Consider the following 210,890-nt stretch of genomic DNA (forward strand, 5'->3'; position numbering starts at 1 on the left):
GGTCCCCTGTAGGACGGGGAGAAACAGACAGTGCAATTCAGAGCAAGGACAATTCTCCCCATTACACCCTTTTGTAGGAGAAAAATGACCCACACAGAGCACAGCGAGAATGCCCAGTGGGAAGTAATCCTCACTGCAGTGCACTAGCCTGTGCTCCCCCAGCCACAGGACACATCTAGCTTTGGGGTGTCCCTCAGAGGCTCCAGTGTGTCAAGATCTGTAGAGAATGAACTGCAGCAGGGCAAAATCTGAACCACCTCTAAGTACTAAAGTAGCACAGGCCAGGGACCCTGCAGAAAGATTTGTCTACGGAACAGGGAGGCAGCAAACCCACTATCATTTCGGGTTTGGAGCTCTTAAGGCAAGTTTTACACATGCTTTCAAGTGCATTCCCCTTGCTGTACCAGCAAACATGGATTTCAAGTCCTTACCTAGTCACAGGACTCCCGGAGCTGGAACTTTAAGAAAAACAAAGTAATTTGTGACTGGTGCCACAGCTGTTGTGGCTGGATGTGTCTTTCCTCCTGCCAGCATGTCCAGGGCAGCCCAAATTTGAAACCTGATTTGGTAGGTGGCCTCAGATGATCCAGTTTGCTTCTAAGGGGCTGTTAGCAAGAAGAAATAAATCGAAAATCTTTTTAGCTGTGGGTACATAACTGGCCTGTGCCGCTCTGATTTGTGTGCCACTACAAACAGCAAACTACATTCTAGGAATTACGCTTAGCATTTTCAGCAGATAATGAAAGGCATTTTGATAATTGCGTCAAGCATAAGTGAAACATCTCTATAGTTACTCAGTAACTAAGATACTTTGTCAACAGAGAAGCGACAGGGTTCTTATTGCCTCTTTAGTTACTCAGAAAAATTGAACTGTTTACAACAGAGGCATTCAATATATTGTATTTGCTAATGCTGCATTTCAGTGGTACGGCCATAGAAATCAAGACGTGTGTCATGTTTGAATCATGGAGGAGCCCTTTCAGAAAAAAATAATGCTTGCAAGGAATATTTTATATACGTAAACTGTATTTTATTGGGTGGAGAATTAAATTGACATAATGAATCAGAGGATGCCAATATTGTAAAATTACTGATCTTCAGCTCCCAATTCATTTCTAAAGACATGCACTGCTGTGCAGGAATCTACACCCTCAAGGGCATTTGAAGGCCTCTGAGTTTATTTGAGTCAGGGTAAAAAAAGAAATTTCTGGTAAATAGGGCAGAAGAAAGAATCAAGGTTATTCACAGATCCCAGCTCTGTCTGTGGGTCAGTGAAGTTGCCTTTTCCTCAGCATCAAGAAAATAAAAGCTGAGCTGTGAGAAAACAACAGTTTAGGAGGATCCTTTTAAACATGGATGCTGGCATACCGCTGGAAGGTTGGGTCTTTTTAACGTTTTGCTGCTGTCTTTTGATTTATTATACATAATGTTCTCTCTCCGAGTGAGAGATTGGTGGTGACAAGCAGTACGGGGAAAGTATGCACGAAAGAGGTGAACCTTTAAAGTAGGAAGTAAACCACAGTATTAGATACTTTGCAGTTGGATTTAATTAGGATAATTAATTGTTGCTCTTTTGCAAGCAGAATGAAAGGTGCAAAGCCACAGGGCAAAGACGAGTGGCTTGATGGGGCTCAAGGGAGGGGAAGGAAGCCAACAGCTCCACCATGGAGCAGCAAGGAGAGCTCCCCTCGTCGCAGAGGGTGGCATAAATCATCACTGCCTTGGCACAGCTCGCCATAACCACACGCACCACAGGCCAGCCTGGTCCACAGCTTCCTGAGCTCAAACACCTTCCTGCAGCCCAGGAGCTCCCGAGCTGAGGGGACTGCTCTGGCTGCTGCTCTCTCCAGTAGCTCACCCCTTCAGAGGGACAAAGGAGGTTCCTTCATCAAAAATCCCTTTAATTGGCAGCAAGCGTGAAGTATTATGCAAATAGATTTCACTGAAAACAGGAAAAAGAGGAAACCATAGGAAAAGAAATGACAAGATCCCCTGCTGCTCTGAAGCAACTCCTTTGCTCTTTCTAAAGTAGGCTGCATAAATATTGATCTAGCCGGGATATGCCCTACATTCATTTGCACAGGCATTATAAATGTGCTTAAGAATGAGAAATCAATCTTGTTTTTCTGCATGGTAAACATGTACAGCCAAGAATGCACACAGATAATGCAAATCACGGCTCTCAGGCTTGCCACTTAAACTTCAAGTTGGAAAAGGTGTTCTTGGGGGATTTCTGAGAAAAAAGATCTTACCTATTTGTTTATTTTCAGATATTTTCATTAATCCCTATACAAGACATGTAAAACACACTCTCCCTCCAGTTCTATTTATAATCTATCATCTAACTAATTTTCTGTATTTTGCCTGCTGAATTTGTTTAGGCTACTTTTTCAAAACCTTCTCCAAGCAAGGCAAGTTATAACCTTAGGCATCCCTATAACTTTATTGCCTCCTCTGTCATTAGCATTCCGTCCGGTTGAGCACTGCAACACCACAACTGGGAAGATCATATCATTATGTTGCAAAAGCAGTAGAGTTTCTGCACTAGAGAGCCACAGGGTAGCTTTGGAATCACCGAATGATTAATAATTAATACATAAGTGCTGGATAATCCGTTGAGACAGTCATAGTGTAGGAAATTTATTAGTATTTTCTCTGGAGAACATTGCTACTAAAATAATAAAATTTTAACAAGAACCCTCTCATTATAACCCTACTGAATTACCAAAACAGTGCAAAGCTGCCTGATCTTGCCATACATTGTAGTAAGTTTTTTACTAAGCAAAGTGTATGTGTGCTCATAAAGTAGAAGATATGGCAGACGATAGGTGGCAGATATAAGGACTTGCATGCTCAGCTGGAGTTTAGAAGAAAATGATTCAGCTCTTTTTTAAGTATCTGATGTATATTGTTTGAGGTGCCATTTGGCCAGTTCCTCTGCCAGTTTTATTGGCAGTTATTTTCAACTTCATTTCTACATTCTAAATTACATACCCTCTTTGGAAAGCATTTAAAATGTTTATGTTGTTGCAAAGAGAAAATAATTTTAAATTAAAAATGCAGAGTCCCTTTTCATAAACATGACTCCAGCACAAGGTGATGCCGTAAATAAACAGAGCAGGCTTTAGATTGTGAAAACAGTATGTTTAAAGACTTGGCAAAGGCAGGAAGAAAAAATGAGTGAAGTGATCTCTATTTCTTATAATTACTTGCCATGCTGACAGAGCTCATCACTGTTGGCCTCAAAATGAAATAATTGTCACGCTGCATTTCAAAATTGTGATTCAGGAACCGCGGGATATGTCTTTCTATTTCACAACATCGTTTTATATGGAGATACATGTACTGTGAGGATGCCGAACCCAGAATATTCCCATGTTACAGAAGCGTGGTTTATGTGAACACTGACTGAAATGTGCCATACTTGGTAACTTATCAATTTACTCTTGGTGACTAATGATCCTGTGTTAAAACGCTAGATATTCTTATAATGGGCAGGTACTCCATATTGTAAAACACTTTTTGTTCAGCCGTACATTCAATGTGATTTGCAGCTATGCTGCAGAAGCAATACAAAAAGATAAATTTGCCTACTGAAGGTAGCTGCCAGGCTCAACTACATGCAGGAGCAGAGGCACCAGCTCGCAGAAAGCAGTGTCTTCCAACAAAATGGTTTCAGCCAAAGAAGTGGAGCTTAGAGAATAATGCAATGTTACAGCTGAAGTACAGAGATAATTGATCCTATAACATCTGCTCAAATGTAGTGACACCAAAAATAACACTTCTGTCTGTGTTGTTATTCCTTGTTAAAGCAGACTGTAAACATGTGACATGACCCCAGCACATCAGGGAATTTGGGAACAGAAGAAGCTTGCTATGGCAATTACTCTTCGCCTGCCAAAGAAGGAACTTTCCCAGCAAAATTTTAATAAAGACATTGTTTGAGTTGCTCCCCAACAAGCTCTCTGAGAAGGAAAAAAGGATCATGTACTTAATTAACCCCTTTAATAAGGGATATTCTTGTGTCAGTTTTACAGATGGAACAAAGGACTAGGGGTTTTGCTTGATTTTTGCCTTATAGTAACAAATTGTATTGAATCCTTCCAGGGAGGAAAACAGGGCTGGGGGTGGGGGGTGGGGGTGAGGAGGATAGGAAAAAAAAAATCTTTGGTATGTCATAAGTAATAACTTTCCTAAGAAATTGCTCAAGATTTTCCTTTTGTTGCAAATTACTATTGAGTTTGATCAACCAGAACCCTTCGTTTGCTTACTCTACCCTGTTCTGATTTCCCCTGGTTTGAAGCAGTGGGGAGCCAGTCCCAGCTCCTGTCCAGCAAACAGGCTCATACATACATGCTGCTAGTTTCCCTTCTACAGTATAAACACAAGGGAATATTTAACTAAGTTGAAAAGGGACACATTTAAAACTGATAAAAAGGAAATAATCTCTTTGCACAAGATGCAAATCCCTTCCTTCCAAGTATCAGGACAACCAAAATCTTAGCAGGATTTGAAAGAGGACTGGTAATGTGTGCATAAAAATAAACAAGAGCTTTGGAAGAGATTTATGTTCTTGTGCCAGAAGCCATCATCCACTGCAGTTTCGGGAAACAATTTCTGAGGCCGGTTATCCCACACTATCTACCATCATGTTCCTTGGATCTTTCCTTTAAGTGTGTGGTAACAACTACTTTGCAGAAGGATGCTGTCTAGAAGGACCAATAGTATATTGCACTTCTGTTCCTGAAAAAGTGTAGGTAGAAAATTTTACAAATTATTTACAAATCATTTCTATATCTCAACCCTCACAAAAATAAAAGAGCTGTTGATTAGTATTTGACTGATAGTCTGTTGTTACACTGGTTCGACAGTGACCACATTGACAATCAATTTCTTGCTGCATGACTCAGACTGCTAATTTCAGCCTGTTAAGTCTTGCCTCACTTAGGTTTCATGCGTGTCAAGGCTCTGGGTGATGCGATCTCACTTTGATGTTCTCCATGACCTCCAGAGGAGATCCAGAGGTCATCCACCATAATGCACCTTACTTATCAATGCTTCCCCTTTGCAATGAGATGTTTTCAGTGTAAATCTCATACAGAGGCTTCATGAAATCTTTGGATTCCTCTCATCCATACATCCCTCACTGGTCATGGAATAGCCTGCCTTTTTACCTGTCAGATACCTATCTGGCTCAGTGCGACCACTTCCCTTGAAAGCTGGTCCACGCCACCGAAGACAGGAGGATAGTCAGCAGAGCCTTTCCAGCGCTTTCCGCATGCTCCTGCACAGCTCCCCTGAGAGGTCCCGAGGCTACCCACTGGTTTTGGAGAGCAACACGGTCTGTCTGACTTGGATAAGCATTGACTCTCAGAGTAAGTGATGAAGATCAGACATGCCTGAAGGTAAATGGTCCCTCAAGGTAGCAGAGCTCTGGCCAAAGTATGTGAAAACAAAGCGTCACAGACTAAGAATGAGGAGATTTTTTTCAAGCAATGCCACCACCTAAGGGAAAGGTTTTCCACCAGTAACCTAAGAATCCACTGCAGATTCCTTGTACACTATGGTATCTGATATGGAGAAAATACAAAAGAACAGTCAAGTAGGCTACTAAACAAAATATTTGGCTATCGCACAGAACTGAACACAGCCCACCCATGCTAAGTTATGATGGATGTGAAGCCCCCAGCGGCCCATCTGCAAATGCTCCAGAGAAGAAGGCCAGCTCTTATTTGCTATAGACCAACCACATGGAGAAAACATCATCACTGCTGGGTTTTTTTAAGGGATGATTGGCCATGGTCACAGATGCCCTGCAAGTTCCTTCTATTTGCCTCTTCAGCTCTGCAAGAAAAAGCTTCATTGTGTGTTCCAGGTGACACCTTTGTCAGAAAATGTGTTCTTGAAAGCCTCAGGTCCCGGCAGTATTGAATTCCAAACCTGCTTCTGGTGTAGGGCTGATCTGTTTGGTGAGGCAAAAAAATGTTTCAGGTAAGTGAAAACTGAAGTTTGAGATACCATTATGAAAACCGCTCATCGGTATCTGTTGGCAGAAGCAATGTTCCTAAAAATCCAACTGACTTTCAAAGCATGGCATTTCCCAGTTGCACAGGGGCTGCTGATGTGTTTTTACATGTTCATTGCCTCTCTTCTCAAGAGGCCAATGAATATTTTAAGCGCGAGGCGTGTCTCACTCTGTGGAATAGGTAGGTCATGGGCCCTGAATATCCTGGAGAGCGTGCGACCCGTGACAGTGCCTGGACATTTACATGCTTTGGAAAACTAAGACCTTGTTCTGCTCTAGAAATAAGAATTCACATCAGTTTGGAGAACCTCGTTTGTCCTTGCTTTGGTCGGAGTAGGTGGAGTCTCACAGCCCGATGAACTCTGTTCTTGGCACATAGAGAACAGCTGTCCCCTCCTTCCTGCAGCTTCCCTCCCACCCGAGTCCCAGGTCAGCTTCTGCACAAACTGACAGAGAGCACAGAGCAGGCTCTTACAGCAACCTGGGTTTCTGCATGGGGAGCCCTGTCATCTATCGGTGAAATGATGGACTCATTTTCCTGGAAGTTTTGTTTAGCCTCACCCATGAATGCTAGGCTCATTCCCATCATTCCAGCATATTACTAAGAGCTCTCCTAATCTCATGCAACAGCATGGCACAGCCCTGTGACTATGCAGTCATAGCTGAAATGCCTGAGTGAGCGAGCAATGGAGGGGTGGAGATGTTAAGCGAAGGCACCTTTGGTAGGTGCACTCATGTGCTGCTGACATGGCACGGGGGAGAGATTCTGTACACAGATGTGCAGCCGCCTGCATGGAAGTCAATGGACATTTTGTCACTATAGTAGCTAAAGCAAAACACCTCTGCTCCCCTAGATTTAACTCCTCCTGGTCCTATTCATCAAGCAGAGCTCAGATATGTGTTCTTTGCTGTTGATAGCAATCTGTACTTGGATAAATCATCAGTAACACATTTTTAGAGTTTCGTTTCCACTATACTATTCTCACTTCAGTGCTCATGTCATTCACAAATAAATAACACGTATTTATGTGATGGATTCTTACTGTATTAAAGCAATACCTGAGATTCTTAAGGTGTAATTCATTTTAATACAGAGCATTTCCATTACCCATCTGACAGAGCAGCTCCACTCATACTGGCACAATGTAGTGGGTAACGCACTGTACAGAAGCACCAAATACAAGTGAGCAGGGGCATGCTAAATCAACTTTGTTGCCAAACCTACTGTATAGCAGAAACATAGCCTCAGTCTCGCATAAAAGGCCTTTTAACAACAGACAGTATCCTCTAAGATATTTACAAGTGAATTAATGGGAGATGACTAACCTCATGAAAAGCTGATACCAAAAATATCTGAGTCTCACGGGTCACTTCAAATAAGCCAGTCATGCTGTTTGGGGCTATATATTATGTAAAACCACTGCATTCAAGTCACTGTGTTGGCTGCAGCTTAACGAATCCACATTAATCCATCCCTATCACTAGCGACAAATACTGCACCTTGAGGAGTTGTGGGGCTCAAACAGAAAGGGCTTAATATGCCACATGAACATGAAAGATAAAAGAAATAATTACAAGGAAGGATTTATAAAGTTCTGGAAGAGAATCTTTTAGCGCATTAATATCTAGCAGGCGATGAAACTCCTTTTCTTTTTTAAGAAAAACAAACAAAGCACGTAGCTCAAAATGGAATAGCTGAAGACACAGTAAGAGGATTAGTGTATAGAGGTTGCTGAGTTCACTGGCAATTACAAGGCCTGGCTTCACAACCAGTATCTACACAAATTAAAACCAAAATCTGTAAAATACTGCTTTAATCTGAATACAGTATTTAATATGACACTAGAATGTATAATGCAGACCTGTAAACAATCCAGGAAACAAAGCTGGTGGGTTTTTTTCTCAAATTCGTGTCCCTGCACGTTGCTTTCATCCTTACGGTTAACAGTCACCTGCTCATTACCTTGAACAGCAATGGAGAAGCTGCTATTTACTTCTGTAAATTGCCTTCCTCGTACGTGATGGGAACAAGAAGTCCTGGATAAGAAATTCCAAAATTTGCTAAGGAAGCTGTGCATCCCAGCTCCTCCACTGCAATGCTAACATAACAAAACCTGTGTGTTTCACAACTGAAAATATTTGTGTAATCAAAGGAACTCCACATTGTGCGGCTGCTGCTGGCTTAGGAAAACCTCACCTTGCTGAAAGCAGTACAGGTGGGCTCTACCAGAAGCTGAAATCCAAGTAGCCACATATCGCTAGCAAGTAATGCTGTGTGCCAGTCAAACAACGTAATGACAGGATTCTGCAGCCAGCTTCAGCCCCTCTTCCTAGAAGAAAGTGGGACAAGACTTCCATTAACCGATAAGAGAGCTTCACAATCTGGTGCTCTGCTTTTGGGACACACGGACCTGAGTTCTACCCATTATTTTGAGAGGGGCTTAATGTGCAGCCATGAAGGTACTCACCTCTTTTCTTATCTCTCTGTAATATGGAACTAATTACACTTACATTTGTAAAATGCTTTGAGGTGCACTGATGAGGAACCTATAGTGGTGTTGATATTACTTGTATGAAAGTGGTTTTAGAATCAGAAATATAGGTAACCCTTGTTGAAAATTATTTAGGGGGCTGTATAGGTACAAATAACCTTCTGGATAATGCAAGTCCAGCGTTCCTGAAACACAGGGGCAACTGTAAGATAATTCACAGTCTAAGTCTATTTCAGGCATCACTTAATGGAAACTTTTCAGTTCAAGGAGAGTTATTAATCATAAACTCAATCTAAAGACACATCTAAACCTAAGAGTTTCCTTGAATAAGCACCAACTTAAACACTTTACTATGCTGACAGACTCACACAACAAGATGAGCACAACTAGGATGGAACACTTACACACTGCTGCGCTTCAGTTCACAGCTGGAGCAGCAATCAACATAAATCCTTGATTTCTTGTTATCTGCATATCAAATTTGCTCCTACAATTGCAATAATTGCACATATGGATGAGGAATACAGGTGCACACCTAGCATTTAAAAAAAATGAAATTTATCCCTACTGGTAAAATTATAATTTTGAGGATGTCTTCCATATGATAACTTTCAACTTCTCTTTATGAAAAAAAAAAAGGATATTATTACATTGTTTAATCTGAAGCGGTCCTTTTGCTCATCTATCTCCTGGTCTTCGAGTTACTCGTACAGTGGCAAAGGTCTGGGGTTTGCTTCAGCATTTTGACATTGAAATAAGTCTCTTGCTTCCTTGTCTGTAGGGAAATTGTTACTAGAAAAACAGGCTACCAAAAAAGAGAGGTGAGCAAAGTCTCTAACATTTTGTAGGATTGAAGGAGATTACATTCCTGCTTTTTAAGCTCCCTCCTCACCTTCACATGTTAACTGGAATCACTGGACTGATTCATACCTTCTTAAAACACAGATAAACATTTAACAGCACCATTGATGATGACTTATGGCAGAGAAAGTATAAAAATAATCTTTCCCACAGTAGTATTTCTCATTGCTCATCAACTTTTGATCCAGAACTGACTTGTCAGTCAAGTTTTCTGTAGTCAAGGATTGGGGATTAAGCAAGTCCTGTTTAATGAGGGCATACTATTTTGAAATTCTATCTTTGAAAACAAAGCCCAAATTGGGTAATTGTTGTATACTTGATATAATTAAAGAGTTCTCTTTGAGGATAGTCCAAGGTAAAACTGAGTCTACAAAGGCTCTGTGCTGTTTGTACTATCCCACCGCAGCAGATATCTCAGAAAAATTAGACAGTACCAGTAAAGCATCACTGAATTGCCTGGCAAAACATTAATTGTAGCTAAATCAAGGGATTACACAAAGTGATATAGTGTTAAAAAACAGAACAGACAGAACCGTCAGTAATATAAATTGAACCTGCACCTGATCCTCTCCTGTTTTCACAATGAAAGAGTAGGTAAAACCAGAGACTTTGGCTGATGTCCATTATCTGTCCCTTCCCTGGTAGAAACATCTAATAACAGCATAGTGTATCCCCGAGGGATTTACACAAACTTGTGAGAACTCGGGGAGGCAGATTTCCAAAGCAGCTGAACAGGAGTTAACACACTCCAAGGACCACTGCAGTTGCTCAGTCAGCTCCCCAGTTGCGTGCGGCAGTCCGATGCCTCCTGGCGTAGCTGTAGTAGCTGCCAGCAGTGAAGACTGCAACAGCTCCAGCCTCTGTGAGGATTTCACCTTAGTGTTGGTCTGCCCTGTTGCTCAGGGAACCCTCTGGCTTTGATAACTCTGGATGTAACATCACCCACATCATCTCGTGGTTTCAAGACCACCTGGCATTTTCCTGCCACTGTCTGTGGGAGAGTGTAATTTGTTCATTCAGTACAAAGAGTTTGGACATGGAGTAATTTATAGTAATCTGTGATAAATTACTTTTATTCCCTTACTTTTTGTTGACAGCTCCTATAATCAGAAAACTCTTTTTCAAGATTGTCAGATTCTGGTTGGAAAGCTGCAGAATGCAAATAAACCTATTTCATTTTACCTGTCTTCCAAACAGCCATCATCAATCAAACTTTAGAAAAGGGAAATACATATTTAATCCTTCCACTTCCTCCTGACAAACATCAATTTGATAAGCTCCGTTCCCATGTCTCACAACAGCAGTTAATCCCTATCAATTCACAACTCCAAGAGAGTTTAAGAGTATCTATCAGTTACTGGGAAACAGCGAACAGCCTATTTTCTCATAAGCCTGAGAGTTCAGTTTAAATATGCATATATTTACAGATTTCAAGCACACTTGCGTAAAGAAAAAACAACCAGGCTTGGTACCACCAACATTTGGAGATATTGGGTCACTATAGAAACTGCTGCCTTCATACTCGAGGAATTAGGAAGAGCAACAGCGTGGTCCCTTTTTTCCCCAATGGTGCAATTCAGGGCTCACAGGATACTGGGAGCCTCAATGCAGCCTACTGCTCCTGAACAGATTTCACAGAACAGTGATAAATCCACCAATTTTTCCACCCTCAGGACTTCAGTATGCCTACTTTGTTTTCTAATTGCAAAAAGCTCTTCATTAGCAAGGCGGCTGGCAGTGGTGAGTTAGCCTGGCAAGAGGGAGAGCAAGGTCAGCTCAGTCCCTGGCTGCTTCTCGAAGTTGTGTCGCAGAGGGTGGCTGCTCTGTGCAGGCTGAGAAAGTTGTGGCGTAAATCCAGAACTGGAGCTATATCAGTCTACCCCACTGAGGATCTGACCCAAGGCTATTTAACTGACCTTAACTCTGTGTTCCTACACTATACGGACTATCTTACCAGAGAAGACAAAAGGAGCTTGTTTAGTCTAGCAAAGACAGAGAGAATAAGAAGTCTACCAGGGGACACAATTGCTGCCTAGAAGTACCTTGGTGGTAAACACTCTGGAGTTAAAAAAGAAAAGCTGTTTAAGTTAGAGGGCAATGCTGGCATGTGAGAAAATGGGCATAGACTACCTCTGTGTAAACTGAGATTGAAAATTGGAAGGAAATTCCCAACAGTGAGGGCAGGGTGGCCCTGGGACAGTCTTCCAGTTAGTGCAGTGGATAAATCAGTTAAACTCATTTCAAAATGATGTTCAACTTGTTTATCTACCATGTTAGGGGTGCTGCTACGTAGGATGTGGGATCTCGCGTCACATGGGAGAAAACTGTGTGTCCTAAGGGGATCCTTCTTCAGTTCCATGTTCCTAAGTAACACTGGAGAACCTCTGTCTTCTGGACTTTTTTCTGTGTATGTGTGTGCATGAACATCTAGGTATCTGAACAACCTGGGAAAAGTAGAGCTCCTCTCTCCCCGCTCCTTCTGAAGAACAGAAGGGTTGGAAACCATTTTCCAGAATCTCTCTTTTATGTCAAGTATTCCTGTTAACTATAATGTTCCCTAGATCTTGCCGTCTCCTCCTTCTGAGTGTGTCTCCACGTGTGTGTGTTTTCATGTTGCATATTTCTCTCACACATTTAATTCAGGAGACCTGGAGTAACCTTCATGAAGTAGGTGGTGTGAGGGTGGTGCGGAGCAGTAGAAATAAACCAGAATGTACAAAGCAGCCAGAACCAGACCTCAAAATACTCAGTGCTGCATTTCTTCTGTGTGCTGCTTCTGTCAAAGGAGTTTTTGGGCACCAGTTTAAGCCTTTAATGGACAAGCAAGGCCGTCATCATCTGTCAGTCTGTGCTTTAGGTATGGTCCTAGTTCTCTTGTCCAGCAGGAATTCCAAAGACACTCTTACTGGTGATTGCAGGTCCAGATACAGGCCAGCAAACTGCACGGTCAGACTGTAATTAATTTAGATTGTTCTGTTTAGAAAGTGAGTGGTTTCCACAAAAAAAGTAAAATATCAGCTTTGTTGCTATAAAGCCTTTTAAAAGGTGGTCACGTAGTTCTATCACAAGTTCTTTGGGGGATACCTCTGTTTTCTGTGTCTGCTTGTGTGGGGTATGAAGATGGCAATGTGGAAGTATGGAGGAATGTTTTATTAGGAGAGGTAAACTGTAGTTTCATTATGGTTCTGTTTTTTTTTTATGGTTCAGATATTATATGTACATACTAAAAAAACACACCAACTGAAAATACTGTTTCACTAAAAGTTTATCTCAGAGTTCATAGTGGTGATTTATCTCCCCTAACATTGACGTAACTGATTAATTGCCCAAAACTCCCACTTTATTGCAGTCTATAGCATTTTTGATGAATATCTGGCAAGATGTTTCACTGTGATTTTACTAAATATATTAAAAAGGGACGATCTCAGACAGTTTCAGCCCTATCCAACCTACATTACTCAGCTAAAACATTCCCAGGAACATGAAAGATTTCTCCAAATAAATACCATAGTATGGTGTTCTTACATAATGAAAACTCATATTTTCACACTGCTAATTGAATTTATCTGATTGTAATTTTTCTTTTCAAATTCATTTATAATCACATTTTTTTGAGGGAAAATATTGTTTAATGGCTGCTTCTATGCAATTTTCAATATATTTTCGGTAATTTTAGTCCCTGAAATAACAGTGACTGGCTAAAGGGACTGAAACCTCTGTGTCTACTCACAAAGCAACTTTTCCTTGGTATGTGTGTCTGCACATATATATTCTCGTTTTTCACACACATTTCCATGTCTCTCTGCACTTTGGATCTGAAGAGACCATCTCTCTCCTCAAATGAGATCGCCTAGACTCAGTGTTTCGGTTCTGTGCTGAGACAAGCCAGTGTGGACAACAGGTCAGATGGGAAAGAGGGGAATGCATACGGTCACTGAACCTGTACAATCATTCCGTGCACGCTGCCAGGTGGCTGTGAGCCAGCAATTACCACTCAGTGCCAACATTCCGCACGAGGCACAGCACAAAGGTGACTGTACACAGGTCCCATTATCAGCGCTGCACGGTTTCCCTTGATCAGCCATTTCTGTAAAGCCTCTTGTAAGACTTAAGGAATCATGGAATCATAGAGTGGTTTGGGTTGGAAGGGACCTAGAACATCATCATGTTCCAACACCATGGGCAGGGAAACCTTCCACCAGACCAGGCTGCTCAAACCCGCAGCCAGCTTGGCCTTGAACATCTCCAGGAATGGGGCTTCCATAATATCCCTGGGCAACCTGTGCCAGCGTGTAACCACCAGGCGTAGCACAATGTCCTGGAATCACGTGAAAAAAGATTTGTCTTGCTGCCATGAGGAGCTGTGCATTCTGCGCCTCCTCGGGGTCAGCGAGGGGAAGCACCCTGACTTCCAGCACATTCCGTTGGAATGCTCAGCAGGGAATAGAGGGAGAGGGGGAAGAAGAAGAGGCAGAGAGAGCAGGGAGAGAGGGAGGAAGGGAAGGCGGGAGGAAGGGAGGGAGGGAAAAGGGAGAAGAAAGGAGAGCGGGCAGACAGCCGGTCCCCGACACGCAGCATCTCCTCGCTGCCTCCTGGGCATAAGGGGGTGGGTGGCGCCGGCCGGCACCCGTAGTTAGAGGCGGAGTTGCCTCAGGACTACATTCCCCAGCAGCCCGCGCGTCCCCCCCAGGCAGGGGCGGTGGCGCTGTGTTTATCGGCGAGCCCCAGCCCCGCCCCGCCGTGCGAGCGGTGACGTCACCATCGGCGCACCTCCCCCCCGGCTCCCCTCGTCAGCAGCAGCGGCGGCGGCGGGGAAACGGGGGGGGCAGCTGCTTAATATTCATGAGGCTGGCGCGGGCGGGCGCGCGGGCGGCTCAGTCGCTCCTCGCTAATGGCGCCGGCGGCAGCCGGGGCGCGGGGCTGAGCCGGGCGAGCGGGTACCGCCGGAATGCGTCCTGCCTGAGCCCTCCCGGCGCCGCTGCTGCTCCGCTTAAACCCCGTTCTACTCCTTCCTCCTCCTCGTCCCGGCAGGGCGGCGGCACCCGCGGGCCATGGATCCCGCGCAGCAGCGAGCGAGAGAAGCAGCGGCGGGCGGCGGTTCCCCGGGCGGGAACGACGAGCGGAGGCGGCCCGGCGGCGGCTTCGCTCCCCCCGCGGCTCCCGGCGCCGCCAACTCGCTGCTGCTGCGCCGCGGGAGGCTGAAGAGGAACCTGTCGGGCGGCGGCGGGTCGCTGGGCACCCGCAGCCTGGATCGGAAAGCGCTGCTGGCTAAGCCGCCGCGGCAGCCGCAGCCGCTGCCGCCGCCGGAGCGGGACTGGGTGCGGCGGGACCTGCGGCGGGGCTGCGTGCACGTCTACGAGCGCCCGGCGGGCTGCGCGCCGCGGCCCGTGCTCTGCACGCTGGACACGGCGGCGGCGGAGCTGGCCGCCCGCCTGCGGCAGCTCGGGCACCGCGGCGGCACCGGCGTTGTGCGGGTGCCGGGCAAGGCGCCGCCGCCCGCCGCCCAGCCTGCGGCCGAGGAGCCGCCCAGGAGGCGCCGGGGCAGCGGCGGGGCGGCGGAGAGACCCGCGGGGGACCCGGCGAGCCCCTCGGCACCGCCCGCCGAGCTGTACCTGGCGGGGCCGCCCCTGTCCTGCCCGTCGCTGCTGGGCGAGCTGGGGCCGGGCGGCTCCGACACCGAGAGCTTCAGCCCCAGCGCCGACAGCGTCTCTTCCGACCGCCTGGACCCCTACAGCGGCTCCGGCTCGTCCTCCTCCTCCGAGGAGCTGGAGGTGGAGCCGGTGCCGCCGGTGGAAGCGGGGCGGGAGGCTGCGGGGCCGCCCGCGCTCTACGTGCAGCTGCACGGCGAGACCAGCCGGCGGCTGCAGCCGCACGAGAAGCCGCTGCAGATCCAGAACGACTACCTCTCCCAGCTGGGATTCCGGGACCTGTGGCGGGTGCAGGAGGAGGGCATGGACGCCGAGACTGGCTGCCTCATACGCTTCTACGCCGGTGAGCGGGCCGGGGGGCGGGAACGGGACCGCGCACCTCGAATCCCTTCCCAGAGCCCCGGGACCGGGGTGGGGGGCGGGCAGGGACCTGCCCCGGGGCTGTGTCCCCGCCGGGGGTAGAGAAGGGGATAGGACGGGCGGGAAGGAGGTGCCCCCCTGCATGGGGGAGGCATAGAAAGGGAAGGAGGTGTCCCTCACATGGGGAAGGGGAGGAGAGGGATGAGTAAGGAAAGGAAAGAGGTGTCCCCCCTGCATGGGGGAGGAAAGGGGTGGAAAGGGAAGGGATGAGAAAGGAAGGGGTGGAAAGGGAAGGGATGAGAAGGGAGGGAGGTGTCGTCTCCCCCTGCACGGGGAAGGAAGGGGATGAGAAGGGAAGTAGGTGTCCCCCCCCGGCACGGGGAAAATAAGGGAAGAGATGGGAAGGGAAGAAGGTGTGTTTTTCCCCCCCAGGGGGAAGGGAAGGAAGGGGATGAGAAGGGAAGGAGGTGTCCCCCCCCGCACGGGGAAAATAAGGGAAGAGATGGGAAAGGAAGAAGGTGTGTTTTCCACCCCCAGGGGGAAGGGAAGGAAAGGGATGATAAGGAAGGAGGTGTCCCCCCACCCCAGCAAGTGGAAGGGAAGGAAGGGTGGAAAGGGGTGAGAAGGGAAGGAGGTGTGTTTTACCCCCCCCAGGGGGAAGGGAAGGAAAGGGATGAGAAGGGAAGGAGGTGTCCCCCCCACCCCAGCAAGTGGAAGGGAAGGAGGGGTGGAAAGAGATGAGAAGAGAAGGGAAGGAGGTGTGTTTCCCTCCCCCCAGGGGGAAGGGAAGGAAAGGACTGAGAAGGGTAGGAGGTGTCCCCCCACCCCAGCAAGTGGAAGGGAAGGAGGGGTGGAAAGGGATGAGAAGGGAAGGAGGTGTGTGTCCTCCCCGCACGGGAAAATAAGGGAAGGGATGGAAAGGGAAGAAGGTGTGTTTTCCTCCCCAGGGGGAAGGGAAGGAAAGAGATGAGAATGGAAGGAGGTGTGTGTGTGTGTCCCCCTTTCGGAGAAAGGAAGGGAAGAGATGAGATGGAAGGAGGTGTCCCCCTGCACGGGGAGGGGAAGGGATGAAAAGGGAAGGGAGGGGGTGTCCCCAGCACGGGGAAGGAATGAGATGGAAGGAGGTGAGGTGTTCCCCGGCACGGGGAAGGGAAGGAGGTGTCCCTGCACGGGGAGGTCCCGGCCGCGGTCAGGGCAGCCCCGAGCCGGTGAAGCCGGGTTGCGAGGAGCCCCAGGCTGCCCCAGAGCTGCCTCTGCCCGGGCAGCCTCCCCTCCCTCCAAGGCAGGGTAGGGAGGTCGCCGTTCTTGTTGCTTTCCGTTTCCCGTGGTTAAATCGGCCGTAATCTGCCGCTTTCCCTAGTGACGAGAAATGCATTGGTGCCGCTGGATCGGGGTGGAAGGCCGAAGGTTGCTCCAGGTGTTTGAGGGATGCTGTCGGCTCCCACACCGCTCTGGGTGAGCCGTGTGCTCCCTCCTGGCTGGGGCTGCCAGATAACGGGGCCCCATGTCCCAGAGAAAAGAGCTGCATGCAGTCCTTCTGCTCCTGAAACAGGTTGTGGCTGTGCAGGGTGCCCAGATTCCCAAGCTGAGAACGCTGCCTTCCCGCAAACAAAATCCTGGACTTAGCTTTCCATGTTGTCAGCGCTTCCAATCGATTTCGCCCCCCCCCCCCCCCCCCCCCCCGTTTCTTAGAGTAGTAGGGCATCACTCATAGGTGGTGAGAAAGGAAAATACTCAAATACGGGGCATAAACAGGGTAGGCAAAACCTTGAGAGTGATACAGAACATAGTGTTGGAAAACAGGGTAGTCAAAACCTTTATAATGACTAGGCAGAAGGTTTTTAATTTTTTTTTTGTTGTCACAACTTACAGTACAGAATTTAGGGAGTCTTGAGTGGAAAAGTTAGCTCCCACATTGTAATTACACAACCTTCTGCAGTTCTGGAGAGATTTAAAAATGCCTTTTGTGTCAGTTGAATTGGTTTGCATAAAATATTCAGGGTAATCTTGGAACTCCCTAGGTTTTAACCATCCTGTCTATTTCTCCAAGGAGGAGAAATTGTTTAATGTCAAGTGAGTGTTAAAATACCCAGTAAGTTTTCTTGTGAAATCGGTAAATGTGGTATCCAAAGATAAGGTCATGCTAGCAAAGTAGCAAATGCCATCCATCCTCTTGCTGGGTTGGCTGAGCAGAGTGGTCCTTCACTGAACTGTGAAAATTTAGTGCTTTAACTCTGAAAAACACAGGGATTCTTTTCCCGAGTGAATTCTGCAGAATGTCAAATAGAGGCGGTAATGGCAGGGTGGGAAGGAGAGCGGCACACTAGATAAGTGCCCTGCTTTGTTCAGGAGAGAATGTGGGAGTGGTGGCTAGCGGTCTGTTCAGCTTTTCTTCAAATTTCTTGGTCAGTTGTTTAATGACCCCGGGATAAGGAGTGCAGAAGTAATATTCATTCCAGGAATTGACAGAACTAGGTTAGATATCTTTGGGTCAGAGAGGAGCTATGGTATTTTTTTCAGGTGATTATAGCGATCTGTGTGTTTCTTCGCTGCGCTGTTGAGGGTGGAAGTCAGCAGGTGATGCTGGAAGGGATGTTGCTTCCTTTATTTCCCGTCCCACCATTAAATGGGGATTCACAGACTCATTTTGAAATGGGCTGGTCGTGTGCCTCCTTTCCCGGTAGGATGTGTTCAAAAGAAAACACAATCAGAAAATGTAATCAAGTTTTACACTCAGTGCTGTTTGCATGTAGTTTTTTATGCATTAAATGATTAATTTGATATGTTAAATGCAGATGTTTCAACTCTGTTTTATTTCATTGTCTCAACTCGATTGCTAACATAGTTCATGCATTTTGGACTTCCTTGTGCAAAACTGCTAAATAGAAATGTATTTCTGACAGGATATATAGGATTAAATAAATGCAAATTTCTTACACAAGTTCATATGCTAAGAAGTATGCCTCTGTACTTCAAAAGTGCAGTGGTTTTTTGAAATCCTTATCTCTTTGAGGGGATCTGTGATCAACATCTAAAGCACCTGTGATCAGGTGCTTGTAGCAGAATGTACCAGACCAGCTGAAAACTGCTAGGAAAATATTACTGGCATATCATCATGCTGATTTAATGTAACTGTCTTGGCAGGTTGTCTCTGCTTCCTTATTTTTTATCCTTCCCCCAAGATAAAGGGAGGGAAGGGGAGAGAGACTTAAAAAGAATGCACATCAAGTTAAACTGGAAAGGGGAGTGGGTTTTTGCCCTGAAGTTCCATCATTTTGCTTAGGCGAAGTACCTTTTCTCTAAATGATCCTCTAAGATCGTACGGTAAGGAATACTTTAAAACAGTGATTTCCTGTTTGCCTGGGACTTATTGGTTTAAGCAGCCTGGCTTGTCCCAGTGGATAGAGAACCACTAGCATCTCTATCCCTGTAATTTCCTGCAAGCTATCTCGGTAGGATTTGGTGATCCTAGTGTTGTATTGATGTAAAATGGCATAAACCTAGGTTGGATTTATTACTTTGCTTCTATAAAGAATTTTTTTCACCTAGTACCTTTGGAGTAGGGAGAGAAGAAGAGGACAGGGTTGTGATTTTGGGGCTTTCTGGTGAGAGACAGTTTTAAGACTGGAAGATTACTATACTGACACTTAACGTGACAAATTCCAAATAAGATAAAATGATATAACCACTGATTTTAGTGCTTACTGTAAGCTGTTAATGTTTCTGCTTGTAGAACCTGGAAAACACCTGTTCTTAAAAAAAAAAAAAAAGTGAAGAGAACTGCAGAGGATCAGGATTTTTCCCTATGACAAAAAAAAGCTTTCTTAATAAGTGGTGTCCACAGATGCTCTGAAAATGAAATGTGTTCTTTAAATGCAGAATTCCAAATCTAAAAGCCCCTCAAAGTGAAACACCACCCCAAGAAAGTGAAAGTGCTTCCTGTACATTGCTTTGGTTTGTTTCCAAATGTGGTTAGTGCATCTTTGTTTCAGTATCTCCTCTCTTAGAGTGTGAATGTGGTTGATTTCTCTGGTCTCTTGACTCTGAGCATTAAACAGGTGACACCTACTCCCTGTAGCATCTGTTTGAGCAGAATTGGGCATTAGTGACTGATTATGCATTTCAACTTTTCTCTCTCTTGAAATCTATCTTAACAAAAGATACTCTTCTCAAATTTGAAATACTTAACAAAAGGATACAGTTAAATAGCTTTCTGATGAGATATTACATGACCGAGCGATGGAACTGTGTAAGAATTCGTAGTGCAATTGCAATCATGATATTGTCGCTGGGAGAGTGATTAGGTCAGCCTTACTAAGCTACTCCTAGAACCATAAGAATGGCTGTGATCCATCAGTCTTCTCACAAACAAGTTATAGTATTCCTTATTACTCTGGAAAAATATTTTTTGAAAAACACAAGGTGTCCCAGTGGCCTTGGTTTCTCTATAATTTGCATGTAGAAGGAAAACTAGACTAATACCCCAATCTTGTCATTTGAAAACTGCAAAACTGCTTGTTTGTTTTGAGAGTTTAGCTCAAAATTAAGCATGGAATCGCATGCAGTGCTGTCTTCTGGAGCATCTGCATGACAAGGAGTGTGAGTAACATGATCTTGGTCTTGAAGACTGGTTCAGTACAATGGATGTTCAAGGCTTTTTTGTTTTACTGATGAAAGGTGATGTTATTTGTGATTCTGGCACTTGGCCACCATTAAATTCTCTGCTCTTTGATGTGCCATAGGGCTTCTGCACCTGCTCGTGTCATCAAATATATTACTTTTTCAGTAGATGATTGCCTATAGGTGGAATACTAAGACATGCTACGTGTAATTAGGAGACTTCTTTGCAACTGGCTGTCAGATTTTGTTTGGAAGAGACACTTTTTGCTTATGTGACCTTTTAGAAAGTCGTAGGGAGAAACAAATTGATCTTTGTCTTAAAGTTCCTTACAAGAAACGTTGGTTTGGCCAGCATGAAGGTAGGGGTGGGAAGATCCGGTGTTAGGATCAGTGGTAGTGATCTAAGCAGTTTGGTTAAAAAAACCTCACTTAGGAGTTGGGGTCACAGTAAGACTTCCAGCTATATAGATGGAAACATGGTTTTAGATGCTTACTCTTAGATGAATACACGACAGGCTTGGCAGTGCTGAGCTTTGTGGAATGTGACAGGTATTGAATCACTAGCTGCTTGTTGTGCTACTTGGTGAATAACTCAGTTCAGCTATTTAATACATTGAGGAGCTCGATTTAAGATGATTAAGTGCCATTTAAGGGGGGAACAATGTGCTGAAAACAAACGTGTTTCTTAACTCAGGGTGGGAGAACAGCTGTGCTGTAAAGAGCTTCTGCCTTTGGACGCTGTCTTAGTTCTGAAATCTGGTATCCTAATATGAAATAAATTAATTCACAGTAATGCTAAGAGATGACTTTTTACAGATGTAATTGGAAAGGGGAGATCTCTCAACCTGTCTGAAATCAAAAGGAAAAAACACCTCTGCCTAAGGCTGCCATGATCTTGATTTTTGTCTTCTTCCTAGTATAACTTGGATATATGTTTTTTTTCCCCTCATAATCATTTTATGTGTTGGCATCTCCTGCAAAGAGCAGTAATACCTAAACTTGCCACTTTGGGAAACTATCTCATTTTGATGACAGATTGTGTTTAAATCCAAGCTTGGTTCCTTGGTGGGATCAAAGTAGTAAAATTTCTAATGACTGCAGTGCCATTGGATTGCTCCACCTGTCTGCGTGGATAGCTGTGTGCTTATCTCTTTGCAGTTGGAATGAGGTCTTTCTAAGGTAGGCAACTTTGAGAGGCGAGGCTCAGGGGCTCTGAGGGCACAGCAGCCTCTCCTCTTGTGCAGGAGGAGCCATGGAGATAATGCTGGAATGCTGGTGAAACTGCAGCTGAGCTTTGGTATGTGACAGCTGTTAAGTACAATGGTTTTTGCAACTTTCAAATTATGTTGTACTCCTGGCTGGCATCCATAATTTAAGTACGTGTGAAGTACCAACATGGGAGATTTCAGTGTGATGTACATAAGAGTTACTATATATACTAAGTATGTTGTACTGTATAACTGGTACATTCAAGAGCTGAATTTCCTCATCACTGCAGCATAGAATGCAGCATTCTCTCTCCTCCCCACCTTGTTATCTATTTTGATACTATCTCTCTTTCCATATTTCACCAGCTAATTCCTTACATGTTTTTATATTTTTTAAACTGCATAAACATCCCCTTGATGATGGAACTGCTGATACACCTAAAAGCCCTTGTGCAATTAAAATATCCATCTGTTCTGTTAGGATGCTGACAGACTGCTCTGCATCTATACCACTACATGCTTCTTTGGAAGATACTAGTTGATTAATAGTACAAAACAGAAACATTTGTTCGAAACAGCATTAGCAACTGGTATGGGCTTCTTAACTACTGAAGAGTATTTTGTGGTTTGATAAAATAATATAAAGAGAGATTTCTTTGTTGATTCCCTAGAAGAAAAGAAAGTGTAAAACACCATGTCTGAGAGTCAGTTTGAACGGTATATGCATACAGGATTCATAGAATAGAAGCTTACATAGAGAAATCCTAAAGAGTGCTACTTGTTATGCTTAGCTCTTTAATTTGGAGGGAACCTGTACCTTACATTGTGGCAGCTGTATTTTGCTCTGCATTTAAGGGATGGTAATTTTGAATTGTTTAAGCTATCAGTATCTTGATATAGGGGAAGATAAAAAAGGAAACCAAAGACTGACTTTCTGTTTGCCTTGGACAGTAGAACCAAAGATGCTTTGACTTAGTCTTCAGTGTTGCATTATTTCACTGCTCGGGCACAGTGGCATTTTAGATCAGATAAATCTGCACATATACTTGTTTTCAACTTCCCTTGACTCAATTATATTGCTCTATTTTAGAACTTTTGCTTGGATTAGCACTCTGGGAAGCTGTAGGTCTGAAATAGCCCTACAGGTTATTTCTGAGGTTTAACAAGGCCAAATGCCTGGTCCTGCACTTGGGGCACAACAACCCTATGCAGTGCTACAGATTAGGAGAAGTCTGGCTAGAAAGATGCCTGGAGGAGAAGAACCTGGGGGTGTTGGTTGACAGCCAACTGAACATGAGCCAGCAGTGTGCCCAGGTGGCCAAGAAGGCCAATGGCATCTTGGCTTGTATCAGAAATGGTGTGACCAGCAGGTCCAGGGAGGTTATTCTCCCTCTGTATTCAGTTCTGGGCCCCTCATCACAAGAAGGATGTTGAGGCTCTGGAGAGTGTCCAGAGAAGAGCAATGAAGGTGGTGAGGGGGCTGGAGAACAAGTCCTATGAGGAGCAGCTGAGAGAGCTGGGGTTGTTTAGCCTGGAGAAGAGGAGGCTGAGGGGGGAGACCTTATTACTCTGTACAACTACCTAAAGGAGGTTGTGGAGAGGAGGGAGCTGGCCTCTTCTCCCAAGTGACAGGGGACAGGACAAAGGGGAATGGCCTCAAGCTCCACCAGGGGAGGTTCAGGCTGGACATCAGGAAAAAAATTTTCATGGAAAGGGTCATTGAGCACTGGAACAGGCTGCCCAGGGAGGTGGTTGAGTCACCTTCCCTGGAGGTATTTAAAGGACAGGTGGATGAGGTGCTGAGGGGCATGGTTTAGGGAGTGTTAGGAATGGTTGGACTCGATTGACCCAGTGGGTCCCTTCCAACCTAGTGATTCTATGGTTCTAAAATTCTGCCCTTTAAATAGAATTTTTTTTTTTTTGGACAGTAGAGTTATCTGCAGCATCACCTTCTTTGAGAGAATAATTTTTATATTTTTAACTATAAAATAGCTTGTATTTGCTGTAGAAATGTTTTTGTGGGGTTTTTTTTTTTCCAATTAGGCTGTTATTTGTCCAGTATGTTATCTTAACATACATGCCATTTTCCAAAAATAGCTAGTTTCAAATTCTAATTGAGCATTTTTCCACTTACTGCTGTTAAGTACTGAAGCCATCTTAGATACTGGAGAATTTAAGACTTAAGGCTTTTTGTTTATGATATATTTTAATTGATTCTTAATTTACTTATTATCATGTATGCTATATGATAAAATGTTGCATGCAAAGAATAGACATCACTTGCCTGTTGGAATGCAGCAGCTGCCCTAACAGTATGGAGGGGTGTATGTGGGTTGTAAATGAAAATATTCTATCCCACTGAAATTCTGTTCAGGATATCATGTAGGCATAATTAATATATAGTAAAATAAATTTTCTATGATGTCCATGCTGGAACATGCACTTTGGTGCTTGCTATTTTTTTTTAAAAAAAGGCATTTTTAGTAATTGCCTTTTAGAGACCTATCTGTAAGGTACCATAGCTGTGGTCACCCCTCTGTACCTCTGCTACTGTTATTTGAAATCATTGAGTTAACCAAGTTCATAATCCAAATACTTCATGCCACTTGTCACAATCAGGATTCGTCTTGCATACCTCGTTAGCAAACTGACTGGTCCTGATTCTTTGGGTGTGATGGCTGTAACTTTCTGCTCCTGTGGTTGTCGTTAAAATATATGCAAGAATGGGAATATTGCAGAACCTCTTAGGGGGTTTTGTGTCCTTCGCGTTATTTAGGGGGCAAAATTTGTTCTTCAAAGATGATTTTGTTTAAAAATTACAACTGTTAAATCAGAAGAAAGAATCTCCTGGAGTGAAAAGTCATAGCATACTATTTTTTAAATCTTTCTGTCGATAACGGAAGTAAAATTTCTTCCAGCTGGCTTTTACTTATTTGGAGGGATGCTGAAAATACTCATTGCCCAACTAACTGTGTGTTCCTCGATTTGACAGCTAAGAATAACTATTTACATACTGATGTAAAATACTGAGTTTCAGGGGATTTATCTCTCCAGTTTTATCCAGCTTAGTTCTTGATGTGGAGGGCAAATGAAATTGTATAAGCAGAGAAGATTTTTGAAGTTTTTACTTGACATTTTTTGTGAGCCAGAGGTAAATTTGGCCCTTTGCAGGATATTAATTGTATCTGGTCTTGTCCAATGGCAACAGGAATCTTCAAACTAACTTCACTAGGGTCTGAATTGTACTCATAATTTTCAAAACCCCTTAATAGCTGCATGAACCGGTTCCTCTCAAATTCGAGCACTCCAAGTGCCATGCCAACTTATTTAAATAAAGACAAAACAATGGGCTTTGGTCCAAGGGGTAACAAGGAGCTGGAATGCCTTTGAAGTCCAGGACCCCAGGCTGTAGGTGCAATTTACATAAACCTCATTATGTAATCTGAATGCAGTTTCTCTTCCTGTTTGTTCGATTTATGAATCTTTGTGTCCAAAGAGAAAGAGGTAGTAAGATGTGTAATTAAGATAAGTAGCAGGCCGCTCCTTTTCTGAATGCATGCTCTGGTGAGGAGAGAATCTTAGATGCAGCATTAAGTGTAGAACAAAACCTGTGATTCAGGCATCTTCAGCTGATGAGAATAATACCAACTCCGTTCCTTTGAAAAAGGTACATGCTTCTTTAAACAATAACTATGCCTAGTTCAGCTTATTATTTGCTTAAAATAAAAGGTACAGAAAAGCTTGTGGTTCTTACTAGCAATGATTTTGCTTTTATATAAGCCATAGATGGTCTTTATCAAAAGCTCTCATCAAGCTACCTTGAAAACTAGTGTGTTTTTAAGTGGACAGTGAGTTTTCTGATTGGAATGGTGAACAATGACATTTTGTTTCTCTCCAACTCTTGCTTTTTTTCCTTCTTTCTGGTCCTACCTAATAGGACCAGATAATAAATAGTAGCATTGGATTTGTGACAGAGTCCTGCAAGCAGGAAAGCTGGCTATATTTACAATCTGCTTGCCCAAGAGATGGTTGATCAGCCCTACTAGTGACTTCATATCACTAGTTATTTTATGGTTTGAGTCAAATTAGAAGTGATGGAGTAAGGTATTTTTCCATCTACTGTGTGTTACTTAGTGGGACAGACAGACCTCTAGGGGAAAACCATTTCCATTAGCAGGCATTTTATTTATGAAACTTAATTATATCTGAGACAACCAATATTCTATGTCTCTATTGTCTTTCTGCTTATATTTGCTTTAATGCTTTAAAGCTTGCCTGTTGGAATAAAAAGGTTAATGACAAAACCTGTTTTGAATGAAGTGGAGCATCTGGAAAAAGGCTACCAATGTACTGAGGTTAACAGGCTAGGAGCTCTTGGTTTCTCCTGGTATCACGTGGCTACAAAACATGAAGGCAAGATAGTTTGCAGATTGCAAACGGCATGTTTCTCAAAGTGGAGTTAATCACATGTGTGGGAGATGCAATTTAACGTTTCAGAAATACCAACAGGAGCTTGTTGAAAGCTGTAATTATACAAAAGGATGCTTTTCCCCATTTCAGTCCTAGAGTTGAGGATTTTTAATGTACTGTCTTGGCAAAAGCATGGAATGCGTAGTGTCCTTGTGTACATTAAAATTTCAATGGTTAGTAGATCTGAGTTTATATCCTTTCAGAGCAAGTAGTTAACTTGTTTTGTCTTGGGTGTCCTAGCTAATAATAAAAAAAAAAGGACTAGCTGAAAACGAGAATGTGAACTCTTCGAAGTGTCCAAGTTCTGTGAAGTGGCTGTGGATGTATCTTATCTTTTTTCTGGTGGCATAAAGATAATGTCCCTTGTCTGTATCAACCGAAATAGATTCTGTAGTCTTTATATTCTCTTTGAATAAGCCAAAGATTAATGTGATACATTTCAGACTATTAAATACAGAAAGTGTTTCCATTTCATAACTTCAGAACAATAGTATAATCTGTATATTAATTCCCTTTATGATTAGACTATAGCACTGAGAACTGCTTGGTTTGTCTCTTTAATCTTCTTAATAAAATGACAACTTTAATTCCTGCTAATACGAGAAGAGTACAGTAAATTACATGATTTTATTTTGCTTTAAACGTTCCGTCTTGGAAGCATCTCTTATAAAAAGAATGTTTTGGAATGTTTCTTTTCTGAATTCATGTGATAAAAGATCCTAGTTTATTTTGTAACTTCCAGCTTTTTCCATTATAATTGAAACCTAGAACAAAAATATGTTGATTGGTGTTACTGGATAATGTAGTACAAAGATTAAGAGGCTTTGTAGCCTGCAGTGGACTAAGTCATATTCCCTCTGTCAGTGTCAGAGTAAGTGTTGCTCTGGAGAAAATGGTCTACTGTAGCCTGGGGTATGCATTCTATTTAATTTGCAGCAGCAGGTGGGATGTGATCCTTTGTGTAGTGCTCTAGGGGAGTGTGAGCAGTTTCAGCACCTCTTGCTGCTTCAGTTTTGAATTAATAGGAGGTCTGTTTTGAGCTCCTGGCAAATAACTGATATTACTTATGCTGTGGAAATGGGGGAATGCAGTTTTATCACCTTAGTTGTGAACAGCACTGTCTGAGACTGTCAGCAAATCAAAAAGCATAGATCAACTGTAGGTCCTTTTAGCCTAGAATACACAGCCTTTTTTTTTTTCTCCCTTTCTTTTTTTTTTTTTCCGTCTGCTCTTTTTTTCTGTCCTAAGGAAGTTTTGGGCATACTTGGCTGCATTTGCCAACTCACCCATTTTGTACATTTTTACTTACCCTTTTGAAGATTTTAGGGGTTTTCTCCACAGTGCTCATTTATCAATGCAGCTCTTTGTGTTCTTCCTGCCCTGTATTTGTAAGGCTATGTATAAAATAGCACCATCACATTATTTGTGGACAAAAACATTCATTCTAGCGTGGCTAACACAGGGCTGCAAGAAAAAAAAAAGAAAAATTCTCTCCAGAAAACCACAGCACATAGGCACAGCAATTTGTTGTATCTGTGTATGTCAACAATGTTGAATTGGGCAATGATGTAGTTAAAAGAGATAAAAAGAGCAGAGCCTTAAAAGGGTTTAAGGTGTATTGTACCTTTAAGTTACAGAAACAAACATATGAAAACTTTCTTTTTTTTTTTGTTTAGATAAAAAATCCTGTGTCGTGTATGTTCTTCACCTAGCAGCACATCTCTCACAAATGTAGGATTTTAAGAGGCAAAGGTTGTGGCCTGCATAATGTTCTCAAAGTGCTTGTCTATAATAAGAGTTTGTAAACTGGTTATGAAAGAAAGCAAAAAGGCTAATCTTGAATTGTAAGCATTATGGCTGACAGTAGAAGAGTTATGCTCGGTAGCCTTTGAATGTAAACTTGGATGTACTGAATCTTTCACATTAGGCTGACTTGTAAACCAGTGGTATTACATGCAGCACATCCATAAGGCTTATGCTTTTAGGAATGTGTACAGCAAACATGAAGGAGATTCAGATTTTGGCACTGTTCTCTTCCTTGCTATCGCCAGCTGTGCTAGGCATCATCCACTGGGCAGGTTCGAAAGCAAAAAAGACAGTTAGCAATCATTGTCCTTTCTGAATTGTGAAGGAATATGGTATAGGGCAAGTCTAGTTTCCTTTTGTAGCCCTGAAAAAGGAAGAATTCCCTCTAAGCAGGTTCTGGGAACTCGGTGTGCAGACCTCTGTCCAGGAGAGGACTGCATATGCATACTTGTCCCTGTGAAATGCAAGAACAGCTGTAATTTGGATAGGGGTGCATTGTTATCGTGCCTGTATGCTGCCTTCATTCTGTGAGGTTCTTGACCCCATTGCACTTAAATTGGTGAATTGCCTTTCCAGATGTATATTGTTACTTCAAGTTTGTTCAGATGCCGTATGTATTGGCAAGCCTTAATCAGAGATGTTATTTGACAGTCTCTTTGGTAGCTCCTTTGACTATTGTGCCACCACTCTGTGGGGGTTTGGTGACACTGGCTTTTTTCACATTCAGGTTTCACTTTTGCTTGGCTCTTCATTGCTCAAATTCACTAATTTTTCCAAACATGTAGGACAAGTACTAAGTTGAAAATCCTTTGAACCTTTCTCCAAAGAGATGCCTGTACTGCTTTGCAGCAAAATGTGTAGTTGTTTGAAGGTGGTGAGAGAATACTATCTAAACTTAATGCTTAATACGGATTCTGCCCGTACGAGACCAGATGCTGTGACATAAAATTGATACCCACTAACCTTTTCCATAGAAGAAATTCCTGAACATAGTGATGTCTTCATCCATAGTATTAAGGACATAGCTTAGTACCCCTGTTTCCCCGATGAAAAATTAGCAAACCTTGTCTTCTCATTTAAACATAAACATCCTGGTTTGTCTTTTTGGATTCTTTTGAGCATTTGCTTCTCTGTGATGGAGTTACTGTTGTCCTTCTGGCAGCTGGTGCTTAGGGGGATGTACCCCCATGGGACTGTCTACAGGCAGACGTGCCCGACTGCTTTGCTTTGAGTGCAAATATTTGTTGCTGCCCTTCTTGTTAGTGAAAACCATGGTGGTGGCTGGTTATGAGTTTCATTGAGCCATGTCAGCATAGCCACTTGCCTGAGCATTTCACTGTAATTTGAGTTGATGGAGGGCTGTCACCTTTCTGGCAAGGTGCAAGACTGAGGTGCTGGTACTGGGAGAGCTGTCATGTGTAATAGGCTGAGTTCCCCAGTAGTAAGCAGGACTGAGTGAACTGCAAAAATGAGCATGCTGTGCTGTGTTTTACTTCAATCTTTTGTAGTAGGTGTTATTCTCACCTTGTCCATTTTTTTGCATGAATGTGAGGTTGTTGAAAGATCTGATTAACAGCAGAATTCTCAATAAGGGGAAGCTGCTTTGATTTTGTTTCCTAATGACCTGTAAGGGAAATCAAGGTACTGATGAAAGAAGAGCTGGACATGAGCCAACAATGTGCAGTCACAGCCGAGAAACCCAACCATATCCTGGACTGCATCACAAGTGTGACCAGCAGGTTGAGGGTGGTGGTTCTGCCCCTCTGCTCTGTTCTTGTGAGACCTCATCTGGAGTATTGTGTCCAGCTCTGGAGTCCTTGGCACAGGAAGGATGTGCATGTGTTAGAGCAAGTTCAGAGGAGGGACTCGAAGATGATCTGAGGGCTGGAGCACCTCCCGTATGAGGACAGACTGAGAGAGCTGGGATGGTTCAGCCTAGAGAAGGGAAGGCTCTGGGGAAACCTTATCGCAGCCTTCCAGTACTTAAAGAGGGGTTACAGGAAAGCTGGGAACAGACATTTTAGCGAGGCCTGTTGTGACAGGACAAGGAGTAATGGTTTTAAACTAAGGGAAGGTAGATTTAGACTGGGTATAAGGAAGAAATTTTTTACAAGGAGAGTGGTGTAACACTGGTACAAGTTGCCCAGAGTGGTGGTGGAGACCTCATCTCTGTGAACATTCGAGGTCAGATTGGGTGGGGTTCTAAGCAACCCGATCAAGTGGAAGGTGTCCCTGCTCCTGCAGGGGGTTGGACTAGGTGACCTGTATAGGTCCTTTCCAACCCAAAGCATTCTATGGTTCTATGAAATTGCTTTGTGCGTTTGTTCCTTGCTAGTTATAAAGGTAGGTTAGCATGATTGGAAGGAAGTAGAGGTTTTGTCGTCTTGCTGTTTGTTAGCAGTAGGTACTCTTATTAATCTGTGCGCTTTAATTTTCATTGAAGGTAGTTGAAGTAAAACGAGGATTTGAATGCTGATGTGTGTGCATCTGGTCAGGGGTTGAAGGTACAGCAGTAAATACAGTTGTAGCATACTTGCAAGTGTCACTAGTTTCCCAGTGAATGCAGAGCAAAGGTAGAAATCCTGAGACGATAAAGAAGCCCAGTTTGACTGCGGACTGGCTGGTGAAGACTGTTGCCTGCTACAGGTTGAGCAGCATTGTGCCCCGTTACCAGCCCCGCTGGGTGCTGGCAGGAGAGGGGTGGTGACATCAGCCCCAGGAGAGGGGCACAGTAGGGCAGTCACTGGGGCTGCTTGTTCTGCACAGGCACTCGGGAAAGGGCTTCTTTCCTATGCTGTCTAATAGATTCAGGCTTTTATTTTATAATATAATTAAATAACCAAGCTTTTGTGAGGCTCCTGAATTCCTTTAATTTAGCGGCAGCACAGAACTGAATTCAGAGCATTCATTGGCCTGTACTATCTCCCTGACTGCCTGCCAGGTCTATTCATGCTGTTCTGAACGCAGGAAGTTCTCACATTCATTCAGGGATGGGGGAATGAGGGGGTGGGAGGTGTTGTGGGGTTGGCCTTTTTTTTTTTTTCTTTTTCTTTTTTTTTTTTTTTTAAAGCTAGGGAAATGGTTATAAGCAAAATTCTTCAGTGGATCTCTGGGATCAATTTACCAACTGTTAATCTGTGAGTAAATAATGGGAACAGTTTATACACATGACAGCTCTTGAGAAAGAGCAAAGAATCGTGAGAAGTTCACAATCCACAGCCCCAGGACAGCTGCATGCTTCGGTATGCTAGGATTTGTCTGAACACGGGCAGACCAGTACTTTTTTGTTGGCGCATCTAATCTTATGTATTCTGTGATAAGCAGTGAGTTTGATGAGGAAAACTTTTAAGCAGCACCGTGTGCCAGTGTATACTTAACTTGCTCGAGTTAAATAATTCTTTCTCTAACTCAAGTTTTGTTGCTCTAGCCAATATGTACGTTATCTTTTATAGACTGTTACCATCTTGAGGAGGGAGTAAGGGAGTGTATATGCTGCCTGGTGAAGGATTAGCTGGTAACAGACTTTTCTTTGGTTCATGGGAAGGGTAGAGATAGAGAGGACAAGCGGGTGAAACAAAACTGAGAAAGCAATGAGTAAATCAAAGCGAGTAGGCAGGAAACACACAATGTTTTGCACACTTAAGCATTCACTTCACTTCCCAGGAACTGTCCCATGTCTCTAATCTGTGGTATCTAATCTTTATAACTAGATACCATGGTGATAGGCATAATTGACCTGTGTAAAGTACATAGGAGAAAGGAAAATGACTTCTCAGTGTGAGTTTTCCAGTGGTGCAGCTGATGCATTGTGGAAAGTAGGTGGCTAGCTAAGGCGAGTAAGGCAGGTATTCCTCAAGTTGCATTCTCACCCAAACAAACAGAATTGGGCCAGTACAGACTCTCCTGCAGATATGATCTTTGTAAACTTCTGTGTCTGGATCTTCTGTTGCAAAATGGAAAGAGAAGTGCTTGACGGAACAGTGGGCATGCATCACTTGGTAAATGTGAATTAGCAGAAAAGTCTATAGCTGAAAGCCTTTTTATGTAGACAGGGTGAGTTATATCTAATATGTTCCATCTGGAAACTGAATTGGAGGCGGGGAACCCAAAGTTCATATCTGTAGCTCATAGGATGTACTGAAATATGCATTTTTATGCTGGAATATAAAACTTGCAAGCTGATGTACCTTAAAAATAATGGTTTAAACTTAGGTTATCTTAAGGCTAAGTGATTACCTTTTATAAGATTCCACTTTTACTAGGATTCTGGCGTGCATAGGGCTTCGTGATTCCCCTGCTATGAGATTTAATTTGCGATTGTGATGTTGTCCTACAACTTCCAGTTCTCTTGAAAACTGAAATAGGTTTTTGGGTTACATTCCTTTCCTTTATAATTCCTATAAGGAAAAGCATTGCTCTTACACTCTGACAAGGGAGTATTTGGGCTCTTTTTGCCCTTTTTCCTTTCCATCTTCTAGCTTGTAAGTTTTAGAGATCAGTCTGAATTCCTGTTCATGAGATTAAGTGTTGTGAATAAAGAAGTTTTCTTAAGGTGCCATAGTTTCTGGAATCCTGGCCTGCTTAGAACATTTACGTATGGATTATGGCACATGTTACTACACGTGCAACTGTGTGAAAGTAATGCCAAATGTGTGCATTGTTCTAGCAGTAACAAGGAAACAAGGAGTGTAAAATTACTGCCATTGGATAACCCCTTCATATTGCTCTTTTTCCCCCCCCTTTACTTTAGAACCATGAGGTTTGATTTCTGTTTTGCATTACAAGTGATGGTGTTGAATATCTATGGCAGCTTTTTCCTTTTGAAACAGTTTACCATTTTAAGCTGTAAGAGTACTGCAACAGCTTTGCTTTCTACAGATTTGTATTAAAAACCTACTGCTTTCCTATATGTATAAACTTATATAATGTATCTGTTTTTTAATATCTTCAGAGTTTAGAAGGTCATTGCTTAAAATTATTTTGGGAACCTAATTTCATAATAAGACTAAAAAGCATATGGAAGAACACATTTGCTTCAAGGTTGGTTTTCTGGTGTTTTTTAACAGCTTGTGAAAGTCTTTAGCAAAACGAAGATAAATAGCATCAGCTATTCCACACGTTCTTGAGTAGTGGAGGAGGGGAGTATGTCAGTTGAGGGAAGGTTTACAAGTTATAACTCCTGTTGCCAGGCAGCCCAAGAAATGAGTTGGCATCACTCGGAAGTGAGAGCAAATTATGGGTTGATGTTGGAGCAGGGTTGATGCTGGAGAAATAGAGAAGATGAAGAGAAACTTGACTGTTTTTAAATTAGCTTGTTTCTGCTTTCAGAATACAAAATAATAAAGAGAAGGTAACTATCTTTGGAAGTCTGACTGTCTTCTGAGTAAGATGAGAGCTGGACTACACTGGAAGGGCAATTTCATTCCCTTTTTTGTTGTTATAGCATGTTATGATGAGTTAATGATGGCTGTTACAAAACGGGGTGTTTGAATACATGTGATAATACTGTTGCCCCTCCTAGCTGTTAGATTTGTGAGTAGATGAATGCTCGAGTCACCTTTTCTCCTGTAATGCCAAGTCTTTTTGTTTGGCTTCTGGCTTATATAAGTAATTTGAGCATTTGCCACAAGATGCTTCACCCAAGATACTACCACCTCTAAGCAACAGTTTCCATAGGATTGTGTTGTTCCCTCTGCCTTTCTAACTGACATTACGGACTCCCTCCCACAGGTAAACTAGTAAAGACTTAGTGTGTGGGTGAGCTTTACTTATAAAAATGTTTTGTTTTATAATGAAAGCCACTTCATACACATCTTCTTTCCCCACCACCAGTGGTGTAGAATTTGCTCTGTTGAAACATATGCCTGTGTAAGATTAAACTTGTCAGTGTGAGTGTGTTTAGCAGAATGTTGTAAGATAGTAATTAATGCTATGGCCATCATGTGAATGGAAAATATTTCTGCAAACATGTCTATATATCTAGATACTTAAGAGGATGAAATTAGGCTCTGGAATTTCCCTCTGGTCCTGTTTTAATTTAGGCAACTCTTAAACACACTTTTATTATGGTGATAATGCTTATCTGCCATTGTTTTAATGTCAGTGTTGCACTGTCCTTTGCAAGAGCGTAATCTGCAAGCCAGTAGCAGTTGGTGCAGATCAGGACAGTCAGATGGAGGTTATGCTGTTAAGTTCTGTCATCTGGCAAGTTTCCATAATTTCTTCAGTTTCCTTGCGAGTTTAAAAACTGTTGTGGTGGTTGTATAGCACCTTTCTTGAAAATGTTTTAGTATTTTTACTTCAAACCTTGAAAGTTGGAAAGAGCAGTATTACAAGCATGTATTCATTCACTGGTCTTCAGTGATTGTGTTTTATAATGGCTATAAAAGACACTGATTTAGGTGGGTCTCTTAACTTCTCTTAGGGTTCCTGTTGTCTGTACAGGATAAGACTTAGCTGTATGTTACTGAAACAACAATGCTGTGTTCTTGTTTTGGTCTACAGAGTATGACATAAACCCCCCCTGAGACTGTGCCTATAACTCTTCTTATTTAATAAATTAAGTAAGTCAACTCTGATCACCTTCAAAATAGCTCCCTTCTGAGCTGACACACTGCTGCATGCATCTGCCAGCGTTCAAAGCAATTCCACGGATCATTCTCTGAAAGGCTGTTGAGGATCTCTGTTGTATTTACTTTCACATCTTATGCTGACAAAAAATGGCTTCCTTTGAGCAATGACTTGATCTTTGGGAAGAGGGAGCCAGGTCTAGTGAACACGGTGAGTACTCAAGCACGGTGATGTTATTATCTAAAAAACTGCTTCACACACTAAGCACTGTGGGCTGATGTACATGGAGGTTTTCCAACAGAGGATAAGAAAACATCTGTATTTAACATGTGTCCACTCATACTGAGTGAAATGATTGAGCTGAGCCTTGTCTTACTGTGACAGGTTAGAACATGTTCTATAACTATCTCCTTGTCTCTTTCCTCACACTCTTTGTTCCTGAACTATAGGGTTAGTCTTGGGGTTTTTTTATGTCTGACCTTGTACGTGTTTCTGTGGAGTAGGAAAACTGTGTAGGCAACTCTAGTGGATGCACCATGTGATCTGCTTTTATTTCTATTTTTAAAAAATATTTTTACCTCTTGCTGAAGTATTTTGAGATGTGAAATTATTTAGGAGAGCTTTGGGCTAGGTGGTGAAATTTGTGGTCCCTGGTCTTTTCCCCACCATCTTTCTGAAAATTGTGAGCAACATGGGCTTAGCATATACATTTCTTATATAAGTCTCATCTTGAAGCAGTGGGACCAGGGGGGAATGGCAAATTGCCTTTTTTTTTTTCTCTCTTTGCTTTAATTTTGTTATTTAATCTCTAGCACTAGACATTCCTCAAGATAAAAAAGAGGTCATGCTATCTTCTTCAGCAATTGAACAGTACAAAAAAATGAGATGACAAGGTAGTGTTTTTCAATGGCTGCCTATGAAAGAAGAAACACAATGGCATGACAGAGCAGTGGCAGCCACAAGCAAGGTAGATTTCAAATGGCTTTGGTCAAGCACGAGTGCAATGTGAGAACAGTCTCTCTAGGCTATACACACTGTTCAAGTTTGATTCCTGCAAATCCTTTGTCCAAAGAGTGCTTGAGTGCAAAATTCATTCTGTGCTGAAGCTTTTCACGCCATGTATCTATGACACGTCTTTCTGCATCTAGTACAAGGATTCCTGCAAGTCACAAGAATACTAAGAGAAAACTTAACGTACATGTTGTACATAAAAAAGAGGAAAACCTGTAGTAGGTCCTCAGCTGACTTGCTCTTTGCAAGGAGTATTTGCATAGGGGGGGAGGGGTGGGGGCATGCTTTGGTCACGTTCTGTGCAGTTGCTTGTTGCATTACTGCTCCTGCTGCCCCCAACCTCTCCCCAGGCTTCTCCAGGCTGGGGTTTTCTGCAGCCCATGAAGAAACCTCTGGACTTGTGTCCTTCCTGTCTGGAGTTCTATCTTGGAAGTTGGGGCAGCAAACACTTGCTAGGTGGAGATTTTTATTCTCTTTCTCACCCCTCCTTAACTCAATATGACACTGACCTAACAGGGAGTCATGAAAGGAGCAGCTTTTTAGTTTCTGCAGTGTGTGGGTGGGCAGTGCTGCAAGCAACAGCGTTCACCTGTCTTCCGAGGAAACCTTCCAACAACTGGGCTGGGCGCTATGCTGTGCAGCTGCATGGTTGTTTAAAGCAGTCAGGAATTCTGTTTTCACTGACCTCTGTCCAGAGATGCCTTTAGGTTGCGAGTATTAATGCAGATGTTTGATGTGGCCCTGATGGTGGAAATTATAATAGTTTGCATGAGCAAGTTGCTACGCTAAATCATCTCAAACTTCAGTGACTGCACATCTCTTGTTTTAATAAAAACTCCCGTTAGCTTCTAATCCAGTGTGTGATGAGTTGCAGGAAATCATTGGAATGCATTTATTATAGTTTGCTGAGGAATCAAGTTGTTGCTTGAAAGACAGCTTTTCCTTGCCCTTCACTTCTGCCTGGAAAAAAAAGTTTGGATTTGGGAACTTAAAGATTCTAAATATAAAATTTCAAAGAAAAAGATGGAAAAGGCAGGAAGGTTTTGAAAGGCAGAAATTGCTTCAGGTCCCTAATAAAACAGAAAGAAAACGTCCTTTTTTAGCGTCTTTAAACTTTATTATTGCCTGCCTTTCATAACAGAGTAGGGTAAACACTACTGATCAAGTATGTTGTTCTAATTTTTGTACACTTTAAACCGTAATCAGACTTCAGAGCATTGCTTTCAAGCTCAGGCAATTATCTAGATTACTGAGATTAAATATTTGTGATTGTTGGAGTTTTACCTCAGCCTTTTTTTGGCTGTATGTACTTTCTACTGCAGAAGAAAAAAACATAATCATAGGCAACGGCATTGCCTGTGTAGTAGTTTTCAGGGCAGACAAGGGGGTATGCAGAGAGCAGATACAGAGCTCCCTGTGGAAGGGGGAGGCAGTGCAGACTCCTCTGCCACCTCTGTTGCCTGTTAAAAATCACTCATTTTTAATTAAATAAAAGATCAGATAATACTTATTTTTAATAATGCAGCTAGAGTTACAGCAAAGGAAGGGTTCTTGATGTTTTTACTTCCCAATTGTTTCTGAAGAGATCTTGTGTGCTGTGCTGAACCGCTGCTCTTAGAGGCTCTGGGGAGCCTGTCAGGGTTTGCAGAGTGCCTGGGAAATCTGACCTGTGAGTGCCAAAGGGCTGTGCTGTGCAGAAGGAGAATGGAATCTGTTTCCTTTCAAGGGTTTTCTGAACTACAGAGAGTGCTCTGTTACATTTTCTTCTAGAGAACTTCTTGAAGCTATTGCTTTCCAAAGACCTGGGTTTAGGTGGGGCTTTTTGCTCAGCTCTTCTGGATGTGAGTTAAAAGGAGAACGCGCTGTCTTGTGCTTGGTGGACTGCTGTGCATGGTTAAGTAAAATGTATGTGGTCTGTGACTTGAAGAATCTTGTTATTGTTTATTTCTTTTGGCCAATAGAAATACACAGGAGTGAGATAAGCCTTCTGAAAGAGGGATCTTGCTTTGTCTGCGAGGTGGGTGTATGTGGCTGGCTTGATTTTTACTGTGGTGGTGCATGTACTAATTCTGTATTACCATAGTCTTTTTTTTAACTCCTCACTGTGGACTAGTATGCAGTATTTTTTTTCCCCCCAAGATTGACCAATCTTTATAATGGATGATACCAGATTTTTTTATCAAGGAATCTTTTTTTTCCTGTTTCTTTTTGTTTTTGTTTTCCTTTATTTCCTTTTTTTAGTTGCGGTAACAAGACCTTGCTTTGGAGTTGCCTAGAAGTGGTGCCTGTTGTTGAGCTTGGTGCAGTTGATCTTACATGTTTGTAATGCTGATGCTGCTCACTATGGCAGGGTGGTTGAAACTAGATGATCTTTCAGGTCCCTTCCAACTCAAACCATTCTGTCATTCTGTGATATGATTCTATGACGTGCGCTTGTGGATATCTTTTTGCATAGCTGAACAGGGCCTAGTGATGTCTAACTGCCCTCTTGTGCACGTGCATTTTGTTGTTAAAAAGTTTCTGTACAAATCTTGTGTAAAATCTGATGGTACTGATGTGGCATAATTTTTAAAACTTCTTAAAATTCTCGTTTTTGAAGTATGTTAAGTGAGGAGTTTCCCTTTATTCCTAGCAGTTGTTGGATTCTTGTGCAACTATGGAGAAGAGCAGAATGAATTGTTTTGTTAATGCCTGGAGCCTAAGTCTTTCAAACTTGCAAGTTAAGGCATCCAGCTTAACCTTCAATTTTTGCGTTTAGAAGTGCAGCACTGATGCAGACTAGAGAATTGCTTTAATGTGAGTTATGCAGTAGTGGTAGTATCATGTTGGCATATCTACTGGCATCCTCTAGATCCAGAGGTCAGTGAAAAAGACTCAAAGGTAGGAAAAACTCGTGTGACATTAGGAGGTTGAGTACCAATATTGGTACTTGTTGTTTTTGTTTAGTTCCTCCAGTGTGCAGAAGGCCAAAATGTTTCTAAGGAGTCCTTTTGCTTTGTAGTGTGCATTTGTTTTTTCCTGTGAGACCTCTTGAGAAAGTTTCTTTTGGCCTGGCTTGCTGAAGAAGAAACTAGAGCATGAGACAGAAAGTTCTTCTGCATGAAGAGAAGTCATCTTTGTTAGATCTTTCAGAGTTCCATATTTCAGCTAGGCATCTGGGTGGTATTTGTGGCACAGATTTTTTTTGGATGGATTAAAAGGCCCTTGTTTTGGTCAGTATCACCTTGCTGAGATTTATCTAAAATTAATCAGCTTGTGTAAATTGGCCAGTTACTGAGTGGTGTTGCTGTATAAAACGGTTGTGTAACCCCTTTTGCAGCAGTTTTGTTGACATGCAAAGGAAATACTCAAGAGTGAGTTGACTTCCAGAGTAGGAAGAGTTGGCTGTCAAATACAGTTTTAAAACACAGATTAAAACACGTTGTTGTACTAATCAGATGTGCTTGCTCAAATTTAGATGTACCCTGAAAGATTCAAGATGTTTTTTTCTTCTTTCTCTGTCTGCATTGTAGTTGGAAATTTGTTGGGGTACTTGTACAAGCACTGTTCGATATACTTTTATGCTGTGTGTTCTCTCAAAAGCGTGGTTAGAACAGCCTACTTGGTTAACAGGGCAACAGGGTAGCTGGGGGAGCTATTTTTGAAGGAGAATTGTATGTAATCAGACACTGTTTTGAAAGAAGCTGGGTTGATTTGTTTAAAGCATTGCTCTAGAACTTTATTGCCCTCCCTGAAAGTCGCCTTCAAATTGTAGCCAAAATGAATTGGTGACTGTTACCTCTTAGTTCTAGTGCTAAAAAGGAAAAATGTTTAAGGATAAAGGGATGAAGATCTGTTGGGGGGAAGGATGTGTGTGTTATGTTGTCCTTTTATTCTCATTCATCTCCATTATGAGCTCTATTGCAAAGACTAGAAGGAAACAATCTCCTAAGGCAGTATTGGTTAAGGTGTTTATGTACAATAGGGGAAAAGAAACGTATTGTACTGATCCCCTCAAATTACTGCATCTACTACTAGTTCAGGGTCCTTCTCCTTGAATGTGAGTGACTATCATAGAAAAGGAATGCTTGAGGTAATCAAGAAAGGAATTTACAAAGGTGGTGGGGGAGTTACTTAAGATGCTAGCAAAATAGAGATTGGGGAGGATTTGATCTAAACCTAGGTGCTTAGGCTTGAACACAATGCAAAAATTAGTGCTTTCCTCCCATCAACGCAATGTTGTTTCAGCCATCTCTGAACTGTGAACTGAACTGACTTGTAAGCAAAATGAATGTGATTTGATTTGGAAAGTGAAGATTTGTTAGGAGTCTCTGTCTCAAAAGTTTCACAGCTGCTTCGTGTAATGAGTTTTTTTTTCAGAATTAGCCTGCCTTAGAGACAAATGAGCTGTGCAGGAGAAAAGCAGATGTTAGTTGAGCATATTATGCTCTCTAGTAGATGTTAACTCCCTTTCTCAGCACTACTTAGCATTTAAGATCTTTGCCTTTTTAAAACATGGGTTTCAGTGAGAAATGAATTTGATGCTACTCTGCTGTCAGCGGGATGAGTTTTACCCCATTAAATGCAGCTTGATTATCATGTAGGAATTAGCAAACTGTTTCTTCAGTAGAAGACTTTCTTCAGTGGAGTACGTTCTTTGCCAAGCGCATTAGTCTGGTACCTCCACATGTGAAGCAAAGGCACTGGGATACAGGCTACCTCAGCTGTATCTTTGTGCTGCTGCTAAATCGCCTGCTCTGGTCAGCTATAAGCCCACATTTTTTCTTGGTTGTTCTTTTGTGAGTTTAGTGCTAAAAACTGTATTGTCCTTGATGTCCCTTGCAACCTCAATTCCAGTTTGGCTTTGGCTTTCCTAAGACCGTCCCTACAAGCCCTGGACAGTGTTGATAAATTGCTACTTTGGAGGTTAATTCAGGACTTCCTTCCTTAATCATGCCTCTCACCCCACGTTTTTTTTTAATGTCTGCTTGTTTTCCTAAGTGTGGGGATGGACTGTGCTTATGCTTGGTGGGTGCTGCTGTTAAAGCCCTGCCAGCTTTCCTGAGCTGTTCTGCCCTTCAGAGTTGCTTGCCACGGGTTCTACCTACTGGCTTCTTGAATAAGTCAGTCTGCTTTTGGGAAGTCCAGAATCTGTACTCTGCTGCTCTCCTTCCTTGCTCCCTTCAGGATCTTCAACTCCAGTGTTTCATGGTCACCACTACCACAGTTGCTGTTGATCACTATAAGCCCAGTCAGCTCCTTTTTGGTGAACAGCAGATCAAGCGGGTAAATGATAGCAGTGTGTTGATTGAACCGTCCCTGTAGCGACTGAACCTGGGTAGTCAGATATCATTTGTGGCTGTTTCTAATATTCTGGTTTGAAGAAACAGCACTGAAAGCATTTCAGTGTTAGATTTGCTTGCAGAATATTTCTCTTTAAGTCCTTGCTGATATTGTAGATTGACTTCTGTAAGTCTACGCGTTAATAATACTTCATGGTTTCTGGCTTTATTTTATACCACGATTTGTCTGGTGTCTTTTACCTTTTTTATCTAGGTGTCTGCTATCTGTAGAAGGTAATAGTTTGGTGACGTAGACAAATAATATGTTGTCTATAGATACACAGCCTTATGTGTCTTCTGAAAACAGGTGAAGGTTCTACTGTCTCAGGCCAGTGCAGAAGGGAATGGACTTAATTCAGGGAATGGAGCAGTGCCAGACCAGAATCTTCAGATAATGCATGGCATCAAACTGGTTTAGCAAAGCTGGAAGTACTTTCTTGACTCAATTTCTTCTGTCCTCTTTCTGTGTTGCGTTTTGTGGTGAGTCAGACACTTGACAGCATCAGGATTTGTGTATCATCACGCAGAACGTTCTTTGCCTTTTTCCTTTCAAGCTAGTCAAGGACCAAATGCTTCCTTCTTATGGAAGCTTGTTTATTTTTAGCCTGGATGCTTCAGACGCTTGTTGGAGGAAAATACTCTGGCAGAGGCTCTTTAAGTGCAGAAAATGGTGTGCTGCAAGAAGGCAGGGCTGTGGAGAACGAAAAAAAGTCTTTAGGTCCTTGTTCTCATGAGCCAGGCCTGCTTTGTTTCATGGGCTAACTATGCCTTTCTGCTTGTTTTCAAGCAGAGGTTACTTGATGCTTTATCGCTATTAGTTGAACTTGTGTGTTTCTTTCATGAGGAATAAGCAGGCTCTCTTTTTGCTCTTCATTTTTTTGCTGATCCTAAAGTCTTAATGCCATAGGATTCCGTACTTCTGTAGTGCTGTGAACAGAGTGCCTGAGCTTTGTGTAGCTTAGCTGGGGAAGCTGGGCTGCCTATGGGACTTGGGATCTTCGAGCAAGGGTTGGATCTTGCCTTAAAATCTCAGTTGCAGGAAAAATGTCTAGGACTGTTTCAATCCTCTTGTCTGCCCTGAGTCGTCATGATAGGAAGGTGAGGAGGGTGCCTGGATACTCTTCTGGAAAGGTAAAATAATCTACAAGGCTTCTAAGGATCTCTGGATAGTTGCAAGTATAGCTGCAGCTGGCAGATATCTTGCAGTAAACTTCTCTCTAGAGAGGCTCTTGTTTTTTTTGTTTGTTTTTTTTTTTTTGTTCAAAGATGGAGTAAGGTGAAATGCATTTTACTGTCTTGTTTCTGCTGGATGCTGAAAATGATGTCCTTGGTTACAAGCGTGACAAAACAGCTTCCACACTTAAGGCAGTCACTTCAGGTGTGGGCTCAGGAATTCTTCCAACTGGATTGTAAATTTCTGTTATTTTCATTAAAGATTATTCTAAGGCAGAGGAAATTGATTGGTGAATGAGTGATTACTTTGGTCAGCCAATGAGTTTGCTATGTAGAGGCTGCCTGAAAAAGCTCAGGAGTTGGAAGAAAGTAAATTGTTCTAATCAAAGGTTATATAAAGTGGTCCTGTATGCTAAAAGCAAATAGGCATGATACTTGGCTTTTTGAAAACAAACTTATTTCTCAGCTGGCTCCTTGCAAATGAGCTGTGTGTGTATGTGGAAGTTGGCCGAATGTAGTGCAGCAAGAATTGGAGAAAGATTTGAACAGACTGTTTTGAGGCTCTTCCAAGAATAGAAAGCAAGAGGAATACCATTTGTATATGTGGAGCTGAGGGAAAAAGGGATGCTGAATTAAGCAGATCTAGCTATGAGACGTCCTTAGAGTTCTGAGAAGTACTGGCCAATGGTGAGGCTTCTGCCTTGGTTTTATCATGTAAGTGCTGTGTAATAATTAAAAGAAAACTCTTAACTTAGATTGTGAAAGCTGCATGTTAGAGACAAAAATCTCTTTTCAGGTTACTAATGTTTGTATTGCAAATTAAGTTTCTTGTGAATTAAAAGTTAAGATTCATTAGCATTTCTGTAGGGAAATGTGTTTCCTTGACCAAGTTAGTACGTATGTGTTTGTGCAAAATGTCTTTCAAGCTGTTTTAATCAAAACTTTCTATGTTAGTGGATTCATTTATTTGTATTTTTAGACCATAGTGTTCTGCCTTTAAAGAGATTAACTATTTCAGAATTTAAGAACAAGTACCCCAGAGAGATTTGAAATAACTTGGTGGGAACAATTGGCAAAACTGCAAAAGCATTTTGCTGCTTTTTGCAGCAATAATTTGAACTGCAGGGCTCACTCTCCAGCTCATGACTGTTCTAGGTCCTCACACATTCTGCAGCTGTTTTATTGGAGTAAGGGAGTTGGAGAGGTATGCAGTGAGTCATTTGTATACTGAAGTTCACCATGGCTTTATCCGCAGCAGCAGAGATCTAGTTCTCCGTTTTACTACTTAACCCTATCTCCCGTGTATATTTTATAATAGCAGAAGCTTCAACTGGAAAATCTAGGCAAGTAACTTGGCATTCTCACAGAAGGCACTGCGTCCGACATGACTGCTCTAGATGACCTTGGTCAGATACTTTTTAATATGTAAGATTAGTAGGGAATTGTCACTTATTGTGATGACTTTCAGTTCTGTGAGTAGTATCCTTGTCAGAAATGGAGCTTAAATCAGTATGGACAGAGACTGTAGTTTCTATTTCCTTCCCAGTAGTAAGCCTTTGTTTTTGCTTACAAATGTTCTGTATATTCTTTAGAACAGCTTACACAGCTCTTAATAAGGACTTATTTAATCTTTAGAAGGACCTGTCTAGGGTTTATCTTACCTTGGACAGCATGACTAACTGCACTCTCCTTGGTGAGCTGTGGTAATTGTATCTGGATAAACCTGTTGTGTTTCTATCAGTTTCCAAAACTGGGTATTCACTGCAGTAGAAATGCTCCTGTCTTTGTTTTGATAGTTTTGATAGTAATGAGTTTAATCTAAGTAGAGGGTGAAATTCAGCCTTTATTTACAAAAAAACCTAACACTTGAAAATGCATAGCTTGAAGGGCTTGTGTGCCTCCCTTCTCTAGCGAAGGAGTTGGCCTAAAAACATGCCTACCTTGCAGGTCTTGCAGTGCGGATGACTTGACTTTACATCTGTAGGGACTGTTAGAAAACACTCAGAGGCCGATGCTCTCTGGTTCCTTGTGGCTAAACTTAAGAAATTGATTTGAATTGTGATTTTTTTACTAAGTACAGAAATCTGTCTTTAATCTGGCTTTTTAATTTGTTTTCCAAGTAAGAATAACCTGTGCATCCCCTTTGAAGAAGTACAAAAGAGCAGAAAGCCACCTAAAGTCCTGCTGCAGTGGTTTGATTCAATTTGTAGGTATGTCCCAAATTAGTGAGACAATAGTGCAGCAAACAAAACAGTAAGCTCTAAAATATATAAATCCATTGAATTTACACCATGAATATTTGTCTTTTATGCATGTGATGAAAATATTTCTTTTAAATGAGATTCTCATGTCTGAGGTTATGATTGTTTGCTGCTTCAATTTCATTAATGCCTTAGCAAAGGCTTAGATGTCAGTTTCGTCTGATGCTGCCTTTAACTAGATTACTCCATCAGAAACTTACTGTAAACTTAAAGTAGGGCCAGCTGCCTGACCCTAATGTCATTAAAATTGAGTGCACTTCATTGGTTTGTGGTCTTGAGAATTTCCAGGAAAGAGGAGATTGTTCTTCTTTTTTAAATAAAGAACAGTACTTTGATACAAACAGTGTTGTGAAGGTGTCATTGCACAAATTTTAAACTCTTGAGAGAATACTTAAGCTTGTCTGTTTAGCGGTGAACATAATTGATTCACCTTCTCATTGCACAGAACATAACTCAATTATGGTAGGAACAAACAGTGTCTCCAGAGATACAAGCTTGAGTGGATACGTGAGATCCTGGCCTCTGTCCAGCAAATGATGCCGTGACTTCTCTTGTTTGTGGTGCTTAAAATCTTATACTGGAGTCCTTCTGAGGGAATTAATGCAAACAGAGGGGAGCAAGGAATGAAATGGTTCTGTCAGTTTTTAGCTGCCTTGATAAGACATTGCTGTCAGCTTAAAGCATAGCATGGAAACTTGTTTTTATCTCTGTGCTCTCAGATCCTTACTTATCTCTGTTGGGTATGCAAGCAGTCAAGGGTGGGGTTTTTGTGTGTTCGATTTTGGGTTTTGTTTTTATGCATCAACTCTTTTTGAGACATTTCTACTACTGTCGGGTCTTGACTGCAAACCAGGCTGTATTTTTATTTTTCCAGTCTAAATAACATATATTTAACATAATAACATAAATATGTTAAACATATTGAACATAAATAACATATTTAACAAAATCGAGTGTGAGAACTTTAGTGCTTTCTCCTCTATAAACCGTTTCAGCTGCAGGAGAGTGGGGCTGGGGTCTTTGTGGGTTTTGTTTGGGATTTTGTTGTTGTTGCTGTTAGTCCCTACTAGGAACCAACTTGTGGTATTTTTGACCTCAGGATACAATATTGAGGCTTGTTTCAGAATGACCTGTGAATCTTTTAGGCAGAGCATTTACTGATCTTTTCTACAATACTTCTTTTTCTGTTGTGGCTTTTAGTCCATTTTACCTGCTGAAACCAGCAGGGTGGCACAAGGGTGACCTAAAACAAGCTCGGATTGCAAAAGACCTTTTGTTTTTATTTATTAAGAAACAAAGAAGATATCATGGGAACATGGAATAACTTAGGTGAGAAGGGACCTCCTGGGCCTCCGGTGGTCCTAGTTCCCATTCAGAGTGGGTTGTGTCTGGTTAAGTCAGGTTGTTCAAGGTTTTGCCCAGTGAAGTTTGGAATTATTACCATGGAAATGGGACAACCTGCGGCTTAACCTCGTGATACTGATCTCAAGCAGTGAGCCTGGTGGTACTGTCCTCTTATTCAATCTATATGTCACCAAACTAACTGAGGATGCCATAGGTGACCAAGCAAATTAGTCTTTGCCAAAACTGCAGTAAAAATCATCCACTGCTCTCCCTTTACAGACACTCCTCATGTCCCAGAACACAGTCAGGTTGATTGGGTGCAGCCTAACCTCATGCCAGCCATTCCTTGTCACGTCCTTGTCCTTCACATGCCCAGAAGTGGCTTCCAGGAGGATTGGCTCTGTAGTGACTTGGGTTGTGCTGACTGACCTCAGATCTTCTTGCAGACAGGCAAGATATTTACTATCCAAAGAGGACAATGAGGCTGGTGACCTCCAGAGCTTTTGCCCTAACCAGCGGTCTGTGATTGTACTCCAGCAGGGGTGCCCATGAACCTGAAAACTGACTGCATGTTGCAGGTTTATGCTGCTGACACCTAGAACATCTGAAGAACTGGCCTTTCTAGCCTCCAGATCTGCACATTACGTTGTGTGTGGTGCCTTACTTAGACCTTTTTTTTAGGCATATTTTTTTTCTGAGAACTGACCCCAGGGTAGCAGAACTCTTGTCTTGGACATTACAATCTTAGCAGTGTTTGGTTCACTGGGGAGATAAAAATTGCAGAGATTTAGTATGGAGTCACAGTTCTCTCATAAAACTTCTGGAGCTGAATTATTGCTAAGCGCAGTAGTAGTTTGTTTAGAACCTGCAATAAAACATATAGATAGTGGACTTGATTAAAGATCTTTTATATTTTTATAGAGCTGCAAATGCTAGCTTGTCCCAGATACAATACAATATGAAAATGTACCTGTTTTGCAGAAGGTTTAGTGAGAGCTGTAGACTGCAGGTGGTTTGGCTCTTAGTGTATTTCTTTATAGGAAGAAACAAAGTACAGACAATTGTCTCCTGAAGCTATGAGTGTCTCTGGCAGAAAAGTTGTGAGAGAGGAGAGTTACGAGATCTTGGGATTTTTGCAGGAAGGGAACTCACTGGGGAAATCTGACTTCTATTTAAAAATAAAATATATTTTTAGTGTGCAGATAAAATGGAATAATTGTCTTACTGGTGCAGGTATTACAGTAGTTTATTGAAAAGTATAAGCACTTGAAAGGAAATGCAGCTTCCTTTTTTCTTTTCCCTATGCCTGAGCAGAAACTTCTGAGTTGGAGAAATTAGCCTTGACTACAGGTACTCTGATTTTGATTATTCAGGTTTGTAAGCTTCTTAGACTTGTGTTTATATTTCTGATGGCTTAGAAAAATTTTGTTCTCCTTTGTGAATGTAATTCTGGCTTCAGGGGTCAAAATTTCAAGTTGAGCGTGGGTAACTTGAAACAGCGCTTGTTTAGTCTATATTTCTGCTCTTATGGTTGAGTTTGTATTAATTACATGTTCAGTCCAGTGCACCCTTTTGGAAAAGTATATGTTGCTGTTCTGTAAGAGTCCGAACAAGGATTTGAATTCAGCTGACTGCATTCATTCAGCCAGTGGGCGATCTTTTAAAAATAAAAATTAAACACTTAAATATATTTACTATAGTAAATTAGGTAGAACAGTTAGTCTCCTCATTTGGAGCAGAATATGTTAAGAATAATGCTTATGGATTTTATGCATTTTTCTGTAAATAGAGGAAAGGGCGAAATATTCATTAATATTTATTTAAGTTCTTACTAACTCTCGTGTTGGAAGGGTCTACTCAGGGATGGAATGAGTAGGTATTTCTAACATCCTGTTGTTCTGTTGCCCTCTGAAGATGGGACAGGGATCTTTGTCACATTGGATAGATATTGGGTTTTCATGTTTCCCATGCTATATTTTGGTGGTGTTATAAGAATCATAGATAGTTTGGGTTGGAAGGGACCTTAAAGCCCGTGCAGTTCCAACCCCCCTGCCATGGGCAGGGACACCTCCCTCTAGATCAGGCTGCCCAAAGTCCCATCCAACCTGGGCTTCAACATCTCCAGGGATGGAGCATCCACAGCTTCCCTGAGCAACCAGTTCCACTGCCTTACCACTCTCATAGTGAAGAAATTCTTCCTTGTGCCTAGTCTAAATCTGCCCCTCTCCGGTTTATACCTATTGCTCCTAGTCCTATCATGACAAGCCTTTGAAAACAGTCCCTCCCCAGCTTTCTTGTAGCCCCTTTCAGGTACTGGAAGGTTGCTGTAAGGTCTCCTTGGAGCCTTCTCTTCTCCAGGCTGAACAGCCCCAACTGTCTCAGCGTGTCCTTGTATGGGAGGTGCTCCAGCCCTCTGATCATCTTTGTAACCCTCCTCTGGACCCGTTCCAACAGTTCCATATCCTTCTTACATTGAGGATTCCAGAACTGGACACAATACTCCAGATGAGGTCTCACAAGAGAGGACTAGAGGGGCAGAATCACCTCCCTCGACCTGCTGGCCACGCTTCTTTTGATGCAGCCCAGGATACGGTTGGCCTTCTCTGCTGCGAGCACACATTGCTGGCTCATGTTGAGCTTCTCATTGACCAGCACCCCCAAGTCATTCTCTGCAGGGCTGCTCTCAATCACATCATCCCCCCTTGTGTACTGAAATCAGGGATTGCCCCGACACGGGTGCTGTAGTGCTCTCCTTTGCAGAAACTTAGGCATGCAAGCAATGAGGGATCTGGCGGCTCACACCAGTCTAAGTATGGCTTTTCTATCTTGCTCCTCCCATAAAGTAGCTTTTAAAAAGCTACATGCTGTTTTAGAGTTGAGCCTGATGCTTTTTAAAATCCTGCCTGGCAATGACGAATAACAGTTTTCTCAATATGAACTCCAGTGTAGGTGAATCTAGTGGTATTTTTAAAACAAAATGGATGTTGGGGCAACATTTATGTGAGTGTGTGAAAGTCTGTGATTTAAGAAAGTCTGGATTGGCACTGCTGTGGATTTTCACAGGATGAATGGGGAGAAAAGGAATCTGTACTTGTGAGGTACCTGAGCAGAAAAAATGTTCTTGTGCAAATACAACTTCATTCTGTTGATTATGGACTTCTGAGTTCATAACAATAATGTATTTCTAATGATAAACGTGTAGGCACTCTTTACCAGGCCTGTGCCTCTTCTGTCAGGTGCAACTTTCTGTACTAACAGTAGATTACGAACATTTAAACTTTTTTCTCAAGCTTACTCTTTGAACAGCTGTGCCTCGTGCTTCTTAGGTAAGGCCTGGATAAATATGTGCTAGATTCCTAGGTGGTTCAGTGGTGAATTATGGGCCAAGCCTTAGTCTTGGTGCTTGGTTTTTTTGCCTGTAATTTCTTATGGATGGTACTCCTTGAGTTCTGACTTGAGCATTTCTGCGGTGTCTGTTCTGCATGTGATAGGCTTAGATAAATGCTAGATTGTAACATGGATGGTAACAAACAGCTATTGTACTCTGCTCTCCAGCATGAATGTCTGCTGTGTTCTGTAATTACTGGGGTAAAGGAGGACACTTGAGTTCTTAAAGTAAGCCATTTTCTGCTGCTTTCCTCAGTAACAGTCATGCAGGCTGCAGAGAGAGCTTGTGTATCACTTCATGCAGAAGAGTATGATGCAGGTTTATTCCCATCTACTCTTCTCAGTTTGTCTAGCAGAGATTTTAATGTAATTGGACTTCATGCAGGTTTATGTTTTGATGTGTGGATGTAAGGGGAAAGTGGCATGTAACATGCCCGTATTCTTATGTAGTTTTATGTATTTTATGTATTAAGCTGTATTTTAACTCCTGCTGTGGCCTGGGACTGACTGACTACATATTCCTGTCTGAACAATTTTATCCCTGTGCCTTCCTTATTGGTATGTTGTTTCATCTGGAAGAATTCTGCATTGGGACAATTGAGCATCAAGACCTTTGGCTCCTGATACTCGATAGATATTGCTAGTCCCTATTTCCTTAGTAACTCTGTGTAAAAAGCATGATGGATATATCTTCCCAGAAGCAGTCAAGGTGTTCAGTATATGCATGTGTTAGCTTAAATCTTGAGCATTCATTTGGATACTGCTTTGAGCTCAAAGATCGTGAGTGTGGTATGGGGGGAGGAGAAGAACGGTTCTTTATAGCATCCACAACAGCTATGTAATATCTAGGAATTTGGATTTCTTTATGCCAGTGCTATGTTTTTTTTACTTAGCTGTTACTCTGTGTGAGAACTAATGGACATCCAGATGGCATGACGGATGCCTTACACAGACCAGAAATGAATATTTCATCACACCTTCCAAAAGATAATGTGTAGTCTACTAAGCAGCAAGCAGCTCAGCTTCCTGGGAATATCGCGGCTTCCAAATGTTTGTCTCCTTGAGGGAGAAAGAACCTGGGCTTCAGACTCTGTAGCTGACAGCCTGGAGTAATCTAGTTTTCCCTTGCTGGTCTGGGGCAGTGAAGATATGCTGTGGATCTGATTCTAAAATGAGACATAGTTGCTGTGAATATCTAACCTCACTTCTTAGGTTTTGGATGTTCATTATTTGCAGGCTTTAGCAATCTAGCAGCAAATTTGAAGCTAAAAGGAGTTTATTGTGGTGGGCTTTGTTGTTTGTTTTTAAATTTGCTTAGTTGTTTGGATTTTTTTTTTCATCCTGAAATGTTCCTGGAAATAAACAACATCTTCCCTATCGGACTGCTTTGTGATAGGGTGAAAAACCTGAGAGTACACTCCCTGGCTGTGGTCTGTAATCACAGAAGCACTGAAATGCTGATGAGTTATCCTGAGAAGTTACTGGCCATGGGATTAGTCCTGTTCCTTAAGAAATAGATGCAGTTTTAGCAAAGAAGGGTTGAAAGAATTTCTGGTCGCCACCGGTAGGGGATTTGAAGCCTTGCAAAATTAGACTGTTTTGATAAATGGTCATAGACCCTCAAGTGAGTCCTCTGGTCCTTCAGAATGTTTTCTTCTGCCTTCCTTTTCAAACGGGGGAAATGCAAGGTTTGATTGGAACAGCCGTTTTTTCTACATAGGTCCCTACTTTTTCCGGACATCCAAGCTCAGGGCACCATTGTTACTGTCATTCATATGAGGTACTGACAGGAACAGGCACTGTAGGGTGTTCTCCCTGACACTGAGCGCTGCAAAAGAGCCCTGATGGAGACTGGAGGGGTCAGTGCTGGATAAAGTCTATTCCCTTCCCATCGGCTGGCACTGCTGAGTTGTTTGAAGCCCTTTCTGAGGGGAGTTGGGGGGTGTCATGTTAGGGCAGTTCCTTTCTGATCTCTTCTGTAGAGATGGTGCTGCTCAGCTCTTTGTGATCAGTGTTAGAGGCAGCTGAGATGTCCGTAGTATTACTGGTTTGTATGAGCTTCAATTGTCTCTAAAAATGTTCCTGCTTTTATTTTAGGTAGTTAAAGGCCAGCTCTCTTTTTAGGGCATATGATTCTTAAGTACTGTTTTCTGGTTTGATTTATTTCATGTTATAAGTTGAAAAAAGAAATGGAGAAGGATTTTTAATAAAACACAGACCATGATGTTTAGATTTACATCCTCTGTAGCGAGTAGCTAAAGCAGCAAAGAGAAAAAACGAGTCTTTGAAGCAATTAAAGGACTTTCCATTTTATGTTATGTACAGTACAAAACTGGTGGTGATTCTACATTTGTTTGTCAAACTGGGCTTATATTTTCCATACAGATCATCTGCTTTATTCTGCAATATTTTTAGAAAACCTCCAGAAAAACATCTAAACTACTTTCAGGAAAGATTAAGGCAATTATTTTTTTTTCCTGTGTTGGAACAAGAGGTAGGGCTGTATGAGTGTATGATGAGGGGAGGAGCATTAACATCTTTAGCAGTTCTTTATTCTGGGTAAATAAAAATTTGCCAGACAGTATGTGCTTTACTCTTTCACTGAAAATTTTCAAACTTCTATATTGCTTTTCAAGCACTGAAAATCTAATCCTACACATACTTGGAGGAAATGTAGTTTGGAAACTGTGTTCTTGGAACACAGCAGCTGTCTGAAACATTGAGCTTCTTCTCCCTCCGTGATGCTAAGAGAACATCTTCAGTTACCTACAGGATACAAAAAGTGCTGCTTTTGCATAGGATGCAAGTGAAAACAAGGATACCCTCTTCCTTTATTAAAAAACCCAAACAAACAGCACCAACTTTTAAAGGCAGTACGGAGAGTTACAAGTTTGACTTGCTTGCAAAAGGGAATGAGAAACCATCTTGGTATTTCTAAGGCTTTTAGGCACACATATTTCTGTGGCTGATGTTCCATTGCCAGACTGTTTGGCAGGTTGTATGTCTTCATTTCCCAGATGTGTATGCCCTATTCCTGCATTTTCATCTTAACTTGAATATTAAGCAAAGGCTTTGAGGTTTAATGAATTTCATCGGATGAAGTTTCTTCAGTGCTGTGTTTTGCCCGTATTGGAATCTCATTAACTTTAATGCATATTTTAGGTTTAGGAAATGACATATGCTTCATTCAGGCTTCAGATGGTTTGTCAGTGAAACTCTTTCTCATGCCATGGCTGTTGTGCTCTGTAGAGTAGTGGATGGTTCATCCTAAAACAAGGAGTCATCCCAGCATGTTTTCTGGCCAAATACTTAGTGCAGTCTTACAAAACGAGTGATCTTGATATGTGTTTATTGTGGGAGAGGCTCCTCTGATATTTATTATTGAAGAGTGGAGTTTAAGTCTAGTTTTCTTTACCACAAAAAAAAAAAGTAAGTCAGTTGCAGGCTTCCAATGAATGAATTTTTAAAAAGGCTTTTTCCGAAGTTTAGACTGCTTCAGTTAGCCCATTCCTGAGTTTGTATCAGTGCTGGAGTTTGAAATTGAGGCCCTTCATTTATATCTAAAGAATCTCCTGCAGAGATATTTAAATTGTAAAAGCATCTTGAAGAGGAGGAATTGTCTTGCCATCTCAAATTTTTCAAACAATTTAGCAGTTCAGGCACAGAGCAGTTGATTCCAAACCTCTTTAAGAAAGGTGGGCCTGATGAAGATATAAGTGTGGTTTTCTTCTGTGTTGTTTATAGCATACTACTCAGCAGAGCTTCCAGAAGTAATTTTCCTTGTTTGCAAACCTGGAAAAATTCTAGTGTCTTAACCACAGAGTGAGTGAATAAAACTTCAGAACATAACTGCTCTCCTCATGACATGCAAAATGAACGGATTATATGGTTTTGGTTTTGTTAAATAATTGTGTAGTTTCTAATCGGATGTAGCTGCTAGAATTAAAAAAATGGAATAGGGTTGCTTTGAGAAATTGAGTTATGAAATCATGGAAAAATGAAGGAATGCAGGGAAAAATCACTCCTTTCAGTTTTCTCTGTAGCTCTTCAGTGAGAAAAGAATGGTATTTAGTGTCCCAGGGAATTCTTACTAGTGCGTGCCCTTGCTAGATTAGCAGTATACAGAATAATAAGGAGTTCTAGTAATTGCTACGTTTCCTACTTAGGCTTGCAAAGACTGATGATAGGTTTTTAAATTTAATTGCAAGCCCACGTCTGAATGTTCTTAAAGAACTCATTAGTACCACGAGCTGCTGGGATAGTGGTTTCTCTCATACAAGATGAAGTTTTGCCAACAATGACGTCTTGACTGCTATACAGAGAGTCTTCAAGATTGTGTTTTATGAGGCGGGTGGGAGAAACTTGGATAGTTCTCATCAAAATGTTTAACAGAGTGGAGAAAATTTGAAAGCACTCCTCCTAGTTTGCTCCCTGTTAGATGTAAGATCAATTTTCATTCTATATCAAATACTTGCTTCAACTTTTGTCGTGAGACAATACGAAGACCAGAATTCACTGAACTTGCCAACGTGACTAAGCCATTATTGGGCTAATTGTTAAGTTGCTTCTTGTTTTGTTTTCTGTTACTTACTGGGAAGACTGTTGATACAGTGAAGGAAAAAAAAAAAAACACCCTATAGTTAGCTGACCAGGATTGGAAAGTTGGAAGAATAACTTCTTTTCAAGCCTGAAAATGTTGAGACACAAATGCTTATAGCTGTAAAGTGAAAGAGGAATGCCAGATGCATTTCATGTATAGGTAGAAGGGATGATGAAAATATGCTGGAGCTTGCTTGCTTGTTCTGAGCAAACTCTACTTTTGTCTAAAAAAAAAACCAAACCCAAACTGTTAAATTCTCATTTCTAAAACTTTGAACTACTTTAGTAAGGTGAAGGAACATTGTGGAGGTGGAAAATTGTGCTGTTTGCTCAACTTCTTCGAGTTGTACAAGCAGTTTTTCAGACACAGTGGTTAGACAGCATCCTTTGGTTCAAGCCATAGAGTTCATAAGCTGCGTGCAACTAAGCTTAACTTTCCTTTTTTTTCTTTTTTCTTTTGAATTTTTTTTTTTTGTCTAAAGTTTTCTACATGCTTCTTCATTCTGTATTCAGCCTAGCCATCGTTTGCTGGAACCGATTGTTACACCTTACTGAAGGATTGCTGAAAGCAGGTGACAAGAAGTGAAAGAGACCTTTTCTTGCTTTGAATTATTCAGCGGTGGGTCTCTAGTTGACATTTCTATTGCTGACTTTTAATAGAGGCTTCTCTCCTCTGGTAATCCATCTGGATTGCTTGATTGAGTGACAGATATTTTTACATGTAAGGAAGGAAATGGGTTAGCAGGAAACCTTCTGCAGTCTTCTGTAAAAGGCTTCAGTCTGAATGTCACCTACACACTCTTAAAGTAATAGCACGAAGGTTTTCATAATTATGAAAGTGACCAGTAGCATGTGGCACGTGCTTTTGGAATGATCCCCAGACTTTCAAGGGACAGTATGAAGTAACTACTAGTGGTATTTACTGATCTGGGGAGTCTCCTCTCTATTGGCCCACACCCCTCTTTGAGCAGTTTTCATCTGGAATCCTGGAGTAGCCAAGCTTTAATTACTTCTACACAAATCCCACTTAGTGAAGAGCATGCTGATCAGCATTACACCATGGGCTTTATGTGCAGGGCTGGGCTGACTTTTGGCAAATAGAAGAGCTGTGTTTGCACTTGAGCTGTGAGTGAGGGCACACGTATCATCATGGGCAAAGCTGAGAGAAACAAACACAATGCTTTCAGCCCAATGTGAAATTGTGACTGGTATGCCTGCTGTGTCTCATAGGGAAGCTTTTAATGAAGGAAAACCTTAATAGCCTGTATATAAAGGCAAATCGATATTGGAGCAATTCAGCTGACTCTTGTGTATCTTACTTGCTTATAAACGTGTATGGTTTGACTTCATCTGTTGCACATATCAAACATCTATGTTTGACTTGAGACTCCTGTTACTTCTCTAAGCGTTCTCTAAGACGATCAATGTTCTCTAGTGCACAGGGTGCTGTACTGATAGCAGCTGGGGAAAACAAAGGTTGACAGTCGTATCTGGAAGACTAAGGTAACTTCTTGTGTTTCTCTCATATCAGTTCGGCTCTAGAAAGCAGAAAAACTGCAGTGTAGGGCATGGAAGAAAACAGACAGGAGAGATGAAAGGAGAAATATGCCTAAGCATACAAATGGCTGAGAGTTGCCACCTATTTTTTGGTTTGTTTTGGTGTGTTTCTTCTTTTCCTCTGTCTGCACTGAACATATGTAATTCCCATAGCACAGGAGCCACAAAGACTATTTCAAGGCAGTATTTATTAATACTGTTTTGATTTGGCTTGTTATCTAATTTGCAGTATTCTGCTTGGTGAGGAAAACAGATAAAGCCTTTCTCCTCTTATTCTGGAGACAGTGAAAGCAAGTGTTACTTATTTTCGACTCTCGTTTCAAAAGGGAAGTAGTCCAGTGTGCGCTGCTTTAAATATTATGTATGATATCCCCTTTAAGCACTTCTGTTGCTGCCAGCAGAACAGTCTGATCAGGAGATCCTGCCGTAAAGACTGCAGTTTGAAATGGACCAGCCAAAGTCTGCAGCTGGAGGGACTCTTGCTATTTCTGTCAGCAGAGACATTGTTGCGATGTGCCAGGGTAGCTTATGAAGTCTGATGAGCCACATCAAAGCTGTAAATCAGTCAGTGAAAGATATAGTGCTGCATCAATACTGCAAGCCTTGTCAGCCTAGTCATATGCAAAGCAGTTGCCATGTTAATGTATGTTGGAGTGTCATCTCGGAAGAGTTGAAAGTTTTTTTTCAATAATAGCATGCTCTACATTTTTAAAAAGGAAACTTAATTTGAAATGTGTAGTGTTGTCTAGAGCTAGGCTTTGTTGCTTTGCTTTTTAGTCTCTTGTTTCTCCACTGCAAATGAGTTGTACAGATTCAAGAACTGCATAAACAGACTTGCATGTAAATTGTCACCAGAAAGAAACCATTATTGTCACTGAGTCCTGAAATGCCCAAGTTTCATCCAGTTATTACATAAATTATACTAAAAATAATACTGTTACAGTCAGCACTTGGAAAGCTGAAGTGGAAGCTAATAATTTTTGTGATGTGAGTGCATTGAGATTGTCCACCTTTTGCTGGCAGTATAGATGTCTCTGCACAAATGAGGCTTGTAACATCAAGGGGACAGTTTGTTGGGTTGATGCTTTGTTTGTGATAGAATTTAGAGATGCAATGACAGCTAAAGCTGGGACCGCAGGCAAGAGGATGGCTTTGTAGTTAGCTTCATAGAAACAAACTGGTTTATATTCTTATTTTCTAGCAAGGCACTTACAGAGTTTTTGGTAGGTATTTGTTTCTTGCTTTCTATATCTTTCTTTTTAATTAGATGCACTTTAGCAAGTAAAGATATCAGTTCTTAAGATAGTGGGAATAGTAAAACTTTGCTGTCTGAGGGCAAGAGCTGAGGAATGAGAGATGAGATCCTGCTCCTGCCACTGACTCATTGTGGCCTGAGGCAAGGCTGTCTCTCATCTTAACCATCTGCACAATGATGAAGATGGTACTTGTCTCGTGGTAGTAATTGGTAGCATGTGAGACACTTAATGTGGTATTGGAGAAATGAAGTGTTCAGTGCATCTGAGGAGTGAATAAGGCGGAGGCTACGAACTAGAAGATGATAAAATGATTTAGCCTTACTTCCTGAGCAAGGTCCCCCTTTTCTGAGGTTAATCCTTTACACAAGTAAGCCCCCTCTTTCAGAGGTGTGAAAGAATGCTCTTTCACATTTGCAGTGCAGCCTTACTTTTGTGATCTCTGCTTTGTGTACTTGTGTTTTAGCTGATAATTTTAAGAACTTTGAAGTCCTGACTAATGCAGCCTCAATACGTTTACTGCTCAATATAGCATGTGGATTTTAACTTGAAATTTCAGGGCCCTATTTGCAAGTCCAGCAGCTACTGTTGATACTTAGCAAAACTTTCAAGCAAGCTTGAGCTGGTGAGCTCTCACTGAGCGTTTAGCGCAGTAAGATGGTTGAATAATGGGAGATGGTGCCTATAATGCTTGTGAAGGAAGAAACTGTATGCCACATGTGAGGCATGGTGAGAAGAGCCTTACTACTTCTTCATGTATTGAGTCCTCTTGACATCTGGGTAGTAGGGAACCTTTTCCTTGCAGTTGATCTTAGCATTCACAGAGTTGCTCTAGAACTTTTTAGGAGCTGCTGCTTTTGCCATTCTCATTACAGTGCTCTGACCAGAAATTAAAATTAATGTTTTCAGAGAAACAAGTAACTGATGACAGGTAGTAGTCCACAGCAGCTTCATAGTATATTCCTCATATGAATCCTACTTCTAGATCCTAGAAAAGGGATTTAGTCATGCCAAGATCTCCTCCTTAGCAAATACAGAAAGTTGTAGTTGTTTGGAAAAAAGTCTTGTTTTCTGAGAACACACGAAGGACGGTGTTTGTAATGTAATGTAGTGGAAAGTGAAATGGGTTGTGAGCTTCCCTTCCACTCTGGATTTCTCAGAGTGCATTTGGAGTGTGACTGAGGTCAGAGGGGTGTAAAAACAGTAGAATCATAGAATAGACTTATAGAATTGTTTAGGTTGGAAAAGACCTTTAAGACCATAAGAGTCCAATCCTTAACCTAGCACTGCCAAGCCACTGCTAAACCGTGTCTCTAAGCACTGCATAGAATTGTAGAATTGTTCAGTTAGAAAAGACCTTTAAGAGGTCTAACTAGATTCGCTTTGTCTTACAGTTAGTCTGCTAATTGCATTATACGTGAAGATCCCAAGTTTGTCATGTGCTTCACAGCATCATGGAGGCATTCAGGGAAGAGGTGGCCTCAGAAATAAGCTGTTTGGGACAGGCTAGTATTTTGTGTGTGCACATGTGCCTTGGGTCTTTTTGGTTTTGTGGGTGTAAGTTTGCTACCTTTATTTAGATATCACCTAGCTTAGTGGGTTCCTGTGCTATGATAAGCATTCCTAGGTGTTACAAAGTGCAGTGAGTACATAAAAACAGTTGAAACAGATGGCTTAGATGAGAATTGCTCAGAACAGAGGAGACACCAGCAATGTGGCGAGAGCACAGTGTATAAGAGTAGTGAAATATTTTCAATTGTATTTTGCTAGTATGTGGCTTTTTTCTTCTTTTGCTTCTCTCAAGAGATCAGAAGAGTTCTGAACTGGGCTGCAACGACTCATTTAAAGTCACTTAATTCTCTGGAATTCTGCGTATAGAAGATAAGCCCTTCTAAACCATATTGGCCTTCTTTCACAATCACAGCAAGAATGGTCTGTCCATATAAAGAAAATCAATGGTGTTCAGTCCCTGTGGCAAAGAGTGGTGTTTCTTAGCTTTCTGAAAGGTGTAAGACTTATCGTGAGCTGTTTGGGTTTCTTTTAGGTTCCTGGCCTTCTTGCATGCTCTTAACTTGCAGCGTTCTTGCTATAAGGAGGGGAGACTGAACCTAGGCTCCATGGTGGTAAGGGAAGGCAATATAGTAACTATGAATTAATTGTTACCTGGAATGTCTGTAATGGCTGACGACAGCTACAGCGCTACCTGTACATTGTCTGGGTTACCTGGCTCTGCTGCTCCGTTTTTCTCTGCTCTTTAAGGCTGGTTTGGGTTTTTTTTTTTTTCTGATTTGGATTCTCAAAAAATAAAAGGGAATCTGTGTGGTATCCTGCTCCTCTGCATCGACCTTCACTTGAAAAAATAAAAGAGTGCTTTGCTGGTATGTGGAAGGGACTGGGTTTGTTCTTGCAGTGGTCCGGTCTGGTATGAAAGCAGAGGGGATACTGCTGTCTCTTGCTTGTTGGAGCAAGAAACAGAAGGGGCACGGTATGCTGCCTAGATAAGAAGGTTGATAAGGAGAGTAAGTCTTTTAAATTATAACAACATAGCTGTGTGTGTTATCTTGTCCATGAAGATTTTCATCTGTATATTTTTTTAAAAAAATGAAAGAGTGAAACATTAAAAATTGATACCAGCTTCTTATGTAGGTGGAATATTAAGTTCAAATCTGAGTGTAGGGGAAAATCATTTTGAATTCCAAAATCAGAATCAGCCATGCAGCTTGGACAGATACCATATTTCAGAATAATGTCCTGGAGTGGTTGGTTTCAGCTGCTTTAAGTGATAACTACCTACTGTTTTCATTAGAGTTTCAAATAGTGTAGATTCTTGAAAAGGAAACATTTACTAGCAAAGCACATCTGGATCCTCAGTGATCTCAGAGGTCTTTTCCAAGCTGGTGATTCTCTGATTCTAAAGTTGTTAGAAGAATTGGCTGTTTTGGTGTTATGACATTAGGTGCCTGCGAGAATGTACTTCTCTATACAGTGTATCTTTTTTTCATCTGTGTTAGAAATCATTGTAAAAATTTCAGCTGTTGCTTTGGTTGATAATGACTGCTAGGTTAAGATGATGTTTTTGAGACCTCAGCCTTTGAGATATGTAGAGCACCTGGACTTGAACACCATGCTTGCTTTAACCTCCCTGCTGATAAGCAAGGTTCTCTGCAGTGAGACTGCAGGAACTAATCATCAGCTGCATGATGGAAGGAAATTTCTATGAACTGGTCTAGGTTCTTGTTTAAGCTGTACTACTCCTTTACATGAAGTTTTGTTTTCTAAAAGAAAAAGTCTTTTCGAAGTTGCTAGTACCCAATCAAAATTGTAGCATGTGTGAGTGTGTGGAAAATGTACTTCTGTCTTCCTTAGGATTCTTGTGGGGATTTTGAGGAATTTCACGATTAAGAAAGCACATATTTTGCTTTGTCTTATAGTCTAAACATGTATAATTTCAACTTTCATCACTGATGTTATGTAATTTCCCAGACTGGAAGATAGTTCCTGAATTTTTCCTTTGGCATAGAGTAGACTTGAAGATTGAGTTGCCCCTTTTGCCTTTTGATAGACTAAATAGATGAAAATATTCATGAATTTAATTTAGAAGTGGATCTTCAATTTTTATTTTTGCATTTTTTTTCTTGAATCAGATCTCATTCTGGTCTTTAAGCTGTGGATTTCAGACCTGGTCATCTTCACTAGCAGTTGTACCAGTAATACAACACTTCTAATCCTATTTGCTATTGTCTATTTATATTCTCAAGGATAAAGTCAGTGCTGTTGACCTAGCAGCATGGAGCTTTTCTGATTGAGGTGGGAAAACAGACCAGACTCGGGTGCCTAAAACTGTTGTACAGGGATGTCAAGTCTGACCTGTTGTCAAGACCACCATGTTCCTCTGTTGGCTACTGCAGTTATATTCTGCATGTTTGTGTGTTAGTCCGCACCTAATCCAGTTGACCCTGTATTAATAACCATTCCTTTTAGTTACTTGCTACTCGCTTCAACTTCTCTTATTCTAGTCACCGAAACCATCACGGCTGGCCCTCACTAGGCTTGCTAACCTTGAGTTTTCTGCATCTCTATGGCCTGCTGACCAGTTGATTAGGTACTGTGTTACTGCATGGAGTGAAGAAGCTTCCTATCAGAAACCTGCTGGAAGTCTTACTTCAGCATAATTACCTTTCCCAACTATACTTGCAACAGATCAGTGTTCCTAGGGGGAGGGGCTTATATTGATTTTTCATTTAAAACATGTTGATTTGGTATGAATGGTCTTATTTTGCCATCTCATCAAACAGTATGTTTGGGAGACTGTTTCAGCCTAGAAGGTTCACTTAAGTAAAAGCATGACTTTCTTCCACTGCCACAGAGCTTTTCCTGTTTGTTGTACGTTGTTTTTTTTTCTTTCAGCTTCTTCTAATTCCGATAGCATTGAAATAAGCAATAGACTGTAATATTGGGAGTGAGGTGGGAGAACCTTCAGAGCAAGGGTGTTAATTTTTTTAGAGGAGGAAAACGGTGTGGATTTTTTCGTTTGTGTGGGGGGTTTTTTTTTGCATGGTGGTGGGATTTTTGAGGTTTTTTTTTTTTTTTTTTTGGATGGGGAAGTGTTTTGGGTTTTTTTTTCCTTTTTCTTCCTTGTTTTCCCATCTTTATTTTTAAGCTGGCTTTTGCAGTAACTGGAGTCGGGAATGCTACTTTTGCTGAACTGTTAATAGCAATAAAATTGGTACATAGGCAAGCTGACATTTAATAACATATGCTACAGAAGTGCTTGTGAGTAATTGGGATTGGGTTCCTGCAATGTTGGGCATCGTACAAAATATTAATTCCTGCCCTTGAGATGTGTGTATAGGCAAGACAAAACCAAGGTAGTTCAAGCCAGCATGAACAAGCAATGTGGTAAATGTAGTGGGGCAAGAGTGTTTGTTAGGCAGCTGCTTTGCTTTCTGGTCTTCATTAAGTGCAGATTAACTAAATGTAAAGAGGTTAAGGCAAGTTGCAGAGGAGCAGCAGAGAAGGGCGGGAGTAGCATTGCAATCTGTTATGTAGGAGCTCGATTTGATGGAGTGGGGGAAGAAATCGTGTCTGGCATTGAGAACCAAGCTGTAGCCTCTCAGTCTGCCAGAGGGAGGGCTGGATGGAGGAAGATGGAAGCGGACGGTGAAGCTAACTCTTGAGGCCATAACTTTCTCCACAGTCTGAAATGACTGCACTAGGAGATGCTCTCCTTTCTGTCCTTTGGACTGAGATCTGTTTCCCCAGCTTTGTTTACTCTTGAGTATGAGCTTGTGGCAATAAAAATATTTGCAATAATTAGAAAAATTAATCCTTTTATGAGAGGTGGAGGCAGTGATTATAGCACTTACAAGTTGTCCTTGTGCACCTCCTGGTGCGATGAAAAGCAATTGTTTGTTGTGTGTGGTTTCTCCCTCAACCCTTTCTCCATTCCCTGGTTCTTTGTTATTTGGAAAACAAATACCTTCTCCCTCTGCCTGTTTTACAAAGGACTGCCTAGTGGCAAGGATGTTTCTGAAGAGCTTGCTTAGACTGAGAGAGGCTGATCAATATGATGTGTGAAAGGAAGAGAAACAGTTTTCCCTTCTTTGCCACCTATCATCTCCCACCTTACCAGCAGTGAACCTGGAAGTACCAATGCCAGTGCTCTGCAGGGCATGGAGATATCCCTGGAGCCTCCCTTCTTTTAAGGCGCCTACCTCTGCATCACAGTTGTCCCTTTTGTGGTGGCTGTGAATCATTATTGCCTTCCTAATGATGCAACACCGGTGTCCTGTGATTTACTGTAATAAGATGAGTCACTAACATCTTAGCTAATTGCTGTTGAAATGTCTTAAGGTAATTTTCTAATTTAACTTATTTATTCTAAAAGTGATGCTGATATTTGTCATCTGTAGCTTGCAATGTATCTATTTTGACAGAAATCACTTGCTATAGTTGCAAATGCCACAAACTTCAGAGGAGTTAAGCCTTCCTGCTCTGTGTCAGGCTCTTAACAGCCAGAGTCTGGCGTTTTTTTTTAACTAAGAATGTAACTGTTGAGAGTAGCCAGAATAATTGGTGTCATTTGCTTTTCTGTAGGTCAAGCATGATGTTTCTCTCTCTTTATATGACTGTGGCATGCACATGCTTCTGATGGGAGGTGAAGTTGGAGCCTTTATTTCTCAGGGGCAAGATGATGATTGTAAATTGAGCATGTCTCAAACTATGGAATTTAAGGTCTGTCTCCAGTAATAGTATCCATCAATAGCTTGGAGATGGCAGATTTCTTGCTACATATCCTTGTGACCCTTATTTTTTCCCCAGAATAGAAAGTCATCAATGTTTATGCTACTGATTGTGGTTTAAAGCAGTGTTTGAAATTGGCTTTTGCAGGGCACCTGCAATGTGACTGCCATTCCTGTTTATATTTGGTGCTTGAGAAACAAACCAAGACAACATGGAGACCTTTTCCTAAGTTCAGTCAAGCCTCTTCCTCTTGGTTTTTGATTAATTTTTCTGTGTCCTAGGCTTTACTGTCATTCCAAATCTAGTGGGAAGCGAGGTAAGTTCTGGGACACATTTCACTGTTATTAGAGGGCAAAGACAATTAATTCGTCTCTGAAGAGGAACCTTCTTCCTAGCCGGCAGAATGATTTTAGTGTAGATGCAGTGAGCTTATTAAGTATTTCCATCTCTGAAATGACTGAGAAGTACCTACCCCATGTTTTGTTGCTTCTGGGAGAAATACCTTCTCTTCCACTGTGTAGTGGATTGAGCACGCTGCTGTGTGTAACCTTACAGTCTTGCAAGTGTCTGTATATTGTATTGTGTTTTGGTTGTATTGTCTCTCTTTGATCAGTGATGGAAGACAAAAGGCTGTTTCAAACACTCTCTGGTGGTCCAAAATATGACACTAATGCTATAGGTAGCACCTTAGTGCTGAGAAGAAGCAAGGGTCTTGTCTATCAAAGCTGTTGATCTCGGAGCCTTGGTAGTTTTGCAGTTTTCTTTTACTCCTCATGCTCATCCCTTATGATGGGAGGGCAGTGAACAAATCTGTGGGTGGATGAGAGGATTTTTTTGAAGGATATTGTCTTTGGGGAAATTGGTTTCACCTCCATCTTGGAGAACTGAAGTGTTCTGTGGCTCTACTAAAGCAGGATTGCTGCAGGGGAAAAAAGGGCATTGTAATCAATGCTGTAGGTCTTTTAGTGCGTAAAGGTTACCAGAGTCTCTGATGGGGAAAACACTGTTAAGCATGTTACCATATTTTTTCCTTTAATTCACTCTGTTTTCTGTAGGTAAGTCTGTGCTCATTGGAAGAGGTTACAAGACTATAACTGGCCCAAGACTAGCTGCAAGTAAAGCAATCTGTGTTGTGTTGCGCCGTTGGTACTAGGATAAATATTAAAAAACAACCAACCAAGAATGGGATAGACCACTGTCTATCTAGCTGTGTCTGTTCCATCTGACTTTTCAAATTAATTCTAGTGCTCAAAGAAGAAGTTTGAGAGTGAGCAGCCTGGGGGCTCAAGCTAGAAATTGCAAGTTGAGAAGTGATATTTTTAGAGTTTTGTGAGTGTTGGGGTAAGGCAGCGAACATGCTTGAAGCATGCTAGTATGAACGAAAGCCTGGCTTTTCTGTAGATAGTGGGTTTAGAGTTTCTTAAATTTTTAATAAACATTTTTGACACCTTGTTATGGGTTGGGGGGACAATTATAAAATTTTATCCTATAATCCCAGCAGTCTGACAAAGGAGTTAAGTGAAAGAGCAAGCCTTCATTTGGATTTTCAAGGACACGTTGTCGGATATCATGGTTTTGTGGCCTGTATGGAAGAGAAGGGAGCACTTGTTTCATCAAATGTTTCAAGGTTTAAAAGAAGGAGACAAAAAAAGGGCAGTAAACACAATGAACTGCAGATATGCTTGAATTCATTTATTTTTGTGCAATATTCAACTCCAAAAACTTGTATGTTTTAAAAGGCTCTGTAAATTGATTGACTCTGAATAGGAAACACCGAGTGTGGCGGGGTGTACAAAGGGAGGGGAATCCTCAAGATGTTATCTGTATTTAATTTCCATGAAAACTCTGATCACCCAGCCACTCAGATAAGAATAAGGAAACCATTTGGGGGTTACAGGAAAAATAATGAATTTATTATTTTTGCTATTGTTTTTCTGTTCTTGGTCAGCTTTTGTCTTTTCTTTGTGGGAGGACCACGCAATATCATACACACCTAGCATAACATGTCTCCAGATTGTGAAAACTGGACTCAAACACATATTGCAAACTTGCCACTGTTCTTTCAATGTTAGTTTGCTAAACAGAATTGCAGACTGTAAAGGTTGCTCCTAGATTACTTTAATAAATAAATTTAAAAACCTAAAAATCACAACTAAGCCAAACCAACAAAACCCCCAATGCTGAACCTACAGTGCAAAGTGTCTTTTTTTTGGGGGGCGGGGATACTACACCATGAAATCTGACTGCTGCTTTTTCTCTGGCATCACTTTCTGTGCTGAGACCAATAAGCTCTAAACTCTTTGCAAAGCACTTAAAGCAAAAGCCAACTTAGAGGGAATTTAGAAGAGAAACAAATGAACCAGGGAGCACAGAGGTGCTGCCACTGACCCTGCAGGTGGAATGGAATGTGTCTGTTTACAGGAGCTTACAAATAACTCAACAGGATGTGTATTGCCTGGGTAGGAATATTTGCACAACTCTCCCTTAATATCAGTCTTGCGTGGACAATAGAAACTTTATCTGTTAATCTGTGTGTTTATTAATCCAATATACACTGAAGTTCAAATATCTGAAACTTAACCGGAAAGAGCCAACTGGTGTCAGACTGCTGTGAGCTATCTGATGGAGATGCTAAGCTGTTACAGTCAACTTCCTTGACCTTGCTTGTCAGTGACTTTTCTAGCTGTTGCTGTTTTTCCTCCTAGTCAATTAATATAATAGCATACTTTTCTGGCGTGGCGTTTCTCAGGGCACTAAACCTGTGGGCAGAGAGCCCGTAAAGCATTCAAAATGTAAGACATGAGCCTCATGTAGTGTAACTTTCTGCATTGCTTTTCACTTCATCAGACTGGCCTCTCAGCTTGGCAACCTTTCTGCTTCAAAGAATGGTTTGACACATATTGAGATCAGCAAGCTATGGTGTAGTGTATTCGCTGGGAGGGTTGTTTGTTTGAAAAGAGTAATATGGAGGCTTTTATTCCTAAGGAATAGAGACCTGCATTGGAATTGTGGTCTGGAATGTGCTAGCTTTAATGCTACTGCATTCAGTGATGCCTTGTTCCATAGGCAAACATCTTGTTGAAGAAATTTTCTCAAATAAATACAACCTATAATAAAATGAAAACTTATGGTTGATTTCTTCCATTTTGAAACACTATCTCATGTAGGTTTTGTGATCCTCTTTTATACATAGCTAATTTTAACATAAAATGTCTTTCGTCGAAGTGCTTGTGAGTTTGCCTTGCTGTAGCTTGGAGACCACCATGTGCTTTGTTCATGCCCTAAGCCATGTTTTGGCTTGTGAAAGATTCAGATTTAGCCTGGGTGGTTTGGATACATTATACGCAACTGATTGTTATTCTTTACTTTTTTTGCATTTGTTCCCAGATCTTAAAGATTACTTCAGCTATAGAAGGTTGGGATTTGGATATTGAGATGCAAATGTGACTAATTGAGATGACCATGTGACTAATCACATGTAGCTCCAGAACTTCTTGCTGGACTGTTTTGCTGCTGCATTCCTGTTTCACGGAAACTTTTCCTCTGTCTTCTCCTAGTGTTGTGACTTAAACCAACACATTTACCATCACTTCAGGGGACTGATTGCAATGTTGTAATTTTGTGTGGTGGGAGGGTTGGAATGAAACTTTGTAGTGATTACGATTTGGGGATTTAGGTTGAAAGTATTCAGTTCATAAGATTGCCAACTGACCTGTTGTTATGTATCTGAATTTTTGCATGTTGGGGAAGTCACTTGCAAACAGCAGGCGTGGAAATTACAAGGTGGGAAGGAGATGGGTGAGGTATTGGATTGTAAAAGGATTCAACCAGCGATAAATAGTAGCTTAGAAAAACTCAAAAGAGAAAGCTATTTTGTAGCCAGATAATTTCATGGTCTGACTAACTGCCTGTTCCCACAAACAAGTGCAGTGTTGTAGCTGTGGGTGGTACAGAAAAGGAACACTGGAAATGAACTTCAGAAACAGGGGTAGAAGAGAGTATCTCAAGATGATCCTGCTGCCGAACTGAACAGATGGTGTCATGGAACTGTGGTCTGAGGAGGAACTCTAAAGGGAGTGCTAACCCTCTTGAATTCATAGTGTAGGAGACAGTATGTGAGGTGGTTGTGTAGTGAGCGAATTGACAGAATGTTTGGTTGTTTGGGGTTTTTTTTTTTTGGTTTTTTTTTGGTTTTTTTTTTTGGGGTTTTTTTGTTTTTTTTTGTTTTATTTTTTGTTAGTGCTCGTTCAGTTTCAGTATTGGTAAAGTTAACCATTGCCTTCAAATTTTCAGTCATTAGTAAGCGCTGTGTTTCTGGGCATTTCATGGAGAGATCAGACACAAGTAAGGAAAAGCAACCACTCAGCAATCCTTTGGGGGGAGGGGGGGGGGGGGGAAGAAACGTTTCAGAGGTGAATTTGGAAGATAGTAACCCTGTGATGAAACAATTTAAAGTGCTTGCTTGGGTGTAAAGACAAGTGGCTGCAGCTATTTCCAAAACTCACATTAACATTGTCAATGCTGCTCTACTGAGATGTAGCTTACGTGCTTCACTGTTGAAATACTATGATAAAATTAATATAATGCTTCATTATTGTTGACAAAACAGCCCCATAGCAGCAGCAGAGCAACCTAGACTGCCTAATGCATGCAACAGCATGAACATATGCTGATTCTTCCTAGAATATGAAAAGTATGTTGTACTGAGTAACTAGCATACTTTCTGTTCTGCCTGCTCTAGCTCAAATGCTTATCCCTACTAGGAGTTCTAAGAGTGACTTCCCTGTCTATTGCATTAATGTGAAACTACTTAAAGTATTAATTGCCTACTTCAGAAATTGTCTTCCAAAGTGTTAAGAGCTTGTCATTTCTAAAATAATTTCTTCCCATACGTAGGAAGATGATTTAGATTGACTGTACTGTAAAAATTTATTAGGTTGCTACATTGATAGTTCATAATCAGACACAGATTTTTAACTCTCCCCATACCCCAGTGAAAGTGACTTCTTTCTGTTCAAGGGAGGCGGTGTTGTGGTTCATTGCTGCAAGATGTTGTATGGTGTGTTGCAGAAATGCTGTTGTAATCCTAAGCATGCGTAATCTATTGCAGTTTTATTTAGAAGAAATGGGGGCTCAGAAAGTTTACAGCCCTTGGGAATTAAATAGGCAAATTTCAATCTGCAGAGAGCAAAAAGGAGGCAATTTGATACCTACAACTGCTAAACTTTTTTAGGACTCTAAAACAAAAAGATACAAAGGAGGACAACTGCTAACACTGCAGAATTTTTATTTTTTGGTAGTTGTAAATTAGCCCACTTTACTGTTCCACTTTATATTTTACTACTGTCTCCTGTAGCCATTTACTCGTGGTTTTTCTGTAAGCTTGCAATTTATATGACAAGGCAGAAATAAACTTTTTCCTCGCAGTTCTCTTTCCATTGTTTCTTAATCACTGACGAAATAGAAGGAAGAATTTTTTTTCTCTTCTTATGTAATTTGGCTAACCCTTGCTAAATCTACCTAGACTTTGATACTTATTTACAAAGCATATCGACTTTCCCACCTTGTACCTGAAGAGTTTTTTTACTGGCACTATTGTTTCTGATCTTTGCGTCTTTGTAACGCCACTGATGCTGTATGTGTTAGTGGTACTTGTGTAGAGTTACTTCTGTCTGCATTCCTTAGTGGGAGATGTGGAAGAAAAATGAAGAAAAGACACTGTAATCATTCACGTGGCAGGTCTTTGGTAGGAAGGCTGAGACAGGAGGAGAGCAGGACTTGTGTTTTAAACCCCACTTTAAATTTAGATAAATAGTGAATTGCAGCTGAGCTGCAGTTGTGAGATTTTGTTTTCACCCCAAGTTGTTCCCGCTGTCCTGTACCCTTTATGTGATGTGAGTATGACACTTAATGTCCTTGCATGCAGTAGTGCTTTTGTTTCTTTAATAACGAAGCCTGAGAAATCTCGGAGGAAAAAAAATCTTCAAGCTGTCCTCTAATCATGGGGCTTCACTGTGGGATTTAGACTGTAAAAAGGAAACGGGCTATGGGAATTGGGTGGAATTTCATGTCATTTGAAAACAGCATCTAATATATTTTCAGTCCATGAAAGCTATATTATCTTTGTCATCAAACCCAGTATTGAAATTAAGCTGAAGTTGTTGAGGAAGGATGCCAAACAGAAGTTAAATGGACATCAGCAACCCAAACCCAACAAAATATTAGTTGTATTTACTTCAGAGTAGCTTATTTCCCGATGCAGAGCATTCAGTTGGGACATAATCAAAGACGATATGTATTCAAAACCATATAATCTCCAGCTGCAATAGGTGTTACTTCAAGTGATATTTTTGAGGAGCAATATTGTCACGTCTGCTCATCTGAGAGCTCTGCTTCCTCTGTTGCTGAGTGGGTCGGCTACTTCTGTGTAGGCAACGTTTGCTCATGCCACTTCTAAGGTGGCTCTGAAAATATTGAACACCAACAGTGTTCAGCTTTGGGCTTTTTTTCTCCCTTTTTAAGGTGTGAAGCTGATCACTGCTTTGAAGTTGCCAGCATAGTTTTAGGAATTTTGTTTTAAGTTACGGCTGTGACTCATTACTCTTTTTCTGGCTTAAGAATGTACAGGGATTTAGGGACAAAATGATGGTTAGTGAATTCTCCAGGAAGCCATAGACAAAGTATATTTGAAAATACTTGAAACACTTAAAAATCTACGGGTGCTGCCTTTTTTTTTGGTGCTTACTGAATCAGTTTAATTTTATGTCAAAACTAAAATAGCTTTATTTATGTAGTCCGTAATAAAATAGTGTGCCCCAAACTTTGGGATTGTACTCTTATGTAATCCCTAAACTGAGGGATGAGTTGGGCTATCTCTGCTTTTCATCTAAACTGTGAGCCCTGCATACAGGCTGTTTTTGCTACAGAAATATGATTTATTTCTAATTTTTTATATAGCTCTTTGAAGTTCTGTTGCAGGCATACTTCATGCTAAATGTTGAGATGGCTTACTTCAGGAAAAGAAACATTATCTCAGCTGGATTTTTAGTGCAGAGGTTTGTTCGCATCAAGGCCTTTCAGAAGATGGGCTTACTCTGTCTCCATGTGACAGATTTTGCTTTTCTGTTTCTCAAAACCACAAGATGTGCTGTGGAATCTTCATCCATGTTATCTGAAGTAAAGAGATCTTTTCATCCGAGCACGGAGCTGTTTTGTTAATGCTTCTGTCTTTCACTGGCATTTCTAGAGCAAGTAGAACAGTAAGCATGAAGTAAGGTTTAGGAAACTGTTCCTTGCATTTCCTGGTTGAGAAATGAACATGGGCAAACTGACTGTAGCCTTTTCTAGTTTTGTGTAGTTCTGTCTTTTTGTGTAGGCCTTCCAAGAGGATTTAGCAATGGGTCTCAAACTTTATCTTGAAGCAGGTGACTTCTCATTTTCTCACCTGCTTGTAGGAGTTTAATTCCTACTTCTGTATGCTTGAAGAATGAAGTAACACATAAGTATGCTGCATAGAGAAGAGTCTGCAAATAGGTCTTCATCTGTATGTTTTTTGATAGCTGAAATTATGTGGATGTCATTATCTGTTGTCTAGGTGCCACTTCTCTCATCGTGGTGTGCAATTCCCATCATGCATGGTGAAGAATTGCTGGCTCCTTCACTCTTAAAGAGCTTTGTGCCCTCCTGGTGATCTCTGTAGGACAGTGGCAACATAATCTTAGACAGCTCAACTTATGCTGTACAGGAGATGGAGTAAGAAGAGGAGAAAAAAATAAGCTCATGCAAGCCATATACATAGAAACTTGACAAACACTTAGAAATCTGAAGTAATAGCCATAGATTAGATCTACCTTGAGCATCTTAAAGCCCTGACAGCTGTATGATACTTCACACTGAGGTGACTGACCTTGGAAATTCATGTTAGTGCTAGGCAAATGAAAATAAGGAAACAGAAGGAGACCATAGTAAGAAAGGGTCGATGGCACTGTGATTAGTTTGGGTGTAATATAACTTTTTTTTGGTCTTGTTATCATATGACCCATTTTGTATTCCAGGTGCTAGGGCTCTGTCCTGTGGCATGTGGAAAGTAGTTTCACGTGGCAGCAAGGGTAGAAAAAGGTTGCTGTTTTCTGTGGAAAACTTTCCACTTTAAATAGGTAAATTGAAAATGATTCTCAACAGAAGAGCTGTGAGAATGTACTCACTAGCTCAGGAAAGCTGCTTGCTTTCTTCAAATCCAAACAAAAGAGCAGACAGTGTATATTTGAAAGCCTTTTTGTCATGATTCAGATCACTTGTCCTAGTTTCCAAAGGCTGACTCAATAATGTCGGCTCAAGACTTACAATGGGATATGTCAGTATTTATTCTACCTCTCCTCTACTTCATAACATCCTAGTTCCATTTATTTTCATCCCTGCTCTCCCCCCATTGTCTAAATAGCTTGATTTCTGTCAGGTTGAATAAATATCTAAATTCTGTCCACTGGCGAATGGCTCGGTTTCATCAGCAGATATAAATGACCCACAATTTCTAGAAAATGGAGCATCTCACTGTTGCTGCCTTTGTCTATGGCTACCTCTCTGCATAAACCATGAACACGGAGATAAGCAATGAGAAGTACAGTTCCTGATCTCCGTGGGCTCTACCTTTTGTTCTCTTAAGTGAGCAGGCAGTTGTGTGAGTCTAGCACCCGTGGGCTATACTTTGGCCACCCATGTGTTCATATATCATGGAGATAGAAGAAATTGTTTTTAACTGCTGTTTGCTGCAGACATGCTGAAGTAGCATGTTGCATTTTGTAAATATGAGTTGGAGCTAATGAAGCAGATCAGAGAGAAGCAGCCTTTTACATAATGCCATCACATCAGCACTAATATGACTAATCTATTTGGACAAGTAACGATGAACTTCTGAATGGCTTATTGCAGGATGCTTGAGTAACTCTGTTAGAAACAACAACCTTTGTTCTGACATGATAATCTTTTTATAAGAACGAGTGGCTAGGTTCTCTTCAGAAGTTGTACTATTTTTGTTCCAGAGCAGTGGGATGACAAGTCTTGAGGCAGTGCATTATTTAAAAAGGAAAAAAAAAAAAGAAAAAAGAAAAAAAATCGATTTAAATTTCTTGTAATTGCAGCCTGCAAAATATTATTTGTATCATCTGTGGATACAGAAGAGGGGAGAATGGGAACTGCTAATGGCCTCCTATAGAAAGTTTTCAGCTTTCACATCAAATAACGTTTAGATGTTTCATAATTTACCCATAAACTAAGGAATTAAATAAAGAAAAACCTTTAAGTTTTCAGTGTACTTGGGTTTTCACAGACTATGTAGATAGAATTGTGTTAGCTCTAGGAAGAGCAGTCTGTTGGATGAGAGTTCTTGTATTTGGTAGATTCACAGGTACCTTTTACCTTTCTCAGCTTGTACTTCTGGTACTGTTCATTTAGCACAGCACATAACATGGAAGACTGAATCTATAATGATGGTTAGACTGAGTGCCCTCTTTTTCTCCACAGACTGGTGTAATGCCGTTGGCTTGTCCGCTTTAAAAAAATCTTACTTCTGATGTGCTGTCCTGCAGTACTGGCCAGCTCTGAAGGAGAGGAGACAGTAAATCAACTGGCTTACTTACTATATCAAGTATGGAAGTTGGCAATAGCTATATAATTTTAATCAGTTGAAGCTGCCTTTTGTCAGTAAGAATGGTATTGGTACTTTGTTCCTTCCGTTGAAGCTAGGTAGTTTTTGTAAACAAGACAGTAAAGGCAGACATCCTGGTTAGGTGGGAAGCATGCAGCAGCATCGAAGCCTGTGGTATTCCCTGTTTTCCACCGTGGTATGGCCTTGTTTTTTGTCAGGGGTGAATGTGCAGGAAGAAGCTGTCTGTGCTGTGCTAGATAAGTCTTGTCCTTGATAGCATCTTTTATTGTTCAGTAATATAATTCGGAGAAATGCATCTTAAATGTGTTTTGTTCCTCTTCTGTTTTTATTAAATAATAAATTTAGTAATCCCTTGGAGCATTGCTGTCCTTAAGCCCAAAGAGGAATTCGGAAGGGTACACCAAATAACAGCCGTAAGCAAATAGAAAGATGCTTGTTGAATAAGAGTTGTGTGGATAAAGCTGAATGACTTGATAGGAGTCCTGTAATTTGAAAGGACAGGTTTCCTGAATGTGCTTATTTTCATCATTGCGATCTTTTGGCCAGATCTGTTTCTAAAACTGCTGCTGTCATATTTTTACCTTTCAGCAGACTTCCTTTACAGAAGAGTTGTGACCCCGTCTGCATCTCTGGGGCATTTATATTTAGTCATGGGGAAACTTATCTGTTGCAACTATTTCCAAGAAATGTCGGAGCAGTCCTGAGCTACTGTACTGGGATTATCATTGTGACACTACCCAGTTAGGACTATGAAGTTTGCAAATGGACTTTGAAGAAAGTCTGACATGGTGAATTGAATTCTATTTACTTTGCTCTCAAACTCATTTTTTTCTCTAATAAGAGTTGAATGAACACAGCTGCTTTGCTTGCAGCCTGCATAGAAAACTTTAAAAGTAATTCTGTGTGTGTGCTTTTTTCCTTCCTTTTTTAATTTTTTTCTTTTCCCCTGAAATGATAAACAAAGCATAAAATTTAGAAGGCAAGAAAAGCAAGGAATAGAATTTTGCATTTCAATGCAGTATCCTGAGGCCTAGCATAGTGCTGTCAGATCGTTCCCATGTTCCACAAGTCAACTTTACTGAGGGAACAGGAGAATTTCCTTTCCATGCATTGAATCCTGTGTGGTGAAAACTTAATACCACATGTGCGTTCAAAATGTCTTTTTGCATTACCTTGAAGTGTCTTGGAAAAGAGCACCTTCATGTTCATAACTGAGTAGCTGCTTCTAGAAGAAAATTGCCTGTACAATTTTTCAGAGGTTGCCTGCAATCACTTTCTTAAAATACTAAACCTATGTAGATTTGGTCTGTTTCAAATTGAACTGATAAGACCAGTTTCTCTTTCAGCTTAGACTTTGAAGAAGCAGCTTTCTCACTTAAGAAGCAAAGAAGTTAATCCAAAACAAGTTTTGTATTTCCTTTAGTGATCAGGTTCTGTGGCAGACTCAAGTTCACTTTCCAAGGATAGTCAGAGGATTTTGAAACTGCATGAAGTTTGTGGACTCTACTTCACCATTCAGTAAGACAAAACCTCAGTGACAGCTGTTATTTCATCCCCTCCTTGGAGCTGAAATTTCCAAGTCAAAAATTCAGACAAAGTACATTTTTTTTTGAGAAGTGTCGGTTTTGACTCATAGCGAGTTCTGGTTGGCTTGCTGTGTGTATTTCAGAGTATTAGAATATACTATACAGCTTTCCTCAGACTGTCTTACAAATCTGAACACTCTTTTTCCCAAAGCTTGTGATGACAAGCCTCAATATGATTGTTTTCAAATTTAGAAATGTAATGCCTCTGTGACTGACGATGTGGCATTCGTGGTTGAGCATTGGTCTAATAATGTGCTTTGTATGTTTGTTACCTTAGATTTAAGGTGCCTTTAGGAAAACAAACCCATACGGTGTAAGTAACTTGATCCTGGTGTACACGACAAGCCTTTCCTAACAAGATTCAGTTATTTATCTCTTCCCTTGTGGAATACATGAACTGCTGGAGTCAGCTTGTGGAGACAGTGACTGTTTCTGCCCTGGAAAGATACAAAACCTGAGGCAAAAGAAAGTGAAAGTATTTCAAAGAGCTGAGGGGAAAGTATAACTAACAGTGACTATAGAAAAAAAGGTTCTGTTCTTCCAGAGAACAGAGGCCAAGGAAACTGGTGAAATGCTAAGTTGTATAAAATATTGAGTGCAGCTACTTTGCTTGCTTACTAGCCTCTCTGTTTATCAACAGTCAAGTCAACTGTACTGTTCTATAGGAAAAAGACAATATGTTAAAAGTGAATCAAAACGTTTTTAAACTAACCTCGTGGGTTCCTCACCTTATATTAACAACTCTTAATGACAAATAGTTCAATTAGAGCAGCAAGAGAAAGTCTGTCTAAACAGCTTTTTATACTATGAGATAGTATGCAAAATGCAAATTGGATGAGGTAAACCACACAGTTCCTTTCCCTTAATTACATTCCAGATCACCGGCTTATTTTGCTTCAAAACCCAGCAGGAGGCCACTACAAAAATTTGGATTTATGAGAAAGACTTGGAGCAAGGCAAAGCAGGGCAACAAAGGGAAACTGTTTTCACTTTCCTGCCTGGGAGAGGCAGTTCGCCCTCTCACCTCTGCTTCCCATTAAACTTTTGCAGGTGTTGCCCTAGCATATGACTGTTCATAAAACCATCCCCTCATCATCAAAACCAAAATACTGATGCCTGTGTCCCTTGAAGCTGAAAGCAGTTGTTGATGACCATGGTTGCTTTTTCCCTGTGACGTGGAGCAGTTGGTTCCCCAAGTTGTTGGAGGGATGCTTCTGCTGGTGGTATCAATATGGGTTCTTAGCTGGAAAACACCTGCCTTTACGGTTTCACCCCTCCCGCTGTATGCATGCACGAGTGCAAGTGCAGATGTAAATACACAGATCCATGTGACAGTCACAGCAGCAGCTCCCAATTTGGTTATAAGAGAGTACAGGTTCAGTTATTGGGGCAGTGATAGCTGGCTGAACAGCTGCCCCCATTTTCCTTGGAGAACTGGCATTGGGGACAGAGGGGAAGGGATTCAGCAAATTCGGGCTTTTGCCTGATGCCCTGAGATGTGTTTACTAACATGAGTTCAGGTTTGTGAGTTTCCTGTGTGGGCGGAGTACTGGACACCTTCTGGGAACTTGCCCAAGTCACCTGTATCCTGTAGAGTGCCATGAGTTTCATCAGCTGTTGAACAACAGGCTTAATTTAAATTGTTGCTGATTAAAACAATTTTCAGAGAATCATGGAATGGTTTGGGTTGGAAGGGGTCCTTAAAGATCATCCAGTTCCAACACTTCTGCTATGGGCAGGGACACTTTCTACCTGATCAGGTTGCTCAAAGCCTCATCCAGCCTGGTCTTGAGCACCTGCAGGGATGGGGCATCCTCAACTGCTCTGGACAGCCTGTTCCATCACCTCACCACCTCCACAGTAAACTATTTCCTCCTAATATGTCTGATTCCTGTTCTTCCAGCATCCTCTCCTAAGACCACCACCTCTTTGCATATGCCTTCACACTTAGTATGCTAGGCAGTATATGGTTTTCTTCTTTTCCTGCTTGTTTTTTCATTAAGATTTAAGGGATTTAATGTTTTCAAGTATGTATACTTCCTTTTAGGTTTGTGCGTGTCCAGAATAATAATGAAATATACAAGAAAATAAATCCAATTGCTGTCTTTTACTATTTTTGGTAAAAAAGTTTGCATTGAATAGTTCTGTGGTGTTCCAGCTTAAGTTTCCTTGTCTTTTATATACCAAGATGTCATCCGTCTAGTTATGCAGAAATCTTCTACTACTTAATTTGCCTAGAAAGTAAAGTATCTATTAAATTGGTTAACTTGGCAGTACAATATGTGAAACTTCCATTTAAAAAAAAAATCTATATGAATGCTGTTGAGCTTAAGTAGAATAAAATTAAATCGGTTGAAGTATGGGCAATGTTTGGGACTTTTGTGCTCAGCACACTCTCCATTGTGCAAAGTAAAAAGTTCAGTTGTGATTTAAATCTAAGATGTTTTACTCCTAATAATACATTTCACTGAACAAACTTTTTGTCCTGCAATTTTATAATGAACTAAAGTGCTGACAATTCACAGAGGATTAAAAAAACAGCTTGCAAGTTGAATATATCCTTGGGCCTCTTCCTTCCCTTTCTTACTAGGGTGGAGAGGAAGATATTTGGAACATAAGCAGATAGTATAAAAAAAAAAATTCAAGAGACTTGGTTTGACCTCAAAGGAGAGTGAGCAGGCAGAGGAATCAAACAGAGAGTATTTTGGAAGGATTCTTTTTAAAAACTTATCCAAATGCTTTTCAAACTTATTCTGCAAATGTTTGTGAATGAGAGAGCATCACGAACTTTTCCTGTGTTTTTTTCTGATAATGAAGCTTTATGCATGTTTTAGAGAGGTCAGCTCTAGCAGTCATCTCTGAAGGATGCCTTTGTGTTGTGGACATATTGCAGTGTCAAGTCATGCAGTAGGTCTCTGGAAAAAGGAGGCAAAGCAGGGGATTCTGACTCACCTTCTCTTGTTCCTCCTGTCTGTTCAGGTTAGTAAAGCAGTTGCTGAGAATGGCATAGGTGAGGGTTTCTTCCATTAGGGTGAGTGGTCATAAAGTCCCTGCCATTTGCATTCCTCTGCATGGACTTGCAAAATGGCTTTCACAGAAACAAATGTGATGTGATCTGTTCCATTGTAAGGACACAGGCACTGAAGACAATTCATCAGAGTGGGTGCATCAAAATAAGAGAGCCTGATTAAATAAGATCATGCATGTTTTAGGTTTTCTCCCCGATTACAGGGTGGAGTTTTCAATACAAGTTTTAATAATATTAAGATGTGCCAAACTTTATATGCATTGGAGGGCCGTAGTTTTGTTTTTGTTGGTATTTTTATTTGGTTTTAGATAGTAGATTTTAGATCGGACATGGAAGGAGAGTGGAACAGTTAGAGGTTCTGGTTTTTTTTCCAAATAAACAGTTTAAATACGGTGTCTCTGTAGCCACATTATTTTTCTGATGGTAGAAAAAGCATTCATTTCCATGGCAGGAAAATTAACTGCTATTATGGTCTGACCATGATCAGCATGCTTAAACAGACTTTCTTGTGCTGCGTATTATACTGACCAGTGTCCAAATGAGCTACTCTTGCCTCCTGGTATTGAGAGGTCTTGCATTCAAATACCAATGAAGAAAGTGTTCAGCTTTCAGGATGGGCTTCTCAGATACATGTAGGCACTTCAGCATCTTCTAGGTATTTTCACTAGGAGGAGAAAACTTTGACGGTACTTATTTATGGATCCATTTCTAGACTTATCATGAACCAGAGTTAGTGGTGGTCTGATGAATTTTGGAATTCCTGGGGTTGTTTTTAGCCCACTCACTTCCCTGTCAAAGCTGAATTTATAAACTTGTTTTGATTTCTCAGATAACTTCCTGACTTAAAAGAGGCTTTAGGAGCTCTAAATCAGAATACGTACTTGTAAAACTGGACCTTCGTACAGGCTTTTCCTCCTCTTGTTGTGGGTGTGAAAATGTTCAATGTTTTTCTCATAGGGATGTGTAGCATGAAAGAAGAAATGTTAGAGTGTAGCCAGCCTTATGAGCTAGCACTTGTGATTCTCCTTTCGTAGACCCTTGGTGTGCTTTGGACAGAAAACTGATGGGTTTAGGGATGACTCAGATGTGCGATAGTTGATTTAATTTTAAAAGGGAATGGAAAAAGCCACTGTCTTCTTTTATTTTTTTTTCCTCTCCTTTGTAATGAAATCGTATGACGTGCACTTCTAGACAATTCCCATATGCTATCCAGTTACCTCTAGTCTCTGTGGTAGAAAAGAGGAGAAACTGTGTCAAACCTGATATCTGTGGGCATGTGATAAATCTTCTCTGCACCTGTTCCAAAGGGTAGAAAGGCATTGGGAAAATGTTCCCTTTCATGTTTCTTCATGATATGTATCTCTCACTCCCCACTATTTCCTTCTTCTAACTTTATAAAATCAGCTTTCCTTCTCTTGTCTTTGTTTTTTCTCAGGAATGCCTTCTGAAATAGAGTTCTGATACAAGTTGCCTTTTACTGCTGTGTGTTTTCATGCATTGACATACAACTTTAATGTATGTCAACATAATCCAACCTTTGTCATGTAAATTGTGAAAAAAGCAAACGCTTCAATGAAGGAAGTTGATTTAGAGCGAATCAAAGAGTGTGTGTTCTTTAGACACAAAACAAGGGTGCCAGTTATAAGCAGGCAGAAATCAGAGTAGTGAAACTTTCCAAGAGTGTAGCTGCTGATCCTGTCGCTTCTTTTCCATCATCCAGGCTTCTCTGTGATTCTTTGAAGCTGCCTTTGCTGATAAGAGAGATGAGAAAAAGAAGGGCTGTTAGAGGTTTACAAGGAACAGCCTCTAACTATGGAGTGGCAGGAGAGAGGCAACCAAAGCGAGTCCTCATGGCTTGTGTCAGGCTCTCACTTTCAGCTGAAGATCTACTCTTTGCCACTTACTGAACTCAAAGCTGCAAACCAAAATGGCTCGTGCTTTAACTAGCTGTTTGAAGAAAAAGATTTGTATAAACATACTGCATAAAATCGCGCGCATGCACAAATATTGGCTGCTGTTATGTGGGGAAAGCAGCCAAGGTGTAGACACCAAATGTATGACCTGAGCTAACCTAGCAAGTTATGAGTAGACGGGCTGATATGATGGAGTAAGATTGGCTTATACACACGTTGCCCAGCCAGAATTCCTTCTAGTCATAGCATGGAAATCTCACATTAATGAAGGTGAATTTGAAAGGTTTGGTGTTTAAGACTGACTGGTAATTCTGTCAGACTAATGGGCTCATGCTGTTTCTTCTGGGTTTTGTATTTTTCTGTCTTTGTGCAACTGACCAGTTTTTACCTGCTAGTTCCTTTTTGTATTGTTATTTGTTAGGTACTGGAAGCTTTTGATTGTAGGTGTGGCAATTCCAAATCTGGCATTCTGGCCTTTTTTGCAGTGCCATAAAAAATAAATGCAAATTTTTAAATATTGCTCCATAGTACCATTATTTGGGATTTTTTTTTAAAACTAGACCGAATTGACATGTGCTAGTAATAGCCTTGCGGTACTGTACCGAATTATTTTCACATAAGCTGCTTATCAGCTGGGTCCTATGATAAAACTTGAGTTTAGATTTTGGTCTATATGGTAATGCCGGTACAGTGGTCTGTTGTGGGAAGTGTTATACTTAAAATGTTTTACCTTCACAAGGGTTTAGATTACTACATGCTTTTAGATATGTTGTAGAATACCAGACTTCTTTCTTCTGTTGAAAGACCGTTGAGAAAATGATTGTAGTTGGAACTTGAATACATTTAATGTGCAAAGCAGTTCTGTCGTCTTGCTGTTGGTGGAATTTTAGTCTAGAATGTATTGAAAGATGGCATTTGTGTTATACCTGAAGTTCACATGGAAGAATCCTCAAACCTATTGTGCATGTTTGTTCCTCTGTGGTTTTTTAAAAACATTTGACTATCCACATCTTCCCTCCTCAGGGCGAGGCAGGTAAGTGCAGGGGTGTCGGGGGCTTTGCTCAACTTTAGCTATTAAGGAGCATGGGTTTCTATCTTTCTGTCAGAGTACTAAGATGTACAGATGAACTTCTGCCAGGGGCTGTCATTGTTTCTTCTCAGAAGAGTATGCGTTCAAGTAGTTATTTGTGCTTCATCTAACACTGATAAAACCTGAAAGCCACTGTTAACTTCAGTGGAATCATCAGTGCAGTTTTGCTCTTGAGTTCCATCAAGGCTCCAGCTTTGCCTAAAACAGTTGGTTACCTCAGAGCTTTTGCCAATACAGCAATTGCTTTAGACAGGGTAAGTATCCTTTGGGATACCAGGGATTTTATTGTGCTTGTGGCTTTATTGTGCATTGGGTATAACAAGTAGAATTCAATTTTGCATGACTTCACAAAAATATATGTACACTTCCAGCATTCTGTTCAGCTGTGCTTTATGGGGGCTGAGTTGAGGAGGAAGGGAAAAGATCATTTGAGCAGTTATGGGGTCTTATCCTACTGAAGCTCTACTTGCTCTTACACAAGTCATGGTGCTACTGGCAAGTTTGTAAGGCTTAGCTTTTTGGCCCCGTATATTCAGTTTCGTCTTTTTAATATTAGTGCATGCAGTTGCAAAACTGTTCAGAAAGTGGAGTTGCTTGTGGCCATCTTAGTAAGGGATAATTTAAAATGTGTTGCTGAAGTATTGTTTTCAAGAAATACATGTAAGGGATTTGATCAGACGCTAGCACAGATCCTCTCAGTATAAGACTAATTGTGGTCTAAATTCACTTTGAGCAAAAGGATTTGGTGGTTGATCTCATTGAAGAACTTTAATAACTTCTTTAGATGAATGCTAAGTTCAAGATGTGAAAGTTGTTTTAGATAGTACTTCCTTGAAGACTCTAGATCAATACTGCAGCTTTTTACAGCTTTGTTGAAGCACAAGAGGAAGATGACATGACATTTTTTCTTGATGGTTCCTTCTCAGGGTATTTCGTTTATTTTTCCTTTCGTAGATGGCATATGGTGCTTTCCCAAAGGAATTGGTATTGAGTTTTGCTGCTGAAGACCAGGTGCCCCTCCCCTTTATGACCTTTCTTCAAACTGAAGTATTTGGACATGACAGAATTTGACCTGCACTCCATGGTGTTTCTAATGCAAGCAGAAGCCAGAACATCAGGGGTGCCTTGAGAGCCTCATTGTTTTGCTGAAATAAACAAACCTACCTGCCTGTAACTTACTTGAATTGCCTGCAAATGAGTGAGGCAGGTGGGGATACACAGGGCTGAGAGCTTGAATGTTACAAACCCGTGTTTCAGCTGCAGGAGTCCTCTGTAGGGATAGATGGGATGAAGAGCTTAAGAACAGGTGGGATTTCAGTTTGGTTGGGAGGGGTGTGTTTTGGAGGTTTTGCTTATACGGGTTGTCAAAACACACTGGAGCAGGTAGCTCTAGAATTCATTTGTTACAGACAGAACAATTGGATTCTAGGGCTCTAGGTTTGCTGCCTCTATACGAACTTCCACTGTGCTTGCTTGCTTTTAATGGCAAGTAGCATCCCAGTCACAGCTGTGTATCCTACTTTACCCTGGTGCCTTTATTAAGTCAACCTAGTGTAGAAGTTGTGCTGGTTAACAATGACTCTTAAATGAATTCTGATTGAACGTCTGTTAGGGTTTTCTTTAGAAGCTTTTGGCTTACGCACGTTAATATTTAGCTTTGGACAGCAAAGCTATTGCAGCCATTTTCCACTCATAAATATGTCACACTTAATAGAATTACTTTTAAGAAAAAGCTTTTTTTTTTTTTTTAGTTTTGCCTATGGTATCTTTTTAAGTATTGATATCATGGTTTTGTGGCTTCTGTGTGGAGGTGGGGAGTCTTGTGAGAACAAGATCTGGGGAGTGATCAAGTGAACAAATATTGAACTCTGTCTCAGTGGGGAAAAAAGAGAAGGGAGAGATGTTCTCTGCATTATAAAATTCATACAAACCATTCCTCCAGTGAGGACTTAATACAAGTGGGAGGCAGGATTATTGCTATAAAACCAGTAACTATGTGTTATTGTATCACACCATATAGCGAGTAATGCTCATCTTTAAGGATGATCTTCCTGTAAAGCAGAGATGTATTTCACAAAGACTGAAGGCTCGTCTGACTTCTACTCTGCCAGTTTTGTCTCATAGTGAATGTTTCTGTAAAGAAAAAGATGAGTAAAATCCAACAGTTGTCATCTAGTTTTTGTTTCTCAGGTGAAAAGGTAACAGCCTTCAAATAGTAGAGCTTGAACTGCTGATTCCTAATTTAACCACTTCAGAGCTTCCCCCAGCCCCTATTTTAGTATAGAGCACAGCAAAATGAGGAGTATGAGTAAAGCCTATGCTAATAGTTATGTGCCCAGAACAGAATAATAGTGACTGAATCCCTCTTCCACAGAGCAGTACATAATCAATCAGAAGCCTTTTGTTAAATCTTACAGGGATTTTTAAGAGTCTAAGTAGATTTGAGTGCAAAAGTTCAACTGCTGGTTTGCCAGGTGAAACTTTGCTCTATTTTTTTGCTCTGTTACCTTCACAAAATCATCCTCAGCTGATTGCCAGTAGAGACCACAAAGTGCATCCTTGGTCTTGGTTAAATATAAAACCTGCTAATTCTGTGCCCTAGTTCTTAAATTATGACAGTGTGGACCTTCATAAGGAAAAATACTTCTAATAAGCATGTAACTGTGTGTAGGCTTTCTTCAGAAGTTTAAAATAAAAATGAGCAGTACAGTAGTTTCTGAATTTTTACTTGTGCTTTTCTGCTTCCTTTGCTGCCCTCCTTTTTTCTTTTTTTAATCCAACTTGCTGCTTTATTTTTACACATGTCGTTGCGTTGGGCCTTGCCTGAAGTCATCATCACTGTCCTTAGTTTGACAAGAATGCAAGGGGGAGAAGCCTTAAATGACTGAGAAGCTTCAAAAACATAGCAAGCAGGAGCTTTGTCTGTATTTAATGAGAGGATTTTGGGCAAAAGTAGAAATGTGCAGAGGGATCTGGCAATAAGGGTTCAGTAACAGCTCTTGTGGCACAGTTTCCCAAAGGGTGGGCAAAGACACTCAAGGGCTTTCAATGTTTTTTGCTAATTGAGGCCTCTTTGTACTTATATTTAGGCACAGCCAGTGCTGAGCCTCAGTCTGCAGGTTTGCAGGCGAGGAGGGTATGAAGTGTCCCCGATTTCAGTTCTGAGGGATGGTGGGGGGAAGGTGCCACCCACCCTGCTGATTTTACCCAGTCAGCTAGGAAATAGCACACCTTTCTTAGAGGGTTCAGACCAAAGTCTTCAAACTAACTGGTGGTTTGGGGTTGTTTTTTTTATCACCAATGCATACAGGACTTGATGTTCACAGAGTGCTAGCATGTGAAATATTCTGAAATGGCTTGCTGAAAGCCATGGGTGGGTTTAATTACGAATCCCCTCCAGCAGCAGCTACTCTGGCCCCTTACATGCCATTCTTCTACTCTCCAAGCTGAACCGCTCACCGTGAGCTGTCCCTAAGGCCTCTCAGTCAAAAAAAGATGGAAGAAAATTAAAGCAGCCTGTTTTGTCTGAAGGGCTCTGGGACAGCTTATCAGGAGCGGCTGATGCAGCAAGGTTGATGCAATGTTGGCCTTGGGCCAGGGGCTCAACAGCAGGCAGATGAGGATGATGACCTCTGTCGTGCTGGCCTAGCTGCAGCAGGAAAAGGACAGCCCTAAATTAGGTACTCGGAGCCGTTCAGTCACTTCTGAAAAGCCTCAAACTTAGATGTTATTCCTGCAGAATAACTGAGCTGCTTTTACTGCCAGTGGTACCCAAGATGGCTTGGTGAGGGCAGTCTCTTCAGCTGCCCTGGCTGGCTGTGCCATGCAGGTCTCAGGGAATTTTTAGTTTTCATTCCATCAGACCAATATTAGTAATAAAAATAAGACTCGCTGCACAGAAGTGAATGCATTTCTTATGTCAACACTTTTCCCTGGTCTTATTTTGGTAATGACTTAAATTGTTCTTTAGTGGCAGACTTTATTGGCTGTACTTTTCAAACAGGGAGGAACAATAAGTACTTGCAACCTAATCAGCCGTATAGCTGCAGAGAGGTTTTTTTTTTTCCTCAAGTACTTTTATGTCCCATAATGAGCTGGTATTTTATATCTTCTGATGGTAATGTATTCCATATGCCTTCCATCACTGGGATAAAGAGCTTTTCTCCGGAATTCAAAGCAAGTGGCTATGGGTATTTATTTAATAAGGTTTTAAGTCTTTGCACTGGGTGGGATGTCAGTGTGTTGTATACCCAGAGCTTCCATGAACTGCTTATGGTGAGGACTTAGTTTTTAACATCATGAAAAGATCTCTAGTGTCCCATCTGTGCTCTCTGTGAAGCAGAATTGGGTTCATGGCTCCAACAGCAGTCCTGATGTTTCAGTCAAATTCTCTGCTTTTCTCTGTCCTTGTTCTAAATACCACAGCTTTCCCTCCAGGACTTGGGACAAGCTAAAACCGAGAGGAATTCAACCATGAATGTCAAGATAGCCAAATGACTGGTCTGCTTATAATTCCTTGAGGCATCTCCTCTAATGCCTCATGCGGAACAGAAGTCCCCTTGTGGGGGTGCTTTGCAGTTGCTGTAGTCTTGGAGTCCTGACAGGAATGAAAAATAATCTTTTAATGGTTTCTTGCTAAAATACTCAAGCTGCTCTGGTTGGACTTAGTATTTGAAAAACATTTTCTGGCATGTGATTCTTCAAGATATTCTGGCATATTTGCCTTCACTCTGGTGGAGGCAGCAGTAAGTTTTTGGCAGGATGCAAATTTGTGTTTCAAGTCACAAAGGATCATCATTACCATTTTATCTCCACAACTGTTAGGTTCAGTTCAATATCACAGACCCCTGTGAAAACTCATTTGCTCTCTTTGGGTACAGTTAAAACTGAAGAAAAATCTGAATATGAATCCTGTGCTGTCTTCTGGATCTCAAACAGGAGGTTTACGATTGATTGAGGAAGGTAACTGCAGAACTGCTGATGCTTGTACTAAAAACTGTACATTTGCTGGCACTGGGTTACCTCAAAGCCAACTGATTTTTGGTGGTGATGGTACGATTACCATAATTTGTGGTCTTTACCAGAACGCCTTTAGGCTAAGGATCAAAGCCCAAATTACCCCATCCCTCCTGTAAACTTGGAAGAAAAGATCATTTGCCTTCTCATTTGATTATTTTCCAGGCCATAGAAAAGGGAGGTATGTTTCTCGGCCCTTTCCTGGCCCTCTGCTCCTGACCATGTTGGGAATGAACCAACTCTTGCAGGAACCGCACTGTGGGGCAGCGTGAGTCTCTGCCACCCGGTGCTTTCCCCCCTGAAGTGAGGAGTAGCCAGCATTAGGATTGCTTAACTCTGATTCCAAGTCTCATCCTGCTTCTGTTGTGGCAGTTTGCTGTCATTTAAACTTTTCCTGCTTTTATGCTCTCCTGGCAGCAAATATCTGAGCTCTTTAAAGCTGTGATCTGTCCAAGCTTACCTTTCAGTAGGCAAGGCTGGTTCTTGTCAAATGGCTTTTGCTCCAGTTACTTGCAAACGTTCTGTGGATTTAGGGATCTGATTCCATGTTTAGTTGGGATGTCCTTGAATAACCTGTGCTTAAAATCAAGATAAGCTAGTGGCTTTTGACTTTTACTTCTTTTTCTTGCATGATAGTAGTGATACTCTTTAGTCTCGGTGATTACAGCCGTTTAGCAGGGAGGAAACTGAATGATAAGTGAGCAGATTGCATCTCAGGCAACAACATGTGATCCAATATTAAACATGGGGTTTGCAAGTTATAGAATCATAGACTCATAGAAGAGCCCAGGTTGGAAAGGACCTCAAAAGATCATCTGATCCAACCAGATGGTTGGCTGTGTAGTGAGGTAGACAAGAATAGGAAGACAGAAACCATTTGCTTTTATGAAATAGGCTCAGTATTTTATTTCTGTCTGTTCCCATCAGGAACCTTCTAGCTTTCACGTAGCAAGGGGTAGTACTTGCTGGGGAAAGGCACCTTAAATCCTAAGAGTATGAAGGGGCCGTTTATTTCTTTTATAATCATAGGAATAACTGAAGATTCTTACTCTGGTAGTTTTCCCATTGAATCTGAAATTTGAGAGAAAGCTCAGTTCATACCTAGCATGAATGCTTTTAGTGATAGCTCTTTTCTGGCCCTCCTAGTAAGCATTTACTGATGGTACTAATTGTTACTGTGACTTGTGACTTAGAACCTCTGTGTATTTAGATAAGATTTGAAGAATCTCCTTTTACAGACTTCTAAGTAGTTTTACAGGTCCAGCTGTGCCTCGCTTCATGCAGCTAGTCCAAGGGAGTGAGTTGTTTAGTCCGGTCCTAGGAAGCAGGTTCCTTGAGCTCCTGATTTTTATCCCGTCCTGAAACTTTTCTCAAGACTAATATTTCAGCACTCTTTGTGACGTGTAAGCGACCAGTGCAGTAGTTGTTTTACCACTGGACCAGGCAGGGTAATGTTGCTTCTCTATTGCTCCTGAATGCTGTTGTGTTTCCTGCCAAGCCTCTTGGCCGTAGCACTGTAGCAGCTCGTCCTATTTGTTATCCACATAATCCTGAAGAACTACTGGGATACGGTGTTTTCCAGGACACAAGTCTGCTCGTATTAAGTGTGAATGATGTCCTCTGTTCCTGGATGGGTAAAGTTGCTTTGAGCTATATTAGAATACATGTTGCTAAATGGCCTTGGCTTCCCAAGGGATTGAGGCTGTGCTTTGCAGTCCTAAATGGTTCAATCAGCAGTGGGTTGTGCTTTTACAGTGAAGTTAGAGAGGGTACAGCCAGAAACAGGCCCTGGAAGATGACCATAAAATGACATTTTTGAGGTGAAGCTGCCCACACATGCAACAACTATTCCTTGCACAACTGTGCTATTAATGTTTTCCAGGCACTTTTTATTCCATTACAAAGATTTTATAGTTTCTCTGTGTGGTTAATTCTTTAATCAGTGCTTTGCAGCATGTATCCATTGTTCTGCACAAGCTAGATAAATTGTCAGTTACTTTAGCAACCACATTTTTCATATTCCAAATGTAGAGTTTGATTCAGCTTTTGTGTTTAATTAAGGCTGAGTTGCTCTGTTTTACTCATTTGTATTCCCTATCAGTCTTTCCATAGCTTTGTGTAAATGGATATCCCCTGTTCCCGTCTATTCTGTTGGGAAAAGTGTTTATCCACAGCTTCTCTTGGATTTGAATTTGCTTGGCCGGGAAATTACTGCTTTCTTGGGGCACCTATTTTTGTATTAGATGCTGATACCCTGTGGGCATTAAAGTTTTTTCAGTCTTTTAGCTTCAAGCAACGGCGATGTTCCTGCAGATCCAAACTGGCAGATATCAGTAGCCTAAATGTAGTGTTTATTAGAGCAGAGCAAGGCTTTAGGGTAACTGTGCCAAGTCTTGGCTCATTAAACCGGCAGGAAGATTCACGAAGGCTGCTTTTAAAGATAAGGACAAGAATTGGCGCAGGGGTAGGCAAGGGTAAGGGAATGGCAGTGGGTAGGCCATGTGGTAGGTGTCTTCTGTCTTAACATACATAATTTGAAGGCAAGAACAGACTCATTTAGATAAATGAGCTGTTGTATAAGCAGGGGTACTAGCACGGTGGAGCAATAATGTGCAGCAGTTGTTGCTGCAGTTTAATTGGCACTGGTCTGAAATATCAGGGTCAGAAGATGGGATCAACTCTCTCCTTTTCTGGAGTCCTAAGTAGTTACTAATTCCTTAATTTTGGAGAATTTTGGTGAAGACTAGTGTAAGAAAATGAGTGATTTATCTTTTATCATGATGGGGAAGTAATGTGGTATTAACGTAGCCTACAGTTGGTTTGTCCATGGGGGAGCTCTCCTTCAAAGTTTCACAAACACTGATATTCTTCTAGAAATTTCAACTGATTTAACTTGAACATGACTGCCTCTTGTCTCTGCTTGCAGAAGACTTAGTATGCGTGGATGACTGTGATCTGGGCTGGGGTGTTTAAGGTTTGATAGGGTAACTTGGTGTGAATAGATACTTCGGATTAGAATGAGCAAATTGTGCTTCTTCCCATTTATCGCCTTAAAAAATGGGGTCCTGTAAGAGCAGACAAGAGAGTTGGTTTTGTGTTGCCGTTGTTAATGATGTTTTCTGTAGAGTAGAATCTTATTAATAGATTAGATTAGTAGAGCCTGAGCTATTTAAAATGATTTAGAAGATTTGGTCTAATTGGTTGTCTTGCTAATAATCTAAATTATTATAAATAGAAAATTAATTGCAATATAGATGAAAAAGCCTTCACTCTTTCCAAAGGCTTTACTGGGACTGAAGCAGGGTTTTTGAAGGGTTTTGTCTAGGTTGCATCTTGTTTACATTGTGGTTGAGTGTACTACCTATGGTGTGGGGTTTGGATGGAACACAGCGGGCTGGAGAGAGTAGGAATTGTATTCTTTGGGGGAAGTGTTGAAGCTATTCAAAGCATGACCTTAAGGATGCCTGGAGAGACATGAAAGTGCAAAGGTGTGGGTCATCAAACAGTACATCGCCCCTTTTTGTGGTTACAAGAACAGTGAATGATAACCCAACAGTAACCAGGAGTTTCACCTAACCGTGAGTTGTGGTGAATGGAGTTAAATCCAGTTGCTGGTCACGAGCAGTGCTCACCAGGGCTCAGCGTTGGGGTCATTCTTTATCAGTGATCTGGATGAGAAGATCAAGTGCACTCTTGGTTAGTTTGCAGATGACGTCAAGTTGGGCAGGAGTCTTGATCTGCTTGAGGGTAGGAAAGTTCTGCAGAGGGACCTGGACAGGCTGGACCAATAGACCGAGGCCAGTTATATGAGATTCAACAGGGCTGAGTGCTGTGTCCTGCACTTGGGTCACAAAACCCCCATACAATGCTACAGACCTGGGAAGAGTGGCTGGAAAGCTGCCCACCAGAAAAGGACCTGGGGTTGTTAGTTGACAGACGGCTGAACATGAGCCAGCACTGTGCCCAAGTGGTCAAGGTGGCCCACAGCGTCCTGGCTTGTATCAGAAATGGTGTGGCCAGCAGGAGTAGGAAAGTGATTCTGCCCCTCTACTCAGCACTGGTGAGGCAGCACCTCAAATACTGTGTTCAGTTTTGGGTCCCTCACTACAAGAAGGACATTGAGGGGCTGGAGCATGTCCAGAGAAGGGCAACAAAGCTGGTGAAGGGTTTGGAGCACAAGTCTCATGAGGGGCAGCTGAGGGAGCTGGGATTGTCTAACCTGGAGAAGAGGAGGCTGAGGGGAGACCTTATTGTTCTCTACAGCTACCTGAAAGAAGGTTATAGCAAGGTGCGTGTTGGTCTCTTTTAAGTGACAAATGATATGACAAGAGGAAATGGCTTCAAGTTGTGTCAGAGATTTAGATTGGATATTGGAAAAAAGTTACTGAAAGAGTGCTGAAGTGTTGGAACAGGCTGCCCAGGGAACTGGTGGAGTCACCATCCCTGTAGGTGTTCAAAAAACATGTAGACATGTCACTTTGGAACATGGTTTAATAGGCATGGTGGTGTTGGGCTGACCGTTGGACATGGTGGTCTTTAAGGTCTTCTCCAATCTTAATGATTCTATGAACATTTGATTTCCAGGTCCCGTGGAGAAGACCGGTACCATTAATTGGTACTTACGTAACTGTTGCAGATCTTTAATGTACCACGGTGTAATGTGGTCTGCTCTCCATGATGCCAACCTGTAATGCGCTTCTACCTATGAAAGAAGCCTGTACTGAAGCTGATACTAAATTTCTTGCTTGTGTGGTTTTGAAGCTGTGTTTCATTTGTTACGCTGTGGTCTGTGGCTTGAAAACTTGCTGATAAAGTCTCAGGATTATTTGAGTGAAAGAGGCAAAGATTTTCCGTGATTAAGTGGATGCTTTTGTTTCTATTTCAGGAAAGCCCCACAGCATTGGCAGCTCTGAACGGATTCAGCTCTCAGGAATGTACAATGTTCGAAAAGGGAAAATACATTTGCCAGTCAACAGATGGACAAGACGCCAAGCTATCCTTTGCGGAACATGCCTGATTGTCTCATCAGTAAAAGAAAGCCAGACTGGAAAGATGCATGTCCTCCCTTTAATTGGTGGAAAAGTAAGATATTTCATTTTATGTATTTGATTGCTTAACCCTTATCTCTTTAGGCAGAGAAGATTGCATTCAATTATGATGATTGCTAGTCTCCGAAAAGCTTTTTTCTGTGAATGGTGTTATCAAAGAATATAAATGACTTTTGATTATGGACAGATTAATATCCAACAATTTACAACATTTGGATTAAAATGCTACAGAAGAGCAAGGGAAACACTTTCAGCTTCCTGTTTGTGTGAGCAGTGTTAAATGTTTTACATGGGCAATAGTAGATAGCCAAAAGATACATGCAGCTCTATTATGAATGATCTGTACTATGCCTCTTCATCCAGTTTTTATCCATGCTGGGTTACTCTTAAGATATGAAAATTAACCTTGGGCTTATTTCGACACTGTTTTTTTTCTGACTGTTCAGGATTATATGAGTAGCAGTCTAATTTAAGATAACAGCAACAAACATTTTTACTTGCAAAAAGCTGGAACTGAACTTCTTTCTGATTGCTTGCATCTGAAGCACAGGAGGTCCAATCTGAACACAAGGATAAATTCATTTCACTATGAGGATGACATTTCACTGGTACAGGTTGCCCAGAGAGAGTGGAGTCTTCATCCTTGGGGATATTCAAAAGCCATTTGGATGTAGTCCTGGTGAGCTGAGTGCTGGTGGCTCTTCTTGAATGGGGAGTTGGACCAGATGACCTCTGGAGGTCCTTTCGCACCTTGACTGTTCTGTGACTCTGTGAAACTTTAGTGAAAGCAGTAAGATTGCAACATTACTATCTCAGTCTAAATAGTGCTTTAGAACTCTGGTTTTGGCTTGATTAGCCAAGATAATGGGAAGAAAATCATTAGCTTGAAGATGACTTACACCTGAAATAATGCACTTTTACCTTGAATACTGATAAGTTTGATTCTTAAGAGTCATTGGGAGAGAAACAAGTTTCAGATCTTCCCCAGAGCTACTGAAGTGGAGATACTTTCCTCTTTCAGCAGCAGTGGATGAACTCTGACAGTGAATTGTATTCTTGGCGGTAGCACACTGAGGAAGACAGTATTCCCCATCAGCCTTCTCTTTGAGACAAAAAAGATTTAATTTATTTTGTTTTCATTCCAAATGGGAAGATTGTGTACTTTTTTAAAAATTGCTTAACATGGAATTTGAGTTGATTTTGGACATAAATGCCTCATGTAATGTACATTGTGCAGACTGTGTTAGGCAGTAAGTTAACAAAAAATTTTAAAAGAAAAAGAGAATCAAGCAGAGAGAAATGTACTGAGGGCTTCTGCTGACAAAGCTTGGGAGGAGGATGCTTGGCACAGAACTAAGTGTTTTTAAAATTATTGCTCGAAAAATATTCTTCCTCAGCCCCATAAATACCCTGCACTTCCTGGTTTGCAAAGGCTTTCCAGAATGCGGTGCTGAGACATTGAGACCATAAGTTGTGTGGGACTTCTCGTGTATGGTAGCAGAATGATGTATTCTGGGTGTTTTTTAGCAAGTTGAGAAATGCCAAAGAATTTAATTGGGCTGTAAGAGAAGCATTTTGTTAAACTATTTCTTAATAATCAAGAGTATGAATTGTACATATTTAGGTTGTGCAAAGGCAGCCTTAAATGTGTTTCACTAGGAGCCTTTTATGGTGCTCGGTCTCTCTTAAAACGTTGACGTTCTTGGTGTTTTTCTCACTTGATTCCTTCATTCTTCTGTTTTCATTCCTTGTTTGTGTAGATTTCATGAATATTTGACAGCCAAGGTCCTGCTCGAGTGCTTGAGAGGGCTACGCCAACTCTGCTTGAAGAGCTGCTCTTTGGCATGCTTTAACTTTGTCCTGGGGAGTTGTGTTTGATTCTTGTTCACTAACAGTTTTGTGTCTCTACTGTAGGTGGAAGAAGTGAAAAAGCACCAGCACTGTTTAGCATTTAGCTCCTCTGGACCTCAAAGCCAGACCTACTACATTTGTTTTGATAACTTCACTGAATATTTGCGATGGCTTCGACAAGCATCGAAGGTGAGAACAGTGCTAATTCCTGCCTGAATGGGATGTTTGTAGTGTTTGCTCCAGTTCTGTCTTCTCCGTGTAGGAGAGATAAGTCTCTCTACCGAGTTCATTGTCCTTAACTGCTGATGTTAACCAATTTGAGAGCTCTTGGTAACAGGCAGTAGGGATTTTTTGTGCATTTATACTAGGACTTCTTTCTAACCTGGTTGTGTAAGTGAAGTGCTGTGCTGGACTTCCTCCCTTTTCTCATGTTGATCCAGCTGGATGGATGAGTGTGGTTATAAGAACAAAAACGATGACATATATATCTGTCAAAATTTCAGCTTAAAAAGCTTTGTTTCAATGTTAATAAGATCTAGAATATTGTTGGAGTTTTCTGATTTGTTGTTTACACTAAAGATTAAATTGCTAGAATTAAGGAATTTTTTTCTTGCTTGGAGAAGTTGCTGAATCTCTCTTCAGTTTTATAAATTTTTGATTTTTTTTAAAATAAGAAACAATGTTATGTCAGTAAAAAAAAAATTACCAAGTAAAGCCTTTGTATATCAAATTTTGTACTGTGCTTAGAGCACAATTTATTATGGGAATTTAGGTCCTTCATTATTTCATTTTACTCTTCAGTTCCTCTTTGTGCTGCTGAAAGATTGTGTTTGCAATTATCTGTTTTAATAATCTCTTAATCCTTGCCACTTTTTTTGATAAATCCTCTCTAAAGTAATTTATCTTGAACCACTGATATTTATTTTCAACATCAAAGTCCTTTCGCTGTGCTGCCAGCAATCTCTCTTTGGTTTTCTGTTTGAGCCTAAACTGTCCATTAGTTTTATCCTTGATAGGGCTGTCTGTTCATGCTCTTTATTATGTAAAGCCACTTGGTTTTGTGTAGTACTACTTAGAGATATTTATGGCACGCTAGATCTGTTCTGTGTTTTCAAATTGCAATAATGTATTATCCAGCCTAGTGCCAGTGGTACGGTGTGGGCTGTGGTTTTTAAGAGGTTTGATTATTATATCAAACTTTCTTTGAGCGGTAACTACTGCACCTCCCAATGCATGCATTATTTAAAATATCCTTTGTTTCATTCCTAGTAAGTTTTAAAATTCTCTTTAAAGACACTGTTCTGGCATCACTGCTCAGGTCTGTTAAGCCTCAAGGTGGAAATCTCCAAGGCATGTTTTATGAGACGGTCAGGCATGGTCTGTCAGGTTTCTGAGTCCTTGCAGCTTTGTGGCTCTCCCTGGGAGAGTAGTGCTCTTTCATCTCCAGAGGGATTGACATCAGAGAAATGAAAGGCAAATCTAATGAGTGAGAAAAACACTGGAAAACAATGAACTTCAGAAGTAGAGATAAATGGCCAGAAAGGCCCTCTGAGTTACTGGCAGCATAAGCTTGTTCTGTGCCATGCTGTGCTTCTCTTTCTCTCTGGTTCACCCAAATGACTAACAGTATTGGGATGGTAGCCAGCATGAGAACATAGCCCCATGCGCTCATGATACCCTTCCATTTTTCTTATGTAAGAGTAGAAAGAAAATACATAGTTTAAAACGTCTTTTCAGACTGTCAGAACTGAAGAAACTCCTTATGCTGTTCTTTTTGTGGGTAAAACATGCTTCAAGGGAAAAATGAATCTTCGTTTTCCCCAACTCTCCACTCCCCAGCCCCAAAACCAGAAAGTTGCCATTCTGGGTTAATGGGTTTTGAAATAGTACTTTGCCACTTCAAGTTGATTTTTCAGATGTTTGGGTTTTCTATCCTCAGACTGAAAAATAAGACAAGCATGATTGTATGCAAGGCAGTTGTGTGGGAAGTGCTGTGCAGTAACACTTCTTCTGAAGAACAGAAACAGAGGAACTAGGAATGTTGCAAAAGTATCTCAGATTTCCTCCAGCTAATGCTGTTTGTGCCAAAGAGCTTAGTTGTAAGGTGCATCATCCCTGATTTACATGTACAAATAAATAAGAAAGTTTCATCTTCAGCTCTGTAGTTCAGGCAAGCTAGTGTTCTCACACAGTAAAACAAAAACATTTATATAAGGTGCCCTGCCTCAGGTGTTTGGAACCTACTCAGATTCAAAGAAGTTGAAATATTATTGCTAACCAAGAAAATAAAGCACTGTGTGACTAAACGCAAGCAAATTTAGGAAGAGAAGTGTTATGGCCCTCTTAACTTTGAGGTTCTGGTTGTTTGTTATGGGCTAAGTCACATGATGCTTAGAGAGTCATCTTTAATCATAGTGGTTTCACTTTTGTGAATTATTATGGATAATAATTTAACACTGTATTTTTTAAGTATTGATGTTATTAATGGTATTTGTTTTGAACCTGACATTCATGCTAACTTATGTTCAGCGGTAGTTTTTCTGCAGTCTTTCATGCGTGCTCCTGAAAACTGAGGCTCCCGATACTTACAAGTGTAATTAAATGTTTAATTATAGATGTAGGAGGAGATCCTTGTTAATATACTTCACTAAAATTGCTGAATTCATTTTTTTAAGTGTGAAAAAAAAATCTGTTTTCTGTATACTTCAAAAGAGTTAAAGATGATGTTATTTTAACTTTGCAATAACAAGCTTAATCTCGAAAGGAGACTTCATGAAGAATGCTTGCTCTGCAGTCTTTATCCACACAGAATACTGGCAATGGTGTTCCAGAATGAGGCAAATCCTAACGCATTACTCCTGCAATAAATACATGTGTGCTAGATAAGATTTGAATTTGTCTGCAGAGATTGGGGCTCAACTTAATTAAAAACGAGCATCGCTTCTGTATAATCTGATTCGTTCTCACACTGAAATGTATCTTAGCCAAGACAGCTCTCATGCTCTGCCCTGATAAATTTTTGGAAGGGGGTTGTTAATAGGTGTTCGGATTGAATTTTCTTGTACGTGTGTGTCCTGAGGTGAACAGAACTCCTGTTTTCAGGACGGACTGGAATTATTGCACAAATACTGACCTAAATATCAAACTTGGTGGCATACTTACTCCAAATAGGTCACTTTTAGATATGCTGATTTAGCCTCAAACAGAATATTTTTAAAAGCTGGAAATGTGCCTTGTTCGTTAATATTGATAGTTCTATACCACAGTGCATTTCTTTCCTTTTACTTCCCAAGTACTGGAGTCCTAATTAAGGAAGCTCAAAAGGAAAACAACAACAAATTTGGTCCTTTGTGATCTAATATGTTCGTTCTCTTGCCAAATGTTGAAAAATAGGCTTATGCAACTGGGAGGAGGAGCGGCAGGGGAAGAAAAAGGACATCTTCGTGGCTTTAAAGAATTTTGTCTGCATGAAGTTGATATAATGCTTCTGGAACCCACACAATTACTTGCAGAGTGATTCTAATATGCCACCGTTTACAACTTGAATGTCAAATGCCAAAGGATGGGCAAAGAATGTGCAGTTAACAGTAACAGTGAAGACACGATGAAGGCTTTCCTTATTTGCTACTTCCAAATCTATAAAGCTACACCCTAAAGTAGCAGAAGAGAGAGAGGTGGTATTGGTAAGGTGTTTCTGAGTGATGGAAGTTGCTGTTAAGAGGCTCCAATTTTTAGGGGTGCGGTGATGAGCTCCTGCTGTGTGGCACTTATAACAGCTGAATTTAGCTTAGTGTTTTTCAGCATTGAATTTGCTGTGTAACTGTTGACTACCACACAACTCATGATATGTGTGGTTTGGCTGAAGTAAAAAGGGTTATCAGTCCTCCGTGTTCCAAGTCATACAATTGAAATGGGGTGTTAATGTCTACCTCAGAAATTAAGTGTTGCAGAGCTTAAGCAGGGATGAATTACAGAATATTATCTTTTTTGAAATAGCTTGCATCACTGTGCATGCTGAGACAGATTATCTGACCCCACAGAACTTCTCCCCTCTCCGCTTTAGAAGAGCAGGAAGTGTGTCGACAGCTTCAAGCGACAATTGTTTCCTGCTTTAGTGCTCGGTTCAACCAGGCAGGTAGAGGAAGAGAGGTGATGAGAGACGAGTGCTATAAATAATGCATGACTGCCTCATGTAGGCTGTCTGTGCGTGGCTGCACTATACATGTAGGTAGGTGGAGGTGTACAGGCACGCAGCCGTGTGTGCATGCACAAAATGGGCCACTTCCCAGGCTGAGTTGCACTACAGCTGTGGCTGTAGTGACTGTGTGTTTAGTGGCAAATAAGCTGTTGTGTGGGGATGAGGTGCCAGGGTGGATCTGCAACTATCTCAAAAAGAACCCTCCTGTTTAAAAGACTAGAAATATCAAAAAAATAGACCCTTGATTTAAAAGCCCTCAACCTTAAGAGTTTTCTCCTGCCTACCTTTGTATTTTCCCTTCCGTGTTTCAGTCACCTTTTTCTTCAGTGGAAATGCATGTGTCGTTCCAGACAACCCTAGCCTCCTGTGAAAAAGAGGAGACTAAATAATGATGTCAGTGTACTTTACATTTAAGAAGTGCTAAAAATAGCAAGAATAATTAATTGAAGGGAGAAGGGCATGCTGCCATATTGCTGTTATTCTTTTCGTGTCAGTGCAGAATGCTCTCTTCCTACATTTGCACCGTGAAACTAGCAGAAAATTACAACAGATTTGAATTGAGTTTAGATTATAAATGTAAGTAATGCAGGAGCCTCTGCAGCAAGAGTTTCAATCTTGCCTCAACTTGTGTAGAGACCGACTTGAAGTAGCAGTGCAAAAATAACTTTTTAGCTTTGTTTTCTCTAAAGTTACCCAGTTCTGACTGAGTGCCTCAGTCTTCTAGCTCTTTTTTCAGTACAAGTTCAACAATTCTGTTTGGAGACTATGTTGTGAAAGGTGAGTTTGAGCTGTGTGAAGAGGATGAAGTTGATCTATGACTTCAGAAACGCTATTTTTATTTCTGCTGAGCAAAAAAGGTCTGAGTTCTGGTTGCACACAAGCTTGGTGTTACAAACCACATTTATATAAATAAGTTCTGTGGAATTTAAAAATGAATTCCTGAACTCGATTTCAGTTCTGCAAATGTATTTCCAAACTAGGAGACTGAAATGTTCAGTGTGTGCTAGCAAGTGTTTTACAGGAATGGTGCTGAGGAAATGCAGTGAGCAACAATTGGGTGTAATTGCTAGAGATGCTTAGCTGCTTTTCAGCTTCATCCACCTTGAAGCTAGTGAAAGAGAATCATCTACTTTTCCTTCAGCACAGAAGATTTTGCTTGTTAATTAAATAAGCCATATTCATTTGTATGTATAGCTTCATCTTCATTTCAGACACTGTCAGATGCCAACATCTGATTTTTCTTCTATCAGGCGCGGTCAGCCAGGAGAAAGGCTAAGGTATAGATTCCAACTTCAGTGTAGAACTGAGACTTTGCAGAGCTCTTTAGTATGACATACAGCCTTCAGCCAGTAAAGAACTTGAAGCCACTAGTCTCATGGTTAAATTAGTCCTACATTGTATTTACCCTGGCTTGCCCACTGGCCAAATGATCTTTTTTTTTGTGTTTCTAGATACTATAATGTGCTGTAATGTCTTTGTAGAGTTCAACGTTGCAGGGATTGTTATTGTCAAACCTCAGTGGTCTCTACAGGTGTTAACAACAAGCTTTTTCTATTGCTTACTGGTCAGGTCAGAACCAGCTCAGAATCCCTTTTTCCAAAGCCTTGACCACAGAGCAATGCCAAGGGCAAGTATATAGAAAAATCACGTACGGGTATAAAGTAGTCTGGATTGTGACTTGTTAAAGTGCTGCAGATTTATACCTTAGAGTCACTGGATGCAGTATCTCCTCTCCAAGTGTCTGTTTAGCCTCCTAAACAATCGGTATTCCTCTTCTGGAGGAAAACTAGGTAACTTTATCTTAGTTTCCATGAGATCTGAGTTTCCAGATGAGTATATTTGGTTTTACCATTGGTGATTCTACAGAGAATTGTTGTGTGCAACAAACACACTATTTGTGTTGCATTTAGGAGTTTCTGACATTGCTTTACAGCTTTGTATTCTTAGTCCATGTGTTTGAATGTACCATTGTGATTCGGGGCTGTCGTGTTTGTGTTGGGGACAGGTTGGAGGTCAGGAACATGGTGGTTGCTGAGAGGGTGAACCATGCAGCAGTCGGTTTGTTTCTTATGCTAGTAGCACTTGGAGGCTTCAAAATGAGTCACTATACTAGTACAACCTAAAAATGAGTTTAGCATAGTGCCAACATCAGTGGCATCTTTTGAAAATAGTATTTAACTCTATCCAGGGCTCTGCAAAAGCTTGTTTTCTCTGAGGATAACAACTGTCCAGGTTTCTTCACATTTGTGAGACTAAGAAGCACCATTAGCTTGTTTGCAACTGTTGATTCAATGTCTAGTGAAAATGAGGAACTCTGAATGATTTCTTCATTTTTCAGTAGGGCTTTTCTTGAGCTGATCCTTACTTACAGGAAACATAATGATTCTAAGTTTAGTACAAGGAAACCATTTTTTCCTTTAGTACTAGAAAATGACAATATTGAGATAATGCTTTATCTAAAAATAGATCCCTAAAAATAAACCCACAGCTTCCTTTTAGCAGTGATTACAAGCATTTGAACGTAAACAAACCTCTGGCTTCCGTGCGGAACTTGACTTCCTTTTTTGTGTGCATGTGAAATCTGCAATACTTGGGACCTTTGCTCTGCAGTCAGATCTGGTCATTCTTGCTGTGGGTGGCTTCTTGTCTTCTCAAGTTGGAAAGCATATGATTGGGCAAAGCGAACTTGAAGCCAGTTTTGTTTCTCTTTTGATGGTAGCCGTTCAAGGTGTTCCTCCTCCTCTTTCCCCACAAAACCTATTCTTTTGTGCCTTTTGTTGTTAGAGGTTAGTTGATGTTTTGGAAATGAACTTCCCAGTGTGTTTCATTGTAGCTTCTCTCTGGGTGGTTCAGGAGGAAACCTTGGTGTTTTGGCTCAGTGGTTAGTCTTCCATCTCAAAGCAGTTCATCCAATTCTGATGTGGTGTAATAGGTAACTTCAAGCTTTTCTCTTAATTTCTGTTCTAGCTAAATTATTGTTTCACTATTTTAATTTTTTCTTTTTCCTTGCCGAAATTCAAAGAGTCTGTGATCCTTGTTTTGGACTTGCTGCCTTCAGTTAATAATAGAGTAGAGCCAGGAGTGAGAATGGAAAACTACATGTCGCCCACACATCTGGAATAGCTTTCAAGTAATGTCTTTTGAAGCCTCTAAATCAGGTTCTGATATTATTGAAGCAGTTCTTGCATAAATGCATGCAAGGGAAGCATCACTGTGGCTCACAGCTAGAAGCTCACTGAGGTGTTGCAGATATTGCCTTTTAAGGTGTGTTCAATCCAGGAGGATCCCAGTGTTTTCAGTAATCTATGGGGATAGAGGGGTGCGAATGAGTGGGGGAATGTACCTTTTCTCTTAATGAAGCACAAGGGAACTAATTGTCTCTGAACAGATCCTATGAGACTGGAGAGGCTTTTGTACTATAGCACAGTACTTCAGAATGTATAAGGTGATAACTGAGTCAGTCTTCAGACTGAATGGCTGTGACACTTAGAGCCTTTCCAAGCAAAGTCTAGCAGGGAGGAAAAAAGGAGAGGTATTATTAGCAAAAACTACTTTTAGGGATGTTTGGTATCCTTAGGCTTTTTCTGTAGTCAGTGGGAGGAGGAGGGAGGTCTCCAGGGATAAGAGGGAAGTAGTGCTGGAGACCAGTTTTAGGCCTTGGGCCAGGAAAGCTATATTCATGATTGTTTGTATTATAAAATCTTTGGGTCAGCAGGCCTTTCTGAGTCACTATGAAATAGTGGCATGAAGAGAGTTCATTTCACTTTAGAGTTAATCCATATGATGGAGTTGTGTTAGAACCTAGGTCAGAAACTGAATAAGAAACCTCTTATTTAAAACAAACAAAATCCCACAACCCACTAGTGGGACTGGGGAGATTCAGACAAGTGAACAGCTATTGGAAGTTTCACTGGCAAGAGTCTTGTAAATGCTGAACAGAGTTTTTGCTGGAGGACTGCTCATTATGAAGCCTGCTTGCTGGCAGTACAGCAGTTTGTTAAAAATTAAGTCTAAGACTAAGTTCTAAGAAGAAAATGGGGTATTCTTCAATTTTTGTGAGACTGTCACTGGTTTTGCAATATTTACCAATTGTTTTCAGTCAAGCTGTTTCGAGGATGTTAGTATTCCTTGCTCCACCAAATGGAGATTCACACGTCTGAATTATAAGTAGCTTATTGCTACAGCTAATTACTGTCCCTTAACTCCAGGTTGCATCTTAAGCCTTGTCCTTGCAGGGCTCTTAACAGTGTGAACATTCCAGCGTGACTTACCACCAAGGTAACAGTGTTGATATCACTCTCCGTGTAATACTGATACCAGTACCTGATCTCTGAAGGAAGAGCATTTTTCCTCCTGGAGGAACAAAAATAGATGTATTCTGGTTGTGTTCTGGTAATGACTTCAGATAGTGCCACATGTTTCCAAGTGACAGGTGACAAATGTCACTTTTTTGACCAAATCTCACTTCCAAGATGTTGACACGACACCTGGGATGCTGACGTCCATATCTATGAAATTTTCTCTGGATTCCCATTGTGAAGGGTAAAGACGTGCAGCTTTTGCTCCGTTGTGTCCATGTTTTGCCCTCCCCACAGGTGTTTGTGGCTACTGTTTTCAGTTAAGTAGTTACAGCTTTGCACAAGAGCCAAAAGTAGAAGTGAGCTATTCTGCATACTGTCTAAGTCTTTGTTGAGAGCTAAGGAGAGGAGAGCAGGGGCAAGTTAACTAATCTTCGTGCCCCTGAGTCTTACTGGCCTGAGATGTTTGTACCAGAGGCTTTTGACTGCGTCGCCTGTGGAGGAGAGATGGGGCAAGAAGCATGTGCCCTGTGAATGCTGCCACACTCGCGTGTGCTCCTGCCCTTTGTCTCAGTAGGCAATTACGGCTTTTGCCTGTGGCATTGCCTGTTGGGTTTGTAAGTCCAACGGACCTATTCTCCAGCCTCTGCTGAATTTTATCTTTTCTTTGCAGGGCCCTTAGCTTGAGTTAGAAAGCTAATTTAAAGTCTGGAAGAAAACAAAAAAGAGAGGCCAGAAAAGCCATTATATTTTCACCTTTTGGACTGCACCCATTTTAAAATTTGTCATTTAAAAATGAAACTATGTGGCTTTGAAGAAAAAGAAAACCTTTATATAATATATTTCCTCTCCCACCCCCTTCATTAAGGTTTTTGGCATTCGCTTGTTTACCAGTCTGAACAGTTCCTTGTCTCTTGGCTGTGACTGAGAACACTGATGTGTTTCCTGGCTGTGGAGTTCAGCTCAGCAGAGGGAGGCCTCTCAGCCGAGTGGGGCTTTGATGTTTGAATAGAAAGGAGGATTAGGATTTAAAGCAAGGTTAGTTCTGAGGCAAGGAGAACCTGTTTGCTCTGAGCAGTTAGTTTAGCTATTTCAAGCATATGTATCATGATTTAGTTAAGCCTTATGCAGGCATTGGTGGGATGTGATGATTATCAAACTGTTTAAATACAAATCCTAAAGGAGAAAAATTACACTGCCTTTGCATTAGCATGTCTACAGCAGGTGTAATTTAACATCATCTACTCAGTTCAAACAGACTGGGAATTTGGCTGCCTGTGCAGTGTGGGCTGTTTAGTTATTTTAATTGTCTTCTGTTGAAGTCCTAAATAGTAATTTCTTATCTGAATAGAGCTATAGGGAATGCAGTAAGGGTAAACAGGAAAAAGACGTAATTACGTTAGTTTAAATTCACACCACAGGTCACACTAAAAGATGTCCTTGTGTAAACAAGGCTCGTGTTTGTCCATACAGCTGGGTTCAGCTGTGTTCATTGCTGACATCCATTGTCAGCAACAGATCATTTTTGTAGTATAGCCAAGATTTTAAAACAAAGACATAATCAGTCTTGTTGCATAGCTCAGTGACAGAGGTGGCATTATACTGATGGACAAAGCAAAGTGGTTTTTTAGCCCTGTGTAGCAAGAATAGGCAAGAATATTGGTTGATGCAAGTATTTTTTTCTCTGTTTTTATTGCTAGCTGCTAAAGATTTACAGTGAACCCATATAACACTTTTACCTGTCTTGCAATACTGTTGTCTTTTTTAAAAGAATAATAATAATTTTTTTAAAAAATCAAAGCAGTTCAGTCTTTTTTTCTTTAAGGTACTGCTGGCTTTTGTGAATTATTGTGTACACTTGCAAGTACTATATTGGCAAAAGTAACCTGTGTCTATAAAGGAGGTTTCATATTTGAGAGACTCCTAGTTCTTTGCTATGTGTGTGGTTCTCAGGTGGGGAACAGCAGAAGGTGTGCTGCCAGAGGGAAGGAGAGATCTCTCTGGCAGTGTAATATCTGGTGGTATTCACAGAATAAAGCTGTGTTTTACTGCTGCAAGGGAGAATTAAAAGCTTAATGACAACTTTTTGCTATTTGCACTGGATAGATACAGGGCTCTTTGTAGTACATGTGCTATTGTTGTATCCTACTTCTTTGAAAGTGCGCTTTAGTATGCCGTACTTGCATGGAGACCAAGAAATAAATCTTAAACCCCCTGTAGGCCAGGGCTGCATAACTGAGGTTACAACAGGAACTCGAGAAAAAAAGTGTTCCATTGGATGTTGTGGTTTGATGTGCAAAGTTGCATTTGGACTTGCCATGTTACAGCTGCTCCGGTATTGCAGTTGAAGACGTTGCAGTAAAATTATTGACTTCAAAATGTTTGCCAATTGTGTGCAGGGAATGGAGAAGGTAGTGTGTTTCGTCTTGTTTCTTTGTATTTTTCATGACCCAGAATCCTAACTGAAAAGTGGTACTTCAGAAGCACAGATCTTGCCATGCACTTCAGCTGCAGTGCTGTCAGTGTTGTATGCCTTGCTTCCCTGGCAAAAACAAGTGTTGACTCTACAGCTTATACTGTAGCTGCAGTAACTGAGAAGTGTCACATACTGTCTTCAGAGAAGGTCATTATTCCAGCTGCAAAAGTGCAAGGTTTTTGCATGAAAACAGATGTTAAGGATGTGTATGCAGTTTAGGGTGTGATGAGAAGATGTTCCAGAGGGGTTGATCTTCTGCCTGGGGAGTTGTGACCTGTGCTGCTTGTGGTTTTGTTTTTATATACGTATGTAAGCATGTAAGACAGTTATACTTTTTAGTTTTCTAGAAGAAAACAACACACTAGTGATAATGAGTGCTTTGATGCAGATTCCACGTGTAGAAAGCCTTTCCCACTAGTGTTGCTACCACACTGACTCTTCACTGTTTTTGTGGGAGCATGGGTCTCTTGAATCCAGCCCAGATAACTTGTTGAGGTATTTATCTTCAGAGGAATGTCCGGGTTTGTTGTTTGTTTGGGGTTTTTTTTCTTCTTGTGGAAACCCTGCTTTGTGCAGTTAGCTTCCCTTCCTCTGGATGCTTTAGTCTTTGTCTGTGAGGGATGTGCTAGTCAGTGTTTTCTTACCCTTTATCAGTGTATCTCTGCAGTGATTCCCCACAGTGAATGAAGGAAACTCAATGCTTTCTTAAAGATTGTATCACTTTATAAAAAAAATATTTTGTTCTTAATGAACAAGAGCAAACACACATATGCACAGTCTTACTGCACTCAAGTCAATTGAAGATGACTGTGAGATTGAAATATCCCTTTATTGTTCAGTTTGGGGACAACTTAATTTCAGAATTTCAGTGTTCAACTTCGAAACAACTGATGAAAGTTTCTGGTGAACCAAAGAAAGTATTGTTAAGATGTTGTTCTCCCTTGCCACTCTTCTTCATTTTTCATCTTGTTCCTTTATTCTCTAGGAATTTGTTGCAGAAGAGTATTGAGCAACAAAAGGAGAAAAGTCTTTATCCCTGCCTGTGAGAATAACTGTGTTTGTTTATATGAGTATTCCTTGTAACAACTGAGAAGTTAATTCTTACGGTTCTATTTTGCTAACAAAAAGGCTTTAATAAAATTACAGTTGATTCCAGAACTAATACCTTTTAAAATATGGTTTTGGTTTCTACAGCTATCACTGTGGTAGAGGCATCATTCAGTATATGTGAATTGCATGAAAATCTTATCTAAATTCTTCGTATAACAAAGTGATTCCTTTAAAAGCAAAATGCAAACAAGCAAACAAAAAAATAAGCAGAACATACAACTTGTAAAACCAAAATTATTTTTAACATGATTTTTTTCACAGGGCTCGATGATTTTGTGAAAGGATTTGCATCCTTTTTTGAGATGAGAGTAGAATTGGCTTTTTTTTTTGGCTGCTTTTGTCATGGTTCACATTCAGATTTACCAGTTTTGGTACTTTAGATATTTTGGGAGAAATGTGCCTTACTAAGCATTGGTGGGTTTCTTACTACAGTTCATATCACATTTCAAATAAGTAGCAGTAGCAACGAGGTATGTAAAAATTGTACCTGAAATTACATGTTCTTCTTTTTAGTTTAATGCGTATCAGCATTTTTTTCATCTATTGTACTTCCAGTGTGATGAGAACTGTACCATACCAGACAGGTTCTGGTGCCATAAACAGACTGAATACCTGGCTTTCAGAAATGACTGCTCAGAATAGCCTGTGAATAATTTTTGTCTAGTACTACAAGGAGAAGAAAAATAGTAGCTACAGTAATAAAAGGTCTGAATTAATTGAGTAACAAAAATTCAAGCATTTTAATGGATGTGGGAGGACTGGATTATTAACGGTCGCATTAGAGAAAAACACAGCACCGTCTGTTCCTCTTGAAGCTTATGGATGTGTGTTTATAATAGACACCACTGATCCAGACGCCTGTGTAGCTTGCATTGGAGAGGAAAAAAAGGAAGACACAAACCTGCCTGGCCTTTCTTTCACTGGCAAGCTGCTTAGGTTATGCCAGCAAAACCTGTTGTCTTTAGGTTCAGGGTACTTTATGGTAAGGGTGGAAGGTGAGGTAGTGTCTCCCTCATCAGAGTTCAGAAGCTCTTACAGACTGTCACTGAGGTTTGATTATGAGTTGTTGCTTTTTTTTTTTTTTTCTTCTTTTTGACCTTTAGATGCGGTGTTAGTACTTCCAGAATCCTGGCATGTGAGGCCAGTAAAAGTGCCAATGACAAAATGAAATGGTTGCTTCTCTTGCAGTGAGCAGCTAACAGAACGTGTAACCCTTTAAGTACTGTTTGTGGAGTCCCAGAAGTCTAAAATGGTGGTTAAGTTGTTTGCTTCTCCTTCTTTGATCTAAGTCATACTTGCTCCAAAAATGCCTCTCATCATCCTAGCATCTGACCCCTCCTCCTTGCCCACTGTTCTCGCTGCCTTGTACTACTGCGTGGTGGTGCTTTGTCATGTAACTAGCTCCATAACTCTGCTTTATGAAAGGATATTTTTAATAGTATTGGACTGAAAATATGTGGATTCTGTGTTGCAGTGTTGAGGGTGGGTGGAGTGGTGGTGCTTAAGACAGCCTAGTAAATAAGTAAAGCAGCAGGATGTAGCTCACCCAGCTGTATCTCAGAGATTTCTTAAGGGGCAGAGTTGCTGTTACTTGAATTTGTTGCCTGTAGATTTCTGTGGTACGGTGCTACCTGTATGTAGTGCTAGGTGGTATGATTTCTTTAGCTTCTCTAACCTGTGTTTTGCTTTCCCCTTTCTAGAAAGCAGTGTTAAACCTCCAGATCTCAGTTTTGGTTTTGTCTTAATTTATCGCACTTGAACAGTTTTCTAACTCAATAAGAGATGAGTGCTCAGTGCTTTCCTGCTGCTGCCATGGTAATGGCAAGATATAAATGGGATTACTCTTTCTTCTGCCATTTAATAACTGCTTTTGACCCTTGAAACCGAGACGGGGTGGTGACAGCCTCTTGCCTCCACTCATTTGGGTATACTAACAGGCCACAAAGCAATAGAGAAGACTTCTGTACTATATTATTGCTGATGTTGCTTCCTAACTAAAGGATTACACTGAAGTTTATATCAAATCTCTTATCTTTTTTTCTGGTCATGGAGTATCACATAACTTCATTGATAAAAATGAATCCATTTCACTTATTAGTTTGACAAACTTTTGCCAACCTGTGTACCTGAGGCAAAGCAAGACATCATGGCATAACTTGCAGCAATGATGTAAACTGTGTTATATCAACTATATATGCTAACACTGACTTCTGCTGTGCTTAAAACCAATTTTGCCTATGCTAATAGGGGTGAAGTAAGTGTTCTTATGACAATATTAACATCTTGATGTACCTCTTGACTTCCAGGTTGCATCACAACGCATAAGCTCAGTGGATCTTTCATGCTGCAGCCTGGAGCATCTGCCTGCCAACCTGTTTTATAGCCAAGACCTCACTCATCTCAATTTAAAGCAGAACTTCCTGAGGCTAAACCCTAGCCCATCCACAAATAGAGCGCTTAGTGAATTACAAAGGTAAAGTGATATTGTTCTTCTGGTTTTCCTGTACCCTTGGAGCCAAGTGATCCCTGGTCTGCAGGAACTTTCCTGAACTTAAGCTCATTTAAAAAATTACTACATCCTTTTGTGGCCAGGCTGTCAGGCTTCACAAGTTGGTTAAATCTGTGTGTTGGAAACAGACTAGCTTTCATAAAACACTTAATGTTTTTCTTGTAAATACAAGATTATTTTCAGTCTAAAATGCAATTTACAGAATGTGTTGTTTTCCACCTACCCACTGAGGCCAGACTGTAGTTCTTGGATCTTTGACTCCCGTGGGTGAACATGAGTTGGTGAGCTGCCCATTGAAGGGGTGCATCGAGGCAGGGATAGTACTGCATGTGACTTTACTTAAAGGTCTTTTTGTTAACCCTCCAAACAAAGAAAGCCTTGATTTAATACATTCAGCCTGATTCCTGCCCTCTTTCTATTCTGCTCAGCCATAATTCTTCTTTCCTAGTAAGTGTGACCTTCCAGTTGTTCTTTGCACTGCAGCTCATCCAAGAATGTAACAAATGGGTAGACAGCAGCACGATCAGTGATGTGAATGATTTAATGTATGTGTTCCAGATCTGTGGAATCAGCAGGCTTTCCGTATTCAGAAAGATGAGTGTTTCTGTACTGAATATAAAACAGTGATTTTAATTTCAGTGGTACCTGAATTGCAGAGTGCCTCAGATTTATATTTGTGGATGGTCCTGTTCAAACAAAAGGTGTTAGACCACATTTCCAGATCCCTTCATCTTTGAAAAACAAGTGAAAAATACAAGATGGATTGTGTGGGATGTTGTATTTTTATAGAATTCCAATCCGTTCTGAAAAAAACTCCAAAAATTTGGCATAGTGGAAGTTGAATGAACCCAGTAGGTCTGCTTCACAAACAAAATAGGCAGTGATTCCAAGAGCTTATGAACACAGTCTGGTGAGGAATACTGGATTAAATATTCTGTGTATGTCAGTACAGATATCCAGATAGCAAGTGGAATTTTAGCATAAGTTAGGTGATGAACATGGACAGATAATGAGTGATTTTGATTTAATAATTCTTTTTGTATTTTTTCTTTTAAATATCAGGAAGTCTACAGGAGATACTTGATTCTATTTTGTCCATCTACCTACAGCTAATTCTGTCAGCGATTAGAATGCATTTATAATAATAAATAATGTGATGGGGAGTTCTCGTTTAATGTTCTATTGGTGCTGCAGTTGTAGGAACAGCTGGCTGAAGAACCTCGCTGAAAGTTAAAAAAGTGTTAGAATTTTCCTTGCTGATGTAGATCTGAACATGCAAAACTGACAGAGTTCAGATGACCAAATATAACTCTCCCTGTTTTCTGAGACTCCGCATCAGGAAAGTCTGGAGAAGTGGCATATACCTGAAGTGGTGCAAAACTGATCGAGGATCTCATTGTTTTGAGAGCTGGTTCTGTTCTGTTAGTGAAGAATAGTCTGCTCTGCCTCCACTGCTTTGATCTTGCCAAAAAGGCATGAGAAGTTCTGAGACCTTTTGGAGAAAACATAAAAATGAGTGAAGGTTACACAGCACTGTTTCAGTGAATCGGAGCCAGTGTCTCATGAACTCCTGCCCCGTGACCCTGACCTTCTCTCTACCACTGCTGATGTCCTTCAGCCTTTCCTTCATCCAATACAGGTGGCATCACCCAGGCAGTGATTAGGTGGAAGCTGCTGCCACTGTTTCCATTGCTGTGCCAGTGGAAAGAGCTGTGAGCGGTGGTAGTTCCTGCTGAGGGTTAGGAAGAGCAGTGCCCCATTGTTTATCTTTTGCCTCCCAACAGCATCAAAAGCATGAGCCTCTGGTCCTGGTGTGCTCTCCCAAAGCCATGCTTCTTCCTGTCCTAAGAAATAGTGCTGCCTTCTCCTCCTTAGGGTGGGAAAACTTGAGTTCTATTTGTGCTGCCAAAAAGCTTTGAGCCAGTTTGACTGCTACTGTAAGTCTGCTTTTCTGTAGTGAGTAAATACTCAAGTATCTAGCAAGGAGGGAACATTATCTTTTTGAGATTATTAGTGAACTTCAGTATGAAGGCATGTGCAAAGGAAGGGAAGCTCAGTCATTCCTGGGAAGGCAAGTTTTTTTTGTCTGACTTTTTCTATTTAATATAATTTCATAGAACCACTTTCAGATCTTTTGGGGGTTACACGAGGTAAAACTTGACTGGAATAACCAAAAGTCTTTTTTTGTTCTCCTATGTTCTTTCCAACCACTGCAAAGCAAGTACAAAATCTCTGCTGTTCTGATTTGGTAATGTTGGCTTTTATACCAAATTCTTAATTGCTAAAGTACAGCCGCACACAGGGCACAGCACCAGTAAATCAAGCCCAGAAGTATGTAAGGCTCCAAAATAACCATGTGCTTGTTTATTGTGAACAAAACGCATTGGCATTTATATACCTACCCTTCCTTGTACAATTTTTGATTAAAATCTGGTTAGCAAGGCAGCCTAGGAAAATATGTCTTGCTGTAAGCAGCTCTTAGTACTAGTTGGTCCTTTTCAAGAAATGCTCATAGATGCTGGATTTCGAAACAAGAGTTATGTTACAAACAGAAGAAAATACGAACTTTTCAGCTACCCACTGAGTAGACCTACAAGCAGATGGGTCATAGTAATGAGATGCTGCACTGACTTGGGAGGTACAGTCAGGAATGGACTGGGAAGAAACCAAGAATTTCTCCTTTTGCTTATGCAGTTACTTCTTTCAGTTGTTAAAATAATGTAATTTATTGCACTTCTGAATAGGATGCTTAGTCCTGTTCAGTGCATGGCATAAGTGAAAAATCTATCTTGGGAACTAAATTGCTGGTAGCATGTAGAAGTTTACAGAGGTGTAGATGTGCTTTTTTCCCCTAGTAGCTACACTTTCATTGGCTTTACTGCTTACTGAAACTTTAAGTTCTGTTGCTGTAGATAGTCTGCAGCTGTGAACTTCTGCAACTGAAACATCTGAATGTTGAAAGCTGTATACAGCTACCTGTATTTTTTTCCTGATTAGTGGAGAATCCATACTTCATACTACGTATAAAATCAGGGAATCTGAAATTCATCTGTTAAAAAAAAAGAAAAAACACCAGTTCATGTTGGAACTTGTTCTCCCTCAGAGTAGCTTTTTTAAAATGATAGGAAAGAGTGTTTTTCTTTTGAGGGGAGAGGAGATTCCCCAGCTTTTGCAGTATTAGAAGTGACTTATATCCCCGTTAAGTCAGAATTTGACTTAAAGCTCTTGGTGTTTTACCTCCTGTACACTGCAAGTGGAACGACTGAAGACATTCTGTTGTTTTAAGTTGTCGCAATTTTTATTGCTTAGGCTCTTTTATTGTTGGTTGTTGGATTCTTTTTTTTAAGCATAACGTTGAGATTTATTTATATATATACACGCACACACACACACACATGATGTGTTCCCAAACCTCATTTTCCCCTTGTCTGTGATGCAACTTCACAGCTCTTGTTCTGAAATGTGAAAAAAGAGTTAATGCTTACTAGTTTTATGAAGTACTCTTGCGCCAAGTTTGAAGCAAATAAATAAACCGTGGTCTTTATTTACTGTTGCTCTGCTTCACTGGGCTAAGCACGCTTTACATTTATACATAATTGTAATTGTTTCAGTCAGTGCAGTTGGAAAAAAAACTGTTGGCATCAAGAATATTGTTTGCTTGTTAAGATTGAAAAGGAAGTTGTCAGTATGTGGATTTTTTTATATAAGCCTGTGGTAGATTAAAAAAAAAAAAAAGAAAAAGAAAGAGAGGAGGCTGTAATAAGCCACAAAGTTTGTTTTACCGATAAACAAAATGATGCTTGCCAATTTTATCTGAAGTACAAGTTATTGTTATGATTGTTGTTAATTATTAACAGTGATTAAATGGATTTTTATCTTAAGATCTATTGGCATTTTTCTCTCCCAGAGCCTTTTTAGAAATCAACTGTCTTCTCAGGCATCTCAGCTGAAACTCCTCTGAGCTAGTGGCAGTAACCTGAAGTTGTATCTATAGGGTATGAGGCAGCTAGAGAACTCTGAGATATTGATGGAAGTGTTTCTGAAATCCCTTACTGCCAACTCTAGGATAGCTGTTTTTTACCTGAAAACCCAGAGTTTGAGGGAGTCCTCAAGCTAAACTGTCCTTACAAACCCATTGAGTAGATAATTTGAAATGCCATTGTTACTCAGAGAATGCTTAGGTTCTCAGACAGCAAGATAGAGGAACAGTATTAGTGACTAAGCTGGTGTGAACCCAGCAGACAAACTTGCCAGAAGTCGGCATGCGATGTAGTTTGATCCTAGCTTGTCCTCAGAGATTGAGGAGCAGAGAAGAAAGTCTCCAACTTATTATGTGATTATTGCATTTGGTGTATGAAAAAGAGATTGGCAAAAAAGAGTTGGATGGAGGTGTGACGTGCCAAATATACATCTCCCCCTTGCCAGGCCCCACAGGGCACACTGCCAGTAAATGCACTGGAAGAGATTTGAGTTTTCTCCCTTTTTTTTTTTTTTTCTCTCCGACCCCACTGTGGATGCTTCTCTGGAAAAGCATTTGCTTTTAAGTGTACACATTTATTGAAGTTACTTACACAAATCCAGCTAACATGAGGAGTGACCTACTGCAAGGAATGGAGTGGCATTGCATGCTCCATGGTGTGGGTCTTCCCCACTTTCTTTCACACTGTTATGGCCTTAGAGCCAGGTAGCCTTACTTCTATTCTTGTTTCTCCTCATCTACTTGAAGCCAAAGACTAAAGTGTAGCCATCTAAAGCAGTAGGGCAAGAAGGAGAAGTTAGGGTGATATGGACAACCAGAAGTCTACTACTCACAAACTCCATCCAACATTTGCTTTGTTCTGGTGCTGCAGTTCTTTTCTTGGCTCTGTAGCCTCGGAATACTTTTTTTGCTATTTGTAATACTTTAGAAGACACTTGGAATATGTTGTTTATGTAACTTCACTGCTTTTGTTGTATTCAGCTTGTAAATACATTTAAGAAAGAATTTGGTTCTGTTAGTGCATCTTTCCAAATCTTCATGACTGGTAGTGTTATACGTAGCTCCTGTGTACCTTTCCAAACTCAAGAAAGTACCCTCGTGTACGAGTGACTAAGCAGGGAAGATTGTAAAATTGGTTCAATGTTTGAGAAAAAGTTGGGGTTTTTTTTATTGTTTAAATTGGAATGGTGAACTCCTTAATAGTCGTAGGAGTAAAACAGATTGCACTAAGAAAAATATGCTATAAAATAGCATTTTTAAAGATACAGTAGTCTAAAAGTACAAATTGCAGATGTTAATTGGATTCAGTGTAGTGGAACTATTAGGCTAAGTACAGCTGTATCTCTTCCAAGTAATGCTTCAAAAAGTAGTGATCATATTTATGGAATCCAGTTATTGTGTATCAGCCTACTCTGATTTATGTTTCTGTCGCATTCTGATATGGCTTCCCAAGTAAAGGTTTTCTTTTCATGTTTCAGTTTGGAAGGCCAAAAGCTAATGTTTTCATATTTCAAATATAAATTTCCAATATAGAGAAGGAGAAAATATTTTCACTTTTTCCTAGGAATTTCATTCTTCATTTGAGAGATAGTTTTCCCTGCCAGTGAAGTAGTGTTCACTAAGTATGTGTAGAAATTGAGAACAGCAAAGTACAGTAGTGTAGGTTCAGATTATTTCCACTAACAAAACATTAATTTGTTTTTTCTTGTCTTTATGGTCTTCTCACCAGCTATGTAATAGAATAAAGGGTTTATTATTGTCTTAAGGTTGGAGATAGTCTGAATTTGACTTAACATCTGTCATTATTTATGTGTTTTGAAAAATAACTGCTGAGATTGAAGGTTATTTTCCTCTTCTCTCTTTTTTTTTAATACTATCTACCAATTAATTTTGGCATATTGACACAAATCTGTATGCCAGAATTGTTGTGCCTTTTATAGATTTAAATGCGAGTAGAGGGGAGAGATATCAGGATGACTGTTCCTGGTGTGTTGGCGTGAAGAGTAATGAAGATAGCTACCAGTCTGCTTGCTTCTCTCTGTCCCTCTCTCTCTGTCCCTCTCTCTCTGTCCCTCTCTCTCTGTCCCTCTCTCTCTGTCCCTCTCTCTCTGTCCCTCTCTCTCTGTCCCTCTCTCTCTGTCCCTCTCTCTCTGTCCCTCTCTCTCTGTCCCTCTCTCTCTGTCCCTCTCTCTCTGTCCCTCTCTCTCTGTCCCTCTCTCTCTGTCCCTCTCTCTCTGTCCCTCTCTCTCTGTCCCTCTCTCTCTGTCCCTCTCTCTCTGTCCCTCTCTCTCCGTCCCCTCTAATGGAATTTAAGAAAGGGGGAAGGAAATAAAAATTAAGTCTCTTCTGACTCAAACAGAATCAATCTTTGTTCTCAAACTAAGTGACCTTCTTTCCTGAGATAACTTTACTCCGTCTGTTTTTGTCTGGTGTGACATAAGCTACTTAACTTCTGGATGAACGTGAGTCTTGTCTAGAGAAACAAAGGGGAAAACACCAGCAGAGTTCCTCCTTCCTTCTCTCTCTGTTATCCTTTGGAAACTCTTCAGTTCCCCAGCTGGGGAGGGCTGTTATTGACCTGGGTTAGGCACAGCCTTCACCTGCAGTATCCAAGTGACTCTTCTAGCTGTTGCAGAAAGAGTCTAGCTCTACTTGGCTGTCTTGACAAATTTAGCAGGGCAAGAGGGCTGGAATAGCTCATTTTAATTGTCTAAATAATTGAAGGCTTTTTTAATGACACCACTCTGGGAAGGGAAATGTTATGACTCTGTTTCTGGCACTAGGCTGGCTGCTCTCTGAGGTAATAAGGCTACGGATGGGCAACTTTGACACAACTGCAAAAAGGCAGTAAATTGGAACATTTATTTCCGGGGAGGAAATCAGTTGGTCAGGTTTATATGGAAATTCTCTTCACAATTAAGTTAGTGGCCAAAGACGCAGGCATTCATAAAGGTGGCAAGTTTTAGTTCAGTGCCAACACCTGCCACTGTGCATCAGTCTGCTCAGAAATGGTGCTAGAGCTGAGGTACGGTTGTGCTGCTGCTTGAAATGATGTTCAGCTGCAACCACAGCATAGTCATGAGACAGCCCAAATACCAGAGGCAGTGTTGGAAAAATGATTGTTTTCCTTAAGCTGAGTCCCTTATTAAGCCATGTTTTCTGAATTTAGGTGTAGTAAAATACTGCTTTTTAATTGCTTTTGGTAAGAGTAGGGCAAGACTGGTTTTGTCAGACGAGTCTGTTATGCCTGTATTTCAGTGATTGTGTATGGCCAATTCAGATACAGTATTCCCCCACTTACAAACGTAATGGAACACAAATGCTGTACTGTGTAATGGAAATTCCTCTGCTGTGCACATTGGGTAGATCTCAATTTGAAATTAGCATGTCGGTTCATTGCTTTGCCATGTTATAAGCTTCTCTTGTTAGTCCCTCTCCTCCTTTTGCTTATGTCAAACTAAACCCACTCCTGAAGTGGCAGCTTCAGGATTACACAAGGGGGCACTTTTTGGCTCAATTATGGCAATTAGTGTTCAGTCATATTGCATGTTTAAACTCAAGGTTTGACATGTCAACATTCTGCTCTAGCTTGAGGTAGAATTATTTTTGGTCAGAAAAGTGAATGTTTGTGTACTGGTCATTAGAATAGAAAACTTAGTAAGCTAACTGAACTTAGTGCGTTGAGAGATGCTGTTCTTCAAGTAGATTTCTTTTTTTAACAGATAAAGTGTAGAACCAGAGAAGGAGGGAAAAGAGGAAGGAAAGCATATGTATGGACTCGATAGGAGGTTATTGCACTGTCATGCCTCAATCAAGCAATGTTGTGCCTTTTCTTCTTTCCAACAATCCCATGGGTATGAGAAAATGTCAAGGATGTTCAGATGTAGTTCATTTAAAGCCCAGCTCTGTGCAAACTCAGCAGCAACAGAAAACTTGAGTCTGTAAATTACTTTTATCTTTTTTTATATTGATGCTGTAGGTGCTACTGACTGTAAATCTGTATAGATGCAAGAAGCACTATGAACAATGCAGGCCTTGAAATGTGTGTGTTGGGTTTGTGTGGCAGGATTGGAAGGTGGGGTCTATACAGGGACAGCTGCTGTGAGAAACTGCTAGAAGCTGAGTTTGGCCAGCTCTGGAGCTTGGTCACCTCTGGCCAAGGCTGAGCCCACCAGCAATGGTGGTAACACCTCTGTGATAACATTTAATAAAGGGGAAGTAATATTAAGGGGGCAGCAGTGGAAGGAGGGAGGGGCTGGGCCAGGGTGCTGGGGCTCGTTGAACCACTCAGGCCAGTCTGGTGTGATGCGGTGGGGAGAAAAAGAGAAGTGAGATGTGGGAGAAACTGTTTTGTAGACAACAGATGTGAGAGAAACAACTATGCAGACATCAGATGTGAGAAAAATAGCACTGCAGAGAACACCAAGGTCAGTGAAGAGGGAGGGGAAGGAGTACAGATTCTCCTACAGTCCATGGAGAAGATTGATTGAGCAGGTGGTCCACCTGCAGCCCATGTCCTGGTGGATGTCCATCTGCAGGCTGTGGAGGGTGCCACACTGGAACAGGTGGAGGTCCCTGAAGAAGGTTGGGACCCCATGGAAAACCCCATTGAAGCAGGTTGTGAAGAACTGCAGCCGATGGGAAGGACCTGTGTTGGAGAAAATAATGGAGGAATGTCTCCTGTGGGAGGGACCCTGTGCTAGAGCCAGGGAGAAGTGTCAGGAGTCCTCCCCCTAAGGAAGAAGGAGCGGCAAGGACAATGCGGGATGAACTGGTGCTGACCCCCATTCTTAGTCTCCCTGTGCTACTGAGAGGGAGGAGGTAGAGAAAATTAGTAGAGTTAAGCCTGTGAAGAAGGGAGGAGTGGGGGAAAAGGTGTTCTTTTAGGGATTTGGTTTTGTTTCTCAGTATCTTGTTCTGATATGATTGGTAATAAATGAGATTGATTATTTTTTTTCCCCTTGAGATTATTCTGGTTTGCCCATGACGGTAACTGCTGAATAATCTCTCCCTGTCCTTATCTTGACCCATGAATTTTGCCTCTATTTCTTTCGATTATCCTCCCAGCGAGGACTCAGAACAGGGAGGGGTGAGCAAGTGGCTTTGAGGTTCTTAGTTGCCTGCTGAGACTCAACACCATAACAATATGCAGCGTGGCACTGCACCAACCCATTTGCCATGTGGATAGTGGGGAAGTGAGTGGACAAAGATTAGAGGTAGACTTAAATCTTAACTTTGAGCAAATGTGTGCTAGTTTGGCTTAACAACGTTTTGTACTTGATAGTGCTTCATGAGGAAAAATGCAACTTGAGCATTTTGTAAATGAACGTGTTTACAAAGGAGGAAAATATATCTTTCCTGCCAGTTGTCTTAAATTAATCTTTTAACACTAACCAAGCTTATCGTGTCTGTCTTTCATTTTTTCTTTAAACGTGATTTAACACTGAACTCTTTGTGGATTATTTGACATACACTTACATGTGCATTTTCGGCTTCTGTATGAGTATGTCTAATGCTGGATGTGCTACTCGTCTTCCCTTGCACATTCTATGGATCTGTTAACTAGCTCAGTTTGTGTCCTTAGTAATTAGGAGACCCGTAACAGACGCGTATTAAAGCATACATTAGAAATGTAAGCCCAAATACGTTTTGTGAGGCGGAGAAGAGTGTTGAATTCCCCACTTACCCTCCTGTTTGACGTGGGACAATTATACACAAGACTGTATGCAGAAAACCTTGAACCTGGACACTGCATTTGAATTAGTTAATGTGTTTCTTAGCTTCCTTCACCTCCACACCCTCTGCCCCAGTCCTCTTTTCACTGTGTATTAGCTTAATCTTCTGTAATTTTATCTCAAGGTTGTGTTTGGGGTCTTCTGGTAGATTGTAGTTTTCACTTGTTTAGTGTGCAAAAGCCCTGAGACTATCTGTACCACTCTGGAGTCTTAAAAGGACAAAGGGTGTATGTAGCCTTAGTGTTGATTATAAAATAAGTTAATTCTTTTTTCATGGTTGACTTGAAAATTGGAACGGTTGCATTTTGACGTTTCTCCCTCAGCTTAGTTATTTTGACTTATCTTCCTGTCTTCGTTACTATTTTTGCTCTTGCCTAAAAACTGAGGGGAAAAAAAAAAGTAATTTCTGAAGGCCTCAGAGTCTGTTACTTAGAGCACGCTTGTTTGTATTTGCAGTTGACTTTGAGAAGTGAAACAGCTGTCCCACCACAGAATCACCCCAAATTTCAATGCAGTCTATCTAAATCTATGGTTATCTTCAAGATAAATGCAGGGCTGTGGGTTTCAGTTCCAGCTTCAAGATTTTTAAGCCTTTCTCTCAAAAAAGAGGAATAGCAAGGTATAGTGCTTAAAATGTGCTTTTTTTTTCTGGCTAGCAGCCCTTGTTAACATCAGCTAGCTTACCCTAGCCTCCTTTTTATTTTACAGTTCTCCCTCTAGAGATACATTAGTCAGCACAGTAGCATATTTTCCCTGCAGCAGTAATTTGGTTGCAAGATTTCATTTCGTCTCCATCTAACTCTGTTCCAAACTTCTGCCTCCAGCATGGCGCAGAGTGTTCAAAATCTGTGATGGCTCTGGCCATGATTTTTTGCTTTTTTTTTTTTTCTGCCATATTAGCACTAAAATACCAATAGAGGACACAGCATTCCCTCATTTGCTGCAAGCCTTTGTAAGTGTTAAGTGTGTTTGTGAACTTAAATGTATTTAAAGCCTGAGTTTTGGGGTAAAATCCACACTTCATTTACAACCCCCATTGAAATATGATACGAAGGCACGACTTATATTTTCATGTTGAGTTCCAGTTAGTTGAGGTTAGTTTGATTTAGGCAAGACTAAAGGTACATACCAGCATCCTCAGTGGGTGAGGATTGCTAAGAGTTGTTTAGCATTTAAAACTTTTTAACCTGTTTAATGCTCGATGTGTTTTCTATCTGTGTTTTCTGGTTGGGGGAGGACAAAGTGCTTTGAGGTAAGAATGCGCTTGCCCAGTGCAGAGGCTATAGATGCACTGGCACATGCTATTGGAGATCACTTTAATGTGGAATAGCAGCATTCGCAGGTGCAGTTTTGCTTCCATTGCCATATTATATAAAAGCCTCCTCGCATAAATAAAGGACTTGAGCCTTAACGAATGGAAAATGAAGTCCAAATAAAATGTCCTGGCGTAAACCATGCCAGAAAAGAAACTTCCTCCCATCTATCGGAATCTGACACAGATCTTTTCATTCATCCTTTTACTTGCCTTTAGGCATACCTCCCAGTGGTTGTTAGGCAACCATAATAATGTTGCTGAACATGCAGGCTGGCTAATTGGATTGCCCCTTTCTTGGATTTTTTTTTTTTTTGTACAAAGAGTCTTGGTCGCCTTTAAGAAGGCAAGCATATGCAACTTGCTTTGCTGGCTGATGTGATAAAAGCCCCTTGGTTTTAAGAGTTCTGCGACACATCAAGGGCAGAATTTTGCAAACTGTGTGAGCTTTGACGTCATGCTTAATCGAGAGCATAAGAATTTGCCTTTGCCACTACAGAAGTCTTGCTAAATTCTGCTCTAATTCAGCTCGTTCCCCAGTTGTATTCAAACCAGACTATTCTAATGAGAATTTTTGTTTGAAAGGCAGTATCACTACTCACGTGAATGGAGCTGAGCTGCATCGCAAAAATTTAGTGTTCACATAGGCTGAGAATTTTCTGCACATTGTAGTCAGTGTCATTAGGGAACTCTTAGTAGCAAGAAATAAGTTCAGAAAAATTGCTTTGCTCTAGTACAGGATGAGGTGCCACAGAAGGAACGACTTAGAATTAGAATGAATTAGAAGGGGGTTTGTTCTTTTTACATTCATGGGAAAATATTATTTAGCGTGTTGTTCAGGAGTGTGTGTTTCTCTATGCCAGCTTAAAGTAAGTGAACTCTTGTAAGTGGTATTGAACCTGAGTGTCTAGTAGTTTCCCTGGTTGTTCTGAGTGCATAAACTAAAAATGCCTGTGATGTACATTTACATAACCAAACTTACCTTGTTTTGATTATTGCAAGGGAAGTTGGCATTGTTTATGCTCCTTTTATTTGTCTCCTTTATTATTTTTCTTTAATTTTATTTTTTCTTGCTGCAGATTCACCAAGTTGAAGAGCCTTAACCTTTCCAATAATAATTTAGGAGACTTCCCACTGGCAGTCTGCAGTATCCCAACCCTGACTGAACTCAACGTGTCCTGTAATGCCCTCAGAAGTGTTCCAGCAGTTGTAGGCGAGATGCACAAGCAAGTACTTTCTTAAAATTTAATGTACACAGACTGATAATATAGACAACAAGCAGTTTCATGACTCTGTACATAATCTCGAGAAACAGTTTGAACCTACAGGGTTTTGTCAGAGCCGACGAGCTTGTAGATCTGTATGGAAGCATTTGTGAACTGCGTGTGGAGGGGAAAAACCCTTTGTGTCTTGAAGCTCTTCTGGCCCCCAGTATTTGACACAAGGGCCACCTTCATGATGAAAATCTTTAAACCCCTTTGGTTACATGCTTCATCTGTCAATTACACAAGTCACAGTTCTGGAGATGTTTGAAGGTATTACAAAACTGTCCAGCACAGCCTGCATTTCATAGTTGCAAGGCTTTTAATTTGGTTGGTATAGCAGATGTTAGTGTAATTCCGTAACACTTTTCTTTCTTCTGCCCTTTTGTATATTTATTTCACTGTAACTGCAGCAGATGTTGTGTGTTTATAGGAAAGAAATGTGCTTTAACAGGTCACTCACTTTCTTCACTCTCTCTTCCCCTCCCTGGCTTTTAATAGCTTACAGACATTTTTGCTGGATGGCAACTTTCTCCAGTCCCTTCCTGATGAGCTGGAGCATATGCATCAGCTCAGCTATGTCAGTCTGTCCTTCAATGAGTTCACCGACATTCCAGGGGTGCTGGAGAAGCTCTCGGGCATGGATAAGCTCTGTATGTCAGGAAACTGCATGGAGACCCTGAACCTACAGGTGTTAAAAAGGATGCCTCACATCAAGCATGTGGATCTAAGGTAGGTATTTGAAAAAGGGTGAAAAAAAGTGGGTCTAAATTACTGATATTGAAGCAGTTTCTCTTTGGTCATCAGAGTAGCCCCCAAGTATGAATCCATTGTGTTAGTCCACTCAACTGTATTTCTGGCAGTATTATGAAACTCACGGCACTTGCTGTGCTTTAGCACTCTTCTTTGAGGAAGAAGTAGCATTTAGGAGGATCAATAGCTAGGAAAATGAGTGAAGGAAGTTAGTGTTTATAAAAAAAAAAACCAAACAAAAGGAGTCACACTGGTGACTCCTGCAGTTCTAGTTGGAGCAGTGTTAATGTAATATAAATTATAGTGCTTGACTCGAAAAGCTTCCATCTGAAATCTTACAGATATGTAAGATGGAGAAAAGGGTAGTGAAGGTGAGAGGACAAAAATAGATATTCTAGTATTTCTTGGTATGTTCAAAAGCCTAGTCTACCATGAGTAGCATGATTTTATTGATGTCGTCATCGATCTAAAGAGATCTTTATTGCAAAATGGCTGTGGTGTGAGGTGGTTCTTTATTCTTTCGGTGTTTGCAGAAGCCAACTTCTGCAATCAGCTGCACAAGGCTTAATTCAGACCCCAGACCATGAGGTCCAAATAACAATTTTAGAAACATTTTGTTAAATTAAACTCTCCAAGCTAAAACTTGGCATACCACGTTGCTGTGTGTCCAACAGACTTTGCAATCAAGGAAGGGCCAGCACAAGTTAGGAGAACAGCTAGAATAGATGGATGAATTCTGAAGTGTGTATGGTGGGGTTAAAATATGTCTCTGTGTGTGTTTGTATGTATGTTAAAAGCAAATAAATAAACCAGCATTGGTGTAGGGGTGCTGTGGCTGAGCTGAGTTCTAATGGTGCAGTTCCAGCCCTCTCATTGTCTGCTGCATCCTTCCTGCTTTGTAATGCTGCCTGGAATGGTAAATGTCAAATGGGTTTGTAAACTGTACTTGGCTGCACAGTGGAGTGCTTTGCTTCAGTGAAATCAGAAGGAAGCACTGCTGGTAAACTGAAAACAGCAAAAGTAAGCTGTGGTATGGGAGGGGGGCATATTACACCTTTTCTTTTAATTGGACAATGTAGCTACTCTGAAAACACAGCTGTTACACAGAGGGCAACTCTTTGAAAGCAAAAGTAACAAGAAAACTGCATGTATATGCCATTGTCCTCACTAAAGGAGGCTTAATGGGCCATTATTATACAGATTTTAGTGTTCTGGTCAGAGGTGAGAATTTGAAACTGAATTCTTTGGGGTGCTGTAACATCTCAAGTGTTGCTGGGTTATAAGTAATGTTATATCAGTTGTAATGTCGGGAAGTTGCTGGGTGTTGGCAGTACACTGCAGTGAAGATGTGATAAAACCCATTCTCTGTTATCTGACAGACCCACTCATCTTGAGTTTTTGCTTTTTCTTTCAACACCCATTTTCAGGCCTCTGAATTTGGCCTCTGTGGTACATGGCAAAGTAAGAGGCAAATATGGGAATTCATAGATCTCAGTTTGGCCTTTCAGTAAGACAACCTGCAGATATTGGAGCCTCTTACTCGTATCTGCAAAGCTTTTACAGCAGATGCTCAGATAGGCCAGCAGGAACTGTAGATGTTTTGTTCTTTTCCAGACTTATCAGGCACAAATAACAGCCAGATCATGTTTTATTTTTATAGACACAATAACAGTAATACTTACATTCTTGCAGAGCTTTTTATCAGTAGTTTAGAAAGAAACTTGGTGTCATCCTTCGTCATGATGGATAGACCAACAGAGGTGATCCATCCTGGTTTTAAAATACTGTAACAAAGGGGAAAATACTTAAAATCAACCTTGATCAGAACCTGGAGGCGTGCTGGTTTAATCCAGCTCAACTGATTGTAGAGTGGGCATTGGTTTGTCAGTGGGGGTCTGCCATATAAATACACTTAATCTCCTTTTTTGTCTACAAGATTGAATTCAATTAGGAGATTGGAGGCCAGTGAAATAGATTTTCTGCATCATGTGACCCAACTGGATCTCAGAGACAACAAGCTCGGGGAGCTGGATGCAACCATTTTTAACAATGTCGAAGTGTTACACTGTGAACGGAATCAACTGGTAACCCTCAAAATCAGCGGATATTTTCTCAAAGTGCTGTACGCTTCCTCAAATGGTAAGTGCACTTTCAGGGTTTTCATACCCAGTTCTCCATGGGATGCTTGTGGAGTGCAGTGCATGTAATCCACAAGGTTCTTGACGTGACCCATGAATGAAAAGGTTTCACGTATGCCATGTCATGCTACTGCCAATTCAAAGCTTAGAAGTGACTGTGAAATAACACTGGGCTACTGATTTTGAGGTTTCAAAGCTGTTAAAAACTTAAGATATGGGCTGAAGTTCATCTCTCGCAGCTGGAAGGGCTCTTGAAGTTGGCAGTTCTTTGGGTTGTATTAATGTGTTGCTTTACCAAGGCAAACAGGGAATTTATTGCTTTTCCCCAGAGTTGAGAAAGTTTAAACAAGTTGCTGTTTATGAGACAAACTAGAACAATATATAATTTGCTACTGCCTCTAGGTGCTTACTTTGGCCAGAAAGCTACAAAATCTATAATAAGTAATTTCATTTGTGTTCAATAATAAAAATAATGCTGCATTTTCCAATTGACTAACTCCTGTGTTCCATGAATAGGATTTATTTGATCTGTCTCTGGAAGCTGCTGTTACTTAAAATACTCAGTTTTCAGCACCATTTTTATTGTTTGGAATAGTTTAGTATGGAGTAAGCAAAATGCAAGCTCAAAAAGCTGTGAATTTGCTGAACAGCCTGCACTGCCTTTAAAAGGCTGTCACCTTAATGATATCCCAGCCTGTGCCTTCATTAAATATTCATGCCAGGATCTTTGTAGCTGCGAAAAGTTAACAATCTGAGCATGTGCTGTGCAATGTGAGCTGAGAACAGAAGTCAACCCGTATCTCACAATCAGCTGCCTGTTTGGTCTTGCTGTTCCTCCTGGCTATCCTCTTTGTACTCTTCAGATACCTTGTTTTAGTCTCGTCTTCCAAAGGAACAGTGATGTTTGTTACATTTTCACTTTAGTGGAATTTCTGTAGAGTTAAATAAATGTCTGCTGGTTTTGTTTCAACCTGTATTGCTAAGCATTAGCTACCTGAAAACCTTAGAATATGAAATATTATTGAAGCAATCGAAATACAACATTATTATCAGTAGTTGAGACACTGTGAAGGGTCTGTAAGGCTTCCTGAACCAGGAATTCCACAGGGATGCAAAGGCTTATGTAATGTGTTGAAAAATACTCTGGATCTTGCCATGACCTGGAGGGTACTGGGGTTTTCTGTAGCTTGCTGTTCCAGAGTGGGGTGTTTCCCTTCTGTGCCTGTACCACTAGTGACCAGTGGAAAAAAGTGGAGCAGGTTCATGACTGACTGTTCTGTGTAGAGTATGGTGAAGGTGAAGTCACAGCTGTGGGACAAAAGTAAAAAAAATGAGAAATGGCCATGAAACTTAAAATCCTCCAGTTTTTCCTTCCTGATCAGTTATGCAGTGTCTGTCATAGCAAGTACAATGTAATAACAGCAAATGTACTCAGACATACTCAAGTAACAAATCTTGGTTCACACAGGTCCAGATCCTTGGAAGTTTATTAAGTTACTGACTTGTTCTGAAATCTCTTGGTGTTAGCTGCTTAAAGTAACTCTTACGTAACAGCCATTTAGGTGCAAATCTACATGACCACTTTCGTTTTTATTTATTTTTCCCACTAGAACTTGTTCACCTTGATGTGTATCCAGTTCCCAATTGCCTGACCTATATGGATATTTCTAGGTAAGAGTATTTTTTTTTTTTTCTTGGGCCTCTAAAATATACATCTGTGTGGTTTGTGGAGAAATGATGTTAACTGATGTTTAACTGGGAGGGAGTGGCAGCAAGATTGGACTTAAGATTTGAGAACTGATTCTCAGAGTTAAAGGACAGGCTTTTCTCTACTGGCTAGTTCTTCCCTGTTTCCTTTTTATAGATTTACTTTTTAATTTTTTCTTAGTGCTAAAAGCAAAATGTGCCTTTGTAGTTAAGGAAAGTTTCACTGATTTAAAGATTTCATATCTTATGGAGATACACACAGTGATTCAGTTGTGCACCAGTATGAGACATGTACAGAAATTTCCTTTCTGGATATGTCTGTGTCACAAGCCCGGCGTAGGTGACAGTTTGATAGTTTACTCATCAGTTCAGCAGCTCCTGCAGCTCATCATTGTTCTTCACAGCCCTAGCTGCTGCAGGGGTGCCTGCAGTTGCCATTTGAATGCATCCATAAATCTCACCTTAACAAGAGAAGTACCATAAGGAAAGAAATGACAAATGGGTTGTTTTAGCTTGCTTTAGAACTTAAGGACTGAATCAGGAAAACACTTTATACATATTCTTAATGCCTATCTTATTTAAGGAATTACTCATCCGCGGATTGAAGTGGTGATCTCATTCATTAAAAAGCCTGCTTAAAGCACTCTGAAGCTGTTGAGGGTGATCGTAACAATTAGTCAATTAACCTAGACAAGTGGTGATCAACCTCAAAATTTCAACTATGAGTTGCTCGCACTGTGCACCTAAATGTAACATGCAGATGTGACTAAGTGTAATTTCTTGAAAAGCATCCTTTTATAGAGCTGTGTTCTCCGTTTAGACGTACACAAAATTGGTGCAGAGTGTGTGATTTTGATCACAAAACTCTTTTTGTGACTCATTTCAGTGATGGCATTGTAACTAAATTGATAGGGTGTCTTCAGCTTCTTGGCTTGCTTGGAATTTGGGAAATCTGAGATTGAAAAGGAAGCTATTTGAGTATAAGAGGGGTTGGGGTTGCTATCGCATACTTTGGTAAAAGTCAATTGCGTGAGTAATCTATAGGACATGAATGAGCGTGAACATTCGTTTATGTTCATGCTGTGTAAGGATCCTATTCTGAACTTCAAGTCTGCGAGTGCCTGAATATTGTGTGATGCCCAGTTTTGCATTTGTGTGTGCTAACTGAAGTAGTGGCTATGTGGATACTTAAACGCACAATTTCTTCTGTGTATTTTGTGCTGTTAATTTTTGTTTTTAAGGCCTGGGTGCCCCACTATGCGTAGCTGTGTGCTTTCAGTGCAGTATTTGGAAACATGTAACTCTAACAACTTGGTTTTTAGAAGAATTAGGTTTTGTGCAGGCAAATGCAAGAAAAGCAAAATGCTTGACTTTAAAGATACCCAAAAGAAAAAATTTTGCTCTGTTCAGCAAGATAGCTGGAGTGGTAGCGTGGATTTCAGGACTGAATTTCTAGGGCATCGAAGAGGTGTGTTTCAACTGTGTAGTGTGAATGTCTTCTGAGGGAAGATTTCACAACTTTTCTTCTACATGGAGCGACTTCTTCATCCTCAGTAGTCTGATGGTCTTAATACTTCTTCCCTGATAGTTTGGAAGCAGCTTTTTCCATTTTATTGGTGCCTGCACATCTAGGGAGGTTAAGGATGCTGTTAGCTTTCCTGTCCCCTCACTCAAGACTTTACTGTGCTGGTAGTGCCCTTAGACAAGGAGGGGTGATAAAATCTCATAGGAAACATACTATGTAGCAGATATATTTCCTGCAGGTATCTGTATCTCTCTTGAGGCGGTATTCTTCATTGCCTTTACGTCTCAATTATCATTTAATTATGCCTCTTTATGTTGTTTATTAATAGAAATCACCTGGAAAACCTGCCTGAGTGGGTATGTGACAGCAGGAAACTGGAAGTGTTGGATGTTGGCCACAATCGGATACGTGAGTTGCCTGCCCGGTGAGTCTTGCAAACCAGTTGCACGAAGTGGAACAGAATAAGCAATTCAGAAATAATTGCTGATTCGAGGTTAAGCTTGTTCAAGTGATTATCAAGCCCGTTTTATCTTTTTGTTTGATTTTATTTTTGCCTTGTGGGGTGTCGTCAAGCCTTGAGCTTCCATGCAGCTTTTCTTTTGCTTTTATGGAGAGAAAACAGTGCCTTTGAACTCCACTTGGAAGGTTTGAAGCTGTTCATGTGGATGTTCAGGCAGGAAAGCCCTTTATTTTTAATACTGAAGATTAAATATTTACAGCCATAATTTTGCATGACAGTTTAGAGATCCAGAACTTGTAACTTAGTTTCAGTGGTGGCAAGAGACTCTAGTTCACAGCCCTGTTTGAGTGAAAGTAATTGAGAGGAGAATGTAGAATCTCATCAGGCAAACAAACTCCTGCAAATAGAAATCGCCTTTGCTACAAAGTTGATGTCTATTTCAAGAGTCTAAATTTAATAAATATAAATGGCGGGAAAGCAAGTGAATAGGAAGAACTGTAAAAAGGAGATGAGTTTAAATAATGAATGGCTTTTATTAGTTTTTTTTTTCTAGAGATACCTATTCCAGGTGTGTATGCTGGTCAGGTGCTAGTATTGAGAATTTTTAAGTCCCTGACTTCACTGAAAGAGACCTGTCATTCTTTGCTGCTCTGTACACTTCAAAAAAAGATGTTAAAGAGGCAGAACCTACTAGGCACAAAGGACCAAGTTGTGTGCAGAGCCATTGAATGTTGTAGACAGCTAGTATATGATAGGCTATTAGGTATTTTCCTTACAGAGTTGTACAGCCTAGAAGTGCATCAGAAATCAAAAAAGGATAGTTTTGTATGGGTCAGATGAATGTGCCATATGGTGTAAACTGGCAATTTTAATGTAAAAAATGGGAAGAGAATAGATTTCAGAAGTGTGGGCAGAAAATGATGGGAGGAGATTTACTGAGAAAACTAACGGGCTAATGTGCAGACTATTAATACCTCTATTTTTTTCCACATGAAATGAAACCATGCCTACTCAGAAGGTGGGGGGAGCAAAAGTTCATTTGCCTTTCATTTGCACTTCATAACAGCAAAGACTATCAAGGCATACCGGATATCTTCAGGAGATTAATGATTAGCTGGAATTAGGTACAGTCAACATCCCACTTGTCTCTCCTGCCATCTTATCATTAACCCCAGGAAACAGTTTATCTTTAAAGGCTCCTCTTTGTTGTGTGTGTCTAGATAACTTGGCTCCTAATAAGTCAACTCAGTTTTGAGACCAAGTTCAAAACACAGGCTTTGAACATCTGTTAAACTTTAGGGAAATTTGAGTCTGGATTAAAATGCAAATGTCTTGGGCATATAGATCTACTGTTAGGTATCAGGTAAATACTAGTGCCCAGAAAGTGTGTTCACGTGCACTGCGTGGTTTTTTCTTCTGCATAGACTAGCACTCTGAAAACCTGTGAAGCTGAGGAAGCAGGACCATCTAGGAGGGTGCTTGCAACTTAACCATAGATGTTTGAGCCTTGACCAACAGGCAGTTTCCAGGAAGGCTGAGGGTTGCACCTAATCTAAACAAACTATAGTTGGTGCTATGTGCGTTTGCTTCAAAACAGAGAAATAATCCTTGAAGACAAAGAGTTGAGGCAATTGAGATAGAGGACTGTGTACTAATGTTTGTCTCAATTAAAGAAAATGGGGACAATGTACACTGGGCTGTAATGCAGCCATTTCTGCTTTAAAAGTACAGAAAAATAACAAAAATGGTACTTAGTTTTAACTATGCAGGACAAATTCATTGTTGTAAAACTGATATTGCCAAAGATTGTTCAAAGAAAATGGAAATGCTTCAGTTAAGGGCTGCTGCCACCGGTGAATATGTGTACTTTAGTTCCTTTTTGTCTGTCTTTTTAAATGATCTATTTGTATTCAACATTGTGTTCTCTTGAACAGTTACTTATTAAAGGAATTGGTTGAATGCTTTCACCAAACCTATTCTGTCAGACGATGCTGAGTGTTAGGCTTGTCCTTAGAATCTTTTGATCTTGTCAAAACTTTCAGTGAGAGTCAGGCAGGTAAGAAAGCTGCCCGTAGCTAAGATCAGTCCCAGTGGTTTCCCACCCAGCTTGAGAAGTAGGTGGCTCAGGCTAATCAGGAGCTCGCTTAGTTAAATACTGGTGATTCAACCTCTCTTCAGGGAGCCCAGTTCCTTTGGTGCTTGTGTAACTTGGAAAATAAACAAACAAAAAAAAACCACACACACACAAAAAAGAAGGGGGAAAGAAACCCCTCAAAGAGTTAGTTCTTCAGATTTATTTATAAAATGTATTTTCAAGGAAAAGTTCATTGCTGAGTTTTTTGCTACTGTTTGAACTCTTTTTAGTTTAATATGGCACTGCCTCCACCCATCCAAAAATAACCCTGACAATTTATTTTTTTGGAGGTGGTATCACCCAATTCTGCTTTTTCCTGTAATATTATACCGTCGATTATACTGGCCAGTCTTGATTAGGAAAGGAAACAGAATTGAAAGACAAATCCATAAATAAGATATTTTCAAGTAGTAGTGAAGTGAAACAAAAACAGTTAAATGAGAGAAACATAGTGGATATATGCTTATCACTGTATGCTAAGTCTTTTCACCCTGTGCTGAGCCTTCTGGAATGATACAGCTGGCTGTTTGACTTGTATCCGTGGTCATATCACAGGCAATCCAGCCAACTGAGATAACTGTTAACACTGGCGCACAGATACAGGGTATGACGATATCTGTCAAGGGGAAAATACTCAGCGTACTTCAGTGATGATTTTGGCACAATAATCCAATGACCTGGTGTATTGTAGGGGAGGGCGGACGTGGCGAGGCTCTTTGTGTATTTGGGTCATTGTAACAGAGGGAAGATTTTTACTTTAATGCTGAGTAATTTGGGAGTCTTTGAAACAGGTCAGCATGATGCACAGGCTCGCCAGATTAAACAGTATGGTGATGGGAATGTAAGACAGGTGGCAGATGAAGAATAATCTTCTTTTTCTTAATTTGCTGAAAGTGGTTCCCATTGAAAATTGAGAGTTGCTCCATTTTTGAGATCTTTAGGTGTGCAGTTTGAACTCCTTATTACATTGTTTCTACTGCAAATTTTAGTTTTATTATTTGATCAAAACAGCTGTTTATTTCTTGTCTCTTTGCATTGTGTTCTTACCCTTTGCTTCTCCTCCAGCCTCCCAAAAAGTGGAGCAGGGGGATAGAACTCCAGGTCATCTATCGCTTGTAGAAGCTCAAGAATGTAAAGCCGATTAGATAAATTTCATTTGCTGTAGAACTGGAAAGGAGGCTTTCTGTTAGTCTGGTATTAACAGAAAAGGAAAACAGGGGGTGGGGAATTGCATTAGATTATGAGTCAGCACTTGATGAATAGAGCACTATGCAGCTTGTGGGGTGACTGGTGGTTTCACCCACACTTCTGAAGTTCTTCCATTAGCCAGGGGGATCCCGCAAGTGCAGTTTTCTGCAGGCATTGTCAGCTATTACCTCCTTCACTGTCATGCTTTTATATTTGTGTTTTATACAGTGCAATAAGATAACCCTTTCTCACTGTCTTACTCTTGAATCATCCTTAAACCTCCTTCCCTGTCTCTGAACAACGTTTTTAAGAAGTTGGTGGAGAGTGGGAAGACATTCTGGGATCTGTGCGTAATTAATACCATGTCTCTAATCAGTTGGCTGAATCACTTTCCTGTAATGAACTGTGATACTGCACTTAAATTCTCAAAGCAACTCTTCAGTTTAGATTTTTCTCATTTTTGATGTTTATTATTCCTCCAAGGTTGTTTTACAATAGTAACCTGCGTAAGCTGCTGGCAGGACATAATATGTTAGGAAGGCTACCAGATCGGCTTGAGCGAACACAAGTGGAGGTCCTGGACGTGCAACACAACCAGCTCCTTGAACTGCCATCTAACCTGCTTTTGAAAGCAGACAGGTAAATATAAAGAAATTTCATCTCAATTTGCACGTGAGGAAGTTTGCTTTATGTTTTACTTCCTAGATGAAAGGATAATCTGAGATTCCCCTAATTTGAAAGTTGCCAAGCCTTGTATGGTAAGAACAGATGTCTGTCCAACTCACCAAAACACATTCTTTTTATTCTGGTTTTGTTGCCTTATATGGTTGCTTCTTTTTTCCCCACCAAGCTCCTGCTGAACACCTACTACTTGAAATCTAGCTGTAAAGTGAAGCACATGCTATTTTCTATTTCCTACACTCAGATGGGTTAGTGGCAGTTTCTTTATATATATATTTCTTAGGCTTGTTTGATGAAGTGTGAAAGCTTTTTTCCCCCCCCTTCAGTTAGAGGCTAGAACTTATTTATACCTGTCAAACAAAACAAAATCTGTGCATAAGGCTGTCAGAATAACTCAGTTATTCCTCTGTCCTTGCTTCGTGAATTTTTTATGCCTTTCAGATGTTTGTCACTAATGTAGCCGGTGTCACTACTTGATCTGCTTTCTAGATTCTTATTTTTATGTTGCTGTTTCTTTAGTCTCAGAGTCTTCATAATCTTTTTTTCCCTGTGTGTGAACATACACTGTAAAGCCACTGTGGTTGAAATGTGAGAGGTTGGTAGCATAGTCTGGGGATGGTGATGGGCTCGACCCTCTCGGTGTCAGTGTTCCTTGCACCTTTGTACTTCCACAAGTAATCATGGGATTTCTGTGTGTTCAACCCATACTTAATTTAACAGGTAATGCAACTGTGTGCTGCGGGGTTTTATTTCTGATCCTATGACAAAAGGAATGCATAGCTCCTGGGTTTCTTGAGCAGAGGAGAAGCATGAGAAGTGGTGATCTCACTGTCAGAGCTCCTCACCCAGTTAGGGGTATTGCAAAACCCAGACTTGTATGCTGTTGTCTGTTCTGTCATGAACCTCTGGTTAAACTTCTGAGCACTGACAGGACTGGGAGTTGGAGAATTAGGTTCGTGGTTGAAGTGGTTTCTAAATAAGCTCTTAACATAACTGACTTTTGAACATTCATTGTGTTGTACTTCAATTTTTTGTTTTAACAATATTATTGTGTACCTGTCCACATTCAAGCCTGTGTAAAGTACTAACTTTGGATTAAATTGATTATCAGCCAGGTTATTTTGATGTTAATTTACTGTTTCAGTCTGCACCTTACGTAAAAGTGCAGTCAAGGCATTGAAGCTTAGCAACGTTGCTACTGTAATAATTGCAATTATCTGGCACATTTCTGTTTAAAAGTGGTGAAATTCATAGGCTGTTCATGTGGCAAGGATGTTTCATATCAGCAGCTATAATTGTGTTGTGGATGACTTCCAACTATTGTACATAAGAGATTTTATGAACTTCAGAAATGCAACCTTGTAAAAAGCTTTTTTTTTTGTACAGGAAGTTGTAAAATTTGCTCGATCAAAAAATCCTGTTTACAAGTCTCAAGTTGAAATTCCTTTCTGTTAACTTGGGAAGGACATAAATCTTTTATTAACTTTCAGAAAGCCACCGGCATCTTTGAAAGCAAAGAGAGAAATAATTTTGTAAAATTCATATTAGAAACAGGTTATAGGATTAGGATGTAGATTCATGCAATTTTGGCGGTAAGAGGGAACCTGAATAATTTTTTTTTTTTGAACTGCAGCTCATCTTTTTAAACTAAGCTACAAAACTGTAGACAGTTTTTCATTATTTTTTTTTATGATGCCAAAATGAACAAGTACAGGCTAAAACCAGAATTGTGGGGAGATTTCCAGAAGCTGCTAAATGTGTGCTGAAAAGATGTAGAATTGAAAAATATATTGAATAACAGCATTAAATGGCTGATGGAGGATTTTTTCTCCTCTGAAGCTTTTTTCTGCAGCTTTCAAGCAGTACAGGGAACGTGTTCTCAGAGTCTTCTGCAGGTATTAACAGACAGGACTTGGGACTCCGCTGAAGCATTCTGTTTCTGAAGGACTGCATGCAGTGTTAAGGGGCTTGCACTGGAGCAGTTCATGAAGAACTGCCGCCTGTAGGAAGACTTTGAAGTTCCTCGAGAACTGTCTTCTGTGGGAAGGGACCCCATGCTGCAGCACAGGAAGATTGTGAGGAGTCTTCCACCGGGAGGAAAAAGCAGCAGAGACAATATGTAATGAACTGACCCTAATTCCCTGTCCCTCTGCTCTGATGAGGGAAAAGAAGTAGAGAAAATTGGGAGTGAAGTTGAATCCAGGAAGAAGGAAAGGGTGGGAGAAAGATGTTTTATGTTTTAAGACTTCAGTTTATTTCTCATTATCCTACTCTAATTCAATTGGTAATAAGTTAAACTAAATTCTACAAGTCAAGTCTGGTATGCCCATGGCCCCTCCCTATCCTTATTTCAGCCCATGAATTTGTTATGTTTTCTTTCCTCTGTCTAGCTGAGGAGGGGGAGTTGCAGAGCAGCTTCAGTGGACAGCTGGTGTCCAGCCAGAGTCAACCCACTGCACTACAAGAAACATCTTTAAATTTTTTATTTTATTTTCAAATGTTAGCATCTGTCAGCAGATAAGCATCAACAGAAATTAGTCTGAGCTAGGGAAAGGGGTTCAAGGGTTTGTTTTGTTTTGAAAAAGGTAAGATGCTTCACTTCTCCAAGCATTCCCTGGGAAGCACAATCTGTACCAACAGCTGTGCCAAGAGAACTGGGTTTCCCGAGCAGTCTGCCATGGTCTCTGCACAGCGTGTAGTGTTGGACAAATTACTTTACCTTACAAAACCTTTATGTCTCCATAAAATTACTTACCTTTGCAGCCTTGAAGCGATTAGGGTATTGGGATTTTTGTGGAAAGATACTCAGGTCTGTGCAACTGACAGATGATACCTTGTCTGGATGTGAAGCCTCATGCTGTGAATTATAAATGCTTTCTCCTTCCCTATCCTGAATATTTGACAAAGTGGGTGTGAAATGCCTTGGGTGAACTTCAGCACAAGTACTGGTGGGCTTTGACATCTAGAACATATCAGGAAGGGAGGGAAATTGGTGCATTGGTACATGAAGAGAGAATATAAATTTGTGCTGGAAAAATGGGAAAAATACTGAGAAAAACTCTGTTCACTTCATAGAAGAATCAACAAGCACTGTTTTTCTACATTAGTCCTTCAAAAACCAATGAAAAGGTGTCATTCTCTGCTGAAGGGTATACTTTAGGGGCATTTTGTTGGTCTGCTACTTAATTAATTTTCTATTTTAAACTATTACTTGAGGAGGAATTGAGGACTACCTATGAAATGTTTCTTTGACCATGACAGAACTTGATTCTGTTTATTGCACTGAAAATATGCACATCTTGATCATGTTAGCAAGGATTTCTCTTCTAGGGTGGGGATTTTCTTGGCAAGATGAACACCACAGAGGCAGCCAGATAATCTCTTCATTTCTTATTACCAGATGCTGCAAAAACAGAGAATCTATGCAAGTGCTACGACTGATGGGAAAACTCCCAAGCCGAGTCCTGAACTTTTTTCCATGCACCTGCATTCCTGCAGCCTTTCATTTCTGTCATCCGTCACATCTGTTGCGATGCTTTTCCCACTCTGTCCAATTCTTGTACAGACTTTTTACTGCCTTCATTGACCAGCTTGCAGAAAACTACCTTTCAGTGGCATGAAAACTGTTGTACAAAATGCATTTTGCGTTATAAGAGAAAGCTTTATAGAGCTCTAGCTGGGTATGGTAGAAAAGCAGTGGCAGTGGTCAGGGATGTTAAAAATGGAGACGCAGTGGTGAAGAGCAAGGATCTGCCTCTTGCCTAAGCTTCCTTTCCAATTAGCTATTGAAATAGCTATTGAACTATTAAAACAGCTATTGAACTATTTAAATGGAAGTGGGCCTGTGTGAACCTCATGAGGTTCAACAAGGCTAAGTGCAAGGTCCTGCACCTGGGTGGGGTAATCTGTGGTTTCAGTACAGGCTGGGGGATGATGTGATTGAGAGCAGCCCTACAGAGAAGGACTTGGAAGTGTTGATTGATGAGAAGCTCAACGTGAGCTGGCAATGTGCACTCGCAGCCCAGAAGGCTAACCATATCCTGGGCTGCATCAAAAGAAGTGTGGCCAGCAGGGCGAGGGAGATGATTCTGCTCCTCTATTCCTCTCTTGTGAGACCTCACCTGGAGTATTGTGTCCAATTTTGGAATTTCCAACATGAGAGGGATGTGGAACTGTTGGAATGGGTCCAGAGGAAGGCCGCGAAGATGATTGAAGATGATCCAAGGGCTGGAGCACCTCCACTATGAGGACAGACTGAAAGAGTTGGGGCTGTTCAGCCTGGAGAAGAGAAGGCTTCGAGGAGACCTTATGGCAACCTTCCAAGACCTGAAAGGGGCTACAGGAAAGCAGGGGAGGGAAGTTTTACAAGGGCATGGAGCGATGGAGACAAGGGAGGGAGTGGGGTGTGGCTTAAAATTGGAAGGGTGAAGATTGAGATTAGACATTAGGAAGAAATTCTTCACAATGAGGGTGGTGAGGCACTGGCACAGGTTGCCCAGGGAAGCTGTGGGTGCCCCATTCCTGGAGGTGTTCAAGGCCAGGTTGGATGGGACCTTGGGCAGCCTGATCTGGTGGGAGGTGTCCCCGCTTAAGGCAGGGGGGTTGGAACTGGGTGATCTTTAAAGTCCTTTCCAACCCAAACTATTCTATGGTTCTGTGATTTTGTGTATAGCTGTGATGTGCACAGCCTAAACCTTGGGCTTTGTTTTGTCATGTCTGGCAGTGGCCAGCTGTGGTGGCTAAGCCAATGTCAGCTATTCAGAACACATCTAGACTCTCATCTGACTGGATCTTGTTTTCAGCTTTGTTCAGCTGTTCTTATCTGTTTTGATTTTCTGTTTGTTTGTTTTGATTTGATTTAATTTGTTTTGGTTTGTGGTTTTTGGTTGGAGTTCTGGAAGGTGACCCAGATTTGTTTGATATTTGCCATTTCCACCCACTGTTGCTGCTTCTTTTTGATGCAATTATTCAGTCCTGTTGTGGATGCAGGAGAAGTGAGGGAGGAAACAAAGTCAAATGAATGCAAGGAGTTATCTGAGTGTGTGATGCACATACTTCTGTTGCAGAAATGCCTAGTTGCATTTATTTCTTTGAGCTGAGACAACAGCAGCAGTTAGGTGGGTTTTTTTTTTTGGCAGTCCATCAACAGGAAGGGGATTCACTGGAATGCTTTTGCCCTTTTTTTGCATGGGCTGGCTAAAGCGGCTTGATTCCCCTCCCTCCCAAGACACACTGAGCTTACAGGATTCTTCCTGACACAGCTGCTACCACAATCATAAATTATTTTGGGATTAGTTGATCAGAAATTGAGGGCATGTCTCTGCAGCAGAAGGGACTGAAGAAGAAATTTGAATTACTTTGTGCTGATGGAGATCTTGGGGCACAGGCCAAACTGGAGATCTTGATTTCTCTGCATATTCTCTTTTTGCAGCTGCAGTGTTCTTTCCAACTCTTATCAGTTCTTTCAGACTAAGTACAGTGGGTTTGATTTGCTGCTGCTTGGCCATTGGATGCAGTTGTTGGTGTTGCTTCTTTCTATGTTGAACGTTCCTAAGCTTTTCAGAGGCCTTAGATTTTTTTCAGTGGTGCCTGCGCCTTTACAGTCAAGCCAAGTTTGCCAAGCTATCTCAGAAAACGGTGAGGAATTGGGAGATGTGGTATTCTCATGATGGTCTATATTCAGCTTCTGTGTGTGCTCGAGGTAGGCATTGGTGTTAAAAAATGTCAAACCTTCTGCAGTTTTCAGTAGAAGCTTTTCTTCCTCTGCCTTTGGAAGCAGAATCCTCTGAGTTTAAATGAGGAATGCATATGAACACATATTAGGTCTGCATTATTGAATGCAATCCATGTCCTTGATTGTAGTCTGTTCTTTGGGACAATCTTTTTTTCTGTTTTGTCTCTTGGAGAAGTTAAATACAGCAACTTTAATACCTTATAAAAATGAAGGTGACTTACTCCCCAGCCGGAGATCAATGTTTATATTATTACCCCAGATCAAAATTTGCACCTTGTCAGAGCTGAAGGATTCTGACATCTCCCTGCCAGCTCCTTCAGTTCTTTCTTAATCTCCAACACTCTTTTGGGACTTGTTAATTCATGCTCTCCTTGCTATGTTATACTCTGGCATGTGCGCAGGCTGCTGAATTCAGGGTTTTGTAGTGATGCTGTACTTTTTTTCATGAGCTTGTGGTATAACGTGTGGGTGGAATTGGAAAGGGAAAAAATTAATTTTGGACCAAGCTTTAATACTTGACATTCTGCTTCCATCTGATAAGCAGTATGAGTGAGGTATCTTCAAGGAACATGAATCAGTTTAAGTCCATGCACAAGAGAGATGGGAACAGTTGTGCCCAAATAAATTTCTGCTGCTTTAGAGGGCATTTTAAAGATGTGCCTTCTATGGTAGCAGCTGGCACATTGCATGAGGATGAAGAAATGGGGTAGTAGAAATAACCTGGAGGAGAGCTTCTGTGTTAAGTCAGCGTGAGGGAAAACCTGATGGGCGAGTATGATTTTTTTTTTTTTTTTTAATGTAAGATTATAGCACAGAATTGACAAAGCTTTGACAGTAGCAATCTGCTGGTTCGTTCTGTTCTCTGCCCGAAGTATGGTGTCCTTTTTGTTTTGTTTTGTTTCTAAATCCAGAGAACATCTTCAAAGAATTATTATTTGAGAATAACAATGTTTTTACTATTTTAATGTAACAGCTGTTACATGTAAATAAGCAGCATGCTCTTTTCTAAGAAGTTAATTTTATTCTAATGATGTCAGCTATAATCAGAGATTGGTATGTGACTGTCCTGGACCTGACTGAGCGCTACACAGCCATAAGTTGTTACGTATGGGGTAGGCAAAATATCCTTCTACCACAAGTTTCCCATTCTAGACTGTTGGCACAAATTTGCTAGCCACCCAAACCTTGTTCACATCAAGACACTAACCTATAGGTCATGTTGTTGTATTGCTTTCTGGAAAATTTGGCAAAAGGGTAGAGGGACAAACAGCAACAGCTCTCCTTTGTCCTTTCCCCGTTGGAAAAGATATGCATAAAAACTTTTTTCTTCCCAAGAATATGCAGATTCTGGCCACTTTTAATATCAGTAGGGAAAGAGCTTGAAATTTCATGTTGTATTCCACCTGTTATTGAAAACAGAAGATCTTTTGTTTGATGCATTTTTCTTTTGAATTTAAAATTGCTTCAGTATAGTAGACTATTTATTTCAATTTTATCTAAGCAACATACCTTTTCTTACGCAAAGCTTTCAGCTGTGTTTAGGGCTATCTGTACTTGAATGAACTTATGTTCTTCTGAACTTCATAGCCACAGGGTGCTCTGTAGGTTGTCTGTTAGGCTCTTCTTGGTTATTAAAAGAAGGTACTTGTGAAACACTCCCGGTTATTCTGCTGCAGCTTACAAGAACATCAGTAATATACAGAATCCTCTTGAAGATAGTGGAACATGCCTTTCTTGGGGAATGTTTTGCTGCTGCTTCCTCATCTCTGTCGTATTCCTGTGAAAGTTCAGTTTTCCCAGTGGCTTTCAACTTTTTTATTACTGAAGACTTTCCAGGCTGAGCTGAAGAAGACCATTTTGTACTATGAGTGGTACTCAAGATAGTACAACATCAATGTTATTCAAAGTGGCTTTTTTGTGGAGAGAGAAGACTATTATGCATGTTAGATTGAAGCTGTCAAATTAATAGTTGTCTGTAGTTTAGCAATAGGTGTGCTTGTTGGTGTTTAAGTACAGGAGCCGTTGATGTGGTATGCTTCTGCTTAATAGGCCAACTTTGAATGAGCTTAATATAATTTTTGGTTTATAGCTGAAGCGTGAATCATAGAATGGTTTGGGTTGGAAGGTACCTCAAACATCATCCAGTTCAACCCCTTGCCATGGGCAGGGACACCTTCCACTTGCTCAAAGCCTCATCCAACCTGGCCTTTGAAGACCTCTGGGGATGGGGATTCAGGACAACCTGTTCAGTCCCTCACCACCCTCACAGGAAAAAATTTCTTGTTATTATCTATTCTAAATCTCCCTTCTTTCAGCTTAAAACTGTTCCCTCTTGTCCTGTAACTTCATGCCCTTGTAAAAAAGTCTCTCTCCATCTTTCTTGTAGGCCCCCTTTAGGTACTGGAAGGCTGCTATACGATCTCCCTGGAGCCTTCTCTTCTCCAGGCTGAACAAGCCCAACTCTCTCAGCCTGCCTTCATAGAAGAGGTGCTCCAGCCCTTGCATCATTTTTGTGGCTCTCCTCTGGAGTTGATCCAACACTTCCATATTCTTTTTATACCGGGGCCCCCAGAGGTGAACACAGTACTCCAGGTGGGATCTCCTGACAGAGGAGTAGAGGAGGAGAATCACCTCCCTCACCCTGCTGGCCATACTTCTTTTGATGCAGCCCAGGATACTTTCTGGGCTGCAAGCACACATTGCTGGCTCATGTTGAGCTTCTCATCCCATCCACCAGCACTCCAAGTCCTTCTCTGCAGGGCTGCTCTCAGTCCATTCTCTGCCCAACCTTGTTTGTGCTTGGGATTTGCCCTAGCCTACATACAGGACTCTGGCTTGGCCTTGTTGAACTTCATGATGTTCACATGGGCCTACTCTGAAGCCTGTCAAGGTCCCTCTGGATGGCATCACTTCCCTCCAGCATGTTGACCGCACTACACAGCTTGGTGTCATTGGCAAACTTGCTGAGGGTGCCCTCAATCAATCTGACTGTTCGTGTCTCTCACAAAAATATTAAACCACACCAGTCCCCATGGGAACCCCACTCATCACTGATCTCTACCTGGACATTGTGCCACAGACCACAACTATTTCATTGTGACCATCAAGCCAATTCTTTATGCACCGAGTGAACCCTCCATCAAATCCGTGTTTCTCCAATTTAAGAGACAAGAAAATAGTGCAGTACAGTGTCAAACGCTTTGCTCAAGTTCAGGTAGATGATGTCAGTTACTCCATCAGGCATAATTTGCCCTTAGTGAAGCCATGTTGGCTGTCACCAATCACGTCCTTATTTTCCATGTGATTCAGCAGAGTTTCCAGAAGGATCTGCTCCATGATCTTGCTGGGCACAGAGGTGAGACTGACTGGCCTGTAGTACCCCAGGTCATCTTTTTTGACTTTTTTAAAATGGGAGTTATAGTGGGAATTTCACCAGACTGGCACAACTTCTCAGATATGATGGATAGTGGCTTAACAACTTCATCAGTCAGTTCTGTCAGGACCCATGGACTTGTGTATCTTCGGGTTCCTTAGATGTTCTTGAACCTGATATTCTCCTACAGTGGGTGGTTCTTTGATCTCCCAGTTACTGCCTTTGCCTTCTGTGACTTTGGTGGTGTGGCTTGAGCCCTTGCCAGTGAAGACTGAGGCAAGAAAGTTGTTGAGTACCTCAGCCTTCTCCATATCCTGGGTAACCAGGTCTCCCTTTCCTTCTGGAGAGGGTCCACGTTCTCCTTAGTCTTATTTTTATCACCAATGTACCTATAGAAACTTTTTTTGTTGCCTCTGACACCCTTGGCCAGATTTAGTTCTGTCAGGGCTTTAGCTTTCCTAACCTGATCCCTGGCTGCTCAAACAATTTCCCTGTATTTCTCCCAGGCTGCCTGTCCTTGCTTCTGACCTGTGTAAGGTTCTTCTTTTTTTTTTTGAGTTTAAGTTTGTCCAGGGGTTCCTTGTTCATCTATGGAAGCCTCCTGGCATTTTTTTCTGACTTCCTCTTTATTGGGAAGCCCCAGTAGACCAGGTTTCTCGAAACAAGTCCTGCGGTCTGAGTAACCAAACGCCTGCCTGGGGTGCCAGTCCTGCAGCCATTTCTTGATTTGCCACACTCAGCTAGCCCTTTCAGACCCTATCCTTTTGACTGGGGGGATTGATGAAAAAACTCCAGAGTCCCTTACCACTGCTCCCAGAGCTCTGTAATCCCTCTTGATACCCCTTAGACCTCCCCTGGCTGTATCACTGGTGCTCACGTGAAACAACGGCAGTGGGTGGTAGTCAGTGGAATTTATGAGGCTTCATGGTCTCTCAGTCACACCTCTGATATGAGCCCCAGGTAGGCAGCACAGCTCTCGGTGTGAGTCAGGTCAGCAAATCGGTGCCTCTGTACCTCTCAGAAGAGTCTCCCACTACTGTCATCCATTGCCATTTCTTAGTAGCACTGGTTGTTATCCAGGGAGCAGATGGAGCTGCCTTACTCAGCTCCGGTATCAATCCTGATGTGATGAGTCTTTCCTTTTCAGTCTGCAGAGCAATGAACCAGCATCCTTTTAGAATAAATAAATAATTTTAAAATCCTGTCTAGTTGCTTATTCCCTCCTCTGTATTAATCCTCCCTCTCTCCCTTTCTTCCTCCTCTGAAATTTTACCACCCTTGTGAATAATGAATGACCCTGAGGATTGAGCTGTGTTTCCCCAAAGTGGATTTCTCTTGTCTGTGTAAAACAGCTAACCTAGTTTCAGTTCTGTGCAGTGCTGAGATTTTTTGCTTCTAATGGAAATAGTGAGTGTTCTAATCCTTTGGCATTCCATGTGACTTCTCTCTAGCATGTCTGACCTTTATTTGCTGCCGAGCAAGTTTCAACCAGCTGCAACTCTTGCAAATCCGTTTCATTCATTAATAGACCTTAAAGGTTGGTGTGGATTCTTCCGTGTGTGGGAGAAGCTATCGATACTTTACTATGTTCTCTTAAGATCAAAACAGGAGCACACCTACCTTTTGTGTGACGATGACTGGCTTTATAGACTTCAGCCAGCTTATTCCTGAGTTTCCTTTCTTGAATGCAACTTTGCCTATTGCAGGTGCCTGTTCCCATTAGTTGGTGGGAGCAGTACAGCCTGGTTTGCATGTGGTCACTGCACACTGGCAGGCCCACGCTTCTTCTGTATTGCAAGTTCTTCAAGGCATCCTTTTCTGAAAGGGGAGGAAGGAAGAGAGCGGCCTTATTTCTGTTGAAAAGGCATAGTCATGCCAGAGCTGGTTGCTAAAGGATAAATAGCCTTATTTTTCCCCTTCTTTGGGATTGCTTGTGTGAATTCTAGCTCTCAAGATGCCTACAGTGTGTGTTCCTCCAGTGCTGCTGATCACTAAACTGCCCAAAAGAAACATGAATCCTCTGCCTGCAGAACTTGACTAGCAGAAGTGAGCAGTGCCTATACCTCAAAAGGGCTTGGAAAAAGTCTTTTGAGGGAGAAGGAATAACTTCATTTCTGTTCTTCAGTCCTTGCTGCTTGTGGTAGGACTGCAGAAAATGTCTATCAACAGGGGCTTCTGCCGCTTTAGGTAGTAGGGGAATGCGTACATGCATACATACATTGCAAAGATCAGCAAGCGTGTAACTTTTAAAATTTAATTTACTGTTAGCACTGTCTCCCTTTAAAATCTAAAAAGTAAATTACTGATTGGTCTCAGGGGTCTTTATTGTGGTTGGTGCATCTTTAGTTATCCAAATATTCAAAGAGTGCTTTGAATATTTTGTAGCTTCTTTCAGGCCTGCAGGTTCAAACAAAATACTGTCTGTACCCTAGTCAGTATTTCAAATGCTGAAAAATGGGCTTTTATTTTTTTTTTACCAATTACTTCTTTCGGTCACTTGAGGGGCAGCTATACTCTTATAGTACATTGATGATGAATTTAGAATTCATTTTTGTGTGGAATGAATATGGAAATTATGTGGTTTGTTACTGCTCTTACCTGGAGGTACATCTGTAGTAATATTGGAGGTACTAAGGTCTTGATAAAGGGCATAGAGGCATTTTGGCATACTCATTTGGCAGATGTTTTGTTCAAATAAGTACATTCATTTAAAAACATGCTTAGAAGTTTTGTTCATATAATGCTAGACTTTTGGTCTTTCTGTCCATTGCTGTAACTATCTTTGTAACTGTCTTAATGCTTAAAAATAGAGATTTTTTTTTTTATATACTTCTAGACAAAACCTGCAGGATGTTTCACTGAACTTCATGCAACTTCTCTTTCTAGCCTGAGATTTCTTAATGCCTCTGCCAACAAACTGGAAATGCTTCCTCCAGCCACTCTTTCTGAAGAAACCCAGAGCATTTTACAGGAGTTGTATTTGACCAATAACAATCTCACAGATAAGTGCGTACCCTTGTTAACAGGCCATCCACACCTGAAAATCTTGCATATGGCTTACAATCGCCTACAGAGCTTCCCTGCAAGGTAAGTAACTGGTTTCACTGCCTCTGGCCCACGGATGGGTGGGCATCATGAAACATTTTCACAGCAAGAACTAAATAGCACAGAAATGTGGTGGCACAGGCTGTGATTTGAATGCAGTGATACCACAGAGAGTGAATTCACCTGCTATGCTGTCTTGCATGTTGCTACCCTCTCTTACATTACGCAGACAAGTGAGTGCTGCGTGTTGGTGTGTTTGGATTGCACCTGGACTAATTCGGCACAACCGCAGTATGCTTTCAAAGCCAAGCAGGGGGTCTTCTGTTTTTATTGGCTTGGTCGCTTTGCTTACACTTGATGGGCTTCTTCTCACAAGAGATTTGTGATCATGACAGTCTGAAAATGTCCTCTGGAAGTAGACGAAACTCCACTGGGGAAAATCCTCTCCCTCCAGAAGGTGATTCTGCCTTGGCAGCAATTTCTGTACTTTCAATTCACTCTATTTTAATCAGAAATCTTTCAAGTGTAAGATGCACTGTAAAGCTGATGGGGTACAACCTTGGAAAAGAGACACCAATAAATAAAGGGAGAGACATGTCTGTCCTTTGTCCTTGTGCGATGTTCTGAGCAGCTGGGCTTCGAGAGGGCAAGGGGGAGGAAAGGGGAGGAGTTAGGGGAGTGGGCTGCTAGAATGTACAAGGAAATTTGTGATGAAATGAGAAACTAGGGTTGATAGAAAGGGAAAGAAAGGACAAAGAAGAGTGAAAGTGACCTGGTGAGCAAGGAGAATGTAAGCAAAACAAGTCATTTGAAAAATAACAATAACAAAACATTGACAGAAGTAGCACACATTTTGTTCTACAACTGTGTTAGCGTCTGATGTGAGGAGAGGTGACAGGCACTGCTGTGAACAAAGATCAAAGCCTGTCATTTTATTTTCTTAAAATAATGAAAACCACTGTTCTTATCATGACTTCAAAATACATTATGTGTGTCTATTAAAAGACAAATTCTCAAACTCTTGTTTTCATAGCAAAATGGCCAAGCTGGAAGAGCTGGAGGAAATTGATATTAGTGGGAACAAACTGAAAGCCATTCCAACAACCATCATGAACTGCAGACGTATGCATACTGTAATTGCTCACTCCAACTGCATTGAAGTCTTCCCAGAAGTCATGCAGCTTCCTGAAATAAAGGTAAGGAATGAATGTGCTCTGGAAGAAGCAATGCAACTTTACCATTCTAGTCTCCCCTCGTATCTCTCATTGCTACAGGATACTATATTCTCCGTAATAACAGAGATCTGACAGCTGCTTTCTCCTGTGAGGTCATATGCAAAATATTTGCTTAGTCCTGCCTCAGAGTGGAATGGAAGAGCAGCCTCAAAATCTGATTTTACACTCACCTTCTCTAGAGTCTGTCTTCTCTGCCAAATAAGTGTTAATTGTCTTCCTGTGACAGTCTGTTATGATATGACTTAAACATTTGGCAAGGGCTATGTGTAATTAACTCTTGCTGCCTTGGCAATTGATTGATTGTGTAGGAATAGACTTTGTTTAGAGTGTGTGTAAAACTGCTGAAGCTGCAAAATAGGATAGGCCTTGGGGACAAAGATAAATTCCAGGAGCGCAGGATTTGAGTATTTAGGCAAGCTACTTTAATTTTCCTAATTGCAGTCATATTTTGCACAACCAGAGGAATGCTTAATCCGTCTCTTGTATGTGTTTTCAGAAGTAATGCTGTACTTTTCTTGACACTTCTTTTTGTGGGATGCATTCTTTGCTTGACCACACTGAAGAGCACTACAGCTTATCTTTTGTGAGTTGAGTTCCTGCTTCTCGCCTGGCTATAGCGCATAATATTTAGTGCTGCATGCTGTTTCTGCTGGCTAGAGCTGGGAGACTGTTGACTCACAGGGTGCAAATCTTAGTGGTACAGCAGAAAATCTGATGTTTTCCAAGGCTGAGAACTGATTGCCTACTCACGGACTCGAAACAACTTAAGTGTCCTTCTGGTGCTCTGTAAAGTCAGAAGGCTAAGTTCCCAGACTGCCGTGTGTGCCTCAATGTCTGGGGTCAGGCAAAGCAGCAGGAGCAATAATTCTGTTGGACAGTGAGTGCATGTAAAGATGAGCTTTGTGGTTTCAGCCAGGAAATCTCAAACAAACTTGTGGTTTTTTGAATACTCCTCCCTCTTTGGAACAATGGCCAGAGGAAGCGGAGGGCCATTTAGAATCAATCACAAGCAACGCCTTTTTTCTTAGAGGAAGAATTGGGGTGGGGGAGCGAGGCTGTGTGCAGTAAACATTTCTTTAAAAATATAAGGGTGGTGTTAACAAAACGAAATAATAAATAGGACAATGTAAACATGCTGATAGGGAACAAGCATCTTTTCTCTTTTGTTCATGCGTTTTGTGGAAAGCTGAATGTTTTATAAAAGTGTCGGTATTTAAAGTGCTGCTCTGCTGCAACACTTAGAAAAATCTCTTGGAAGACCCGGCACTTTCTTCCTGCCGGTTCTCTGCGGTTATTTAGTTCTCTTTAGCAGAAGAATGCGGCATGGACGTCACTAACTCTTTTGGGACTGCAGGGATATTGTGTATGACTTCACCTAAGGGGGCACAGTGTTCTAAGGCTCCACCTTTGTGGAAAGAAAATCCCTGGTCACTACTGAAGCCTGTTTTTGACTTGCATGAGATGAGTTCATTTAGTTGCCAGATGGAAAGGTGCCTCGTTGGACATAGTGGTTCTTCTGGCCTCTTGGAGATTTCTTTCGGTCAGGGTTGGTGTTTGTCAGTTTGGAGGTCAAGCTCGTGCTGCCTGCTTGTATCCATTACTTATCTTAACCAGAACTCCTTAGGAACATGAGACCATTCAAAACATGCCAAAGTAAGTTCAGAATGTGTTGTTTAAGTATGGATTTGGTTATTTGGTGAAATGATCTTGCCTGTGGCAAAGCACAAAGTTGAATAGTCTCATGTCACCTCTGTGATTGTGTCATACTTGGTGGTTAAATTATTTGAGGTGGCATTTAAAAATGCTGTAAACTTCTTGGGAAATACTGTTACTGTTACCTAATGGCTGTGCTGCTTTTGTATTTAATTAGCCTGAGAGGCTGACATGTTATGGTTTTGGAATCAGTGATACTGGAACAGTTAGCAGCAGTTACTATGCTGTCTGAAATAATTTGAGAAGGAAAGCAGTATAAATGATGATGCTTTTACACTTGCAATAACTCCGGGATTTCCAAACACAAGGTCGGTTTACTGATACAATTGCCTCTAAGCCTATTTACCCACTACAGGTGTTGTGTTGTCCTCTGTGTTAAAGAGCCCATTGGATGTCTCTGAAATATATTATACAATACGTTTTTTTAGTGTTTTTATTGTATTTTATGACAGTTATTTATACTGTCAGACTTAGGTTTATCTGTGCACACTGAAATGTCTTCTGCAAATGGCCAAGCAGCCAAAAGTACACACGTGTGTCAGTGCCCCATCAGACTTTTCCTTACAGCATTGTTTGACTTCAGTTTCCTTGCCTTGCAAAATAAAAAGGGTACGTTTTTAATTCTTACCCAGCATCCTGGTATGCGTTCTCAAACAGTTGAGTAGACCTTACTGCTTGAGCACAGCTCAGTGACCCAGGATTGCTTTTCCTACCTGGGACCTGGCTTTACTTTATCAAGCAGTTTTTGTTGACTAATGAGCGGCTTCTCTTTCATGATTGTCTTGCTGGACTGCTGCGGTGAAGATGATATGAAGGTTTCTTGGTCAAACTTGTCTTTCACAGGAGCATTACCTTGATATCCAAAATCAGTGGAGATCTAGTAGCAGTGGCATCTTAAAGATGTAACTCTTCGGTAGCTTTTCTAATTAAATAGGTTAGTGTTGGTATGACCATCTATAATCACGACTGGAGGTAGGCCAAGTCCCTTCCAGCCTTGAAATAAACAGTTACAAAGACATAAATGTACTGTAAGCAAATGCTGAATATTTAAAGCCTGTCTTCCAGATGGCCCATCAGGTGAAAAATCCTCTGTGCAATTGTAGGGGTTGTTCTTCTGGTGCCATATGGGTGGGTCTAACCCAGCTTGCATTAAAATCATGCACAAGGAAATTGGGATCAGTTAGAAAATACACTTCCCTGCCTGCCTGGGGAGTAGAATAAGGACTAAATTTAACATAGGTATGCAGAAAGTCCCTCTTCAAACAGTACAAATAGAATCTAAGAAATGCTAACCTGATAAATAAGCTGCCTTCACTGATGCCTAGGGACCAAGGAATCTGTTGTAGAGTGCTGCTTCCTTTGGCGTATTGGGTGTTTAATAACAACAGTGAAATTACTGATTTTTGTACTTGTTATTCCAGCATGCTCTTCCATCAAATTTGTAATGGCATTGAGGTGCTGAACACAGCAAGATCTGCTGGCAGCTTCTTTAATCTGCAAAGTAATTACTGGCTGTCTGGAAGCATCAAGGTGTTGTGCAGAGCAAAAAAGCTCACTGGAATAACTGTTCTGTTAGGCTGTCTACTGTTTTGTTTGCGTGACAGATTTAAACCCTTATTTCCTTATCAGGCTTAGATAACGTCAGCAGTTTGTTCTTCATAGATAATAGGGCATCCATACCAGACAACCTCAAGATTCAAGATTTGAGTTGGAAATTCATTATTTCCATCACGTGTATTTAATGAAACGTTAGGAGATTTTTCTTTTCCAGATTTTACTAGGTTATCTTATGCCTTCTTCCAGCTCACAGTCCAATTTCTTTGAATATACCTACAAAAATGAAAGTGTCTCACTTGTATGAATGGGAATTACATAACGGTCAAAACGTGCAGCTACATAAAGCCTCCCTCTGCCCCTTTCAGCTTTCTGTTTTATTAAAGTTTTTGAAGATTGAAAGGTGAAAATGGTCTTTTTGAAAGATGTGGACAGTTCTTCTGTACCAGTGTGCTCTGTCCTCTAAACATTTTTATCTTTTTTTTTTTGCAAATTTTGGTGCATGCTACACTGGTCATCCTGTAATAGGGTTTGAAAAGTTGGTTTTGTTCAGAAATGCTATATTTTTCCCTGCGTATTGACTTTTATCTGGATATGCAGCTTTAAACAATGCTTGGGGAATTTTTCATTCTGGTGCACTTGTTCTAGCTAATTTGTGCTTAGCTGGTGGAGAGCCAGTGAGTTTCTCTGCTGTTCTTTGTTGTACTTTTTCTGAAATATTTAAGCTTTAATTTTTCGCACTCATTTTATTGACCTCGTGCTTAAACATTAATCCGTCTAAGATGACAAATTAAAACCATGTTTAAAACTGCTCCAATATTTTTTCCCTTTCCCCTTCTATGCCTCCTCCCCTCCAAATGCATTCATAACCCTGCTTATATTAATATCCCTCAGTTAATACTGAATTCCTGAGAGTCTGCTTATGCTTGTGCTGGTTTAAACTGACTTCGCAGGAGGGACTGCTGAGCCAGTGGCTTAGAAGCCCCAACTGTATTTATTTCAGTTTCTTTTATCTATGAAAAGACTGGTTTCATCAGTAACTTTTTTTTTATCTGAAGTACTTGAAAATACACTGACTGTCTTTGTCTCTGTGAAAAGCAGACAAAACTTAGTGCTTTTGTAATAAAGTGACTCCTGCCCAAAGATGGAAACGGAGGGAATATATTTGTAGGTGACCCAGACCTCTGGCAAGATGGCTAAATGCCATATGAATTTCGCTAGTAAGAACCCCTTACTTACATGAATGGTCTTGCTCATGAAACATGCACTAATACATTTAATCAAAATTTGTATGATCTTGATGACAGCTGAATTCTCTTGCTTGTTTGGCTTCTTTTCTTTTGCAGTGTGTGGACCTAAGCTGCAATGAACTGAGTGAAGTCACATTGCCTGAAAACCTGCCTCCAAAACTACAAGAGCTGGACCTGACTGGAAATCCCAGATTAGCCCTGGATCACAAAACCCTAGAGCTGCTGAAGTAAGTTACCTTACATAGTGGGGAAGGGGCAGAATGACCCCTGTCACTGGTATGTGACAAAACCACAACACAAAGAAGTATAAATCTCTAAAGAATCATGGCTCTTTGTTGTCAGTGGATCAGAAAGTATCAGATTATGTGGATAGGTCAGAAATTGATGCTTCATTAAGGAGGACGACTTTACCCACTTCGGTGCCACTGCTTTTAACTGTGGCTTCTGAAGGGGTCTGCTAGTCTGTTATAATCACTGTTGGGCCAGTTTGATGTCCATTTTATTTCTGACATTAGAGTCAACCAAAATATTTATTTTATTCCTGACATTAGATTCAACCAAAATATTTATTTTATTCCATCATTGAGATGCCAGTAACTGCTACTGTATTTCTTTGCTTACATTCATCTGCTTGAGTCTGTCTTTGCCAAAGACATGTATATATTTGCTAGTTAAACCTGTCCTGAAGACTTCAATCTCCCACTCTGCTTGCAGCAAAGCTAGTTCCCTTGCTTTGGGACTGTCTGTTGCCCTCCTGTCGACCTGTTTGTTTCTTGCCCTGGGACTTAGGTGTCATTCATAACTGAAATTTGCCTTGTGCCTCTTTCTGTAGTGTGGTGGCAAACTGTTGCACAGAACCAGATGGCCTGTGGACAGTGGTGCTGCCCTGAGCTTTTCTAACGTCCTGAAGAGAACTGCATCAGCTCCAAGTTTCCTTCTGAGTCTCTTTGATCCTTAAATATTGAATGATTCCAAGAAGAGTTGATGTACTTCTTAAGGGTTGAGCAGTTGCTTCGTGTTGTTTGCTCTTAAATGGTTAAGAGTAGTAAATCTCATCTGTTGTGAAAGGAAAGGAAACCTACAGTGTGAATTTGCTTTTTGCTTGATTAACCATATTTAAATGGAAATTTGAATAACGATAGGTTTCCACAGATGAAAACAAGAATCCATGTTCTACAGCAGACAGTGGAAAAAAAGGAACTTTCCTTATTTTTAAGAACTCTTTTATTGTATGCGGGAAACCTTTCTGAAGAAGCAATGTGTTGTGTTGCTCTAGTTCATAGGAAAGAAGAATATATGTAACAAAGCTAATTGAATGGAGTTGAAACTTAAATCGAAAGATCAGCTTTTCTTGTATATAATCCAGCAGTCAAGATGCACAAGCCAGTCTCTTGCCACTTTAATATTCAGGCATCATGCCCTAGTGCAGTATTGTACAAATTTAAGTGCTAGGTAGTAGAAGAGTGATGTGACCCAGTTACATGCCGTATTTTCACTGGCATAGGCACTGTCTTCAATTCACAGAAAGCTTTTTTCCTCTTGTGTGTGCATTTTGTTTGGTTATTTGAGTTGTTTCTTTTTTTTTTTTTTGATAAATTATTCTTCAGACCTCAGATCTATTCTCTTCCCTAATATTCATTCGCCACAGTCAGGTGTTTCAGGCCTCCTGAGCGGCTACTTAGTGCCTGTAGTGATGTACCACACTGACTTTTATGGTATACTGCTCTAATGGACTGTGAGGGAGGAGGTGTTCCTTTCCCTTTTTTTTTTTTTTTTTTGTGGCAGGCACAAAAAATACTTGTGCACTTGGTACTTTTTTTTTATATTCCTTCTGCATGTGAAAGGCAGCTCTCCATCTGTGCTCTGGCAGGATTCAAGCAGGTAGTAGGTTAATTATTCTCAGTGCTGGCAAGAAGAGGAGTCCTGTCCTGCATGCTTGCTTTTTTAATACATATGGGGATCTTAAAGGAGGCTGGCATGCTTAGGAGGATGTTGCCAAGCGATGGATGTAAGAATTTTCAGTAGCAATTAAAATGAAAGAAAAAAGGTGCTGCTACTCTGACTTTTAGAAAAGAGCATCTAATTCAATTGTAACAGTCACTTCAAATTAGGGGAAAAATAAACCGTGCTGTCCAGAAGCCTTAGCCCGTAGTCCCTGCATAGGAAGTGTTGCTGGATATCATTCCTTTCTGGGCCCATGGTCTGTTTGGTCTGCTGAGGCAGCTGAGAGCAATGTGTTGAGGTAGCTATTTTAACCACTGCTGGGAAGCTTCGAAACAACTTCTGGGTCCTTGACCTGCCTAGGAACCCAGGGGTCAGTAGACTGAGTTGAAAAAAGGAACGGACAGAAAAACCTTTTTGATCCAAGTTCCTCTGCCCTGGAGGGTAAGTGCCTTGTATGTGAAGTCTGCAAAGAAGGGGTGTTTGCACATGTGTGTAGTTTTTATTTTGCAGGTGCAGGTAGAATTAAAATCTCTGCTACTTCAGAAGAGATCCAGGCTTCCAGTTTGATTTGAGGTCAGATAATCTTTTCTAATGCTTGTGGCAAGATGTTTGCATCCTATTTGTCACACAGAGGGCTGCAAAACCAAGGCCTTAAAGCACCACTAGTTCTAACGTTATTTATGTAATTGGTTTGCTTTTAATCTGCCCTTACTGATGTACATTCTGACTATTAGTTTAAAAAGAAATCAAACTGGATGTGACAGTACTTCAGGTTATTTGAGGAAGGCTGTGCAATGCTGAAAAGACTGTTCTGTGTTTTCGGGTCAGGTAGGGGTTTGAATAGAGAACAATGAATGTTCAGAGTGAACAGTTAGACCTTTCTGTTTGTGTCCTTTTATTTGTTTCATGAAGGGTTTGGGTGCCTTTGAAGTGTCTGCAGCATGTGGGGAGCTCGCTTTCCCTGTCTTTGGAAGAGAGCAGTAGGGAGCAGGGGGAGGTCGTCTCTCCCCAGCAAAGCAAGGTTGTGAAGAGAAGGGTATAAAAAACCAGAGGGCTGGGCCCTTTTCAAGTCTTTACTACACAGTGTGAGATATTTGAAATTCAGGCTAAAGGCTATGTTGGTAGTATATTGGAGGGTAGAGGATCAAGGACCTAAGTAAGAATTGGACTGCATGGTTGGGAAGGCAGAGAGAGGGGTTGTGCCGACTGTAAGGCTGGCTCTCGCAGGTTGGCGCAGGACCAGGATGGAGCAAGTTTCTGTCCTGTGAGTATTTTCATGGAAAGCTGTTACTACGTGTTGCTGTTTCTAAAGAATTTTTTCTTTTTATCTTTTTTTTTCCTTCTTATTTTTCATTTAGGGGAAGGTGTGGGTCATACAGGAGGTTTCATCTGAGTACAATGAAAAGAGCACAGAGGCTTGTTGTTAAAATGGATTGGAAAGGTGTATGAGTTGAAGTATCACTCCCCTGTACTGGCTTTCATCAAGCTAGTGACAAATTTGCCTTGTATTCCTACTGGGCCAGGTTTGAAACAAATAGCTCAGGGGTGAGGGCAGGGAAAGAAAAAGCCTCTAAGCAAAACAGTGCAGCTGATGCCCTCACAGAGGCTTGGTTATTTACTGCTTTTTTGTTATTTATATACAAACACATAAAAGTAACTGCTTCAGATGTCCTGCTTAATTTTCTTCTGTTAAATGTTTTACTAAGAAAGAGGAATGGAGGGGAAAAAAAAAAAGGTGTTCACATTTTAAGCTGGATCATGTCAGTACTTCAAATTACTGCATCTTTCCCCTTTCCCTTCTCTTTGCAGTAATATCCGTTGCTTCAAGATCGACCAGCCATCGGCCGGAGATGCTTCAGGAGCACCAGCAGTGTGGAGTCACGGTTACACAGAAGCGTCAGGCGTTAAGAACAAGTATGACCTGGTGTGGTTTTTATTCTGCGAGCATCATAGCAGCAGGGCACCTCTATGCCGATACAAAGAAATCATTTTTTTCAGTGGAAGTTTTTAGGACATTTGGGCATTTTATATTTGTATACTGGGCCCCTGCCTGGCTCTCAACTTTAGTCTTTGTTAGGGACGTTGCTAAGCTACAAGTGTAACCAATACATTTTGTCTATGCAGGACTCTGGTACTTGCAAAAGATCTGAGTGTTTTAAAGCATTTTCCTCTTTGCAAAGGTTCTTTATCTTCAACCAAAGGATGTTTACCAAGCGAATCAGAGATACTAAAGGAAGAGACAGAATGGCCAAAACTCTGAATATTCATAGTGTGCAGAGCTCCTGTGACTAAGGCAGCACTTGACAAATAATGTACCAAGAGCCTGCTAGTCTCTGTGTTGCTGGCAATGTGATGAATCTTTCTTTGTTCCTTAAATACCTTTTTAGAAATCTTCTGCTACCTAGGATTCCGTAGCAAATGCCAGCAAGCCTTTACTTACTCGTAACTGTTTTAACACACAGCTTGGTCATTGGCATGTTAAATCACAAGGATGGCTTTTGGAGGAGCAAATGCAGTTTAAACTGAGGTTGTTTCAGAGATACTTTCCCCCGTTTCCTCAAGTTAAGGGGCTTCTTCACATCCTGAAAAGAAGGAGGAATCCTTAGACCTTGGCTTGAACTTCTGGTATAGTTCTTCCCACATTTAACACTGTTGGATGGGCTTCACTGCTCCAAAAGCAGTCCTGAAACGCTTGTGACCACAGGTAGTCAAAAAAAGCTGTCAGGCCAGGCTGTATCTCTCTGTTCAGAATGACAACGTGAGAAACTAGTAGTGGGTAATAACCTTGATGTTCTCCTGCTTTGTTTTTTCACTAGGCTATGTGTGGCAGCACTTTCAGCCAATAACTTCTGCGACAACCGGGAAGCACTTTATGGTGTGTTTGATGGTGACCGCAACGTGGAAGTACCGTATCTGCTGCAGTGCACCATGAGCGACATCTTAGCAGAAGAGCTGCAGAAAACAAAAAATGAGGAGGAATACATGATCAACACCTTTATTGTTATGCAGAGGTAAGTCTTGGATCTGAAAACTTTTTTACCTTGCGTATGCTCAGAGGGCATTTTTTTGTTCCCAGGTCAGATACCGGCTCTTCTCTTGTTCCAAAATAATGCAAGAGGGGAAGAAAGCTTTGGCATCTGGCTATCGTTGGTTTCTTTATTGCTTGTTCTGTCAATATTGCCCTTCGTTCCTTTCAGGTGTGGGGAGAAAAATCCCCAGCACTTCCCCACCCAAACAAACAAACAAAAAAAGCCATCTGCAAAGTTACTAAATGCTCCTGACTTAAGTGGTGGGTGGGGTTCTACTCTTTTCTGGTATCTTCATTATGTCTTCTGATTCGCAATTGTCTGTAACCAAGTCAGTGGTATGAATTTCTTGATCAAACTTCCTTACTACTGCTGGCTGCAAAGCCTGGGCTCATCTTTTCTCTTTCTCTGTACCAATTCAGGTTATTTAAGGCTACACAAATATTTAAAACTTGTAGTCTGACTTCTTAGAAATGTCTGTATCCTGTCATCCCTTTGGCCTTAGAATATTATTTGAGCTGTTTCCATCCATCCAAAGAGATTGTGATAGCTTTGAGTGTAATAGTAGTTCTCTGAAGTGGTTTCAAAACTCTGTGTGCATGCTGTTCTTGACAGAAGAAGAAATTGTGCCTGGGGAGGCACCAAGCAAAGGAGGAGTACGAAGGGAAGATTGAACAAAGAAGAATGAAGAGTTCAGGGAAACAAAGGAGAAAGCAAATAAGCAGCTTAGAGACTAAGGAAATGGATCAAGTTAAAAGTAGCATTGCTTATTGTTCAGTTGCCACACCTTTGGAAAGGAAAAATGCTGAAGTTCTATTGGGAAAGATACAGAAACAGTAGGGTGGTGCTGAACCTTACAAATAGACAAGAAAAGGCTTCCTTCCCACAATTGCTTATGACAGTGCTGAGAAAGTGGTTGCCATATATCTAAAATATTAAAAAAATAACAACAAGCTTGAGTAGCAAAAGTGCTTAAGTGGTTTTGTTTAATGCAATTTCCCAGGAATGTGGCATTCCTACAGAAAGCTGCTTTTTCTGTTTGGTTTGGGTTTTTTTTTTTTTGCCTTAAGTTAAAATAAGCTGACCACAATTTGAGAACCAGAAATAGCGTTTGTTCCAGTAGCATTGACCCATTAATTGAGGATTATTGCAGATGATGTGCAACACTCCTGAAATGTATTTTTAAAAAATAAAATAAAAAGGACATTGAAGCTTGCTTACAAATTTAGTTGTGCGTTCTCTCCCCATGATTTTGAATCAAAAGTTCTTGCCAGCTATACCTACATTTTAGTAACCTTTATAATTGGCTTTTTAATTACCCTAATTCCCAGTTACTACAAGAGAAGTCCATAATAGACAAGGTACTGGGAAGAATGGATGGTTTTACACAGTCTAGTACTGAAATGAATTTGCATTCTAATGACAGGAGTCTGAAAGGCTCGGGTTACCCATAGATTAGGTTTTTTTCACTATGACTACTGCTAAAACAGCAGGCTGAAATATTTCTAAGAACCTATTTAGCAGGTTAATAACTGATGGGGTAAATGAGAAGTGTGTCTTCTTACAGTGGAGTTAACAGCCACTGTGAGTTGTTTGATCATTATTTGGTATTTTAAGAGCATTATTCTGAAGACATTGCCAAACAGCGAACCCTTTGTCTTCTGGTTTTGCTCAAAAATAGATATTTTACAGTTACAATTATTATTTTTATAATAATATCTGTAGCTTCAGAAGCCAAAGAACCAGATGGATAATATGAAGCTCCTTTTCAAGCTTTACCTATACTCATTTAATAGCCCTCTGTACTTTTCTAACCCTCTCTTTTTCCCTCAGTCTGAGCTTTAAAACAAACATCTTTAAGATGTAGAGGAAGAGACAACTGTGCAGTGCTTAAAAGTGCAGAGATTTTTGTTGTATCTGCATGTGTAGATAACACACTGCCTGAGAGCTGCACGCAACCTCTCTGCAGTGCTGCCGTAGTGTCACAGTCTTCAGTGGAGACATTTGTTTCTGCCTCAGCGATCCAGTAGAGTCAATGCCCTGGGTGTTTGTGGTTGAAGAACGGCGGCTGTTTCTCCTTAGTACCCATAACACTTGTTTTCCAATTAAAGAACAATCATCGTTTTGTTTAAATTCCAGGAAACTTGGAACAGCTGGACAAAAACTTGGAGGCTCTGCTGTCCTTTGCCATATAAAACATGATCCCATGGACCCTGGTGGATGCTTCACGCTAACCTCAGCAAATGTGGGGAAGTGCCAAACTGTTCTCTGCCGGAATGGGAAACCTCTGCCTTTGTCCAGATGTTATGTGATGAGTTGTGAAGAAGAGCTAAAGAGAATTAAGCAGCATAAGGCCATTATCACTGAGGTTAGAGAACAATTATGGACTGTTGTAACTTGCAGATTGCTTGGAGAGCATTTGCACAGCAATGCAGGAATTTACGTGTTGATATTAGTACCCTCTAAGAGGTAGGGTTAATAGTATGGATTCCAGAGTTGCATTTTTCCTTTCAAGATCATTCATCATGCAGGAAAGTTGTTTTTCTCTTCCATTGCCGTGTGGGATTTTTGTTCACTTTAGAAAATGAGCAACTTGGGAGCATGTTATGTTGAAAAAGCAAAGCAGACACCCTCTTCCTGATGGGGAGAGGAATTGCTGTGTTGGAGCTGTCACAAAGAGCCTCTCCAATCGAAAAGGATCATAGGGCAGAGCATTTGGAGCAATGCCATCCTTCCCTTAGGAGACTCCTTGCTCCTGGCACGCTGACTTTGCTGTCTGAGCTCCTACATTTCCAGAGCTGCCCTTTGACAAGCAACTCTTGAAGAAAGCACTTGCCCAAAAGGAAAACCCATCCTGTGCTCAGCTGAACCATGAGAGTGGAGCAGACTATTTGTTCCCTTCTTAGAAGCTTGATGCCACTGCTGTCACTTTTACTTTGCCTTGTGTGACATATGCATGGGAACAGATAAATACTGGAGGAAAGGGTAGAAAACTCAGTGCTGTGTGCCTGTGAGCAGGGTGTGCGTGTGTGGCAGGAGGGTGGTGGAATTAAGTCATGTGCCTATTGATCTTGCCAGGGACGGGTGACAACCAGGATCTCAAATGTGACAAGTTGGAAGGGAGTCACTCCAATATAGCGTGCATCACTAAGGCACGCTTGTTGCGGTGTTCTGTGGAGGAAGGGAGAGAGATTCCTGCACTGTTTCTTAAGATGACTCACTGATTTCATGCACATTGATGGCTTATCGCTGCTGTCAGCCTTCTAATGGGGAAGTTAGTGAGGTTTTTTTTGCTGAGTGGTTTTAAAGGGGAAGGGTTTTTTCAGTCTTGGTTCACTTTGCTGTGTTTATCTGCTTTATAATAACCACTGCAGCCATCAACTGGATCAATGAGTGTAAATGCTCACCTTTGTTTTCTTCTCAAACATGGAGTTAGCAGGGTACCACTATCCCCAGTAGGCTGACAAATACCTAGGCTTGCTGTTTCAGATGCTTGCTCTGCTTGTTCCGGCAGCTTGGATTCTAACCAGGACAGGATCCCAGGATTTGGACATGCATGGGATTTACTTCTCAAATACATCCGTTTTTACTGATGTTTTCCCTTCAGCTATTATTCCTCCTCGCCGTGGAAATGTCGTATCTAAGTGGAAATGTACTAAGTAATTGGGGCATATAAAATATTTCACTGCAACTCAGCTGACTGAGAAATGCAGACTTACTCTGTGCTGCATTTGACTTCTATGCTTCATTTAAAGCAAAGTTTTTCAGTTTTGTTTGGTTTGGTTTGTTTTTGTTGTTTTTTTTTAAATGAGCTTTTGTTTCCAAAGTGATGAGCCAAGATGAAAGCTACAATTGTTACAGCTGCAAAAAAAGAGTCATAACTGACTGACCTGCCCCAATACCAAATGGAGCTGTGTGTGGCTTTGCCCTGGACAAAGCCAGATATCGTGGGTGGAGGAGGGATAAGTCTGACTCACTGGTAAAACATTAGTCCAGTTGGCTTTTGCAGCTGCAGAAGCAGAATAGACAGCTCTTTGTTGCAGACTTCTGCTTTGCTGGTCTGTGCATAGGTGATGCTGATGACAAATCAGTGGGGTGTGCAGGAGGCATAGTGCAGGATTGCAGTCCAGCCATTGCTGTGCTCTAGTCCCAGCACTGTCACCTCCTTGCAAGTCACTTTGCTTTTCCATTCTCTTGTCTATAAATGGTAGCGTTGGGTACTCCAAAATCCACCATCAGTAAGATGCAAGGAGGTGCCGGTGCTATGTATCCTCGTCTGCTTTGTTTCCACCTTCCTTTTCTTTCTGATTTCAGGATGGCAAAGTGAACGGTGTGACAGATTCAACAAGAATCTTGGGGTACACCTTCCTTCACCCAAGCGTTGTGCCGCGTCCTCATGTCCAGTCTATCACCTTAACTCCACAAGATGAGTTCTTCATTCTGGGGAGCAAGGGGCTGTGGGACAGCCTCTCAATGGATGAAGCAGTGGAGGCAGTCAGAAACGTGCCTGACGCGCTGGCAGCTGCCAAGAAGCTTTGCACTTTGGCCCAGAGTTATGGCTGCAATGACAGTATCAGCGCTGTTGTGGTTCAGCTCAACGTGACAGAGGACAGCTTCTGCTGCTGTGAACTTAATGGGGTCCCACCCCCCAGCCCAGGCATCTTCCCCCAGTCTGTCAATGTGGTCATCAAAGACAGGCCAACAGATGCGCTTGGGATGCCGTCTTCAAGCAGTGGCATGGCTTCGGAGATCAGCAGTGAGATCTCCACCTCTGAAATGAGCAGTGAGGTGGGGTCCACAGCCTCTGATGAGCCTCCCCAGGTAGCCATGAATGAGAACAGTCCGGCCTACCCAGGGGAGCAGCGTTGCATGTTGCACCCTGTCTGCCTGTCCAATTCTTTCCAGCGGCAGCTCTCCAGTGCCACCTTCTCCAGCGCCTTCTCCGACAATGGCCTTGACAGCGACGATGAGGAGCCCATTGAGGGAGTTTTCACCAATGGCAGCCGTGTGGAAGTGGAGGTGGACATCCACTGCAGCCGAGCAAAGGAGAAGCAGCTTCTTCAAGTGCCGGTGGAAGCCAATGATGAAGGCATTGTCATCAGTGCCAATGAAGATGAGCCCGGCCTTCCCAGGAAAGCTGAATATTCTGCCACAGGCACAATAGGGCGCCGGAGGGGCAACGGTTCTGTGGCCCCGCAAGAGAGGAGCCATAACTTAATTGAAGTTGCAACAGATGCACCGCTCAGAAAAACAGGGGGCTACTTTGCTGCTCCAGCACAGCCTGATCCTGACGACCAGTTCATCATCCCACCAGAGCTTGAAGAAGAAGTCAAGGAGATTATGAAGCAGCACCAGGAACAACAGCAGCAGCAGCAGCAACAGCGACAGTACCCGATGGACCACCTGGCAGACTATTACGATACACCGCTATGACCCACTCTATTTACTGCTCAGAAATGAACTAACAAACAAGGAGACTTGAGTGTGGGACCCAGTGGGCTCACATTTACAGCAGGGGTTTTCCTTATCCTTTTCCTTTATATACTTCCTTTTCCTTATCTTGCCACTACAGATAACTGCAGCTTTTCAGTTTGTTAGGTTTAATATTCATTGACTTTTCTTCTAGAGACGCTTGACCAGTAAAGTTTAAAATAGTTAACCTTCCCTTGACATATCAAGTGTAAAAACAAAAAAAGTAATAAAAAAATAATAAAAAGGTTTAATATATTGCTGAGAAACAGATGATGATGTAATATTTTTTAAAATGGCTTGTTTGTTTTGTTTGAAAAGCAGGGCAGTAGCCAGTGCTAAATGATTTAAGTAATATTGTAATACTGTATTTCTTTGAGAGAAAAGGCTTTTTTTGGTCTTGAAAATGATAGACATTTGTAGAATATGGAGACTAACTCCTAGGAGTTGCTTTACTCTTTCAGGTGACTTAAGTCACTGAGATTCACTAATTTTCTCTGAGAGAACAGTTGATTGGGAAATTCCTGTAAATAGCTCAGTGTTGTATAGTGATGCTTACATGTTTTGTAGCCTTGGCATTAAGGACACAACCTGAAAATTGACCTTTTTTTTGTAAGCAACTCTTTGGGCCACAGTCATTGAGTGTAACGGACTGAGCGGCCACGTACAAGTTAGCTAGAGCCAAGATGGTGTAGACCATTTAAAGAAACCCCACTTTTTCCCCTGGTCTCTTTCTTTCCTTACTTTTACAGACATGTTTTGTGTTCCTTACTGCTGCCACAACCAGCATGATTGTATAGAGCTCATTTGCTGTAGAACATTTACATACCAAGAGTTATATTAAAGCCGAATGCACAAATGAACATGTCATAATTTTTGTTATAATAAATATGAAATTTACACCTGATGTCTGCTTTTATGTCTGAATAGCTGAGCAGCAGCTTTGGAACAGTAGCTGGCTGTGGTTCAGCGGTGCGCTGCTCAGCTTAAACCACAAAGTGTTGACACTTTTTCGGCTCGATCACATTTTTACAGTCGCTGCAAAAGCTCACGTGTACTTTTAGAATTTAAAGGCCACTTAAAATGGCCTTTAAAAGATACGAAACAACTCTGCGAGGAATTGATCTGTTTCTTTTTTTCATTCTCAGTACTAATTCAGCACTATTGATTTGCCCTTTGCCACAGTATTGACAATGCTGGAAGACTGAAGAGGAGCGGTGCTCTGGCTCTGTCCTGCTGGGACCAAATAACTGGAGATAGAAATAGTGAAGGGATAATGCAGGCTAAGAAAAGAAAGAAAAAAACATAGGATATGGAGAGAAGAGGGGGGAACATAAAGACTGTGTGGAAAAGTGAACTGAAAGCTACTTATGTAGACTCAGAGTTACTGGAATGTGTTGAATGAATGTGAGGCAGTTTGGTAGCAGAAGGGGATTTTTTTTTTGTGATTCCTGTGGGAAGGGATCAACACTCATTTTCAATATTGCTTCCGACCAACTGCTCTGTTTTATATGTCACTCTTTAAAAGGCTGAATTAGTACACAATCACAACAGCGTCTTGCTCCTGCTTGACGTTTGGTTTGTATTTTGGGGGAGGACTGTGGTCACAGGCTGTTGTCCTTTTTCTGTTTTAGAGTGAAATAGCCAAGTTAGGACAAGATTGAAATTTTTTGATTTTTTTTTTTTCCTTTAATAATAATAACAGCAGAGGAGCAAACATGAAAATACCTGGTCTGGTAAATGTTTATAGCACTGCCTACTGTAGATCTAGAAGATTGTACTTTATTGTAATTTGAGCTTCAAAATATCTCTTTCTTAAAGAAAACCCATTAAACAATGTATTTAAAGAAAAAAAAGTTTATGGTTTATTGGCTGGTAACTCTTATGTATCCTTTAGTAAACAGTTTGTATGTTTCAAATTTTGTTGAATGATTCATTTTCCTTGGTATCCTTGGAAAGTGTTACCTTCTTCTCTTTAGGTGTTGCTTGAGACTGAAGGTGATAACTAGCAATGAGGCCATAATGGCCTGGGCAAGGGATTAGAAGTTAGGTTTCCTGAGCAACTGGGAAGTATTCGATCCCTTAAAAAAAAAAAAGGCAGTTCTCTTCTGCATAGAACCCACTGCAGGTGGAGGAGTAATCTTGCTGCTGCTGCTGTGGTCTCTATTCATGATAAGGTGCCTTTGTGCTGAACGTGTACCCTGGAGAGAAAAGCAGTGTTCAGAGGAGGGGGGGAAGAGGAACCATTTAACGTGAGCTAAAATTTGTGCTGAGTGATTCTGTGAGAATTCATGCTCCATGCTATGCGCTTTTCTTGTGTTAATCAGAATGCACGTGGACTTCATAAAAACTTTCCCCAGTCTTCATCTGAAGGCTTCAAGAACTTGCCAGCCCCTGTGGCATTAGCACCTTACAGTCAATAATGCATTTTCTCTCCTTATGCCCTTGCCTTGAAGCACAGATTGTCAAAACTGACAGCCCACCAAAGCCTGCCACTTTCAGCATGGTACCTTTGGTAAAGTTCGTGATGGCGTTCTGGAGTCACAGCTTTTGTAGGAGCAGAGTGATGGGATTTGGGCTGAGGAGCTGTACCTTTTGATTTTTGATCTGCCTGAAGCAAACATTTTCATTAGTAGCCTGTCTAAACAACTCTGTGCGAAGGATTCATAAGGACTTCTTCATCCTTGTGCTGGACCTTCCATAATGTGCTGAACTAGGTGGGTAGGTTGGATGTCTGGGAGCATCTTCGGAAAGTCTAGCATTTATATTTAAACAAGGACAAAGGGTATTTTGTTTTGGTTTTAACCTTGGGTTGGATGACAAGATATAGTTTTTGCAGCTCTTGACTTTCCTGGACATCTCTGTCTCCTTTCACAAAAGGGGGTTACTATATTCTTATCTTGTGGGGGCTAAAGCTGAAGTCCTTTATTTCATTTAGGTGCATTACTATCATATGTGATTTTTATGGTTAAGTGCATGGTATGTTTCACACGATTTTGGCCAGGAGCTACCCAACTCAAATACAGAAGTGGATTTGTTTACAAAGCTGTAGCAGGGGCAAAGGCTGGGGGCTAAATAGAAAGTGAAGGCTGTCAACAGAGGAAAATACAGAGCCATATTTGATTTACAAGCAAACCTTTTGTGTCCTTTGAAACTGGCCGATGATAGCTATATCTGAGACAAGTATTAATGCACGGGCAGGAGGAGGTAGATGGCTGGTGGCAGAAAAATGAGCATATTTACATTATTTCCTGGAAAATAACTTTAAATAGGAAGCTGTGGTGGTATTAAGATGTAACTCAGTTGCTTATGTGCTCAGTTGTATATGTGAGCCCTTTTTTTCCCCCCACATAAACCCCTTTTTCTTGTTTTCTGCTATAGTGCTCTAGCACAATGTGTTTTGTTGGGCATGAACACCCCACTGGTGTTCCTGCTTGTGCATTCAGTGCATGGCACCATCTTCTTTCTGGTAACCAGTGCTGTGGTGGCATTGCCTTCCTCTGGCTTACTGCTCTTGGAGTGCACCGTGGTCACGTTGGTTGTGGTTGTCTCCCTTGCTACGAGAGAATGTGCTGCTCCTGTCATGCTCTGTGTTCCCCTTTAAGTAGTCTCTTCATAACGATCTCAGCCTGATCGTGCTTACAACTCATACACTTAATTTTCTAGTAAATCGTGTGTGTTTATTTTCTTCAGTGACTTCAGTGCTGTGGAAGCACATCCAGGTGGGAGTGGGTGTTAATGAAGCGTCACACACACTTTTGGAGGTAATTCCCAAGAATTCCACTGGCAATCTGCTGTTATTAAGTGATGTTTAAGTAGCTGGCCTTTCTTCTGTGTTAGGAGGAACAGTCCCTGAATCACTTCAGCCAGACCCACCAAGGCATCTGTGATAACTGGAGTTTGTATGGAAGACTGAGTCCACCATTTCTCCTCCTGTTTTGTTTGTAAATAATTGTGTTTTCTTCTACCAGTGTAGCTAAAACCTCACTCACAGGAATGATTGACTTCTCAGACTTCATCATGTGGATGAAGATGCCTATTTAGTCATACAGTGTGAATCCTGAATAGGTGAAAGTAACAGGGAAGAGTGTGGCTGCATCTCACCATCACCTTTACAATGGAAGGTAATACTGATTTAGCCTAGACGAAGTAAAATCTGGGTTCTGAAATTAACAAAATTACGTGAGAGAACAGTGGCTTCTACTTAACTCTGTAACGGGCCAGAGTTTGCTTTGCCAGGTGACAGTTCAGTAGAACTACATATGAAGTGTCCCTGAGTGATCCTGCACCTCTGCCAGCATCTCTCTGCTAGACCTGGATGATGGCCTTCAAGGTCAGCCTTGCGGGTCAGGGCTTGCAAATGTTCGCTTGAGTGGATTGGCTGGGATAATCTAGTGGATGGTTTACTGATCTTGGGTGCAAGAGGGCTTGGACTGATTTAAGCAGAGCAGTAGCATTCAAAGAAGTAAACAGGAAAAATAACTTCAGCCTGGTCAACCTGATTTCCCTGGACATTTATCTGCTATTGATGAAGAGATGATTAGGACTAGAGGCAATGGATATAAACTGGAGAAGGGCAGGACATAAGGAGGAATTTCTTCACTACGAGGGTGGTGAGGCACTGGCACAGGCTGCCCAGGGAAGCTGTGGATGCCCCATCCCTGGAGGCGTTCAAGGTCAGGCTGGATGGGGCCTTGGGCAGCCTGATCTAGTGGGGTGTCCCTGCCCGTGGCAGGGGAGTTGGAAGTAGGTGATCTTTAAGGTCCCTTCCAACCCAAACTATTCTGTGATTCTGTGAGCTTTCCTAAGAGGAGAAAGGCACTCAAGTCATAAACTGAGCAGTTCTCAGCAATACTGTAGGTCCAAGTCACTCACAGCTTTGGCTGCAGGGGGAGCTGCGTGGCCAGAAGTTGCTAAAAAAATATTATTTTGGGCTCAGGTGAAACCAGGATATCTCAGTGTCTGTTAAATGCCTCTATGTTTACTTTTTTCCTGTTAACCTGCTCTACTGTCCTGCTTTGTAAATTCAATTGCTTCAGGGCCAACTGACTGCACTGTTGTTGGATTAATTGATTTGTTTCTTACTGATTTGTTTCTTATTGATTCGTTACCTGTGTGCTTGCGCTGCTTGCTCTGAGGATTTCACAGAGCACTGCACGAACCAACATGTTCCTCCTAATGGCCTCTTTTTTGGTGAGGGATGTGCTGTGTCCTATGCTGGTGGTGTAAGTATTCCAATGTCGAACCTAACAAGACTGCTGCTTTTATGGGAAGATGAAAGTTAAAATTAAGCTACTGCCTGAGAACAAGTAAAACCCTTCACAGCCTTTCAATCAAAAGGTTGGGGTGGAAAAACCTTAACTATTTAATGGATTAACAGCAGCCCCGGGTCAGAATCAGTATACAATTCATCTAGGACATCAGTGGGCAAAAATGTTCTTTGTTTGCTCAAAGTCACTGGTTTATATGATTGGTTCCTACTTTTCCTTAGACTCTTTTATTTATACTTCTATTCCTGTTGAGTTCAACAGTTCATCCGTTAGATCACCCTTTCTCAGGCTGACAAGTTGGGATTCACCTGCGCTTGACTTGGATACCTCGTCTTACGTTTTATCTCTTGCAATGAGCTAAGTTTGCCCTCTAGGTTATGACTGAGGCAGGATCTGAACGGGGCAGACACTATCTCATCTTTTTCCGTATTTTCTTAATATTGTAAGCTGAAGGGAGACATTTAATCTGCAAGAGCTTGCCAGGAGCATGACGGCACTGCGGCAGTGGGGAAGCTGTTGTATAATAACTGCAATGTGACAGAGACCTGGGACAGGTGGGGCTGGTCTGCCTCCCAGCAGGGACACCCAGGAGCAGATGAACCCCTGTGGCTTTCTGCTACAGGAGTACCAGAGAGCCTGGTTTCCAGCCAGAGAGTGTGGTTTCCTGCACCTCAGGCTGGGAGAAGATGAACTTGGCAGTACCAAGGTCTTGGGAGGTGATGCCTGCTAGTGGATGAGGCTTAGCTGGCTCTTACTGCCCCATCCCCCATTAGGAACTCCATTCCAATGTTGTGGTACCCCTGGGACCTATTTCATGTTTTCATTGGAGATGAAATGTCACTTGTCAAAACTTAAGCAAACAACTATAACAGGAATGTTTTACCGGTGGTTCTGTGGAAGAGACCTTTGTGTAGGGTGTGTAGGTGACTTCGGGGTCCCAGTGGCCAGTGATGGGGCTGCAGAGGCCTTGGGGAGCTCCTGGTGTTGTTTGAGCTGCAGCCCTGCAATGGGAACCTGGGCACAATGCTCTGAGCACAGCAGGTTCTTCTCTTCCCCTGTCAGATTAAGCACAGCTGCACCAAGAGAACTACATGTATTTTAACAGTAAAGTTGTCAGTGTTGACTCACAGAACAGATGGAATTGTTTTGCTAATTTAACATGTGCTGCTGTGTGCTTTAAATAAAATTAGGATGCCAAACTATGAAGGAAGGCTGGTATAGCTGAAGTATGGGAGTTGGTGACTTGTGAATAACATGCTTTTTCATTGTAATCCATCGCAAGGAGAAGAGACACCAGCAGTTCGTAAAAAAAAATATATATATATATATCTTGCAGTAGGTGCACTTGTCAGTGCTTATTCTGTCCCTGAAAAACAGAATATAGAAATAGAATTATGGAGTATATAGCGAGGTATTGTTACTTAGAATATATAGTGAAGTGCTCTGCTCAAATGTACTAAAAATTGGGTGGCAAGGGAGAGCAAAAATTTCTGTGGTTTTTTGAAGATGAAAACTAAAGGATGTGTGTTCCCCAGTAGCCAAAGCTGCTGTCCTGATAGTGGCAAATCTCCCCGAAAGTAAGGTTTTGTGAGCCCCATTGTCATGTCACCTGGGGAGGGGTCATTTCATGAGGGGTAAAGAGTTCTCTCATTCCTATCAGGCAAAATTTGACCAGAAGGAAATTCAGAGTCAACTCAGGTACCAGCAAAGTCTTTCCTCGGCATTCTTGGAGTGACTTGAAATGACAAATTAGATGAGAACATGGGAAAATACGTCCCCAGTCCATCCTGGCTCCTCTTCAGAAATGGGGATGCTTGGGGTGGGGATCCATAGCAAGTGACCTGCCCTTCTCCTCGTGATCTGGAGCTTGCACTTGTTCAAACCAGAAGCAATCTCCTTGTGAAGAAGATAACAAACAGCTTTCAGTCCTCTTAATTTTTTTTCTAATCACGAACTGAGTATTATATTGGGGTAGGAAAAGGCCTGATGCCGCTGTCTTGGCTAATTGGAAACTGCAAGGGCTCCCCCTCGTGTCTCCGCAGGACAGGACCAGAATTTCTGCATCTTCATCCACAGAGGTGTCAGCGAAATGAATGCATCTCTCAACCTTGGGTACACCATTGTGTGAAACCATGCGGAGGCAACATGGTCTGGAGGAACCTTCCTTCAGACGAGCAAGGCATTAGCAGGTAGCTGCTTTGTACATATCAAGGACACTCACACCCCACAAAGCCTCCTGAGTCTTTACCTCGGGTCTAAACAAGGATGCCAGGGCAGAGGGAACCAGGGAAGCTAGACCTGCTACTGCTCAGCAGAGCATTTGCAATGCTGCCAGGTAAAAAGATAGGCTTGGCGAGCTCTCAAGTAGTCCTAGCGAATGGGCAATGAGATCTTGATCAGAGCATGCCTTATTTATTTGAACCAATAAATTGCCTGGTCTTCACCATAAAAGCCGATCCACAACAGCATCAAAATCTGAATCTCCTTTAAGTTGCTCAGGGGCATAAGGCCATCTTGTTGGTGAGGGTTTTTTTTTGTTTGTTTGTTTTACTGCTTGTGCCCCTCTTGTGGTAACTAGGAATGCTGGATAACCTCATTCTAGAATGCTAGATAAACTCATTCATTTTCTTTCACCAGCTCTTTCAGTGTCCCACGGTTTCCATCATTCTGTGCTGAGAATCCTACCCTAAAATAGTCTATATTTGGAAGTCACTGTGGTGGGTCCCTCATGCTTGCAGACATGGTCCCTTGCGGTGTGGGCGAGAAGCGGTGTGGGTGTGCAAATGACAATACAAGGCTATGCTTACCTCTATAAATTTAAGCATGGTGGGAAGCCTATGAGTAATGCATACGCAATGCACACAGCGTCTTCACAGCTGATGAAATTCCAATTTTCACTAAACAGCTGGGTAAATTCAAGCCTCCTTTTTACCTCCTGCACTTTAATTATCCATGTTTATATTGGAAGTCAGCACATGATAGTAAAAAGTCAAGGTTTTCTTATATCTATAAATGCCCAAACACATCCATTATGCAGTTTCTCTTGTAGTATTGAAAGTAATGTATCTACACCATTACTGAGCATTGAAGGCCTGTTTAAAACATATAGTCCTTACCTATTTGTATCTGTCTCACTGTGCCGTTCTGAAAAATTACCTGTAAAACATACATGTGCATTTCACTCACTTGAGCTCTTCAGCACAGCCTGAGAGTTTTGGCAAGTCCAGTAGCAGATGTGGGTCTGTGTGCAAATGGCACCGCTGGAAATCAATAGACCATTTGTAGTAATGAAGGACATCCTGTGATTTGCCTGTTTTGCATTGTCGCATGCCAAAACTAATTCTATCAAATGCCCTGACAACCTGCAGACCTTGCAAGGAGTCTCATGTTTTATTTATGATGGGTTATGGTGAGCATCTGTGACTTTTTTTTATGCTGCACTGGCATTAAGCTGATGCAGTACACTGAGCACCGCCTTTGCTTGAGATGGATGTTGTGAAAGAGATGAGTGATGACAAATGTCACAGCTGTCATAAACAACGTGGCCATAGTCTCCTTCAATACCTGAGTCTTGAAAAAGAAAAGGAGACACACAAGTTCTGTAGATACAACTGAGAGATCAGAGTTACTGGACTCTGTCTGCTTTACTTAACTTACAGTGAATCTAAGTTGTAGTGGAAAATTACTGGAAGAGTAACATCAATGAAGATAAATCTGCAGCGAGAGTAAAATACCTGGATTACAAAATGACTATTTCTATTCAGACTAGGTTTTGGTACTTTAATCCCTGTAGGTATTCTCATGACTTTAAAGCATTTTCTCATGTAAACTGAGATCCCAGCTTTTCTTAATGCTAAGCCTTGAATTCAGTTTCTGTTGTTGCATAACCAGTTTGTGTCCCTAGCTGCTTCTCCACATCAGATACACTCAAATTCTTCTGAAGAACTACTGGGGAAAGCTCAAATTGTGATGAAATTTAATATATTCTAGGAAATTTTTCTTAAAACTCATTAAGAAAACAGGAATACTCAGTGTTTGTACTTACCTGAAAATTTCCTTCCTGCAGATGGCTACCAAGGTTCCTCCTCCTTACAGCTGGTCAGCAGCAGGAGGGCAATGCCCTAACATGTGGATCTTCCAGCAGCACCAGATTTACAGTTCCAGATAACTGAATTATTTGGTAAATGTAGGCTTATGTTAAGAGTATTTGGAGGAATAAATATCCTCTCTCCCCTTTGGCCTCACCCCCCGTAATTTTGCTTTTTACATTGAAAGAAGATGCCTGTGTCTCCAGATGCTGATTTGCTCTGTTCTGAACAAGATTTCTCCCAGACTGAGCTACTTTTATGAACTGTTATTTGAATACAGGAGATATTCAGGAAAATTGGTGCTCAAAGGTACAAAATCCAGCATGATGAAATCTTCAAGGCAGTTTACTTAGCAGTGGGATACAGAATTGGGAAGTGTGGGGTGTATTTTTTTTCTTATTTTCTTTTTTCTCTTTTCCCTTCTCTCTCTCTATTCTCTTTTATTCTTTTCTTATTATCTTTTTTTTTTTCACCTAGTCATCCTAAATCTCTTATGTCCTTTGTTTCCCTCTCAGAATTAGGGCACAAGGAGACATTTTGTCAGATTATTTTTCTCCAAGGCTCTCCAGTGGGGAGGGAGTCCCTTTGTGTATGAGTTAATGGCTGGTGAGCTCAGCTGGAGGATTGCTCTCAAGACAGACTAAAGCTGTTTGCTCCTGTGTTGAAAGAGACAGCTGCAAATTGGCAGCTCGGGGCCAAAGGGTCTGGCTGAAAGTCTCACAGGTAACTGAGATAAATGAGCTGCTCGACTTATCCCAGCACCTTGTACCAGTGACTCATCTTCTGTGGTGGGGCCTTTCTCTTATCAGGCAGCTCCAGTTCACCCTGCGACATGCATCCATTCCTTCGCATCTCCAGGGAACGGGATAGTGGCCATTTCATTCCTCTTTTTGAAGGTTCAGAATAAGCGTGGCATGACAGAAGGCTTCCTACTGCACCGTGGTGGGAGCCCCAAGGTTTTTAGGTTGAAAGAGTCTACCCACAAGACTACTTCTTAGGAAAGCACAGATTTGACCTTTGCTATGACTGTTACCTTCACAGCAGCTGGATAAGCCGATGGTGGTCACAGTGGGCAAGCTAGGTATACCCTGAGGATCCCTCACATCAAAGAGGGAGTGAGATTGATGACAGTTCTGTTCTAGGTAAAACCAGGCTGTGAGGGGCTGCTCCAAAGCAGCAAAGAGAAGCAAGTGAGTTTATCTTGTGTTGACCCTGACAGTTGCACACAGGAGGTGCATGCGTACACACGGTGTGCAGCAGGGAGAGGCTAAAAGAAACAACAGGGCTGACAGGAGCTATTTGCCATGCCTTTGCTTACTGGTCCAAATGCAGATTACCATCCCATACTAACTGGCAGTCGTTGCGCAGAGGTAATGGTGGGGCACAGCCATCTGCAGCAGAAGGTGGGAAGGCTAATCAGCCCTGGAGGGTAGGACCACCTGCAGAGGCAGCTGGGGATAACAGCCTGTCGCAGCCTTAGTTGTATGCGTGTGCCAGAAAATCTCTGCTCTTGTATTACACCTTCCCAGCTTTCATGGTAAATATTTTTCAAGTCAGCTACAGGATACTAAGCATGGTCTTGTTACAGTTGGGAAGCAAGATTGTTTGGATTGTTTTGATGGTACGTGGCTCACCCTTCACCCTGAGCATAAGGAAAGCTGCTTCTTCCCTGCCCTAGTCCTCTGAGGAGTATTTCTGGGATTTTCCCCTCTCCTCTTCTATACTTCTCTCTGTGAAACCAAGTCAAGGAAGCAGCACTGATGATTATTCCCTCTTTGTGATTATTTTCTAGTGATCTTTCTTCATGGCGGCAGGAAAGGAAACAAATTGGAAGCGTAAAGCTTTGAAGAAGCAGGCAATCACTGGGCTTTGGCTTTCTTTGTGGTCCCTCTGCTTCAGAACCTCAGCAAATTTGTGGATGACACCAAGTCAAGGGGTGCAATTGGTATGTTTGAGGGAAGGGATGCTGTCCAGAGGGGCCTGTCAGGATCTCAAGGCTTGAGGAGTGGGCCCATGTGAACCTCACAAAGTTCTAACAATGCCAAGTGCAATGTCCTGCACTTGGGTTGGGGCAGTCACCAGTACCAATACAAACTGGGTGATGAACGGATTGAGAGAAGTACTGTGGAGAAGGACTTGGTGGTGCTGGTGGATAAGAAAACAATTCCCTGGGGAAACTCGGTACATGGACCTGTTGCAATGAGCCAAGAGGAGGACCACAAAAATGATCAGGGCACGGGAACGCCTATCCTATGAGGAAAGGCTGAGAGTGTGTTGTTCAACCTAGAAAATAGAAGACTAGGGGGACACCTTATTGTGGCTTTTCAATATAAAAAAAGGACTGGTAAGAAATATGAAAAGAGACTTTTTTTACCAGAGACTTTAGTAACAGGGCAAAGAGTAACAGTTTTAAACTAAAAGAGGGTAGATTTATCTTAGATAAAAAGAATAAATCTGAGGTTGCAGAGGTTAGAAACAGGAGGGGACAGTGAATGCAAGGAGGCAGCTGGGTGAGGAGCTGAGAAAACTTGGTGAGGACCAACCCAGTGCTTGGAGCTGGAGTGGGTCCCAGGAGTCTCCAGCTGAGCATTTGTAACTAGCAGCTAGGTTTTTTTATTTTCCTCATAAAAATGCATAAAATTACTTCTTTTAACAGGAAAGGGACACAAAATGGATTGACTGTTAGGAATTCAAGTGTCCAAAGGAAGAATGCTACAGCAGAAGTCCAAAGGGAAACACTGTATGCCTTTTGCTGAGGACTGAATTACTTTGCAATTGATGAGGCCTTTACCACACACACAAGTTAAAAAGAGATAGAACTGATGCTCACAGAGGACTGTTGCTATTGTACAATCATGGCAGGCAAGCATTCAAAAATGAATGGGGCAGACTACGAAGCTCAGAGATTAAAATTCATATTGCACGTGTATTTAAGGACTGAGTTAAGATTTACACATTCTTATCTACAAGCTTTTCTAGTCTTTTGAATGTGTCACTTCAAGGCGCTGCTTTTTGTTGTTTGTATAAGCTAAAAAGCATGTCATCACGTAACTAAGCCTGCATTCAAACTGTGCAAGATAAGGTAGCGCAGGAACAAGTGTGTGGGCACAAATGCCTAAAAAGCGGTTAGCTGTGGCTTTAGCTGCCTGCCAGACATCCCCACAACTGACTTTCCAGTCATTACAGCATAGCAGTGGAGGACTGGGATTGTGCAAAGGGCTAGAAATTGAAGTCTTATTTTCATGACTCTACTGAGAGTCACAACAAGTTTGGAAAAACTCTTCACTCCTGCCTCTTCATAAGCATAATGCTATGAAGCTTGTTGATGTTGGAACTGTTAATGAGATGTTTAAGGCATTATATAAATAACAGATACTTATTGCAAAGGCTCATGTAATCACTTCTAATCAGAACCATAATGGTTTCCTATTTGGCTCATATTACCTCAAACATAATCCTTTGCAATCTGTGTGTATGTGTATACATGAAGTGTACATAAACAAGCTCTGCTATGGTTCAAAAGAGCCTCATCTGGACAATGACTTGGAGCCAGACAAAATTGAAAAGAGCGAGCACAGCCAGAACCAAAATTGCCTCCTCTCTTCTCTCAAGCTGACAAATCTTATGTACTTCAAGAGCAGCCTTTTTTTTAATCTCTCCCTCATCTATGAAGACCAGTGATCTATTTCATCTGCCTCAAACAAAGGCCTCTTGAAAGATGTCTTCTTGAATTTATTTTCTTAGCCCTGGGGGCATACAATTACTGCTGCTCACTCATGCTTTGTGTGTTTTGATATTGGAAGGCCGTGTGTACTTTCTGTCATTGTTACAGGATTCCCATGGAAAACTCCAGGGTACTCAGCATGTTCCCAACTCAGGCACTGGCTGTGGAGTTAGGCACCTTATTTAGGTGATTACAGAATCAGGCAGTATCTTTGCGAAGTTGACTAATAGCTGACCAATGTGCTGTCTCTCAGGTTCTCATCCATGTTCAATAAGATGAGGAAAACAGAGTAGGGAATGGAAGGCAGAACCAGACACAGCCTTTGAAATTGCAGCCAGTTCCTCCTGGCAGCATTCCCCAGAGAGCACATGACTGGCATGTGTCAAACCCTGTGACTCAAAAGGTAAAACACTTCACTACCCCAGGCGAAACACATCACAAGAGTAGCTTTGGCTGTGATTCAGAAAAGCAATCTAATGTCCTTTGCTTTGTGACCAGTGTGGCATAAGGCAATAGGATGCATCGATAGGCACAAGATCTGTTGAAGGCTGTCCATCCTAGCCCTGTATTCTATTCCCTATATCATGGGAAAGGAAGTGAAGTGCTTGTTAGCACAAGTTTGGCAGCGCTGCGGTTGCAACATGTTAACTGCCCATTGCTGTTTGACTGTGCTCTGTGCAGGATGAAAACATTACAATCAGCAAACACATTTGAAATGCACAAGTCCAGCTTGAGAGTCTGATGCAAAACCCCTTGTTAAAACATCCACTCAACATCAATTTTATTACATCATGTCATAGCAGTACTGTTAGATTTCGTGATTCAAAATGCACTTCAGCACCTCACATGACAATACACTGTAGACTGGTCACCCGCTCAGCATGCTACACACCATGTCCATCCGTTGCTGAAGCTCCAGCTCTCTGGCACAGTCCCAGAACTGACTTCACACTAATGTGGCAAGAGCCTGGACATTGGGGGAGCTTTCAGAGGTCCTGTGGATGGCATGGTGGTTTCTGATGCTCCTGTCTCTAATATTGCTTTTGGGGCTGCGCTGAGCCTTGGCTGTGTGACTCTGGAAGGCACGGACAGTTCGGATAGCAAGGATACAGACCACAAAGCTAGCAAAGTACAAACAGGCAGCTGCAACACCAAAAAGGCCAACGGCCGCGTCGCCACCCTGGACCACACAATTCATGGAGGTGTAACCACGGCGCGCATACAGCCTCTCACGTCTCTTGCAAACTTCTGTGGAATTCACTTGGCTGACAAAATGCAGGTAGAGGCCGACAGCTGTGATATACGCCACACCAGCCAGCAGGTTGAAGGCACATTCAGCTGCCAGCAGCCCCATTCTGAGCTGCTGGATGGGTTTTGCCCCCACAACAAGGAAGACGAGGGTAAGTGCTGCTGCTGTTAAGCTGAAGGCTACTCCTCCATACACGCAAGGGGCTCTCATCTGGGTGAACTGCATGTCTAGCTCCCTCACCTCCCGGAGCTCCGTGCCCTCAAAAGGGCTATAGGCTGAATTCAGGTTAAAGGATCCTGTGCCTAAGCCACCAAGGGACGTGAAACCTGCAACGGAGGCTTGGGCAGCACCCACACAAATCAGCACCAGGAGGTTAACCGTGATTTCCACGAACTTCAAAATGCCTGTAAGGAGCAGAAAGATGAGAATAAGTGTCAGAATCACGTCTTGTGCAAGCTGGGGGTGACAGAATTACACCAAAGCCACAGACAGAGAGCACTATTGCTGAGATGATTCTTTTGGCTACAGCGACAGAAGAGTGCTGCTTTTAAAAAAAAAAAAAAGAAGTACGAGCTCTCATGGGTACATTTCAGAGGCTGGGCAAATTTCTTTTTTAATTTGTCAGCATGCTTGATACATGGATCTTCATGCGGGGAAAGAAATCCATTAAAATCTTACTGTACTTGTGTTATTGCCAAGGCAAGCACACAATGATTGTATTTTGGCCTGTAACTACTTGGCATAAACACACTGAGCAAGAAATATCCAGTATGAACAAAATGCCGAGTTAAAGCTGACAAAAACTAGAGGCTTCTAATGGCTTAAAAAATTGTGCAAGTTATGTCCTTTTAAAAATGTGTTTATTGCTTTAACTTACACCTTTTTATTTGGTCTGTTTTGTTAATTTAAACTTATTATCTAACCAACTGCAACTTCCATTTCATCCCCTTCCGAGATAAAAATCTCTCCATAAATCTAGAGAAGCAGTTCCTAATTGCACACAAAAGGAAAAGGAGGAGAGGAAAGAGGCAAAAAAACTCCTTACATGCAGAAGTAAGTTAAGTGAATTTGATACCAGGTAATGTGTTCTGTTCCACTCCCCCATCTTCAGAAGAAAGCCTTATGACTTCTGAGCTGACACTTCTTTTTCTTATGCTACGCTACTGATAAAGGTAACCTGGATTTTTTAAGGGAAAAACCTTCAAACAATGTGGCTAACTTACTACTTTTAGTGGTAGTTGTCTGTCAGGACGGTGCAGCATGTTAGATAAATCTCATTATTCTGTGACAGCTCGCTAGGGGTCAGACTGAGATTAGTAAACATGACAGATGTTGAAGCATAGCATAGCTGGAGTTGCTATTTGGGAAATGAAAATCCCTAGCGTACCATGTGTGTTTCTCCTCAAGTTCTGAAGTTAATTACAGAATTCTGAATCTTATTATTCCATTGTAGTCTGAGAGCCAAGAACATAAGATGCTCGACAAAGCGGTCCTATATTTGTCTTTAAAGTATTGCAGGATCTGTGGCTTGCATACTAACTTTCCTTTTATGCTGCTAGTGCTGATCAGCATAGCATTTTTCCTCTTCAGCAATGGCTCGGTTGCTGTCAAGGCTGTATGGGCTTGAAAAGAAAGGGCTGAAGCAGCACACAAGAGAATTAGACCAATTTGTCTCTTGTACTGCCAGATGCTTCTAACTGAAGAAAGCCAGTGACAATCCACCATGACAGATTATCGGATATTTCCATTCTTCCCCTTTTTATTCCTCATGCAACGGGCTGAGGTAACGAGCACCTTCCTGCTGCCACTTGCTCTTCACAGGAAGATGCTTGCGATGGCTTCACAGGTGCTTTTGGCCACTTGAGGAGTTGCTGCTTCCCCCTGTACCCAGACAGGTCCCCTCACTTCTGCTAATGCAGCACGAGGTAGGTACTGAGCCCATTCACATCGTGGCCAGAAGGACAAAAGGGAGTGGTGATAATGACGGTAGTACCTGGGAACAGAATATCTGAGGCTCACCATGTTTCAGTTTCTGTGTGTAAATATATATGTACACACATGCATGCATATACAGATTTCATAGCCTGAAAAGAATTGGGTAAGAGCAGACAGAGAAGACAAAGTACTCTTGCTGAGGAGGTTGTCCAGAGAAGTTGTGGATGTCCCCTCCCAGGAGGTGTTCAGGACCTGGCTGGATGAAGCTTTGAGCAACCTGATCTAGTGGAAGGTGTCCCTGTCCATGGCAGGGAGCTAGAATTGGATGGGCTTTAAGGTCCTTCCTGACCCAAACATTCTGTGATTCAACGAGGAGCTAAGCATGCAGTTCTATGCATGTGTTCTTCAGAGGTGATGCTGATTTCTGCATGATAATATGCCTTCTCCTTGACCCTTCTGCACAACCATTTCTGTGAAGCAGAGCAATAACCATGCTTGTTACCACATCTGTTCAGGAGGCTTCAAATATTTAAAAGGAAATATTTGTGAGGCTAAATGTAAAGAGAAATTTAAATCTTGATCCAAGAGAAAGGATTTGGAACTCCTTGTACCAAATTCAAACAATGCAACCAAAAGACTCACTATTTTGAAGGGGTACAGATTTTTTGCTATGACGGTTCAAAATATTTTGAAAGAGTAATAGCTGTACAGGACATTGCTTGAAACTGGATCAGAAACTTTTTGTCTACTCAGTTAAGCTCTACAATATGCCTTTCAAATACAGGGAGTCAACTTAGGTTCTCAGGGCCCTTGGACATGTTGGACGCAGAAAGCCACTTCCTTTTTTAAGGGCTGTCTACTGATTTTGTAGATGCTCCATCAGGAAGCGGTTCTTATAAATCTACAGGGAGGAAAGACCATTTGATTAAGGGAAACATAAATTTTAAATATGTTTGGCAACTTGGAAGATGGGAATTCATGACCAGTCAGCCTTCTCCTGCAGCTGTCTTCAGAATTTCCTTTTTACTTATGACTGGTGAGGCACTTTGACAACAGAAAATTGCCTTTTCTAAAGCTCAGTGAGGTGAAGTACAGGAAAAGTTGATGCTTAGTGGGTCAAAGTAGTCAGCACCTGCTGCTAACTTCTCCACATTTATAACTAACCCAATCCTCAATGATGCTGCTCTAAAACTTCTTCTGTATTCACACAAATTCTGCATGCGACCCCTTAACTTCACTAAGCTCACTGATGGTACCACAGTACTCTTTGTTGATGGGATGACAGTGTAGGTCTAGTGTATTTTTAACTGCAGCAGCAGATGCTTTAGTGGCACACTTGAAAAATTCCTTGGACAGAGCATTCGGGTTAGACAGATTTTCTATGTACCTGTACAGTTTTCACACACACCTGCTGTAGAATTGTTTAGAGTAACTAAACAAGGGAAAGAGACTCGTTAGCTCCACCAGTTACTTGCAACATAGAGATTAACTTAAAAAAAAATAAATTGCAATAACAAAGCCTCCTGTAGTTAAGAAAATCCTGAACTGATGAGCAGTATGTAGTAAGAAGCTGTGAATTACAGGTCTACAATGACAGCCAGCAGGGTTTGCGAAAGTAGCAGACAATTAGTGGAAATCCTTTAAGCCTTGTACAATCATCAAGGCTTTGATGGAAATATTAAGCCCTGCAGTATGTTCAGATTTTGACCCAGGATGCCCAAAAGCCTCATTAAACCTTAATCTGTGGTCAGTTACAAGCTGATACCCAATCTACTGTACTATTAACAACAGTATAAACAGGATAGACACACTTGAGAAATAAGGAATAAAAGGACAGTTACATTTTGGATCTTAGCTGTGTCAAGGTATGCTAGCACACATGTATCAGCAGTGTTCTCTGTCAAGCACTGTACTGCAGGCAGAAAGGGCTGAACTCAAAGCCATGCTTTTAAGTCTGTGCTGTCATTCCTGCTTTCACAGGTCGGTTAGCTACGTCATCTTAGAGTTACAGTTCCAGAAACTAGGCTGCTAAAAGGTCTTCCTAAGGGGAAGTTACTTATCTTTACAACCATTCTTTAACCCCATGCAATAATGTATGCACTGCAAGACCTGAGTGTAAAATGACAGGAGGTCTGAAAAATCTCTTAACTCCACTGGTTTGGTTATTTTTTTTCATTTCTCAAGTTCGAATTCTTGGGATCTATCTAAAATGCTACTGACTTGTATTAAAATCTTCACAGTGCAGAGCTGGCTTTGGGAACTGGCCTTCTCTGTACTGTCCAAGTAATGAGACTCAAGTTTGGGCTCCCTGATATCCATTTCCTTTCTCATGCTTCTTTCCTGCACTGCTTTTCAGCACTGAAAGCAAGAATGGCTGCATCTAAAAGTCAGTGGGTGTCGCCAAAGCTTTCCAGAGAATTGTGTTGTTCATTCCATGAAATCTAAATCTGCAATGGATGCAAACTCAAAGTATTGTACTTGTTAACTTTGTTTGAATCCAATCTGGTTTTGCTGTGAGCAGCCTTCCACTTTATACTATTAACCTACTATGCACTTTTTCTTCCCTTTCTATACCATGTGCATGCTGGCTACTGTCATGGTATTAAACCCATAATCAATGACTTTGTCTTCTGTCAAATGGTGGGCTTAAACATGCAATGAAGCAGGTGCAGATCCACAGGCAGCTGACCTTACATTTATGGCAATTACCCTTAGCTGGGCAGTCACCACTTTCCTCCCTTTCCCAGTAATAACTCTGGCCTAGTATAAGGCTCTTCCAAGAGCTGTTCTAATATATTTTAAAGAACAGGAAACAATTCAACTCTTTTCTTGTGCGCTGCTGTTTTTTCCTGAAACTTTAGCAACTTAAAGTGACTCAGTGTATCTGATGATCAATGGTGCTGGTGCGAGTTCAGTAGGGGAAATAACACAGCTAGGACTGGAGAGAGACCAGAAACTCTCCTTTTCAGGTGAGGTGAGCTGTTAAATCTATATGCTCTGCCTCATAAAACTACACTTTGGCTGACTGTGGTACCCAGTAACTCAACTGTGTGCTCAAGTCCCGTGTACTGGAAGCTGGGAGGAAGCTTGTTCATCTAGGCAGTGTAGCAGGATGGCCCCAATGTTCAGGTGTCAGGATCACAGTGTGTGTGTGCATGTATGTATATGAAGTAAAATGATGAATTCATGTTTGCCTCTATGTTTCTGAAGCTGACAAGATTCAGTCTGCAGGACAGTCAGTTCTGGCTGTTTCTGCTGGACTCCCCTGGCCCCATGAGGGCCTGACTAATAGAGGAGGCTTTCAAAGTGTCTCCTTCCACTGTCTTGGCACAGTAGTCACTTTTTCCCTCTCTTGACTGCACATGGACTCTCTCACCCAACTCTCTATATCATTCTTTTCTCTTGAGTTAACTTCCCTGCGTACTTCTAAGATGTTTTATGTTTGACCTTCTCCAGCCCGGCTGGCTTTCTCCCTCTACTTCCATTGCAGGCTATGTACCGGCAGGAGCAGCGGTACTCAGCTGGCGGCCCCAGGGGTGCTGGGCTGCCCCTCTTGGACACTGTGACCCAACCCACATTCGTAGCCACACAGGTCAGTAGTATCTGGGTTACATCCCATCAGAGGTCACTCCAGGAGAAGGGGAGAGGGAACAAGAAGTTATAACACATTGACTAAAAATCATTCTCCCAGCCTTTCTCACTGAAAGTTGTCTTTTGGGTTTTTTCCCAGTTTGGGTAGCTTTCCACTTCTCAGAGGTAATTTTTTTTTTGTTTCCCCCCCAAAGGAACTGACAAGTATTTTGACCATATATGGTGACTTACAAAAGCAGCAGTCAGTCCTGAAAAGGATTTCAAATGCTGAACGTCTCTTGCCAGTGCAGGTTTAGTATTCTTCAGTGAGTAAAGGCACAGCTCAACGTACAGTTCTGGTCACCTCTCTGCTAAACTGAGTCAGTGCCGGGAGGAACAGAAAAGGGGGGAAAAAACATCAAAGGAAAGAAGAGGTTTCTTCTGATTTTGGAAGGGGATAAAAACTTGACAGAAGTGGGGAGGAACCAAAACAGTGGAGGAGAAATGAACAAGGGAAATGAAATGGAGACGACAATTCCAACAGATTAAAAATACTAAATCTGGATGCAAAGTACAAAAACATCTTGCTAATGGTATTATTGCCCTTTAACATACCCATACAAAGCAAGATCCTACTGAAACCACAGACAAGAATTCAACCAACTTCGCTGATGCAGGATCAGGGTAATACACAGCTTTGTCATAAACAAACATATCATCCCCCCCCAAGCCTCCACAGCACCATTGTTCTTGTAGGTCTCTGTTCTTCAGCCAGTGGTGGGATTGAGCTTTCACTAAGTTGTGCTAAAATCTCCCTAATAGAGCAATGTTCAAAGGCGGAAAAAAAATCACAGCCCAACCCTAAAACACAGGAGTTAGGCAATGTAACACCAACAGAATCTTGGCTTTTCAAAGGACCCAAGGGAACAAAATGCTCAGAGCCAACTCAATTTAAATGGTGTGTAAGTGCCCAACACATTTATGCTCAGTTGAGAGATCAATCTTACTGGAAATCAATGGAAAAACAGTTAAAATCTGGGAAAATGCAATGATTATGTGCTCTAGAAAGAAGCATTATTATTATTATCTTTTAATAAGTTGTCCCTCTTTAGTCAAGATAATCACTCCATTAGGAAATCTCACAGGATGACCAGCCTTGTTTTTAATAACTCAAAAAGCTTTATAGTCACAATTGGAGTGCTCAGATCCAAACGTATTGTCTTTTTTTTTTTCTGTGTATCATCTTCCCTTACAAAAACAACTGTCCCACCTGCTTTATTCCTTCTGCTTAATACCCTCCCATCCTCTAAACAGTGCTGTTCAATTTTCACAGGAAAGGGTGGACTTAATTTGTAGAACTACTGCATCAGCCTCTGTTCCCATACGGTTTCCCACCACAGTACAACACTAAGATTTACTTGCCATCAAGACAGTTTCACTACAGCCCAGCCCCTGCCTGGGTTTACTTGTTCCCAGTAGTTCATTAAAGCATGACTTCTAGCATGTTTTCTGATTTCTCTCCTGTTAACCAAGTGTGAGTCATCCCCCACGATTTTGGAGAGGGTGGGAAGCAAAAGGTCTTGCACTGAACAGTTGCACTTGGCAATCCTGATTTAATACAATGGCTGTATGAGGCTGTACATGTGTTTGTAACATTGGTGGGTCTCTGCACGGTCATCTCATTCTGCATTTCAGGAAACAGCCTTTTTTCTCCTAATGTACTCATAGTTCTTTCACATAGTAAACAAATACCTTGGTACTGAAACAAACTTGCAGGAGTTTTTTTTTTTTTTTTTTTAAAGGAGTTCATAAAACAATTAAATACTTTGTTCCTGATGCCAACTTTCCATAGCCACTCCCTCTGCTAGAACAGAAACCAAGCTGCCTTTATTAAGTACAAAGACTGGGGTGTTATTGCTCTTTAATTTATCATTGTCTGGCTGAAGGTAGGTCAGGTTGGAAGCACCTGTGAACATGAGCTTCTTAGTCACATTACCAACTGAGGGTTGTCACACCTGGTGAGCAACATTCTTGACTGGGTGGATTTGTCTCCTTTAAGGAAGCCAATATCACCCGCTCAAGAAATACAGCTACCTTAAATACAGAGTCAGTCTGTTGCATCAATTAGCTTTTGGAGCCACGTTTTAAAAAGGAGAGTTCTTTTCTTGATTCCCAGAATTTGGGTCAGATGTGGGGAAGACAAACCCAGCAGCTGTACTAAAACCATAGTACGACTCCTGTTCTATACTCATAAAGTGTAGACTTAACTAAGATTTCCCAGTAGGGAAGCATGGACTAAAGTGTTAACACATACCTAACAGCTAACATCAGCTTTGCCAGTACCTCCCCCTACCAAATTAAGCGAGTCTCAGTTATAGTTCTCCCCTCTCTAAAACCAATGCTGTACACATTAGAACAATGCCAAAAGGTGCATTAAAAAAATGCTATAAAGACATGGGCAGAGTCAAGTCCCATACATTGGCAGGGCAACAATTTGCTAAAGGTAACATTTGGCATCTGTAACTAGTGCAGCTCCCCTGCATGTTTTTATAGAGGGAACTGCTCCTGCCTGTTTGTATTTCACAGCAAACAGGACCTAACTCCAAGTGAAATACTTTAACTTCAGAACAGGAAGGTTACCTGAAGCTCTGCCGTTGTATCTTGTTACTGTGCAATTTTAATTAGGTATTTTGAATAACTGGGATTATTTTAATCTGTACTGATCTGTCCAATTCCCACTACTAATATCCCCTGTCTTCACAATTACAAGATTAAAAAAACTTGAAGGCAAATTCGGTCTGCTAGTCACACTATATTTAAAATATACTTTGTAACAGATATGAAGGAGAAACCATGGAGAAACCATCTAATTACACCAGACCATAAGGGAGGACCTCAGTGCTCCCTTCTTACAGCAGAAATTAACTGCCACAGAAATAGCAGATGACAGCTTTGAGGACTATTTAAAGAAGCTAAGCATGGCAGACTGTAGGGGCAAAATGTTAAGATAGTGACTACAAAATACATCAGTGTCTAATCCTACTGGATGGCTCCACAGAAATCTAAGTACCCTGCTGACCACTGCTGAGAAGGTCTAACCTGTTCTGCTGAACATACTTGTCAAATGCTTGTTCTCACCCACAAAGTCACCTGCGTTATGCGCACTTAATGACCCTCAGTGTTTATGAGTACACACAACCGAAGCTACAGAAGGTCTTTTACTTCAGTTGAATGCCTGTTGCAGATCACTATTCTCTGCCAACATCCCTGCAGCACTGGAAGGGATACAAGTGCTCTGCAAAGTATTGTTCCCCTCCTACTCCCACGTCTTCCTCCAAGAAGAAGGGTGTCAAGACATAACAAAACAATATAAAAGCAGTAGTATAATGGCTATGAACAACAGTGTAACTCAAACCAAGTGTCTACTACTGTGAACCCTGTGTTTAGGGTGACTTTTCATCTCAGCATTTTTTCCAGTCTATGAGCATTTGCCAGAAAGCATAGCTACAGGAAAAAGATTGGACTGTGTTTTGTAAAAACAAAAGCTTATGGATGTTTATGTTTGAATTAATGTTGGCTTGTTAATGCATGAATATATCCTGGAGAAAGTCATTGTTACTCCCTAATTCTATTTCCTCCTCCGAATAAATTAATTTGATATTTACTCCTGGCTATGCCTGAAATTGGAAGACTTTTCTTATTGTTACAAACCATAATGCTGTCTTTTTCTGACAGGAAATTGGTCTGAAGGTTTTAACAATCATGGATGTTAGAATGTAGGCTAAAGGCATAATTGTTTGGAAGCCCCTACAATATGCTTAAGAAATCTGACACTATTCGTTGGCGCCTCGTTAAGCTGTATTCATGGCAGCAAAGAACAGGGATTCAATTATACTTGTTCCCCCACAAACCATTCTCTAACCTTTTCAGTGCTGTCTCCCTTAAATGCCAAGTAGGTTGAAGAACTAAAAAAGTTACTTAGCTAAGAAATTATAACCAACACAGTACAATTCTACACAAGGCAAAAGTGCAGGCATTTCCTGAGTCACATACTGACAGAAGATGGGAGTAACTTAGTTTACCTTTGCTGTTTAAGAAAAACTAAAGGAAGCATTATCCTGGAATTGCATTGCTCCACCTCTTTCACACCAATACACACATGAAAAAGAAAATGAAAAGATTTCCAGGTCAAGTGACAAAGTATCTATAAGCAATACAAGATCAGCAGTCCACTCTTGAGTTTAACTCAGATTTTGCTCTAAGGTGAAGGAAGCAGCATGGCAGCCAGCCTTGAATACTTCTCTCATACCTCTGCTAGCGAAAAACACTAAAGTTATATTTTCCAAGTACCTGAGGGGGTACTTCTAAAAGGAAATATGATTACTAATTTAGTAAAATTAGGAATTTTAGTAAAATTTAGGAAAAGCAAATATGATTACTAATTTAGTTTTTCTACACAGAGGATAGAACTACAGAAATTTTACCTGCAGTATGAAAAGCAAGTTGAATGCTTTCTGAAAGAATTTCAGCTCCAAGTATCCCCACACCAAAACCTCTTGTTGTTTTCATTGTGTGCAGCTTTAAATGGCATGCACTATCATCCGTAAGTTGTAAGAAACGGTTATTGCAAGCAGTATTTCCTTTGTAGATTAAAGGTTTGTCTTAATCAGGAACAGTATATTTCCAATAGAGCGTGTAGACAGCTTGATACCAGTCCATAAACTGTTCCTTAAGTTTCCATCACTACTACAGAAATGGAAGGTGGCAGATTTCTGTGTTTCTGTTGCCTTTTGCATCTGTAATCTGCAGATCCACCAGCGTGCTGTCCCTATGAAAAAAACCCTCAAAACTATATAAAGTAGACCTAAAGATAGGTAGCAGGGAAGAAGCAAGAGTTTTTTAGGAGGAAGTAATCCATAAGAATCAGCAGATATGAAGAAAAGCAGTCCAAGTGGTTATGCTCTTAAATGCAAGTTTAATGGGAGCACCGGTGAGATAAAAGGGAAGATCCTCTCACAGGTTAGCAGTGGTTAAAATAAAATAAAGACTAAGAGGAAACAACTAGTTTTCAAACAAATAGATTTAAGGAGAATTTTGTGCCGCCTGTCACTGGTTATGTCTGTGTTACCAGTGCCACATGAGTCAATCTGCAGAGTGAAACAGTTGGAGATTAAGTCCTAGGAACTACATGACAGGCATTTTCTGGGAAAAGAGAAGTACTTTATTCTAGTTCTAGCTTGGTTCAAAGAATAGAACACCTGCTAGTAGTTATAGGTCAGCTTCTCATTTAGTTTTACCTGAAAGAAATATAGTTCTTGCATCCTGAGACTGCTCTGCAACATGACCCATAGAGCTGTAAGTGGAGGCTCCAAAGAGATTCAGCTGAGAAGTACACACCAAAAAACTAAAGCAGATGCACAGTCTAGCGATTCAAAAAAAAAAAAAAAAAAAAAAAAGAATAGTGAGATTGTGAAGTATGTTTAGTAATAATTACACAAAATTATTCCATGATTGCCATCTGTAAAACTGGGAGGCTGCTGAGAGTTCAAGCTCTTGAATGAAAAACTAATGAATTCAGTGTTTAGTAAGCAAATTCACATTTCATGCATGTACTCAAACACCCTCTCATCTGCAGAACACACAGAGAGTGTCTAAACAAATGATTTCAGCTCCAGGTACAGCCTGAACTGGGCTGACAGGCTAACCAGAAGTGGAAAGAATTCACTCTTGATAAGGACAAACCCGAATATTCTTCACTCTATGAAGAAATGGTATGAACACAGTGACAGGGAGAAAGAGAAGGCTTCACTCTAAAACCACAAATATCGGAGAAGGCGAACATATAAGATTTTCATTAGGTATTTTGAATACCACCAGAAACAGACACCTTCTTTAAGATGATGTAAGGAACAAAGCAGTACTTCTTTAAGTCGCACAAAGAAACTGTAGAACTCCTTGTTGTAAGATAATATGGAGGCCATACACATGCAAAAGGAGATTCAGAAAAGGATTAAACAAATTTGATAGGTCTGTAAAGAGGTATTAAGCATAATGGAAGTGAATAAAGCTTTTCAGTTCAGAAAATTCCACCAATCCGAAGAGTATTCCAGAGGGCAGCTCACTCTCTACTAGTCCAAATCCTGAAGGTCCTCCTAAATTTGCACTCTTGTACACTGCTCAAGAGGACAAGTAATTTAGTGCCTCACATGATCCAGTACTGCTATCCACGTGATCCTACCTGAATGCCTTTCAATAGATATTGCTCTTATAACAGTTTAACAGACTTTTTTCCTCCTATTTTCAAGATGAAAAAAAATAAAAAAGGAACAGAATGTTTCAAAGTTTCTTAGACAGTATCAAATGTTCCTGCGGGCAAAGGCAGTCAATACCAGTTGTTTCTTTAATTATATTTAGCTTCGTTTTATTGTCTTAATGTGGTAAAAGAGGGGACAACAATTAGGGAAGAAAGGTGGAAATAACAAAGACAGTGTCCTTTTTACTGCTGCTGCTTGTAGCTAAGATGTTCAAATCATTGCTGCAAAAATAACTGCCTATTTCTGGAAACTCAACTTCAGCTTTTTTGATATTGCTGGTGAAAATCATGGATGAAGAGGGCAGTATCTGAGTGAAGTAAATATTTTTTTCAGAGTTGTGGTTGTGTTAGAATTCCTCACTAGTTCATCAAACTGGTCAATGTGCACAAAGAGCATGAGTATATTTGCTGGACAAAAATTAAAAAAAATAAAAAAATAAAAAAAAATATATGGGGAAAGTAGAGTGATGCATAATCAGAAACTAAGGCTCATTTTTCAGATGATGCTTTGGAAAAGACTGGCACATGACTTGATTTCCCAGCCTTGTTTGATACTAGTTTATTTTAGAATTATGGTGACTAGGAAGGAGGAATTTCACCAGAGTGATGATAAATCATTGGCAAAAGAAAGAGATGGTTAAGAAGTATTTACAGGAACTTTTCATGCTTTAAGAAGTTGTAGCTCACATATTCTGACTTCTCAGTAAACAATTCACACAGCTTTTAGTTTATAACATTTACTATGATTGCAGGGAATACAGAATTCTAAAGAACAGTGCTAGAAAATTCTGCTAAATCTTGGTGCTTTCAAAAACTAAAACAGGGGCTTATCAACCTCCAATATCTTCATGTTTTGAAGTAGAACTGCTAATAAAAGGGTTTATTTTCTACACGACCTTTCCTTCCTCCACTGCAAGCTCAGACATTACATTTTTGGAAAATACTGAGCAATACCTGGGGGAGGGGTGGGAATGAAATCATCATCAACCAATGCATCCAAAACTAGGACATTTGGAGAATGTTGATGATTTTTAATGCACTGACATAATGAGAAGCAAATGCAAGTCAGAAAAACCCAGCAACTCACATTAAGCTATCCATGAGTTTAAACAGCCAGTGAAACCTAAAACTAACTTGCCACTCCATTTTTTTAAAGCTGTGATTAAATAAGCCATGGAGATTTCTAGAGCTTCTCAGACAAGTTAAAAAATATAGAATTGCTGAAGAAGAAAATGCTAATACAATTTTATCAGGGATAAAATACCAGTTTGGGTCTGTATCATTAAGTATGCATCTAACTTGTGTAGTTAAACCTCCTAAAGGTGAAAAATAAACTGCATACAAACATACAGAACCTAATTATAACAGAAGATAGTTCAGCTCATTCAGTTCACGTATTCACAAGCAGAGAAATATCAAGAGCAAACTGTGTGTTTTTTAAATTTCCTTCATGAAGTAAAGAAATAATCTAACATTATGTATTTTAATTTACTTTCAACAACTGAACTCTTCATCTCTCTACTGGAAGATACTGAAAGGCTGTTTATGCACTTTGGCCAAAGACTTTGCACCTGGCTGCAAGATCCAACTCAGACTGCAGTGGGCCTTTCTTACAAACAAGGTGGGAAAGCTCATCCTGGAAGAGGGAAAGCTTTAAAGAAGTAATGGATATTTTGGAACCATATTTTCCAGTTTACAGGAATGAGTTCACTAAGTGTTAAGGCTGATTTCCTCCCACATTAATGCTCATTTCTCTGCTTGTTGTAGTCACCTTCTAGCTATGAAAAAAACAAGTTATTCCTCAAGAGCTGTTTTATAGGATTCTTGTCCATCAAGTAGTTTTGTCTCCCATAATGTTGCTTTATAAAAATGTATCAGTAAACTAAATCCAGAGATGATGAAAAGTCTGAGAAGAATGTTTCAGTAATAAACTAGCATCAAAGCTTCAACAGGAATCTTTAAATTGCCTACAGATGCAAACATCCATTTTATTCCTAAATCCCAAAGGTTAACTTCTTGCTGCACAACCTGATTAATTACATACATGACCCATTCTGATGCTCTGCATGCATACTCTGAAGACGCATTTTTGAGTACCTAAATATCTCTATAAATCTTGCCTTTAGTTGTCTAAAAAGTGCTAGTAACCTGCAGTTACACCGTTCATTAACTTTAAGCATTTGTTTGGTTTTTTAATGTTCCTCTAGCTTTACTTTGTCGTGCTTCTAAAAACAGAAACCAAAACCGAGATGAGTTTTTGTAAGGAGAGAGGTGGGTGGCAGGAAGTAATAATCTCACATACCTCTTGTTGTGCATACCTTTGAACACTTCATTGAGAAGGTTTCCTTGGGAGGATAATGTTCTGGTGGTGGGCCAAAGTATTCCTGCGCTGTTCCTGAGGTTTTAGAGTAAGAGTCTGTGCAAACAGTGGAAGTCCTTGATTGATGGCCACCTCGGACATCTTCTGTTGATCTACAATGGAGTAAATGACTAATGTATATGAATTAGATCATGCTCTCTCCTGAATATCAGAACATGAGAAACTGGCGGATGCTCCTGTCAGTGGAACCAGCTAGCCTGCTTCATAGTTATCTAACCTTTTTCACTTGTGTGTTTTGAAAGCAAATATCCCAAATACTTGCACAAATCTGTGTTCCCAAGTTTATTTGCACTAGATCATTGTTATTTTGGAAAACTGTTTTCTCACCGAGTAGGCTGGCTGAATTATTTAGGTTAATTGCAAAAGGTAACAAGGAGGAGGGTGTGGGGAGAGCTCCTGTTCCCATAAAAACAAGTAACTTTTTCATGAAAACCAAACATGTTTAGCTAGTCCATAACAATGCAGGGAATAAAATGAGAAAAATTTTCACATTGTAAATGTATAGAGTAGCACAACTACTTCATGGGTGTTTTGTCAAGTTTGCATTTCTAATTACTACGTCTCACAAAGATGCCTCTTAAAAGAAAGAAAGCTATTAAAAAAAATAGATACAAATTTTAAAATGTGTGTGTGGGGAACTGCCTGTTTAAATACTTCTCTTTTTAAAATGTTTTTCATAATATTTGAAGAGGAATCTAAAATCAACTCCAAATAAATCAATTTATTGTGTCTCCAGTTAGACTCTCCATTTGTATGCTTCACAATGCAATTGTCCACCTCGTTGCAATGACATACAGCTCCACATCTGAAGCTCAGTGAATTTTAAGATTGGTGGGGTTTATATTATTCTCTAGAAGAAGTGCAATTTCCCCTTTTTAAACTAAGCTAATGCTCAAATTAAAAGAAATATCAGCTGTAAATTGTTTTGCAAGTGTCTGATCTAATCTAAACTTTCTCCTTCATCTGAAGGAGAACTGGAACTTGCCTTTTTCAAGGTACAGCTGGACAATTTAGTTATTAAAGGGTATTTACGTCTCATTCGGCACCATTATTTTTTTAAAGTCTTCTTCCTATTTACTTTTTATCTTGAATTTCTTATCCACAGATCAGCATTTTCAGCTGTAGTTTCCTAGTATCCCTGCACTTCAACAAGCTTTATCTTCATCCAATTCCAAATCCAACTTACAAATATTATCTCATTCATCCCCATTAAATCATGCTCTTTGTAGTTTTTACATTTTAATTAAGACATTCAATAACAAGACCAATGCTAACATCTCCACGTGTAGTTGCCAACAGCTCTATTTGGACGAAACATTTCTGATTTTTCTGACCTTTGTCCTGTGTCTTGTGCAACCACCAAAGCATCCTGCACAGCTGTGTCACATAAATTAAATAAGCTGTGTGATTTATAAGACTTCCAGTTAACTTGAAAACAATCCCTTTGGTACTTCTGATGCAGCTGCTTCTCTCTATTTTATCCTGCTACTTGCCAGAAAACAAAACAAAAAAACCCCCAAACACCCCCCCCCCCATGTTCAGCAACAGCGTACAATTAAGAAAAAAGAATATTCTTTCTCTTAGATGCTTTTTTCCTTTTCTCAAAATGGCCTATTCTGGCTACCTTTGCTCCTGTTTTCCTTCAGAACTTTCCAGTTTGGGATAATGAAACTCTTTCTCCTCAACAATGACAGAAAGCTTTGAATAGGCGTTTCAGACAGAAATGCATTTGGAAAGAGAAACACTCTGGCTAGGAAGTCTTGCTCCTAAGGGAGGAAAGCATTAGGTGCCCAAATTACAGTTTCCACAAAACTTTCCCACCTATTTCATTATAGTACCTGAAGGTCTTTTGGTCCTTCAGTCTAAGTCTTGACCAAAACACTGAAATTTCCTTACAAAAGCAGCTTGTTTTGTTGTGGGACCTAAGCAGGGGAAATGCTGTTAGGTTAATCCAAACTCCATCAAAACAACTCATGGAAAAGTTTTTCAATGAGCTGTAGTGAGAGCTGGTGCCGCCCAGATTTTCAGCTTCACTCTAAGGATTACCTCCATGGCTATTAGAGATTTGTAGCTGCCACTTCCCTCTCCCCAGTGGATACAGTGACGGTCTGTTGGCCTTTACAGTCCTTCCACCAATTCTCAGTCTGTATGTCCAGTGATTTAAAACTAACAGCAAAACCAAAAAGTACAGAGAAGTGCTTTATGAAGATGCATGGTTTAATTTATAGCTATCCTTTCAAACATCGCTTTTATTATGCTACATATGACAAAAAAAAAAACCCAACCCAACAACACTTTATTTTCTTTTTGTCTTTCTCCAAAGTGCAATAAATGCATTCCTGCCATTTGCTGCTCACACTTCTAATATGTTCAGGATAATTTAACTAGATCCCATCCTGATCTCTGCTTTTGCTAAGGACAACCATTCAGCCTCTGAGGATGACTCTTAGGCTGACTGTTGTTCCCATTTCTCTCCAATTTTTCATGATTTAAGAGAGACAGAAGAAAAACTCATTATCTATTTTCATAATACAATAGGATTACCACCACCCAAATGTTTTATATTTAGGCATAAGTAGTCCTTCTAGTCCAAACAGTTCTCCTCACCACTGCTTTTATTCTCATCCTGGTTTTCTTGCTAAAATGCATGTTATCATAGAGTACTTCAGCACTTTAACTTTTCAATAATTTTATTTATATTTATTCCCTCTCCTTCTTTGCCTCTACTCTTAAAATGCCCTACAATCATGACCCCAGAGACTTAACAGGAGTGATGAACACCTTTACTGCCACAGTCAATTTGCCACCATCGCTTAGAGCTACAGCCCTGTCTTTTACAAGGTGGTCACTGGCATGCACTCAAAGGAAAACAGCCTAAGCTCACTTCTAATATGCTGCAGGTTAGCCAGACTGAAAGAAGTGTAGTATCCTAAGAGTTTATCTATCACTCCAAACCTTCTATTATTTGCTTATTGTGCTGATAAGGGCTGACCCACTATCAAGTGCCGCAAACAGCCTTAGACACTTAAATGTTCAACTACTTATTTGTTGACTGCTACTACCTAAATTAATTTTTGGTTTGAATTAATATGCACTTATTCACAGCTGAACCAGAGCAATCCAAGAGTTCAGTAAGTCCCTGTGCTGGCCTCAGTCATGTATAACATTCTCATTAAAGCAATGTGTATTTGGCAAGCCTTGGCTTGCTGTCACCTGCTGGCCAGACTCTTTAGGAACTGTACCAAGACACATGGCCACGCTTCACCTAGTTGTGACCTAACTGGATCCAGTTAACTCTAGGAAATACACATCTCCTCCTGTGTCCCCTTCTGTCCCCTCCCAAGCTCAATACAAAGAAAACAGGTAAACTTCTAAGTGTAAAATAGCTCCCCCCACATTGCAAACGTGGTGTGCTCATACTTCATGATTTCAAGGCTGAGTAAACGCTTCCCTAATATTGCAATATGAAGGTATTTAAAAGCAAACAAATAAGATAACAAGATGTTACAGACCTGCTGTGATGCATTTCTTTAAGGTGAGAGAGACATACCTTGCATTGAATGGGTATGGTTTTGTCGCTCTTCTGTCTTCCTTGTATCTGTTAGAGTCATGGTTCTCATGGTGCCTGTATTGCTTTTCTTGGTATCGTTTCCCAGCATGAGACATCTTGTTTCTTACATGTATTCTTTCTTTCTAAAATAATTTCCTGAGCCAGAGAAATAAAACTGCTTCATTTTATTGGTCTACTTAAAAGTTATTCATTGACTAGCACTCACATCCATTTCATGCTGCTTCAAGATTTAGTACAGACTTCCTTAAGAAATGAAGGAAATAAAATCCTTTAAACAACAAGTAAAGTAACTTGACTATGGAAGGAAGTTTCTCTTTACATTTTCCTTACACTTTCTTTACATCTTCCTACTCATCAAGTAACTGCAACATTTCTATATTCAACATTGACTACACTTAGCTTATTTACTAGGTCCGCTTGGACTCTCCTACCTTCACTGCAAGGACAAGGCATAGTGTCCACTGAGAAGATGAACCTTGGCTTCTATAATGTTGTCTGTTACGTTAAGTATTACACCTGGCAAGCAGCCGTGCATTGCATGAGCATGCACACGGCTGCCACCAACAACCAGAAAGCGCACACTGTGCCCTTTGTCCCAGACATTCCTATTATAAAAGGAGGGCACCCACTGCTGTACACAGCTGCAGTACCAAACGCCGCCTATGATTTGGGTAAATATTAGGTACGCGCAAAGCTGTGCTGGGCCAAAAATAAGTTGGCAAAAAGCTACATCCCACTATTAAACATTACAGGGATGTTAGCTCCTGAAAGCATCTTTACCCTTTCAAGTGCAGCGCACTTAAGCTGAAACCTGTAAAGTACAGGAACACACAGTTTAAGCATCTAAGCAATCTTTATTTTCATTTGCCTTTACCACAGCCCTTCAGCATTGCTGCAGAAGTGCCTGCAGTTGACTGAAGTTTTTTATGAGCTGTGGTGAGGGCTGGTGCCCTCCAGATTCTCAGCTTCACTCTAAGGATTATCTCCGTGGCTATTACAGATCTGTAGCTGCCGCTTCCCTCTCTCCAGTCCCTGGAGAGCACAGGGATGATCTGTTGGTGGTTATGCACCTTCCACCAAATTTCAGTCTATGTGTCCAGTCATTCAAAACTAACAGCAAAAACAAGTCCAGAGAAGTGCTTTACCAAGAAGCGTGGTTTAATTTATAGCTATGCTTTCAAACACTACTTTTATTACACTACATATGACAAAAAAAAAACCCTAACAACCCTTTTTTTTTCTTCTTTCTCCACAGTGCAATTAATGCATTCTCCTCTATTATGTTCAAGATAATTTAACTAGATCCCCAATTCCTGGTTTTGCAAAGGACAACCGTTCAGCCTCTGAGGACGACTCTTGGGCTGACTGTTGTTCCTGTTTTTCTCCAATCTCTCCCTATTTAGAAGGGACAGAAATAAAATTCGTTAGATCTTTTCCAGCCTTAATGATTTGATGAAAATTTTGACTGATTAAGCGGAGGCCTTGCTGAGGGCCTTCCCTTCCACCTCCCTGAGGTGTTACCAATGGATAGAATGTCCTGGAAAGGACCCACAAGGATCATTGAGCCCAGCTCCTGCCCCTGCACAGGACAACCCCAACATTCACACCATGGGTCTGACGGCATTGTCCAAACGCTTCTTGAACGTTGTCAGGCTTGGTGGCTGCTTCCCTGGGGAGCCTGTTCCAGTGCTCCACCACCCTCTGGGTAAGGAACCTTTTACCAATATCAAATCTAAACCTCCCCTGGCACATCTTCCTGCCATTTCCTTTTATCCTATCACTGGCCATCAGAGAGAAGAGATCAGCGCCTGCTTCCGGCCACCGAGGCAAGAGGCAGAGCCCCTCGGGAAGCTGAGGGCAGGACCCATTTAACAATTTCCCAACACGGAATCGAGCCTTCCTTTTCCCCTCAGGAGCGACCCTGCCCTTTCCTCCCACCCTCCACTCCCCATCCCTCACCTCAGGGAGCTCCGAGCTCCTGCCCGCCCCGCAGCAGCTGCCGGGAGCAGCCCTTCCCAGCCTCCTCCCCTTCCCAGCATCCCAGCTCCCGCAGGCCCAGCCCCCGCCCAGGTGCTGCCCTGCTGGGGAAGGAAGGGATCCTGGACTCCCTCCTGCCGGCCCTGGGGGGCACCTGAGCTTTTGTTTAGTTTAATAAAATGAGGGCCATGGTGCTGAGGAGCAATCTCGTAAATGGAGCCCTGAGAGGATATAAAACTGGAAAGTTAATAAATTGAAATCGCCGTCTGGAGGGACCTTGAGAGGTGGGGCTGTGCAAACCTCATGAAGTTCGACAAGGTCCCGCACCTGGGTTGATGCAATCCCAAGCACAAATACAGGCTGGGCAGAGAATGGATTGAGAGCAGCCCTGAAAAGAAGGACCTGGGGTGCTGGTGGATCAGAAGCCCAACATGAGCCAGCAACGTGCACTTGCAGCCCAGAAAGCCAGCCATGTCCTGCTCAGCATCAAAAGAAGTGTGACCAGCAGGATGAACGAGACGACTCTGCCCTGCTACTCTGCTCTTCTGAGACCTCACCTGGAGTATTGTGTCCAGCTCTGGAGTCCTCAGCACAGGAAGGACACAGATCTGCTAGAGCTAGTCCAGAGGAGGCTGTGGAGATGATCAGAGGGCTGGAGCACCTCCCATACAAGGACTGGCTGAGAGAGTTGGGTTAGTTCAGCCTAGAAAAGAGAAGGCTTCAGAGAGGGCAGCAGCCCCTTCTAGCAGCCTTCCAGTACTTCAAGAGGGCTTACAGGAAAGCTGGGGAGGGGCTTTTTATCAGGGAGTGCAGGGATAGGACAAGAGGGAATGCTGTTAAGCTGGGAGAGTTAGGTTAGGTATTAGGAAGATTTTTTTTTTTTTTACTGTGAAGATGGTAAGGCCCAGAGAAGTTATGGATGCCCCCTCCCTGGAGGAGTTCAAGACTAAGTTGAATGAGGCTTTGAGCAACTTGGTGTAGTGGAAGATGTCCCAGCCCATAGCAGGGGGTTGGAACTGGATGGTCTTTAAGGTCCCTTCCAACCCAAACCATTCTATGGTTGTATGAAAATTTAAGGGTCCCACTGATTGCCGTTTTTGAAAATAAAAACCCGGTTTCATTGACTGTCAGTGCTGTAGATGGGAAGCCCAGCAGTACAGACACATGGAAGACAGAAGGCAAAAGAAAATGGGGTAAATGCCTCTAGAAGCAAGTGGGTCTTATGGTAGATGGGTTGAAAAGGTAGGTAAGCAAGTAAACCCTCCTCTGGTGTAAAGCCACTTTTTGGATAATCGAATGCATACATTCTCATTTCTTAGTGTCCTGTGGAAAACCTTCCCTGTGGTGGATCTGTAAGGGCTTTTTCTCCCCCGGCTGCCAGTCTGTGCTGTTTCCCTTGCAGAGGAGCAATGTGCTGGTACTCTCAGGATGCTTTCTGTTGAGGATATATCTGTATTTGTAGAGAGCCTGGGGCAGACCCATGAACTGGCACTGCAGTGAACGAGTTGTTCATTGTGCAGTCCTGTGCACAAAAACAATCCATGTCTGAGAAGCAGGACGGTAGTGCTAGTGTGGCACTATGCCCAGCTAATCTTGACCCCTGGAAAGTTTCCCCAGGTCATGGCGCTACCCTGCACAGGAGCTGGGGCCAAAAAATTCCCTTTCCTTCCCAGGGTATATATATCAGCATGCTTAAGGTACTGATGCCTCTTAAATTTCGGCTTAAGATATGTAGCTGTTACTGCAGTCCTATGCTAGGGCTAAATCCAAAATCCATTTTAAGTAACACAGAGCTTCTCAGAAGAACTGCTATGCCTGAAATCAGGAGAATACCTACAGAAACCGAATACTTAACGTGTGTTTTGTAAATTGCTGGGGCTCGGTAAGACTGTGACTCCCTGCTCTGGCTGAGCTGTGTTAACAGCTTCTTTTGCTGTTTACCATTCTCACCTCCCCTAGACTTCTTCTGCTGTTCCTGCCTTCGGCTGTGCAGTTAGTCTTCTCTCTGTCTTGCACCAACCCCTCACATAGTAAGCCAAATCAGCTTGCTTTCCAGCCAAAACCAATTTACTTTTTGCTGTTTTAGTGAGTTGAATTGGATTTGTGCTGCAATCAAATGCGCGCTGGAGCAAGGACTTGGCAGAAGAACTTGTCCCACAGGGAAGAAACTAGGGGAGGGATGGGGAGAGAGTGCTACCTCTCTTGGCAGCAGTCAGTGGTGAATGTAACTGAAGCTTTAATGTGAAGTTGCAGTTTGAGACACTACTACCCATCAGTTAATTGCTACGCCTTCTCAGTTTGGGGCTGTCATCCTGCTAGCAAAGGCAGTCTAACAGCAGGAGTGTTTTATTGCTCCATAGTTCTGTTTGTTTCTAATTCTTGCTGTTTCTAATTAAAGATAGTTTAGGCTAGCTTGGCAGATAAGTTTGGCTAAATAAACTGGCTAGTTTGGCTTCTTTTTGCCCTGAAGAAGAGAGCGCTTGCATGAATTCTCTTCTCCTGTCTAGATTATAAACATTTGGGAAACACATTCTTCACTTGCATCCTGCAGAGAATGTCTGCTTTTGATGGGAGGTGTGAGGAATCACAGGTCCCTTCAGGTAGGCAGGTTTCATGCAATCAATAGAATAATCACAAGGAGACGTGGCTGGAAATAGACCTGGGGGGCTGAAATATAGAAGTACCCAGACAGCCACTGCCTACAGTGTGACTAGTAGATTTGTTAAACTGTTTCTCTTTCTTTTGTGGATCTTTCTGGGCTGAAAGGGTGAGACTGTGCTGATTTTGGTTTGATGGAAGATTGAGTGGAGCTGAAGGGGTACAATTATGGACTGGGTGAAAATTCAGTGGGTGGGCAAGATAAGTGTTTAAAAAGTGGTTAAAGTCATTATGGAACCAGGTAATTGGAATAACAGGGTCACAAATGACCCAGAATTACCCAGTGAGATCTACAATAAAGACTTAACTATGTCCAAAGGGATTTTGCCTGGGAACTCATAAAGAAAAACACAAGGCATCAAGGTAGGGATTGCTAGAGTTGCCTATATATTACATTAGAACCAGTGAAATGAGCCACAGAAAATTATGTGGGTTAGGGAGAAACAGCCAGAGACAGCAGTAGGAATGTGTCTCTGAGGAGAAAAAAAGTAGTAGGAGCTCCTGGAGGGATTGGGTATGATGCTGGCTGAATTTGGATGAGAACCATCAAGGAAAAAGGTCCTATTGCTTTTTCTTACCTTGTTAGAGGTAAAAGGATGCTGTGTTGTATATGAGAAGATCACTTTGTATCAAAGATATGTCTGATCTGTCATCAAGTTCTGCTTTTAATAAAAATAACTTTTGAGACCAAATTTTGGTTAGCTGCTGAAGTCCAGAGGAACTGATTTGCAGAAAACGAAGTGTGTACCATTTTGAGGGTTTTTTTTCCTGGTAATTTACTTGAGTAGGTCACATCTGTGTCTTGTCAATACAGATCAATGCTCCAGTGTTAGAAAACAAAAGAAAAAAATCCTCAAAAAACCAGTCTAGGTATAGAGTACAAGGCGTTGTAAATGGACCTCCAGGGACAGATTTCTCCAGCCATCCAGGCAGGGCACCACTGGAGTCTGTTCAGTCTGATACTAAGCTCCTGAGATCAGCCTGACTAAAATTAGCTTTGGAACATTTTTTTTTTCCTTACTCTTTTGCTCTGTTTGTGTTGCTTTTACATGAAATCTGTTGTTTATTGTTATAAACAACAACAAAGTAATTTGTGTTGAAGGCTTCCTTTTCTTTTCTTTTTTTTCCTTTTCTTAAAGAGATTTTGAAATCTCTGGGCTTTGCAGTGGGAGGCGAGTTGAGCTTGGGGACTAAGTAATTGGTTATGTGTTGATCAATTTTATCTGTCCTAGTGGAAAAAACCCACCAGAACACAAAGTATTTTTTCAGTAAAAGACATGTAAACAATGATCAGGGATTAAATGTTAATATTGTATCCTTAGTGTGTGCTATTGCAATACTTATTTTTAAAAGCAATGCAAACCATCCTTAGGCTTCTTTTATTTTTGTCTTTGCCAACTTGTTAATTGTTTGGTTGGTAGTTATTTCTTTTCAAAGGCTGAGTCCTTCCCATCATCTTCTAAGCAACTGCCTAGTTCCAATTTAAAGACCTTCTGACATGGTTTTCTGAAAAGTGGGATTTTGTCACACTGAATCTAGACTTTGGCTGGGAAATAGTTGGCCTCTGGGACACATCCAAAACAGGCTGAACACAGTGAGGATTTTTCTATTGAAGCCTTGAATCCTGAAAGACTGTGGCCCCCTCATATTTATATCAGCTTTAAGTATGGAGCTGTAACACCAGCCTCAGTATTGCTCTGCATCCTCATAGCTGTCATTTTCATGCTGACTTTCCTCAAGTTCTGTGTTGCTGGCCACCCAAGCTATATCTGAAACCTTATCAGTCGTTTTCTTTTTTCCATTTCTTAAGCAGAATTATAGTAGGCTGAAGCCATTTTTCCCCTTCAGAAACAATGAGCAAAACCAAAGTGGCTTTTGAAATTTGAGAAACTGTTAGCATTAAAATTTTTCCCTTGTTTCTTGTCAGTTCCTTCCCAAAAATTCCATCTATGTTGTGCTGAAATTGGGGGAACTCCTCTCTGAGTAATCTTGGAAACCATCTGCAGTCCCATATTTGTTTTTCTATAATAATTTACCAATTAAATGTAGAAGTATTTCAGGACTGAAATTTGCTTTCAGAGGACATTTAGACCCTGTGCAGGTCTTTGCAGCCTTGACGGCTCTAAATTTCACACTGGTGGACCTCTGTGAGGTGTCTTGACTGACCCAAAGATCTGAGTAGTCCTGGGTTTACCAATCTGTTCACTAGCTTGTAGCTTGCACAAAATTGCAGCAAGAGGAGCTCTCTGGGAGCTCGCACCACTTCCCTGTCTCCTGGCATGAATATGTAACATTTCATTTTATAGTACTAAAATATTTATGAAGTTTTATTAACATGATAGAAGCTCTTGCCTCTTTTACAAGAGGTAGGAATTATGAGCAGTCTGCCTTCTCTCTCATTTAATCTACTTTCCCATCTAGTGTTTTTCTTTTCTCATCTGGACGTAGATAAAATCCAATAATGGGATATTGTTTTGTGGTCAAAACTATCAGGCCTGGAGTCAACACTCCTGGCAGTCATTGGAAAGGTTTCTTGTGCATATAAAATTTATGAAGTCGTGGAGTTACTGCGTTCGGTAATCTGGCCTTAAAAGGCATCCAAACATTTTGTTCCTGATCAAAACACATAATCTTATGCAGCTCTGAGCTATTTACATCTGCTTTCTCTGTCTGGATCTGTAACATTGGCAATTGTATGTGCTAAGAAGGGAAAAGAAGCATTAAATTTAGGTGTCCGGGTCACACAAATGATTTGTCACTGGTTCTTTTGACCTCCTGAAAAAGAAATGCAACAGTGGCATCCTGTGGCCCGAGCAGTTCATGACAGGTGGGTCTGGTGGAGGGCAGAATCCACCACCGAGGTCTTCCCACACTGGGCTGGAAACGAATCAAGTTATTTCTAAGGAAGTTTAGAAACGAATTCCACAATATTTCATCCCAGTGCACGTTTTCTATCTGAAGTATAAAGCTGCTGTCTGTTTTTCAACAGGGGCTTTCCACCAATTTATCTTATGTTCTGCTGCTTATTTTCCTGCCAAACACTTTGGTGTTTGGGACGGAGAGGATTATTTCGGTTACCCACCAAGGAGACAGGACTTCTGTGTTACAGTCTCTGTCCTGTTGCACATTTCCTCAGAAAAAAAGGAACAGAGGGGAAACTGAGAGTGTCCTGTTTTCAACTAACCCACGTTTTTCTGGGGCATACTTGTTCTAAAAGTCAAAGTTTCAGGAAAGTTTGATGAAGAGAAGACTAATAAGAGTTGTTTTCCCTTGCACCTACATCATACTCAAGTGCTCACTCCCACACAGCATGTGTGTGCGTACGTGTGTGTCTCGAGTTTTTCAAAGTCCTGGCCTTTACTTGTTGAACTTGGACTGACTGTGATTTGCTTACCCCCTCAACAGCAAATGTTGGCAGCTGTGACCACCAGGATCTTTAAAAGCTTGCAGGCGTGCCGGAAGGCATGTTAATGAGGAACATATAGGCTCACCTGCACTCCTGCAGGCAGTTGTCAGGGAAGATGCTGATGGCATGATTTTTCCTTCTCATCTCAGTTTTACACTAACTTCTTGTTTGTAAAAGAGATATTAAGGTGGTGTTTTTAAGGCCTCTTCCTACTTTTTACCTTTGTACTTACAGCTGTAAATGCTCTTGAAGACTCAGCATCAGGAAGGAGTAGAGGGTAGATGAAACAACTTTATTCATTCTAATTTTGCATTTTCTTGTATCCAGAAGGCTCCAGCTCTGTGTGTTTTGGAGGATCTACCTTGAGAATTGGCAAACCAGAATAGGGGCAAGGTTGGCTCCTGCTGCCTGTGTGTGGAAGCATTCGTGAGCTTTAAGTTTTCTGTTGTGCAGGAAAGTCACCACGATCCCTTCTTGGGAGGGCTGAAGCAAGAGGTGAGTGAACAAAACCAGCACTGAGCAAGGGCTTAATTGTTGCCTTTAATAACAAGTGAGTTAAGATTTTTGTGAAATTGCTTAACTGAGTTTGCTCCACAGTTTCTTGCCAGTATTAATCCCTGGGCTGCCTCTTAAAACATGCACATGCATGAAAACAACCAAAAGTTAAGACTGTCTGTGGCTCCAGTGATGTTAACCCATGCTCCTTTTTGTCAGTTAAACTGACAACGGAGATAAGAAAAGCCGGTGTTGGTATCGTCTCTTGCATAACAAACCACTCTCAACAAAAGAAGCAGCCTCCTGTCAAACGAATTTCCTTTACAACTGCTGAGGGGGCTATTTATAGTTTCATCTGCCATTCTTTACTCCTTTATCATCTCATTCACTTTTCTCCCTTTTTCTCTCTTTTTCTCCTTTCCTGCCAGCTCCAATACCAGGTACTGCTGCTAATAGGCTGTGGAAGAGGAGGGCACGGGGCTCTTGGCCCTTCCCTGTTAGCACATGTCTGCAGTGGGATGCCACTGGCCTCACCACATCCAGCTCAACTCCAGCGTGTGAAGGGAGGAAGTCTTCAGAGAAAGACAGATAGACTGCCCTGAATCTAGAGGAGGGATGTTAAAGGCCAACAAGTAAATAAGATCAGTTCTTGTCAGGTAAGGATTTTTGCTAAGGCTGCATTCAGAAAACAAGCTTTGAGTTGTGAGAGGGGAGCTATAAATGTCCAGCGTTCAAGCAGTGTTGCAGGCATTCTACGTCAGACAATGAACCCTTCATATGCCATTAGCGAAGCAAGGCTGAGCCTGGCTTTCCAACTGTAGATAAAACTAAAGTGCTTTAGTAGTGATTGTGTTTATTCCATACGTCTTGACTCTGTGGTACTGGCTGCCTTCCCTTTTGATCTGTTTAGATCGCTGCACGTTTTCAGCCTGCTGAGCAGCAGAATGATTCTTGTCTTCTCGCTGAGATGTAAAACAGAAGACCTGCCTATCTGTAACCCGAAACAGATATTGTGGTACTGTTTGCAAGAGTAAGAGTGTCTTAAGGCTTTGGCCATTCAGGAAATAACACTGCTTTTCTCTGTTGCACATCGTAGTTCAGTCAAGTTCATCGTCCCCTGCAGCATCTTTCTGAAGCCTAATTTGTGTGGGTTATTTTGTATTTTTAACCTCCACAGTACACAAGAGCCTCACGATAATGGGTGGTTTTAAGCCCATGGTACTTCTGTAAGGTACAAGTTGCTATAATACCTGCATTATAGCTGGATTTGAGAAGTATAAAGGCAAAGTGAGTGGCCCAAAGTCGAGAGGGAAGTGTGTGGTAGCAGAAGGAATTATGCTTCTGTTGTCTTAGTTAACATAGAATCATAGAATGTTTTGGGTTGGAAGGGACCTTTAAGATCATCTATTTCCAAATTAGCGCATGAAATGTTCCAGGAAAGTGCTACAATTCTCATGAAGGAGGAATCACTAGAAATGGTTAACTTTTTTAACAATCACAATTTTCTTAACAAATGTGAGTTTTCAAATGATACAAAATGTTTGAAGAAAATGTGTGTGTTTTGAGAAGTAAAATCTGTTGGATTCAGGTTTATTATGTAAATGTTTCAGATGATCTCTTTTTTTCCCCAGTGGAAAAAGAAGGAAGAAAAGCTTCTGAGGAAGGAAGCCAGAAATGGACCTGGTTTCTCAAAGGGAATGAGTATACAGATGTGTTGTTAATGGAAAAGTAAAAGCTACATTGCATCTTTTCTTCAGGCTTTCCCCTCTCCAATCTTAGTCTTTTTTGTTTTTCTTTTGTTTTTTTTGTTTTGTTTTGTTTTTTTTTGTCTTCTGACTAATGCAAGAATGACCAGTCTCCTTAACCCTAAGAAATGTACCAAGTTTTGCTGGCTCATCTCCTTCCACTGCTTGGGTTTGGATAGCACAGTAGCCCCCAAATTCATGCAGCTGGGAGTCATATGGTGTAATCCCAGTGTATGCATAGTAGAATCATCTGTGTGCTTCTCAAGGGCTGGTTACTGCTGCTGTGGCATACACTGCTGTGCAGCCTATGAGCTAACATAAAATTGTTCCTGCTTTTCCCCTTTATTGGTTACTTTTGACAGTGTAAATTCTTAGATTCAGCTTTCTTTATTAGGACATTGGTGAGCTCCATTTCTGATTCTACTGTTTTCAAGCCTCTGAATTTTTGTTTTAGGAGCTGCAAGTGGGGGAAGCGCTAGAAGCAAGGCCAGTTTTGTATTTTTTGAAGATGCTTGGAAGTCTGCCAGAAACCTGTCAGGTTAGTGGCTTGTTACATATCAAAGCAGACAAGCAAGGGTTCATAGTAATTCAAGATCTGTTGAAAACCAGATTGAAACATGGCTAACAGTAAGGGCTTTTTAAAGGGAAAATTATTATCATGGACATTCAGGCTTGTATGTGTATTTCAGCCCTTGTTGTGGGAAGGACCTGTCATTTTATCCTCGTGTGTGTCCTTTAGGTTTTGCCTGTCTTACTTAGATTTTCAGTGTTTTCATCCCAGTTCATATGTCACATGCCTTGCCTGGGTGCCTGGCAGGGGCACTGCCCTTACGTGCCTGCACACATGGACTCCTAGTCTCCCTGTCACCTGTGCACATGGAGCCTTTCTTTCAGGCATTTATCCCCTTGCTCAGTAGTCCTGTTCCCTGCCTCTGTAGAGTCTTGTTCTATAAAATGGAGCAGTTGCATTTTCTCCTAGATCAATGGCATGAGAAGTAGCAAGAAACTTCTTGGTGGAAAGCCTACAAAAAAATCATTTAGGTTGCACTGGAAGAAGAGTGTCTGGCCTTCAGAATTTCTTGTGGAATGTTAAGAGATTTTGGGCAAAGGTGTCAGAAAGAAATGAGAACACTACTTTTGAAATCGCTGTGAAATGAGAAAGCCAAAGAAAAAGGCAAATTTTCCTATCTCACTGTGTAAAGGGCCTCTTGTGCTGAAGACATCACCAGCTGAATGCACATAAGAAGTCACCAGCAATCATTAAGCTCAATTAATCTTATTCTTGAGTCCATGATAACATCTGTGAGTTATGTAAACAAAGGGGTGGTGGGCAAGCAGTAGAGGAAAATTAAAGAAAAGAGGTTCTGCTGTGAACGATCATACCACCATCACCCAAGTGACACTGTAATATAAAAACTGGGTCAGAGACACCCTTCCCCCTCCATGCTGTCAAAGTTATTTGAGCGTCTATTGAAGCCCTCACAATAAAGAGTTTGGCTCACGCATTCACTGAGCAAAACTGATTTGTGTTTCTTGGTTCAGAAAAAAATGCTGGGTAATTTTCTGTGCCGCTACAATGTGGCAGTTCAGCTTATCCCTGAAAGCTGCTTTCTTGGTGATTTGCGTTGCATTTAATAAGGCACTACTGCTTTCATTTAGCATTTCTAAATTGTCACGCTGAATCTGTGTTTAGAAGCCTTAAACCCCTCTCTTGCCTGTGTTAGTTTTAGGAGCTGTACTGGTATCCTTCATTGAAAGTTCAAAAGATTGCTGTAAGTCTCTTCAGATGTTGCTCGCTCTGTTGTCTTACTGATGATATAAATCTAAGTTAATTAGTTTATTTGCTTCCAGAATAATTAAATTAAGATATATTGGTTTGGAAGCATGGCTTGGATGTATTCAAACACAGCTCTTCTGTACTCTTCTCACTGCCCTCCTTAATCCTGTGTTTGAGTTTTTCATCCTTGTTTACAGCTGTCCCATTGGCAATCTTAGCCTTGTGGTGTGCTCTGCCTGCTCTAGCTTCTTGTTTTTCTGCCATGTTTTTCTGGCTTCTTTCAAGGAGTCCTGGTGGTTAAACCTTGTCCTGAAAAGAGTCCTAAAAAGAAAACCAAGCTACTCTTCATATTCATAATGATACTCTGCACGGGTTGTTAATGAGCACAGAACCTGGGAATCGGACTATGAGGAGCAACATTGTTTGGCAGTGGTGGTAAGCACTTGTTACAAAGGAGACACAAGTGAAATGAAGTAGCAGGGTCTAGAGTATGAACCTGCTTTCTAATATTTAATTAATACATTCTCTACTCTTACTTCCCCTCCTTGCTTCCCTCAGTATGCAGTTTCACAGAGTGAGCACGTGCCCTCTCACACTTTTTTCTCCTTACATCCAACACAATTTGTTTCTTGAAAATTGATGGACAGTGTTGCCTGAAGGTGTCTAGGGGACCTGCTTGGCCAAGAAGGCTGTTTGGGCAATGGCTGCTTGAAGTTGCATACCTTAAGTAGTTGTAGCACAGTCTGCCAAGGAGGCATGCTTGGGGTTGACGGAGGAGGAGGACAAGGAACTTTTTTTTTTTCCTTGTTTCCTCTGTAGCTTAGTCCAGTCCCTGTTATCCAGCAACATGAGAACCTTTCTGCCCACTCATGCCTAGCTCTATTCTGATTCTTCATCTTATTGTGTGTTTAGAGAAAAAAAAAAGAGGGGAAAATGATACCCCAGTTTGTGCTTTAATTTCAACAGTGGATGCTTCTCGAACTACCTTTCTTGAACAGACACACAACTATCTATGTCAACGTGCCTTCCTTGCATCCTCGCTACCAAGAGGAAGAAACACAAATTCTTGCCATTCCACATTGTTGCCCAGATTTGGGGAGAAATTCAAGAAGGGAAGCCATTTGCACCCTGAAGTTAGATGGCAGAATGATTTCTCTTGTTATCAAGCCTAAACACTTTCCATCCCTGTCTCTGGCAAATACTCTATCTCTAATAATCAAGTCAGTGCAGATGACATTTTTTTTGACAGGACAATATTTCTTAATAATTTAGTAGCATCGCGCACACACACACTGAAATAGAGCTATAATTAGCTCTCGTCCCTAAAGTTGGAAGAGCTTTTCAGTTCATTTGAGGCTGCTGGCCAACTCTCTTATCTAATTGGATGAAGTTCCTACTTTCTCCCATTTGTATGATGTCTGCTTTTACACAAACTCATTAAGTGCAGCTGTACTCAAAGTTTATAACAACAGCCCCAGTGAAGACTGTGCAGAAGTTTATTAGCCATTCTGTTCTCTCTTTTTCATCTGATCTCAATCCATTTTGGTGGTTGATGTGTGCCCAAACATATTTCCCTAGCACCTAATTCTTCCCCCCCCCCCACTGCTTTTTACTATGAATTATCTTAACAATTAGAAACCAGACAAATCACATAAGATTATTCTGTCTGTTTTGAAACTGGAGAGCTTACAGCTTGCTTTCAAGGAAGAGGGATTTAAAGCAATTACTTGTTTCTGTGAGACATGCTAAAGTGATTTTTTTCCCTTTGTTTTAAAGCTGGAATGAAAGCGCAATCACATAATTGCTACACTATTCTTTATATCTTCAGAGGCATTAAGCTGATTATACAGGTAGAATACCAGCACCATAGATAATGTTATATTAACCTTTTCTGTTTAAATGCAATTTTTGTCAAAATAAATACTTAAAAAAACCCAACACTTCTGCCAGCACGACTGCTTTTTTCCTCATGTTCTTGTGTGTAACTTTGATTTTCCACTTAGTAGAGTAATAGAAAGTCTTCATTTGCCAGAACTTGAATTTCTCTTACAGTATTGCCTACATATATTCAAATTACATTTACTTACAAAAAAAAAGATTCACCATGTAATTCCTGCAATACGGATATATCAGCTTTAGAAGTGATTTTATAACCCATGGATGTTTTTCTTCCACTGGAGAACTATTCCAAGGTTTCCTGGGGAACTTCCAGCTGTCCAATTTCCTTCTCTTACCATGTTCTGTCTTCCCAACAAACAAGGTCAGGGAGGCTGGAGGAGAGAGGGAAACTTAGGGAAAAATTTGTCTCTCACAACACTGATTGTTTCATGACGGCACTTACTTGTGATGGTATATGCTCTCTACACACCACAGTGGCTGGGGGACCTGCCTGACAGTAAAAAGGACATTCATCGATGCTCAAGTCTTGAGTTACAGCTATGGATGTGCATGTCAGCAGTGCAGAAGAGAGGAGAGAGCAAAAGAACAGAGTGAGACACGAGTGGGAGGATTCTAAGGAACTCCATGCTAAACCAAATTCCTATAAGGAGAGAAATTTCTTTCTGCTGGTGCCTCACCTCCTCTTACTGATATTCCCTTCAGGTTGTTAATGCTCTCCCAGCTTTGAAGGTCACCAAAGGCTTGACCTTATTCAGGTTCACAACACCTTTAGATCCCTCCAGGATTTGAGGAAGCAAATGTCTTGCAAAATCCAAAGACCAATATGGCTGGGGAGTAAAGACCTACTGAATCCTACCTGAGCTTGTTCTAGCTTATAGTCTTCCCCCCAGTTCAAGTAATCATGAAGAGGTACCCAAGCTGAGCACTTTGTTTCTGTTTCTGTTTCTGTCAAAGTATGAAAAATTAGCAGTGTCATAAACAAGTCTCTTGTTATTGCTACTGATAGACCTTTACAGCAAAGTTGAAGTGTGCAGGTTGATTATCAGTCTTCTCAATGATGACCCAAACAGGTGGTTTAAGTGATTGTTCTCATATAATACTTAATCTCAGTGTGAGTCACAAGTAGGTTTGTCTGATAAATACAAGAAAAATGAAATCTGCTAACATCTCTTGTTTTCAGATAGTTGACTCCATCTGTGGATACATTCCATCATGTGCTCAGCTCCTGTTTCGACAAATATGAAATATGAGCATTCTTCTTGTTTAGAGCCCCATAGCTTTTGTTATTTCCATTTGGCGCTGCTGCCTGACATTTGTGAGAACATTTATGTCTCTTCTACCCAGGAAAGATAATTTTTATCATTGACCTCTAACACCCTGTTGATCTTTAAGTATGCAAGCTTATTTTTATAGGACATACTTTGCACATTGAAACGGCTCATATAACGCTGCAACATTTATTTTGCTACAGGCACCACGGGGACATCATTAAAATGGCAATGGTAGCTGCTCAGTGCTGTCTGTTTTCATAATGTTTTGACAGAATTTAAGATATGAATGTATGTTTGTGCTACTAGTCATTGTTGAATCATACCACTTAGTTGGATGGGTCAACGAGATAACTAGATGTGGTCTTTGGGAAATGAAAATGGCTTCTTTCATTTGTGACTTTGAGCTTCTTTGTACACTGCTTTTGTTGGAAGTAGCGTTAGTCGATGGAGATTATGGAAAAAGTGGTGACTTATTTTCCTAACACTTGAGTGAGTGGTGATAGTTGTTGGAGTATGTGATGACAGAAGAAAAAGTGGATTTTAATTTTGGTTTTGAAGTGGGCGGGGGTGGGCAAATGGATACTTACGACACATTAATGAAGTTATGTTGACAACTGTTAAGTGTGAAGTCTGTCATGTATCTTATTGCAATGAATACATCTTTATGAGCACGCTGCATTAGAAGCATCTGTGCAATTGTCAGCTGTAATTAAAGAAAAGGATGATTCGGCAGTGGACAAATGAAGGACAGGGTGTTTTTTTTTTATGTGGGTGTGTGTACTTCTGTTTGCCAGATGTGACATATTTTTGACTGGCTAATTCTTTCCAAGTAACTATTAAACTGAAAAATTGAATTAAACCAGGGACTTTGTCTTTTTAAAAAATACTTTTTCTTTCATTTCAGAGAATTTGAACATTTTAGGGCAAGAAATGGAGACTTTTTGATCATGTACTTGTTGGTGCCATTCTAAAGATGTGTAGAGAAATTACTTCCAGAAAGCCTTGGGAAAGCATGAGGTAAAATGTCACTTGTCGAGCATGCAAAATAAGCAAAGAAACTGATACTGCTTAGACCAGGGTACATCTGTGTTTGCACGTGTTGTGCTCGCTATTGATACATGTCACAGCTGTGTGTCATGTTCCATTTCCCTAATACCTTTCTGACTGTATCATGGGTTTTGGTGTTTCTTTCAAAGGGGCTTACAAGTATTGTAAAGGGGCAGCTGGGGTTTTATTCTCATACGGGATGAACCGGACTTGGGACGGCTCTCTGATTTTTTCCAGCCACAGAGCTTCCCATCACAATCAACTTGAACTTAAAAAAAAAAAGAAGTAAAGTATTTGAATAAAAAAAACATGCTTTTCTCAGACAATTGAATAAACTTAGCAGTTAAATATCTGCAGCAGTTAAAGGTGTTCTGCAGCTACCAAAGCCTCCCCTTCCACTGCAGGTACTAAAATATCTTTCCTTGGCTCTGGTTGATATTAATGAGAGTTTCGCAGTAGATAGTGATGGAAGTAGTTCTCAAGCTGGTAGCATGCTTTGAAAAGTGTGTGTTGTGAAGAGGAGCCTACAACTATCTGAACCTCAGATGCCTTCTCATCTCTTGTTGGATATAGTTGTTGAATTTTTTGCTTTTATACTTCTTGAATATCTCTTATGACCTATGAACTGGCCTTCCTTTCTCCTCTCCATCTTAGCAGAGAACAAGAAAGCAGCCACAAATTAACAAGATTGACATCTAATTCCAGAACTGGAAGCTGTGACTTGAATGCAACTGGAAGCAGTGCTATTTGTCCTTGGTTAAAGATTGATTTTATGTCCCTAATGAAAACACTGGGACAATTCATCATGCTGATTTAGGTGGTCAGCAGCTAGAGTGTAGATAGATACCTTGTCTGTGAAGCAGAGGGGTGAGGAAGATGTGAATGTGGGCACTTTAGTTTAAAATACATCATTCTTTTCCACAGATGAGTTTTTTTAAGTGTAAAATGTACCAGCTTCTTTTAAAACTCTGTGTTGGAGGAAGTTGTGTCTGCTGCTGGCAGCAAATGAATTACTTAATGTGGAGAATGTTTGCAAAGCCTGGAGAGCAATAACAGCTGCTTTTTTAAGTGCAAAATCCTCTATAACATTTTGAAACTGAAGCAAGATCGGGGACTTTTTTATTAAGACCCAGTTGAAAAGATATTAGTAATGTGTAGGGGGTGCTGACTGGCCAAGGCACCTCACCTGTTTTATTCCTAGGTGCAGAGGGAATTTGAAGTGCAATGCCAGGTGGAAAGCAAACGCAGAGCCACACAAACTACTAGCCAGTTTCCTTTAGCAAGGTTAATTTACAGTCTCATGAGAGAACACCTTGGTTTGCTGCCAGTTTTGGCTTCAAGCAAAATTATCAGAGGACAAAGCAGTGCAGGCAGTGGTTCCTTTCAGGCCGTGCTCTCTGGGCGGTGGAGCAGACGGCACAGGCTGCTGGCTGTGCTCTGCCGAAAGCATTGCAGAGTACATCTGTGCACTGTCTCCCTGCTGAAAAGGGGCATTAATTATACTGTAGGACTATGGCCTCTTCTCCACCTGTCGGGCACATCACAGGGTGCTGGCATCTTTACGCTACAAAAGTTGGCTTGCCTGAACTCACATTTGAGGTTAGTTGATGCGTTTTGCATGGCTGGGTCCTGCCAGTGGGTTCCTCTCTTGTTTGGGGAGAGGGGGTTGGGCGATGTGGCACAGGTCACGAAGAGGGGCTATTTAGCCAAAGTCTCTTTGATTTGCTGTTTGCGGTGCTGTGGCATCACATAGGAACAGGTATGGAGGTGTGATGCCTCTCAGCCTGTTCCAGTGATATTGTCTTAAAGGATGCACAATGCATGTTTCTAAACTGCCTTGCTGCCTGTTTGGGTTTCTCCCGTGGTTTGGGTTCACTTTCTACTCTCTTGCTATTTTCTTTACAAACTATCCAGGAGTCGCAGTGTAATTTTTATTTTTTCAATGTTTCTGAAGTGCTATTAAAATCTGAGATGTAGAAGATTGTGACAGGACATGGGGCAATGGTTCAAACTGAAAGAGGGTAGGTTTAAACTGGACATAAGGAATAATTTTTTTATGACAAGGATCATGAGGCACTGAAAGAGGTTGGCCAGAGAAGTTGTGGATGCCCCATCTATGGAACTGTTCAAGTTCAGGTTTGACAGAGCTTTTTGCAACCTGACCTAGTGGAAAGTGTCCCTGCCCCATGACAGGGGAGTTGGGACTAGGTGATCTTTGAAGGTCCTGTCCAATCCAACTCATTCTCTGATTCTGTGAAATGCTGCACAGTTTGAACATTGCTAAGCATGCTCAGGCAAATAGAAGTACGTGCTGTTGCACAGGTGTCTGGGAGGGCTGAACACCAGAAGAAAGCAAGAGAATTTTTGGCAAGTAAGTTGTTGTTATTTTTTTTCATGTAAGCTTTTAGTAAAATATGGATAATTATTTCCAATGCAGCAGTAAAGTACAGCATAGCTTTTTGGTTTAGTGCTGAATGTAGCATTTTCTCCTTTCACAATTTATGTTGTAGTTGTCCCAACAAAGACAAAGATTAATGATCAAAGCTGTTATCATCCCAGTGTGAATGAGCATGTTTATGGCTTCAGTCAGTGGTCAGTAGTGAACTGTAGGCATTGACTTCTCATGTGTTTGCATCAGATTTGCTTGTTAGTTCACGTATATAAGACATGAAACGGTGCATGGAGAGATTTCTCATTGTGTTTCAGTGGTACAATAAATCCAATTTGGGAATTCATAATACTTGACTGAAAAAGCAATCCTTGGAGGAATATAAAGTAGCTGCATGGCATGCATTTACATAAATGCATTACACAAAGTGCTGCTCCAGTGTAACTTCTGCTGGGTCAAGTTGACCAAATTATGTTTTTTCCCATCCTGTAATTTAACTTTCTGCCACAGGGCTTTATGGTGACTGTGATGAAGCTGGTTTCTGCCACTCTAACTGAATGATGCTGGATCAGGTGTCCTTCATCCCACTACAGGCAGAGTAAACACCTTAGCATGAGCTGAGGCTGCTTTGACAGAAATGGTATCGGGAATCTGTTCATAGCCTTGATGAAACTTTCTCAGCTTGGTTGTCTAACAATGCAGAGATCAACATGGTGCTTATGACCACAGTCTAAGATACGCACATTGGCCTCTGTTATTAATCCACTAATAGTATCACCCACATATATTACAGTTTATGTGACAAAAGGTCTTTAGTGTTCCCAAAGAGGTGAGAACAGCATTCTGGAAGGCACAAGTGGGAAAAGGAAAAGTTTACTCACTGGATCAATAGACGGCTAGTAATCTTTTTAGAGTGGGAATGTACAGGTGAGGAGAGATTTAACCAGCATGAAACTCGAGGTGACCTCATGAAAATGACTAACTGGGGCATTGGACAGTATCTCTGACCACATAGGCAGGTAGGTGAGCGTAAGTTATCAGGTGGACCAGGAAAGAGAAGGTTCCTTTTCTGTTTCATCTACAAATAAATAGATTGATTGGCTTTTATTTCTGTTATCTGTGAATTTATAAAGCTTTGTACCAGTACTCTCTGTTCCAGAAGCACATTTTTATCTGTGTGAGCAGGACCTTGTTTGAGTTAGAGGGCTGATTTCAGAGTCTCTCAGTATAATCAAGGCATTGTATTCCCACTGTTGTAGTCATGCCTGTAAATGGGAGTTCTGGAGGACACATGCAGAAAAGAGTACACTAATACACTTGTCTAGGATATCCAAGAGGCAAATCTATACATTTTAAATGAGTTTCACATGCCAGTACCAGAGCAAGTATCCCTACTGGGGAGGAAGAGGCATCTCCTGGGCAAACTCAGCCAGAAACTCTTTTGAGCATATGGCAGGAGAATGCCTGCACTTGGAGAAGTCCTGAAAAACTCATCATAGAATCACAGAATGCCAGGTTGGAAGGGTCCTTAGGGTTCATCTGGTCCAACCTGTTAGGTAACATATAGTTTGAATTAGATGGCCCAGAACCGTGAATTAGATACTAATGGCTTTTAGTGGCTTGTGTATGTACTCTTCAAGGTTTTAGAGAATCATCCAGAATATTTTCTGTACTTGCACTCAGTTCTAGTGAGGTGTGGTAAACTACAAACTATGATGGGATGCTTCAAGAACTATGGTTTTTTTTGTCCATCTATTCAAGTAGGTTTCTTGCAGGGCACAAATCTTGCACTCTGAGTAAAATGTCTTCAGAGGCAGGTCTTGATATCAAAAAGTTATTAAAAAGCAGAAGGTGAACCAGGTTAGGGTCAGGTCTTATGTAAAACTTAAATGTATTGCAGTTGTTATCTGGCCATTCATACTGGAATAAATTTCACTTTGCATTACTTGCATTCTCCCATTAAATATTTAATAAGCTAGGGAGACAAAAGCAGGAGCTATAAGTACTATGGTACTGAGAACCAGCTGCTGCAGAGGGACTGCAGCACACCTCCAGCAGTGCGGCTTCTGTGGAGACACACAAATGCTTGAAATTCAGGTATATTTTGAGAAGGGACCTTCCTGGGTTTTGCCCAGAAAAAATTGTTTCTAATGTGTTTATCCCTAATTTTCAGATATCCAAAAATCAATTTAGTTATCAGGTCTAATGTTTTTTTGTCTTTATCCAGCTCTTCTATGGTCCCCATCTGTTCACTGTGCTTGGTCCCAATGACGAGGTAGGCATTTAATCATGGGTGCTGATCTCCTAGGTTTTCAGAAAAGCTTTAGTCATTTGACCAGGCAGAAAGAGAAAAATCACTGAACTAATTTACCTGGTTTTGTTGAACTCGGTTTGCCTCCCTGGGGAAACTTAATCCCATCTTCCTTTGTTAGGTTTTAGATAGAAAAAAAGACAGCGCTGAGGTTACTCTCTTTCAAGTCCTGTTTTCAGTCTCTCAGAATAAGGGGGGGTGGGTGGCAGTACTTGCTGAACTACAAATTTGCTTACCTTCTGCCTTGCAAAGGATTTAGCAACCTTGCTGGACAGTTTAATCCCAGAGCCTATTAGTTGTGTTCTGCTGTTGTTGCTTCTTCTTTCAGTTTCAGGCTGACTTCCTCCACCTTCTCAGTCTTCATGAGCACAGACAGTGGGGTAGATGTTTTGCACGTGTGTCTGAATTGTCTTTGGAAGGCATTAAACTACAAACTTCAGGCACTGACAACAAGTGCATCCATGACAGCACAGTGCACATGCTAGGCTGCAAAACCCACTCAAGAAGCTGGGTAAATTCTTAGGGCAGTTAAATACTCATTACCTGAGCCCAATTAGCTATGTTATACAAGAACTAAAGCCACAGAAGGCATGCGGCAACAA

The 210,890-nt window shown here is 41.2% G+C and overlaps 2 protein-coding genes across 4 annotated transcripts; one reads left to right on the plus strand and one right to left on the minus strand.

Moving 5' to 3' along the window:
* Positions 1 to 14,205: 14,205 nt before the first annotated feature.
* Positions 14,206 to 159,067, plus strand: PHLPP1 (PH domain and leucine rich repeat protein phosphatase 1). Its single transcript, XM_054058791.1, is given in 18 exon segments — positions 14,206 to 14,416; positions 14,419 to 15,369; positions 89,392 to 89,588; positions 91,469 to 91,594; positions 105,794 to 105,960; positions 118,102 to 118,248; positions 118,786 to 119,016; positions 120,974 to 121,176; positions 122,786 to 122,846; positions 124,736 to 124,831; positions 128,673 to 128,828; positions 140,864 to 141,064; positions 142,056 to 142,218; positions 146,871 to 147,001; positions 150,528 to 150,632; positions 151,535 to 151,729; positions 153,884 to 154,112; positions 156,059 to 159,067. Coding segments are annotated over 18 exon segments (4,674 nt in total). The 5' UTR covers positions 14,206 to 14,220; the 3' UTR covers positions 157,178 to 159,067.
* Positions 159,068 to 169,400: 10,333 nt separating this feature from the next.
* LOC104066932 (MARVEL domain-containing protein 3) lies at positions 169,401 to 191,340 on the minus strand. Of its 3 annotated transcripts, XM_054060239.1 has the most exons (5): positions 189,293 to 189,392; positions 187,789 to 187,908; positions 185,665 to 185,834; positions 182,347 to 182,471; positions 169,401 to 171,948 (listed from the first exon to the last, which is right to left on the minus strand). In XM_054060239.1, the coding sequence occupies exons 3-5, from the start codon at positions 185,676 to 185,678 to the stop codon at positions 171,242 to 171,244; spliced, it is 846 nt and encodes a 281-aa protein (XP_053916214.1). In that variant the 5' UTR covers positions 185,679 to 185,834; positions 187,789 to 187,908; positions 189,293 to 189,392; the 3' UTR covers positions 169,401 to 171,241. The 3 variants fall into 3 exon arrangements, with proteins under 3 accessions (XP_053916214.1, XP_053916213.1, XP_009567912.2); XM_054060238.1 differs by lacking the exons at positions 182,347 to 182,471; positions 187,789 to 187,908 and adding an exon at positions 191,273 to 191,340 and having other exon boundaries at positions 189,293 to 189,448; XM_009569617.2 differs by lacking the exons at positions 182,347 to 182,471; positions 187,789 to 187,908 and adding an exon at positions 189,745 to 189,882 and having other exon boundaries at positions 189,293 to 189,448.
* Between the last annotated feature and the right edge of the window lie 19,550 nt (positions 191,341 to 210,890).

This window comes from Cuculus canorus, chromosome 2, assembly GCF_017976375.1.
Source record: "Cuculus canorus isolate bCucCan1 chromosome 2, bCucCan1.pri, whole genome shotgun sequence".
NCBI classification, from domain to species: Eukaryota; Metazoa; Chordata; class Aves; order Cuculiformes; family Cuculidae; genus Cuculus; species Cuculus canorus.

Coding starts and splice junctions, on each gene's coding strand:
- LOC104066932 (XM_054060238.1), bottom strand. CDS start 189,408: ATGTCTCATGCTGGGAAACGATACCAAGAAAAGCAATACAGGCACCAT. Junction 185,835..189,292: donor CCATACCCATTCAATGCAAG/GTATGTCTCTCT, acceptor ACTCCATTGTAG/ATCAACAGAAGATGTCCGAG. Junction 171,949..185,664: donor AAAGGTATGCACAACAAGAG/GTATGTGAGATT, acceptor TGCTCCTTACAG/GCATTTTGAAGTTCGTGGAA.